The 279,966-nt window shown below is 43.0% G+C and overlaps 5 protein-coding genes across 11 annotated transcripts; 4 read left to right on the forward strand and 1 right to left on the reverse strand.

The window, feature by feature from the left end:
- The first annotated feature begins 6,827 nt into the window (after positions 1-6,827).
- Positions 6,828-57,044, forward strand: LCP1 (lymphocyte cytosolic protein 1). 4 transcript variants are annotated; one of them, XM_063149319.1, is made up of 17 exons: positions 6,828-6,848; positions 36,088-36,177; positions 38,064-38,215; positions 38,909-39,038; positions 40,012-40,144; positions 40,735-40,816; positions 42,881-43,046; positions 46,098-46,240; positions 47,900-47,926; positions 48,276-48,371; positions 48,879-49,074; positions 49,532-49,610; positions 49,808-49,922; positions 50,774-50,907; positions 51,882-52,005; positions 54,093-54,217; positions 55,599-57,044. In XM_063149319.1, the coding sequence occupies exons 2-17, from the start codon at positions 36,111-36,113 to the stop codon at positions 55,729-55,731; spliced, it is 1,902 nt and encodes a 633-aa protein (XP_063005389.1). In that variant the 5' UTR covers positions 6,828-6,848; positions 36,088-36,110; the 3' UTR covers positions 55,732-57,044. The 4 variants fall into 4 exon arrangements, with proteins under 4 accessions (XP_063005389.1, XP_063005387.1, XP_063005390.1 ...); XM_063149317.1 differs by lacking the exon at positions 6,828-6,848 and adding an exon at positions 26,480-26,685; XM_063149320.1 differs by lacking the exon at positions 6,828-6,848 and adding an exon at positions 26,480-26,685 and having other exon boundaries at positions 47,903-47,926.
- Positions 57,045-66,484: 9,440 nt separating this feature from the next.
- On the forward strand, positions 66,485-80,034 carry CPB2 (carboxypeptidase B2). Of its 2 annotated transcripts, none has more exons than XM_063150491.1 (11): positions 66,485-66,594; positions 69,943-70,018; positions 71,882-72,006; positions 72,098-72,206; positions 72,738-72,839; positions 73,372-73,476; positions 76,071-76,187; positions 76,638-76,728; positions 77,918-78,120; positions 79,149-79,233; positions 79,874-80,034. In XM_063150491.1, coding segments are annotated over exons 1-11 (1,092 nt in total). In that variant the 5' UTR covers positions 66,485-66,517; the 3' UTR covers positions 79,876-80,034. The 2 variants fall into 2 exon arrangements, with proteins under 2 accessions (XP_063006561.1, XP_063006560.1); XM_063150490.1 differs by lacking the exon at positions 79,874-80,034 and adding an exon at positions 79,357-79,612.
- A 944-nt stretch (positions 80,035-80,978) lies between these two features.
- Positions 80,979-126,161, forward strand: ZC3H13 (zinc finger CCCH-type containing 13). 3 transcript variants are annotated; one of them, XM_063149323.1, is made up of 20 exons: positions 80,979-81,051; positions 86,878-87,000; positions 87,438-87,547; positions 92,723-92,834; positions 98,984-99,092; positions 100,735-100,874; positions 101,600-101,760; positions 103,080-103,277; positions 104,703-104,876; positions 107,668-107,978; positions 108,990-109,454; positions 110,441-110,623; positions 113,697-114,240; positions 114,920-115,023; positions 115,465-116,481; positions 117,349-117,858; positions 120,901-121,056; positions 121,666-121,866; positions 124,923-125,086; positions 125,668-126,161. In XM_063149323.1, exons 2-20 carry the CDS (start codon positions 86,884-86,886, stop codon positions 125,836-125,838), a joined length of 4,947 nt encoding a protein of 1,648 aa, XP_063005393.1. In that variant the 5' UTR covers positions 80,979-81,051; positions 86,878-86,883; the 3' UTR covers positions 125,839-126,161. The 3 variants fall into 3 exon arrangements, with proteins under 3 accessions (XP_063005393.1, XP_063005392.1, XP_063005394.1); XM_063149322.1 differs by having other exon boundaries at positions 80,993-81,051; positions 86,875-87,000; XM_063149324.1 differs by having other exon boundaries at positions 80,993-81,051; positions 86,875-87,000; positions 120,901-121,050.
- A 29,761-nt stretch (positions 126,162-155,922) lies between these two features.
- On the forward strand, positions 155,923-199,126 carry SIAH3 (siah E3 ubiquitin protein ligase family member 3). Its single transcript, XM_063150492.1, has 2 exons — positions 155,923-156,305; positions 196,604-199,126. The coding sequence occupies exons 1-2, from the start codon at positions 156,171-156,173 to the stop codon at positions 197,195-197,197; spliced, it is 729 nt and encodes a 242-aa protein (XP_063006562.1). The 5' UTR covers positions 155,923-156,170; the 3' UTR covers positions 197,198-199,126.
- Positions 199,127-227,679: 28,553 nt separating this feature from the next.
- On the reverse strand, positions 227,680-233,868 carry CBY2 (chibby family member 2). The gene is made up of 2 exons (XM_063150493.1): positions 233,648-233,868; positions 227,680-231,249 (listed from the first exon to the last, which is right to left on the reverse strand). The coding sequence occupies exon 2, from the start codon at positions 231,124-231,126 to the stop codon at positions 230,143-230,145; it is 984 nt and encodes a 327-aa protein (XP_063006563.1). The 5' UTR covers positions 231,127-231,249; positions 233,648-233,868; the 3' UTR covers positions 227,680-230,142.
- Between the last annotated feature and the right edge of the window lie 46,098 nt (positions 233,869-279,966).

Below are 279,966 nucleotides of genomic sequence, written 5' to 3' on the forward strand. Positions count from 1 at the left end.
TGTTTGTGGTCATGAGGTGGATGATGCCTTAAATAGTCAGACATGACTTAAGTCTATGAAGAACTGATGAGGATGATTGGGACAAACTTGAGCTGAGCCTCTTGCTTACCTAGAGCCTGGCTCAAGCAAGGGCTGACAATGAAACAATGCCTGCCTGGAGCGACCTCTGACTGAGATCACACAGCCTCTACAGCTGCCTCAGCAGGCAGAGGATCATCAAAGTGTTCTTTCTGCCTCTGGTGGCAACTACAAATTCTGGCAGGAAGTAACAAACATCCTCATAAAGCTCTATTTGCATACAAACTTCTGCTCCCTTAAGAATGCAAATGAAGAGAAAAGTGACCATATATTTGAGACCACAGTCACCATAAACCCCACCTATAATATGCGATTCTTCCACCTAATTGGGAAGGGCCAAAAGTTATAGTACAGGCAAGAGGAGTTCCAGGACCAGAAAGAAAAGGAAAAAAAAATGGGGAGCAGGGGCAAAAACCTCTGCCTGCTTCAGATTGGTCAAGACTGTGTCTCTCCCCTGCCCCTGAAGGGATGCTTAGGTGAGCTTTGCACCTTCCACTACATTGGAGTGGATATATTATACAGGAATTATATATATATGTCACTGATAGATCTGTTACTGTGCCTTGGGTAGCAACATCCACTAATATTCTGTGGTTAGTGCATTTATCACTGACAATTCTGAACCTGCTTTCCTGTTGCTCCAATAAACTGCACTGGTTTTGAACCTGGATTGTACAAGTTCTTACTGAATTTGACGAGGCCATAATCAGAAATTAAATTGGCTATAATCAGAAATTAAACCCAGCCCCTCTGATCTCTGGGGACCAGCTGGAGTGCAAGAGGCTTCATTTTCTGCTAAACTTCTATATTCTCAATGCAACAGTTGGCACTGAGCCCTGGTGTCCCACACCACTGGGGGGTTGACCCTGGCTGGATGCCAGGTACCCACCAAAGCCAGTCTGTCATTCCCCTCAGCTGGGCAGGGGGAGAAAATATAACAAAAGGTTTGTGGGTCAAGGTAAGGACAGGGAGACATGGCTCACCAGCTACCATCACTGGGAAAATTTGACTTGGGGAAATGAACTGAACTTATTACCAACTGAACCAGGGCAGAGTAATAAGAAAAATCTCAAAATCTTAAAGCATCTTCTCCCCATCCCTCCCTTCTTCCTGGGCTTAACTTCACTCCTGATTTTTCTACCTTCTTCCCCTTAGTGGTGCAGGAGGACAGGGAATGGGGACTGTGGTCAGGAGCTACCACAATCACTGAAGGGCTTGGCCTTGGCCAGCACTGGGTCCGTCCTGGAGCTGGTTGGCATTGCATCTGTCAGAAGCAACGGGAGAAGCTTCTGGCAGCTTCTCATGGAAGACACCTCTTTATCCCCCCCCTCACAACCAAAACTGTGCCATGGATGCCAAATGAAAACACTAAATCAAAAGTTCATTTCATTCACCTCTCACTGGAACTGGGCTCAGGGCTTTGCCACCAGGGCTATCTCCAAAGGCCTCATTTTAGAGGACCATTGGGTCCTGAGCTACTCCCTGGTTTCTGAACAGCACTGCAGACAGCAGCCATTTAATTGTGAACATTTTTATTAACAAAGAAATACTTAGTAAATTATCCTTCACTCAGTCTCTTTAGCTCCACAGTGTTGATGCTCTGTTTCCTTAATGAGGGATGCTCATTTCTTGGAACCTGCTGAGGGAGAAGTCTTTACACATCTCTGCCACAGTTTAGCTCTCAAAGAAAGCTGGGACCATTGGCTTATCTCCCTGACTTTCCTGCCCTCAGCCTCAGTGTCTGATGGCTTCCAGCTCTCAGGTGGGCACAGTCCACCTTCCATGATATTTCTGCTGCCTTTATAACCAACAACCTCATTTTGTTACAGCCCCACTTTCTACACTCCTCTGTGAGGGAAAAGATAGTGACAACACAAAATATTGTCTTTTTTCCAGCCCAGGGCTTCTGCTCTTCAGTCTCAGTCTCACACTTGGTGAAGCACAAAACAATTCCATCCACCAAGATGATGGAAGTACCACTACTGAAGAGTTGCCTGCTGATCAATGGGCATGCTGCTGTATAAATATCTTTCAAGTGTGATAGTTCCATTTGGAGAAATGATCCTTGAACAAACTTTACTGCCAGCTCTTAGATTCCTGTCATGTTTACTATATAAATACACAATCTCTAAATAGCATTCATCAGTAATATGTACTACTAGAATGAGAGCCAGCACAGCAGAACTTTGATTCCTGATAAAAGATTTTTCTATAATTTTTTAATTGGCTTAAATCATTGAATCACAGCTCTGGTAGTGAGCCAGTAATATTTACATCTGTTTGGGCAGCTTCAGACTGGAACTGTATTGCACCTAAACAGATTTTACCAGACTTTCAAAATAATATTAATCAGGGATTAATAATATTAAGGGATATTATATTATCTGACTTTTCATCCTTACTTCTTTAACTGAGTTTTCTTTACTGTTTTTCATACTGTTAGAAAGGTATTACTTTTAATATATAACTGTCACTCCTTTTAATTTAATATTACATAATGAGGATCAGTACAGTATGACAGTATTCTAACAAAATGAATATTCAAATTGCTTACCATTTCTCTCAGACATCAAAAAAACCCTTTCGATGTATTTTCTTTCTCTTTGCCTGCTTCATAGACTATGTGAAGATTGAGGAGTTTTACCAGATTACAGAAGCTGGACGGAAAAAAACCTAAACTTGATTTGGTCTCTTTATCTCAGTCATAGGGACATCATTGTTTTTCCATGCTACAACTTATTCTACTGAGCTAATCTGTAAAAAAAACACTGTAAAATTTCTGCATTCTATTTTTTTACAGCAGCTCCTGGGGCCTGAAGTTGTTGACAGAAGTCAGTGAACCTGCACAGATGCCAGGGTTCTTCTCCACAGATCTGTTTTCAGGAGTGGTGCCTAGTTTCCATCTCATTCATATATTACTTAGGTTAAAAATGTTATAATTAGAGATCATGTTATTGTTTTTCACATTTATTTTTAAAGGTTGTTCCTTAAATATTTAATCAATAGCTACTTTATAGAAACTGGAAAGAGCTTTTCATTCACATATATAAGCAGCACACAAAATGACTGGTTATTTCTAAAGCATACTGCACAGAAAGTTCTTTGTTTTAATTAGAAATCCCTGATCCCTGTAAAATAATATAAGTCAAGATACTTCTTTTCACAGGATTGCATATTCTGAGACGAGCATGCCCATCCTCCAAAATGTCATTTTTTCCATTTTTTCTGAATCCAAGCTGTATCTCACTTCCCCTATGGTCCGACTCCATGTGATCCAGTTTTATTTTTCTTGACACCAGCAGTTTTTCCTGCTATGTCTCATATTTTCTGATGAGCTAAGGAGAATGCCTCTATTATCCAGTGGGTAGCATTCAAATCTGATAGGTGGAAGGCTCAACTCCCAGGACCTGCCAAGAGGGCTCTTCCCCAGTTTACATGAGGAGCCTCCCAAAGAGCTGCAGGTCATATGGGTCATACTGCACTCTCCTTCACACTGCTTTGCACTAGGAGCTGAATTGCCAATCTATCTTCCTCTGTGTTAATTTTAGAGACACACGGCATTTGTAACTACGAGCTACAGAAACTGTCTGTGCAGTTTACCTTGGTCAACCTTCTCCCTTGGTGCAGACAATTTAGACAGCAGCTTAGGAGGCTATGGATCTGTGGAGCAGCTTTGGCTGCTCAGCCATTTCCTGCTTGGCCTTTGTTCCTGACAGATAAATGAATATATTTCAAAAACCAGAACAAATCTCACAACACAAAACAAAAGAAACAATCACCTCTAGTTTAAGGTGCTGAGCTATGAACGTCTGCTAAGATAAAGCAGGTGATAAAAGATGAGAGAAGTAAAAGGGCATTTGTTCTCTTAGTGATAGATTTAACAGGTTTTCTAGTTGTCATTAGTGTTTCAGGAAATAAATCAGTGACACTAATTAAAAAAAACCCCAAACCCAAACCTGTTCTATTAACTCCAAATGCTTGCATTAAACAATGTAATTCAGCACTTAGGGTGATCCTGTGCAGGGCCATGAGTTGGACTTTGATGATCCATGTGTGTCCCTTCCAACTCAGGACATTCTATAATTCTATGATTTACAATTCTATAGTTCTATGACCTCTGTCACAAAAGGTGAGGATGCAATCAGAGTTTTTAATCTCTGAGCCAAAGGAGGAACAGTAAAATAGAGAAATGCCCCATGACAGACATTGCAAAAGCTCCCAGAAACAGTTTTCTGCTGGATAAACAGATTTTATAAGAGCAACTATTAACCCTGGGAAAAGGCCAAATCTGCTTCTTTCTAGTTTCCTATTAGTTTATGAATGCATATAATGACACTAATTTCAATCAAAGAATCTCTGATTTGGTTTCAGAAATTCTCTTATTAGTAGCCAATTTTAGCAAATCTCTGAGTCACTGTAATTTTCAAGATTATCTATATCCTAAATTGCAGAATGTGTTGGTTATATATTTTTTTCTTTCCTGTGGGGCTGAAAACATCTTAGAAATCATACAGTATAAAGACTCAGTCCTAAAGAACTGGAAATCAGAAGGAAAACACAGAAGAGAGAGCACTGATGAAGGTGACTTTGAAGAGAAACTGAGAGTGCCATCAGGAAGCCAATGGCTTACAGAAAGATTTAGAAAGATTAAGAAAACTCTCACATACACCTAGAAGCAAGGACACCTCTAGGCAATTTTCCCCCCCAGTAATTTGATTTGAAAATAGATAAACTTGAGACTTCAGTACAATTTTGCACGTGGACAACATTATTTTAAATCAAATGCAGCATTATATAAAACTGTGGTGGAAAGAAAAACAAATACTGTGATGGAAAGAAAAAAAGATAGTCCCGGAGCGAATAACAGGTTCAGACCTGACATTTAGCTATTGGGCTTGGATGGCACTTAAACAAGGAGCTGGGGAAGGGAAGAAACGGGGGAAGTTTAAAAAGGAAGCCTGGAGTTCAATTATAGCCCTGCTGAGTTTGAATAAATGGACAAACATTGCAACAAGATGAGGCACAATGACACAAAAATGGTTCCTGATGTTAACCAGAGGTTGGGGACAGTACCCTTCCAATAGACAGGAGGCACAAGAGGAAGAATATATATTATTAAAATATATATAATATTAAAATATAGATAATATTTGTCTTTTAATATATAATATTAAAAGACAAAACCCAAACGAATTGGGTTTTGTCTCTTCTACCAATTTTCCCAATGCAAGACGTCTTAGAGACCCAAAGAAGTTGAATTTGAGGATCAGGAACAAAACACTCTATAATTTTGTTTGTACCTGATAGAGCTTAGCATTCCAGTCTTTTCCTCTTTAGGGTAGCATTCCTGGCACCTGCCACATGGTTATGGCACAGGGAGTAATTCAGCTGGGAAGGTACCTCAGGAGCTCTCTAGTCCAAGCTCCTGCTCACAGCAGGGCTGAACTATCAGCTCTGAGCAGATTACTCAGATCTGTAAGCAAGGATGGAGACCCCACAACCTCCTGGGCAACCTCTGGGCCTCCTTCCAACCCTGATAAAAGCCAAAACATAGAGTGCACACCTGACTAGGGCACACATCTAAGGATAAATGAACTTGTTTTCTCTCATTTATAGGTAACCTCTGTGGAAACTGGCTGACAGATCAAGGATGGTGAGAAATTATCAATGCCCTGAGGAGCACTGCCTGCAAAATTCCAGGAGGAAGAACAGACTGGAAAAGAATTGAGGGCTTAGGATGGAAGTGGAGTGGAAGAATTCCTGGAGTGAATGTACACAGCACAGCTCAGAGACGGGGAAGGAGGTGAAAACACAAGAGGAAATCTGAAGTTACAGAGGTTGATGACAAGAAAACAGGAGGCTAAGTGGGGAGAGTGGAGGAAATACAATGTAGAGAAGAAACCCTAATGCTTCTGGCAGAGAAGAAAAGTAGAGGTGTTCAAGCTAGTAGAGACGGAAAGGATAAAAGCACATCAGAGGGAGAGGGAACATGATTTTCTCATGAGATGAAACTGACAATTATATTTAGTGAGATTTTAGGTAAAAATCAAAATCGCATAATATTCTGAGTTGGAAGGGTCCCATACAGGAGTTGAACCCAGTGCCGTGGTGCCACACAAGCATGTCTGTATTTGCTGCTGTACGTGCAGTGCAGTTCAAGGCGCCAGGCAGCTGAGCCACCAGAACTCAACTGCTGCAGGCATGAGAACAGAAAACTGCTACTGGGGAAATAGAGTGGTGAAGGATGCAGGAGCAAAGGAAGGATGTGTCTGGCATGGACCCTGCCAGTTTGCTCCTTACTCTGGGAAAACAGCAAAGTCAGGGTCTGAAAAAAGGGAAAAACCAATTCCCAGCAAACATGTGCATCAAGAGGAACCTGGATACAGCTGTATCCTACTCTAACCATGCACAAGCACCAGGAACTTTCTGCTGCGCAGTACCAAACCCGGGCTAACACGGATGAGGAGAAAGCACCTGCTCTGTGCACCAGCTTGGAGCAGAACCCCTACAGAGGTACCCTTGGCAGCGCATTTCACCGAGCAGCGCACTGACGGCCAGTATCGCATACCAGGCTGCCCCTGGGGACGCTCCAGTGCCGGGGCGTGTCCGGGGCGTGTCCGGGGCGTGTCCGGGGCGTGTCCGGGGCGTGTCCGGGGGCCTGGGCGGGGCACGGGCGGCGGCGCCGGCGGGAGCGGGCGGAGGGGCTGCGGCTGCGGGAGCGCGCCCGGCCCCCGGCCCGGCATCGCCTGTTGCTGCGCCGCTCCTCGCTGGTAACTATCCCCTGTAATCGTGGTTCTGCATGGAGCAGGTGGTGATGGTGGTCCTTGTTGTTATTATTTTTATCGTTATTATTGCTGCTATTATTATTATTTTTATGTCCCCACGAAGAAAAGATTAAAATTAAAGTTGCTATGACGCGGGCTCCTCCGGGAGCAGTCACCGCTCTCTCGGGGAGCGCGGTGGGAACCGGGGGGCGGTGCGGGCATCCCGGGATAACCCTGCGGGGAGCGGTGCGGAATTCCCGGGATAACCCTGTCTGCTGCGGGGAGCGGTGCGGGATGCCGAGATAACCCTGTTTGCTGCGGGGAGCGGTGCGGGCATCCCGGGATAACCCTGTCTGCTGCGGGGAGCGGTTCAGGAGTCCCGGGATGACCCTGGCGGCTGCGGGGAGCGGTGCGGGATGCCGAGATAACCCTGTCTGCTGCGGGGAGCGGTGCGGGAGTCCCGGGATGGTCCTGCCGGCTGCGGGGAGGGTGCGGGCAGCAGGTGTAAAGCTGGTGCTGCTTCGTGGGAACCAGGTCGAGCTGAGCCAAACCTTTTCAAATTCATCTCAGCTATATAATTACTTTGGGAAATAGGCCCGGCACCGCAGTCCTGATTCAGGCAAGTCCCTTTTGATAGAAATTTTAGCTGGGTACAAAGTCTTTTGAGAATGAGTGACACATGCGGGATAGGGCAAAGAGAGAGACAGGAGAGGGCAGGGATGAGGGTGGGATGCTGAAGTGGAGGCAGTTTTAGCACCTCTGATAACTGAAAATATTCTCTTAGGGACTGCTGGGTAGTCTGCGTCCGTATTCTGTGAACACTGACCACCCACTACAGTTTTCTCTCTCAAAGAATGCTTGGCTCATACATTTAATTTTAGTAATTATTTTTTTAATTCACTTGTGTCCACAGGGTCCCACTAAAGACAACTCCTTTATAGCTGTAATAGTTTTAAAAATTTCTGAAGGGCACTTGCTGTGCCTTGCTATGGAGATGAAGAAGCTGGTTTGCATGTTGCAGATGACTCTGCTGTTTGGCTCCTGCCTGCAAGGTTAGCGTTTCCCTACCAGGCTGGCAGCAATCAATTTCCCTCTTTCCTCTGCTTCTCTCCTTCCTTTGCACGTTTTCCACTGCATAAAGTGAGTGGAATAGGCTGAGGGGAAAATTTGGATGTCTTTCCTCCAAAGAAGCTGCGTAAATGAAATTAAAGGCACGGCTGCAACATGCATAATAGGTAGCAGAGAGGAATTATTTAATACACCAAAGCATTTACATTTTTCTTTATGTAATTGTCATTCCAGGATCAATACAGTGCCCGAGTGATTTATTTCATCATTGGCTTTTGTGCTTAGCGGTACGAGGTGGAAAGGAAAATGTCACCACAAACAAATCCAGCCCATTATCTGTGTGCCATGTGGAACCGGGGCTCTCCCCTGCTGGGCTGTGAGCCCTTTTGGGCAGGAGTTGCAATGCTTGTGTCTGCACCGTGGAGCTGCCCTCCCCTGTGTGGTGCTTGGGGCTGGGGTGCACCTCACGTGTCCCCACCCTGACACCCCTGTCTGTGAGGAGCAATAGGGGCATTCATGTCTGCCTTGGGGTGAGCATCCAAACCTGGGAGCCCAGGCACACTTCTGAGTGTGCTGGTCAGATGTAGGTACATGCACTGAAAATAGCAGCCTCAGGAAGGCCAGGAGGACACCCAAAGGGTGCCAGAATTCTCCTAATGAAACATTTCACATGTGTTCCTGCCACTGACAGTGAAATACTGGGTTGCAGACTTCCTTTGCAGGTAAATGTAGAATTGAATACAGGAGAATGACTTAGGCTTCCCTCCCTGAGGAACTTTTGCGTCCTGTATTTTACAAGGAGGATGAAATTTTGCTCTTATATGGATTTCTAGCCAAACATTTCCAGGCTACTGTGGGATTGTTTTATTTCTCCTTTCAGATGAGAGGAATAAGGTGGCCTTTGTGTCTGCAGGATCAAAACCTGACTTTTTTTGTTTCAGCATAAAAGACAATTACAAGAGCTGTGCTTAAACCACCATCTCACTCAAAGGCTTGTGTGAGTTTTCTGTGGTGGGAAAGGAGCCCTTTTCCACTTTCTCTTGCAGAGCCTTCCCACAGCGATGGCAGGGGCCATGACAGCAGGTGGATGATGGCACTGCCATCTCAGCAGGAGTCTGGTGTGACAGGACACATGGGAGGATCTGTGGCCTGGCCCCCAGCATTCTCTGCCATTGATCTCCACTGGAGCTCTCTCTTGCCTGACTGGTGGGATGCTGCTGCTGCCATCAGCTGCTTCCAAAGTGTTCCTGTAACAATTGGTGAGATGTAGTAAATGGGAATGAGAAGATCAGCAATAGTAGCAGTCCAGCAAGAGAGTTTGCTGTACACATTATTCCTGAGTTAGACAACAAGAGGAAACTCAGATGAGACTTCCTTCACCACACTACTGTGGCATGCAGGGTTTCCTGGCCATTAATGCTTTCTCCCTCACAGCCCATCCCCATCTCCACGACGGACCCGCAATTCCTGAATTTTCCCATGTGCAATGCACACTTCAGGTAGCCCTTGATAAAAATAAGTCCTCAGAAAACACTTGCCCTCTGATCATCCATTCAAATTCAGAGAAAGAAGCAGTGACAGGGAACATGGACAGGGTTTTGTGGGAGCACATGCTTGGAGACCAAAAGGAGAAGCTCAGAGCAAAATGTATTTTGTTTCTTCACAGGTACATGTGTAACCTGTACTGCTGCTAAATAATCAGATTTATTTATTTATTTATTTATTTATTTATTTATTTATTTATTTGATAAACAGCAGGTTTTTCTCAGGAAAATACAATAATTCATCTGAAATGGTAGTCTCTTCCTCGTTATTAGAGAATCCACATTTCAGTTTTGAGGGCATGGATGAAATCAGTACCAATTGTAACAGTGTGGGTTACCAAAATGGAATGAATTTCCCCCAGAAGCTAGGACCATGCTTCTGGTCTTCCTGCTGACCTTTAGCACTGGCAACGTAGGGAGCACTTGACTGGAAGATTCACAAATAGGTAACAGCATTACAAGTTGGACTCAAAGGATGGATTTCTAAATTGATTGTGGACTCTGCAAAGAAAACATTCTTCTTTTCTCTCAGCATTTTGCTTTTATCAGGCTCTCCCTGTGCTGCTGTAGGCAGAGCCCCTGACCCAGCCAGGAGCCCTGATGCTGGTCCCACTGCATGCAGACCTGGAAGCCTGAGTGGAATGTACACATCTGCAGCCTTCCTCTTTTCCTTTCTCCCTTACCTTGCAACCTGTGACTGAGTATTTGCAGTGCATTCATTTCCTTCTCACTTACAAGAACACCTCTAGTCTATTTAGTTCTTATGGGAAGAAAGCAGCCCACTTAATCAGCATTTTAAATAAACCCCATTTTGTATTTTATTCTGCTTTAGTCATATTTAATCAGTTTCTATTGTGAACATCCTTATACTTTTTTTTCCCCCTAGGGTTTTACTCTGAATCAATATTTAACGTATTTGCCTGGTTTAAAATTGATGTCTCTTTGTTGGTTTTCATTATTGAACCTTCAATATTTACTCTTCCTTTCCTGTTGTGACATTTTAGCACTAGTGGTCCTTTATTAGATTGTGACTGTGTGCCCTTGACTACTGCTGTTTCAGGAAGCCACTGAGGTGGTTTGCAGGGCTTTTTCTTTAAAGAAAGTCTCAGAAGAAGGTCAACACATCCCATTTTGCTCTTGCAAGCCCTTTCCTGCAGAAAGTGGACCATTTTAACTGGGAACACTCATAGGAATGAGCTAAGTAAGCATGCATTTACATCCGAAAAGTTTCCTTCCTCGTAGCATTGAATTTTAATGTGACTCACTGCGTATGAGGTTTGGGTAGATGAACTCCAAAGTTTCCATCCCACCTACATATACACAGTCTTTTCTTCTCAGCATATTTAAACTGTACCACAAGATGGAAAAGTATGGTTAAAACTCAAGTGTCAAAATATTTGGGGAGAATTATGTGGCAGCACATTTAACATTTACGTCACATTTTAATCAGCAAGTCCAAAAGCTTTTGGAAAAGGAGGTCACTGTCATTCTGGAATTGATTTTCCCAAAGATAAAGCACTATAAAATCAGTGGTAAAAATATTTGTTTCCAAGACCTGAGTACTTTACAAAATGTGTTTGTTCCTCTAGACAGAAATAGCCATATTTTTTATAATAGTGGAATTTCTTTCCTCATTATAGTTCCTGTCACCATGCTGTTATGTTGCCTAACCTTGAAATGAAAGCAATTCTGTTAACTTTTTACAAATGCTCCTTGCCTTGTTGGGATTGAATTGCCTATCCCTCGCAGGGCCGATAAAAAAACCCCAAAAAGTTTCATTTTCTTGTGTGTAGTAGTAAAAGGGAGCCAGTGTTCTGGGTAAAAGAGGAATTGAGCAGGAAAAAAACTGAAAAAGAAGCCAGTTACTGCCTTTGCCTTTTTTTTGTTTTGTTTTAATAGTTTTATATGGTCACTGTTTTAGGTAGCAAGGAAACAAAACCCAGTGTCTGCTCTTAAGCAGAAGTTTCATGTTGAATCACTGAAAACATACCTTAAAATAGTATCTTATGAGCAACTTCTGTGTTTCATGATTTTGTGAAGAAACATGAGAACATTCTCTGATTTTTATAAAGAAAAGATCCTGAATGATTGACTTTAGGAAGTTGTCAATGTAATTTTTCTTTTGGTAATTTGAAGAACTCCAAAGACGAGATTTCAATGTATATCACAGACAAATTCTTCTTTGCATTTACAAAAAACTAAACAATTTATGTCATAAGTCGAAATCTCTCAATAAACTAAACATCTTTTACCCAACTTTTATATTCAGAAGCATCTGTATTAAGCATCAGCAAACTCTTCTAGCATTTTTGCCCTGTTGTTTTCTATACAGTCCTTGTTTGCATGACATTTTGTAAAGGGATGATTTGATGATTTTTTTCTCTCCTTGCCCTCCCCATATGTTTGCTGTCTTTTTGTTCGGTGGGTGTCATGAGTTCACTCTTCCATTTCTTCACCTTTATCCAGGTCAGAGGTTTCAAAGGAGAACTTAGGTTTCAGATTACCTGGTTTAAGACATCCAGGCATCCTAGAATCTCAGTTCAGCCAGGGTTAGAGAAAACAGCAAAGGAGCACAGCATAAGTGGAAATAGCCTGGGTTGCATTTTGCAGTCACAGTGAGGTCTTTTGCGTGTTAGTGACTAGGTCAGCTTGGCTCTAATGAGCAAAGTCAGAACTGTGATTAACACAGGAAGTGTGAGCAGGGACATGCAATGAGCAGCAGCATCAGTTCATTTTTTTTACCCTAAGAATTAAAATGAAGTAGTTTATGTATTCTTAAAAGAAAACAAAAGAACTAGTTTCCCCTAATAGCTCATCAGGAGTCCTCACTGAGTGCTCTGCTGTGAGGTTAGGCAGAAAAGCTCCTGGCTCCTCTTGCCAAAAAAAGCAAGAATCAGAGGAAAGTGTCCCACTCAGCAGGTACCCAAAGCCAAATGCCCTGTCCAGGTGTCTGGTGGGGTTGTCCCTCCAAAGAAGCCATCTCTGACTGAGGGAACAGGCTCCCCTGTACCTGTGGGGATAGGGGGGATACCTGAAGTGCCATCAGTTGATAATCCTGGGGGCATCTGCTGCCTAGGAGTGTTGCAGTAATAACATGGACCTGCACGGACAGATGATGCCAGGGGGAAATGAGGCAGAAAAAGAATCACCATGCTGCTCCCTTCCTGATGAGGAGACGGTGATGCCCACTGAAGGTCTCCCACGCTCGTGAAAGAATGTGTCTCATAACCATCATCAGCCTTTAAAAAGCTTTTATTTTTAAAAAGAAATTGTCTTAGAATATGTGTGTTGGTAGGAAGCCTGGGCTTTGGGTAGTACTGAGGTGTCAGTATGCACAGGGCATTTGGGACAAATAATTTAAAAATTCCCGCAAGAGAAAAATACTATTTTGCACAGTTTGCTTCTTGATAATGGAAGTGCTTTACACAATGAGGCAGTTATCAGTTTCTTTATTCTTATATTGCAAACACAGTTCTTACATTGCCTGTTTGCCTCAGAGAGATTGCTAGGTCATAAAAGAGATACCAAAGGAGAGATACTTCCCAGAAAATGAGGAAGAGATTTACAGTTAATTAGAGAGAGAAAATATCCTTACCAGAGATCCCTTAGACCTACCTTCAGTCTCCTGTAAGTTACAGGACAGATGACACTTTTTACTTCTGGTTTCTACTATCAGAAGGAATCAAAATATGTGTTAATATGAATCACACTTTTAAAAACAAATAGCATCCTTCTTCCTTCTTTTCATTTTGGGTATTCATTCAGTTAAAAAGGCAGTGCAGTCTCAATATTGTGATATGCCAATGAGCCCCAGTAATTTTGTGTGAATGCTACACACTTAGATGAGCAATCAACTTTTCAAGCAAATTCAAAAGCAGCCCTTAGATGAAGGCTGTCATTTTACACTGGTTGTCAGATAACCCTTGCTTGCTGCAAAGTTGTGAGTGCCCAAGTATTTGCCTGGGTATGCAGTTCGTACTTAAATCCCAGTGTCCAGACTTTGTCAACATCCCCTTTCAGAATTACGTGCCCAAGATAGACAGGCAGAAGGTCAGAAGAGGAACAACAACCAATACTTAGAGTTAGGCCTCTATTTCAAACAGTGAAAGGTCTCTTTTGGACAAATATTTTAGAAATATGTCTCCTTTTTTTAAATTTTTTTTTAATGGAAAAAGTGGAATAGATAAGTTAGCAACAGTTGAGCTAGCTTCTTAAAGCAAACTCAGATTTTTCTCAGAATCTCAGAATTTCTGCACTACTGTGCCTTCTTTGTCTACATGCACATATTTAAATGGGCCTTTGCAGCCAATGGTAACCAGAAATCCTGGTAGCTGACCACCATGTATCTGCCTTGTATTTATCCTCTTATCCTTCCTCAGAGACTTTGTTGTGGTGGGATGTGTAGGCTCACTTGTATAGAGAGAATCTATGCAGTGGCATTGTCCCAGAAATTTTAGACAGAATTATGGAATAGTTTGGGTTGGAACAAACATTTAAACATCATCGAGTTCCTACCTCCCTGCCATGGGCAGTGACACCTTCCACACACCACATTGCTCAAAGCCCAATCCAACCTGGCCTTGAAAACTTCCAGGAATGGGGCATCCACAGCTTCTCTGGGCACCTTGTGCCAGTGCCACACCACCCTCACAGTAAATAATCTCTTCCTAAGATCTACTCTAAACCCATCCTCTTTCATCTTAAAGCATGCCCTTGTGAAAATTTCTTCCCCAGCTGTCTTGTAAGCCCCTTTAAGTGCTGGGAGGCTGCTAGAAAGTCTCCCTGGAACTTTCTCTTCTCCAGGCTGAACAATCCCAATTCTTTCAGCCTGTCTTCATGGGAGAGGTGCTCCAGCCCTCTCATCTTCTGTGTGGCCCTCCTCTGGATTTGTCCCTGCAGGTTCATGTCCTAATGTAGGGGTCCCAGCTCCAGAGCTGAAGCAGCAGCAGGTAGGGGTCTCATAACAGTGGAGTAGAAGGAGAGTGTCACCTCCCTTGGTGCTTCTTTTGATGCAAACCACAAGCACATGCACCTTTCCTTAAATGCTGACTTATTTTGCAAGGGCTGGTAGGAAGACCTGCTGAAAATATGTCCTTTGGTAAAAGCTGGGGTTTGAGAGTGTAGGCACATTCTGTGTGCTGGGAAGGGAGGCCATGAAGTGTGGGAACCCAGGGCACAGGGAATATTTCTCTGTCTGCTCTGGGGTGCCCTGACCCCCAGGGGAGCGCTGACTTTAACCCTCATTCATAGAGAAAGTTTCCTAGACTTCAAGATAGACTAGAATCCACAAAAGTGTGATTGTAGAGAGTAGTGTAGGTGTACCATTTGGTGAGAAATTTAGGTTTTGGGATTTTTAGTGTGTTGTGGATGGAAGCAAGATGGAGGGCACAGGGGGGTCACCCTGGGTTTCTTCTTCATGCTTCTTCCTCCTTCTTCATGGGTTTGGGTGGCATTTTGTAATTGGGCAGAAAAGTCTGCACTGTGGGCTCTTTGGGATCACTTATTGGGTTAAAAGGGAAAATAGGTGTCAGTTCTTAATTGGGTAGTTTAGTCTTAAAGGACTTTGTAACAAGAGATTGTTAGCCATTTTGTGCCTTCTTATGAAAAGCTGCCTAACTCATGGTTGTGAGACTGTTTTACTGATAAGAAATAATAAACACCTGAGTCCAAACATGAACTACCATCTCAAGTGCCTTCAATCCAGACCCAGAGAAGTTGATAATGAAGTTTTGATGCAAGGCTGCAGAGCAGCTGCTGCAGGGGATCTCAGTAAATGGACAATAATTTCTTTCTCATTCATGAGTCTCCATCTCTTGCACTCACTGGAGGAACACACCCTTGGGCATAGGGCAGCTGTAGCATCATGGTTCTCGTGCCTGCTGTTCCCACAGTGCTGTATCCAGAAATTAACTTGGCAAAGGCATCCCTGGGCTTTAAGCAGAGAATGCCCACAGTGCTGGAATCCCACTGGGATATGGAAGTACACTTACTTTTACAATCAAAAACAACAGCTCCTCAGCAATGGAGGAAACAGAGCTTGCAACATACAGCTGAGACTACTGTGGAAATGTAAACAAAACCTAAATCTCGTCTTTGCAAAGGCACCTGCAAACCCTCTTGTTTAAGTGGGATTTGCAAGCCAGAGTGTGCCCCGGGCACCTGGGGATGCATTACAGGGTCAATGTAATGCAGGAGTGTGGTGGGTCTCACTTCTCTGTGAAGGAGTCAGGAAGAGATGGGTGTGTGGGGATTGTTGCAAGCTATCAGAGGCAGACCCTAGTTTTTCTTCCTCTTCCTGTTGCAACTGCAGGAACAGCTCACATGCACAGGAGAGAAAGGAACCAGGCATATTGGAGGGATCTTCTTCAGTGTGAGATTTTTGGTGGCTCTGCTATAGTTCGGTGTTTCTGTCCAGTGCTTCTGACAGCTAAAATGGATGTTTCATGGCACAGCTACTCAGTCATGTAATATGTAATGCTGTGAAGAGCTGAAGAACACACCTAGTTAAACCTAAACCTTAGATACTTTCCAGAGTAATCTTAGAAAAGGATTTAGAGTTCCTGTCCTGTCAGAAACTCATTGCTGCTCACGTGAAGCTCATAACTCACCAGGTGGCCAAGGACACAGAAATGCCTGAAGGAGCATTAAACAAGAAAAAGCCAGTTTAACCATCAAGCAGACTGCTCTTGCCACTCTTGACACTGAACCCTCTTTCCCTTGAGCTATTTGATGATTTGTGCTACTCTTTTATCTCAATTCACCCCTCCTGTGTGTCTGACCTTTAGCCCTGGCTAGCAAAGTGGACTGAAATAAAAAGTAAGGATGCTCCTTCCTTTTCTCCCACGCTTTGCAACTCTCTGAATGATGGCAGAGCCAACCATTCTTCTGTCTGTCTGTTATGTCTGGTTTCTCTTACCTGCTTCTGTCTGTCATCTGGCAGAGTGCAAGACCTTTGGGAAATCTATCTTTCTTCTCTGTCTTTCTTCAGTTCCTGGAACCACAGTGCCTGGAGTCTCCAGGATCTTTTGTAAAAATCTGCTATAGGAAAAGAGAAGACAGAAAGATGTGAAGGCAAAAGTGAGCACCCAGGAGCATTCTGGAAAAAAATTCTCAGCTGCATTACACATTCCTCCATGCTTGATGTGCCAGGGAGAATGGCCAGCACTTCACCATGGCTGAGGCCATTTTCACCCTCAAGCAGCAGTGTGGCTTCCTGTGCCTGGTCCCAGGTTTTGGGGTGGACTCCTCAGCCAGTCTGTGCATATTTCCCATGGCAGGGCTTGCCAGGTGCTTCAGTGGGAATGTAGCCAGCAGAATGGGACTGGGGCAATCCCAGCCCCAGGCTCCCCGCATGCCCGTGTCCTGTCCTTGGCACAGCTCCAGCTGCCTGGCCAGGGGCAGGGATGGTGGCCATGCCTCAGTTGCCAAACAGGCCAGTTGTCCACTTACAGGTCACATTGGCCAGTGGTATCATCTGCAGAGATTTCCTTCATCTTCAATGTGTCCAGGAGTCTGAATCTCTGCTGTTTGGGAACAGCTGAGCTCAGAGTTGATGGAGTTTGCCATTCATTGCATGAGGCAATAAAGATAAATATCCAGGAAGGGGCTAAACAGATCTGCCTGAGCTCATCTCCAGAGCCATACTGCTCACTCGCTCAGCTGTACAATGAGGAATGGAAACTGGGCAGCAAAGCCAAGTGGGGGCAGTGACACGGGCCCTTTTGGGGTTTTGGTTTAGGAGATGGGTTGTGTGCACCTGTTCCCTTCTGGTCAGTGAGTGCCTGGGACAGTGGACTTCACTGATGGCTTGGTGGTGGCCTGCAGAGATGCCATGGTCTGGGCATTTATTTAGTGGGATGCAGAGATGGATTGGGCCAAACACTTGCTCCTTGTGCCTTGCTTCTTGAGTTGTTTATACAGGGGATTTTTGGGGCAGCTGTCTGGAACAGTTTGGGGTTTTTTCCATGCTTTGTGACAGCAAAGAGGGGGAAAGTGACCACTGTGTGTGTCGCTTGGATAGCACCAGGCTTTTCTCCTGGAAGGCCTTGGTTTCTAAGTTTCTGGCACCACACACACACACCATAAAAAAAAAAAAAAGATCAGCTGTGGAGGTTTTGTTTGCTACTGAATTGCTTAACATTTCAGTTTCCCTCGTGCCTCTTGAACACTTTGTCAAAAGAGCAATTTTTTTTTTTAATGCTTGTTTCAAGTTTGTCTTTTAGATAATGCTTCAGCTAAAGTTTTGTTCTCTTTTTCAACAACAGTCCTTTAGTCTTCTGACATTTGAAAACACACCTGATGTCTTTGCCTCATTAGCTTCCAGTTGCATTGTCCAGAGCAGCACAGAAAATGGAGCAGCTAAGCAAGGATGCAGAAATAAGGAACTCCTCTGCTTGTTTGTGGATTTGCTCTGGATGCTCTGCCCAGGCAGCTCCTGGATGATCCCCACAGGGAGCAGCACAAGCAGCATCTCTGGGATCAAACTCATGCACCTGACACGTGTCTGACACCTCACTGTGGTACTTGGTTTCGAGTGGTGGATCTCCCATCTCTCTGTGCTCCCTCAAAAATCTTTCACTTCTGCAGTGAGCAAAATTCAAGCCTGGTCTTCTCTTTTGTAACATGTGACTTCTGTAGAATTTCTAACTTAACAACTATCCCAGTATCAAGGATCTTCCTGACTATATTCTTAGTCAGGTGCTAAATATATTGTTTTCTAAAACTTCTTCAGGCTGCCTCAAATTTTTGCTCAGGTGTGTCTTGGCCACCATTACTGTCAAAGCCTGGCTGCTGCTCTAGAGAGACACTTAGAGAATAGGAGCATGCCTTTGGGTGGATACCCTTCAGTTGCCTTGCAGGGATTTTGTATTCACATCTCTTCCAGCCTTATCTCAGTGGATCTTCCAAGAAGTATCAATGCTGACCAGTAGGAGAGGAAGGTGTTTGATCGGTAAGATGAATTTTAAAAGAACAAACCAAAAAATCAAGGAAAAGCTTCTTTTTGCTTACTTGAGGTAATCAATGCTGATACTAAGAATATAAAGGACTCATAACTGTGTTTTTTTGGTGCCAGCTATAATCAGTGTTTCTCATTGCTAGAGGAGGCCGCATTTTCCCCTTCCAAAGCCTTTTCCTTTTTTTTTTTTTTTTATCTATATGTGTCATGGAAGAGATTAATCCCAAATAGGAGCTCTGACTCAGTCTAGTTAATCACTAAGTAAAAACATTATGAGGACTAGATTTGTTTGCATTCCTTTACAAAAATAGACATGCAACAGGTAAGAGTTTATTGGATTCAGGGCCTTTGTGAAAAGCCTGACCTCAGATCACAGAATAATAGAATCACAGATTGGAAAAGATTCTTAAGGTAAGATTAAGTTCAGTGGTAAACCAAGCACTGTCAAGTCCACAGTTAAACCATGTCCCTGAGTGCCACAACTATGCATCTTTTAAATATCTCCAGGGATGGAGATTCAGCCACTTCCTTTAGGTGGCCTGTTCCTGCCTAGAGAAGAAATTTTTACTAATAACAAAATAAACCAGAGGCCACTTAGTCTTGTCCTGTCACTTGTTACTTGGGAGAAGAGACCCCAGCCTGGCTACAGCCTCCTTTCAGATAGTTGTAGACAGATCCCTCCTGTGATTTCCATATGATGCCTCCACTAGAGAAAACCCTCTTTTTTTTTTTCTTTCTTTTTTTTTTTTTTTTCCAAAAAATGCAATCTTTTTTTGTCATCCTGCAGCTTCAGTAGATGCACGGCACGTTCCTTCTGAACAAAAGGCTGACACCCAGCACAGGGCATGGATAACTCAGTGCTGGCTTTCACCCTTCACCTGCAGGAGGATGGCAGGTGCCTCTGATGCAGCTCCAGAAGCAGGACTGGCTCTGCAAACACAACCATGGCAAGGCTGGAAACAAAACCCCTTCAGTTTGGCAGTGCAGGGGGAAATATTTTTTTTTTTGGATGTGCTGTAGAAACCCAGCAAGTTCTTTCTGTGTTATGCAAAACTTCCCCTCCTGACAGGGAACTAATAACTGCTTGTAAGTGTTTCTGGGCAGCAGTTCCAGGGCAAAACTTGGGTGCCAGGCTTGCATGTGAGAGGCTGCGAACAAGAAATGGAGATTCTGATCAATTACAAATTTTATGAGGAATGCTTGCTTTAAAGCTTGACACCAAGCAAGCAGAAAATGCCAGGGTAGGAGTGAGGAAATGACCAGAGATAGATGGAAAAACAGGGAAAAAAAAAGAGAAAATGTGCAAAGGAAAAATGAGATAATGAAGGGAAACATGCCAAAAAAAAGAGGAAGATATGCAAGAATATAGCTTTTAAAAAAGCTGAGAAGAAAAAGAAGAAAACTAAGGTAAACACAGAGCAGACAGACTAGGATGTAAAATTTCTAACATTTAAAATCCTATAAAGTCAGAACATAATGATAGAGTGTTCAAGGAGACACATATGCAAGTGAACCCATGTGCATATGACATTTTGTTCAGTCCTACAGGAATTTTGTGCAAATTTTCATCTGGATCCAAAGGAAATTGAATTATTGTTTTCTTGGCAAAAAGCTGCCTGCTGTTCAGGAGAGCAGTGTAATTTATAATAGTGGGGTTTTTTTCTCCTGCCATGGTTTGCAGCAGAAGACAGGTACTTGAAATTCTGGCAGTGGGCTGGCAGTGCCTGAGTTTGCAGCAGAGCAGCTTTGTCGTGGCTGTGACAGCCACCCTGTGCAGGGCAGGGGCCCTGGGAAAGCCCATCCTGCTGCTGTGTCAAAGCTGACGGTGGTTCACTCACCAAAAACTGAGTGAGATTGAGGCTGAAAGTACATGAGAAGGTTGGTTAACCATGAGTCAGCTTCTGCCAAATCAGATTGTCAAAAATCATTACTTTGCTTCCTGACAGTTTTGCAAAAATAACTGGTATAACAAGTTTAATTAAAAATAAAGTTTTTTTTTTTTGTCCTATCTGTTTCTCATGCTTTTTTACTCCTGTAAGCCTCTGGCCAGCTGACCCACCAAAAAATCACATTTTATGTATTTCTTTCCATCACAAAGTCAAATTATTTCCTGAAAAAAACCCAGGAAGACTAGAAAACACATTGAACTGTGTTAGGATCTAATCAAGGCACTGGTTTTCTTTCTTTGTAGGAGTACCAAAACAGGATAGAGAGTATTGTTGCAACAGCCTCCATGAATGACACTTCTAGACCCATCTCCATCTGGGAATGGGTTTATCAGCTGGAAGAGTCACTGCCAGTTTCTGCTGGAAATGTGGGACTTGCAGCTTTCCTGGGGGAGCCTTGGAGGTGTGCCCTTCTCCCACTGCATCCAAACCTGGGAGCTGACAGGGGCCAGGCTTCTCCAGCCTCTTCTTGTCCACTCTCTCACCAAGTAAAACCTAAGATTAGCTCATGCACTGTTATTAATATTTCACTGCTACTCCCCTTTGCAGCAAATGGATGGTTTTGATCAATAATTCATGGCTGGGCGTAGCCTATGAAATTTGAAGTGGGGTGTATGCTTTCCTGTTATTTATTTATCATTGCTTTTATTTTACAGGGTGTTTTTTCCCCTGCTATTTCATTTTTCACTTGCTTAAATGCCTCTCCTTCAAAGTTCAGACTGCTTGCAGGAAATTAATCTTGTGCCTTATGACTTTTAAGTAAGAATAAGTTCTCTGCAAGGGCCCGAGACTGAGCCACAAGGAAAACTTTCAGACCCACTCAGCCACTTCAGTGCCAAAGATCTCTTTGAAACAAATGACTTGGGGAATTTGATAACAAATCCAACTGCTCAAAGCTCATCCCTGGCCTCAAGAGCTGCCTGCTCTTTGTTTCACAGGGATATTTGGCTACTTCTGCTGAGGGAACGACCTGCTCCAAGACCAGCAATCAGGTGTTGCCCTGTCCCCTCCTTTGCCACTGGGGGCTGTTCTATTGGAACCCTCCTGAACACGGGTTTTGGGGAGTGTAAATCTTCCTGGGCTGGAAGGTTGTAGGTTGTATCCCCTAGATACAAGTGGCCTTCTTCTTTGTGAAAACAGTCTACTCATGTCTCATTTGATTTTTGTGGCTCATCTTCATTCCCAAATATGACAAATTGTAGCGAAACTGAGATAAAGATTTCCTTAGAAGATTCTAAGACAGATTACTGAGTAAAGGGCTTGGAAATTGAAAGCTGCTCAAGCATGTGAAATCATAAACCAGTCTCTTGGCCATTATCCTCCTGGTCATTCCTGTGCCCAGGTCCAAGGGAAAGGGTGAGGTTTGGAGAGCTGCTGATCTGAGAATTACCCTACCAAAATCATGCTTTTCAGTATGACTGAACTTCTTTCTACATTCCTCTTTCTCCAGCCTTGCCAGTATGCAAGCCTGGGTGTCCCTCCCTGACTGAGCATAAATGTCCTGTTGCTGATGGGCACTTGGGGTTGCCATGTTTGCTGTGTGGCACAGGCTTCTTCCCTTCATTCACACCTGTGTGCATGGCATGGGCCATCACTTTCCCTCTCCTCTCCACTGGGAATGCCCACACCAGAGGCCCGCGGGGACTGGTGACTCCTGCCATGGGCTGTGGTGGTTGAATGGGGGTTGAGACCAGGTTTCTCAGGACATGGTGGTAGATTCCAGCTGGAGGCAAAGCTCTGGCCCGGGTAGATCCATCCTACCCCTTCCTGCATGGACAGATTCAGACAAAGAATGAGAAGCTCTTGTTGCACCAAGAGATATTTCACGATATCATGATTCCACTCTCAACAGACCCCAGCATCCATGTTGGGACAGGTTCAATGGGATCACCCAGCATTGCTTTGCATTCTCAGGGCTTTTTCTGGCATATATAATGCAGGAGGAACACAGTGTAAAAGGTCTGAGTTTCACATGCATTCTGCAAAGCCCCATCTGTAGTATTCTCTCTCCTGCAGAGATCACAGGTAGCATTTCAGGGTACACTGCTAACACAGATCCAGCAGTGGGTCAGATTACCAACTGAGCACATGCCATCAGAATAATGACTCCTGCTTCACAAAGCCTCATTTACCTTTCAACAGCTTTGAGGTTCTCAGGGTCCATATTCAGAGGCAGTTCAGTGCCTAAATCACTAGTGGTTACAGGAAGTGTCACTGACTTTCATAGAAACAAGGACAGAGTCACCCAATAAAGGCACAACTCAGCATCAAGCTGTAGTGGGAATTAGACCAGGTCCTCTGTACTTATATATGAGCAAGATACTATTTGTTAAAAGGAGATAATTTTAAAATTATTTCCATTATTTTGATTTGCCGTGGTTTTTCATGGACCAGGATGTTCCTCTCAAAGGGTTAATTTAAAATTGTGCTGGCGTTTAGTCAGATGCTTTGCAAGGTCCACAAGAAGCTTTTATTCAACTTGGAAGATCTGCGCTGCAGTTCCCACTCTGCTCCCTACCACACACTCCCCATCCCAGAGCGTGGCCTACAACCTGTGACCAAATCAGCTGGGCCGAGGAACACATGGCATTATATCTGTGTGATTTTGCAAAGTAATGGCTTTTGGAGAAAGGCATTTCCTGAAGCAGAAGCAGCCTGCAGGAAGGCAAAGTTCTCGGGGGATTGCAGTGGGCAGTTAAAAATGAGAGCACCAAGAGGGGGATGTGCCAGGAAAGGCCCACCCAGGAATACACAGCCCGAGTGCCCATAAGGAAATGACTGAGCTACAGCAGAGCCCAGCTCCCTCCTCAGCTGGGCATCCCTGCAAACCCTCTCCTGGCTGCCAGAACACAGCACTGCCAAAGCTGCTGGACCTCTTCTTAGATGCCCCAGATCCTTCAAATATACTTCCCATTCTTTGGTGGAAGTGGGATTACTGGTTCCTACCTGCTTTTTGGGTTGTCACTTTGCCAGGAAATATCCAGGCCTTGTGGCAGGAGAGCACAGGCAGTTTCTTGTAGTGGGATAGAAGATAAGAAAACAAAGATAGTGTAGAAAGTAATCTCACCCCTAAGGAGTTGCAGCTGGGCCAATCACCAAGGGTTAGGAACAGGCCTGACTTTAACAGGCCACAGCTGTGAGCAATGAGAAGAAGAGTGCTATAAAAGAGAGACGTGGCTGGATGAGATGGGAACTGGAGTTAGTGTTCTGAGGAGATGACCACAAGAAATACCAAGAAGATATGAAACTTTTGTGATAAGGAGACAACAGTATGGAACACCTGTGATAAGATGACAACAGTTTCTGCTCTCCCCAAGGCAGCTAGTGTGAAGGGGAGGGAGGTGAGAGGCCTTTGGCAGGCGAGGAGGCTGAAGTGGAAGTGCTCTGTCACTCAGCTGTGGCCCTGGCTCAGGGCTGGAAGCAAGGAGCAGGTAACTCATGGAAGGCTTTGGAGCCTGTGGTAACACAGTCTGGCTGATCTGCAGTGAAGTGTGACTGCATTGCACAGTGGAGTGTCAGCACTGCCAAGAGCACTTGGAAAGAAAGGCCCTTCAGGCCCAGGCACAATAAGGGACAAGACTTGTGAAGTGGTGTAGTGGTGACAACAGCAGGGAAAAGATTGGTTTTGACCTTTTCAGCTGTGTCTCAAGGGCATGGTCTGTTAACAACTATAGTCCTTCCTCTGCAAGTGAATGAACACAGTGCATGCTAATTTATGGTTCTTAATTTATAGACAATCATCTTTAATATTTCCTAATGTCTTTTCCTGTAATTGGAGGACCACCTCTCCTTTACTTTTTTTTTTTTACCTTTCATGCACATAAATCTCAAAGCAGTTGCCTTGATATTTTGGCCCGAAGACTGAAGCTGTAGGTCAAGTGTATTGTTTTTCTGAGGTGGGACAGTAATGGTAATGGACATTTAAGTCAGTCCCACAGCACAGCCTGTCCTAACACCAGCTGGCCTGTTCCTAGCCATAAGCATTCTTTATGGCAAAATGCAAGCTGTTTTATATTGTAGAGTTACAATTCAACGCCCTTCTAGGAAACCAGGACTATAGTACTATCATGCCCTGTATAAGAAATTACTTTAGTGACATGATTCTCATGGAATCCTACATTGTCAGCAACAACACAGAGGTCCACACATAGGTACAAGTTAACCAGGGACAGGTAGGAGATAACTATTGCACTGTCCCACTGAAGTGTGTTTCAATGCTGCCCAGTAAAATTGCTATTTGTGTGACACTTCAAGGATGCACAGGGCAGGGTGTAAATACTGTGTTATGACAGGACTTCAGCTGGGGTTGTATCTAAATTTTAATAATAAAAGGTTTAATAATATTTGGTGAGACAGCATTAGCTATACAGGGACAATCCAGCAGATCTTGAAATGAGGCAGAAAAAGGGATTCATGATCCACGTGTCAAACATGTGTTTTGTTTATGTCTGCCTCATAAATCCCTCATACTTTAAATCTCATTCTTGCTCTCCTTGTATTTCCAAGCTTGTGTGAACACTTCTTTAACACAGATGGTGCCTATGGGATGTGCTGGTATTGAATCAGTGCTGAGGACACAGTGTTGAGCTCAGTCTAGGTCATGTAAATATAAAATACCACACGGCATGGTGGAAACTCTGAGTTGCTCCCCTGCCTTCTGCATAAACTGTAACAACTCAAGAGACGGTGCTAAGAGTGTTAAGCAAATATATCTGATAAGGAAATACCCACCCCAGTTTTCCTGTTTGAGTAGGATGTTAGATTTAGAGCACACATCCCTTTGGTGCCCTCTTCCTCGTCTCAAAAAAGACATTGCAGCATTTAATGGGATATCATGGAGACCAACAAAAGTAATTTAGCATTTGGAAAAGGTCTGTAAGAAAAAAGCTGGAACAGACCATCAGGCTCATGCAAAATATCCTGGAAAACAAAGAGGAGCTGTGGCACACCTTATCAAATACTATAGAGGAAGTATTTTTTCAATAGAAGTGAGTAACCAAAAATGCCTGGAAAGTGTTTCAACGTACCTCTGAAGAGAGCAAAAGTATGCTGATTCAAGGATGGATCTTAATTACGGAGATTTGTTCATGAAAGGGCTTCCTTGAACCTCTTTACAACAGCATGTAGCTCATGGGCAAGGGAATGACAGCTTTTTCATTAAAGATATACAGTTTGGTTATTGTTTTCACCTGCCTGTTTTCAGAGGTAAAAGAACAGAAGTTTTGAAAAATCTGAAGGATGATTCTTCGGCCTGTGGAAAGTGGCAAGAATCTTGCTGTTGAGGCAGAACATTTCTTAAAATCCCTGTGGCACTGATTATTAACTTTTCTCTCTTGATGTGTTTTCAGATCTAAGCCTTCTGTACTGCTGCATTGTTGGGGCTTCAAAGATGGTTTATATTTGCATCCATCGAGCACTTTTACACGTGGCCTCAGTGCATTGGGAAATGTGTCCTTGAAATCTCTGTTAGTTGTGAGGTGGTGTGAGGAGGGTTGTGTTCTTTCTTAGGCTTCCCTGTTTAATAAAGGATTGGACAAACTGTAGGGACACACCAGGATGTTACTGGGATGGAGCACAGCAGGTCAGAGGACAGGGAGAGAGGGCTCAACTTGTTCAGCCTGGAGAGGAGAAGGCTCAGAGGGATCTTGGCATCCACACCACCCTAATCAGAGCTCACAGAGAAGATGGAGCCAGCCTTTTGTCGGCGATGAACACTGATAACGAAAAGGTAACAAGCTGCATCAAAGGAAATTCCAAGCACTTGCACGGAAGAAGTTTTCACAGGGAGGGCAGTCCAACATTGGCAGAGGTTGTGTGGCAATGCTGAGGAGTTTCCATGCCTGGTGACTGTGCCTCAGTCTGGCCTGGCAGCCAGCCCTGCCTGGTGGGTGAGGTGTCACTCTGTTCCATGCCTCAAGTGTAGCCACCCTTACCAGTGAAGAGAGGAAGCGTTTTGAGCGTGCCTGTATTCCATGAACAAGAGTGGTACTAAGAGGAAACTCAAGAGCAGTGGCCCTATTGGAGGAGAGCTGAGGTGAAGAGGTAGAGACCAGAGCATGCTTCGATTCCCTTATAAAGACAAAAATCTATTGCACTATGAGGTTTTGCCACCACTCACTTCCCTCTCTGGGCTCAGTTGTGGGCTTGCACTCTTGGGCTTGCCTAGCTGTGCTGCAGAAAAGGAAGAGTTTCCTTGTCTGCAGTGACAGCTGCTTTGCAGTCCCTCCACCCTACAAGACGTTTGGTTTCTTTCAGAAGTTCTGCCCTTTCCGTTGGATTTGCAACTGCTGAGCTCTTCGTTGCTCCGACCCACTGCTTGAGCCCAGGAGGTAAGATCACAGCATCTGGTGTTTTTTTGGCAGGCTGCTCTCACTGAGAGCCCCAGCAGTTTAACTGCACAGGAAATTGTGGCTGCCATGAAAAAACAGCAGGTTCTGTATTAGCATGAAGCATTTTCCAGTAGTCTTGTGCACAGCATTTCTACTGACCTTCAGGAAAGTGTTTGATAGATTTAATTTGGCAGAGTGGCTTTTGGCTGAGTAGAATGGTAGTCTTGGAGTTGGTATTGGCTTAGAAGGGCATGATAAAGTAAGAAGCCATTATTTTGATTGAAGACTGGATCCATGTAAGAAGGTAATTTTAATTTCAGTGATGAGAAACTCTGATTCATAAGTATAATGTATTTTGGCTTGTAGTGCTTACAATGTAATCTGCTGGCTGTTAAGACATTTATATCAGGTTTTTAGAAATGTATTTTTACTTTCCAGTGGATAAATAAAACTGATTCATATTAGAGCCTGGTTGCAGAAGGAACTTCTGCTTTTAAAATAGTGGCATGGGGGGGGGTCCTAATGTTATAGTTGCCTTTTAAGATCTTGACTGGTGAACCTGGTCAGGCCAGTCCCTTGCCTTCTTTGGGGTTTCAGCTCAGGCTCTGGATGAATTGAGAGTTGTGAATGTCTACAGATATTTTAGGTGGTACTATTGTGAACAGGAGCCTCCAGGCTTAACTATCTTCTTTGTAAGAGCAGTGGCCTTGCTGGTTTTGTCATATAGTGATTCTCTCAGCACATGGATTTGGTTTGAACACTGGAACTTTAGGTCTTTCTTATCTCAACCAACGTCTCAGACCAGGCTGGCTGACTGATCTCATACTGCTCCAGGTGTCAGGTGAAGATTATCTCTAGCAAATGCAGCTGGCTGCTCAGCAGATGGGGTTTGACCACCTTGCTAAAAGCAGATCACACCCTGGCACCCCTTCCACAGAGGAACTCCAGCATGTTTCACCTTCCTCCCCTCTTGCCCACCCACAGGAGCAGTCTGGCCTCCTGAGCTGGGGGAGATCTCATGAGTAGACAGGAGATGTGGAAACCCCCTCTGCAGTGGGAAACTCCACTGAGAAGCAATGCCAGAGCCAGGAGGGGCTGGGAAGTACCTGCCTGCTTGCTGGTAACATGAGCGGGAATTTCTGCTTCCATCCTGACCATAAGGTCCAGATTTACTTAGCTCAGAAACTGAAGGTCAAAAAAGGGATGTATTATCTTACTGGGTTTGAATTTGCTTCCTCAGCTTGACCAGAGTGTCTCCTTGGACTGAATATTATTATGGTCATAAGATGTTTGTACTTAAACAAATCTAGTGGTGTTGCTCTTCTTCTCTTACTCGCAGAACCTACCACACGCTACATTGTCTTGTATTTTGCTCTCAATTTTTTGACCCCATTTCTTTCTGATTTCAGTCATGAGCAGTTTAAAACATCTGTATAGCTTGAAGTAGAGTTATCTTGATAGAGAAAGTACTGTAAAAGTCATTACCATATGTTTTTTATAAAGCATGAAAGAACTAGGAAGAGATTGAGTAAAGGGGAAGGAAGGAGACAGGGAAGATCAGGGGAGTAAAGTGCATTCAGAAATGAAGCTCATTTTCATACCCAGCTCCTTCATGCAAAACAGCAGACTCCAGTGAAATGCTGATGCAAAATGTAAAATATATATCAAAATGAAAACTATTTAGGAAAAAATCTGAAACAGTGTTTAGGTGCTGCAGGACAGAGTACAGGAGAGTCTGTTGGATGCTCTGTGCATTTCCACAGTTATCCAAGGGGAAAGTTGTAGGACGGAAAATAAATTCCTGCCCCTTGATGAAACAAGTAGGGTGTCCTGGACATGGAGGCTGTGCCAACAAGTAGGAGGGTGGCATGTGAGAGGCATGAGAGGGACATCCAGTGACCAGGCTTGGGGACCATGCCATAAAGCCAAATCATTCTTCAGAGGAAAGGGGAGCAGGGGGGCTGTGCCTTCTGCTGCTCTAGTTGCTGCTTGAGTTCCCCACTGCACACTGTAGCTCCCAGCACAGCACCATCACAGGATAGGGTCCAAGCAACAGCACAGCGGTAAAGGAGGGCTGTGTTCAGATGTGCTTTTCTTTTCCTGGTCTGATTTTGTGGGTGGAAGGGCCTGGTCACTGCTGGAATCACTGAGGTGTCCTGCAAAACTGAGGACAGAATACGACTCCTGGCATGGCAGCAAATTCATAAATCCTTGTGGAACCAGGCAAATGCAAATGTGTCTTTCTATCTAAAAACCTCTTTTTTACAGCTGGAACATGTTTTTAATATTTTCCGTGCACAGAGGAACTGTTTTCCTGCAAATGAGCTGGAACCAGAGGCTGTCTCCTCTCTTTCTTGCATCAGTTACCAGGCTGCCTCAGCACATTTGGGTCAGTACTTCACGACCTGACCCCTCACCCTCAGGCTGAAGCACACAGGAATAGGAAGAGAAGATTCTATCTGTCCCTCCAAGGTTTTATGCCCATCTGCCAGCCCATCTGTACTGTGATAGATTCTCATACCTATATCCAAAGCAGACCCTGCAGATGCTCTCCTCTTCTCCCACCTTTGTTAGTGAAGATGGAACTGGGTGGGACAGGGCTTTCCATGCCAAATGGGACACCTATTGAATGACTGAAACTGTCAGTTTGAGAATCAAAATGTTCCTTTATCTATGGAAAGATGTTCTCACTTTAAAGCCAGCTAGCCTGTGTTGATAAAGAGAAGAGAAAGATAAGTGACTCAACAAGAAATGTAGGGTACTGGATCAATTTTTTTTTAAAGAAAAATTGTACAGACTCTGATTGAAAACTAATATACACCTAAATGCTATCTCCCTAGTAGGGTGTATCTGATAGATACAAGACACATAAGGAGAGTATTTATAGGTTCAGAACTCTGCTTTTTCAATGTCTTAATTTTCTGGAAGGATTAGCCCTCCCTGCCACTGAGTGGTATATTGGAAAGAGATCTCCATCTCTTTCCAGACCCTGTGGATTTTCTCTTCCCTTCCCTACTGTTGACCAGTATTTGATTTAGGACTGAGGCATCACACTGACAAATAAGGTCCTTTATGAAATGGAACATTAACAAATAACTCATGGGCATTGCTGTGTTCCTTCTGAACAGTGATAAATGTATTTTCTTGGTATTTTTTTTTCAAATTGTATAAGGAAAAAAAAACAGATAAAGTGCAACATCTTAATAATCCCAGTGCCTACGTACATGGCAAGATTTGCTGTTGCAGACACCAGTCTTTTAAAAAACGTTTGAGGCGAAGATTGTCATTTATTGTGGGCTAACTCATGAATCTTTGTAATGTACTAGGGAGGAAGTATTTGCCATATCTGCACAAAGACTCCTCTTGGTGTCTTGAATGCTGATTTAAACAGCAAGATGCCACCCAAACTGAAGGTACTGGGATCCAAGTTACCCATTGTTAACAGAGGATGTTTCTGTCTACTTTAGGATTTAAAATTTAGGTCAGCATATCTGAGGAAATTTTAAAAAATACTCTTATTTATCTGTAGTTATTTCAGTAGGGAAAGTGTCAGAGCCCAACATGCATAACATGAAAAACTAACTTTTTTTCATGTTATGCATGAAAAAGTCATCTCATGTGTTTGAAATATTGCAGTTCGTGCTTCTTAAATGATTTTCAAAGTCCTTGTGTAAGGCATGTGTCTAATTGGCATGAGGTTCCAAATGTGTTTGTGTTTGCTGATATTGTCAGTCATAGTGAGCAGCTGTCTGAGTAACTCACCAGCATGGAAGAGAGATATGAACTCTGGTTTTCATCTTGCATCATGAGCAGAAAAAAAGCTGTCACAAAAAACCAATCCACTCTGTGTGCCTGGAAGCTGTGACACCAAACAAGGATAAAGGACATCGATGGGATTGTTTGTTTGTCTAAGGAGGCTGGGTACCCCTGAGCTATCACTGCAAATGATCACTGGCACCTCACTTCAATTCAGCATTAAAGCTGCTATCCTATTTTGCTGTGGGTGCAGTGTGGATCACCCTGCTGGTGTAGGGATCTAAGTACATTATTTTGATCAGAACTGTAAGAGAAATAACAGCTAATAATAAATATGTAGGAGAAAAGCATGATAGTAGCAAATATGCCGAGGCTGAAGTTTAATTGAGAGATGAGCTATTCTGGACTATGCTAAAGAACATGTTTGGCTGATTGCCAACAAGATGGCTTTGCCTGCTGCGTTTTAGTCAAAGATTTTTGCTGATGAGCACAAGATGAAACTTTCAAATTGAGGAACTTCTAGGCCACACTGCTGTAGTTTTGTAGCCTTGATTCTTCTTTCAACATGAGATCTACTGTGTCGTTTATCTTTTTCTCACCCTTTAGTAACAATTAAAATGGCAAAAACTTGTCTTCAGAAGGAAAGAATCAGAATCTAGTTCAATCTCCTCTTGTCTACTCCTCAGCCTTCCACACTGTAAGAATCAGCTGAGACAAATAATTTGAACAAAAATGCATATGGATATATGGACATATGTGTGATATCTTCTGAGAGAAAGGTAGAGGGAAATATTTCTGGGGAGGAATATCCTATCAGGGGTATTCTGAAGAGTGACCAGGAATAGGCAGGTATGCAAAGGTGCAATAAATGTGGGACAAATATTGAATATGTCCGAGATAACTCGTGTTTTCCCTTGTACTTTTCTGGCCTTCAAGATGCTTCAGATCTGTCACAAGAGTTTCTGCACAATTCTAAGGACTCTTCTCTGAATCCTCCCTGCTGGTGGCATGATCCAGGGCAGGCTGTGCCTTGGGGGAGGATTGCTGGGGCTGCCTCTTTTATGTCAGCTGGGAGGGAAAGTCTATTGCAGAAGGGAGCTGGGGAAGTATTCCCCATCCCTACAGAAAGCTGGATGTTGGAAATTGAACTTGTGAGATAAGAAAGAGAAAAGGAGCTAGAGCTATGAGCTCTGGCAAAGTGAAAGGCAATTTTGTGTGTGCAGGGGGACAGTCTCACATTGCCCCATGAAACAGCTGACAGCTGTTTTGCAACAGCCAGTGCCTCTTATTTCATCATATTTCAGAAAAAAATAAGCAAGTTTGAAGAGATGATAGCAGGAAATTTATATATGCCAGGGAACATGTGTCATGCCCCTCTCCAACAGCCAGACAAGTTATCATATAATTAGCAAAGTACCAGTGCCTTAACAAAGCAAAGCCCTGGTGGTAGAAAGTGAGTAAATTTTAGTAATGTCTTTGACTTTCTTGAAACCAAATTCACAGTTAAGTTTTTCCTAACTAAATATGTTTCTGAAAGGCAATGTTGTTCCATGAAATGTACTTTTTTGCTTTGGGGAAAGGTACAATTTTATGTCTATCTATGAAGTGCCATTTCATGTCTTCAAGGTTTTTATTGCCTTGCTTGCAACAAAGCTTAAACACCAGAGCAGTGGAGAAAAATATCAAACAAGGTAACCATTTAATACAAGTTTTGGAAACCTTGAGGTTTTAATGGCTTTGCCATTTATTATTTATAGTGCATGGTGGGTGTACACTTTGCCAAGCAATGCATAACCAGGCAGCTTCTCTGAGTAGGGCTTCAAAATTGAAAAGAAAATGGAAGAACATCGATATCCCTGTGTTTCAATTTAGCAATTATGTTCAGGTTTAAGATTATTTTAGTTCTTCCTTTATATTCCAGTCCAAAAATAGTTTGTTATTAGAGCTCTTAAAACATCAGTGTGGTCATGGGTTCTTCTGAGGATAAGGTCAAATACAAGGAAGCTTTAGGGCATGGCTGTGACATATTGGAAATGATGGCAGGGAAGGGAATGCTTTGCAAGTGGCTCTTTTGGTACCAGTTTGCTTGTATTCTCAGCAGCTTAGGTGAGAACCTCTTCCCTTTTTTACACCAACTGGTAGCTCAGCAGTCTTCTGGGGAGGAAAGAGTGTATTTACACAACTTTGTTTTGCTTTTGCAATAGTGGGTTTATGCTGCTTGCCAAACTAGAAAGAAGTATTGCTTCCAGGCAGTGTTGTAATCCGGATGTCCTGAAGCCATCTGAATCTCAGACTATCTCAGGGAGTTTTCTATTTTCCTTCTGAATGTTTATGACCTTCCATTTATTTCTTGTTGGCAGTTCCACTGCCTTTCTTGCACTGACCCAGGGAGGTGTCTTCCCCTCCTCAGCATCCTGCCTCAGCATCTAAGCACGTGCTCACTTTCACCTCATTCTCCCTGAGACACTTCATCTCTTTCACTGATCTTCCATCACACCAAGTTCAAGATCTTTCCTCCCAGCTGCTCCTGATCTTCAATATCTCATCTGTGCTGACAGCTAAGCTGTTTGTCTTCAGTCTATACTAAACTCCCTTCTGTCTTGCCAAACCTCTCCCCTGCCCAGCTTTTCTCTTTGCTTCTGGCCATACATTACTTTGCTCAAAGCCATTGTCTGGTTCTCACCAGCTGGTTTTCCCTTTGCTCCTTCCTCAGGTGGCTCCTCAACAAATGTTCCCTCCAAAGGAGCTCTTTCAACTTCTTCACGTGGCTCATCATCATTGCTCATCTGCATATTCTCCTTTGCTCTTATATCACCCTCTGCATTTTCTCTCTGCATCTGCCTGGTCATACTGATTTTGCAAACAATTTGGAATGGAGCAGTGCATTGTGTACTTAGAAAGCCTTGTGAGTTATCAGTGATTGGACTATTCACCCAGGATTGTTGGATGCCCAAAGTACTTTCAGTTTGCATGGGGGATGGTGAAGTGCTGAAAGAGGTTGAACTCTAGAAGCATGTGGCTCTGCTCTTGGCTGGTTAAATCAGTAAAAAATATTGGGCCTGACCTCTCCTACTATTATCCAGAAGCATTTTACATCTCTCTGTGCCTCAATATTACCATTTAATGATTTAAGCAAAATAAGCATTTTAAATACTGAAAGGTGACTTTTTGAAAGAGGATTTTCTCCTATTTTGCTGTGTGTTGCTAAAGCTTTGAACTTTCACTCACTTGATTTCCTTATGTTTTGTTTTTCCTGCTTGAACAATTTAAAAAGTGACAGTGATATTTTGTTGGGAATAACTCTGAAGCCTTTAAATCTAAAAATTCTGGTGCCTTTCTGAATCTTATTGTTGAGAAACCACAGTGGGGTATTAATCAGCAAACCAAGTGGATTTAGATACTGGAACTGACAGGCTGAAGTCAAGAGGTGCTGTGAGGGTGAAACTGTAGGAGAATCTCAGTTGTGTGTTGGAGCAGGCAGTGACCATCCTTCTGTCACCTGAGGAGAACCACCCCTCAAGTGATGGAGAACCAATTCTCGTTCTTGGTGTGCATCTGTGATGAATCTGATTGCTCACCTAAGTGTGGTTACCTTCACAACCTTATTTACCTTGATTTCTTTATGTCAGTAGATAATACTGACATAAAGAAATCAAAAGAGGCCATTACAGCAAAGCCCTTCATCCTATTATTATTAGTATAAATGTCCACATATGTAAACATATGTACTTCTAATAGGATTCTCTGTGCTTAACAGATTACTTAATTACATATCAGAGGTCACAACTTCTTATGTAAGCTGGAAGATGCCATTTTATGTTGGTGATACTTTTTTCTTGAGCTTACTTTGCAAAAGTAATGTTATAGGCAAAAGCCTGTAATGTTTCCTACCTCTTAAGCCTAGAACAGTCTTTGTGCTATTAAAAGTTGTGTTACAAATTATATTACTTGATCAAGTGACTGGACTAGAAAGAATGACCTTGCAGTGGAATATGGGCTTCCTGGCTGATAGTGTAAGATTTTCACGTGTCCAGCTGCATTTTAGTTAACCCACAATTTGTAAAAACACAGAGCAGGCAACAGAAAAAGATTGGCAGTGAGAAATCAGAGGCAGGAAAGATACCAGGACAGACTGGGGGAAGACTATGGATGTAACTTTACCCTAACATACATAGCTCACATTGCTAGTGGGTCATAGGGGTTTTTGAAGGCAATCCTTGAAAGTAGGGTGGTTAGAACCAACTGCAAGAGCAATGGCATCATGGATTCTGCTGCACTTCTCTAGTTATCAAGGTCAGAGTGAATGGACAGATTTTTTTATTGCTGTCCTCATCCTAAAACTACAGTGATTAGACAGGAAAAGGGTGCATGATACTACTGGGAGGCAGCAGACAAAGAGTTAACCACATGAGTTGCTTTTGGTTTATTTCAAAGCCATGTCCATAGTGGTTTTCACAGACACAAGGAATCGATGCATGAGTTCTGCAAAGCATTGACTCTGAAGCCCAAACAGGCTGTACATAACTCTGTGTTTTTATACAAATTGCAAACCTAGGGTTTTTTTTAAATTATGCAGTGTGAATTTTAGTTTGGAAATGGCACATTTCTGATTTTTTTTTCCCTCATTTGATTACTGTATCTACTGCAACTACTTCCTAGGATCAGCTCAGGTTTCCATTCTATTCTATTTAAATTGTTGTTTGGTTAATTAATACTTAAAGAGGCATAGGACACTATAGTCATTCTCACAAATATAGAATAATAGATAGTCTGTCTCCTGAACAGCTTCCTCATGAATATATGCAAGGGACAGTAGGTGCATGAAAAGGCAGATGGGGATAATGTGCATCTTCTGGCAGTGTATTTAGTGATGCCATAAAAGAAAGTGAACTTTCCCTTCCTGGTTATTAAGGAAAGTGCCTGTAAAGTGAAAGTCTAATCCTTGCTCCTGTTTTATATCTTTGATGAGAGGAAAGACAGGAAAACTCCTTCTGGCCACACATTCCTAAAGCCACACAGCCTCAGGCACTAACTTAGGCACCTTGGGAGGAAAATCCTTAAACTCCCACATATCCAGGGAGAGAAGTAGCTGACTTTTGGGAAGCCAGACCTGGTGCTCTGAGCACCTTGTGAAGGAGCTTCTCTCAATCCCTCCACCTTGTCAGGGTGAGCAGCCTCCTCATTAGGTACCCAAAGGTAAGTGGTGCAAATGTCCCCTGAGGTTCTGGCTCCATCCCAGAGCCCTGGGAAGCACCCAGGGCTGCTTCTCTGCCAGCACTGCTGAAGAAATGACTGGATAATTGAGTTTCCAAGGGGGAATAACAAGAACCAGCACCATTTAGTCAATTTTCTCCATGAGAAATGAAAGTCAGCAGAGGTAGGATTTAATTCCAGTTAAATTAGTATAAATAAAACTGTTGTAATTTTGAGCAGGGCCTGGAAAAACAACAGGAGGGACATGGAATTGTGTCTCATCTACACAGGATTTTATCCCTTCGCTTGATTTCAGGATACAGAGAGGAGCTGGGTTAGCAGCTATGGCGAGCAGCTCCAAAGCTTTGAAAACCCAAGTGAAAACCTCTCTCTGTTTCATCTCAGCTGCAAACTCATAAAGCACCAAATGAAACAAGTGTCTTCTCCTTGCAGACCTGCCCCTCACAGAAGTCAGGATGGCATCGGCAGCACACTTCTCTGAGGAGGAGATGGCAGAGCTCCGGGAGGCCTTCAGCAAAGTTGGTGAGTGCAGCCAGCAGCAGAGGCACTGCTGAGGTGTGAACCTGTGGCCAGCTCTTTTCTCATGGTCTGACTGGCCAGCTGTGAGGAAATGGAGTTTGTTCCAGCACTGACCACACATCAGCCACAGAAAGCCCTTTTCCTGCCACTGCAGGCCTCCCAGATGAAACCACATCAGCTCACTGCAGAGCACTGGCCTCTTGCACAGGGGGTGTTGGGGCTCCAGCAGGATTTACAAAAAAAAAAAACCCTCAAAAGCTGTACAGCAAACCATGTTGGAAATATTCTCAAGCGTTTTCCCAAGAATATTGTTTATTCACGACAAATTATTTGGAAGGCAAAAAATGTTTTATTTTAATGTAAATTGAATATTCCCTGTGGGAAGGAAGAATGTGGAGAGGACAAATGTGCAAATGGATAAAAAACTTGTAATCCCTTCACAATGACCTTTCAAGCCCCATATTTCTACTGTGTGTTTTCTTTCCAAACCTTTAGACAGCTCATTTGATCTGTCTCCTTTAAAGTCACACAGACCCATCACTGTCTACCCAAATTCTAAGAAAATGACTTTGTGCTTCTCACAGCTCACTTAACTCCTATCAGCCTCACTGGATTATGCACTCATCAGCTGTCCTTGCTGATTCAGGTTGATTTCTGAGCACACAATAGTCTAGTCTGGCAGTCTTAAAAATCTGGTCCCTCTGAGTGTCCCGTACACCCAATGCCCTGAGAAGGCAAATCACAGAATCCTGGCATGGTTTGGCTTGGAAGGGACCTTAAAATCTAGTTCCTACCCCATAGCCATGGCTGGGACACCTTCCACTACATCTGGTTGCTCCCCCAAAGGCTGGAAGGAAGCTCTCATTCCTCTCCCAGACATTTCCCTCTCCAAGTCCAGATCCTTTTGTTGAATGCCATGGTGAGATGGATGGGATGTTCTTTGCAATCCCTGTTAATCCTGCTACTGATGCTGAGAGCTGAGTGTCTTTTTGTAGCATGTGACTCAAATTGCAACTTCCTATGCAGGAAGTCAGCTCACACTGCTCTGAAATCACCTCAGCCTCCAGGATGGGGCGAAGAAGCCTGCAGAAAAAGAAGGACACAGATACTTAAAAGCCAAATATAAATAACCATATATATATACACATGTATATATACACATATATATATACACCATATAACTATATATATATTTATCTGTGTCATAACCACAGTGTTTGAACAGAAACTCTCCATGTGATAAACTAAAGTTTACTTTTTATCTGTGGAGTTTTTCACTAAGTGGAGGATAAAGGATTATGAACCTGTATTGTTTATCTTCTCATCGAATACTACCCTGTATTGGTGATCTTCTCTACCAAATACTTGCAGGGAGCTCAGCAGGAGTATTCATGTTAGCACCATCCCAGAGAAACACAGAAGTTTTAATTTTGAGGATGAATGCAGTTGCATATGCAGTTCCAGCCTATTTCTGATGTAATTAGATCCAGAAAACAGGCTAAAATCACAAATTATATCTATGGATAAGTGCATATGTGTATTGTGTCAACTTTATTTTCTTTAGCTGTTCTGTGGACAGGATGCTTCCTCTATAGATCACATTTGTCAGTGTGTAAACTTTGGAATGGCAATTATATCCATTTAAACCTAGCTTTAAGATATTTATATGCCTAAACATATCAATTCATCACTGTGAGGTTTTGTTTATTAAAAAGGGATTGTAATTCTTTCTTGAGTGTGAATAACACCAAAGCAATTGAAAACACCAGATTTCAAGACAACAAATCTTTGTATAAAATGTACCTTTCCTTGGATCAAAATCAGCCTTTATGTGCAGAAAATGTCACTGGGCTGATGTAGAATGTAAAAGTTTGCTTTAATCTTTGCAGATATCAGCGGGAATGGCTTCATCGATACCAATGATTTAACAGAGGTACTGAAGGCTGCCAATCTCCCTCTCCCAGGATACAAAGCCAGAGAGCTCATTCAGAGTCTGACAACCACGGGGAATGGCAGGATCAGTTTTGATGAATTTATTTCAGTAAGTAATTTATTTCAGTCACTCAGAGTGATCCCCAGGGCACAGCAGAGGCACAAGCACAGAGTCTCATGGGCACCTCATTAATCCAATGAGTCTCCTCTCTGGAAAAGTTGAAATCAGAAAATAACCAAACTAAAAATTCTGCAGTTTACTGGACAATTTATGTGAATACAGCTGCTCATTGCATAAATGCCATATCTTTCAGTTTGGTTCATGCAGCAAGATACAGTTTTTCAGTTATACACTGCAAAAAGATGATGTTCTGGCTAGATGATTACAGAAAGTGTAAGCAGATTGAAACTGAAATCTTCAGGGGGCACTTTTTAATCAAAGAATTTATTTTTCTGGTCTGAACTGGGTCAAAAGCAAATTCTAAAAAAGTGGAATTTCCCTTGGGATGGAGAAATAGATTTTTCCTTGCTCTTTCTTCAAACCCAAACTGCTGTGCTCCAAAGTAACATTTTTATTACCTAACTGATCTTTGTTCCCTGATTTGAAAGCATGAAAGCTGAGTTGAATCCTTTTGTACCCTAGCAGATGATACACAGATTATACCCAGAAACCCACTGAAAATACTCAAGCTGCCCTTCCCTATTCAGGAAGCAGAGAGAATGTGTCTCCTGGCCCAAGAGATCACTCTTTTAGCTTGGTTTAATTCTCCAAAATTCTAAAATCCTCTCTCACGCTTGAAAGATTTTCCAAGACCTGAAGAGTGATGATGTTGCCAAGTCATTCCGGAAGCAGATCAACAAGAAGGAGGGGATCTGTGCCATTGGTGGCACGTCGGAGCAGTCCAGTGCTGGCACCCAGCACTCCTACTCAGGTGGGTGCAGCTGGCCCTCCCTGACAGCAGCAGCACAAACACCTGCCCACTGCTGCCCCTGCTCACCAGGGAGGCTCCCAACTGCTGATAACCCATTTCACTGCGCATTTTAGCAGGCACTCATTCTGTAAACTCTCCTTGCAGCCTGATAGCACCTGACTTTTTCCCGTGGAGGGTACAACTCCATCAGGGCTTTTCTCCTAGCCTGTTTCTCCAAGCTGAAAGTTGGTTGCTGTTACCTCCTGGGCACAGCCCACTCTGAAGCAGTTCCATGGGGAGGAGGTTCTACCCTTGGCAATCTTCTGCAGGGACAGCAGTTGGGGACTCTGTTCTCCCTTCTTTCTGGGGAAGGGAGAACAGAGGATGCTTCCAAGGGCTCCATCCATCCTCATCCCGGAGGGCACCTCCTCTGGGAGCTACTGGAGCCATGTGAGCTGCTGCTGGTACAGGATAGCTCTGCTTCAGCCCTGCTGAGCTACAGGCACATCTGCCCATTACCCTCTGAGTGCTCTTTGTCAGAGCCCAGTCCTGGCCAGGCTTTTCTAGATATTCCACATGAAGAGGTTGTAATCTGCAATACAGAATTGTTTGAAGTTATGTGGGGTTTCTGTTTAGCAGAGTGGTACACTGCATTCAAATGACAGTGAAAGCACAAATTACCACTTGCAGAGCTTAACATCTGCACCACACATTAGAAGCACATGGACTTCATTACCAGTCTCTGTGATGTGCCTGATCTCATGACCCAGGCAACCCCCAGTGGGTGAGAAGGGGTATTGAGGGAGTATTAACCAGCTCAAGCCCTTTGCTGTCCTCAGCTCCTTTGCTGGTCTCCTGAGAGCCTCTTCCATGCAGGGTTTTGTTGATCAGTCACACTGGTGGGAAAGGCTCCCCCAGGAGTTCTGCCTGTGTCAGTAAAATGATGGTAGAGGCACTGCACAGCAAACTGATGGATTTGACGTTGTGTCCACAGAGGAAGAAAAATATGCCTTTGTCAACTGGATTAACAAAGCCCTTGAGAAGGACCCTGACTGCAAGCACGTGGTGCCAATGAATCCAGAGACAGATGACCTCTTCCAGGCGGTCGGTGACGGCATAGTGCTTTGGTAAATGATACCTTTCCTTCTCACAAATGGGAGCCATGAGTCTGCAAAAACTCACATTTCTGTTCAAAGTGAACCTGCTGAATTTACATTAAGCTCAGGAGTGTTTGCAGACTCAGGGCATTGATAATACTAGGGTTTTGTGCTTCTTTTATCTTCAGAAATATAAAGCATATTTCATGCTTAATGAGAATTTTTTCTTGCCTCTAGACACTTACAATTAGATGAAGTAAGTGAAATTTGAGGAGCTGCTTGGTTTTATTTTTGCCCAAGGACTTTTGGTGTTTCACACAAAACAGCACAAAATAGTGAGTGCTTCCACAGACATTTTCTGCACAATAAACTTCTCATACAACTTCACCTTGTGGCATTCTTGGCCTCATTGTACCTATAGTACAATCTGTGTGTAGCTCAAAATAATTGCTTAAGTATTGAGTGTGTGCCTCTGTGTATATATGTAGAAGCAGAGGGTGATAATCTGTTTTTGTCAAGTAACTCTCTAGCTCTTTGACTTGTCCTGCAATGTAGAGAACTTGTATTTTGTGCACATATAGCTTAATGTATTTCTTGTTTTTTTTTTCTTTTATTTCCAGTAAGATGATCAACTTTTCAGTGCCAGATACCATTGATGAGAGAACAATCAACAAAAAGAAACTCACACCCTTCACAATACAGGTACTTAAACACAGCAAAATCCTTTGCTTTTCCCCTTAGGATGCTTTTGTGTAATCACTTAGAGGAAAGGCTGGTTCTGCCCAACACAGGCAAAGTTGTTTGTGGCACAGTGAGATACTCAGGTCCATGTCATAAAAACACAAAGACTTATATTCACATTTCTTTCCACACATATGAGCAACCTGACTAACCAAACACAATGAATAATGTTCACCAGATCAGAGCTTTAGATGCTTTGTGGTAGATGCTCTATGAATGCAAGAGCACAGAGATAATACAGTGACCAATTGCCATTGGAGTATCTCTCAGAAGGCTGAATCCCTCTTTTAAGGCATGGCAATGGACCTGAACTCACAACTGCTGTTGTTGCAGTCTGATGTCCTCACCAAAATACTAACTGTGACCCTGGAAGTGCCAGTGCAACATGCCTGGGATTGGACCATTGCTGTTGCATGCCTTTTACAAGCCAGTGTTTCACCTTGAATACTGAATCCCTCCTTTATTTCTATCACTTGCACATATCTATGATTTTTTAAATGGACAAAAAGGGTGTTAATTTTCACTACTTAAAGTTTATTGTGCTTCTCACACAGCAGTATGTAGAGAGATATTTTTATATGAACAACATCTATTACCTGGTACAGAGTATAAATAGATATATGGAATAGATATGAACCTAACCCAGTTTAGCCCTCAGCTACTCTGATTTGATGGAACATTAGCCAGACTCAAGTAAGCTCAGAAGCCATTAAATTGGATTTTTATGCTGTATACCTCGTTTTTCAGTTCTAATCATTTTGGTCAGCAGCATAACTTAATGATGCAGCTCAGATCAATCCCTGTCACATGTAGACATGATTTGATCAATATAGCTTCCACTTTAACTTAACCCTTTTACAGCTGTCTGCTGGAGAAAAGGCAATTAATTTGAAATGGTCCAATTTTTCTAGCTTATGAGAATTTACACTATGTCTCTCTCTGCATTTTATATCTAATCAGATCTCCCTGTCATGACAGCAGTGCTGAAATTCATGTGAAAAACTGCAAAGCTGTGTGATAAATTATATTTTCCTGGCCTCTTTGCCTGCCTTGCTGGCCCTCTGTTTACAAAGCCACCTTTTTGTATAGTGGTAGACCTGAGGATCAGATTTTCTTATTCCCTTTATTTTAAATGGACAGGAAATGGCAAAGGAACATAATGTTCCTGAAATATCACTTTTATTTCTGCCTGTCACTGTGAATCACTGAATCCCTCAGCTTCCTCTGCATGCTCCCAAACCAGGAGTCCATACTCCAAAGTTCAAAAAGAAAATGTCCAGATATTACCAGTTCTGACCTTGTCTGAACTGCAAGGCTAAAAACTCATCAGGTTTGTTCATACTGATTCCTGGGACAGCGTGTTCTTTGCAAACACTGCCAGCCAACAGCTTACTTGTGTCTTAGGTATCAGGGCTTTTGCAGTGCTCAGGGAGAGGAGAGCCTGGAATATCTGCCAGTTGATGGGGCTGTAGCTCCTTTCCTCCTCCCCGTGTGCAGCACTGAGTAGAGGAGAGTTTGCCCCATGCTGAAGCTACATCTGTATTTGAGCATGAGCTCGAGCAATAGACCTGGGGAGAGCCTGGCCTGGGTAACCAGCATTGAGCCATGACATCACTGTGAATGTAGCTGTATGCCCTGAGCTCCAGTGCCTTGTGACCTGACATTGGCCACTTCTGCCAAAATGAGGTCCTTTCTGTCTTTGTATTGAGACCCAGAATCTGTCTGTAAATCCCTAGGGGAGTCTGCATTCCCCTGCTTGCTGTGGCCAGACATGTATCCTGGGCTGAATCAAAAGAACTGTGGCCAGCAGGTCATGGGAAATGGTTCTGTCCTTGTATTCCCCTCTGGTGAGCACTCAGAGCACCCACCTGGAGCACTGCCTCCGGAAAGGCATGGTTCTGCGTGCTTAAATTGCATTAAATGCAATGAAGTTGCCTGCAGATTTCATTCATTTTGGCTGTGCTCCCTTCCTGTAGCCTCAGCTCTCAAGTTCTGCATCATTCAAAAGTTCTCATCTTTTCCTAGGAAAATCTGAACCTAGCCCTGAACTCTGCTTCAGCCATTGGGTGCCATGTTGTTAACATTGGAGCTGAAGACTTAAAAGAAGGGAAACCTTACCTGGTTCTGGGTCTTTTGTGGCAAGTCATCAAAATTGGACTCTTTGCTGACATAGAGATCAGCAGGAATGAAGGTATGTATGGCTCTTCCTTTCAGTGCCCCACTGTCATCACTGCAGAGTCTTTAGGATAAAGCTATTAAAAAAAACCAACTGGATTTTAATTTTTTTTCTTCAAGTATTTGTTGTCTGTTTTCTTGACTGGTCTAATTTTCCTTGCTTTTCACAAGCTTCAGCACTCAGAAGTCCAAGACTTTCTGCAGAGTTGTGTGTTCAGAGCCTTTCCATGCTCATTGGGTCAGGAATGGTGGTCTGCATCCAAGTATATTTGTGTATTGATGCTAAATCTGGGATAAGCAAATCTGCATTCAGGAAGCTTGACTCCTTCTTGCTCTTGATTGCCAAACATCTTTCTTTGTGAAATCATAATTATAGAATCATAGAATAATTTAGGCTGGAAGTAACCTGTGGAGGTGCACCTTGGAGATCTGACTCACCCATCCAGCCACCTGTTTCCACCCATACAACATCTTAAGTACAACATCTTAATGTCAGATGAGGTAGCTCAGGGGCTTTTCCTGTGTTTTCTGGCCAGCCTGTTCCAGAGCCCAACCACTCTCGCTCTGATTTTTTTTTTCCTAGTTAGAATCTAGTTGGAATTTCCCTTCTGGCACCTTGTGTCCACAGCTCCTCATCCTTTTCCTGTGCATACTGGAAAAGTGCAGATCTGGCCTCTCTATAATAGTTGAAGACAATACTTGCTCCCCTCTCAAACCTTTTTCCAGGCTAAATAGTCCCAGTTTTCTCATCCTCTTCCATTATATCACAAACTTCCATCCAAACATTTTTGTGTCTTTCCACTAAATTCGCTTCAGTTTGTCAATGTCTCTTTTATACTGGGGAGCCAGAAACTGGACCCAGCATTCCAGGTGTGTCTCACCAATGCCAAAATTCTCCATGAAGTAGCTTCATCACGAAGGCTGCGGGTGTACCTGCAGCCCACACAGCACCTCATCTTGCTGCTTTGTTCCCCATGCCTCTGGACAGTCCCTCACCCAACAGTGACACTTCTTTCCTCCAGTTTCTGTGCAGGTGTTACCTTCATTGCCTCACCCCTTTCACATTTCTGTCCCTTTCATTGCCAGAGCTGCCAGTTCCCATTTCTTTGTGGGTAGCCTTGCCCTGCTTATTTGCTATTTTTTTCCTTTCTGGTATTTTCTCCTTCACTTCTCATCTAAGACTTCATCTAAGGCTAGACAAGCCAAGAAAATTCTGATTTTTTTCAGGTTCTCTCTTTCCCTCATAGCCCTTTTCTGCAGCTGTTTCAGGTAGAACTCCCCTTTCTTGAACATGAGACCCTGTATTTCCAATGAATTTTCATGAGCACATTATATCAAGGCAGTAATACATCCCAACCTCTATGGGAATTACCTAGGATGCACTTAATATCATGTTGGATTTTCCCCATGTCATATCAAATAGTGGCTCAGAGTAGCTTAGAAGACATCTAATCCACTCAGGTTCTCATCCTTCGTTCATATAAGCTTTTAGCTAATAGCAGTTATTCATATTAATTCCCCAGAGAAGGTCTTTGAACATGGCACTATTAAATTGCATTCCATTTTTATTACTGTCATCTAGTTCCTTCTGTCTGGTTTCCTGATCATCCTCTGTATTGACTATGCCACCTATTGACTATCATCTTCACATTTTTAGCATGTTGTAAGTATTTGTGCCAAGATAATTGATGCAAAAAAAAAGGAGAAAACATTAGTCCAAAAATCAATCCACAGTCAACTCCACAAGAATCCTTCTTCCAGCCTTCTGGCAGTGTCAACACTGTTCTCTTCATAAAGTCCTCTGTCTATTTTCAAATGCTTTTATTATCCCCCTCTGGTCCACTTTAACCCCATTGCACCCTATATCAAATTATCTGTGTAATTATCTCCAGTTATGGTCTGTATCCACTGTTTCCTTTATGTAGCCAATCCATAATTCTTTCAAGGTCTGACAAAAGATACTGGAACAAAATCAGAGCAATGTAACACACTCTCCTTTTTTTACCACATTAATAGTTAGTTTCCTTGTTAGTTCCTTTCAAAACTCATTCTAAAGCCTTTCATAGTCCAAGTTTCAAGGGTCAATCCTCCCATCCTGCCTGTTCCTCCTTTTGTGAACATAATATCAATTTGTCTGTGTAAATAGAGTATCTCCTGAATTGACAGATGAATTAGCCCTGCTGGCCCACAAGCCCATGAGGTCATGTGCAAGTGTTCCAGAATGCCTGTGTGAATCCAGTTTCAGTGTGAAGGTCACTGAGATTTCTTCCATCTAAGCTGCAAAAACCCTGTGTTCATATTTTCATTCCAAGCTTACCCCTGTGCTCAGCATCACTGCATCCAGCTCTGCACTGCTCAGCACAGAAAGACTTGGACCTGTTGGAGTGGGTCCAGAGGAAGGTCACAGAAAGGCTCAGGGTGCTGGGCACTCCTAAGAAGTTTGGCTGAGAGGGCTGAGATTGTTCAGCCTGTAGAAGGGAAGGTTCCAGGGAGATCTTATCACAGCCTTCAATGCTTCAAGGGGCTTATGAGAAAGATGATTACATAATTTTCAGTGGGGCCTGTTGCAATAGCGAAAGGGGTAATGGTTTTAAACAAAAGAGGGTAGATTTAGACTGGATATGAGGAAGGAATTTTTTGCAATGAAGGTGGTGAAACACTGGCAGAGGTTGCCCAGAGAGGTGGTAGATGCCCCATTCCTGGAAACATTCGAAGTCATGTCAAATGGGGCTCTGAACAAACTGATTTAGTTGAAGTTGTCCCTGCTCATTGCAGGGAGGGTTGATAAGACCTTTATACTCATGGGCAGTTCTTAGACCACACTGAAATTGTCTTCCACTTGAATATGATCCACTACTAGATACACAAATTGCAACCTTGGACTCTATTGGTGAGACCCTTTTTCTGTTTACATCCTCTCTCATGCTAACCCAGTTTGAATTTTAGCAACATTTTGGCAACTCACATTTTACAAACTAGGGCAGGAAAACATGAAAGAGAGAAAACAGTTATACATTTTCTTCGACAAGTAGTCACATCATTATTTTTATTTTTTTTTCCTGCTTAGCCTTGATTGCTCTTCTGAGAGAAGGAGAGAGCCTGGAGGATCTGATGAAATTGTCTCCAGAGGACCTGCTGTTAAGATGGGCAAACTATCATCTGGAAAATGCAGGATGCAATAAAGTCAACAACTTCAGCTCAGACATCAAGGTATGAGAAATACTGACCAACAAAAGCAAAACAGCAGCTCTACACCCAAATTCCTGCCCTCCACACGGGCTGTGCACTGAAACACTCCAAGCAGCTGAACACATGGAGCTGGGTACATAAAATGCTTTCATTGGGGTTTACCTTTGCACTTAGTAGTATTCCTTCTCTTCCTCCTGACCTCCCAGTTATCACTGCCAGCTCCTGCACACCAGATGCCTGGGAAAGGAATGGCTGCTGGCTCTGGACAGGGCATTAGATGCTGTATTTTCAGTTCCTTGCCTCTATTGCTCAGCTCCTTTCCAAATCTCCCTAAATTACTCTTGACCGGACTTTTGTTTGGAAAAGCCTGGACCTTACTCAAACACGTAGAGAAAGATGATTGAGCATTTCCAATTCCCCTTGATCTTTCCTACTTGATCTTTCCTTCACTGAGGCTATGTGCTCCTCTGTCCCAACATTTGCTATAGCCCTGAATGCAGTTTTCTGTGAGTTTCAATTCACTGGGACTATTGAAATAATTCACTGGGGCTACAGCTAGACAGGGAGACTCGTGCAAGGCTGGGTCTGTAGTCTGGCAGCATTATTTCATATACTCAGGACCTCTTGAGCTTGTGGGTGCAGATTTCAGCAGAGCTTTCTCTGTAGGACCTTTGTTGTTCTCAGACAGATGTAGCTGAGCCTCAGTGGTGCCCACTGATGAATTTCAGATCCTAAAACCCAGTGTGAGTCCCAGACAGCATTCCAGATCTGTAGAGGGTGTATAAGGGAGGGTATCTGAGCTGGCTTACAAGAAAGCCAGGGGCTGGCCAGCACACCAACCTCACCTGACTTCTCTGCTCCCAGAATGGCTTGGGAAAAATCCAGCTCCCATGGTACCTGGTCATAGGCTTCACTAGGGACTGAAACATAAGCACAAGCATTTAATTGAAATACAGAAAAAACCCACCAGGGAAGGCAACAGGAGGGGTAGAGAGTCACATCTGATAGTACAGTTTTTATTGTAACAGATTTTTGGTTGACTGGGTGGAGGTGACTGGAGAATATCCATGGAAAGGGAAGGGAATGGAGTCTTTCCCATCTTTCTGTGTGCTGGCCAAAAAGACTAGGGTTCAGCTGGTTAAATCTTATCTACAGCTGAAAGATAAATCACGATTCTGGTGTTTAGAGTTGGAAAAGAAGGCACACATTTACAAGATTACAGTGTTTACAGGCATTCTCTAACTGAGTCTGTCTCCCCACCTCATTTCTGTTGTAAATAACCACTTCCTAGATAGAGTACCTAGTAATACAGATGTAAAATATTTAAAATAATTCAGGTAGTCTGCTTAATATTTTGAAGAGCATCAGTTGGGTTAGTTAGTCAAGTCCCTAGACATTAAAATGTAGCTTCATTTTCAGTTCTTTGAGCTCTTTTTGAAGTGAGTTAATATTTTTCACATAAGGAAGCAGCGTTGTATTTCACAAAAGATTAAAGACACAACATGATAAACCCTTCTCTTGTTCTTGCCCTTTTGCCTGAAAAATGCTAGTATTGTTGTCAGTGTTAACTTTTGTCCTTGAAAACTATGCTTTCTCTTCCACAACTGTTCCAGCCTTGCTTTGAAATCTACTTTAAACATCTGCTTTCTCCTTCTGCATTTTCTTTTATTAAATGCTCAGCAGCCTGACTTCTACAGCATTATAAAGGTATGCATTTTCTTACCTCTAATTTTACCTTCAGATTAAGTGAATTCTGATATCATTTTGTTGTTGCTGCCCTTTCTGTAAGTTCCACTCACAGCATTCTTGTCTCGTGTGTTGGGCATTCTCCAGCACATATATATTGTGCTGGAGAAGGGGAGAAATAGATTTGGCAAACACAGCATAAAGTAGGAATTGCTAAGTGCTTCCAGCTTAATTAATTTAATTATGTAGCCCAATGATCGATGTAATAAAAATGAAGCATGCAGGCACATTGTTCAGGGGAGCACTGGCAAGCAAAGGGCTGAGCTTTAGATGTAATTTTTCTTCCCTTTAATTTCTCTGTCTGTCACAGGACTCAAGAGCTTATTACCATTTGCTGAACCAAGTTGCCCCCAAGGGAGATGAAGAAGGCATTCCAGCTATTACTATTGACATGTCAGGATTAAGGGTAAGATGAGATAAGTTTGGAGTAAATGCCAATATTTTCTGTCCATTACTTGCATTCCTGGCCAACACAGGGCTGCGCTGGGATGTCAGAACCAGCAAATTCTTTCTTGCATTGCAACACGCTTGTAAATCAGAAATCAAAGCTTCCAAAGAATTAAAGAAGAATTAAGAATTATGTGTTTGGATTTTTGTTAGCTAGTAACTCTGAAACTTCAGCAACCATTTAATCATACTGATAAACTACCAGCATGTAACAAGTGTATTTAAATACATTTATCTGTCCATCACATTTATGTGGAATTTGGCTGTAAAAGCAATATAGTGAGGTGGCTGAATCGTCGGCAAAGCCCATTTGAAAACACAGACTTGCCATCAGTAAAAGTGGGAACGGGAATAGCTGTAAATCCATCAAGGAGCTGCTTTAGCAGCTAGATGCCCACAAGGAGACCCAGGTGGGCTGGGTGCAGTGCTGGGGAGATGAGGCTGACATCCCATTTGTGCTGGGCAGGAGAAGGATGACGTGCAGCGAGCCGAGTGCATGCTGCAGCAGGCCGAGCGCCTCGGCTGCCGCCAGTTCGTCACCGCCACTGACGTCGTCCGCGGCAACCCCAAGCTCAACCTGGCCTTCATCGCCAACCTGTTCAACAAATACCCTGCCCTGCATAAGCCAGAGAACCAGGACATCGACTGGGGCTCCATTGAAGGTCGGGAAAATGCAAATATCTCACGGTGCACTGTGGTGTTTCCCTTGCATCTCCTTCTGTTCATGGTTCAGTGCTGTTGGGGGATAGAAGATAAGAAAATAAAGATAGTGTATAAAGCAATCTTACCCCTAAGGAGTTGCAGCTGGGCCAGTTATGAAAGATTAGGAGCAGGCTTGACTTTAACAGGCCACAGCTGTAACCAATGAGAAGAAGAGCACTATAAAAGAGTGGGGTGGCTGATTGAGAAGGGAGCTGGAGTTGGTGCTCTGAGGAGATGACCATGAGAAACACCAAGAAGATATGAAACTTTTGTGATAAGTTGACAACAGTATGGAAGCCCTGCAATAAGATGACAACACAATGGGCTGTAAATTCAGTTAGGGTTTCCTCTCAAGACACTTACATTACTGAAGTGTGGTGTTCTGCAGGCCTTTGATTGATGTGTCTGTTGTTTTAGGTGAGACAAGGGAAGAAAGGACATTTAGGAACTGGATGAACTCCCTCGGTGTTAATCCACGAGTAAATCACTTGTACAGGTAAGATGAGGTATTACACTTCCTTCAGATGATAAATACAGCCAGCAAGTTGATTGCAAGAATATAAAAACTTCTGGGCCCTATAAGAATATATGCTGCTTTGTGTTTCCCAGGGAACTAAGTTTACCTCTGCTAATAGTTGAATTATGTTTCTTTCCTCTGTTCTTTGGACAATAATGTACCTTTGTTGTTTTCAGTGACCTGTCAGATGCCTTGGTTATCTTCCAACTCTATGAAAAGATCAAAGTGCCAGTAGACTGGAACAGGGTGAACAAACCACCATATCCTAAACTGGGTGGCAACATGAAGAAGGTACAAAAAGCTAGAATATCTCCAGTAGTGATGCCTTATCCTCAGTGAATGCCTGAATAATTTCAAACGGCAGTGTGGGTATTCATGTTGCTCTGCAGTCCCAAGGAGAGCACCTTAAATGATTTTTGTGCTTTGTCAGTGGATAATTTTTCATTCTGAAAAAGAAATCTACATTAGACTCACTCGCTCTGTTGACAGGTAAAAAATATTTGTTACATAAAAAGACTTGACAACTTTTGTATCAGTATTTAGAAACTGTATTTGCAGATCCCTTTTGCTACTGCTTTAGGCACTGATTGTAATGCATCTGGACCGTGAGAAGCATGGCACCAGCTTAATTGCAGCTGTCTGGATCACTGCCCTCCACTTCAAATGAAGACGGTGATGATAAGCATTCTTGATCAGATGCATCAAGAACCAATCACACAGTTGCTGCTAAATGCAAAGCTTTCTCCCAACTATCTGGATGAGTAATTGCATCCAGTTAGGCCAGAGTGATCAACCCATCTAAAATATTGGCTGGGACGCTAATCCTTTGTCTCAGTGCAATGCCACAATGCTGGAGCTACCCATGAGCCATACACTTTTATTTTCCAGGCTAATCTGCTTTTCAGGCCCTAATAATGAAGTATAGCATTTTCTTCTATGTTAAATGTTCAGAATGGTATTTTTGGGATGGATCTGCCTGCTGGTAGTCAATCAGCTGATCAGCTGTTCTATCACAGAGCCCAGTGTTCCTGTTTGCCCAGGAGGATCTAGGCTGAGTGATCCAAAGAATTTAATGTAATAGTGTCTTGTCCTCTTTCTTTTTTTTTTTTTTTTTTCCTATATTTTTGACCCTGCCATAACAGCTTGAAAACTGCAACTATGCAGTGGAACTGGGAAAGAATCAAGCCAAATTCTCCCTTGTTGGCATTGCTGGGCAAGATCTGAATGAAGGAAACCGTACGCTCACACTGGCCTTAATCTGGCAGCTGATGAGAAGGTAGGTCAGAGCATTTTGGTGTGCTCAGTTTGCATTGCAGTAGTTTCCTGATGCTCTCACTGAGGAGGCTCCATAGGCTACAGCCTTCTCACTCCTCTGTTTGCACTTCAGTTCCAGGGCACAGTGACCTTCTGCTCACTCCTTCTTAAGGATGTGATCAGAGCACACATCTTGTGGGCAAGGCCACTACAGTCAGCTCATGCAGAAGATTATTATTGTCACTACCTGCATAGCAACAAGAAATGTTTGTTGCATAGAAGAGAAGAAAAGAAGTTAAAAGGTCTCTGTATCAGGGAATGGGGACAGTGTCCCAGAAACAAGGAATTGATGCAGCAGTTTTGTAAGCTGCTTCCTGAATGGGTATAACTCAGTACCTCTCCCCATTTTAATATAATTCTCTGTGTGTGCATGTTGCTGTGTTTAAGAGTGCCATAACTGAAAGTAAAGAGCCCCATTAGTTAGGAACTGAATACAAACTAAATTCAGACTCTAGAGAAAGGTACAGGCTTATCAGTAAGGTAGTTAAAATACGGATGAGGTGATTATTTACCATCAGTTTGGGATATCTTTCCAAGGTGTATGCTGATATATAAGCAAAATACTCCAGGCTTGTTTTTTATGCAGAAGGTCAGTCTTAGGTGAGCAGAAGGATTCCCTTCTATCTCTAAAATCAGTGATTATTTTTTAAGCACTATGAGGATGAGTAATTTTACAATGAGATACATTGAGAGGAATTCCAGGAATTTTAAGTAACCAAAACTTTTAACATTCTCAAAACAGTGATTAATGAATTGGAGATGAATTAAACTCTTTAGATTAACAATTGTGTTATAATATAAATCATATGCATCGTGAGTCTGTGTGAGGCAGAGGAATATCAGATCATTGGGATGATCCCAGACAAGCTGTGCACATACAGGACAGTTCTGAGCTTACAGCAGACTTTGAGCAAATATCCTGGCTTCCCTCTTAAGGTACACCCTGAATATCCTTGAAGACATTGGTGGTGGAGAGAAGGTCAATGATGAAATCATTGTCAGCTGGGTCAATGAAACACTCACTGCAGCTGGGAAGAATTCAACCATCTCCAGTTTCAAGGTACAGGATTTTTTTCTGAAATCTCTGCTCAGGAATCTTATTCAGAGTGCATGTGTGTCTGGTATGTAGATGTGTGTATGCCTATACACACACACTCTACATTATGATATAACTCACTGCATAGCTTGATTATTTTTTCATTCCCTTTTAAAAGCTTGTTCAAATACATAGGTTTTATTCAAGGGACTTTATTGTGAAAAAGTAATAGAAATATGATATGAACACTACAGGAAACACCTCGAATTCCAGTTTGGCTTGGGAAATCAAAGGATGGAGACAGGAATGATGACTGGAATTAAGAAAGAACTGCTGTGTAGTTGGTTGTGAATCAACAGCAATTACAAATGGCAGTATTAAAATGAACAATAGCAATATATTTATAACCTGGTAGTACCATCCGGGGGTACCTTGCCCTATTTTGCAAGGTACCACACAAACACAGAGATGGACAATTTTCTAGAAATTCCAATTCCACTAACCACACAGTGTCTATGACACTTCCCAAGCTACGGAACACTCCATGGATATAAATCAGCAGTTTGCACCAGGCAGGAACAGATCCATCAAACTTCATGTAATGAGTTCAGGAATCACACAGCTGGTCCCTCTCACCCCTCCCATCAGTAGATGTCTATCAGCATCATCTCCCCACAGGAAGCAAATGCACTAGCCCTGCACCCCATCTTTTGCTTTAATGACACTGTATTCTATGACAAGGTGACCTGCTTCTTGGGTGAGGGAAAGGCTGTAGAGGTTGTCTACCTGGATTTTAGTGAAGCCTTTGACAGTGTTTTCCACAACATTCTCTGGGAGAAACTGGCTGCACATAGCTTGGACAGTTGCATTGTTTGCTGGGTAAAAACTGGATGGCCAGGCCCAGAGAGTGTTGGTGAACAGAGTTACATCCAGCTGGCAGTCTGTCACCAGTGGTGCCCCAGGGTTCAGTTTTGGGAGTGTTTAACATCTTTATGGACGGTCTGGACAAGCAGATCAAGTGCATTCTCAGTCAGTTTGCAGAGGACACCAAGCTGGGTGGGAATGGTGATCTGCTGAAAGGCAAGAAGGCTCTGCAGAGGGATCTGGACAGGCTGGATTGATGGATCAGGGCCAGTTGTATGAGGTTCAACGAGGCCAAGTGCTGGGTCCTGCACTTGTATCACAACAGCCCCAGGCAATACTACAGGCATGGGGAAGAGTGGCTGGAAAGCTTCCCAGCAAGAAAGGACCAGAGAGTGCTGGTCAACAGTGGCTGAACATGAGCCAGAGTGTACCCAGGGGGCCAAGAAGGCCAATGGCATCCTGGCCTGGATCAGCCATAGTGTGGCCAGCAGGACCAGGGCAGGGATTGTGCCCCCTGTTCTCAGCCACACCTTGAATCCTGTGTCCAGTTCTGGGCCCCTCACTACAAGCTGAGTTGTAGCTTGTGCTCCTCACTGAGGTGCTGGAGCATGTCTGAAAGGCAGCAAAGCTGAGAAAGGATTTATGTTCCAGAGCCTATGAAGAGCAGATGAGAGGGCTGGGGGTGTTTAGCCTCAAGGGAAGGAGGCTCAGGAGAGGCCTTATCACTCTCTACAACTGCCTGAAAGGAGGGTGTAGCCAGGTGGGGCTCAGTCTCTTCTCCCAGGTAAGAAGTGACAGGACAAGAGGAAATGATCTTGAGTTTGCAAATGGCCAGGGAAGGTTTAGATTGGATATTAGGGGAAGTTTCTTCCCTCAAAGGGTTGTCAAGCCCTGGAACAGGCTGTTTAGCGAAGTCACCATTACTGGAGGATTTAAAAAATGTGTAGATGTGGAGCTTAGGGATGTGATTTAGTGGTGGACTGGGAAGTGCTAGATTAAGGGTAGACTTGATCCTAAAAATCTTTTCAAGCCTAAATGATTCTGTGATGTTTCATCCCTTGGGTAAAACAAAAAATCCTAGAAGGAGTCCTTAGTCTGCCTTAGATAAAAAAATATTCTAAGCAGCCCTTTGTGAAAATCTAGATGGTATTTGACTGAATTGTCCATTGCTCTTGAGTCTAGACTCTGGCTTTGTGGGAGTTCTGTCATCCTGTTCTTGCACTTAATTTTATTTTTTGTCTATGCAGGATAGCAAAATCAGCACCAGCATGCCAGTCCTGGATCTCATTGATGCCATTCAACCAGGGTCAATCAAGTATGACCTCTTGAAAACAGAGGACCTGAATGAGGAGGAGAAACTAAATAATGCTAAGTATGTTTCTGCCCAGTGGCACTTAGCATGAGTTACCTGCTTACATTGTCCTAACTCTGTCTTTAAAAATGACTCTGCTGTCCTTTTCATCTGGCACAACCTCATGTGAGAAATACCAGCCGAGTTAGAAGCATGAAGGCAGGGAGTTAGGTAGTAAAAAGAGTATCAGTGGAAATACAGTGTGTAATGTTGTAGTTCCTGCTTCATAAATCCCTAGAAAGGATTGAAATCACTTGGTTTCACAAGCTCCTATTTTCTCATATTAAATTTAAAATTCTTTCAGATATCAGGGAACAATGCCAACCAATAGTGAAGAGGGATTAGTGACAGCTCTTTAGTCACCTACAGGTAGAAAAAGGGCATCTTTAAGAGAGAAGGGGCAGAACAAGATTCATGCCTGAAAAACTGGTTCTCTAGATGTGGTTATTGATTTTTTTTCCCTGAATGCAAATGATTTCCTAGCAGAGAGTCAATTCTGGGGGCATGTCCCTCTCCTTTCAGAGTTACACAGATCACCTCCTGGTCTGATCATCAGTTTAATTTCTCTTCTGTGCAGTAACTGCAAAGGAGAAAAGGATGACTGTAAAGCAATCAGAGCTGCCATTATTTTTGTAAAGACTTTTCCCACTGTTCTTTTCCCTTCTATTTCCTACCATCTGTTCTCCTTTTTTTTTTTGCAATCCTATGTGTACTTTTCTCTGTACTTTATTTCTTCATTCCTCTGCTGTTCTTTCCCTCATTTCTCACCCCTGTTCCCCCATGTTCCCAATGTTTCTCTGCATTTTGGGGGAAATTTCACAAATGTATGTGCTCTGAAGTGGAAAGAACCTGGGATTTTCTAGCTTTTTTAAAAACATAGAGAGAAGAGACAAACTCACTGGAGAACAGCCAGTGTCTCTGAGCAGGTAGATGGGAATGTCAACCTACACTTTCTGGGTATGACTGAAATAAGTCCCCAGATGTTGATTTCCAACAACACTGATTTCCACTGACATCAGCCTTCTGCTTCTATCCTTGCAAGTTTATGTGCAAACAAGCCTGAGTCTCAAAGATTGAGGGGGGAGCAAGGTCATAATGGGTGGTTTTGAGGCTAATCTTTTAGGGGATGGAAGATTAAATGTTCTGTACCAAGACCTGCAGATCCCATCCTGCAGGTAATCAGTGCTCTAACCATCAGGGAATGCACTCTGCCTTTTATTAGAAATGTAGTTCTTTATGAACTTGTCTAATACATTCCTATAGAAAAGTTTAACTTTGCTAAATCAGTGAAACCCACTGTGGTATTGATCATGTAAAACACTTAACAGGGGGAAAATTATTGCTTCTGCACTAATTTCCGTCTTTATTTTTTTCCTTTTTTTCTCCCACCTCTGCAATGCAGATATGCCATCTCTATGGCAAGAAAAATCGGAGCAAGAGTCTATGCCCTTCCAGAAGACCTGGTCGAAGTAAAACCCAAAATGGTCATGACAGTGTTTGCTTGCCTTATGGGAAAAGGAATGAAGAAAGTTTAAAGCACAAAAGACTTGCACTGATGCCTGTTGTTTGTCCTATAGATTCCTTCAAACTGGATGCTGTTCTCTGTATCAAATAAATATGCAGGGTGCTCATGCTCTTAAGGCATGAATGCTATACATGGTTCCAGGCAGAACCATGCAGAAGTTGTGTATTCACATGTATCCAGGAAATACTTTCTGCTTGATTTCTTTGCCTTATTTTTCCACTTTGCTAGCTAAAGCCATTTCATATTCCTAAACAAGTTTTTGACACTGAGGCCTAAGCATATCCTTTCATTAATGGATACCAGGGTTTTCTGTGGAGGTCACCCAGTGACAGACAGCTTTTAGGACTGTGAAATGTTATACTCTGCTTCTGCCTGAAAATGTTGTCATGCTTTTTGTAGCATTTCTGCCATACTTACCTTCAGTTTACACCTGGAATAACAAAACAAGTTTCCTCAAGCCAATGTAAGTAGTAGTGACTATTTCTGCAGAGGTTGGATCCTCTCAGGAAATTCTTGTGGAAAGAAATAAGTGTTTGGTGTCTGTGACGTGTTGCTGGTATGTAAACTGAGCAGTACTTTTCCCTGCAAGTTATGCCTCTGCCATCCATGGCATTACTCACAGATTACATTACTGCTCACCAAAAAAAACCACACTGCAGCCTGGTGCTCCAAGAACATCCAAACTCTGGAACCTTGGCAACAAACATTCTCCAAAGGATAATTCATTTTTATGTCATAATATGCTTTAAAATGATTGCAAAGAATGATAGTAATGAAAGCCATGTTAAAGAAACTAAGGGAATGTACTCAGTAGCAATACAATGAGAAGTGAACAAAGGGATGCAGAATGACATATTTATGTACAGAATAAACATTCAATTGTTAACTTCACAGACTTGCACTCAAGGGGCAGTTGCTCTGATTGAGGAGAGCATTTATACCTGTGCTAGCATAAGAAACACGTGCTAAAATGCTCCCCTGAACCTGGGCTGGGATCCTCAACAGAGCTAAATCAGTTTTGCTTTGCAGCTAACAAGGCACAGTAAATTTGCCTCAGTTGAGGTCCTAGCCCTGTCTATGGATAGTCAGTGGGATATATTTGCACTGAATCTTTTCCTTGGCATGAGACATTTACTGGCCTTTATGTGGATTTTACTGTGGTGAAATGCAAAAGGAGGGAATTTTGCCTTAATGCACTCCTGTTGACACAGTTCTCTCCCTCTCCCCCTACCTTGCCTCCAGCCCTTCAGAACTGCCTTAACAAAGAACCAGTAGTCTATGACATGAGAAGTCCCCCCAAATAAAATGTTCTATAAAGCCAAATGTGTAGTTCCTTGCTTTTAGTAGTGGATGTGCTAGTTGGTATGTGTCATGGAGCTGAAATGGGGACAGAGGTAGAAATAATCTGTGGGCTCACTGAGAATGTGTCTTCTGCGTCGTTACTGAAACCACAGATTGCAGAGAATGGAAAGAATTCTTTCCTGGGCCATTTGTGAAAATTCCCCTCTGAGACACTGCCAAAGATGGGACATTGTTCTGGCTGGACATACAGTATGATTTCCCCATTTGGTGCACTGCCCATCATCCTCTTCCTTTGCCCAGGTACCCATAAATTTTGCTTCTTTAAGCATTCTGCAATGCAAATATGCTGCCTTGTTTCTGCAGGAATGGCCAGATCCTGATCTGATCTGACTGCCCTGTTCCTCTTAAGAATTTAATGCAGGATGAGAAAAGTACAGCATCCTAAACCCCATTCTGTCTGGTCCCAGTATTTCCCAGTACTTCCAGAGGAGGAGAACATCCAAAGTGCTATACTATGGAGATGCCATCCCAGCTTCTTGCCCAGGAAGGGGAGTTATGAGACCATGGCCCCTGCACTACTCCTCCTCCTCTTTCCTGGTGTGGCACCTGCTGTTGCCAGAGAAGAGGGGTGGCACTGAAAAGGCAGCTCCACCTCCTTTGTGATTGACTTGGGAGTCCTTCAGAGGTAAACCAGAGAGAGGAAACTCTGACTGCAGAGCTTCTCTCAGGTGGGATGGCCATTTGTTGTGTGAGTTTCATGCACATTTGTGTGTTTGCAAAATGAAGGGGCCAATTTTTGTTGAATAAATGGTGTAGATCTGAAAGGACTGGGTAACCCTGCCTGAAGACAGCCCTGCTTCAGGTTCCTTGTTTCAGGGAGATGGTGTCACCCCAGACTCGGGGGCAGTCATGAGGGATGAAGTAGATGACAGATTGGGCATGGCAGCAGAACCAGGGTGAGAAAGATGGCTTTTCCCTTGACCCCAAATGAATGCAGGTGTTTGCCATCCCCAGAGAGCAGAAGGGATTTTCAGGCATTTTCCATTCACCAGCTCTTAGCAACTCAGCTTTTTGCACAGGGGTAGGATTTTTAGAGGAGCCTGCTGAGATGGGCAGAGAGGAGGTTTCCATACATCATGCACTCCCACCAGGCAAGGCATGGGACTTCAGGGGCTCTGGGGACTGAAAGCTGCCTCTGCCTCAGACTCTGGCGAGGGGCCAGGTGATGTACGATGTTATTTGTGCCATGTTTTGTGGAAGGGGCTGCTTTTCCTCCTCCTCAGCATCCCAGCTCCCTGGCACGCATCCCTTCCCTTCGGCGGCGCTCTGCCCGAGGGCTTTGGGGAGCAGCATCCCCGAGCGCCATCCCGCACTCCGCAGCAGGGACAGATAACCACGAGATGGCACTCCCTGCACCCAGAGCTCCCACACCGCCTGCAGCACTGCCATCCTCCGAGGAACGGAGGAACAAACCTGGATCCTGAGCCCTCGGCACAAAGCCAGCACTCGCCCGTGCACGAAAGGGAGTAAGTGCTGCTGGCAGGGATGCCACGGTAAATCCCTCCCAGATCTTCAGCCCTGGCTCTGGAATCTCGCTTGAAAGACAAATCTGTCGTGACCCTGAAGGTGTGGGAATAGCTGCATTCTGGTACAGGAGTAGAAATATTTTCACTTTTCAGTGCATTTCTGTTTAATCGAGTATTCTTACTTATTTGATGGACTTGAGGTTTTGCTTTCATGAACTGCTAATACCAGCCTGTAATAAAGGTCTCTCTCAGCAGGTGCTGAAAGGGTTAAGCCTGTGACAAACATCACTAAAAATACCAACCAGGATCTGGAATTTTTTGCCGTTGCTTTCCTCAAACTTTTTCCATCCCTCTTAGAGAAAGCAGCTGTCTTTGGGATTCATTCCCAAATCAAGCTGGCTTTGTAAGCACTTCCATTATTGATTTTCATTGCACAATTAATCATAATTTTCAATGCTTCAAAAAGGCTTAGACACTCACACGAATAAAAATAAAGCATCAGCATTTAGACTAAATAGGAGAAAAACCATGAGGGCAATCAATCCACATGCCTCAGGGTACAGTCTGATCACCAGATGGACTTAGAAGGAAATGTCCCCCCACAGAGTAGTAAAGCATAATTAGGTGTATGATGAGGATTTTACACCTTCTTGTAAATCATCTACCCTAGCTAGAAATCATCTGTTCTAGCCTTAGAAAGGGGAGAGCAAGCAGTTTGGCTGGCTGCTGTGCTCTTGTAGAGATAAGGTTGTCTCTATTTCCTCCAGAACTAGGACTGAACCAAAACACCAACCTAGCATCACTCATCCTTCTAAGTGCAGCTTAATTCTGTCATGAGCCTAATCACAAACTTCAGATCTAGTGTCCACTGCTGCCTAAATGAGCAGCAGCTTTGATCTGGCTTCTGCTTGGAAAATAGAACCTTTGGAAAATAGGTCTCAGTCAGCTGTCTGCAAAAAGCACAGGAGCAGTGCTGGTCCTGCAGCAAGTACCAGTGACTGCTGCTTTCAGCTTGATGGAGAAATGGATCCTGGTGCCTCCAATGCTGCAAACCCATGTGCTGAGCTCCTCAGAGTCAGCTCTCTGTCTCGTCCCACTTCTGGCAGCCTCCTCCACCATATGAAGAACAGACTTGCCAAGAATTTGGGAGCGTTTTCTTTCAGGCTGCTCAGCCACTCAAGCCCAGTGCTTTTCAGGCAAGCAGCAGAGAGCAGCACCACTGAATGCCTAACTCTCATTGCCTGCTGTGTGGTGAGCCACTTTGGAGCTAAAGTTTGCCCACAAACCTAAGAAGCTGTTCATTAAGCAGGGCATGAATCAGAAGAGCACTGTGCACTGGTAAGGTTGCATCTGTGGACTTTGTACAACTTAATGTGAGAAAACTGTGAATTAGGGCCAAGCTCACATTATAATGCTCTACTTTATTTTTTATAATTGTCAATCAGTGCTCGGTGGTGGTTCTCTTCTGCCACCAGGAAAAATGTGTTATTCCCCTGGCAATTCCTTTGCTGCTCTGAAAGTAACACACAGCTCTTAGTACTCATCAAGTCAAATTACTATATTTATAAAGGACTGTTTTTCATTGCATCTTATTTACTTTTTGTGCCCTGAAAACTTTTCAAAGTGCTTTATGGGAAACTTAATTTGTTCCCAGAATGCAAACTACTATTACTATTCCAGATCCATGATAAATTGTCCAAAGCTTGGCCAGAATTCACACAGGCCATCTGCTCACTGGTGTTACTACAATGTGCCTGAAATTTGTGAAAAGAGCAGAAAGCTACATAACCAATCCCACCTAGACACATTGAACTTTGGGCATTTGTTAAGGATCTAAAGAAGTGCAGAAATGAATATCTGTAAATGCACAAAGCACAGAGAGGAGCCCCACACATCCACTCTGGAATTCTCCTAGCAGGTGCTTCACATGTGTGGTGATGCTTTGATTCATGCAGGCAGAGAAGCAATGTGAAAATGAAAAGCAAAACGCCCTGCATGTCTGAGAGGTGGTGAACAAGGCTTAGGAGCACCAGCCTTGCCATGACTTCTCCTCAAGGCCTGTGTTTGCTTGGGTGTCAGTGAAACCATCCTGTGGTTAGGTAATGTGCCTGTGAAAGGCTCACTCAGCCACAGCAGGGAAAACAGAGATCCTGAGGAGGGATGCAGGCCCTGCCCACCATTCCTACATCCACTGCTTGCTGCACCGTCAAATCACAACTGGCATTAGGGAAACATGGACCCAGTGCCCCATAATGCTTCTCAGACCTTCCGGGGCTGATGCTGTCCATGCAGTGATCAGATCTTGCATACCATCAAATGCCTCTAGAAAATGTCAAAATTTGTAGAAACTTCCCAAATTTGCAGTTGGAGCCAAATTCTAGAGCAGTGATGGTTGTCTCTGCAGTGTGGATCTGCTGGCACAGACTGATGGTGGTGGGGACCACACCAGCTGAGAGGGGTGAATGAAAGAGGGCAGGACCTTTGCTCTGTGGGCTTTCTCTTCACCAGCATCCTCAAACAGGCCCTGGCACCTTTCAAACAGGTCCCAGCATTCTCCAAAAGCCCAAAGGAAGGGTCCACTCTTCTAATCTCTGACAGAGGCTGTGCAAGAAATGTGAGCAAGGGCAAGGAGTGCAATGAAGAAAGCAAATCCTGCTGATCTGGCCAGAGACAGGCAGAACACAGCCCTGCTCCAGGGCTAATTGCATTCTGGATATGTCCACACATAATCTTTGTACACAGAGGGGGAGACAGGTGTGCATCCATTCACGTGCAACTTGGCCAAAGTTGCTCTCTGAGTGTGCTCTCTGTAGGTGGCACTTGGACACCTTCCTCAAGTGCTCAGAAGTTCTGCTTGGAGTGCTCCTGGGAATCTCTTTGATATCCTTTGTTTACCAAAACAAAACTTGCCTGGCAAATAAGTCAAGGTGTACTGGCAAAAAACCAACATGAGTCGCTTGGACAACGTGTTGTTTGTGTGGTGGTTTATAACAGACCTTCAGCAGGCAGAGCTCATGGAGAAAGTGTTTAAACAGTACAGACACCTCCCCACTTGCCCCAAACCTTGCATAAACTATAGCAGCTTTCTCTCTGCTAACCCAGGAGGGCTGACTAGCAAACAGAGTAAAAGAAAAGATTTAATAAATAAAATAGGATGGCACAACAGAGTCCTCAAACAAGTATTTCCAGCCTTTGCTCATACCTATCAACCATGATTGAAACATACTGCTGAGGTGTGTTTCCTCCCAGGTTAATCCATCATTTTCTAGCACAAGCAGCATCTGATTTTTATATTTGAGAATGATGTGAGGGAGAAATGCCAGAACAACAGAAATTTATACATAGTCCAGATTTTCCCCTCCTGGTGGTTTCATGGGCTGCAAAATTGTTTCCTGAATGAAATAACAGAGGTTGGTGACATTGGCCATGTATGCAAATGATCACAGTGTCCTACAAAGATTAATTGGTTCATGAATAAAGATGAGGAGCTGAGGTGTGCAGGGAGAAATCATTTATCAATTATATGCCTTGGAAAACTGAAAGATGATGCAGCCTTAATGGCTGAATGGGTTTGAAAGGGGGACTTGTAAATTGAGTTCTAATTCTGTTCTGCCACATTCATAATAAAGAGCTGTTACACTAATTGCATCCTTGTGTGGCTCATGAGCAACAGCACTCAGCTGCATTGCATGGTGAGCAACAGAGATCAGAGTTTAGTTAGATTTTAGTCATCTTCTGCCTCATGTGGGAAGGATACTCAATGGTTACCTTTGGCCCCATCAGTAGTGATAATGCACCAAAAAAAGGGCAAGGGCCCATCAGCAATTTTCATGAGATTATTTTGCATTTGCATCTGAATTTAAAGAACCAGAAAGGACAGCACAGACTCACTTGGCTTTTATGTTCTGCTTCAGTCACACACGTGCATCAGCACGATTACCCATCCCTGGAGGGACTCCCTGATTAACTGGAAACAAGAGGATTCTGGAGGATCAAAACCATAACAGACTATGCTAATCACAAACAAGGAAAAAGATCTGAGGGATGTGGTTGCTGATAACAGCTGACCTCTGCTCCTCCTGCCCCTTGGGTGTGCTTGTTCACAGGTGTACTGTTACAAACAGACAGCAGCAGCCTAGCATGGGCTCTAGCACACACTGAAATACAGACTCAGATCTGAGGATCTTGATGAGACTTGTTATTTAAAATCTCGCTGCTGGATACTGTGCAAGCTCCAGGATCAAAGAAGACAGTCACACTTAGGTCACAGCTGAGTATAAGGGAAATCTCATGACACTTGGGTTGCTGAAAACTATAGGAAAAACAAAGTGACCCCCGACAAAGGGAAGAAATGATGCATCTGACTCCATTGATATCAGAAGGCTAATTCATTACTTTATTATACTATATTATTCTATACTTTACTACACCATATTACACTGAATCTGCACAAGCACTCCACTCCACTCAACTGCACAGAATCTTGCGACTGTCAGCCAACAGTCCCGACACACACTTAGATTCAATTGGTCAGTGAATCAAAACACCCACACCAGAATCCAATTACCAATTCCCTTCAGGTAAACAATCTTCCACCATGCATTCCACCTGTGCACAACAAGAGGAGCAGCAACTGAGATAAGAATTGTTTTTTCTTTCTCTGAGATTCCTCACTGCTATTCTCAGAAAATATCCTTGGGAAGTTGTGCCTTGCTTTTCTCTGTGAAGAGAAATGCGGCCACAGAAAACCAAGGGTGACACTTAGGAGAGTCACTGGACATTACTCAGTGGCACTGCTGCAACTGCTTGAGACCAACTTGCTACAGCAGTTCAAGAAGTTTCTCCTTTGACTTGCTTTATCTGACAGCTTTTCAAGGTCTGCTCTCTTTCACCAAAAAGAGCAGCCTGCAGGAGCCCAGGCACAGCCCAGCATCCCAGCGTGTGCAAAGGGACCTTGAGCAATGATAGACACCCTGACTTAGCAGGAACACGAGTGCTGGTCTCTGCTGCTGCCACCATTTTGGGCACTGACATCTTAAAGCACCACACAAAGATGTACCAGAGCCTGGTCTGGCTGAGGTACAGCACCCAGTCTCTGTGCAGGGGACAGTGGTGTTACTACATGTGAATGTGCAGAGGGAGAGGAGAGACAGCATCCAGTCAAAAGAGTGAAGACATCTCTTTAGAACTGCCTTTAAAGTGTGATTACATTTTTTAAAGCAGTATAATTATGGCATCAGGAGGCTATATATATTACCTGTCCTAATTCCCAAATGCATATTTTTCAACAAAGAAACCAAGAGAATACTTTATTAATTATCTGCTCTGAAAACCAAGACCTGCTCATCCCTCTTTAAATGAAAGCCTGTGCATGTCCCAAAGGGACCCTAAAAGTCAACACAAACCAACACAACTGGAATTGTCCCCCATTAGTACAAGGCCTCTGGTCACATTTGCTATGGCAACACTTGCAAGTATCAGGTCAGCACAGCCCATGGACTACCCAGTGGAGAAGGAATAATTAATCCAAGTGCAGCAAAATCTTTGAACTCTGACAGAATTTTTGACCAAGCAGCTCTTCACCAGGGAATGCTGAGTTAGCAGAAGTGAAAAGGGTTGCTGGGAATGATCAGTTTTGGTGAATTTCCTAATTAGAGAAAAATAGATTTGTTCAAGAAAGGAGGATTTCAAATCTCCTCAAATTCAACTAAAACCTCACCTTGCAACAGTTTCCAAATTGAGTCGTATTTCCTCCAGGTTTTAAAAACAGTCTGTAGAAATGCAAGTTAATTTTCAATAAAATAATTAAAATGCCTTAGAAAAAAATCAAGCAGCAGTTAAAATTCTCAAAATTAAATGTTTTTATTAACTCAATTGCTTTGACAGTTGTCCTTCATAGTGTTTTTTAAGACTGCATTTTTTCTTCTCAGATAATCTGAGAAATACTTCCCAGGTACTTAGAAGTCCTTGAAGGTTATTAAAAAATTTACTGCTGCAGGTAGAGTTTCCTCAAACACCTTTTTTTTCTTTTTCTTGTATGAAATATTTCCTTTGCATTCCAGAAACCAAAAAGCAAGTAGGAAACCAGTAGCTTTCAAACACCATGTGAACAGTCTCTTTGCAATAAACTGGAGAATTTCCTGGAAAAGCCACCAACACTAAAAAAAAGTCTTACAACTACTGTTTGTTTAAAATTCTCTTCTTGAGTAGACAATAGGTGTTCCCTTTTCCCACTTAATTAACACTCTAAGACATGTAGAGATATGATCCTTTCCTTTCTTCAGTAAGAGCAACCCAACTCCATCAGCTTTTCAATCTCTTCTGTTAAACCTAGCTCAGCAGATCAAATTTTTCGTCATATCTGTACATGAAACAATTCCATATGAAAGGGTGTCTGGATGAGCAAGTTTTCTCTCCTGCATTTTATTTTTATTTGACAGCTTCCTTTTGCCTGTGTGAGGAAAGAGCATCTGAACCACTGGTTTAAAAATCAACCCTTCTGGCAGAGCGCTGCCCTTGCTGGGAATGGCCTCTGTACCTTACCAGAACTTCCTGTTTGTTTGAGCAACATCTAGAAAAGATAAGAACTAAAAAGTCTAGGTAAGGCATCAGTGATTTCACTTCCCATGAGCCTTTCTTTGCCTTTCCTCTTAGTGTCTGGTTTGTGCTTAACTCCAGTTTGGGGATTTTCAGTGTTGGTCTATTTTCACAGAGACATTAACTCCAGCACACCCACTGGGGAGCATGATTCACCTCTGTTGACTTCAGTCACCTAAAACTCAGCTGCCTGGCTTCTTAGCACAGGGCTGCCCTTCTGAAACAATCAAAGCAAAATAAAAAACACCAACAAAACCAAAACCAAACTCAGGGCTGTGTTTGACTTCCAAAGGCCTGGCTGCCTGCTTAGGTGGAGAATTGGCTCTGATCTACACCACTTCAGAGCTGTTCTAGAGGATGTTCATGGATGCAATCTAGTCTGCATCACCTAACCTTAGCTCCAGGGCTTGTTCCCAGGCATTTTTTAGCTGGGGTATAACTATAATCCTAAGCCACACCTAGAGCATCAAATAATTTCGTTCCCCCATTCACATCCAGGTCTTGGCTCCCTGCTGTCCCCATTACATACATATTGATTCACTCCTCAGTCCTCTTCTGGAATGAATTCCCTCTGGAAGAGGGCTTAAACCAGGATAATTATCTGTGTCTTAGTCAAGTTTGGATTTTTTGTTCAAGCATGGAACAGAGATGAAGATCCCTGTCTGTTCTGGACATGCCAAATTCACACAGCTCTTCAGCATGTCCTGTATGGACACCTGTGGATAGAGCTATGAGGAGCAAAATCTTGGGGGCATGCAAAAATTAATAATAATGAGATGAAGAGTCACTTGTACTTTTTCTTGAAAAGTAACCCTTGTGACATCCATAAGGAAAATACATGGATGTCAAAGCACCACAAAAACATATGTCTCACTTGCTCTTTGTTTTCTCTACTAGCAAATGCCAGGAAAAGGAGGTTTCCTGTTCACAATTTTTCTGTTTGGACTTAACCTCATTGCCGCTGCTTTGAACCAGATTCATGCTTGGCTGTGATGCTTTATAAGAGAGCTGGATGCACAGCATGCTGCTGGACCTCCACAAATATTAGAGGATCACAAAAGCTTTGTGCTTCCTGTTCTTTCTTATGTCTGTGGTTCGTAGCTGCAATAGAATAAAAGGCTGAGATGACAAAGTGATTTGTCAATATGAAAATGTTCAAAATGTATTTTATCCTCTCCTACATGGACAACATCAATATGAGCAGCACCTCCCCAGGGAGCTCTGTCATATTGACTTAGCCACCAGGAGCTTGGGGTTGAAGTGAGAAGCAATATTAAATTTTAACTACTCTTTAAATAACATTTTAAAAATCAATAATGTGGGTCCTGAACCCTTGTCTTTCCTATTGCATTTGGTTTTGTTGTGAACATCATGAAGATGAAGCTTTACCTGTTCTTTTTTACCTTTTTTATCTTGGTTCCAGAGAAGCATGCCTTCACTATTCCAAGGTAAAGATCTACTGATGCTACTGGGTGTTCTAGTGTGTGGTGGGTGGGACAGGGAAAGTATTGATGCAAAATAATTCTGAGTTGCATGAGAGAACATTTGTCAAAGGCTGACATATATTTATTGCCCTTGTAATTGGATACGGGGTTCAATTTAACATAAAGATGGTGGGGGAAATGAAATTATTTTAAGTCTTCTTTGCATCCATAAATCTTGTGTTTTTAATCATATGAAGACTACTCTTTTTGGTCTAAGTGCAAATCAATTCTGTTCATTCAGTACTTCTGAATGCCAATAAAGGGCATTTGGAAACTTAATGGGAAAAATAATTTGCTTCATTCACCTTAAAACAAGATCTTAAATGAATTACTTCTTGAGGTAGAAAGAGAAACCATTTCAGAAAGTGCTAACAATCTGTTTTCTTTCCAAAGCAGCTTTTATGATGGTTTTTCCAGGCATAAATCATTTTTGAATAACCATTTGGTATTTGTACAATGTTTCAGAATCAGCTTTATTGTTACCTATTGATAAACTTCAGAAATGCCCTGAAACCAAATGCTTTCTTAAAAGATGAGAACATATGTCAGAGATGAAGACAGGCAAAGTGCTTTTATTTTCTGCATGTTCCACTGGTTTAAAAACCCGAGATGTTTTAATAAGTAGAACTAACAGGATAAGGTCCTCATGTGATGATTTTAAGCAAAGCTGAACAACCTAGGATTAAATACAACCAGCTCCCAGAACTGAAATATCTACACAAATAAAATGTGAATTATTTTTCATATCCCTTCTGTGATTTTGCACCACTCTACAGACTTGTGAGAGGTGAACACCATTGAGTTTATGCCTCAAAAAGAGGATCTTTCCTCTCCTTTTGTGTTGCAATAATATTTTGTTGTGGATTGTTATGCAGGTGGGAGGGTTAAAGTAGGGGGGGAAACAAATGTGGGTTTAGGTGAATTCAGTGGAACAATATTGCTCTGTGCTACTCGAAGATTTATTTATTTCATGTTTAAATAGAACACTGAATATCTGACTCTCAAAGAAGAATATGGTGTTTCCCACTGGAAAGCAGGAGCCTAATGCCCCCAGCCCCAGTTATGAAAATGGCTAAAAGAATGGAATTTTTGACCAGATGGAATTTTTACACAGCTTTGTGTAGGAACAAGTCCCCTTCACCTTTCTGTACTGCTAGTGGGGAAAAATATGTGTATTTGGAAGGCAATTCATGTCAAGTTAGCACACACCTGAAATAAATTGCCTTCTAAATACACATATTTTAAATTAGCTCACATCTAAATTAGCTCAGGTTAACCCAACCTCTAAAGCACCTGTTTCTTTATTAAAAGAGTGCCTAGCTCAGATGAAGATATCAAACCCATCTAAGATTAATTGAAATGTAACTTACTCACATACAGGGTAAGATCTGAGTAAGGTAGTGTGGGGATGGCAGCTGGACTTCTACCAAGAGGAAAAAGGGAAAGGAAAAAGAATGGGAAACAGGGACAGAGCCCAATGGGTCTCTGGCAGAACACTGGAAGAAGGAATGAGAAGGCTTTTTTCAAGGACAAACTGAAAGCAGTCAGGGAAGAGGGCATGAGAACAGAGAGAAAAGAGGTCCAGCTGTACAGGGGCAGCAGGCAGGGCCAGGAAGCTGGGAGGGCTGATTCTGTGCTTGGTATAAGGGTAATAATTAGAGCTTTTGTCTGGGTGTTTTCTACAAAGAATGGGAAAGAAGTGGGTACAATGCCAAATCAAAGCAGGGGAACTGAGAAGGGCAACAAGTACACTTTTGGCAGTTAATACTTGCCACACTGAAGTGCAGGGGCAGAATTTTGATCAGCTTATTCAGTGTATTCAGGTCTTATCACAAGAGCTAGGGAGGAATTGTAGCACCTGTTCAGTACTTACCACACTGGGATGACATAGCTGTGCAACAAACCGTGGGGTACAAGTACACATCAGCTTCCCCACTATGGTGCTCTCAGGCTGGGGGAATCATGCAATGAAACCAGATGCAGCAGGCCTTTTCTTGGCTCCTGTGTGAAAAGCCACCCTCAGCTATGAGAAGACATTCATTTTTAAAGTAGCCTCAAACACACACTTCAGAGTGCACTAAAGAAATAGGCAAGCTGCCCACCTTGCCTATCCCTGATTGTTTTTTGATGTTCTGTCAAATGATGGTGGAGGCAAAAATAGAGTTGGCATGTTGTTGGTTCTGCATGAGAAACAACAGTGATTGCTTGGAGCCTGGCTGAAAGTAAAGATGAATCACCTGGTTGCCAGATGCTGTCAGGTTTCCGCTTGAAATCAGTCACAGCAACAAGCTGTGACAATCATGTTATGCTGCTTGAAAACCTCAGTTTTGAGAGCCTTGCCTGTTTTCTTTTCAGGACAGTCTTTGCAGACAGAGCTGGTGGGGACTTTGATCGTGTTTGATCTGGTTTATACAGTGCCACCAGCTGCACGTGATTAGATGGCTGAGAGCCACCGCAGCCCAGGAAATGGAAAGAGGAGTCTGACACTCCTGAGTCACCGTCTTCTACACACACTAATTATTTTAATTACCCATCCAATTTTTTGGATTGATAATTAAAATGCAATTTTTTACTACATGACTTGCAGTACACTGATGATCAGGACTCAATGCAGAGTGCTGGTTTTTTTTCTTTCCAGAAAGTGAATTTCACTTCTGTCACCAACAGTGGCATCAGGCATGGAGTAGCTTGGAAGCGCCATGTCATGAACAGCATGTCCAGACCATGGTTTTCAAATAGAAAGGGAATACAAGTTACTGGGCAAAGATGGGGAGGACAGAGGTGCAGACCATCTGAAACAATACCAGCAGATGGACACAAATGAGGAGACCAGAAAAACTTGACTAAAGTAGGAATGCACATCTACAAAACATCATGTTTGGCTTTTGCCAAACCTGTGAGGGCTTTTGGCAGACTGGTAGGGCTGATGCCTCTGCTGAATGGTGGCTGAGAAACTCAGGGGACCATAGGAGAGCCATCTTCCTGTTCTCAGGTAGTTTTCAGCTGCTGCTGCTGCACTGTGGGTTAGCTGGGGTTGGTGGCTGTAGTGCTGGTGCCAGCTCCCAGGAGCAATCTCAGTGTTCAGCAGTAAATATTGGCTACCAAAGCCCTGCACCGTCTCTTTCATGGATTTTGATGACTGGGAGATGCAGAGGCTGGAACCAGATTCAGCATCTTCACTATTGAAGTGTCTCTGGGTTCATGGCACCCAAGCCAGGGAAGATGAGGGAGGCCGAGCCTGCTTCTTCCCTTTTGCATGAACTGGAGCTGTTCCAAGGACCTGTGCTTCACCTAAATACCCTTGTTTTTCAGGGATGAAGTTTTGTGGGCTCTCCCACAAACTGATGAACAAGTTGAAGCTCTTCAGGATTTACTGAACACCACTGAGGTAAACAGATTATTCTGTCGCTCTGAACTCTAGGCCAGATTTTCCCCCCAAATGCCCTAATACATCTTCTCCCTCACAAGAAAGATCTAGCCCACTTCCATTTATTTGTTCTAATACATCAGCTCAGGAAATGCTTGGTTTTAATTTCTCACTACCTTCTGATTTACATGTGTTTACATAATATCTCAGTAATTAATTACATTGGAGCTCATATTTCTGCAATTGATTTTGTGTATTAAGGCACTGCAAAACTGGGAAAACACCAACACACAGTAAGTAGAAAAACATTTGCTAGGGAGCCTCAGCACTTTTGACCACGTGATCATGACCTATATATGGCTTGCACACCTTTGAAGATCAGGACTGGATTTTTGTGGTATTGTTTTAAAGGTAGCATCTAGAAGATAAAAATATCTTAAATAATACTTTTGTATTATTATTACTTCCATCTTCCATTAGATAAAGGAGTATTTGATTTAAGTGAGACATCTCTTTTCTCACCCAATCACACCCTCCCAGGTTGAAGTCAACACTGCAACAAAAGTGTAACCATTTCTTCATTCCACATAATTTACAGGATGATTGAGGATGGGTTTCATATGACTAAGAGCTTTTAAAGGTGTCTACACCCAGTCTTTCTCTGTCTCTCTTGGCTTCTATTCATTTTATGCCCACTCCAAAATCCTTCTGCTGTCCCCACTAGCAACTTCTAATCCTTCCCTTAAGTTCTCAGTAACATTTTGATAACCTTGCTCTTTTCCACCTTCAAAAGTCAAGTCACATATACATCTCCTTCTCTGTACCAATATAAACCTCTGCTCCTCCATCTTTTATTTACTGCTGTGATTCTTCACTTTCTTGTACAAGGAGCCCCAAGAAGTCAGGAAGAAGAACTGCAGCACATTCAATGCGAGAGGGCTTGTGGTGTTTTATTCCAAGTCATTTATGGGAATATGCCAACCAAATATTTTTCATGGGTTATAAACCAGACAATTTGTTTCCATTACTATAAATTGAGGAAGCTATAAGAAAATAATAGAAAGGGAAAGGGGAAGGGTAGACACAAACAGTAACTCCCAACCAATTTTAATGGTTACCATTTATTGTTCAAACAATATTCCTTGTGCAGCTGAACCATAAAGGAAAAAAAACAAACCCTATTGTCTGGTGGCTTTATGCTGTATGCCCCAAAAATTCATCCAATAATTATGCTGACTTTTTCCACACTCCAAATTTATGCCTAATTTACTGCTAACTGTCACCCCCAGATCCTTCTGTACTATTGGTTCTGAAGTTTCAGTCTTTTATTGAATATGCTGGCTTCTGATTTTATTATTGTAAAATATCTAATTTTACAAAGAACAATCTCATTTTCTTACTTTTTTCCAATTTCTAATCTCTGTATTGCTTCTTCAACTTGACTTATATTCAAACTCCTTCTGGCACTCATTTCCTCACTGATCAAAGTCATCAGAGAATACAATAACTACAAAGACTGGTCTGATCTTCATTAATTCTCCAAATACCCTCAGGGAAAATAACTCTCAGCAGACTTGAAAACATGTAATATAATAACCAGCTAAATATATCTATTATACTAGAAATACTATCTTAGAAAAGGTTACATTCTTGCCTTTGTTCTTGATTTATGAATTTCTGTGCAGAAGTCATTATAAACCTTTCTTTCTACACACATTTCACTTCCAGAAGTAGCAGCATGCTACACATCACAAGGAACATTAAACTGCTTGTTACAAGGAGTCTCTTAAATTGAAAACATATGCTTTGATTGTTTTCAAAATGCTTATTAAATTTTTTCTTTCCTCAGTTAAAAAAAATAAAATGTTTTTGGAAAATTTGTAGGTCATTCTCTGGCAACCTGTTGTGGTTGAAAACATCCAGAAGGACAGAGAAGTCCATTTCTATGTCAGGGCATCCAGCATAAATAGCATAAAATCTCAGTTAAGGCAACTGACCATCCAACACAAGTATGTATTTTTTATTTGTTGTCATGAAAGATTCTTTAAAGTTGTTTGTCATTTATTTAACAGGAGGTTGTGCTCTTCCTTTGTTATTCAGAGTCTTGATGGGAGATGTTCAAGGAATTATTGAAAAACAGACTGTCAATGACACAGTCAATGCTCGTGGATCTTCCTCATACTATGAAAACTACCATTCAATGCAAGAAGTAAGCTGTTTTTGTTGTGAACATCTGTAGATGCAAAGGATGAAATTTGTCTCATGGTTGAGACTTGATATAAAGGGAAAGAAATCATCAGCAGTTAATAATTACCACTGCATTGCACAACAATTATGAGTCTATTTATTGTAATGCCTTCATAGAGATAAAAAGGAACACCAGACAAAATCTCTCATATGTGTATTGACTCAAACTGTCATTCAAAAGCAGTAAACAGAGAAGCAAAATGAAGTCACAAAACAAACATGTAAGTATTTAAAACATGAAATCAATAACAATTTAAACAAATAGAACTAAACAGGAATTTCAGGGCTACATTTGGACTGTGTTGTGACTGCACCTTACTGTTGGTTTTAACAAAAATTAGAGTCAGGCATGTGGTAGGTGGGTTAAATTATTAGTTTTTCTTTTCCATCAGATAAAAATTTTGGAAGGTAGAATGAATTTAAATCTAGACTACTTTCAGGGAGGAAGGAAAACAGTAAAAAGTAGATCCACTTACTAACTTCACCCTTGCAGATATACCGTTGGATGGAGGCAGTAGTGAAAGTCCATTCTGATCTCCTCCAGAAAATATATATTGGATCATCCTATGAAAAGCGACCGCTTTATGTTCTGAAGGTACACCTGTGACTTACTGCAAAAACTTTCCAAGTACTACTGTAAGCAAATGATGGGGTTTGGCCAGGACATTTCCTTAAATCTATACCTACATTCTTATTTTTTGTGATTTTTAGAAGTCCTAAGTTGTTCTAGCAAGATGCATTCTGTTGCAAACGCATTTGACCAGATTAGGTTCCTCTCTGGATCAAAGCAAGTTACCACATCTAGGCCATCATGCAAAGGCATGAAATACTGGATGCCCTCCTCTGTTGATGTTGAAGCCAATCTAGTTTGTTGCCCTGCCCAGCTGATGGCAGACTCCCCTGACCTGAGCTCTTGCTCTAGTCTTGGTGCCTGTGTTGGGATTCTGCAAGCAGCCTGAATGGCTCTGATTGTATGTAAATGTAACCTGGCCCAGGATCGGTCTGAGCTTCTGAGCTCTCCTTACAAGACAGATGCTTCTTCTTCCATCTTGGTTACGTTTTCACTTCCACTTTTATGTGGTACCCTTTCCAGTGGTGACATTTGAATGCAATGTCTCTTTTGTCAGATTTCTAAAAGCAAGGAAAAATCAAAAAATGCCATATGGATTGACTGTGGTATCCACGCTAGAGAATGGATTTCTCCTGCTTTTTGCCTGTGGTTCATAGGTCATGTGAGTACACAATCACATCTGATTACTGTTTTCAAAGCAAAGCAAAAAATCTTTATGCCATTTACCTTTGTCCAATTGCATCCATAAAGCCTTAATCCATTTACTCCAACACATGATATTTATATCTAAGCTGCAAGCATAGCAGGGTGTGTGTGTGTGTGTGTGCACCAGTAGATAAGGGTATGTGTGTGTGAGAGAAACAGAAAGTCATTGGGAGCAAATGCAAAGGAGCTCAAACGTACTATCAAGCATGAAAGAAACCTCAAAGTATGTGCAGCAAATTCAGCAGAGACATTTATTGCTGTGAGTGGTCAGGGATGGAGAAGGCATGCCAGGAAAAGCACGTGTTTGTAATCTGCGAGGGCCATGTCTGTGCTGCGCTGTGGATTGCAGCAGCGCTCTTGTCTCCGAGTCACGCAGCACATGGTGACTTGTGTCCATGTTACTGCAACTGGCACTGCCTGGGCAGTCAGAAGACACACAGGGTGAGCTCAAGCTGTCCTACAACCCTTGGCTCTGCTCTACATGCCTTCCTAGAGCAATAGGTACCCCACACCTGCCTGCTCCAGACATGGCACAGCTCCACAGCAGCAATCCACTGGCTGTGATGCATCACCTACTCCTGTGTCTGCTGCCACTGCTCCTCCTGACTCCATGCTTTTCATTTGTGCTCCTGCTTTTTTTCTGGATCTGCAGAGAAAAAGGCCACATAAGCCACGTTCTTCTTCAGGTATTATCCCTAGTGACACCCTCATGTCAGACCTCCAGAACACGACCAACCACATCCAGCTGTAGTACCAGTTTATGGATACTAGAAAATGACTGATGGGTTGAGCTGGTAGATTAAACACTGATGGGATGGGCTTAGATCAACCAGCCTTGATGTGGCTGGTTTTGTCGGCATTTGTCTGTGGGCCACAGACAAATAGGCACATCTATCTTTAGTATCTACAAAATACTAAAGATATTTATTATTATCTTTATAATCTACAAGGATTATAAGGTCTATTATATCTACACTGCTCAGGAGACAGAACAAAGCTGCACCAAAAGAAACAACATCCACAATTTACAACTGCATTTTAAAATACATTGCCTTGGTCTTTTTGAACTTAAGGCATCTTTACGCCACTCCTTATGCTGAGCTGCTGACCCAGTCCCTGGGATGGACCAGGAAAAGGCTCCTGAGCCTTTCTGGCCCAGACAAGGTTGCCCATTTTGCTCAGTTAATGTTCTGAGATATAATTTATTATTACTTTTTCACAAAAGCAAAGTTCACAGTAAAAATAAACTAGATGACACTGAGACTTCACAGTCACCAGTACTGTAGTCAGAGGAACAACATAGATGAGTCCTTGAAGCATGAATTATGATTTGGCCATGATGGAGCTAAATAATGTGGATGATGATGATAACAATAATAACAATAAAAATAGAATAAATTTATTTATTTTTGTTATCAATCACAACTATAAAATCTCAATGCCTAAAATATTTGAAAGGATATTGCAGGAGTTAGGGACAAATACAGCTGAATGTACCTTGTGACCCACTGATAGTCCCAGCTTGCAAGGTTCCACTGGATATAAATGCATTTGCCCTTTTCATGCTGCTCCCAATAATTACCAGCTGTGCTGTCATTTTGCCAGTGACATGTCCCTGCAGCATTTTTCAGAGGTAACAAGCTGAACATTTAGGTTCTCCATTCCTTTGATCTAATTTACATGGTTTAAATTCAAATTTTGTTTCTGTATCTCTTCATGAAGCAATGTTTTTAAATCTGACATTAATACACATCTACAAACAGGCACTAAAATCATCAGTTCTCCCTAGCAAATCCTAGGCATTCTTTATAATAGGTCCACTTTTTATAATTTAATTTTGTCGTTAAGATTGTAGAAAGATTGACATTTCTCATTTAGTCAAAGGAAGCCCATTGCCTGAGGATAACTAGGAAGGATTTAAAATGAAAAAAGGTGATCTAAGTAAGGCATGAAGAAAAAACAAGGATGATGAAGGACTTAGTCTATTCTAATAGTAACAAACCCACTCATCTAGATTAAAATTTATTTCTTTGTCAAGGACCAACAACCAGGTTCAGCATCACTAAAGCCTTCAAAATAAGCTGTGAGGCAAAATTAGCAATGTACATCATACTGACTCTTGTCACATAGTTGCATTAAACTCACAATGCAACCAGAATAAATAATATAATTTATGGCAGCCATTTGAAGTATTCCTTGTTATTTTGGAGCTTGCTGTATTTTGGGCAGGAGGGAGGGTTTCTATTACTTACACAGGCAGCAAAAGCTCAAACCTTCCTATTAATAGGCTTCATTTCTGTCTCATGACCACCCACTAACACTAAAGAACTGCAGTGTCTCTGACTGACTGTGTCAATTTTTCCCCGTGGCACTTCTGAGCAGAGAGCTACTTTGCTATTTAACCATTTCCATGATGAGCCTTATCAGACTCAGGTAGTCTGCTCTGATAATTGCACAATTATTTTACACCTGCCACCAGGTACCTTTGCAGGAAGGTAAGAAAAATAACAATTAAAAATGCTCTTAATATGTTTCCCCTGTGCTTTACAGGCAATCCATGTGCGTGAGAGAGATCGGACCATGACAACGCTTCTGGAGCACTTTGATTTCTACGTCATGCCTGTGATAAACGTGGATGGCTATGCGTACACCTGGAGCCACCCCTCTGTATGTAGCCCTTTTTTGAAAGGTTGTTCAAGGTACTGATTTGCTACTTATGGGGATTATCATTGTGCATGGTTAGGGCATAGTTATAATCCTGAAACCGCACACCCCAAACTCATCTTCTGTGCTTGGAATTTCTGCATCTTTCTCCACAGAAGGTTTGATTTATGCTCCTAAACTCACATGCCTGGCCAAACAGTATGTCTTCTGCCCTCCTTCCACAGTCCAAATTCCATTGAAATCAGAATGTGATCATTTCAGATCCTTCCCAACATTTCCTTTTATCACCTAGCCTTGCTGGCGAGCAGACTGGTTTTAGAATCTTCCTCGGTGCTCACTAGCACAGGACTGTAGAGGCCCACTTGAGAAGTCACACTTAACTAATCAGTGAGGTGGTGCATTGACTATTCCAGCATTTTCCTCTGAACATGTGTTGTGTGTCTCTTTCCACAGAATCGACTGTGGAGGAAAAGCCGCTCCTCACATGGTAACAGCAAGTGCATCGGTACTGACATGAACAGGAATTTTGATGCACATTGGTGTGGTAGGACATAATTTTCTTCCTATTGTACCCCTGCCTCACTTTTGGCCATTAAAATTTTTGATTTTGAAAACATTTTCATATACTGTTCCGTGAAGTTAGTACAAAGACAAATGCAGCTATCTGTTATGAACCAGTGACAACTTTCCCAGCTTTAGGTAATTGTTTCTGGGACTCAGGATTTTTCATCCTCAGATGACACACCATGGAATAACCTCTTCCCAGGCCAACAGAGCTCCTTGCATCACACCATGACACACCTTGAGGAGGCTGTTTGTGGGTAGAAAGAAAAAGAGAAGAGGTGGCCCTTGCCATGTCACCCAAGGCCTATTGCACCATCCAGCTGCTCCACTGTGGTGTACAAACTAAGCAGCTCAGTCATCCTTCCATAATGCCTAGCTGACCAAGATTTTTTAGCCCTTTGTGATTCTTATGAAGACTATATCATATTTAATTACTGCAAGCACTTTAGTACTTGACAAGTTTTTTTCAGCCTGCAGAATAGCTGTCTTAAAATGTTACCCTATAGATCAGATCTGACTTCACTCAGGGCTGACACTGAAGTCCTATAATGGATTTCAGTCATTGTAGCCCATTGCTAAACCATCCATGGTGGTTATATCAAGAAAAACACACATTTTTTTCCCTAAAGATCCTGAGTGCTTCCAGAAAGTTATTTGGTCTTATTGTGAAGACAGAAGTGGTGAATCCTATTTGTCTTCTTGATAATTTGTTTCAGCGTCAATTTTTCTTAAAATTTTTCATTTTTATTTGTTTCTTCAGCTTCCCACTGGGAGTTTGCTTTCCCACAAGATTAAATAATCATGTAGAATTGCCTTTTTCTGTAGTATTCTAGATTTTAAGATGCGATCTCACAATCATGTGATCATTTTAAATGAAGCATATTCATCCTCTCCTCTAAGACTTCTTATCCAGTCATTGAATACTTTTTTTTTTACATCTTCTTCTTGATTGTTTGTAAGAGCACAATAGGTGAGAAATCCTGGAAGGCTTGCAGAGATTTCTACAAGCATGAGAGTTCTTTCCATAGCATGGTGGAATCCACAATTTCTTGTGTATTAGCACCTTACTCTGCTCTTTCATTTCATACTCTTGCAGTTTTCATGAACAGAAATGCAGAAGTGAAGAAGTAAAGGAGTAAAACTGTGCACTTTTATTTTTTTGGTTAAAGGTCCAGGAGCATCTCACTTTGAATGCCACGAGACATACTGTGGACCCTACCCAGAGTCTGAGCCTGAAGTGAAAGCAGTGGCTCGCTTTATCAGAGACCACAAGGACACCATTAAAGCCTACATCACCATGCACTCCTACTCCCAGCTGGTGCTGTTTCCATATTCTTACACTACGAACAAAAGCAAGGACCACGAAGAGCTGGTAAGTCCTCCCACCTCCTTAAGTTTCACACTTATTCCAGAACTATTCACCCAGCTTGGTCAGTCTTGTGATGAAGGAGTCACCGTGCTGGGAAGATCAAGAATTAGGAAATGACATTTTTCTTGATGTTCTTAACAAATTTTAAAAGTCTGGGCTGGTCTAATAGTGTGCAAGTCAGCAAGCTGCTTCTGAAAGCTACAGAAAAATGAAAACATTTATTCCAGATTGATTATACATCAACAACACCTAAGATATTGATGGTGCTGCTTAGAAGAACAGAGTCCTGTTGTTCTGGACATCTTGAAAAGATATATATGTGCAAATTCTTCATTATGTTTTATGGTTTATATAAACTCTGAAATTAATTGGGAGTGTGACTCTCGAAAACACCTTTTACATACCTAAGCAGTGAGGTATTCTGGTGGACACTGGCTACTTTTATTAAGGCTTTTGTTTAAGGGATATTTATACAAAATTACTGGTAGGATGGAAAATATATCCTGCATATGTAGAATTTTACTCTCTTGAGCCACCAAATGACACAGCACAAACTCTCATTGAAAACAGTGGAGTTCAAAACAGAACAGTTGCTCTTTCCCTGTAAAGCAGAGAGAGATGCACTGATTCTGGGCATTTCAGTCTTCTTCATGGCTTAACAGTAGGGTTCTCACAATTAAAACATTTTCCTGCCACATTTGTCAATATTGCTTAAATAAAGAGTGACTTAAGTACTGTGGCAGAAAAGAAAAAATATGAGATGAATGAGAACAAATGGTTTGACAACAGTTTACTGCCAGAAGTGGGAATAAGGTCCCATCTATACTTTTTATCTGTCTACAGCAGAAATACAATCTGCAGCATGGGCATATGCTGAAAACTTTTACCACATTCAGTGGGTTTTCTGGAACCTTTTATATGATTATTTAACTAGTGTGAAATCCTGAGCACACTGTAAATAAATTCTAACTGCATACATTTTATCTATTGTTACACAGCCTTAAAGATAATAGTGTTTTGTTTAATTTCAGGAAAGTCTAGCACAGAAAGCAGCTAAAGCTATAAAGAGGACAACTTGGAAAACTTACAGACCTGGTGCTGGTGCACAAACAATCTGTAAGTATGACTTTATGGCAATGAAAGTCATGACAATATATCCTCTCTAGGATCAGAAGACAGCTTTTGAACAGAAAAAGTTCGGCTTTCAGGCAATTTTTCTATTTTCCTTTCCTCACACAGATTTAGCTCCTGGAGGATCTGACGACTGGGCTTATGATCTTGGCATTAAATATTCTTTTACCTTTGAGCTTCGTGACACAGGAACTTACGGATTTTTGCTTCCTCCTCGAGAAATCAAGCCAACTTGCTTAGAGGCCCTTTCTGCTGTCAAAGAGATAGCTCAACACGTTCTACAAAATTTGTGATGTTGAATATAATTTATTCCAGCACGACTGCACTTAGTTACTCTCAAAAATGCAATAAAAAAAAAAGCTTGCTCCTTTATTAAAATTATTTGTACATAGGCAAAACCCCAGAATGACTGCACCCCTTGTATTTTAGAACACATCAGTTTTCTTCAGCCATACTTATATACCTTTCTCTATAAGAGTAGCTCACTGCACCACAAGTATAAGAGAGTAGTGTAAGCGGGAAAAAGCACACATGTCCCACTAGATGGTGGGAATTCCAGGTGAAAGGGTCTCTGACTCCCTCCACAGAAGAGATTGCCTCATTTAGGTCATTTGTGTTATTACAGGATTTGGTTACAACAGAACAGCCCCATTTGCACAGCAAGGCGGGGACACACGAGTGGCCAAACCAGCGAGCGGCAGTGCCCAGAGGCTGCTCCACTACAGCCAGCCCAGCCCTGCAGCCAAGCACTGGCCTGAAGACTCTGAAAAGTGGATTCAAACCAAAACTGGGCAGGTTTAGATTAAGAAAGAAGGATTTTTTACAATAAAGGTGGCGTGGCACTGGCACAGGTTGTCCAGAGGGGTGGTGGATGCCCCATCCCTGGAAATATTTATGGACAGGTTGGACGGGGCTCTGAGCAGCCTGTTCTAGTTGAAGATCAAGGAAACACAGATTCATTGAGGTTGGAAAAGACCTCTGAGACCATTATGTCCAAGCTACAATCCAACACCACCCTGTCAATTACACCAGGGCACTGAGTAGTGTGCAGTACACTCATGTATGTACATACAATACAATACAATACAATACATGTACAGTATTTCCTTAAACACCTCCTGCTACAGTGATTCCACCATCTCCCTAGACATCCATTCCAATGTTTAATCATCCTTTCTGCGAAGAAATTTATTCGTAATGCGCCACTTGAATCTCTATTGGTGCAGCTTAATACCAGGTCTTCTCGTCTTGTTACTTGTTGCCAGGGAGAAGACCTGGCTAAATCTCCCTTCAGGCGGTGGTAGGGAGCGGTCAGCTCACCCCCGAGCCCCCTCCAGGCCGAGCACCGCGAGCTCCCTCAGCTCCTCCTCCCCTCACTCTGCCCCAGCGCCCCGCCCGCCCATTGCCCCCACCGGGGGCGGAGCCGGGAACCCGCCCCGCCCTCCCAAGATGGCGGCGCTGCCGCTTCCGCCCTTCTCGCCACCGCCCTCCCAGCTGCGACGTCACCGCCGTCGTCACCGCCGTCATCATCGGCGGCGGCGCGGGCGGCGCGAAGGCCGCCGGGAAGGGCGCGCGGAGGCGGTGGCGGCGGCGGCGCTCCCCCGACGGCTGTCCCGGCGCGCGGGGCGGGAGCGGCGGGTCCGCGGGGGCGCGCGCCGCTCCGCGCGCTCCTCCCCCTCCTGCCCGCGCCGCTCCGCGCTCAGGCCCGGGAGGACGGACCCCCCCCTCGCCCCCTCCCACCCTCTCCGCCCCGGGCGGCGGCGGAGGAGGCGGCGGGGAGCGGCGCGGCAGCGCAAGGAGCAGGTGAGTGCGGCGGGGCGGCCGCGGGCGCGGAGGGTGGGGCGGAGAGGCGGGGCGGCCCGCCGCGTTCCCTTCCCCCGCCCGGCCCCGGCCCGAGCCTGGGCCCCGACCCATGGCTGCCGGGCCTCGGGCGCGCTCGGCCTGCGGAGCCAGCGGCGGGGAAGGGCCGCGCTCTCGCCCGGCTTGGTGCGGGGCCGCGGGCGGACGCGGGGCTCCCCGAGGAGGGGCGGAGGGAACGCCCGGAGGCGCCATCCCGCCGTGTGCCCGGGATGCCCTTCCGTCAGTCGGTGGTCGTGCTGGAGTCTGCTTCCCGTGTAGTCGGACATTCCCTGATCGTGGGGGGGTTTGGTTGGATTTTGGTTTTGTTTGGGTTTTTTTCTTCCACTTCAGTAGTGCTCTTCTCCCACTTTCTGGCAGTAAAATAGTTTCTGCTCTATGTGCTCAAGAGGGGCTACTGATTTCGCTTGTAGGAATTCACGCACCACCATCCTTTCAGGTAGCGCCTACAGCTGACTCCCATCCCTCCCAGAGCTCGTAGCCGGGCACGCTGGGTTAGTGTGTTGTGGGTGCTCTATTCAGGGCCTCGCCTTTGGCTTCTCGATGGGGTCTCGCTCCTCCATTGATTTCTTGTCAACCTTCTGCGAGAGTGCTTGGTCAGGTGTTGGGCTCTCAGTGAGTTAGCAGCCAGCGCTTTGAGGGATCTTGGGCTGGTGATGGAACACTCACGGTTCCTCTGTGCACATAGGAGACTCAGCCAATGCACCTGAGAACTGGAGAAGTGTGGCTTTATGTGGCTGTGCCCGAGATAATACACCCTGCTTCTCGGCGTGTGTGCTGAGAGTGACGGCACGGCAATGTGCTGATCCAGCTCACAGATGGGAGGTGATGTCAGTTCACTAAGGCAGTGAGCTTGGTCCACTCCAGTCTTCACAGACTGCCTCTTAGTCTGGGGAAACATCTTCTTTGAGTGTGAAGACTTTGTTAGACAAGACAGGGAATACTCTGTATTTCCTGATACGGTACTGGGGCCCCATGTTTTTATTTGCCTGTGGAAAGCCAACCATGATTTTATACCTGTGCAAACATAATTAGCAGTTGCTTGTTGCTACTAATGGAGAATATCCTATGTGAGGTTAGAGGGATAGGTTCAGGTTACTGTGGTGATGGGTTACCAGCAAGGAGTTTTTCAATTTGGATTAGTTTATAGTTTTCTGTCAAACAGGCTTCTCTGTGTGAGTATTTGACTGCTCTTTTGGAAGGTTCATTATGAATGCATGTTACCATTTTTAGTAATATTTTTAGGTAGTAAACCCATGGAGCTTTTTCAAATATTGCTATTTTATTAGCGATGTGACACAGAAATGTTAACATGGTAATAGCGCCTGAAATATTTTCAGGTAAAAGCTCTTAATTTTAAAAAGTGCAAGGAATCATTCTCAAAGCTGTTATTTAGTTTTCAACACGTATTTAGTTTATCAAGGAGTGTTAATAATGAGTTTGTATCTGAATATCTGTAGGACTGAAGTAATTTCACTTGTTATTTGAAATGGCATATTGTTTATCCCTTCACAGGTAGGATTTTCTGGAGTGATGTTGTGCATAGCTTGTGTGTGGTGTGGTGTGCATGTGCAGACATTGACATGCTTATGAGTGATGTCTTGGACTTCCTAAACAGATTTTTATCTCCTTAAATGTTTTCTTGGTTTTGAACTTTGCTTTTGTTCTGTTACATCTCAGTTTCAAGGTTTCCTGTAGAATCCTTCAGGATTCATTTTTTGGGGGGGCTGGATTAGGTTTTTCTAACAGAAAATGAGGTGTTTCAGATATCTCTTGATTATGACTTAAGTAGTATCACACTGATTTTGAAGAAAAATGTTAAGCATGCTTGACACCAAAATTTAAGAATGTTGGTAATAAAAATTACAAAATTTCTGTGAATGCTGTCAATTATATCATGCCTCATGGATTTCAGTTCATTGGTCAGTGCTCAATAGGTGCACTCCTCTCAAGTCTGTCACATTTTAGATGATTCATGTAAATAACACTGTGATATATTCTCCTTCAAGTGCTAGTGTAATTAATGTCATTAACGGATTGTGAAAGGTTCTGTTTTCAGTTTTTCTGCAACTGAAATAACTGGGATAGTTATTTCTATTAAAGAATAACATAGATGCATCCGTGAATGAGTTATCCTAGTGTTATGGTATTTCTAATTTATTTTAATGGTTGTCATGGATCTTATTTATGCATGGAAAAGTGATAATTTACTGTGAAAATTTTAGGTATAGAATTTATTTTAAGAAAGATAAAGTTAACTTTGCTTAGTTTCAGAAACTGCATTCTGTTTCGGAAGTAGCAGAAAGTTCAGTGTCCCTAAGAGTCAGCAGTGCAATGTCATGTGCCTGAAATAGTGTATAATATTTTACTTAGAAATTTTTAATTTTTTTTTTTTAAATCCTGGTAGTAATTATTTGAAATGTTGAGAGTGCTTAAGGCTCAGTCCACACTGGTGCTCACAGCTAATCCCACATAGGTGTTTGATAAGGAGATGGCAATTCAGAGGCACAGGCGTGTGATGGGAAGTCCCTGCACTGGTCATCAGCGTGGGATTGATAGCAGGGCTGTGATCATCAGTGGCAAAACAGCACAAGGTGAAAATGTTTCAGAAGGGAAACCTATGTGGGATGTTCCATTTAAATTGTTCTTGGTTGTCCATTAATGTGCAGTCTGAGAAATTTGGAAATTAAACACATAATTTTTTCAACTTACAGTACTTGTTTATGAGCAAGGAACCTTCTCAGAAACAAAAAAAACTGTCGTTATCCATCCGAGATTTTCAGTATTGTTTTAATAATCTCTCTATTTTTCCAACTCACTTGGTTCTCAAAGAATGAAAATGGGACTGACTGCATTTGCAAGCAAAGTCTCTGAAATGCATAGTTTGACAAAGTGAAATTCCTCAGTTTGCCTCAGAGTAATGTGTCGGGGCTCTAATCCTGCAGCCTTTGATAACATCTGTATTCACTGAGCAGTGGAATTGCAGTTCTTGTTACACGAGAGAGGCCCTCATGTGATAGTATGTGCATACAAAAAATAATATGCTGTGCACTCACAGCATGCTGGATTTGTTTCTTTAGAGTAATCTATCATGAAATACCTCTTCTGTTAATAAAGGATCTGTTGTTAATTGCAAACTGGTAGATATGGACCAGACTATGAGGTTAGAATTGACAGATTGCTACCCAAAATAGCACAGGTTTTTGTTTCTCATTTTTAGTTGTTTTGGTTTTTTAAATAGGGGGTTTTACAAACCTTAGAAGATTTAGGGTTGAATGGTATTCCTCCTAATTTCCATCTGCAAAAATGCAGGGGAAAAGGTGGTTGGAAAATTATCCGTTCAGTTAGGATGATGGTGCCTCTTCATCCTCTCCGTGTTTGTACTATCTTTTTAAGCCTAGTCATCATCATCACTTCCTATACAGGCTAATTCCAAAAAGGTACTAAATGCTGGGTAAAAATTAACATTTGAAATGAAAGTTTTGCCTCTCTTTCTATGAGAACAAAAGTACATTGGAATTGAGGCAAAATTAATGTGATTTTTCTGTATGCTGCTACGATGTCAGTGTGTACTTGTGTATTAGACTCATCTGTCCTTCATGTGTTGAACCTTCTCCCAATGCCATTGCCAGTGTCATTTATCTAACTCTTTGAATTTCAGATATGGCTCTTTTAACTGTAAATATTGGATCCAAATTAGGCATTTGTTATATGATTGTCTTATTAAAAATGCTTCTGCATGTGTCAGTTGATTTTTTTTTTATATCTTCTATTAAAAGATTGTGACTGCGTGAAGCTGTAGAAATTTAGTAGTTTTTTTCTGAGATTCTGTGAGAATCCTGAAATGGAAGGGTGCTCAGCTAGGTGAGATGTGGTATTGTTTTGCTTTCTAACTTTAATGGTTTATCCTGTCAGACTTTTTAACTATTGCTGCACATTGAGCTGTCCACAATGACCCCTAATTATTTTTCTCAGAACACTGGACTAATTTGGTCTCATCAACTATTTAGACAAAGTCATTTCTCCTTGTGTGCATTGCATTATATTTATTTGCATTTCATCTGCTGTTGTATTACTCAATTCTCTAACTCAGTTAGATCTTTCTGGAAATCTCTGTTCTCCACAGTTCTTACTAACCCAAATAATTTCATACTACTGGAAATTCTAATGTTTGACTGTCTGCTTCCACTAATTGATGTTAACCATTGTTTTTAATGTTTGGTATACACCGTATGGTTAACTTCTACCCTCCCTGAACATCTTGGTTAATGTCTTGATTATCTGAACCTTTTTTGTGAGATAAAATTCTTCAGATAATCAGAGGCTTGGAGAAGGAGTCAGTAGAGCAGAGGTCTACTGAGAAATCTCAAATACACAGTGTAAGCTTTCTTTCTTCCATTGTTTATAAAGGAGCTAAAGTGCTTCAAGAGCTTCAACACAGCATTCTGCTTGTAGAAAATGCACAGGTATCAGACTCCTAGGGAAATCTTGTCATGGAAATAAGTGTAGGGTTCAGATAATGAAGTGTCCACGTTTTGACATGATAATATTTTGTTTCTCTGAAATATAACCTTACTGTATGGAAACTGTGGGAACATACTGCTGATCAGATGGTGAAAATGTGTATTAATCCTCTCTGGTGGATGCTAGTTTAAATGTGTATTACTCTGGCTGTATGGGTGCAGTTTGTCATTTGTAACCTGTTTGTGTATGAGGTAGTTGGTGTGTGTGCGTGTGTTCTAGATGTGGTGATGTGTGCAGTGCCTCGAAGCAGAAGGGTAGGAGAGTAGTGTTTGGCTAATAATGAGGGTGATGGCACATTGCAGCACAACAAAGAGGTGTGCTTTTGAGGGGTATATAAATTGATGAGTACCTGGCAGATGTTCCTAAATTGATTTTATTTTTGTTTTCATCAAGTAGAATGTAAAGAATAGAGATTAGTTTTTGAGGCCCTTTTTGTACAATCTGTCTGTAGTGCTAAAAATATATGTTCCTTTCCTTTAAATATGGTTGGGGTTTTTTTCACTATAACTCCTTCCTTTCTCAGGTAAGATAAATTGTGGCTTCTTGTTTATCAAAGTTATGTTGTATTTCCTTTAAAATCTGTTTTTCTTAATGAGGAGGAGCTACTTTTTGAGCAGATTAAGAAGTGCATCATCATTATGGAGTTGTCTTTTTGTTTTTTTCCTATACTCATGTAATTCCAAATAGTTGTAGAAATCAGACTGACAACAAACACAGGCTGTGGATGATAGCAAGATGGCTTTCAGGAGGTTGTCGTACACAACAAGGGGGGAAACAATAAAGCTCTCATTTTTCAAAATTTGTTTCAAAACTGGGAGGTGTTTTTAGTGGTTGAAATTGGTTTCTGAGAGGTTGGTGAAATAACATTAAAGGTTCTATTCACTTTAAGTCACTTGAGTTCATGCACCAAAAATACACAACGAAAGAAAGCATCTGTCCTGTGTGGTGTTTGCTGCCTAAATGAATAACATGTCATATGATCTTTCCCAAGGGGAAGCTGAAGAATCCAAAGCAGGTCATGAAATGAAATGAAAAATTATCATTACTGGTGTTCAGCTGACTAGTTCAAGTCAGAAACATTCCGTGTTATTAGATACATTTCACTCATTTATGACTTCTTTTTCTTTCTTCATCACCTCTGCAGCAACTCTTGCAACGTATTTCATACTATTTTATTCATGTAAGTTCAGTGTCAAAGCCCCAAACTGAAGGATTTTACAGTTTTGCTTTTTTTTTTGGTTGAAGTAGTACAAAATGTCAAAAATTAGAAGGAAGGTCACAGTGGAAAATACCAAGACCATATCCGATAGCACATCCCGAAGACCCAGTGTGTTTGAAAGGCTTGGACCCAGCACTGGAAGTACTGCAGAGGTGAGTTGTAAAAGTGTTCTTCTTTTCCTCCCCACCCCAGCATCTTCTTTTCCAGGATTTATATGGTGGGAAAGAGTAGCTCACAAGCAGCAAAAACTCAGATGTTACTGAGGTTAAGTAAAGGTGAAAAGAACTCCTTAACATATGGATGTTGAACATGCCAATACAAGAATTTTCAAATAGCGTGTGTTGTGCCAGCTTCTGGATGGAGCAGTAGTACTGTGCATATTAATAGTGCTTCCACCAACCTAAATTTTTCTCTGCCAGACCTGATGCTCTTTGTTGATTATTTTAAAAAAATCAATTATATTACTGATGGGCAGAAATTACAGCTAAATGGGACTTAATGTGGAGTCATTTGTTTGTTCTGCCACACTCACACCAATGGTATTTCCAGAAAGGAGTGTGAAATTCACCCAGTAATGTCTGTCTCTTAGACACAGTGCCGTAACTGGCTGAAGACTGGCAACTGCCTCTATGGGAACACATGTAGATTCGTACATGGCCCTTCACCACGAGGTAAAGGCTATAGCAGCAGTTATAGAAGGTAAATCAAGAACTCACTTTGAATTCTTCACATGCTGTAGGAAAATAGCTTTTGCAACTCTGTCTTTTGTTTTGTTGGTCTTTTTTTTTTTTAAGTGAAATGCTGTGGTGTGCCTAATTGTGTGTTTTATCAATAACCAATTGCCTTATGAAGCTGCTTAAAACAATTATTTTGGCAATGTGCAGGATTTTTGTGTGTATACAGCTTTAAAAAATGAATAGTCAACTGGATGCAAATTAACTATATATTACTTGAAATGGGAAGTTCAGGTACCTTGGTACTTTTTTGTTTTGGCATAGTGTCGCTGCAGCTTTCTGGTATACTTTTCTGTCCTGTACTAAAATGCTGGTTTGCAATTACTTACAGCAGTGCTTACTCACAGCCCTCCTGCCTTTGCTATGTTACATGATGAATGTCTATTGTTTCTCTCATGTTGTGAGAAGACACTTCTCTTCAAAACATGGCTTTGTGACTGTATCTATCAGATATTGGAAAATGTCCTGTATGGGGAGATCAAAAAAGTTACCTAATTTTTCAAAAAAGAATATTTTTTGTTATATGTCTCTTCATATGTTTCTAAAATTTAATTGTTTTTTCAACTGTCCTTTGTGTGGCGTAACACCTAACTGAAGCCAAGTAAGGCAGCAAGCTTGTAGTGTTCTTTCTATAAAGGACAAAAAGATGATTTTAGCATAGTATCTCTTTCTGTGAAGGCGTCACAATTTACAAACAGCTGTCCTTTATAATGCCAATATTACCTGTAGATTATGGATGGGCACACTGAAGCATTAAAGAGTAAAGCAACAAAAGGAAGGTTGGCCTGATGTTAGGGTTCTGTCTTTGGTTCTTTTTCCTATTCATGTGGCTTGCTCTTAGGATGATCTTGACTTTGCTTGTTTGATCTTCCATTGCTTCCAAGGTGCTAGCAGCTGGGTTTCAAAATGCATAATACTGAGTTTAATGTTTCTTTTGGTGTGTAAAAAATTTTACTGTGTTCTGTGCTGAATGTTCCAAATGAATAAAGTAAGCGATTTGCTGGTAGGGATTAAATTTTAAAACAGTTAAAATGTCACTTTCTTCTTGCTTTTAGTGTTTGGAACACTCAGTGTGTAGTTCTGCTTGGTCATTTGAAGAAAAGTGACATTTCTTTTAATGATTAAAGCTGTGTTTCTGCTTCACTGTCACCAGTGACATTTAAGAAAAACGTTGATTTCCTTCTTCTTATTGCTAACTTTTTTACTAGGACTATTTGAAAAGTCAAAGGACAAACCTTCCTGCTTATTTGCTTGGCACATTCAGCATTTAATAAAGATGTTCTTAAAAGTAAAAAGGGGGAGGAAGCCCCCCCCCCCCCCAACCAGACAAATGAAAGAGTTGTGCCTGTCTTCAAAAGTTTCCACTAATAGCTCTTGGCCAGGCATAGAAAAAGCTGGTACATAATATATACATAATAAAATGGTGGCATTTTCATGCCATTTAACATTATAGAGATTTTCACAAATGTTATCCAGGCATTTCAAATGCAATTTTATTGGCTTCAGGCAAGCCAAACTAATGCTGCTTCTGCATCAGTTCAGTTAAAGCAATATTCTTGTTCAAGTATCTGGGATAGCAAAGTGGCAGTGTGTCTGCCTGTGTTCAGTCAGCCTGCCAGGGAGCTCTCATCTGCTTTGCAAGGAGTTGGGTGGGACAGAGCATCTCTTGCTGCCTTTCTGTCTTCATACCTTCTGCCTCAAGTTCCATACCTGCCTGCAGTCAGTCCTTTTGCTAATGGTTTTATCTGACCATAATGCCTCCCATAGTTCAAAACATGGGAGGAAAACTTGATTCTGAAGTATGATAAAGATTGATTTTAGCGCTAATGCTGCCTTTCACAGCATGAATTTTAATCTTGCTATAAAAATAAATCCTAACGTGTTTTTACATGAAGCATACCTGATGATAGTATTGAGAATTCAGTATTAGACCTGCCAGTCTTCCCAACATCAGAATTTAGGTGAAGCTAAGAGCTGTGTGTAAACATGCTGTCCCATGAGGAATTTTGCTCTTTCTGCACTTGTAGATTGTTGGTTAGTTGCTTGGCAACTTCCTGGCTGGCTCCTTTATATGATTGTTGGGATCTATGCCATTGCTGGGCCCTTTTCTTAGTCTGACTGATCCTCTTTATTTGGGATCATCACACTGCTTTTAAAAACTAAACCAAGCCAGCAGTCATACTAGGAAAGAATGTATGGATTTTGAAAGTTTCAGATATGGGAAACTGAAAACAGAGCGGTGTTTCTTGAGCAGTCATAACGTGTACATAATACACAAATATTGGTCATCTGCCTCTATGCACAAGTGTGCTCTCACACAGGCACACAGAAATATCTTCAGGTAGGTGTGTTGCAAGGTCTGCCTGTTGCTGGGTACCTGTTCCTGACACTGTAAGAAGTACAGGAGCAAATCAAGTCACTGTTACAAATGTGCATTTCCTAAATGCTGTTGAACATGGAGAACTGAACTGTTGCAGGAAGTAATGCTGTTTGAAATCACTTAACTGCCTTAGAACTTGAAACGAGGAAATTCTTCATTTCAGGCCCTATGTAAAAGATAGGCCCAGCTCAAAATATTAGAAAGAAATTGCATAATGCCTTTTGTGTGAAAGGTTCTGTTTTCAGTTTTTCTGCAGCTGAAAGTTGCAGTCTCGCTACATTGTCTTAAGCTGCAGAGATAATTTGTCATGAACTGTTGAAGCTCAACAGTGAGCAGGACCTGGAATAACCAAAGATCCCTTTTGGAGGGAGCTGGGGGAAAGTTATGTAGAATTGAAGCTGTGGCACACATAAAAGAAAATCAGCTAGTAGACCAGCTTGTTTTTCTGTGCATTCAGCCAAAGCATCTGAAAACAGTCATGGCTTCGTGAGTAATTATTTCTTAAAGTTTGACTAATTGTCAGTCTTATTTTATTAGAGTTTTTGGAGGGTTATGATGTCTTTGGGGAAAGAGAGATAGGGTGATTACCATGACTTTCTGGTGTTCTCCTAAAGCTGAAAAAAGCTTACCCAGTGACAGCAAAACCAAACAAAAAATTGTCCAGCAAACCCCAGCCCTGAATGTGTACCTTTTAACTTTGTGGGTTTTTTTCATAGCTTTTATAATATTTAAGTAGATTTGAATAATGCTTTAGCACAATACCTTTTTTTCGGCATGGGAGGGAACAAAAATTTTTTTAATTGGCGGTAAAATTGGATACTTTGTATCCAAGTGGTTTGGATACTTTGTTTTGTACCCCAGCTTGTAACTTCAAATAAAAGTATTAAAATGTCAGATGTGACTCTCTAAGGTACATGAGCTGCACTCAGTGCGTGTTCTCTTGCTTTCTCCTTCAGCTAATGGGATTTTTTCCTGAAGGTATTCCTCTTGAGGAACAATATTACAAATACATTATTGATAGTCGTTCTGCTCCTTAGCTTAATTTTCAGTTTCACTAATCCAAATCCTTTGCATTTGTGGCTTAAATATTATTAAAAATTAAGGTGTTGAATTACACTTTAATGCTGAAAGACAGTTTATTTGTTGAGATAGCTGATGGTTGGAACGCTTCGGAGAGTTTTGGTAATGCAAATAATTACCTTTTTAATATGGAGGGAGGGGAAAAATACTTTGAATCATAACCTTTACTAAATCCAGACACTTTAAGGATCATATAGTCATGCATGCAAAGAAAATAACTTATTTATATTTGTATGCTGGTTATTATTTGATCCTTGGTGATGAAAAAAAGCAGAGCTCTACTCTTCTGTACATTTCCTCTGATCTAGATTGACCTGTACTTACAATTTCATGGAGAATCAAATGCTATAAAAAATGAGAGCAGTCATTGATCTTTGTCTCTGTAGATCCTCGTACATTTAACCCTGTGATGCAGTTTAAAGAATTAAATCTAGGAAACAGTGCAGAGGAGGAAATGGAAAAAAATTACTTTTTCAAATATGTGCAGATTGAAAATGAAATGGTATTGAATTAAATTTTTGTATGCCTTGACTGTGAAACAGCCATCACAGAAGTACAAAACTCAGTATCAAGACAAATGTATATGAAGAGAAAATTTGTTTTCTTGAACTGAAAGGTATTCTGAAACAGTCCCTACATTTCCTTAGCTTAGGAATTTGTTTGAATCACAGAATGGTTTGGGTTGGAAGGGACCTTAAAGATCATCTGATTCCGACCCCCCTGCCATGGGCAGGGACACCTTGCACTCCACCAGGCTGCTCAGAGCCCCATCCAGCCTGGCCTGGAGCACTGCCAGGGATGGGGCATGCACAGCTTCTCTGGGCAACCTGTGCCAGTGCCTCAGCAATGCAATGGTTGTTCTCTTCTAACACATAAGGGGTGAATGAGCTCATGAATCCATACTAAAATTACAGTAGTGTAGGATGTTCCTCCTCCCACATCACAGTAATATCTTTTACAGAAACTATATCGTAAAGGTTCACGACTAGCAGAGTTCATCCAGTATTTTGTAATTAAATAATGAAATAGTTATTAGTGCAAGATGGAAAATGGAAGAGGCCTCCAGGAGTTCATTTCTGGTTCATGGTCCTGCAGCAATGTTTTCCTGTTTAGCAGCCTCACCTAGACCATGGGAGGATGGTGCTTAGGTTATCTCTGCTTGCAGACTTCATCCACATTCAGAGTTGTGCTTCTCTGTGACTTTCATTGCTAGTCTATAATAGTTTGATTCTGCATTAATTGTGATTTTACATGTATGTAATATATAGAGAGACACTTATATTTATGTAATATATATAAAAGTTGTTACAGCTTAGATTAAGGAGAAGGCTAAATCTTCAAGTATTTGGTAAGAGTGATTGTGAAGCACATCTGCATGATGGTCAGAAAAGGGTTATTCTGGATGGGAAGCTGATCTAGAGTAGTAACTGAGTAATGCCATATATACATAAAAATAATTTTTCTTCTTAGAGTCAAGTCTTCCTTGACTTTCTGAAAGGAAAGTTTTTATGATGCTTAAGCCCTTTAGAATGGAATATTTTCTTACTCATCAACCTTGCCTCTGGGTGGGAGGTTTAGATTTTGCTGGATATACTAATAAAATACTAATTAAAAGACAGATAATACTCCTTTAAAAATAGTCCCATAGAACTGGTTATATTATGTTTCTGTATTATACAGGTCACCAGAAAGACCCACTGGAGATCTTCGGGAAAGAATGAAGAACAAACGTCAAGATGTTGAGGCAGAGCCACAGAAACGAAGTACAGAGGAATCATCCTCTCCTGTTAGGGTAAGAGTGGAGTTTGCAGAACTCCAGAATCCCTCAGTAACAATTGGGCAGTGTGTCCTAGAAACCTTATTGTTGTGACTTGTAATATTGAAAATGTTTTAAAGAACTGATCATTTTGTACATAGCATATCACATTTTTTGTTATGAAGTGTCTTAACAATTGTACTGTTTTGCAATTTTGTAGTGCTTCTGGTCTTTTGGTTCCCAAAGATTTTATAAACCCTACAGACATAAAATGTGTTATAAATACTGATAAACAGGTCAGACTCTTTGATTATTACCAAGAAAGTATACTAACCATTGTTTCAGTTGTCCACTATTTCCCCCCCAAACACTTACTCATGCATCCTGATCTAAGTTGTTCACCCCAAATTTGCCTTTGATGAAACCATGCAGTTACGATTGTGCTGGTTCATTTTCCCTTCCCCCTCACGCACTCATCAGTCACCCCAACTGCTTAATTAATGAATTTTGCAAAAAATTCATTATTGTTCTTATTTTGTAAGCATCTTTCTGCAACCCTGTGGCCCTCAAATATCAAAATTTAATTATTTTGAAATTGTGCTACCTGTTTCTGATGTTACAGAAAAATAGGGTTAGAGTTCGTAGTGTGACCCTGTACCTATGAAGCAGTAGCACCACTGTGTTCCTGCACCATGTTTAACATCGTCTTCATATGAATAATTTTTAAAAGGTTTTATTTGTAAAAATTAAGTTTTGCTTCTGCAGGTACTGACAATGTTCTATCATTTCCTCTTGATCTGTTCCTACTTGTTGTGTGAAATAAATCTTTTTATGTCAGCTGTAAATAAATCAGCAGCAGCTGCTATCATTAAATTTAACTGAATGGCTTACCTTCCAATCATGTTTTCAGTTGCTGTTAATTTTTGTAAACTCTCAATCTTTTTACTGAAATGTGTTTCTTTTATTTTCTAATAGTTTGAATAAACTGTTCAGTTATTGAGTACATGGTTGGTGGGAAAATTTTTTTTCCAACCGTCATTAAAAATTCGCTGTAACTTCTGTCCTGGTGCAACTCTAATTTTGATGTAATTCTTACTTTTGATTAGTTAACCTTGCTTTTTATAGTGTACTCTTAATGTAATAATAAAATACTCTTAAACAACTAAAACCCAAGTGAAAGTGAACTGGAAGCAAGAATCTAAATGAATTGGAGAATTAGTGTTAACGTATCAAAGAACTATTTATAGATTAAGCACACAGCAGAGTAAAAAATACTCTGCTTCAATCTCATAAAATGGAAGATTGAGGAAACAGCTGACCTTTTGTTTTAGTTCCATGGAGGCAACTCTCAAAATACAGGATATCAAAGAAAATATTCTGGAACAAATAGATGAAGAGGGACAGTCGTCAAGAGTTGCTTTGCAAAGAACCAGGATATCTAAAAGGACAGAAGACTCAAGTGGCTGAACTGCTAAGAGAAATCTTGCTCCATCGGTACAGCTGCTGTTACGGTGGAGATATAATATGTTATGTTTGCATACTTTATTAAAGCTTTTGGGGTAACAGCAGAGCTTGATAAGAAAACTTTGAAATAATGAAAAGTAGCTTGTCCCATAAGAAGTTTCATAATTTTGGTTAAAAATAAAGACCAATCAGAAACATTTCTGCAGATGAAATCTGTGCTTCACCAGACTACTAGACTGAAACTTCGATGGAGAGTAGTGGTTAAGAGAGAACTGCCTCTCATAGGTCAGACCTGTTTTGAAACGAGACTTCTGAGGCATATGTATAGATAGTCAAAGAATAGAAGGTATAGTATTCTAGGTTTAGAAGGCAGCTAAGGGGAAAATTTTAGATTATTTGAAATTGAATTACACAGAATTCTATTGTAATTCATTTAAAGAACTATAATTTTAAAGAATGTAGAAAAGATTTGCACATTCCAAATGTCAGACTTTGCAGAAGATTTGAACACAGTACTTGGGATTACTGAAGTCTGAGGAATGCCATGGGGGTTGGGAAAGATAGTTTTTGGCAGTACAATGGCAGATGAAACTCGGTGTTGGCAAGTGCAAGGTCATGCACAATGAAGAAAGTATTTAAAACAAAAAATGAATGAATTTTTTAAAAGTAACTGAAACCACTCAATAGAAAAATAAGTTATTGTGGACAGCTCAATGAAACCATGTGTTCCAATTGAAGTCACAGTTGTAGAAGCAAACATTCAGGTATATAAAAATGGAATAGAAAATGATTGATAATATGCTGTAGAAATTCATGGTCCAGTTTTATTTGAAATGCTGTTTGGTTGTCATCACCTGTGTGCAAGAAAATACAGTCAAAGGTCTTCCTGAAGTGGGCAAAGAGGTGAAAAATAAACTGGAGAGAAGAAAGGACATGGAATGAATGCATATAATGTATGTTTGAGAGAATGTGAGTTAGATGCGTCATATTCGTACTTTAACCCAGTAGAAAGGGTGGCAAATTTGAAAATGACAAGGGGAAATGCTGTTTATGCTATATATAATAATTCTGCCTGGTTGTCAGAAGATAGGCATGCAAAGCTGAATAGGTTCCACCAGAATCTAAGACAGTATAACTAGGATAAAATCTTTTCAGAAGAGATTTTTTTATTCTTTGTAGGCATAACTAGTACAATCTATATGTATTTAGGAAGAAACTTCCTATATTGGCAGTTTATGCACTATATCCCTTTTTATTTCTTCATGCTTTGTATTATTATTTGCAGAGACGATATGCTGTGTTATGTGGACACCTACATTAAACTCAGTTGTTTTTGTGTTTCTTGGATTTGTGTTTGGAATTACTTCAGCACTGTATGTTAGTGTATGAATCATTATACAAATAATTAGATGAGGTTCCTGCTGTTACTTCTTCAGTTGAAAATTTTTATTTTAAATTATGAGAAGACAGTTATGTTGGTGTGTATGAAGTCTTACCTAAAGTCTAAACGTGGAAGGTGTGTGTGATTTGGGAGAAACAGTGGGAGGAGCTTAATGTACATTTAGGAAGGTTTTTGTAAGGAATGTGTATCGCTTGTTTCGTATCTGTGGATTTTATCACTGTAGCTTTTATTTCCATGGGAAGTAGGACTCAGCATTGTCTTCCATCTCTGAAATGGGAACAAATACCACTTAATGTCAGGGGAACTTCAGATTCATTTACTTATGTGTTTCTGTAGCATGGTAGTAGTTTACACTATAAAGATATACCTGGAGCAAAGTAGTACTGTAGTACTAGCTTGCCCAAAAGGTTGTAGCTGTAATACATGTAGCTTACTGTAGGTTTAAAGGAATCTGTGCTTTGGAATGACTTTATTTTGCTGCTGCATGTATGTGTGCAACCTGATAAGGTTGAAACTGAGATTTCTGCAATGCAAGAATTGTAGGTTGTATCAGTTTTCTGTTCTTTCCATCGGTGTTGGCAAAGTAACACTTCTTGGCTAGAAGCATGTTTTACAGATTGGATGAGTCCTTTTGTACTTGGCCAGGCTTTTGTGGCAGTAGTGGGAAATTTATTCAAGTTGACATCAAGTCTTGTGCTGTAGAGGGCTGATCACATGGGACATAGAACTTCAACTTGAATAGACATTAAATAAAATCTCACAGAAATCAGCCATAATGTCATGAGTTTTTCCCTTTCTTGTGTGGCATCTCTCCTGAGCATCAATGTATGAAACTGTAAACATCTATCCAACACCTGCTATGTTTAGCTGTGAGCATATACCTAAAAACAGCATAGACAAAGTCTACTAAATCATTTCCTCTTAAGACAAGCTACATTGTTTTTTAATAAATAAATATATAATTCTGTAAGTATAGTGGTTCTTGTCTAGTAAATGGCATTTCTTCAGAGTCTTCAGAGAAGTTGTTAACAAGAGTGAATATACAGGATCTTCAGGTACCAGTGAAAGTCATGCTATTGGCCTTTAGGAACTTAACTTACTTTATTCTTGGCTTGTTAGGGAAGGGACAAAAAAGATCTCTAAGTATATGAAGGAAATATTTAATTCCCATAGTATGAGGGAATCAAATGTGTTACAAGTGTAACAAGTAAAATAAAAGGAATATGTTGAAGACTTTTCAGTGAGAAAAATTAGGTATGTGTTCTAAAGCATCATAACTTAAATTCTTGATTAGCATGCCCCAGGAAAAATATACTCAAGTTCTAAACTGATATTTATTTTTCAAGGTGCAATGTTGTCAAAATCTTTTTTCTTGACAACTAAGCAACATTAGTGTGAAATACCATGCTTCCCCTATATTCAGTATTTCAGTTTGATAGCTGTTTTTGTTCTCAGTTCTTCTGTAGAAATACGATTGTGCCACTACTGAATCTTTCCACTGAAAGGATAAAATACAGGCTCTTGCAAGATGCTTGTATTGGCTTGTAAGTCTGAGGAGGTAGGCATGATACATGCAGGTTGTGTAGTATTTTTAACATGGGTCATTAAATGGGACTTGAAGCACTGACTTGCTGCACGTTCTTTGATGACAAGGTATTTGATGAATTTTCTTTTTAAATTGGTGTAGAGAGGTTGTCCTACTGTTCATATTTCAGTTTGCTTGTAAGAGGTAGTGTTGAATTAACAGAAGCTAGGATTCATATTTAAGAAATTAGGGTTTTGTTTATGTTATAGGGCATAGTTGAAGTATGTAGAAGTATACAGCCCAATAGAACAGCTGTGGCCTTCATGGACGGTGGGCTAGAAAAATAAGAACAGTCTTACAAAAGAAAAGAATGGTTGCAGACAAGACTTGTTATGCTTACATATTTTTAGATCTCATCAGAGTAATTTTCTTTTAAAGTAATTTGCTTTGGGGCATAGTAGAATTCTGGCCCAAAGACTGAATGTCTTTAGTACATGTTGAGACAATAGCTTAGTGGATATAGACTTGTCTGCAATTGATGTCAGAAACCAGCATGACTCAGTAAGTTATGACCTTCTGCATAATTTTAGAGATTTACATCATTTAATTAGAGATAAGTTTTTAACATTGTTACTGAATAAAAAGGAATAGTTGAATTTTACTCATTTTTGAGTGACTGACTGATTGCAATTTTATTTTGTTTCCTCAGTGTATTTCTAAGGTGATGTTAAGGTTTTAAATTAAATCAAGATTTAAGTACCAATAAGGAATAGCTAGTGAAATTCTCAAGCATCTCCTTTTCTTGATGTTTCTCCCACATACCAACATGAAAGAATCCTCAGAAAAACAAGAGGGCACTATGTGAGCTGAGAACAACAGGGCTGTGGGACAGATTTTGCTGTTCTGGTTTCCTATTTATTAAATTAACCTGAGATGCTTTAAGCTTGAATTTTCTTCTTTTGCTAGTAGTGAAGAAACTTTTTCCTGTGTTTGACTTGAGTCCAGGTGCATCACACAGAGAATGTTGCTTCAGCAGATGCAGAGGTGCAGCTATGTAGCTGTACTGGAATTTAGCAGGGGCACAAGAGCATCACAGCATCAGTTGACTTGAAATTGTCTTTTTTCTTGTACAGATAGTCTCTGGCTTTCTTAGGTGTTCACAGGACATGGGAAATGGGTGCTACTGCATTAGTTAGACTTCTCTTGGAGACAGTGAAAGTCAAACACAAAGCTGTCAATGGAACTTCATTTGATTGTGTTGCTTTAGAATTTTTCCCCTTCTGCCAGCCAAGGGTGTCTGGGTTTATTTATTATCTCCTCCCCTTCCATATTCTTTATCCTCTGAAGAGTTAAATGGTTCCACTTCTGAGGCTCATCTGCCTTGAATGTAAATATTCTTATTTACGGCTGAGGATTCTTGCTCAGGCTGTTAAAAATATACTCTTAAAATGTTCATCAAACTTCTGGTCTTTAGAACTTAATCTCTTATTTTGGTGCCTATTTCTCTGATATGTGCTTGACTCTTGCTCTGCCTTTAAGCCTTCTTATTTTATGAATCCTTTCTTCTCTTTTCCTCATCTGCTATTTGCATTCTGATTATATGAAATTGCATTAGAACATGTAGCCTGTGGAGTCTCTGCTTGTTTAGGAGAGTATTTGGTCAACAGGCTAAAGGGAAAAATGCTTTTTGTGCTATGAAATAAAGCCCAAAATACCATGTAAAATACACCTGCTTCTTCAGGCTTCTTTTGAAATAAAGTTGTTTACTCTAATGCAGCATTTTTCCCTTTATAGAAAGAGTCCTCACGAGGAAGACATAGAGAAAAGGAGGATATCAAAATTACAAAGGAGCGAACACCAGAAAGCGAAGAGGAAAATGGGGATTGGGAAACAAACAGAGAAGGTATGTATTGAACTGACAGTCCCCTGATGCCTCAGAGAACTGTGAGATTTCTGGGCTGCCTGTCAAGTGGAATGCTTCAAGATTTGGTTTCTAAGCAGAATACTTTGATGCAGTAACTGTTAATTTTATTTTTTTTTTTGAGGAGAACTAACAAGTTACCTGAGTTGGACTGCTACAGTGGTTCAGTGGTTAAACCAACTAGCTTTAAAAACAGGCTTTTTTTGGTGTAGTCTACTCCATGGTTAATCTTTCACATTAAGGTCACTAGATAAATCCAAGTAGCATCTAAAGTAATTTTGGAACCTGTTAGTCTGAGAAGAAGGTGGAACTCCTTTGAATTCAAAAGTCAGCCATTTTTGTTGCATAATTTTTAATGGTGTAAGCTGTCATTAACGAGGTCTCCATTAGAATAACAACAGTTGAAGGTGGACATCAGTGAAATATTTATGTTTTAAAAATACTTGAAGAATGCTAAGTGTCTTGCATTACCTTTGTAGTCATTTCTGTATGAGTTGGTGGATGGGAGTTTTTGAATTTGGAGGACTTTTAGTACTTACTGAAAGTTTCATTGTTGCTGTGGGCACTTTTTTTCTCTCTTAAGTTTCACTTCTGTTAGAGTCCAGGTTGACCTGATAGTGATGTTACAGGAACTTCTACTGAGCTGTGGTGTTTCTGTAGTTTTCTGACAATCTGTGTTGCAGAAGTAGTTACAACGTTGCAAGAAAAAAATGGGAATTCTGATCCCATCGGGTAGAATTCACATATAATGAATATATTTGCAATGAATTTCACCTTTTATGTAGTTCCTGTATGTAGGAAGGGAGTGAAAGCTAATAACTTTTTAATGAAGTCGTCTTTTCTCTGACAGATATTTTCCCAAAATGCTTTTTGGATATTAGACTTAAATATACATAAACAAAATTAATATAACAGAGTGAATAAATTCAATTTTCAGTAAGATTTCAGTTGCCAGGTTGGAAGCTTAAGATATTACCTGTCCATGACTTAGTGAAAAAGTGTGAGAAATAACATTTCTTCTACTGTGAAAACCAAACAGTGGTAATGTTGTAAAACCAGATGTAAACTCCTGAAGTGTATGTTCATCCAATGAAAGGGTTAATACATAACTCCTCTCTTATTTTAAAATCAGTGTTTACATGTAATTAATTAAGTATCTCAATTGTTTTGTAAGACACTGTATTAACTAAACCCCTCCAGTATCATGCATCATTATATGAATCCGTTTCATGTGAGTTCCCCAGTTATGTTGTGCTATACATATTTTCACTCCCTGAGAAGACACACAGTTTTAATTTTCTTGTTATTTAAATATAAAGTGGTTTACTTTGTTTCCCTTGCTTCCTCGGATGAATGTCCATGAAAGAAGTTGAGGTGTTCTTTTTAATGAAGTTTAAGAGTTGAACTTCAGGTTGTAGGGAACTAACTGGAATTACTTCAGGATTGTACACAGAATTGGAGAAGAAATTTGGCATGAATGCCAAATTTCCTTGGTCCATTCATGCACTGCTTAAAAGTCATGGTGTAATATTTATGGTTGGCATCTAGTATGCTAAATGTTATTGTTGTATTTTTCATAAGAAATTGTCTACTAATCAATTTACTTTTTTTTCTTCAAATAAAGACTCTGATAATGGAGATGTTAATTATGATTATGACCATGAGCTGTCTTTGGAAATGAAGCGCCAAAAGATTCAGAGAGAACTCATGAAATTGGAACAGGAAAACATGGAGAAACGAGAGGAAATAGTAATTAAAAAAGAGGTTTGTATTATGTAAATGTGAAATAAAAACAAATCATCAGCCACTTCATAGGCTTGTAATTGTTTCCCAGAAGACTTAGTTTTTGAGCTACAAATGCACAGTTGTGTTACATGATAGTAAATAACTGGCACCTATATAATTAGTATGTGACTTGAGTACTTGAAGTGAGTGTCTGATCAGTCATCCAGCACAGTAACCAAGTTTTCTCCTTTGTGAAGTCAGCTATTAAATGAGTAAGATTTAATGCATTTTAGTGATACAAAACTAGTAAGATCTGTAACAGAGAAGATAGAAAAAGGAAAACACAAGGCATTTCCTAATCTCGTTTTCCTGCTTGCCTTGTAGTAACAGAATAGAGTGACAGAGACAAAGCTGTAGCTGTTAGAAACTCTAAAATCTTGAGGAAGACTAAAAAAAATCCTCTAAGGATGTCTTTCTTTTTCAGACAAATGTGAGTGTTAGTTGTGAGTATACTGATTTTAAACCTTAAGTTACAGTTTTTGCGATGTATTACAGAGTGCATCACCTTCTCTTCCTCCACACTTTGTATGTTGTCTTCCTTTTATGCTGTTCTCCACAAACAATGTGGTGAGGTTGAAGGAGAGATGTACATGGTTCTCATGTTCTCTCACTTGCTGAATTTACATGTTTGACACACATATTGGCATGCAGTTACATTTTTGAGCATCAATATATTACTGGTTAATTATATTCTTTCCCTCAAGATTTCTCCAGAGGTCGTTAGATCTAAATTATCACCATCACCATCACCACGAAAGTCCAGCAAATCTCCAAAACGAAGATCCAGTCCCAAATCATCATCTTCAGCTAGTAAGAAAGACAAGAAAGCATCTACTGTCTCTTCACCACTTTTGGAGCAGCAGAGGTCAGTATATAGATGCATCTTGCAAGAGAATGAGAAGAGAACCACACTTACATTTATTACTGGAGTTTTCATAAATAATGTTTTGCATTTTCCTTCCTTTCAGTGCCCCTGATTTTATAAATTCAGGAGAAGATCTCTAAATTGTGCATTGTGAATCATCTTATGCAGATAATTGTCATATGGATGTAGTTTTCAGTTGATTATTTTCATGGTTTACAAGTAGATCTTTTCTCTGAATCTCCAGAATCTTTGTGAGACAATGAGAAAATACAAACCATTGAAAAGAGGAAAACACTTCTGTTTGAAATGCTGCAGCCTGTGAAGCAGCTTCTCTAAATGTTTAAATTTGACCAACTGCCCATTCTGTTGGTATTGCATGTTACTGTTCAAGATAAAATATGTGACTTTTAAGCAGGGAATTTCTGAGAATTCAGGAGAGAATAAGAAGTGAGGGATGTGGGGGGGGCAGGGAAGAATTAAGGATAAAATATGTAAAAATCAGAGGATTTTAACTGGCTGCAGTGCCACCAAAGTCAATCACCAAAGCTGCTTCTAAAGTTCTTGCTGGCCATAAGATATTTTGAATTGTTGCTTGCAGCTTTTAGGTAGGAAAGAAATTACTGCAGCAGTATAACCAGACACATCTGTGTTTGGGAAAATCCCCTGTTTAACCTATTTGTTAAAATCCCCTTTAAAGCAGGGACAGAATGACATTGTTTCTGCTGCAGGAATGGTATAGCATGTGCTGGTATACTACTGACCTGTGCAGTGATACCTAGTTGATAGGATTTATCTTAGTGGTAAATTATGCAGAAAATACATAATGTTTCATAATGTGAGATGCATACTCAAGAATGTTTAGATGCTTCATCCTGTCTGGTAGTTAACATTAAATTGAAAACATGAGTAGTTCAAGTAATTTTGTGTGTGTCATTAGGATATTGCATTGCAGAAATAGGAGTATAAACAAGGTACTGTATGGTTTTTGTGTTCTGATGTACACAGTTCATGTAAGGGCATTTTATCTTTGAAAACTGGTTCGCTCTGAATAGGAGCAATTCCTATTTTTGTTCACTTCCTTTGGAAGAAAAAGGCTATAAATCTAGGAGCTCAACATAAATTTTTACCATCTCTACTCACCTTTCTGTCAAGTACTGCTATTGAATGGAGCTTGCTAAGGGAGTTGGTAAATCCCATCCTACAAGCTTCAAGGCCTTTTATGTTATAACTTTCCTGTCAATGCCTGAGAAATTATTGTTTGAAATAGTTGTCAATTCTTCATTTTTATACCTCCCCCCCCTCCGTTAATTTCTCTCTAGGAGTTCTAAAAGTACTCAGAGTAAAAAGAAAGGTCCTCGTACCCCTAGCCCTCCTCCTCCAGTACAAGAGGAAACTCCACTGGGGAAAAAACACAAGGAAAAACATAAAGCAAAAGAACGTTCAGAAGAAAAGGCAAGGGACGTGAAAGAGAGAGGGCGTGACTTTGAAAGGCACAAGGAGAAAAAAGAGAAGCAGAGGTAAGTTATGTTGCATCATTAGCTTTTAACTCTAACCTTGCTTTTAAAATTAAATTCTATAGAACACTGAATAATAAGGGTGGTATTACCTACTTTGCCAACAACCTTTTCAGTCCTCAGTGAAGTATTTTCAGTATGTTATGTAAGTGGGTTGATAGACTACAACTAACAGATTGGTAGGTTTTAATTGCATTACTTAGTAAGTTTGTGAAATGCCTCTTTGAAAGCTTCATTATTTCTCAAGAGGTTGGATCTTCACCAGTGGAGCAGGTTGTTTGCCAAAATCTTTATTGAAGTCATTCACTGGTCTGATTGCATGCTGTTCTGAAATCTTAGAGGACTGATATCTTCACAAGTTGGCAGTGTGCATTTAAACTCTCCCTAATCTTCAGTAGGTTCAAGTATTTTTGAGGTTGTCAAAGACTAGTGACATTTTAGAATTGCTTCACTTTTGCATTTATACATATTTATATATTAAAAAATGGTGGAGTACTATGACTATTCTGTTATTTTCTGGAGCATACTTGTCCACTTAAGCTGAACAATACATGATCTGCATTTTTATGTCCTGAATTTTCCTGCCAAAAGTAGGGTACATGTTGTGACGTTTACTTTGTAACTGGCATAGCAGACTAAGGATTGGAAGAGCAGTGAATCATGCATTTTTAATTGATTAAATAAATTCCACCATACTTACTTGAAAGTATTTTATTTCTCTCATGATTGCACACTCTCCATTATTGGAAGGAAGTCACAAGCAATAGAAAGGAACATTCTAGGTAGTGCTGAAAGCACCATGACAGTACTTGTATTATCATTGTACTATAACCAGATATTGCTGTGGTGACTACAGCTTTGTAGTATTCTGTTGGATTTTTGTCATTTTTTTCTCTGTTTTTCACTTTTGGATTTTTGTCATTTTTTTCTCCTACATAATAAAAATGAAGTTGAAATGTCAAATTTCTTTGAGGTATGGTCAGTGAAATAGTTGAAGGTTTTAATGGATTGCTTTCATTCACTTGCTGCTGGGATTAGCCTCTAAAAATATGTTTGAGCTTGGAGCTGCGTAAATAAAGTTCTGATATTACAGAAATGCTTTAATAAGGTAGCAAAATATTTCTCCATTGGTAAGAATTCTGATTTACCACCACATGAAATGTTGAGTAAAATTACAATAAGGTTTTTTTTGTTTTACCATGTTCTAGTTTTTACAGTCCAGTGTAGCAAGAAATTTAGTGCATATCTTGCATTCTTGAGATTTGCTAGCTTAAGGTAATTTCATGTGTGAAATCATAACAAATGACTGTATAACATATGGTAATTGATATGGTAATCACATGTTCTGTCTTGGAGGTGTCTGTAGTTTCTTAGAATTGTGCTAATGCCTCTTAGCCTGTTAAACAAGCTGCTGTTTGTGTTTCCCAGGGATCCGTCTGAAAGCTCCCGTCGACAGAAGCGTTCTCCCAGTCCTGCAGATCACTCTGGCAGTAATTCTTCCCCTTCCAGGGAGTACTCACCACCTGCAGCAAGGCGAAAGCAAACCTCCCGCGCTCCAGCCAAGTCAGCCACTCACAAACATAACTTCTCACCCTCACGCAGGTGGGAGGTCAATTCTGTGGATTTTATTTCCTTTAATGCTTCTGGTTTGGAAACTTCCTCTCTTGGTTTGTCTACTTGTTTGTGAGTCTGCTGTGAATGTTTGTGCCTCAAACACTTAAGCTCTGAGACTTTTTTTTTCTTTGCAATGTTACTACACGGGGGGGTATCTGTCATGCATATGTTTTGCCTTCAGGTAGAACTTCAGAAGTCTGATATGAGATACAGTCAGTCTGTGAGCCTTTGGGAACTTTCTTCCTCCCTAACCTTCCCCTTTTTAAGAAGTGGAATGTGGAAAAATATTTTACCTTTGAGATTGGAAATGGGGGCAGAGTTTTTCTCTTCTAGAACGGGTAAAATGATATGCAGGTCCTGGTTCTGCACCTCTTTCTTGAGAAGCAGGCACAACTGGCTAAACAATGCTGTACAAAGCTTCTTGCAGGAAGTTTTAGGGAAGGTATCATATCTGTTAGTTCTTGAGACTTTGAAAAATGTTTTACCATCCATTAAAAATGGAGTAGGCTCCTTATTTTGGCCTGAAAGAGTATAAGCTCAGGTTTAGGATGACAGTGCTAAATACTACTGTAGTCCCATGTATGTATAATGGAAAGCAAGGCATTCTTATTTTCTGCACCTCTGTTGAAGGGTGGGGGAGATGTCGTACATATTTCTGCATGCTGATTTATCAAAAGCAAAATAAAACCCATCCATTCAGCAATCCAAAGAGTTGTAAGCAAAAAGCAAACTGTTTGGCTCTTGTGGTGACTCCATTCAGCTGCAACAACATTGGATTGTTTTGTGGTAGATGTGACTGCTGGACATTTTTGCTATATTGGATTCTTCATAGGGAAGAGAGTTCTTCCTGGAGCAGTAGTAGAGAGTCTGCAAAACATCTCTTTTGTAGTCTTTTCCCTGTTTTTTAACTTACTCCAGTGTCCTGGTTTCAGCTGGGGTAGAGTTAACTTTCTTCCTAGTAGCTACAGCAATGCTGTGTTTTGGATTTAGCATGAGAACAAGACTGATAACACACTGATGTTTTAGTAATGATTACCACAGTTTCCCACAGCCTGCCATTGAGCAGGTGCACAAAATGCTGGGAGGGAGCATGGCCAGGACAGCTGACCTGAACTGGCTAAAAAGATATTCCATACCATGGAACATCATGTTCAGTGTATACACTAAGGGAGGACGTCAGGAGCATCCAATTGCTCCTCAGGGACAGGCTGGGCATCAGTTGAGGTGAGCAGATATGTTGTACATCACCGTTTGTCTTGGTTTTCTTCTTTTTCTCTCTCTTTTTGTTACCTCCCTTTTGATTGCTATTATTGTTACCATCATGGTTGTCTTTTACTTTATTTCAGTTTTTAAACTGTTCTTATCTCAACCCACAGGCGTTACTTTTCCCCCATTCTTCTCCCCACCCTGCTGGGGATGGGCAAGGGAGTGAGCAAGCAGCTGTGTGGTACTTAGCTGCTGTCTGGGGTTAAAGCATGACATCCAGTATTTTGTTCATCACTGCCTGCTTGTATCAAATGTTGTGCAAGGGAATGTTAAGCAGGGAAGATAAATGGGCCTTCTGCTAGAAGCAGGGAAGGCTATTTGAAATATTTTACTCCATACCATTGAAAGCATTCCATGCAAGCCAATCTTGGTAACTCTGAGTCTCAAAATAATGATTTCACAGGGAAAAATAAATGTAATCTTAATTTAAAGACAGTAAGTCATGAAAGTATTTTGGATTCTGTCAGTCATATCTATCATTGACAGAATCTTACATTGACTACTTTGGAAGTTTTGCTACTAATTCCAGGTTATCTGTTTCATTTGCATATGAATTGTCATCTTAGAGGCATGCAGGCTACTTGTTTCCTCAGGAACATTGAGATTTGTGATGATATGTTGTCCAGTGTGGCTTTATAACTCCCACTCTTCTCTTTGTCAGCTCTGGAGTTTTGTGAAGTAGAAGGGAGTTGGAGTTAAAGACAGTATATATTTAATGAGAAAGGATATTTGCACGTTACTTTGGTGCTGATAAGGGGAAAAATACACCACTACTGAGCCTAAAGACTTGAAGTGTGTTTTTGCCCACGTTAGTCATATTATGAGGAAATTTTTTATAGTTGTGTAAATTATCTTTTGTTGGTGACAGAATTTCAAAGATCAGAAATATTTTGTGTACGTTTTCTTATTCTATCAGATGTGAGTTTTCCATGTTTGTGTAAATAGTCATGTTGGCTAACATTTTAAGTAGGTATGTGTATGGTTTTTCTGGACCTAAGAACTGTTTAAAGATTAGTCCTTACAATAAAATGTATTTAGAAGTGTATAGGGAGAAGACACTTTTTTTGTAAAAAAATTTCAATGCTGTTCTAAACAAAAAATCTTAATTACATCTCATAAAAATGATCTGTGTAGTTTTATTATGAACTCCAAAAAACTATTTTATATTGAAGAAAAATTGGTTTTTGCTTGGGAATGGGAAAGAAGATACTGATGTTTTTTTCCTGACTCCTCCTTCCTTCCCCTACATTCTGGTAGCTATGTAATACAATTTGGATTGGAGAAATTTTTCCTGGGCATTAAACAAACAACTTTCATTTAAAGATAAGCCTATTTTGAAAACATATACTTGCCATCCTGGAGGGAAGCCAAGTTTGATGTTTTATAGAAACAGCATGTATTTTCAGCGGTCAGAGGGTAGAGAATACAAAAATTATTTTATTTGCTTTTTTGTATGGTATGTCAAGAACCTTTTAAGTCAAATTATTATGCCTGTTTTAACTCTTCCTTGCAGGTCTGCTTCTCCATCAGGTCAGCACCATTCTCCCATATCCTCCAGACATCACTCCTCGTCCTCACAGTCAGGCTCCTCTGTTCAAAGACATTCTCCTTCCCCACACCGCAAAAGGACTCCTTCTCCATCCTATCAAAGGACAGCCTCCCCGCCTGCAAGGCGGTCATCTTCCCCCTACCCCCCACACTCTTCCTCTCCGCCTCAGAGGAAGCGCAGTCCTTCGAGACACCGCTCTCCTGCCAGAGACAAGGGCAGGCACGATCGCGATCGGACTTCACAGTCTCATGACAGGCGCCACGAGAGGCGGGACGGTATGAATGAAAATAGCACTTCAGGGTGGTTTTTGTTTGTTTGCAAATTGCATTTTGAAACTTGATTTTCAAATTGTGGCATTGTGTGCACCCATCCCAGTGGCTGGGAGTTGAAGAAAATACTGGCTGTGTTTACTCTGGCTGTGCTGGTGATGCTGTTTGCAGGTACTGTGTAATAATGTACCCCTGGCAGAACTGCTTATGTAGGCTCAGCTGATTGTAAAGGTGCTTGAAGGTATCTGTGTAGGTGTTCTGTGTGTAATGCAATGGCGGTGTCAGTACGGAAGTGATTTTCACAGCAGGCTGCACCGAAGTAACTATTATTCTTTTCTGGGAGGTGCCCAAATCCAGTCCCCACAGATTGCTTTCTGTTGTCTCTGTAATTGACATTAAGTGAGGTGTCTGCAAAGAAACAGTCATTCCCTCTGTTTGGGTAATATGAGATGAGCAAACATGCTGTTTGCCTCGAGAGACAGATTACAAAGAGTATGTATGTCAGCTGTGTTTTAGACTGGCTGTAAACTTACCTTTCTATTGCAGTAATATTATAAATACATTGTAGAAAAAGCCCAAAACAAAACAGACCCCCCAAACCAACAGATTTCAACAGGGCACTGGGGCCTTACAGGTGGTCTAAATATAGCACAAATGTTTTGGGAGTGTGTCTGTGTGTGTGTAGAAAATAAGAGGAATCCATGATCGGAAGAATAATGACCCTACCTTAAAATTTTTGAAGTGCTCTTGCTCTTTAGTATTTTTGACATTTTTTTTATTATTCTTACTGTGTTTTGAATGGGTAAATATCTGTAGAGATTAATATTCAGAATAAGATCATTAAAATTTACTAAACGTATGTTGGTTAACTCAGCATGATCTTGTCCTATTGATGTATTAATTTTGATTTGGTAAGTGTATTTTGAGTATGTTGAGTATTTTAGTGTTCTTTGTGTGCTAAATACTTGCTTGCTCAGATTAAGCCAGGTATGTAACATTCTTTTGAACGTTTTACAGAAACAAGAGGGAAAAGAGAAAAAGAAAGAGAAACAAGAGATGATCGTGACTATGACCAAGAGCAGAGTACCTCCAGGGACCACAGGGATGACAGAGAGTCTCGTGATGGAAGAGACCGGAGGGACGCGAGAGACACTAGAGATCGGCGGGAGCCGCGGGAATCCAGAGATACTCGAGACTCCAGAGACACGCGGGATTATAGCAGGGACACCAAGGACAGCCGTGACCAGAGGGACTCGCGCTCCACGCGAGACTCCCATGACTACAGGGACAGAGAGAGTCGAGATGCCCATAAAAAGGATGACCAGTATCAGGATGACTTGCGTAGCTATGGGAGATCCCATGGCAGAGAGGAGAGCTCTCGTGCTGAAACAAGGAATGACTCCAGAAGTGACTCCAGAAATGAGAGCAGAAGTGATAGAATTGGCAGAAGTCGAGGCCGAGGTCCAGAATTATCTGACAAAGGTATTGCGTAATTTAAAAAATTCATGTGTCCCTATCATTGAAGACTGAGGATTTGCATTCATACTGCTTTGTTTGATATTTGATATGCAAGTACTGCCAAATAGTTCATGCTTTTAAAGCTGTGTTCAGTTCTGTTGTCATTAAATTAAAACTGTTGTTGAAATTTATAGCACTTCTGTCTTCTCCATTCAATAAAGTGGCATAACATTGGTATTCTGCCATCCCATTTTAAAACAAAGCCTAACCCTTACATCACTCTGTTTAATGTTTCTGCAACCCTAGGTTTTCCCATTGGCTACAAATACAAGATGCTGATCTGTAGTGGAAAATTCATAGGTGGTAGTGCATCTCAGAGCACTGGGCAGTAGGTTTCTTATGCTCTTTCAAAAACAACTGCATGGTGTGTGGTGCCTGGAAACCATTTCTCACACACACCCACCTCTCCCTGCTTCACCACCCTGCCCCATCTGCTTTCCAAAAAGTGTGACTTTATTCTTTAAAATGGTTTCTGAAGTCTGATGCATTAATAATAATAATTATAAAAAACAACAACTTTTAATAATCTATAATTTATTTTGCTTTTTCAGGCTTGTTGTAACATTTTCATTGGGGAAATTATGTGCAGTTTTTACAGGAGAATGATCACTGCTTTCTCTGCCTATTTTTGCTGCACTATTAGCTTACAGCCTATTCAGAATAATTGTAAACTGGCTTTTGGACTGATACTTCTAGTCAGGAGACCTCATACTATGACCAGGGCATGAGGATTCAGAAAGTCTTGATTTTGCAGTTTGCAAATAATAACTTTAAACAGTTAAAACATATGAAATTTGAGTTGTTGGCTAAGTAGAGTTTGATGTTAATATCTTCAGCCCATGAACAGCTAATTCAAATTTATTAGATGTTAGTACATCAGTTGGTATAAAATATCAGTGGATTTCCTCGCATGTGGAAGCTCATGTTTTGTGTTGCTCCATGTCCATTAGGAAGTCGGGGGACCAGAGGATCCCAGGCTGATGGTCACAGCAGTAGTGGGAACTACCACGACAGCTGGGAATCGAGGAGTAGCTATGCTGATCGGGATCGCTATGACAGTCGCGATCAAGCAAGGGACTCGTCCTTTGAGAGACGACACAGTGAACGGGATAGGCGTGACAACAGAGAAAGAGGTATTTTAATGCCTGGTTTTACTCATACATGTATGAATGTGTGTGTTTCCCTCCTTTTTCTATCTTGTTCTGCCCCCATACCAATTCAAAAACAGCTCATCTGACACCACACACTGACACTACTCCTATCCTTTACATAAGATAACTTCTGTTGAAAGATCATTCATTGGCAGTGTATGCATGAATGCTGTCACCTTTTCTCCAGCCCTATGGCTAGGTTTTGGCATCTTCTGTGTTTATTCATCCAAGTATTATTAAAAAAACTAAACTTCAAGGGATCTCATTGTACAACTCCATTGCCTCCTCCTCCACTTCGTGGTTCACAAGCATGTTAAGCTTAGAGTCATGATTTCGTTTTGTTACTGATTCTGTTTGCCTGTATAGAAACATTATGTTTTTGTTCTGTAAATTGCTTGAGTGTGTTTTGGAGAAAGCCTAAACTAGACTGGCAATTATGGACTACTTGCTACTAAAGTAAGTGACAGTTTAAATTTATGCTTAATTCAAATATTTATTGTCTGGGAAGTTGAATAGTGATGAGTGCTTTGCTATTGTCAATGATTATTAACTAAGCATTGATACAGATACCAATGATCAGGAAAACAGCGTGCAAGACTTATTTTGACATAGTATGCAAGATGTCAGACTTCTGTACCAGAAAGTGCACGGTGTTGGCTTGAAGGAGCTTAGGACCAGCTTATACTCTGGAATATATTTGTATTGCTCACCAATTAAGAGAATAGGACGAGTTAGGGAAATGAAAATAGCGTGAAAATTGAAAGAGGAGCTGTGAAGACTAAACATGAAATTACAGTGGGTTATTTTCTGCCTTGAATTTTGATTTACAGGTGACAGATACATTCTAGCTGCTGTGTAATTTCAGTTTTTCAAAGAGCTATTTTGTATGCCACTTCAAAAGATACTTTTTAGCCTATTGAAACAGATCCGTTGTGGCTTGTTCCTGTGAAAGGCTCTGCTTCGGATTCTCTCTCATCTTCAAGGCAGGATTTCAACAGACCTAAACTCCAGGCTTCCTTTTTCATGTCAGCTGAAAAATCCTGAAGACTGAACATGTCCTGGGGGTTGGCTTTTGCAGTCTGGCTTTCATCTTTTTCACCTCCCCAGCCCAAATAAATCATACAGATATATATAGTATAATTCTGTACTCTTCATATCTTAGCAGGTTTTTAATTTATTAAGAAAAACAGCAAACATCCACCCCAAAAAAAAACCCCAAAACAAAACCCCAAACCAACAGAAAAAAAAGTTAGAAATAAAAGCACGCAATGACAACAAAATAAATTTCTAGGAGGGAAGTTGCTTTGAATGGGTTGTGTTTCCCTTTGGGGAGAAAAATAGAGAGCATAAATTCAAAATTTGTTGTCTTCTTCCTTAAAAACTGAGATCACTTTTTGTAGTAGTAAGTCCTCAGATTTACAATTCAAGACAGTTTCCCTAATTAGACTGCAGTTTTAGTGTCTGTCATTCTGAGAAAAATTGAGATATATTTTGATTCTGTGATATCCAAGGAGTATGATTTTTAAATGCAAGCTTGCAAATTTGAGCTGTCTTTATTCAACTAAGGCAAATATGCGAGTGTTTCAAACAACCACTGGAGCAGTACTTCACAAAATGAAGTCACATAAGAAGTGCTGACTAGCTGCATTTAATTGTGTAATACACTTGCAGTGTTTGATTCACATAAGACTTTCATGTGGATGTTTTGTCACCAAAACTGACATAACAAATAGGAGTTGCAGAACTTCTTTATAAAAATCTAATACTTGGTATGCAGAGTAAATCATATTACAGTGCTGTAGGCCCCATTAAAAAATGTGAAACCTGTTCACAGAACCGATTGTGTGGATTGATGGTTTAGCTTTTTAAAAAGGCAGAAATGTCACTCAGCTTTGCTTTTAATTTTATGTGGTAACAGGGGAGCGCTAAATCATTGTTAATTCACTCAAGGATGAAAATTGATTATACTGATGGAAATGCACGTTTTATTGATTTAGTTCTGTCCAAACTCTGCCTGCTCACGCCTAGTGGACATTGTCTCAATTTACAGCAAAGTGCACTCAGCCTCAGAGTAATGGACCGAGAAATACCAATCTCTGTTCATGCCATTTTTTCCCTCTTTTGTGTAGTGTTCTTCTATATATGTTGTAGGAAAATAGTTGTATTGATTTGTTGTGGCTCAAATACTACTAATGTGAGCATAGAAATTGCTATGAAGTAGTCAAAACTTATAGAAATGCTCAAAAATATCCAAAATACAATGAAGAATACATAGATAAGGCTGTGGCGAATGAATACAATTGGACAAATCAGATTTCACTATCCTTCTGGATCAGTCATTTTCTACATGTTTAGTTTTCCCTCTGACTCTAATCCACTATCTGAACAACAGGAAACTCAGATTCTAAACTGTAAGACTCTGCAATGAACACAATTTAAAACTTCTGGCAGCTCTGCTTCCCCTATCTCATCCTTGCCTCTCCCTATCTTGTAGATTTGGTTGTGTGTTTCTGTGCAGGGATCTCGTCTGTGATGAGACAAGCCAATATTTCTAATTTTGCAGAAACTTTTACTCTGTGTTGTAAACAGCTTGAATCCTTGTAAAGTACTTGATTCCTAATAGATTTAGGAAGTAAAATCTTTGTACAGAAGTCTTAACATTTCTTATGCATGCATTCCCTCTCAGCTTTTTAAGATTTTATACCAGATTTGGAATCACTGAGTAATGCTATAGTAATAGCTACATTGTGATGCATACATTTGTCTTTTGAAGCTATTCAGAAAAATCCGGTAAAAAAGTAAAGATTTTTTGGCAACTTTGGGTTTAGTAGGCAAAGCCCTCTTCCTCAATGTTGAAAAATTCTTTCAAAATTAGTTCTGCTTTTTGTCTTCCTTCCTCCCCAAAGGGAATATTCAAGTTTCTGCAGGGAGTTGCTTTTCATTTAATGCAAACCAAGATCTAGATTGTCAAGACAAAGGCTCTTTTTTTATTAGTGCAGGGGAAGCTGTGTATATCTGTTCAGCACTTGGTAATCAAACCTGCTTGTGTTTGCAGATCAGAGAGCAAGCTCGCCGGTACGGCACCAAGGACGGAGTGACGATCTCGAGCGGGATGAGAGGAGAGAGGAGCGAAGGGTGGATCGGTCTGATGACAGGAGAGATGAAAGGGCCCGGGAGAGAGAGCGAGAGAGGGAGAGGGACCGAGAGAGAGAAAGAGAAAGAGACCGGGAAAGAGAGAGGGAGAAAGAAAGAGAGTTGGAACGAGATCGTGCTCGGGAACGGGAGAGAGACAGAGAGCGGGACAAAGACAGGGAGCGTGAGCGGGACCGAGACAGAGACCACGACAGGGAAAGGGAACGAGAGAGGGAGAGGGAGAAGGAGCGGGAGCGAGAGCGGGAGGAACGAGAAAGGGAGCGAGAACGAGAGCGAGATCGGGAGCGGGAGCGCGAAAGGGAGAGAGGTCGAGACAGAGACAAAGAGAGAGACCGCCAGAGAGACTGGGACGACAAAGAAAAAGGAAGGGAAGACCGCAGGGATAAGAGAGAAGATATTCGAGAAGAAAGAGGCTCAAGAGATGTCCACGAGGAAAGAAAATCCAAGTGAGTGGATCTAAATGTTACTTCAGTCAAAGAAAAAAAATGGTAGTCTTTTACTGCTGAATTTGGTAAGTTAGTAGGCAGGGGAGTATCTTAAGGAAGAAGACAACCTATTTATGCATAGGCTTGGTGTGGGACTGTCTGCCCTGCATCTGTGTGGCACATGCTGGTAGACCCCAAATTGGTACTATGCTGGTGAAGTTATTCCAGTGTTTTGTTAGTGCTGAATCATGGAACTGCTCATGAGCTAAGAGTTGAGTCTGACAATGTAATTTTCCCTTTTATGTATGCTTGCATTGTCTTGCCTTTAATAATACAGTCTCTAATGGAAACATAGTAGAAAACTGTGGTACATTATGAAGTCTGAAATTCAAATAGCAGCCATCTGGGTCAGGGTTTGTTGACTTTGTTAATTAAATTTCTTTGGAATATGCATTACCCCTTGTACTACCAAATTTCCAGCACTGGAAGGCTACCAGTGAAGGCATGAAAAATATCCTCAGTGTTGTCTTGTGCTTCCTTTAAGTGCATAGCTGTTACTTGGAATGGCAACTTAGGAAACTACAGAACTTCATGACATCTTTAAATGTCTTCTGTATGAGGTGCTTAGACTTCAGGAATTGTATTGATGATAAACTCAAAGCGTCCTAAAGAAATTTGATGGTTCATGTTCCTTTTGCAGAAAGCGTCACAGAAACGAAAGCAGTCCAAGTCCCCGTCAATCACCCAAACGTCGCCGTGATCATTCTCCTGATAGTGATGCCTACAACAGTGGAGATGATAAAAGTAAGTGGGAGTGAGCTCTCTCTGCAGCTGGGCACAGGTTATCCTCTGTCTATGGAAAATAACTTGCAATTTTAAACACATAAAACATGGGGAAAGTTTTGTAACTGTTCTCCATATTTTTATGAGCACTACAATTTTTCTTCATCTTTATTTGTCATTTATCTTCATTTTGTCACTATGTGCTATGTCTACAAGGTGATAGTGACTTCCCCATCTTCTGTGTAAGGTGTATGTTTACCAAATTGGAAATTGTCTTTTGCTGCTGCAGCAGTAGAAAAACCTAAGAAATCTAACTGAAGTAATGGGCTATGTGTTTTAATGGATACTTTTTGGCATGCAGAGGACAGCAAATGCTCACATGTTCTTCCTACACAATAAAGGCTATGAAAAAATGTTCTTAAAGCAGGATGTTCTTTTTCTCATTTCCTTCTCATTTTGCAGATGAAAAGCACAGACTCCTGAGCCAGGTTGTGCGGCCGCAGGAATCCCGGTCACTGAGCCCCTCTCACGTCACGGAGGAGCGGCAGAGTCGCTGGAAAGAAGAAGAGCGAAAATCGGACAGAAAGGAAAGTTCCCGACGCCATGAAGAGCCAGAGTTTAAAGAGAGAGTTTCTTCAGCAGATAAGCAAAGAGAGCAGCCAGATGCTTCAGAAGGTTCCCGGTCCAGGGTTCAGGAAAATCTTGGACACCGTCCTTCTGAAGAAAGAGATGCTTCTGATAGAATGCATGATGACAGCAAGAAGAAATCTAAGATACAGAAGAAGACCACAAAGAAGAAGAAAGACGATGACAGTGGGGTGGAAAGGTACACTAATGAACCAGCAGCCGAGGAAAGCCAGGTCTTTTCCCCTAAGAAAGGTCAAAAAAGAAAAAATGTGGAGAAAAAACGGAAGAGATCCAAGGGTGATTCTGAAGTTTCTGACGAAGAAATTGTTCCACATCATAAAAAGAAAAAAGGCCCAAGAACCCCTCCTGTAACTAAAGAAGAACTGGTTGAAGCACCACCTGAGAAAGCAGTGGCAGAAGCCCCCACGAAAAGAGAAGATACAACATTTAGTGACTGGTCAGATGAAGATGTTCCTGAACGTGGTGACATTGTTGTTCCAGAAAGAACCGCTGACGATTCCCACAGAAAAAATCACAGGACGAGGGTAGAAAAGGTGGAAGCCCCTCATGTTACTATAGAGGATGGAGCACACCGTAAGCCTGTGGACCAGAAGCGCAGCAGCAGCCTCGGCAGCAATCGGAGCCACGCCTCCAGCAGGCTCAGATCCCCCTCCAATGAGTCAGCGCATCGCAGTGGAGATGATCAGACTGCACGGAAGAGGATCCTGCACAGTAGCTCTAGGGACAGGGATAGGGACAGGGACAGGGAGAAGAAGAGCTTAGAAATCACTGAAAGGAAGTCCCGAATTGATCAGCTGAAACGAGGGGAGCCCAGTCGCAGCACATCTTCAGGTAATGAGTTATATTTTAGTGACACTGACCTATCATTCTGTGTCCAAGTCCCAAATTGTTCTTCATGGCTCTAATTAGTGTGATAGGAGAGGGAGGTCCTGTCTGCATTTCACTGTAAAACTAGAATGAATTAAGATTTCTGCAAGTGTTAATATATTTGAAAAGCTGATTCTCAGTGGGCAGGATTACCATTTTGTTTACACCAAAACATTCAGTTGGATTTGGTTCATGCTGTCTGGGGAAGAAAGTAAATTGTAGGACAGAAAAACCTCATAGAGAAAATGCTTGTGCTAACAGAACATTGAGGTAATTTTATCATCTAAATAATGTTCTTAAATTCGTTATTAGTGTTAATTTTGGTATGGAAATTCCTGAAATTATGTAAAATTACGTACATTTTTTATGGTTCCTGTTAGGCATACTTTTAATGCACATGGAAATCATCTTCATTGCAAATCAAAATTGTCACATTTTTTTGTGTGTAGTTGCTGTGAAAAAAACAATAGGTGAAATATTTTAAAACTGAAACAGCATCAATACAAAAATATTTTCTTGTGAAAGCATTTTGGTTCTCTGTTCTTCTCATGGTTACATGCCTGAAATTATTTTTCTGAATTCATCATTTGTTAACTAAGGCATTTGTAGCTTTTAAAAGACATGTTATAAAAATTTGGAAGTGGCAAAAGTTACTTCATGTTTTTAAGTAAGGTTAAATCTTCTAAGGCAATGTGAAAGCATTGTTAATTTGATGACGCTTCTTTTGAGAAGTATATTTTCATTCCCGAATCTTTAAAATGCTTTGGTCTAGTAAAATGGTATTACATTTATGTGTCATAGTCATGCTTATATATGTAATCTTTTATCCAGATCGTCAAGATTCAAGAAGCCACAGCTCAAGAAGAAGTTCCCCTGAGTCAGATCGTCAGGTTCATTCCAGATCTGGGTCCTTTGATAGCAGGGAAAGGCTCCAGGAGCGAGATCGACATGACCACGATCGGGAACGAGAGAGAGACAGGAGAGAGGGGAGGCAGAGGGACTGGGACCGAGATGTGGACAAGGACTGGCCGAGGAGCCGGGAGCGAGACAGACTCAGGGAGCGAGAGAGGGACAGGGAGAAAAGACGGGAGCTGGAGAGAGAGAGGGACCGGCAGCTGCCTGATCCTGCTGAAAGGGAGAGAGAGAGAACTCTTGACATCTCCTCTCAAAAGGAATCAACAAAGCACAGTGAAACAAAACTGGACAGAGATCACGAAAAGGAGTTTGATGGTGCTTGCCGGGACTCAGCGGCTTCAGAGAAGGAGAAAACAGACAAAGATTTAGGACCTTCACAAGGCTTTGAAGATGGAAATGAGGCCGAAAAGGTAGAGAGTCTAGAAGGTGAGCTATTCTGGGAAAGAACCTGGACTAACAAGTGTATTATTCTTTCTCTTTTAGCATAGTGCTAAGTAGAATAATTTTTTATGGAAAAGCTTATTGGCTTCAGCTTCTCTGCTGTGGAAGCAGACAGTGAGAGAAATCTGATGAGCATCTTTCTTATTGTTAGTTATGTCAGTGCTGTTTCTTAATTTCTAGAGAAGTCTTGAGGCAAAGAAGCATAAATTATCCGAGCTAATTTCACAAAAATGCAATGATTCTGAATAAGCAGTTTACTAAAAGATAACACCAAAATTTAATTGCCTTGTTATATCATTTTAAGATCTATTTCTTATTTTGGGAGTGACAGGTAATGAGTGAAAAAGAAAGAATGTGGACTTGGAACTGTTTCTTAGGGGTTTTTTTCTGCCAGAGCCCAATTATCATAGAACTATTTGTCTGATTAGTAGGTGAAACATATGTATGACTTGGCACAATGGTCCCAAAATAACTTTCCTGAGGTAATCTTACAGATCTTTCCAGATCTAACCTTATCTGAGGTGATCTCAGTAATATCAGCTGAAAATGCAGCTTTGTTTTACTGGCCCTAATGATACTGGGGTAAGTGTGCTTAGAAAGGGGCAAGCACTGACAAATTCCTAGCAGTTTGTTACTTGGATTAGAAGCTTGAGCTTTGCAAGAATAGAGAGTTGGGAAGTGCTTTTACATGAACAACATAAAAGAAAGAGTCTAAATCCAGAGTAAATGGTGTATGTATGTTATGGTTATGCTCATTGTGTTTGCCGTTCTTAGTAAGAATTACCTGTAGTGTTCATTGTTGATTTGGGCAGTTAAATCAAATGCTGTCTCAAGAGCATGGTGAGGAATATTTAGTACTTAGGTCTTGTACCTGATTACTCACAAAGTGGTCTTTAGAGGTGAGAGATCCTGTTGGGAAAGTTTCATTTAAGGAGATTATCTTCCACTCCTTCCAGTGGAGTGGAAGCACTTGACAAAGATAGTATTTGAAATGAGCCTGGAAAAGCCTGACTTTGCTACAATAGACAGAATTAACTGTTTTTAAACTAGACGAAAAGCATGGTGTGATAAATCTGAGGGTACCATGTAACTTGAGAAAAGAGGTCATGAAAGGCTTGGGTGCATGACTTGTTTCCAAGGGGGCATCTATAACCATATAGGCTGTGCATGTTAAATGTGTTCTTAGGTCTAGCCTTTCAGTTTTGTTATGTATGCTTTTGTCTGTTTTTCAAATGTTATGTTCTAAATTCTCTGCAGGTTATCATCTGTAGGGTGTTATGGTATATTTAGGATTTCTTACTTTTTTTAGGAAAATCTATTTTGTAAAATATTAGATGGCATTCCATTTTATTAAAACATTGTATATAGCACGGTTATGATTTTCTAAGGTTTACTATACTTCATTATCTTCATTACTTTGTAACTCGTCTTTACATTGCTCCATTCAGTTGAGCTTTTAATGCAGAATTAATATATAAGTACAATTCCACATAAGAGTCGTAAAAGATAGTCTAGAAATTATCAAATTTTTACTTGAAATTCAAAATACAAAATAATTTTTAAAAATTACACTGAGAACTATTACACTGAGAAATAAAATTACATTGAGAACTATGAATTGTATTATTTTAAATTTCTTATTACAGTAAATTTTTAATGGGTCCAGGCACATAGTACTGGTGAACTAGTGTATGTGGTATATCAGTGTGGATGCAGCAGATGGATCTTACAGGCAGTGAATATTTAAAGTTATAAGACACAAAATGAAATCTAGTGTGAATCACCTTATTCTCCTTTCTAAAAAGGAAAAACTTGTTAGAAAACTTATTAGATGGGCTGATTTTAGGAAGGTATGTGGTATTTACTTGGGCAAATTACTGTTGTATATTGTCTTAACAAAATATTTCAGGATATTACTAAATTATCTTAATGTTTTGAACTTAATGTGTTTGCTTTAGGAGTGGGCTTAAACAATACCTAAGATGCTATATGCTTCCTCCAGAGCATTGCCAGATGGTCTGAGTAGTTTGTTTATGCTCTACTGGTTTGTCTTTTACTTGCTTTTTCCTTGCTGATTTTTAGGTTAGTTGAGGTTGCTACTTTTTTTTCCCTCACAAAAGCAAGCTGAAAATAACCCCAAAGAACAGGTGGGGAACTTAAACTGGAAGCAGTTTCACTCTGGCTGAGGGAGCTGGAAGGTATCAGAATAGTCATTCACAGAGGAGGATCCCTGTCAATTCTGTGCAGTTTGTGTGTCACAGCTCATTGTTACTACCCATGGTGGAGAATCATAATAAAGCCTGAGTTTGGAGCAATGGAATTTTTAAGTGCTTGAGTCAGATCTTTCAGTCTTGGAGGTGAGAGGATGTCCTTTTTGTGAACTGCAGAATTCAGTGTTTGAGTGTCTTGTGTTCACAGGTCCTAAGGAATGTTTCCACATTAAGCACATGTATTTGTGTGTGCAGATAGTATGTGGATGGAAAGGAGGGTAACAACTAAAAGAAGCTTGACATGGCTTTCTAAAAGCTCGTCTTGTGACTGCTACAAAGAATCTAAAATTCTGTACATATTGTTTCATTCAGGATACCTGTTACTTTTTGTATTTTGGAGTTTTGTTACTTATTTTAGGGCCTTTGGACTGAATCCTGATTTTAGATTAATATGTTAAAGCATCTGAAAGACTTTGTGGCAGTAACTTAATTTTTTATAAACTATTTATTATTGTAAACTTCATGTCAGATATCAGATCATCAACATGTATGTTGTGAAAATGGCCTTCTGTGAGTAGTTTGACTAATACTGCACCAAAAAATTGACCAGTGTATGTAAAATTCAAACTGCTGCATTGTATATGGGAGGTATAACTTCACTGTTTCTCTGGGTTAATACCAGTTTTTATGTTGAATATACTTGTTCTTAAAAGCTAACAGTTAATTTTGCTAAGCCTTTTTGTCTTCAGACAGTGTACAGCACGTTTAGAAAACAAATATCATTGCTTTAAGCTACAGTATGTATCTGTCTCTGCAGGAGGAGAGGATGAGGCAAAGACTAATGATGTGCAGTCACTGGGGTCTGGTGCTGGAGAATACGAGCCTATCAGTGACGATGAACTGGATGAAATTCTGGCAGGTGATGCTGAAAAGCGTGAGGATCAACAGGAGGATGAGAAGATGCCTGGTAAAAGTATATCAACCCCCTTTTGTGATTATTTGAATATAAAGATTAGATCCGTGTGCACATAATGCTGTTGTGATGTTGACAGTATTTCTGAATTAGGAGTGCAGTCTGTGAGCAGATTCTGTCTGTACTTGAATGCTTTCCAAGTGCATTGGGAAGAATGGAATTGCTTAATTGTCCTAAGTTCAATTGGGTAATCTGGGCTCTGTGAACTGCCTTTCTGAGCATTTAATTTGAATCCATCTTAGCATGTTCAGTTGTACTGTGACTTTTCTGAATGCATAAAGAATATCTCCAAACCTGCTGGCTAAGCAGGATCTGAGCAACCTTTCACAAAGGGATTGCAATAAAAATAAAACAGAATACTAGGCATGGGTTGAATTTTTTTTAATCCATATAGCTTTTTATTTCTATTTCTTTTTGTATTTCTGCCATTTTCCACCCATCCAAGTGAGTTTTGACAATCTTACATGAAAGGTCCAAGAGGTCTGCAGAACAAAGTTTGTCTAATATATATTGCTTTCAGGAGACAGCTGTGTGCACAGCATGTGAAATTCATCAGCTGTAGTAAGGGGTGGTGATGTGATAACTCATTCTCTGTCAATGTTTTTGCAGATCCAGTGGATGTTATAGATGTAGACTGGTCCAGTCTTATGCCAAAGCAGCCAAAAGAACCACGTGAGCCTGGAGCTGCGCTCTTAAAATTCACACCAGGTGCTGTTATGTTGAGAGTTGGCATTTCCAAGCGATTGGCAGGACCAGAGCTCTTCACCAAAATAAAAGAGACATGCCAGAGAGTGTTGGAAAAACCTAAAGGTAACTTCTGCGGGGATTAAACTGTCTTTTTGGTGTAGTGAAAAAGTCCTTATGAAATGTGTTCATTACTTTAGGTTTCAAAGACCACAGAAAGTGTATAATCAGTATTGTGTAAAATTACAGAAATGTGATACAGCATCATGTTAGTCAGATTAGTGTTTTGATTTCAGCAATGGTGAGGAAGTCTAGACTGATAAACAAAACAAAATTGATTTTATCTTAGTAGAATATTCGTTTTGTGAGACCATTCATGCTTTCCTAGCCTACAGTGTATTAGCAGTTTCTTAGAGAGCTAAATATCTTTTCCAGTGAACTGTATTATTACATAGTAGTAGTATTTCAAAAAAGAAACAAGAGTTCTTATTTTCATTCTAAGAATCCTTTCTAGAATTCATAGATAGGGGATTTGGATCAGAATGAAGGCACTAAGTTAAATATGTATATTATACCTCTACTAAAAGTGGGAAATACAATAATTTACAGGTTTGGAATTTGAACAAAGTGTATGTCATAAGACAGGCATGACAAATGGCATAGGCATCAATTGTACTATTGCTGTTTATTACAGTTCTGAGTGTTAGCAGGGCGTTTCCATGAGAAGGAGTACTAATTTTTCTCTTTCACGTCTCAGAAACTAGTTGAGCTGCTTGCAACAACTTGCATGGCAGAATGGTTCTTCTGGGACTATGAAACATTTGCTTTCTATAAGACCTCTATGCAAATGGTTGCAGGATCTAAATGTTAGAAAATTGTGGCTTATAAATAATAGTATCTGTGGAGCTTATGTTTTAAATCAGTAAATTCCAGTTCTTAATTTGAAACAATGCCTTTCACTTTACATTATTCTTTGTGCAGTGGTCTTGTTCTGAGAACCTCACAGTCTCAGATAAGTAGGGTGCAGGGGGGGGAATATCCAAAACTTTTAGCTGTGCTGATCTCCATCTTAAGCCATTTAAATTACTTAACTGTATGAATTGTGAGCTATTACCCCTGCTTCTACATTTTTTTTTAATCAAATAAAACACTGAGTCTTCCTGAGCATACAAACTGATATAGTCAAGGTATGAACTGTGTCTCTCTCCCTGTGAGCTTTAATTTCACTGTATTCTTCAACAGTTCTTACCAGGGATTCCTTGCAACAGCAATTGCACTGCAGGATCACTCCACCTGGCTGTTTGAAATGATTCCCGAATTGATCTCACCAACCTTTGCATGCTTCCCTAGAAATAAAGTCCTTAGTGATGATAGGAGGCTCTCCAGCACCGCCTTTGGACTGTCTTAAGTATACTTGCAGTCAGCAGAACTTTGCTCTGGAAGGATAGGGGATTTGGAGTGCCTCTCTTGATTTCCCTGTGGTGTGTGTGTGCAGTCTCACACATCAGAGTTTTACACTGCCAGTAGGCTTTCAAGTGTATGCACTTCCTCTGCAGTCTGCCAGGTGAATGTTCTCTGTGTAGAGATTACACAGCCCCAGCACATGTAGTCTAAAGAAAGGCACAAATACAGTGCTCTGAAAACTGAATGAATCTGGGCTAGGTGTGCTCAGTGTAACTGCAAGTGTAGCATTTTCACACTAGACTTCATGATTGTATAGTTTGTCTCCCTGTCTTATTCCTGAGGTTGGTGTTTCCATCTTTGTTCTTGCTGAGGAATAAATTGAAATATTTCTCGTAATACTATTAAATGCAGAAAGTAGGGAAATGATGTCTTGTTTCAGGGCGTTCTTTTTAAATTATTTTTTCTTTGGAACCAAAAATCTGTAGTATGTGACGTGATGGTATTGAGATTTTTAGCTGACTTGCCGTCTATTATATACAATTGTTCCTCTAAGGATAGGGCATGCTTACTTGCAAGATATGCTCAGCAAGCATCTGGCATCTGAGAAGACTCTGCAAGCTGTCCATGTTACCTTTGAAGTGGCCTTTTTGTGACTTGTCATTTATTTCCATTTTTTGATTGTCCATTGAGGTTGTCTTTGACTTCAGAGCAGTTCTCTTTAACCTGCCCTTCATTTCATGTAACTTTCTTGTTTCTTTACACCTTGTTTAAAAACTACTGAGTTTCATCCAAGTTCTGAGGTTTAAAAAATGCATCTTTGCCCTCTTCTGTGTTCATACTGCCAAGCTGCTGAAGCAGTCTTTGCTTTTGCCTTTTTTTTTTTTTGCTTTGCTGTATTTTCCCCAGGGTTCTTCACATCTTGAGTGAGGTGTTAAATTCTCTGCTGAACACCCAGCTTCACTATATAGAGGCAGCTGGATTGGATCAGCCATGTATCTTTCCAGCTTTTTGTCTATTACATGACAGTCTTCCTATTTATTGTAAAAGGGCTATAAATCAAGGAGCTCTGGTCTAGCCCTGTGTGCTCTTTTAGTCTTTGCATTTCATAGAAACAGGCTTGTTGCAGGGCAAGATTCACCTCACAGCCATCTTTTCTAAAAGTGTTCTTTCTGTGCACTGTTTCTTCTGGTTGATGTGTTGAAGGACTGGTCCTGTCACCTTGAGTTCTGTTAAATGATTTAGGTGAGCCAGTAGGAGGGGGTAGTCCATTGGCAGCTGCTGACTTGTTTTCCAGGTTCATCCACCACAAATGAAAAAATTATTCTAGATAGTTGTGTTTCACTTCTGCCTAGCCATACAAAACCAGTGTTGACACTAGCACAGTTACCTGGTGTCTTGCAAAGTGAAACTTGGGCTACTTTATGATTCATGCAAGTGGTAAGCAAACACCTTTTGTCCATCACACGTCTCACCATAAATCTTACCCCATCTTCTGTCCAAAGCTGTCACTTGACTTTTAGGCTTCCCAGTGATTGCTGTGTCAATATTGCTTTCCAGTGCTGAAACTAAATACAAGGCTATCCATCCTTCCTTTTCCATGGTGAAGGATTTATTAGTGTTATTTTATAAACTCAAATACTTTTTTTTACCAAACCTTGATATTGTTTAGAAGGCAGAAATACAAATAGTAAAAACGTTAAGAAAATTCATATGATTGTATGGTGCTGTTCAAAAATACCATGTGTACATTAATCTCTGCAAATCTCAATTCTTTCTAGATGCAGAAAACCTTTTTGAGCACGAACTGGGAGCACTGAACATGGCTGCACTTCGGCGGAAAGAAGAGAGAGCAGGTCTTCTCAGCAATCTGGGTCCGTGCTGCAAAGCACTCTGCTTCCGCAGGGATTCTGCAATTCGGAAGCAGCTGATGAAGAATGAAAAGGCAAGTGGTTTGCTGACAGTGCTGGGGCAAAGTGTGGGAACACAGATGCCCCTAAGCAGAGCTTTTCTCTGAGAGATAATTTTTGTGTTTGCTGTTCTGAAGGAGATCTAGTCCTTTAAATAATAAACTGACTTTTATTTAGAGAGGTTGCCAGGTATTTATTTTTTATATAAAATGAGAGCTTAATTTAAATTTGAGACTAGAGCTAGTTCCTGTTTCTTATCATTTTGGTGTTTAAATTCTGGAGATACATTTTCTATATTTAGAGTATACATAATAAAAATAATTAGGCAAAATATTATTTCAAAGGTAACTGTTGAATGACTTTCTTGCTTAAGATTCCATGTGCTTTTATAAGAATTGTAAGAATCCAAGTTAAAATTAAAACTTCTGCAGTGGGTTTTATGATTTTGTATGCTAGTAGAAAAATCATTAATTCTCCAGGTCTTTTCTAGTGATATGATTAGTATGATTTAACCTGTAATTATTGAGAGTACTTGAGGTTAATTTCCCAGCTTGCATATTAAAAGACATTGTTTTCAGTTCTTCCTTTTTTAAAATTCCATTTCCAATTTCAACAGGGTGCAACAAAACAAACTTACACAAATTCTGCAGCAATGGACAGCGACTTGTTACGGTTGAGTCTACGGTTATTCAAACGAAAGACTGTGTGCCAGGTTCCTGGGCAGGAAAAGACAGAGGACAGCAAAATTCCACAGCCAGCTCTCCAGCAGGAAGTGTGTGTGACTTGAGAAAATGGCTGCAGCGGCACTTCCTTGATTTTGAGTTGATTTCTTGCTACCAGTGTTGGTGTTGCTGTTTAGAACTGGTGGTTGTAAAGCGGCTCTAGAAGATGAAAGGAAATATTCCATTTGTACACAGTTAAAAGTATTGGTTTTAGATGTGAATAGGAGTGAAAAATTGAGACTTCTGTGTGGAGGTCTTCGCAATTTTTGTAATATTGAACCTTACACTGTAACATAAACCTGTTTTATGGTGCATCAAGTGTAATAATGTGAAAATGTCTGGGTTTAGCAGTTTATAACATCAAATGATATTAAACTGAGGAAAACTGTCGGTGTCTCTTTTTCCTTATTATTAATGGGTATATCCACCACCACCTTGGTCCCTCAGTCCACTTCTGAAATTTGTTAAATAGCTTGAGTCTATTTGCCTTCTTTTTTCCAAATCCTCTTTCTTATAGTAGCCTCTGGTGTGGATTTGGATCAAACTCTAGCTCTTTTCCGTCTTTAACGTAGGTTTTTAATGTAAAGGAAATTTCTTTTAATTCCTTCTGGACACAAAAACCTAGTCCAGTCAGTTAAGACTCCTTTTCTGTTGATTAAAGAGAAAGTTAAAAAAAAAATAAACTAAACCAAAAAAAAAAAAGGCAAGCAAAAAAAAAAAGCTTGCAGAAATTATTTATGACCAGTTTTAGGTGTCTGTACTTATGGGACTAACTGCATTTTGGAAATGCTGCCTGCTTTCAAAGGGACTGACTGGTGCATATTGAAAAACATCTGAAGAGGAGCACAGTCATTGGTCACAGCCAGCAGGGCTTTGTGTGGAAATTGCTTTTCAAACCTGATTTCCTTTTACAATAAGGTAACCCTACTTGGTTGGTCAAGGAAAGCCAGTTGATGTAATCTGCTTGGATTTCAGTAAAGTTTTTGTTACTGTCTCTCAAGTACCATTCTGGACAAAAGGGATCTCCGGGACACAGCTGGATAAGCACATCATGCGATAGGTGAGCAGCTGGCTCATGGATCAGGTACCCAGGGTTATAGTGAATGGGGTGACAGCAGAATGGTGACTGTCACTAGTGGGGCTCCATCCTCAGCCATGTGCTCTTCAACATCTTCATTAAGGGCTAACTAAGCTTCCCAGTGATACTAAGTTGGGAGGTACTCTTGATTCCCTGGAAGGCAAAGGGGCCCAGAAGAGAGACCTGGATAAATTAGAGATGGGCAATCACCACCCATGTGAAGTTCAACAAGAGCAAGTGCCAGATTCTGCACCTGGGATGGGACAGCCCTGGAAGTACAGACAGACTGGGGAATGAGAGGCTGGAAAGGAGCCCCATGGAAAGGGTCCTGGGGGCCCTGGTTGATGGCAGGTCAAGAGTGCCCTGGCAGCCAACCCTGTCCTGGGGTACATCAGGTACAGCATCCCCAGCTGGACAAGGGAGGGGATTGTCCCTCTCTGCTCTGAGCTGGGGCGGCCTCACCTCGAGTGCTGGGGGCAGTTCTGGGTGCCACAATATTAACAAGACATTAAACTATTAAAGAGTGTCTGAAATGAGGACAGTTAGGGAAGTGAAGGGCCCTGAGGGGGTGCCATAGGAGGAGCAGCTGAGGTCACTTTGTCCATTCAGCCTGGAGGAGAGCGGAGACATCGTTGTGGTTTTCAGCATCGTCAGAAGGGGAAGAGGAGGGGCAGGCACTGATCTCCTCTCTGGTGACCAGTGACAGGACCAGAGGAAACAGCATGAAGCTGAGATGGGAGGTTTAGGTTGGATGTCAGGAAAATATTCCTCACCCAGAGGGTGGTTGGGCACTGGAGCAGCTCTCCAGGGAAGTGGTCACAGCACCAAGCCTGACAGAGTTCAAGAAGCATTTGGACAAGGCTTTCAGGCATATGGTGTGATTCCTGGGGTGTTTTCTGCAGGGCCAGGAGTCTGACTTGGATGATTCCTGTAGGTTCCTTCAAACTCAAGACGTTCTGTGATGATTTTTGTATTCTGTTAATTATCAGGGCAGATCAATCCTATGCAGCAGCCTGAGGGTGTTTCACAGTTGCTGAGTTTCAGGAGGTTTTGTATGTTAGCTCTAGAGGCAGTGATCAATTATGTTTTTGCTGGTTATTAAGATTTCAGAGGCATGTTAGGAGCTTGTCAAGCCTGGGCTCAATTTTGTAAGAATTGTTTTATTACAAAAGGGGTGAGGGATCTTTGGATCATACCAGTAAGGTATCTTTAGGTAGTCTGTGTTGTCCTCCATATGAAACCAAGACTTCTAAAACCTCAGACTAAGTCTCTGTGTACACCTCTATACTTTTCCTGGCATTAAACTTGAACTGTTACTTTGAATTCTGCTCATAGAGAATCAAAAAAAAAAAAAAATCCATAGCTACACCTTGATACTGGATTTCTGCAGAGCAACTTGCTTTTGTTGTTCTCACACAGGTTGAAAATGAGTTATGAACCGCTAAATTTTTTGACAAGTTTATATCAGTTTCTTATCCTTTTTCTCAACTTGAACCAGCACACTGTGGTGGGATGTTGAGTGTGCTAACAGCAGGTCTGTCTCACATCTGTTGTGATGGCAGACAGTTGTATTGGCTTCAGGCAAAGGCCTGACTATGAACAGCAATGCAATTCAAGTACAGAGATTTCTTACTACCATGCTTTCTGTAACACCCAGTGCCTGAATGTTCTTCCACTACATTTAAAGAATTGTTGAATATGACATGAGGAAGTTTCTAGTTCTGTTTTTAATTCTATTTTTTTGAGTGCCCACACAGCAGTGTATAGTATTCATATCGAATATAAATAATGTGAGAAATCACTGCCTTCTTTTTTTTTTATACTCTTACTAAATGACGTGATTCAGGCCAAACTTAATTTTATGTTTTTCACTTGCTGGGCATTCTTAGCTTGCTAACTATTATTTGCGATGTCATTGATGATTTTATATACACTTATAAAAAATAACGTCTTAAACACTGTAGCACCTGAGCAAGAGTTAAACCAATTCTATTCAGCATTTAGATGTTCTCACCTGTTTTATAGCTATAGTAATGCTGCCATTAAGCTGAAAGTATCAGATCATTGCTACCAGTTATGTTAAAGCCTATTTTAACCTCTGTCTCTAAAAGACATAAAAATATTTGATAGCTAGAAACAGCCTTATCTAAGACTGCAGTACACAAAATAGATCAATAGTGTGGCATTTAATTACACTGTGCTTTAAACCATCTTCCTGTAAAACAGTCAAGGTGTATGTATACACTTAGTTTGGAGAAGAATATTTCACATTACCCTAGAAAATGCAAAATAAAGTAGGTCTGATGGCCTACTATGAGTATGTCCTGAAGTTATATGGTCCCATCAAATTCAGTGCTGACCTGTACCATCATTTGTTGGGATTATACAAAGAACAGTGCTGAAATTGCCTCTTACACACCTTCACTTTTATTCAATTTGCAACACTTGTAACTGAAAAAGTATGTTACAGTACTACAGGGAGAAAATGTGTTTTCCTGTGGGAAGCACTAAGATTTTTTTCAAGCATTTCCCTTCACCTGGCAGGAATTACTGTACAGGTAGAGCCCATTAAGTGTGAAGTTCCTGTGTATGAGTATTTTGGTCTCCACATTTTAACTAAAAGTAATGTTTAGTTTGCAGGGAATGCAAGTTAAAAACTGTCATTGGATAGTTTTACAATAGCTTTAAGAAAAGGAGAATTGCCCACATCCTAATTTCAGAAAAGGGCATGAAACTTGTCTGAACTGCAGACCTTGCTTTAGGACCTCCCATCTTTGGACCCTCCACACCTTCCCTGTGTTGATCATCATTTCTGTGATGGGTCTTCTTGCATCTTTTCCTTCTTCCCATTTCTCTCCTAGCTTGATTTTGTGAGGAAAAAGAATGGGTGGAAGAAGTCCATTTCACATTTTGCAAGGCTTCAGGAGGATACAAGAGCCTGTAATGTATCCGGCAGTGGGGCTAAATGCGTGCCTTGGGTGCCTCTTTGTGCTCTGGCTTCAAGTCTGAAAACATGGAGAAGCATCTCTCCCTACTCAGTTTCTTCTTTTAAGCTGTGGCAGCAACTTTAAAGCAGTCCCTGAACCAGATTAGAGATGTCTGCCCTCTCTGCTGCTAAGCCCATGCTGTGCCTAGTTGGATGATAAATTAGTTTTAAGCATCCCTGAGGTGCCACTGGCACGTGGTGCTGCAGAACAACAAGCTGTGCCTGTGCTGGTGCATGAACCAGGCTTTTGTCTCAGTGAAATGCTGGGCCCAGCTCCTGCAGCCAGAAAGGATTCAAAGGCAGAGCAGATTTTAGAGCCTCGAGACACAAATGGGACTGTGACCTGTATCTTGGGGTAGTGTCACATTCATTATCCCAAACAGTACTTTAGGGCTATTGCTGCTTCAACTAGTGAAGGGAGATAGGGATTTTGACAGTGGGCCATCTGCACAGTGTACTCAAAAGGCAGAGTTTTAACAATTTTGCTAGATTAAGGCTTTTATTTGAATTGCCTTGACACAGTTGTATTCTCCTGTAGGGATGCCCTTCAGCAGGGGACAGGCTGAGTGGAGCTGGACACAGCCTGTGTGTTCAATTCTAAATTTGCTACCAGCTAAAAGAGTTCAGGAACCTCTTGTTTTGCAGTAGCAGTCAAAGTCTGTTTTTCAAAGGGTCCTTTTACAAAGCAGCTGTTTTTACTGTGCAAGTCTTTGTTTTAATGCCAATTGGAGGCCCAAAGTTCTAGTACCAAATGCTTGGTCTCGCTGCACACATTGTAAAGTGAGTAAGGGATTGTGGGCAGTGTGGGTGTCCAAGGTGTTTTTGGATGCAATTTGGATTTGGATGCAATTTGGATTTGAGAATGGCAAATGAATTGTTAAAATAATAATAAAAAGCTCTAAGCAAAGCCCTAAACTCCAAAGTAAAGCAATGTGACCAAATGTCAAAATGTGAGGAGTTTCTTCAACAACTAGTCCCCAGAAAATTTGAAAATTGGTCCCATCAAACTCTGTAAAGTTTGATGGGACCAATTTAAGGAGACCAACCATGTGGGAGAGACAAGTACTAAAACAAATGCCCAGAGTCTTATGGAAGAAGACTGGTTTTGTACTGAACAGCCAGTATTGTTGCCTCTGCCCTATCAGCAGGGATCAATTGATGGAAGGGGGAAGATAAACATCTTCTGGAAAAGCTCAATTTCTTAATGTCAGTTTTCACTGCTGGGGGTGCATCTACCACAGGCTTGCTTTGTTTCATTGGTGATGGAGGTGAGGTACTACCTATAAAAATTGAAGTGTCAGAATACATGTGAGTACAAACTGCTGAGGCACAGAGCAATGTGCTGCCAGATTTTAAGTGTATATTCATTTGTGAAAGGGCTGTGATAGCTGCAAGCATGCAAATCCTAACCACGGGAAGACTGAAGCAAAGGATTTTGGATGAGGATTTTAAGAAAGCTCTCAGTTTTGAGTGGAATTGAAAATGTTCTTCTCATTGAGATAATGATTCAATTCATTGTTTGGATATATTATGGGTATGAGGAGTGCTCGGGGCACTGCCTGGAAAGTACTTGAGGAAGGGAGTAACAGAAATGGGCCATATTTGAGTGAATTTGAGTGGCATAGGTTGTAGTTTTCAGCCCAGGTTTCAGTTTTTGTATTTGAGTGAATTTGAGTGGCATAGGTTGTAGTTTTCAGCCCAGGAGCTTGGCTTTACAGTCCTGGAAGTTGGGAGCTCGTTCATCAGAATGAAGGAGCCAGAAGGATCTAGGTGTGCTAGGTGAGTACATGAAGCACTGGTGAAATAGCTCTGGACACAGGCTGTGTGGCTGTAACATGATTCCAGATGGATGTTTCCAGCAGGAAAAAGAGTGGTTTTACTGCTCTCTGTAGTACCTGTGGATTCTCACCTGGTCTGCTTCCCTGTGCTTTCAGAAGCTGGATTCAACCTACAGACTCGAAGAGCTCTGAACATGAGGAGGAGCATGGAATATGAATTCTGTCTTCTGAAAAACTGAGAAATGGGGAGAAAAAACTGAAGGTCAGAAACAGAGCAAGTAGGGACCTACAGTCCTGATATGTATTTTTAAAATGGCTACTGAGATCTGAGTACGTGCCCACAAGATTTAACTTCTCTCTGAGTTGCAGAGGTGCTTTGTGCCAGCACAAAACATACAGTTGGCTCTTAGACATTGTGCCTGCATCTGTGCCTTGCATGCTCGCAAAAAATGTGCTAGCAAGAGGTTTCAGAGGACTTCTGAAACGTCTCACACAAGGTTAGCAGGAAAAAATTAGGGTATGGTGAGTGAAGAATAAAGAAATGACATGAATTTAAAATTAACAAGGAAACAGAAGGCAAAACAGAGTATTAACTGATCATGTCTCATCACAAGCAGCTCACAGTATGTGACCTGTACATTTGTGATTTGGGGAGGAGCTGACTGAGAAGCAAGATGAGAAAATTTGCAAATCACAATTGCAACTGGAGGGAAACCCAAAGAGATGTGTTTGCTGCAGTGTGGCTTATTCATTTAGCTCATTTCAAGTCCTGCCAATCAGCATCAAGATGTCCAAAAGTGACTTTATTTGGTTTGCTCGGCATGGATTTGCTCACAGGAGTCTACAGGGATAGGTTCAGTGAGAAGCTGCTGGAATCTTCCCCCATATCTGGCAGATCCAATGCCAGCTGGCTCCAGGACAGACCCCCACAGGCCAAGGCTGAGCCCAGCAGTGACAGTGGTGGTGCCTCTGGGATAACACAGTTAGGAAGGGGAAGGAAAAAGTCTGGACCATTGTAGATGGAGAGCGGAGTGAGAATATATGAGAGAACAGCCCTGCAGACAGCAAGGCCAGTGGAGAAGGAGAGGCAGGAGGTGCCCCAGGCATCAGAGCCGAGATTCCCCTGCAGCCCCTGGTGCAGAGCATGGGGAGGCAGCTGAGTGAATCCCTGCAGCCCATGGGTGTCCTTGGAAGCAGAGATCCACCTGCAGCACGCGGAAGAGCCCACACTAGAGCAAAGGGATGCCCAGAGGAGGCTGTGATCCTGTGGGCAGTGCATGCTGGAGCAGCCTCCTGGCAGCACCCGTGGTCCTGTGCAGAGAGGAGCCCACACTGGAACAGGCTTGCTTGCCTGCAGGACTTGTGACCCTGTGAGGACCCACCCTGGAGCAGTTCTTGAAGAACTGCAGCCCATGGGAAGTTCACAAGTTGAAATTAATAGAGGACTGTCTTCCAGAGGAGGACCTCACACTGGAGCAGGTAAGAGTGTGAGTCCTTCTGAAAGAGGAAGCAGCAGCAGAAATGACAACTGATGAACTGACCACTGCCCCCATTCTCCATTCATTGGTGCCACTGAGGTGGGGGAGACAGGGAGTTCAAGACTAAAGTTAAGCCCAGGAAGAGGGGAAGAATGAAGGAAGGTTCTAAGGTTCTCTAAGGGTCTAAGACTTGGGGTTTATTTCTCATTGCTCTACTCTGATAAGTTAAATAAAATTTCTCCAGCTTGAGTCTGTTTTGCCCATGACAGTAATTGGTGAGTGATCTCTCTCTGTCCTTTTCTTGTCCCACAATCCTTTCATTATACCCACAATCCTTTCATTATATTTCCTCTCCCCTGCCCAGCTGAGGGAAGTGAATCCAGTGGCTTTGGTGCACCTGGTGTCCAGTCAGGGTCAACCCACCATATTGACATAACATTGAAGCAGAAAATTTAATCAATGTCTATACCTTGTAGTGCCATAAGTTTGTGGTATTGGTGCCAGAAGGAAACCTACAGTTCACAGGAAACTTCAATCTGATGTAGAGAGATATGTGTAAAGCCAAAAATAGAAGAATATACAGAAAAAAATTATGTATGCAGAGGTAGAAACTGCACAGTGAGTAGGTTTCTAATGTAAGAAAGCTTATTGCAAAGCAGGTGAGAACCTGGGAAAGGCATGTAAGATCTTATATCAAGGATATTAAAATTCTTGGGATTGTGCCCTTAGAAAGGAAAGGAGTAATAGACATTATTAAATTATGTGAAGTAGTGGTCCAGAAAAAGAAGCATGGAAGATAATTTTTTTCTGCTCCTTATGACAAAGCTCAGTCAATATTCAGTAAAATTGAAGACTGGCAGAACTGAACAATGAAATAGAAATTCTTGTTTTTCTCACAATGTCTAATGAGGTTTAGAGTTCAAGCTGTAGGACGTGGCAGAAGCTAAAACTTAACAAAATTTTCAAAATATTTAGGCATGCTGTGAGCATATACAGCTGTTTCTAGAAGGTAAACTAAGACTGTGTCTAAACCAGCTTCTATTACATGAACTTCTACACAGTGGGGAAGGCTGTCAGACATGGTGAGCTCGTGGTATCCAGCAGTTTGTTTCTGTGTGAGCAAGCTGTCCTAACTCCTGAAATGGGATAGCTGCCCACTGGGAAAAGTCCCTGACCCAGCTCCAGATCACACAGAGCATTTGGTTGGGAAAAATTCATGTTGGGGCGAGCCAGGTTCCATCACACAGTCGCTCAGACTCAGTCACGTTCCTGCACTTGGGAACCATCCTGGGCATGTTTGAAACTTTCAGGGTATCATATGTGGGGCACGAACAGCTCATCTCTTGGAGACTGTGAGAGCTGCTGAGCAGCCTAAGTCAGCCTGTGTCTAACTCTAGTAGAAATTAAGAGGCTCTGTCTGATGGTTTTTGAATTTCCCTTTGAGGTGTCTGGTTAGGACCACAGTAAGAGAGAGATAAATTGACAGATAACATGTCTGACTGTGACATTTTTCCTGCATGATCTGAATTTCAATTTTTTTTCTTTAGGGAACTGGCTTTTTTTGCCAGCTTATCCAAAAGCAAGTTGTGCAAATAATAAATGCACCGTTAAACCCACACTTAGCAGCAACTATTCTGTTCTCCACTCCCCCAAACAGTGGTACTCCTCTTTTAAAATCTCATCTGATACATGAACTGTCAAAACATAAATGGGCAACTGTGACTTTTCTACTGTCTGCTCTGGAATGATAGCAAAATCTATTTGGTATATTCATGCCTTTAATTTCCATTTTTATTGCTAAAATCTCACACACTTTTTTTTTCTTTCTTAGTGCACAAATTATGAATGTGGCCTTGCCTGTTCATCAGTAGAATCTAAAGTGCATGCAGTGTGTGATGCACAATCCTGTCTTGTTGTTTGGTCTAGTTAATGCTGCACTCATAACTGCACATAAAAAATGGGAGTGCTGCCTGATGACAGCTTGGTGTAAATCACGGTATGCTCTGGCCAAAGTGGAAACATGGAACCTTAGCAGATCTGAAGCTTAAAACAAAAAAGAAGAGGGATAAACAGTGCTTTTAAAACATTTCTAAACCTGTGAAAAACAGAGTTATGCTTCTGTTCTGTTTGTTGTACAGGTTTGAGTGGACACATGAGCCTTTTCCTGAACATAGTACCAATGGCATCACCATTTACACTGAAATGTCACCATGGGAGGGCTACGTAAGCACAAGATCTGTTCGTAAGGAAATGCTCAAATTAGGGTCCCACTTTCAGCATCATCTGAGGAAAAGCAATTTAAGCCTCTTCAAATTCAGTAAGAATAAACCAGCCTGCTTTTGCTTAAATTGCTGGAGCCTATAACAAAATGTATTGGGTAGTTAATAAATAAGGCAACTGGATAGAGTTTGAGAGTCAGACTTTTTTTTTCTGGCAACAAGCATATATCAGTTCTAGGCTCAGCTCAACCATGCACATCTGGATAGAAAGGAAATATCACATTTATGTATGGGAGATTCAACTCTAATTTTCACCTGTATAAACCAATGTGAAGTGTGAAGAGAATGACATGATAAAATTGATGTACTACCGAAGTGATAAATCCAATATCTGGAAAGATGTTTTCCTTCCCTGCTTGCTTCTGAACCGTAGAAATTGGTTTTCAGCTCTTCACCCGAGAGCAGCAGAGGAAGATTTATCACGTGGGGCTATTTTTTTCTTTAGAAGTATTTTGTGTTGTTCTGAAAGCACCTAATCACCACAGTATTGATTTCTGTATCAAAAGGGAATATTAGTTAAAGAGCAGGAGTTTTCTTGGCTTTTGTCACTGATTGTTACTGGAATGCACATATATATTTTTACTACAGCTCCCAGAGGGTAATTTCTCTGATCTGGCCATGGAGTTACTGCCATCATGCTTGCGCCTGTGGGGTGCCCCCGCGGTGGTCTTGGTGCCATGGAGGGGCCATGGGCTCAGTGTGCTGCTCCTGGCCATGCACAGCTCCAATGAGAAGCACCAACACGCTGGCCATGGCCCAGGGGGCTGTCACACCTCAGGCTGCCTGTGGGCAGAGATATCCCAAGCATGTTTGCAATCAGCACCTTCAGGAGGATTTACGTGATGTCACTGTTTTAAAGCACAGCACAAAAGCACAAGGTCCACAGCTACAAAAGAAATATTTTATCTGCAGACAATAATCTGATAAATGCTGACACGGTCCCATAAAGGGATGGAGGAGAAATCAATGTAACCCTAAATTAATTTGGAGTGTTGGGTTTTTTTCCCTCTTGCTTTTTCAAGACTAGGGTAGCTTTGTGATTCATTGATCGAGAGCTGGGAAAGTTTCTTTCCAGACTTACAAAATTAAATTTCATGCTTCTTTTGACCTGGCTTAGTGGTGGACAGAGCAATATAAAGCCTGATCCCAATTATTTCTTAGCTGTCACCACTGGCCTGCTCCATCCCTCCAGTGCTGACATGTGCTGCTGCTTGTAGGCTGGCTGCTGCACAGAAGCTTGCTGGAAAAGGAGTCATGGAAGGGTTACTAGATGGCAATAGAAAGCTATTTTAAACAAAAAACATTCAAAAAGCCAGAAGAAGTCTTAGGTATGTCTTAAAATACATTGTAAAGAATATTGCAAAGACCGTTTTAGAGATATAGTAATCTTTAATATGGCTTTCCTTCTAATTGAGTCTTAGACTCCCACTGGTTAAATGACTGACTTTCTATCTACATGGTTAAATGTACTTTTTTTTTCCAGATAAAAATTTATGAGCACTGCTTCTGTTACAAATCCTGAAGTACAATTTACACTGACAATAAAACCTTTAACAATTGCTAAAACAGTTAACCAGCACACTAGAACATTCCTCATCATGAATCTAGCCTTAGGAATTTAACTAACAAACATGTTATTAACCACTGATGAGGAGATGTTTGGAAAAGATCATTGCTTAATTAATCTTTGTACTGAGCTAATAAGAGTGTTAAATGGGCCTCTCTGTTGAACTGGGTTGTTAGTACAGATTGCAAGTTCCCTCGGGGGGAAATCCAAGGCCAATATGACATTAAAGTTAGCCATCCAACAAAGAAGATATTTTAGGCATTAAAAATAACAAAGCCAAACATCTCCATTAATAATGTCATAAGGTTCAGTGGCTGTGGATGTACAACTGAGTGTGTGTGTGTGTGTGTGTATGAATTACTGTGCTCTTTCCTCTTCTGGTAAGAAAGCTTTGTCAAAAATCTTATTTAGATTCAGTGTTTTTCATCACTGTTATGTTGTGGCATAAATTAAACCTGTCACACTTATCTGAGGGAGGCAGGTTTCACTGATCAGGAAGGCAGAATCTGACACAAACTCTAATGTCATCTGCTCATCCTAAAAAGACAAACAAGATCAAAACTCCCTTCATATTAATGAACTGGATAAACCCTCTGCTTGAGACAATTTGATGCCACAGTAAAAGGCAGTGTGACCAGATTGCCCTTGTGCTTCACAGCATTTTTAGCAGTGAGTGCTCAGGTTTTATCCATGGAGCAAGGTGCCCATGCTTAATATTAAACATTTGTTTTGGAAGGCATTATAATTCTCTGCACGAGAAGTTACCTACTGCCTTGAGCTCCCTTTTAACACACATGTTACATCTTTTGGGAGCAGAGAGAGTCCATAAAAAGAAAGGTTGGAAAGGAATAATTTGTCCTTGAATGTCTGGTGTTAGTAATTCAGAAAGGATATCAGTCTGTCACTAGAGTCCCTTCCCCACTCGGAGGTGTTGACTCTGTATGTGCCTGCATCCCATGATCTGAATATCCCATTCATTGTGTGATTACATTTGTTTTGTATGAAATGATCTCAAAAATGGCTAGGCAGAAAATTTATAACATGAAAATGGCAGTATGACAAAAATGCATTCATGCATACCTGCATTTTTGATGCTTAGGTTTTATCTTGCCTGAATTCTCGCTGGCTTCATGTTTAACACACTGCACACACCCCCTTGGCAAAACCTGGGTGTGTCTAGGTGAGATCAGATTCTTGCATGCCTGACTCCTCTGTGACCAGCCTTTGACATCTCACAGGTTTCTTTCATGGTCTTTGGCTAGGCACACTTGAATACTGATAAGAGTCTTGCACTTCGGGAGTGTGGTCATAGCAGAGATCATCACTTAGTGGTCCATGGACTGGCTTCTCTGTGTTGTCTATGTGGTCTTTAATGCATCACATTGAAGCACCAAGGCAAAACCTTCTTGATTAGCAAACCCTTGGAGACCTCTAAATATTGCCTCACTTCATTACTACTGCAAAATGATCAATATGCCTCACCAAAATTAACTGTACATTGGACATCTCCCTTGCCTGATTACTGTGCATATTTTATTCCTCAAGGATAATGGAGGCTTGTTCCCTGCCAAGATATTATCCTGGTTGTAGGCACAGCTGCAGAGTCTCTCTGTGCCTGTGGTCTTTTTGGGAATGGGCCTTAGCTACTAATCAGAGGTAGTTTGTGCAAGTGCACATGATTTCTGTTTGGTTAGTTTGAGCTGAAATTCATAAATGGTGAGTGATTAGAATAACACACCCCTGTGCTTTTTTAAACATCAGGATGAGGGCTGTAATAACTCACTCCTGACTGTCTACAGCACGTGTTCACAAACCAGAGATGTTTTTCTACCCCTCATTTCATGCTGACCTTTTAATGCAGTAACCAAAGCTAATGTTGCACGTACAACATCATATTGGCTGCAGTGCAAACATTGGTTTTGTTACAAATAATTAGTATGGCCCTAGTCAGACATTTTCTCATTTATTATTTCCAGTTGCTTCATGGTTATTAAATGGCCACATTTCAAGTGTGGACAAGTGTCCATGATGATATACAGAGGTCTGTTAAGTGGAAAACTTAGAGGTGCCTTTGTATTACTCAGATCCCTGAGAAATACTGCTGTGGTCATGCTGTCTTCAAAGATATATTTGACCTATCCTGGGTAAGCACTGCTAAAGGTTAGTATAAATATGCATGTTTTCTATGCTTATTAAGCCAAACTCTACACATTAAGAGAACACAAGAGGAGTTTCCACTGGTCTCCCAACTAACACAGTAAATTGCTCATGCTGGATGCACCTGCCTGCCTCAGCTCCGCTCCATTCATCCATGCTGCTGTTTTTCCATACATGCATTCATAGAAATCCATTTGCATGGAAATACAGCTCACTAGTGAAGCCTTTGCATTGTAAATCCAGGTTTAATATTATCAGCAGTGCTGCTTCCTGCTGTGCATCAAGGTCCCGTGCTTCCCACTGTGCATCAAGGTCCAGTAAGCCACTCCTTCCTGCTGTGGGCTGTGGGACCCCTTCCATGTCCTGTGTCTTCCAGTCTCTTGCTTTCCATTGCACCTTCTTCCATGAGAAATACCAGGTCCCTCTTTCTGCAGCAGAGGCCAGCTGAGCTGCTGCAGTAAGCCCAGGAACCTTCTAGACACAGCACCACAAAATTGTCCAGGTGCTGTCCTCAGTAAAATCTCCTTATCAATGTTATTCTTGCAGGATCCTTTCTGTACGCAAGGAGTTAGATCCCAAGGGAGTGTGAGCTTCAGTGTGGGGATCAGTGACAAGGTCAGAGAGTGCAAAACCTTGTTCCTTCCCAGCTCACCACCACATCCAAACCTGGGATCCTAACCACTGTCAGCTGGGTCTGAGCTGTGACAGTGTTAGGGAAGAGAGGAAAGGAAAGATGAAAAGGAAAAGCAAGCGACAAAAGTACAAACAAATGTCTGGGGGGAAAAATATGCAAGAGTTAGAAAATTATAGAGCACGTATTGTGTGTAGTCATCAGGTAGTAAAAATCTACACAGAGGAAAACAATTTGCTTTCCAGGACAGATCTAGCTCCCAATAAATTCACGTTGGATTCAGGGACTTGTCTTTTACAAGATTCTTTTAAAGCAAAAAAATACTGTGTCTTTTTACCGATAAAAATCGGAAAGCCATGATCAGGAATCCAGCTGAGGATAATCTTCAACTCCAGCAGTCCTGTTTGTCCAGGACAGGTGTCTCCCTTTCCCTCTTTGCTTTCAGACCATGATATTTCATTTTCTCAGTTGCTCAGGAAACTCTTGTTTCCAACCACAGCCAACCACTGCAGAGTGGTCCCCATCTCCCTTTTCCCTCTCCTGTTTGGGTATGTTCCCACCACTGCTCTGACCTTCAGAACTGAGGTATGAAGCATCCCTGCCTGATCCCCTGACACTAGCTGTGAGGCTGGGCAATAAAATGAGGAATTATCAGGCATTTACATTCTGAAGTTAATGATGAGGAGTGTGAGCCTTCTGAACATCTGTTTCCCTGTTTTCAAGGGGGCCTTCAGTTTACTCCTGGTTCTCACCCACATGGCTGTTGCCAGTAATCCCCCCTGGGAAGGGCTGTGGAGTAAACTTCCTCTAAACTGTGGTGCATCTCAGTTTTGGAGATATGATTGTGACAGCCATGAGGTTCAGGAAACAGCTGGCGATCCCTGTAGGGATGGTGAGAGAAGCACAGGGAGAGCTGTGATGTCCTCAGGTCTGGAGCCAGACTCAGGGCTGCACAAATAGGAGATTGCTCTCCAGGTGGCTGTGGTCTCTTCTCCAGGGCACCACTGTCCTGCCTCCTCAGCTGGGTCCTAGGCTGGGAACTGTTGCCCAGGGAGGAGCAAAGATCTGACCTGAAGGTGAGAGAAGAGCCAGAAACTTCTGAAGTGTCAATTTCCAGAGGAAAAAGGAATAAGAGGGAAAACATGGTAGGACAAAAGCTCCAGAATTGCACGTGTATGGAAAAGGAAGTAAGGAGAGATGGATGAAGGGAAACTCTGGGTAATGACCACTGTTTGGAAATGGACTTGATGGCCATAGGGGCAGAATGCTGTTCCCCAGTAAAACACAGGCAGGGGTGAAGCTACCCAAGAGCAGCCATCTCCTGATCCTGTGAGAGAAGAGGACAAATAGGGAGCCCTGGAACATGATCAGCGTGTCAGAGCAAAATGCAGAATGGACTCTTTATGGAGTAAAATGTCTGAGTGGATTACAAAGGCAAATACAACAACAAGTCATCCTGGTGCCCCTGCCTTTGACTTTCAAAGCCCTATGAGGGCACGTTGTTCAGCTGTTACACCCCTCCCTGCTTCAGTGGCACTGGAAGTAACCTTCCCCTCCCAGAGTTCCCCACTTTATTGCCTTTAATGACCTCATGAAGGGTAATGAAGCATTTTAAGTTTTGCGTCAAGCTGACTGGTGTGGTGGGGGCGGGAAAGGCTTTGGGAAATTGGGTCAAGGCTTTGAGATGTCTTTGAGCAGGGGCCCGGGGTGGGAATGTGACATCCCAAGGCTCAGCCGTGGGGTCAGAATGCTGCTGCAGCAGTTTCAGCGGAGAACTCCCTGCCCCATTCAATGCCAGCTCCACGTCTTTTCCCAAATTTTCTTTAGTCTCTCTGTGACTTTCACGTGGAAATTTTGGGCTGAGACAGTACTAGGGTGCAGGAGAGAGGAAGTATCCCCCGAGCCCTATACCTGCTGCCCACCTACAGGAAGAGCTAGAGGCAAGTTTGAGCATTACCTCTTGTCAGAGGAGTTCTCCCATGCCAAAATCTGAGAACAATAAGAGCTGGGGACAGCTTTAAAAGCCTGATGTCAAAAGTGACTTTCATCACACTGCTTGCTGTCGTCCAAGCACTGCGATGCTGGTGCACTCCCCAAATTGGATCTGTGACAGCTGGATTCAGGGTGGAGGTGTGGGAAGCCTCTGTAGTTTACCAAATAACAGTGAGAGACAGAAAAATCAACATGTCACACCGTGTCTGCTAGCAGGCCAATGGACTTAACCAGCTCCACATATTTTAGCATTTGTGGTGAATTTGCTTTGCTTTTAAAAGCAGACAGACTTTCAGGCTTGCAGACATTTTGAGACTAAATACACCACGCTACTCTGTCCTCCCCATCCTATGCTGAGATTTTTTTTTGACCTGCACAGATTGTCTGATGAGGATTTGGTTCCAAAATGCCGTCTCCAACATCCAATAGAATGTTGTAATAAAATGTTTGGGGTTTTTTGGATGTTTCCCTTTTAAACAAGGTAACCAAGAAACCCCAACTTGCGCCCCGAAATGCTGATTGCATTAAGTAGTTCAGTCCATCAGGTTCCCAGTGACACTTTCTGTCTGTGAGTTTCAGATAAAGATGGGGAACTAAAGTAGCTTAGTGGATTAAAGGAATTGCCTTTCCCACCTAGACACCTTGGCTGGAATCCGATTTTCATGTAATTGCCCATTTGCTTCGGGGAAGGGAGGTGGGGACAGACCACGTGAATTTGTGTGGTCATCTGGCAGCCAGGGGTGGCAGCCACTGCAGCCAGGGCCATTGGCTCCCTGCCAGTTCCCCTACCAGATGCTCCCTCCATATGGGATTTCCCCACTGCTGAAATTTTTTTTATTTATTAGCTATTTCATCCCCTTTGGCATGAAATCACTACCTCTCACAGCAAATGTGGAGAAGCTTTTCCCAGTACAGAGTGCACTGTGACGAATTCTGCCAAATTCATGTTCATGGAGAGTAGTGCTCAGACAGAGGAGGTGCTAAATGGTTAACCTTTCCATCAGACCAGGGAGAGGCTTTGGCTGTGAAAGCACCAGTAATTTACCTTCCATTAAGATGCTGCAGCTTCTCCTCTATTTGAAGGCTGCAAGAAATTGTTTTCTAAATAACAAGACTTTCTCTGTAAAAAATATCATAGGTAATGGAAAGATTAAAACGGGGGTTGAGACACCACCAATCTATATATTCAATCAATGTCAGATGCTTTATGCAGTCACTCTCTGCTTCCTGGTACATGGCACTAGGACTGTACCAGAAAGCTCAGGAGAATTTCCAGGAATTGCTGCTATTTTAAATTTCTTTTTAAATTATTATTTTTAGTCCAGCTTTGAGGTCTAAAACAGAATAATTGAAAGTTCTCCAAATGAGTGAGATCAGTGGAAAATCTTGCAGAGAACCCATTACTTTTGGTTTACAGTCCTAGGGTCACTTTCAAAGGAGCAACACAGCTCACGGGGCTGTTCCTTTCACTCTTCAGTGTGGCTGTAAGAAAAGTGAACTTTCTTAAAAGATATTTGTTTCTGTGTTGAACTGAGGGTTCATCATTCCTTATATGCCAAGACATCCCAGAGCACCTGAGAAAATGTGCCCTGAAGAGCTATCTCTTAATTGTTGTGTTCTCCAAGGTGGAACATCACCATTCTGTCTGGTAGCAGCACAGTGCAATTTTCATGAGTGTAAAATTTCTCCAAGATAGTCAGATTTTTATTAGGAAGAACAGAAGCAGCCAAGCTGAACCTGAACAGTCAATATCCCCATTTTGCAGACTTCCTTTTCCCCTATAGTATCTAGCAAAACAGTCTATGAAAGCAGTAGGGAAGAGGAAACCACTTCTTACCTCAGCAAGCAGAAGCTGGTTCCACTCTGCTGGTTGAGGAGCAAGTGAAACACTGTGTATCATGGGAATGGTCCATCCACATGACAGAGAGAGACAGAAATACCACTTAATGTTGAATTAATCCAACACAATTTAATAATAAGGCACAAAGGAACAGAATTGTCATTTACCATGGGATTTTAAATGCTTTGTGTGTAAGCTGCCCATTTAAACCCTCTTAATACACTCTCCTGTTAGCATTTGCTGCACATCCCAGTTTTACTGCCCCTCGCTTCTGGGCTTTTCCTGACCCAGCTCTCATCAAAATGTGATCCAAGCACAAAAATGGGTTGAAAGCTGCTGCAAGAGGGGCCCACTTCTCTCCTCTCTCAATATTTTCTGTAAGAGCCCAGAAGAAGGCTGACCTTGACATAGGACATGGTGTCATTGCCTCTTCCCTTTGCTATGTGGTGTAACAGTTACTCCCTCTGGTGAGGATGCAGGAGGAAGCTTGCTCTGCAGCCCTAAACAAGGGAAAAGTTTTCCTTGATGCTGAATTGAGCAAATGGGATGGGAGATTGTTCTTGGGTACTACCTTCAGGGTTGATTCTAGGCTGCAGCCAGAGCTGATGGGATTCTTTTCCCCCTGGAATTAGGGACTTCTGTTGCCTGTGCTGATTTTCAAGTTTCTGCATGAGAAACCCATAGATTACAAAACAGAAACATTTGGGAGTTTCTTGACAATCAAAACTTTTCAGATAATGAAAAATCATTAAAATAATCATGTACTTGAAAACATGTATTGAGTGCAAATGCTGTTTTTCACAGGAAAACATCAGGGACAATTTTCTTCACCAGTCTGGCAGATCAAGTCACACATTAGCCTTAGCTCCTTTCTTACCCTGCTTCATTTCCAGATGTTTTGCCTCCTTCTGCCGAAGTGCAGATGTGGTGCTGTGGTCAAAGGGTCAGTGCATGGTCAAAGGGTCCCTGGCTCAGCCCTGCAGAAGCCTGTCAGCATCATTTAAATGTCCTGGAGACCAGTGGAATTTCATGTCCCCTGGTGTCAGGGGAAAACCAACTAACAGATTTACTTCTGGAAGCAGGAGAAGGCTGGAGCTGGAAATGGGGAGTAGGGCACAGAAATGAGGGAAACTTCCAGGCCCTGCACAGGTTCTGCTGCAGGCAGCAATGGGCCACTCTACCCCTGTGTTGATCCATGAGGGACACTCTCATACTCAATGTCAAAACACCCCCCTGCCCTGTCCCCTGTCACATAATGTTCCCTGAGATCCTCAGCTGAAATATCAATGTGCAATGACAATATTGCCAGGATACATTCATCTGCCTTACTCACACCAGATTAATAGCTAAAGAAATTCCTATTTACCCCAGTCAGCCACTGAATACAGTTTACTTAATTTACAACATTGAAATAACCTGGTGGTCCAGAGGGTTGAAAAGGAGCAGAAAGTATTTCCAAATTGATGCAGTGGCCTGAGGGCACCTCTGCAGTAACAAAGTGCATCTCACAGATCTGACTGGGCTACAGCCCAGCGAAGTGAAGTGGAGTGGATCTGTCCCAGGTTACCTGCAAATGAGACTGACATTCTAACACAAATTCACCACCCATCAGGGCTCTGATTACATTAGTCACAAAGCCTTGGAAAACCATCTATAAGGACTTTCTCTTCTTCAGGAGAAATTAATTGATGAGATCTGCAAACAGCGGAAAATCAGATGTACAAGAAGCAAAAGCCATTTGAGCTCTTTTCTTTGCCCAAATTTCTCATGATGGAAACCCGTAATATTAGAAACAGCTGCTAAGTGTGAATTAATCAGGGTGCTGTGTTCCTCCTCCCCCACATTCCATGCCCTGGCCTTTGAGGCAGAGAAGCCCCTCTCACCCACGGATGTGGCCACACCCAGACAAGCGACAGGAGACAAGAGATCACCACTCCAGGACTGGGCAGCAGGAGATGAACGGGACTGTGATTGTGAAAAAGGCATGAGCGGGGAAAGGCTGGATTTCCCAGGGGCTTGAGGACCCATGTGTGGTCTGAATGCTCCTTCTGGTGAGAGTAGGGTGCCATGGGAACCTCCCACCCCTGCCTCACCTGCCAGCACGCAGATTCTATGCCAAATCTTGGTGTGGGGATGTGACCATGCTGTCCCCAAGCCCACACCTCTGCCCTCCTGCTGAAGGGCTCCAGCTCCAGGCAGGCTCAGCCAGGCACCAAAAGGCCAAGAGACACAGGGTGGCCAGGCCTCCCCAGTGGTGTATTGGAGGAACAAAAGTGTGCTTATTTTCTTTGCTCAAAGGAAATGTATGCAGGAGCCAAGATCACCAGAGGGGTGAGGTCCTCCTTCATGACTTCGTCACACTTGTGCTTGTGCACTGGAACATCTCACCCTCAGCAGGCACAACAGAAATGTAGACACGGTGGCAATGCTCAGGTTGCACACTGGATCAGGCACTGAATGATATTGGGATTTTTAAAAATTGAAAAATAAAAATTCAAGGAAAAAAAATTTCCAATCTGTACTTTGAGACTGCAATTTGTCCCAGCTTCTCCTTTCTTATGGTGGGCCATGGGCCAGGATGGGTGGTAGGTGTTCTTTGAGGCAGGATGACTCATCTTGGACTTTGATTCAAAGCCACCATGCCAGAAGATTCTGCTTCATGCCTTATCCTCCAGTTCTGCTATTTTGCTTTTCAGATGCAGGGGCATGGTTTATAGCCCAATTCCAAAAAACAAAGACTTGGCATCTATTTTTTATGCTTTGTTAAGTAGCTGTTTGGATTTTTATGATTCAGCTTATATTCATGGGGTTTTAGGTTGTGTGCAGCCATCCACCAGCAAGATTAAATAAAAAGTGGAGTCCCTTTATTGATTTGCTTTTGGTTAAAAACAAACATGTCATATATAATTGAGATGTACACTGCTTGTAGATAGTAGAGAAGACATTTATAAAGCCAGTGAAAGAAATAATTAAACTGAATATATCACAGCCACCTTTCTGAATCGTTCAAACAGGGAAGTTTACACCCCTAAAAGGCTGATACCCCTTCTGGCAAACTTTTAATACAATAATTTGGTTTGTACTTTAAATGCCTGGCATATTTTAACCTTGGAGATAAATGAATCTCAGTGGGACTGCCGAGTAATTAAGAAAAGTGTGTCTGATGGGCTTGCTTCATATGGAGAGGTGAAATAACACCGTGAGAGTCAGCTGATCATTTGATATCTTTACATTAACCAAAAAAAAAAAAAGAAACAAGACAAACCCTGAGGCATGCCATTGTTATGCAGTGTGACAGGGATTGCTTTCAAACAAGTTGTGTTTTCAGTGGTAGCTGTATCATGTTTTTTAAATTGCCATTTAAAATGTAAACCAATGAGCATTGTGGAAGGAAGTCCCCTGAGACCCCCTGAGCCGGAGCATGGTGGCCTCCAGGCCGGAGGTCAGGGCTCATCTGCTCACTGGGGCCTTCCTTGATTGAGGGCGACAGCTCAGGGGGAAAGTGGCAGTGCTGGAAGGGCTTGAGGAGGAGTAGTTTGGGGCCTGCTGGCTAATTATTGGCAAGAGATCTGCACGAGCTGTTTATTTTCCAGTAATAGGTCAAGATATAGTCAGGATGGTCTTGAGAACTTGCTTTAGGGTTTTGTGTTGAGCCATCTGGATGCTCAGTTTTACTGAGGGCTTAGACTCCTGGTAAGAAATGTCAAAAAGCAGCTGAAACCCTGAGTCCCCAAAGAAAGGAAATCAGGCTTTGAATTACTGCCTGAGTGTGGTGTGCCATGAGGATCAACACACACATTGTTAGTCCCAGTGCTCCTGCACACAAATCACACCAGGAAGGCTCCCTCAGCTATTCCCGCCAGCAGAGGGACGCTTCCACACCAAGACGTTTCACTCGAGGTAGTCGCTTTGCTGGGAAAACCTTGGAGAGCAGGCTCTGGGAATTTCCCCCCAGAGTAACACAGAAAGCAGCAGGGTTATATGCCAGGCTGGGAGCTTTCAGCCTTGGTCTCTGCTGGCTGCCCAAAGTCAGGCCCTGCTCGCCCCTCGGGAGCTGGCTGTGTCACAGCCAGGAACGCGTGGTGTCAGCTGGGATTTGTGCTGACAATAGTGCTCTTGGTTTCAGGCAGTGTCCTCCAGCATGAAAAAGCATTCCAGGAAGGAGGTGGCTGTATCCCCAGGGATGATAACTGATCTCGTTGTGAAAAACATCAGTTGTTCTCTGGGAAACAGAGCCCCCATAAAGACATTATGCAATTAGGGCCATTGCTCCTTAAAATTATTATTTTCCACTAAAAGATGTTATTATTGGTGGAGAAGTGGCTGCAGGAGCAGTCCACTTGACAATTGTGTCTGAGAGCATGGGGCAAAAGCACCTGTTTATTGACTATATAAATCAAATTAATTTAGTTACATTTACAAACACGGGAAGAAAAGCAATAAGGTCTGTCATGTGGCTGTGCCCCAAAACAGGCAACTCTGTCAGTATTGAAACTGCTCTCCCCAGGGAAACCAGAAATGTGATGTGGCTGCAAGTATTCATTTGGTTGTTGTCATTTCCAGTGCTACATATTTTAAATTTACTTCAAGCTCTGTTGAAAGCCTATAATGGTGAGGAATTACCTGTCCAGAGGGACTCTGGGCGACATGCCCACCAGCACAAAGAGAAGTTGTGCTGTCTTGCTCCATGGAAATAGTGAATTAAGGGTTTATAACCAAGGTTAATAACTTCAGATATATCTCCTTCTACCACACAAGGAAGGTGAATTATTTATAGGCAGAAGTCCTGTCTCCCCTAGTTGTCACCTTCTGCCCCTCTCCACTCCTTTACCAACATCCTTTGCCCTGTCCATGACTCCAGCCACACCTAAAACATGGCACTGCATTGCTCTTCCACCTGGGATGGAGTCAAAAAGAGGTCATATTTGGAAAATCCTCCCCAGCATTTCTTGCTGTGGTATTTGTCACGTTATCCAAGGCCAGATGGGCTGTGTGATGCAGAACCTGGACACCTCAGCCTGTGTCTGACTTGTGAGATGCTAATCCAGGGGCACAGGGAGACACAATCCCTGCAGAATGTAGCCCAGAGGGAGCTGGGGGGCTTTCACTGCCCTGGGCATCTGGCAATGGCAATCATTGCTCTGCTTCATCTCCACTTCATTCAGCATAATCACAAGGGTATATTGAGCTGAAGGACAGCCCCAGAATTTGTTTCAGGGAGGACTGAAATAGAGGGGAGCCACTTCATATTTTTCCTCCTGAGGTTATCCTGAGGGTGAAATAAATAGTCTAAGAGTGAAGTTTTGCCATCAGATACCTGTCTACAAATGCCACTGGCGTCATGGGACCACCACATGTGAACATAGGAAGAGGATCTGTCCCTCCTTCTTCTTCAACATCTATTTTTGTGCCCAGTTTCTGGGCAGATGGGTCCCTGCGCTATCTCTGACTTCGATAGCTCGACCTAAGCTATGTGTGGGCTGGAAAAATGCCACCAGCTGCCAGGATGCCTTTGGTACTTGTGCAGATGTGAAAGGACAATTCCAAGCAAGCTGTTCCTGGGTGTAGCTCATGCAGGACGGGCGCCTCTGGTGGCACGCTGGGACACGGTAATCATCTTAACAGCACTTGGCACTGGATGCTGCCTCTCATCCTCATCGCTCCCAGTCTCTGTGCCATTAGCTAATTGAGCTTTGCAGCAGTGCCTCGGAAACACTGGCTTTGGCAGGCACATTTTTCAAATGACTAAATACAGATTTGGAAAGGCTACATGTGCATCTTGGCAAGTGGTCATCTGTGGGATCTGCAAGCCTTTAGCTGACAGGAACTGGTGAGACCCTCAGAGAGTGAAGGTGGCCCCTAGTCTCACCAGGACTACAAGGGAAGATACTTCTGTAATCTGTCCCAGAAACTCTTATGAAAAGTGATTGGAAATTTAGAAAAGGGGTCAGAAATTCAGTCACTTGTCCAACCATTCCCAACTTGAATAATTTATTATTCTTGTGACCCAGAAGAGCAGGGACTTCATTTTGTGTTGTTGAGTCATTTGGATAAAAGCCCTCCACCTCTTCCTCCATGCCCTCCTCTTTGGTGGGGGAATCAGATTATATAGGAGCAGCATTACCTGGTTTATCAGGGCTCCTCTGCAGTCCCAAAAATCTTCTCACCATTTGACATGAGCTCAGTGAGTCTGTCTCCTTCCTGCTACCTATCTGTTCTTTTGCACATCCCCATGCGTGTGCCTCTGTGTCTGTTCTAAAGCAGCTGGACTGAAAAAAGCCCACTGGGACTCTGGCAGGCTCCTAGGGAGGCCCCCAGCATCCTGATTGCACACCAGCACTGGAGCTGAGAGCACACTGAGGAGATTAAAGGGCAGCAGCACAGCTGCCACCAGCCTGAATTGCTGATTGCCACTTCCCCTGGCTCGGCACTGCTCTGGGAGCAAAGAGAGGGCAGAGACAGCCTCTCAGGCATGCCTCCCAGCCACAGGAAAGCTCCTCATCCCTTAAAACCTCCTCAGAGTCAGAGGCTGCCTCTGAAGAAGCTGTTGCTCACACTGTCAGCAGGAAAAGGAGTCTCCTCCATGCGTCATTTCTGGCTCCAGGAGCTTCTTCGCTCCATCGCCAGGCAGACGCGGTCCCTCCAGCCAGCCGCTGTGGCCTGGGGCAGCAGAAGGCTCCGGTGGGCACTGTTAGGCTGGCAATTGAAAGCAATAGGTCTTTATGGTAATTTGGGCACCAGGCAACCACTATGAATAGGAAATGATGGCAGTTACTTTATCGAGTAACAGCATGAAAATGTGAAGTGCCTTTATTGAGCTGCTGGCTTGCTGGTGAGAGTTAAAGGAGATGCTCTCTCGGGTATAACATTTGCAGAGAAGTGGCATGAGATACTGCCATAAACTCCTCCTTTAATAAGCGAGCAGGGGAAGGCAGAGAATACCTAATGCAGCTGTGTGAAAGGACAAAATTAAGACGGTAGAAGCAGCAACATTTTTCCCTCAGCAGCAGATGTACCCCAAGGAGAAATGAAGAATTTCCCTCTTGACCCAAGAACTAGAAAACTCATGTAGTGCTAATATTAATGTAGGAAGGATGGCTTTGAAAGGAATAAAAGAAAAACACATCTTGCCACATCAGTGCCCTCCAATACCAGGGAGAAATTTAAGTCTCTGCTGAAGGGAAGATTAGCAGGGAAGAGACCAGCTCAGCAGCTGTGCAGTGACAATGCTCTGCAGGTGGCCAGGGGGTACAGAAATGACTTTTGCTCTGTGACAGATGGGGGAGACCTGGCCCAAGGGTGTAAAAAAATGGCAGCGTGCATCCCCAGTTATTCCAATGATAGTGTTGGATTGCAGCCTTGCAAGGCAGCTCTGAGGGCAATGACCATGCACGGTTGAAGGTGAGCTGCCCAGAGGAAGCAGAAAGGCAGCACTCAGGAAACACTGGGGAAAATGTCAGAATTGCAAAATTGGTTACAGTTCAGCAAATTCTGTTTTCTCACAAGTTTTGAAAGATCGTCTGTGGCATTTATCACTGATATCTTAAATGGCATGTTATTTAACTAATTTTGATAGTTCTTGCCCAATGAAAACTGTTCTTCTGAGAAAATAAAAATTGTTGAGACATTTAGCTTAAAGCATGTGTTCAGTTCCAGTGCAGCTATTGCCTATATCAATGAATGTAGTCAAAATGGATTTCTGAAAACTTATTTGGCAAAATAATTCACCGCAGATAAAGAATTTTGGCAGAGCAAACAACTTCTGACAACACTTTGCTTTTGAAAAAAGACAGATGATTATTCAACAAGAGAAAAAAATCTGCTTATATTCTCACTTCCCATCACTGTAGTCGCCCAATAAGATGAGAGGAGGGAGTACCTCCCTGCATTTTTGGGGGAGGTCTGTGATTCTCCTCCATGCCCACAGGCAGCTCTGGCTTCCTTGTAGCTGCACTGGTGTTAAACCGGCCCTGCAAGCAAAGTGGAGGTGTGGAATGGAGACCCCGAGGAGTGGACAGGTCATGCTTGTAACCAGAGCACCATGATGTCTCTTTGCTTCTGTACTCATTGGGGGTGAGAAGCAGATCAGGTTCGAGAAGAGAGGAGAAAGGGGAGGAAGAGGAGGAAAAAGAAGTAGAGAAAATACACAGAGAAGCTGCAAGAGTGACCTGACCTTGGGCAAGAAAGGTGCTTTGCGAAGCAAACCCTACCTGTCTATTGTGTTTGGTGGAGGAGGTTTGGGGCAATAACTGGGTCTTCACATGCAGAAAATCTGTGATGCCAGAGACTGCCCCAGCTCAGTGAGGTAAAGCACAATGACCTTTTGGAGTCAGAAGATCATGTAGAAAAATAATTCAGACTGAAAATTTGATAAAAAATGCCAGTGGTGAAGATACATAATCTTTGGAAGAACTTAGCAAGAGATGACACTGGTCTCCTTCATGGGAATCTTCAAAGCCAGACATTTTGGAAAGAATGGGCTCCAATCAAAGCACAAAGCAGTCAGTGTGAAGTGACACATGCTTTACAGGGGCCAGGCTGGAGGGCTGCAACTCTTGTTCCAGTTGTAAAAGTTGCTGCTGCTTGTAAAAGGCTCTGATTCCTTATGTACGTGCCCTCCAATGCCCCAAGATGACAGCTGTAGGTGCTTCGGGAATGCTAGGAGAATGGACCGCAGGTGGTGATCCTTGTCCACAAGTCAACTCAACGTGCCATCTCCTGTTGTCACTGCAGGGGACAGGGTGCTGGGCTGGAGGAGTCATTGCACTGGCCTAGTGAGACTTTTCCTATGTTCTTGCCTAAAAGACAACACAGGAAAATGATAACAGTGCAAAAACCTCTCCTCAAAACCTGCTGTGAGGGCCAGGAGAGCACATGAAGCTTTGTACATTGCTTGGATCCAAAGGATGTAGAAAACTGCCTGATGTCCCAGCCAGGTGGCAAGTCCTCTGGCTCCTTTCTCAGGGAAATACAAAGTGTGAAGCCAGAGGACGTCCTGCATCAGCCAGCCTTGCCAGAAATCCTACCAGCACTCAGAAACATGGGCAGGTTGCTGAAGGGCCTGAATGGACACTCCTGATACCCCCAAGCAGCATCTTCTCTCCTTTTTTGGGACAAAGACTAGTGTTGGTAATGTGGCAGGTTAGGTTTCCCCTATGGCTGTTGAAGAGACAAGGCAGCATGCAGGAAGGTGACTCCCAAAAGTGCCCAGTCAGAAAAACAAACAAATCTGGTTGAAAGCCAAAATCTCATGTTGGGTTTGGATGGAGCAGCCCATCTCCCAGGCCATCATCCTGCCAAGTCACACAGTTCCTGGACACCTGAGGTTTCCCAGGAGGATTCTGCTCTCACCTTGGCAGCTCAGACTGAAAAACTGGACAGCTATTGCTTTTGTGCCTGGCTGATCCTATTACCCTGCAAACCTGAGGCAGCTGCAGCAGCAGCTCAGTGATTAGAGCATTATAATCCCGTGCATGTTACAGTGATGCCACTTGAGCTGCTAATTTGGCAAAATCTAGATCCTAATGGAGGTTTAGCTCATGGACTTCTGCCACCTCCCGCTTGTCTGCTACGGAATTAACTATCTTGGAAGTAACAGCTGCAGTCACCAGAAATTTGCAGCCAGCAGTGAAATGGGGTTCACCAAGCACCCCTTGCAGGTGAACACATTTTCCTCTCTCTGGCTGCATCCATACAGCTAAATAATGGCATTAAGGAATGTCACACTGCTCCATGCTGTGAGGCCAGGTGGGGCAGCAGACCTTGGATTCCCAAGCCTGGGTGAGACCACCATGAGCTCAAATTAATGGAGTTATGCTGGTCTGGAGCCTCTGTATGTGAAAACAGAAGAAAGAGCTGGATCCACACCCACATGCCAGATGATGCTGCTGATTTTTGTTTGCAAGAGAAGTTGCTTGCACAGCCAGCTGCTGTGTCTTAGTGGATGCTGGGTACCTCATCAAGCAAGTGCTAAAAGTGTTGAAATGCAGTAAGCAGGTGCTGTGTGACAATCTTTGGACAAAATATGGGCAGTAAAATATTTTCCAGATGTGCCATCACGAATGTAAGCTCATGCACTGAGCACAAGTTACCTTCAGATGCACTGAATGCTCATTTTCATCCTTCCCCACAAATATTGGTGGCAGACAGATGCTCCTCAGAAAGTCACATGTAGCAAGTATGATGGACACAGATGCACACTGGGATTTGGACACTGCAAAGGTCCCTCACCCATCCTTGAACGTGGTCTTTTGTTTGGAGAACAACAATCCTTTTTGTATACCAGCCCAGAGGCACTAACACATTTTCAGGTTGAAGATGATTCTATGTGCCTGTGGGATTAGGGATACTTCTTCTTGGAGGGCAGCTGGGTCTCAAGGGGGGTGGATCACAGAATTCCCAGAGCTCTGAGATTAGCAGGACTGCGGGAATGGGGGGATCCATCTCTGTTGCCCATGGATATGGTGGTGCTCCCCAAGTCTCGGCATTTAGTCAGTAGTCAAACAGAAATGATCTCCACTGGAATAACCAGTGTAAATAGCAAGGACCTTTAGCTAATTTGTGGCTTTGATGGCAGAATATTTGCACTGGTAACTTGCAGACAGAAATTTCCTGGTATCGAGATTTGTGCAGCTACTAACTACAAATCAGGAAAAAAACAAATAATAACTTGCTGGAGGCTCACTCACAGTTACTTTGGGAACAGAGAGAGAAAGAATATGTTTTTAGGCAAATCGATTCACTCACTTGTCCTCAAGTCTGTCTGAAAATATTCTCAAAGTGTCACTCAGCACTGCAAAAATGATCTCTTGTTCTCATTTACAACCAAATGCTAGGAACTGAGGGATACATATTCCTCCCATCCTTAGGTTGTGTAGTCAGCTGTTCCAGCATTCACAATTTGCACTTATTTATCCACTGATGTCTTTTCCTTTTTTTTTTTTTTTTTATGCACTGCCTCTGCAGTCTGGCAGAGGCAGGATTGCAGTATTGATTTAGGAAGAGGCAGTTGTGACAATACAGTCCCAGGCTAATTCCCGTGCTGTATGGGGGCTGCTCTGTCCGCAGCAGCAGCCTCACCCCCAGCATGGGGCTCACTTTTAAAAAGCAGAAAAAAAAGAAAGAAAAGCTACTTTTCTCTGTTCTGCTTTGAAGGGAAAAAGGATTACCAAGGCTAAATAAGCCATCTGAGTACTTAGCTAGCAAGCCTAAATAGTACCCTGATAGGAAGTTCTGGCAGAGAGCTAATTAAATTAACTCTCTTTGATTTATTAACAAGCAGAGCAACACATCACACAGGATTGTCCCATGAAATTAATGTGCTTTCTGCTTCCCTCAGCTGCTTCAGCTCAGTCACCTCCCAGAAAACCCAGTTACAGGGACTCAAGTTTAATGAGACTCAATGGCTCGAGAAGGATCCCTGCCCACCAGCAGAGATACGCACTGGCAATAATACCTAAAAGCATGTTTATTTTCGTTGCACTTCCCTAATTCCTTTTTAATGCCTAGGACTATCTAATGGCTAATTCGTAATTTCCTGCTCACTGATATGCAGATGAATGACAAGGAAAAGCCTTCTGCATGTTTAATTATTCTGTTGATTTGAAAGCCACTTTTCCCTCAGCACAAGTTTCTCTGTGTGTGCGATGCTCTCATGCATCACATATTTCATAATTTTTAGAAGCGTGCTCTGTGCCTTTTTATGCTCCCATAGTTCCAGCATCCAGTAATTACCATGTTTTGTGTCCAACAGACCTGATCCACCAGCAAGTGTAAATCAGGGAAACATTGCTGTCTCTAAATGGAGTTATTCCAAGTTACTCCAGACCTGAGACCTGACCTCTCCTCTTTTCAATGATGGAGAAAATGTTATTTGTGTGCTGGGACTCTTGTGAAGTAGCAGGATATAAAATTTAGAAAACTTCAGAGCAGTGAAAATCCAAATTGAAGCCTGTGAATGCACAGACAGTAAGAATCTATTTATGTAGCAAGCTCTACTTCTGCTTAACCCCTGCAAGGAGCTGTAACTCTCTTTGCATATTTGATTTTTCTCCCTCAGTAAAACATAGTCTGCTTAACCTATTTTTGCTACTTTGCAACAATTTCACTGGAGGGGTTTTTCCCTGCGCCTTACATTTAGTTTTGCTATCTGAGCCCTCCTTTGTTAAATTAAGGCAATTAATAAATGGAGATGTTAAGCAATCAATTTTGCCTGCATATCTCCACAGCCTTACGTATGACTGGCTGTAATCACAAGATAAATGCAATGTGCTGATGTATGGTAATGTTCAATAATACATTCTCCACCAGGCTCAATTCATCAGGGAGTTTCTGGAGGGGAGGCATTTGTTATTGGCTGTCTCCGGACCTCAAGGATAACATTCCTGTCCTTTCCATTGGCCGCCCCGCTGCTGCAAGCCTCTTCCCGTCTTATTTTGATGATGAATATGAAGGCATGCTAAGCTGTGCCGGAGAGCAGCTCTCGCCGACTACGCTCCCACCCCGGGCTCAAGGGCTCCAGAGCTCCCCGGCTGCTTCCCCTGCCCACTGCCAGCAGCAGCAGCAGCAGCAGCAGCAGCAGAGCAGGAGCAGCAGCAACGCCAAAAGTTGTGATGCTTTTCTTCACCCAGTGCTTTGGGGCTGTGTTAGATCTTATTCACCTGCGGTTTCAGCACTACAAGGCAAAGAGGGTTTTCTCGGCTGCCGGGCAACTTGTCTGCGTCGTCAACCCAACACACAGCCTCAAGGTGAGTTAAAATTTTATTTTCTCTTCTAACATCTCCTCGTCCTCCCCACCGCCGTCACCCGTGATTCTCCACACGGAATGAAACTGTGCTCTGGCAGCAAGGGGAGAGTGCTGTTAACACATTGCAGCCGTGGCACAGAGGATGTTTGCATTGTCTGCATGCATGATTCCCTTAGGAGCAAAGGAGAAGGAACCCACTGCTCCGAGCCACCGTGGGAAGCCGCGGCTCCCCCTCCCCAAAGTTTCCTCCTGCATTTCGCCCACACGATGAGCGTGCATGTTGCAAGCGTTTAGTAAAAATGATTGGAAAAGTTAGTTGGATGAATTAACACCCCTTTGTAGTGGAAGGATGCTGTGTGGTCTCGCAGGCTGACACCCCAGCACAGAGGGAAGCTGCCAGGCTGTGGGGAGCAGGAAGAGGGGGAGGCAGGAGAGGGATCTCCGCTGCTGCCGCTTGCACAGGAAAACCGGCTGTTTCTGTCTCCTGGGGGGAGCTGGAGACATTCCTCTGGCGCTGAAACTGTCCTTAAGCTGTTTGCAAGGTGAATCTATTTTAGGAAGGAGGATACATTTGCTTTAACGCAAAACTATTTATAGTCCCCATAAAAGCATTTCTTTTACTTGCACGGTTCTGAATTTTCACTGACAAAGTGTCAACAGCTCCATCTATACTGGAGCCTTCATGTTTGTAGTAGAGAAGGAGCAGCAGGGGGAGAAAGCAATCAGGAGGCTTTAATTACTTTATCACACTGGTGAATGACCAACTTTAATGAAGTGGCTTCTGCTTTGTGAGAAGTCCTTCCTGACCTGACTCTTGAGGTTGCTCCGCTATCCTGGTGCAAGCTTAGAAATTAATTTAATTCAGAACAACTTATTTTTGGCACTGCAAGGGTCCCTGTGAGGTACTTGGAGGGGTTGTAGGAAGAATGTTTCCCGAGTTCCTGGTCACTGGGACGTCCATTGATGGGGTAAATCCCTCTTCAGAATAGCATCACCTCACCAAAAAAAAAAAAAAAAAAAAAAAAAAAAAAGAGCATGGGCTAAGGCAGAAGGAGATTGTTTCTAGCAGGGTGCCGGCTCCGGGAGGGTTTTCCCGCAAGGCTGCGCTCTGAGCGCTGCCGGCTGGGGCAGGCACTGAACCGCCGGGGTGCGGGCTCGGCTCTGCCGGCACCGCGCTCCTCGCAAGATAAGCTAAAAACACACAGCCTGTCATTATCTGAAAGCGTCTGGTTGTCTGAATGGGTCAAAGAAATAGCTGCGTTCCTAAGTGCACAGGGAGATTTTGTCAGTGAATTCTTCTGTGCTCAACCCTTTTATGTGACTATCTCCTGCTACCTTCATCTATCATTTTAATTTTTTTTTTTTTTTAAGTGAGCAGAATAAAAAGGCTCTCAACACACAACAGGTCCCAACACAATTTCAGTGCCACTGGAACTGTCTGATAAGGTCCCATAAACACATAGGGGGGTGACTATTGCTTCACTCTTACCTAAGACTAGACCCAAGTTTATCATTTCAGGTCCTGCTGAGTTGCAGGTTTGCTACAGTAGGAGCTGCAGCTGTGTCAAACATATATGGCACTTCATTTTACTAAAATCCCCCGTGGCCAAGCTTCTCACTGCTCAGACTGAAAGCCCCACAGAAAGATGAATAATCTCAGTCCTGCTGTGACAGCCTTGGAATGCAGGCATTGGAAGCAAATTCTCTTGGAAACAAACAGGACGCTCTAGGAAAAGGTCTGGTGTGTCTGAGTAAAGCCCCAGTAAGAATTGTCATAACTGGGGTGGGAATTGCTCCCCTGATAGGGCTGCATTGGGAACCCAAAGGCACAGGAGCCTGTTGAGACACCATTCAGATGAGCGAGCTGATGAGAAACCCTCTGCTGTGATCAACCCCTCTGACTGTAGAGTGAAACGTGCTGTGCAAGTGCTCCAGGCTACCCAGGCCACAACCACCCACATAAATACGGTGGGCTTTAGCCCTGATGTGCCCCCGAGGTGTTCAGCTTCCCTCCAGCTGTGTAAGGAATGCATCACCCCTTTGTGGCAGCATCCAGAGGAGATGTGGGGATCAGGTCCCTCTGTGCCCAGCGTGACACAAGCAGTTGCTCACCCACAGCAGCCTGTGGACCAACTGGAAGCAAGGCACCTTGCCCAAAGCCTGGTGTCAGACTGAAGCCAGGTGAACCTGCTTCTCAGGGTGACCATTTCTCCCCCAGGGATGCACAGGGAGCTGTTGTTCCTCTTAAAAGGCATCTAAGGGACCATGAAATGTGAAAGGGCCAAAGTTATTTTTCTGTGGTGATTTACAGTATTATGGCTATGATGTTTCTTAGTCCATTATTTCTAGCTGGGTCTTTTCAACTGTAACATTTTGTTGACAGCCCCCAAATCTATCTTAACAATTGACAAGTGGAGTGAAAACTGTATTAAGGTTCGTGGTCGATGAATACAAACCTGCTAGGAAACAAGGGCTGGGAGCAATGTCATGCTCTCCTTTTTCTTCAAGACTTAAATGTTTGTGCTTACTCCAAAATCATAAGCCCTTTGCAAAGGGATTATTTTATTCTGTATCTCCACAGTGCTGGTGCAAGGGGACTCCTGGCTGATTGGTGCAAATGATGAATGACAGGCATCACACTCTGGTGTGATTATGCACATTGACATCCTTCACACGGGCCAGGTCTTCAATCAGTGCCACTACACATAACTTCATTAAAGTCAATTGCTGCAGGACCTCCATTTTCACTCCTTCCACCCAAGGGAGTGCTCAGGGATGTAGTGGGACTCAGCCCACACAGGAGGATCTGTAGCTGGTGATCACATGTGTGTGTCAGAGATGTGGCATCTCAGAAAGCACTCAGTGAGCAGCAGAGGAGCCCTGGTGCCCTCCAGGGAAGGTTGCACCAGCTTCTGCTTTCACAGACCCACAGCCAGGCCAAGGGGGCACTGCTGTAAAGTTATGCCAGAATGCTGCCACCATCATCACAGCCTGGACCTCTGACAATGACCAGAGCTGTCACTTGCCTCTTCTTTTAGGAGAGATCCAGAGGTTGGTAGAGAAGCACACACTTAGAGAGAAACCCATGTATTTCTTCCCACTGAAAGGCTCATTAATTGGGAAGGCTTATGAACATTTCTGTGTTTCCTAAAGGGCAAGATGGTAAAAGTGTCAGTGCAGACACCTCTATTGATCTGCTGCTATTTTTCCTGTACTCAACAGGCAGACATGGGCGACTCTAAGAAAGAAAGACAATTTTGCAACTGTCCCCCTCTGTTTTGTTGGTTTGGCAGGAGTATGAATGGGAGGGGGTGTTTGTTTTGGAACCTTTGTCCTTCTTGCCACTTTCTGCTCTTTGTCCTCCTACAAAGCTTTCCCTGACATAGCAGCATCTCACAGCACAGTGCTATGCTGGGATCAAAATTCACTTGCCAAGCAGAGAAAACCACTTACTTACCACACTTATATAGGTCACCTTCCTCCTCAATCATATTGTATTCATTACTTTGTGACCTGCCTTCTTTCAACCATGTGGTCAACCTGACATCTTTGGAGAGGCAGAGCTGGGCAACAGAGCTCTCTAGCCAAGTGGCTGCTCCCTCCAAAGCCATACCAAATGTAGGAGCAACAAAGATGCAGGGAAAGTTTAAAGGTTCTCCATTCGCATGGAAGAAATGGGCAGGGTTTTCTGATCCTGCAGAGGTGAGGCCCAGTGAATTCCTGTCCATTTGCCCCCTGTCAATAACAATTCTCCCCAGAACAGCAGACTGGAAAGAAGGTGAAGTTGGGGGGGTATCCTCACTCCTTAGCATCAGTCCCTGTCCCAATAGCCAGGCAGGGGACAGCAGTGCAATGACATTCCATACAGGTGCTGGTGCTTCATGACATTCTGCATATGGCTGAGTAAAACAGATCTTCTTCGTTCAAGGTGATCTTCTTAGTTTCAAGTGAAAACTGTTTTTTAAAATTAAAAAGTGTATTTGCATTATTCTTATAAAAAACATCAATCTCCACCTCTGTAGCACTTCAAGGAACTTGTTGAATTACAAAAAAAAAATTATTCAAAAAATGTCATAAAATAGTTCAATCTTAATATTTTAAAAGGGTTGTAACATGGTTTATGGATCTGGGCTGTCTTTCACTAGTTTTTAAAGCATCAAGCAAATCTGCTCTGACTTAGGGAAGGGATTTGAATCCTGTTATAACAGTTTGGCTCTGCACCCAGTAGCCAGCCAAATAGCATTGTAATCCACTTTATCCTCAAGGAGTATTAAAGTGCAAGGGTGCATTACACCCCCGTGAGATCTATTTACTGGTGCAAGGGAGGAGAGCAGCTATGAAACCTGCTGCTAACAACGCCCAGATGCCACTGTCTCAGCCCAGACGCCACTGTCTCAGCCCAGACAACCTCAAATCTCCCATGCAGGGCTGTGATTTGGGGACAAAGTGGCATTTGGCCCCAGTGTCCAGCAGGATTGTGACAGCTGCAGTGAGAGGATCTGCAAAATGCTCTGCTGCCTGCAAACCTGGGCTGGTGGCATGGTGCCTGTTTCCCACCCCAGCTGTGGGCTAGGGCTGTGTGAGCACTGGGCACCTCAGGTTTGAAATCCTTCTGTAGGGATGTGGATAGCAGCAGGCAGGGCTTTGTCAGCCCTGCCTCTGTTTGAAGGAATCCCAGCTGACCTGGTGGCCCCAGGAGGCTCGGTCTGTCCTGAGATGTGACTTTAAGGGTGCCCTGCAGACAGGAGGCACAGCAAGCCCAGGAGGCTCTCCCTGGGGGCTCTCCATTCTCTGCTGCCTCGTGGCCCCAGAGCCCCCCTCTCCAGCAGCCATTAACCTTTATCCTGCAGATCCATCCACCTGCAGCGCTGGGGGTACGGCAAAGGGCAGCGCGGCATTCACTGCAAGGCCCTGCAAGCAGGACTGCTCTGCACAGAGTAACAACCATGGTGTCTCTGGGGACAGGGAGGGAAAGAGCCCCCACCTCAGAAGTTTCTGTACCCATAGGCTCAGGCTTCCTTCTCCTCACCTCCCAGCCCAGAAAGTCAATTACCACTGCTAACTGGCCCTGTGTGTTCTGCTACATCTCTGGAGGGGGATCGAGTGGGCAAGCACTGAGTCCTTTCCTACCCACATTTGATTTTGAGAGTGAATTTGAGGCAGTAGCACAAGGGTAATGGTTTTAAACTGAAGGAGGATCGATTTGGATTAGATATAACGAAGAAGTTCTTTATGATAAGGATGGTGAAACACTGGCAGTTTTCCCAGAGTGGTGGTTTATGCCCTGTACCTGGAAACATTCAAGGTCAGGCTGGACAGGGCTCTGAGCAGCCTGATCTCATTGGAGATGTCCCAACTCATTGCAGAACTGAACTGAACTAGATGGCCTTTAAAGGTCCCTTCCAACTCAAAATATTCCAGTATTATCTGATTCTATATTAAACCTGACCTGGTTGCAGGACATTTGAAGTCAAATGTTATGAATGGAAGACAGTGCTGTTATTTTAATATTAGAGAAATGTCTCTCCCCTTGACAGGTGTTTGACAGTAGGGTGAGGAGTAGCCATCAGACACAGCCACATATTACTTTGTAATCCACCCACTCTGATATGGATCGGGAATATCAGGAATTTCTCAGTGCAGCCCTTTGGGTTAGACACAATAGCCCAGGTAACTCTCTCAGGAGAAATACTGTCCCAAAGGAATTGCTGTGACTAACACAGAGGGTGCAGAGGAAAAAGGAGTGCTTTAATACAAGGCTTGATTACACGAAATCAGTGGCAAGGTCTCAGTCTGCTTCCCAGCAGATCAAAGGCACACTGAATATGGTCCTGCAAGTCTCTGCAGGTGCTATAATGTCCTCAGTCAGGTTCCCAGACATCATGAATTTTGCCTCAAAGTCAGAATTTACAGAGTATAATTTTTGTTTAACCATTAAGATTCTCACCTTGTAGCAAAGAACTCCCAGCATATGTAGCTGGGTGACATTTGAAACCTTCATTTTTTTTCTCAGTAAGAACCGGAGGTTCTTAAGTAATGCAAGAAATTGAGTCTAAAGGTAGCACATTGGATCCCAAAAGCTCTGGTAAAATGAGGGAGAGGAGCTGCTGTGTCTGTGCCCTGCCTTCCTGGGACTTTGGTGCTTCCTATGCTGTTTAAAAGCCCATAATTCTTGTTCTGCCTGGCTCAGAGCTGAGACTTTGTGTCTCTTTTGGCACCCCCAAAGTCTTCCCCCTACAGCAGGAAATTGGCTCAAGAGAGGAAAACTGAACTGAGTGCTCAAGAGAGGAAAACTGAACTGAGTGCTCAAGAGAGGAAAACTGAATCCTGCAATAATTTCACAGCGTGGCAGTGGGGGAAGGACAGTCTTTGTGCAGCTTTACTGGGAACTGGAATGGGGGAGTGAGGAGCAAGGGAGGGCACAGCCATGCTCTCCTGGCTGCATGGGGCCTGCTGCTCCCCTGGCATGGGAGCAATGACCCTGATGGGCTGCCCTTGGCACCTCTTGTGGCATTGGCACAGGATGGCACAGAGCCATGGTTCTCTTTGGAGCCCCTGGAGGTGGGTGTCAGGCAGCACAGGAGCCACCAAAAAGGAGGGAATTCCTTTGGAGAGCCTCCAAAGGTTTAGAGCCTCCAATTCCAAGGTTTGGCCAATACACTGGGCCTGACTTGGCTGTGAGTTTTGCAGCAGAACTGAGCAGAGCTGAGCCACTTCAGCTTCTGATGGAGCTGGGGAAAGCTGCTTGTGTCTAGCTGAACATGACAGCAACTTCCCAGCCCACCTCTGTATGCATGTGGTGTGTTTGGATATAAAAACCTTGGATGTTCAGTCATTAAACACCTTATCAGACCACATTCTTTTTTCTTTCTTTCCATATCTTGCCTCTTTTTGTTAAGTATCTTTTATTCTCTGCTCTTGTTCTTTTTCATGCTTCCCATTCCCTGCTGTACCAAAGCCTTAAAGCAAAAGATTCTCCTCAGATTCTCTGTCATTCAAAAACCTAATTTGGGGCTTTTCTTGCTGCTGGTGAAAGGAAAGCATCACTAACTTCACTGCAACTTTGGATGTCTTACTTTCCTCCAAGCTGTTTCAGAAGAAATCACAATCATTCAACTCTTGATGTCACCAATTTTGCTATTGACAGCTGAAGTTTCACTTTAGCATGATCACAGGCAAGACCAGGAGAGCTGCAAAAAGCAGTGAGACATTGTGTCACCAGCTGTGGATGCAGCTGGCAAGGAAGCCAAGGGCTTTGCATGCCTGCAAAACTTAATTGCCATCCTGAGCTGGCCTGGAGCTTGAGCAAGCAGGTCCACGTGAAGGAGCCACAGCCCTTGCTGTCCACCCAGCACAGTGAGACATGGAAATGATCCCACCAGCTCCCCAAAGAGAATATCTGCCCTCTGCTTTGATGTGGCAAAGCAAATCCCCTTCCAGCAGGGATTTCAGCTGGTGGTTTTGTGTGCACGCCGCCAAAGCAGACACTCGTCCCTTCTGCTTCCACGCTGCAAGGACGAGCAGCTGGGCAGGGAAGTGGCTCAGCTGTTTTTCAGAACCTCACACAAAGCTCTTACCCCTTGGGATTATTTATGGCTGTGCTGAATGGAAAAATTTCTCTTGTGCATGGAGACTTCCTGAAAATTGCTCTGGGTGACCTGCTGCTAATAACCACCTGCAATGCTTCTGCTCAGCTCTCCCACAGCATTCTCCAAAGAGGGAAGAGGGGAAGAGCATCTTGGCACTGCCAATAAATTTCCTGACACGTGTGCAGTGTACAATCTGAAGTACTTTTATTTATTTAGAGGCATTTCTGAGCATCTTATATAACATTAATGGATTTATCTTTAGCTCTCCCCTTTTGTCTCAGCAATACCATGAAAGCATCACTGGAGGAGAAGAGCAGAGACTTCTGAGTACTTTGTGTGTTTATTTTGGTGTTCTTTTTTTAAAAGACAGAAATGTTTGAAACAACTTTGGGAAGAAATTAACCACATATTTCCATACCAGATGCAGTGCTTTCAGTTCTAATCTTCTCTTCCAGAGCAATTTCATTCTGAACTGATCCAAACTGAAACCCTTTTTCACTTCCAGATTAGCCTCCTCAGTAAAAAATAAGTCATTCAAACAGCCTTAGTATTTTACACATGGAAATATTAGGGTTCAGAGTAGCTGATGAAGTGCCCATCAGCTCCTAGTAAATACATAGCTGAGAAGAGACACGAGTCCTTGTGAATATTTTAAACACAAGATCACACACTCTTTCACATCAAATGCCAGCTGAAATGTAAAGAGAAACAGAGAAATGGAGCATAAATAAAACAGAAAAATATTAAATTGGTAACATCTCCTTGTGCAGAGCACAAATGCTATAGATGAGCAAGGAGGCAGATGCTACAGAGCAGAAAACCACATCAGCAGAGGACGAAAATGTTCTTCCACTCCTGGAAACCACCATGTGGAAAATAAGCAAAGCAATAAGCCTAAAAGTGGAGTAAATAACCACCACACAGGGATTACACAGGGCAGCTGGGGTGAGGGGGTGGTTACAGTCACCTCCAGGCTTTGTGAAAATGAGAGGCTGAAATGGGAACAGCAGGAAGGTGGCAAGCGTGGTGACTGTGGCAGTACCCCAGCCTCAGCAGGAGTGCTCAGGGGCTCAGGGTCAAGCACATGCACAGATGGAAAAATATGGATGTTTTGCAGGATCAGACACCCAGACATGCTTGTTCTGAAAATCATCAAACTCAATCCAGCAAAGTACCATATGAAGAACCTGCTGAAGTTCAGCAGACTTACCCACCTCTTTTCAAGGGTTCAGGGCGTACTGAATACACCCTGCTCCTCAGCAGGGATGTCTGAGTGCTGCACTGCAATGTCTGCTCAGCTGAGGACACCTGGCTGCGCACAGGGAGGTGCTCTCTATGCTGGTTGGACTCCCTGTATGGAAAGGCACACCACAGGCCAGGGGAGTCCGGGCTTTGCTTGTAAAAGGAGGGCAGTACTGTGAGCTCCCTGCTTTTTCTGCCTGAGAGCTGAGGTTCTCTCTGTGGTGCAACATCCTTAGGAGTCCAGGATCAGACACATTCTTTGTTCTCAAAGAAAGACTGCTTTTCTTGCCACCAACAACCAAGGAAGCTCGAAGACTACCTTGGCATGGATATGTCATTTTTGTCTAGCTGAAGTTAAATTAAATGAACCCCTCTGGTACCCTACAGTTCCTTTAACTCATGCAAAAGGAAAACCAAGCAGGATAGTGGTCTCCTTAAGACACATCCAAAACTTTGGGCACAGTAACACCAAATATTATGTTCGCTGTTTAACACAGGTTCAGGTAAGACATCTTCCTTTCCACGCCAGAAAAGAAAGTTTTTAGGGAGATTTCAGATACAGCAAAAAAAGGTCTGGCAACATAACTGCATGCTGGAGCTTTCAATTTATTTCTACTACAAGAAACTCATCACCAGGAAAAAAGTAGGGGATTACTTTTTGAACTAGTTGACGACAGAGAATTTCAGGCAGAGTGAATAAAGCATGGATTTTAGTACCTTTTCCAAGTAAGAGAGAGGGACAAGAGGGCACCTACATGGTAAATAAGCTGAACATGAGCCAGCAGTGTACCCTTGGGGCACAGACCAGCCTCATCCTGAGCTGTGTAAGCAGGACTGTAAACCAGCTGCCGTGCAATTTCTGAGATTGCATCCCCAACTGCCCAGAACTCCTTTCCTACCCAAAGTGTTCTGACCCTGCAATACTCTATAAAAACAGAACTTGGTGCTAACAATGTTAACAATGTTAGTAAAATATGAGTTAGAGTTAATACAGGATAAAAACTAAATTGGGAGTTTTTTTCAAAGAACTCGGATTTAAAGCAGGATTGAATACAAAATTAAATAATTTAGAAGTTTTCTTCAAGAAAGTATCCATTAATCTGAATAAAAAGACTTGAACTTGAGGCAGGTGCAGCAGTGTAAGGGTGTTGAGAGCAATCTTTGAACTTTTGCCTCAACAATAACCAAAGTCATATCAGAAAACCCTATCAGAAAAGAATAAAGAAGGCAGACAGAAAGTCTTGAGGGATGCACTTGGGAATCCAAGGTGCAGCACAGGAGACTGACACCAGTGAACAAGTATGGAGCTACAAGTATCTGGTAATTTAAACTCATCCAAAATGCGAATCCTCATGGTGGTCCAAAGCCCAGAGACATCACCAGCTAATTAAATCAATCTGGACTGGAAAGGAGGTCACTGTGGCAGATGAGGGATGGCAAAAGACAGTAAGACATACTCCAGAATATGCTTTGGGACAAGCACCCTCACTTGTAATCACAAGGAATGCTAAATAAATTCTGACAATGAGAAGACAGATTGTTTAATATCTACCAGAAAAGACTTTGTACCATGGCACAAGTGTAAACATGCTCCTAAAGAGTGCTGAGTGGAGAAAATAATGTGGAGCAAGTCACATGGAGAAAATAATCCACTTGGACAAATCTTCCTCTCATTCTTCTTGTGGGATGGCTTCCAGCAGAAAGAAAATTCCTGGGCTTATTCAATTAACTGCTTCATGATTACTTTCCCCCTATGGTAGAATCCCTGATGCTTCAGACCTGCTTTTGGATGTGCAAGCTGTGTTAATTTGCTGTGCAAAGAGGCACAAAGCAGAGAGGTTACTTAGGTAGTGCAATTCCTGTTCCCTGCCTGGATTCTGGGTCTGCTCACAGGCTCAAAGGAGTCTGTTTCTGTTTGTCTTTGATCACTGAAAGCTTGAGGTGCAGCACAGATTTTGGTGACTTAGGATGAGATAGCATCACTAGCGATGAGGAAATGCTGATTTTCCCAGTCTTTTTAGGCCAGCTCATGTTTTGCAGTATGCAAGTCTGTGGGTGACCTGTGTTTTGTTGGGGGGCTTTATGGGAGGGAAATATTGCCATTCCCCATGACTTTGTTGGTTCCTTAAAGGCTGTTGTAGCCCCGCTGCAGCGGCAGCAGAGGGGGAAACAAAGCTAGGTCCTCAGGCCAGCTCCAACCCATTTCACAGGCTTTTGTGGGACTATTAAAATAGTTTGCATTTGTATGTAGACTAGACAGAGAGCTGAAATGCTGCCTTGGCAGTGGCTGTGTTGGTCCTGGAATCAGGAATGTCCTAGCCCACCACAGCAAAGTTCGCCATAAGGTGTCTGACAGGAGCCCAAGACGCAGGTCCTTCAAAAATGTTTTGTTTCAGGTTTGTTGGCTTGGGAGATATGTTCACATCTTATTTTCTCTTCTCACACTCTTAGGAAGCAGCTGTGATGTGGTCAGGGTATTGTGCGGCTCATTCAGTTTCCTCTCTGTCATCATTCTGGCAAAAACTTTTTGTGAAAGTCTTTGCCCCCGTTGAGCCAAGCAGTGTCCCATACAAATATTTCCCTCAACACATTAACGCAAGAAGGTTAAACTTCTCATTATTTGTGCTTCAGGGAGTGGTTGAAAATACAAGTTTTTCATAGCCACATGCCAACCTCAGCAGAGTGCAAACTCAAAAAAGGCAGCAATGCAGCAGGAGCACATTCCTTACAAATAGGTACGTGTCTGCCTGCAGATAATTCATAGCTGTGCCCAGGTCAAGATTAAAACTGTGTCAGGAAAACAGATGCAAATGCTTGCAATAATTCACCATTCAGTAATTCACCCCAAACAGCCAAACTGGAACCCTTTGTCCAATTACTGTTCCTGCATGGAATCTCAAGGGTCTAAATCACATGGGAAATGATACAGCTTTAAAAGAAAATTAAACTTTTACTGAGTTTCTTTTGCCATAGAAAATGTTTCGAAAAAGAAACTTTCGAAAAATAAACTTTCAAAAAAGAAACTCAAAAATATTAAGGTTGTGAATGGTTGCACAAACACAACCACTGGATTGTAAATAACTGATTATAAAGTTAACTGAATTTTGTTTCAGGCTGTTGGTAAAAGATGAAGGCACTATCAGAAAACAGATCTGAAAGCAGCTTAATCACCAGAAGCTTCACAAGGCAACTGGAGATAATTTATACTTGCAGCTAAACATGAGCTTACTGGTATCTCTTAATAATTTTTAAGCTTTTAATGATTTTTTAATAATAAACCAATGATTAGGAAAGAACATCCCAGTTCACAGATAAATCCAGGCTGTGTCTGGATATTTTGCTTATTTGTTGCTTTAACTAAAGCAACTTCAGTTTGCCAGCGGCCAAAGAACAGACAGTAGCAAGAGAACTCAGTCTGATGGAGCAGATGTTGGGAAAGGGAAAACCTTTTCATTGCTCACTCAGAGGGAAAATCTGCCAAAAGCAGCCTTTCAGCAGTTTTTGTAATAGTAACTTTTGCTTCTTGGCTTTTAGAAGAAATTTGCAGATCAAGTAGCTTTTTAGGGGCTTGGCTTTTTTTGTGGAAAAGGACCTTGAGGCTCTCTACAGGCAAGTGGCGCAGTGGGTTGCAGCCTCCTTAGTCCTGGATGACCCAAAATTACAGCTCAGGAAGACCTGTGCCACCTGGTACTTGCAAATAGCTGAGTGTTAAAAGTTGAACAAAAATCTACCCTCTGTAGCCAAGAAGTCCTACAATTTAGGTCTGGGTTTTGTGGGTAATTTGTTTCCCTGGTGAGGATCAACCCTACCTCTTGGTGGGCATCACCAAGATTTCCCCAAGGCCCATCCATTTGTTCCTGAGTTCATGGGCAAAATCAGGTTACAGGAAACAGTGACAGAGTCGCTGTGCTTTCCTCTGCACCCAGAACTGCCTTTCCCCCCCATGCACAAACAGAGCCTTTGGGCACACCAACAGCCCTGGCAGGCTGTCTCCTGCCCCTCTAGGTCTTGGAGCCAAGTTGCAAGAATAGATGGAGCAGAGGTGCAGCAGAGGCTGGATAGGAGCCAGGCTGAGCCCAGGGGATAAATAGATGCATCAGGTGGGTGCTGTGTCTGAACTAACAAGCCCTGCAGGAGACAAGATCTGTTCAATAGCATCCTGACAAGGCCTTGTGGTCTATCTGCCTCCAAACCTGACAGGCCATGCCATGGGCACTCCATCACGTTGCTGGAGCTGCAGGAGCCATCATCTAGCTGGGATGCTCTGCAGGAATCTGTGTCTTTGTTTGTGTCTCTATAAATTAATGAGGGACAGTATTCCCTGACATCAGTTAAGTGGTTTGGGGTGGAGGCCAAAATAGTTAAATCACCTGTGTAGGTTACCTTTCATTGTGTGTGCAATGGGCCCATCTGCAAAACCGATGCTGTTGCCATAAATACTGTGAAGTTGCCAATCTTTTTGGTGTCAGTAAGGCCAAAGGATGTGCTCCACTGATCTCATCACTGTAAACAGGTAAGAAACAAAATGAGGATGCTGAAGCTTAACTGCAGCCATCTAAGTTGATAATTTTTTTTTTTACTTTAATCCCTTAATGATTATTGCAATGTAAGTAGAAAATATAAAGCATTTTGGGAGCATTAAGTAATACTAGGAGGGCTCATTAATCCACGGTTAACATGCAGCCACCCCTGAGAAGGGAAGGAGCAATCATGCTGCCTCAGCACTGCGCAGTGTGCTGTCGCTGCCCGGCTTCAGGAGGGAGGCAGAGGATGGAGGATGCCCCCTCAGCCTGGCACTGTGAGAGGAGGCACAGCTGGACAGAAAACGAGGGTCTGAGGTAGACACCACAAGGCACACATACCTCCCCAACCTCCCTTGTTGTTGTGCATTGGGGTTTGGGGCAGATCTGTGTCAAAACCCGACTCTTTCTCCTAACAAAAACAGCAAATGTGGCACCTTTTTCTTTCAGCTTCCAACCTTCTTCTTTCAGCTTCCAGCCACCTAGATCACAGCTGAAGGTTGTGCTTTGGAAAAGCATGTTTCAGTGCAGCAACCTCTGTGTTTTTCCCTGGGAAAAGGCAAGACCCCGGGGAGCTCAGTCATCTAGGCTTCACCACACCAATGATTTGATAAAAAAATAAATGTGTGGAAGTATTCACCACCCTTATTTTCACCAATAAACAAAAAAGGTCTTCATCATGTTGGGTTTTTGTGGTGGTTCCCTGTGCACAACAATGATAAAACTGCGTCTCATTCAATCCTAAGTATCATGAGTTGTCAGACCTGAAGAAAAATCTGTATCTGCAGTGCAGCCACCCAGTCTCTGAGCTTTAATTATGAAAAAGGGAGTTAATTCTAATACAATAGGTCCAAATATCAAATGGAAAAAAACCCCAACTTGTCAGATCAGTGATCTTCAGGAAGTTCTTAACTGGCAGAAATTTCAGATGTGTACTGTGCACTGCCTTAGGACAGGGCCAAACAAGAATGGAAGGACATATCAGGCCATGGGAGATGTCCATGTACTACAGTGTCAAAAGCAAGATCTTCCTTTTTCTTGCCAGGGAACTTAATTTTCCTGATACCTATCACCACAGCAAATGAGTAGGGAGGCTGTTGCAGTTCCATGTGATTTTTTTTTTTCATGCATTATCTTCACTCTCAGTGTGCAAGATAAGGCTAAGGCTGACTGGGATTCAATACAGTGTCATGGCCAAATCTCCACATGGGAGGTGGTTGCCCTGGCCCTAAAGCAAAGAGAGGTGCAAGAGCAGGAAGCCTTTTGTTTTGATAGGTTTACCCTTCACATCCTGTCCCTAAGGTGAGAAAGAAAATAAATTCATGTGCTCAAGGGGTAAATCCTTCTCTGGACAAAGCCAGCAGGGGTTCAGGGCTCCCTGATATCTCAAGCCTGCAGCTGTGCCTGTGGCTCACACATGGGTGCTCCCCATGGTGTAAGTGGCCTGTGGTGTTCTGCAGTGCTGTCTACCACCCCAGACTTCATGGCCAGGGAACAGGGAGTGTGAACAGGTCATCTCCAAGATATAACAGCTTGCTGCAGGTCAGCCCCCTCCCTGCTCTGTGCTGCCCTGGTCACTAATGTGGGAGTGTCCTTGTCTGCCATGCCTACACTAACCCAGGAGATGGGCCCAGGGAACCAATGAATGCCATACCTTTATGTGATGCTCCTGATTTTCCAGAACTTTATCTAAGCATAACCTATTGGTGTTATTTAATTACCATAAAGCAGCTGCATTATAGCATCCAAAATATATCTATTTGCCCTAATTTTGCAGTATGGCAGTTAACTACCAACAAATGATTTAAAACATATTTACAGAGGGAAATGTCAGAGATGCATTATTTTTTCATACCCAGTAAATGCACTCACAATAACCAATTTGGTATTTAATTAACTCACTTATGAGCTCACCTTTGAGAAATATTATTTGAGAGAACATTTGGCTGGGATGCTTAGGCAGGCTCTCAGAGGGAGAATGCACCAGCTGCAGGTCAGCAACAATTTTTTGCTTTATTATGTCAGGGTGTTTTGCTGTTTGTATGGGCTTAATGTAGTTCTGGCCTTCACATAATTTCAAAGTTAAACTATTAGACATGCAGAAAATCAATATGTAACAGAAGATGTTCATTAAGAGAGCCTTAAATCAACTCTTCTGTAGACAGAGCAGGTACCAAAAGCTTTCATAAAGCTGCTGGCCTGTCGTGATCAGAGGAGAGGAGATGGTTACCAAGAACAGCACATTTCTGTGTTTCAGAACCGGGGTTAAGTAATACATACACACTAACAAACATTAATTAGGAAGGGAATTTGCACCCATCATGACCTACCAACACTGTCCTTCTAGTGTTCCTTCTGCTGTAACTCCCAGATGAGATGGAAATTGCACAAGTTAAATGGCTCTTCCATTTCTGCTCCTATTTGAAATTTCACTGACATAACACAGGGTGAAGCTCTGGTAAGGGTACAGAAATTTTCTTGCAGACTTAAATTTGCATCCTTTAAAGCTAGAAGAGGATCTTATGGCAACCTAACCAGGCTAGCTGCACAAATCCAAAACCAAGATCCTTTCTCAGGAGCTCAAGGCCATAATTTCAGTTCCCAGATGTCTTTTAGAAAGTCCTCTGGTTTGAACACAATGACTTTAGTCAATAGAGATCACATGTCTATGGGCAAAATATGATATTTTTAGAAATTGTACTGTCAGCAGAAAAAAAAAGGATACATTTGATTACCTTGGAAGGCTTTGACAAGGCTGGGAAAGCATTGTTCACTGTTTTCTTCTCCCTGAATGTTACCAAAATAGCAGCAAGGTTTGTATCAATTTGGTATGTCTTTGCAGTAGGTTTACATTTGCTTGGTGTTTACTGCATCAGCCTGCTCCCTCCACAGCCCCTTTTCCCTGTGCTCTTCTCCCTACCAGCTTCTGCAGGTGCAGATACAGCTCATCTTGACTGCTGGATCAGCACTTTCTGCCCTCTGAGGCTTTGTGAAAGTCACCCCAGCTTGCAAACCTCCTGGCTGATGCTTCAGCGCTCTGTAAAACCAGCGAAGTCTGCACACACCACCTACCCCAGAGCAGAGCCCCAGCTCTCCCCACTGCTTTCCCAGGCAGCTGCAGATTTCTGCCCCCACCCCATTTTGCTGGATTGCTCCTTTACTTTTCCCCTAGTCACCTCCTGATCCATCCAGCTGGCTTCCCCATCCAGGAGAGGGCAGAGAGCATTCTCCCTGCAGAGCATCTGCTCCTGCAGGCTCCTGGTCACCCCATATCATGGGGATCAGCTGTGGGCTTTCTGCTCCCTTTGCCCTGGCCTACCAGCCTGGCAGAAATAAAATGCCTTAATTCTACTTCTCTGCTAATTAAGTATTGAATCTCCTGTTTCAGGGGACTGGTACTGGTACTTGTTCTTGTACCTTTTTTTTTTTTTACCTGCAGTATAGAGTCTGTGGCTCATTGATCTGGAAAATATCGTGCTTGTCTTTGGCAAATAGCTTGGCTTCCATAAAATGTCCCTCAAGTAGAAACTCCCAGACACCTTATAAATATTGTCACCTGGATTTTAGAGGAGGAAAAACCAAGGCCTTTCTGAGGTTAAGGCAAGATCTGTGACACAGAAAAGAGAAAACTCCAGTCTCTTTTTATTAAGGTGTTCGCAATAATTTTGTGGAATGAGAGATGAAATCTCCTCTGAAGTCAGAAAGTCTCACGGGCTCAGCACTTAGAGGTTCACACCTCCCATTAGCTGAAAGAAGGGGGTTTTTTTGAAGCTGATCAAAATACATTTGATGTTGAAGTTACAGAAAGCCATTAATTATTCTGGTTTTGGAGATAATCAATCCAGGCACCTGTTCATACAACAAACAGCAATACAGTGCTAAAAAAAGAAGAAAAGTAAATGTAAGCTGATAGCATTTATAGTGAGGAAAAGGTGTCCTTTGAAGGACAAACACTATTCTTTATCTCACCCCAAATTCCATGGGCTTTGTGAGAACATCCCAGCTCTTGTCAGGGCTGTTTTCCTAGCACAAACAATCTAGAAAATAAGAATGTTACTTTCAAGTCTGTGCTGCATCGTCTCAAGATTGTACTAAACTTGTTATACAAAATAAGAAAAAAAGAATACACTGTTGAGTGCCTGAGGGCAAAAGTGTAAATTTCATGCAAGATGCCTCTGTTTGTCCTCAAGGGCAGTGCTTGGGCAGTGCCTGTGGGATGCTGCCTTCCTGATGTGCCTCTGCTGCTGCTCCTGCAGGGACACCTACAGCAAATGCCTTCTGCTGATTATTTAAGAGGAAGAGAGAAGTTTTGATTGAATTAGGTCTGTGGTAGAATTTACTTAGGATTAAATGGCAGCAAAGTTTTATGTTCCTTTTGAACAACTGGGAGAATGTTGTGCCCATTTCCTAGAGGTTTTATCCACTTTTGAATCAGAACTGGAGAATGAGCAGTTCAAGGGGAAGATGCTTTCAAAATGTAAGGACTGGGTTTTGCTCTCTCCCCTATGGATGGGCAGGTAACAATCCCAAGGCATGAGAGGTGCATGGCAGCAGCTCTGGAGCTCAGCCTGGCTCTTTGGCCATTTTGCAAACTGAGCTCCCTGGAGAGCAACAGGGTAATTGTCCTGGAAGCAGACAAATCTGCATTTTTCTCATCACCGAAATTCACAGAAATGTTGATGATACTGCAAGGATTGTACTTTTCTCCTGTCTTTTTCTTGTTCTTACTATAGCCAAGTGGTGTGCTGTTAATGGGCATGCATCAAACTGCTTGAGACAGCATGTTCAGCACTGAGAGCAGGAAATAATCATTTCAGGGCCACTGCTAAGAAAACCTGTTGAAGTGTCTGGGGGCAGAGTGAATATCTAGTACTTGGGGATTAATTATCTGGAATTTAATGAGGCCAAAAGCTAGGTAGCAATTAAATGTCTGTAGATGGTGAGAGTAGTTTCATAAAAGACTTCAGTGGTGAGGCTGGCTTAAATAGATTTTGCTCTCCCATCTCAGGCTGTTACCAGTATTACTGGCTTTAGGGATGTGCTGTGAACCAGATTGCTGAAGGGATCTGCATTGCAAACTCTTTTGGGGGATTATATGTGAGGTGTGACATTTCAAAATTACACTTAGGTTTCTGCCAAATTGGAGGAAAGAAGGAGATGAGATGTGTGTGTGCGCGCAGCGCATATGCCCTTCTACACATCAACATAAATGTGTTGCAGAAGTGATGTTTGCACAGTATCAACATCTAAGACAGGTGGATTATGTATAAATAAAAGAGGGATGGGAAGTAACCTGCTTCCTGCAGTTAAATACAAATGACTTCTTTAGCTGGTTGGGGTTAGCTCTTGCCACAGCAATTTCACCTTGGAGAGATGTAGCTAGGGTGGTGCAAAAAGAGCCAGGGGGTGAGATGATTGTTCAGGTGTGTGGATGATCAGGAGTTTTATTTTCATAAGTACACATATGCATAAAAGGACAGTGATTTTAAACAGTAAATTATACTTTGATAAGTCAGCAGGAAGTCCTATTTTCTTTCTAAGTTATGTTAAGGTTGGGGTCAGTCTCTCAGGTAACAAGAAACAGAACAAGAAGAAATGCCTTCAGGTTGTGTAAGGGTAGGTTTAGATTGGATAGCAGGAAGAATTTATGCCCTCAAAAGATAGCCAAAGATTGGAACAGGCTGGCCAGGGAAGTGGTTGGGTCACCATCTCTGCAGGTATTTAAAAGAGATGTAGATATGGTGTTTCGGGATGTGCTTTCGTGATGGTCTTGGCAGTGCTGGGTTAATGGCTGGACTTGATCTTAAAAGTCTTTTCCAGTTTGAACAATCCTGTGATTCTAAGAAATACGTGAACAGTTCCCATCTACTGTTTTTAAGAAAAACATGTTGGACAGTAAAACTCCTGACCTTTGCATGACCCACCATACAGGTATCCATGTGACATTAGCCAAAATCCAGTCCTGTTCTCTGCTTCATCCAGTCCAGTTTTTCTGCAGAGTGCATGTTTCCCTCTGAGTACTATAACAATATCACTTCAGTTGTTGCTGTTGTAGCAAGCAGATAAGACACGCTCCCTGGCATCTCCCTACAACATATTAATTCTGATTATGTAAAATATTACAGCAATTATTGCATCAAGCAAGAGGCAGACAACAGGATTAAAACACTATGGCATGACATGTATAATATAAAATTATAGACACATTACTTGACTAGGTATTATATTAGTTTGCATATGGGACCTAGGAAAAGACTTGCAGCATCAAAGATCATTTTATTTTTAATTCAAGAATCAGAATATAGCCTCTCTGGGCTTGAGCAGAGCCTTTTCTTGCCACTTATAAAAAGACTGATGGTTTTCTTACAGCCATGAACCAGCTCTCCATCACATATTTTGTTTTTTAAAGCTGTAATGAGATCAGACATAGCTCAGCTTTCCTTAACTCTCCACGGGCTTGTATCAACGCAGATGTTCATTAAGAAGAGATAATGGTTTAAAAGCTCTAATTTTGTTACCCTCTCTGCCATCTAAACTGATCCTAATGTGATTAGGAAAGTCCTTTCTTACTTAGGCAGGGTCAATTTGTCTCTGAGGAGGTAGGGAAAGGAGACATTGAGGGTGCCAGTGCTGGCTCCGTGCTCAGAAATGTTATTGTGGCGGCGAGCAGACTTGTTAATGCTGTGTCCTTCATCACATCCTCAGGCAGGGGAGGGCAGCCCACTTTAGTCTTTCCTTATTTGTCTGCATTTATCTAGAAGCAATGGGCTGCCACATTGCCACAAGTGCACTTTACACAAAAAGAGGCTTCCAAACCTGGTCACTGAGGCTGCACCCATCACATCTGATTTATCTCAGCTTCACCTCAGTGGAGGACCACAAGAAACCCAGTGAACTGAGAACAAGCTGCAGAAGTGATGGCACAACAGGTTTGGTTGCCAGAGCTCCTAAACATTTTGTGTCACATGGAACCAGACAAGAAGTTAAAGCAGTAATAAGGAAGTTTAGCCTAAGTTCTGAGAACATCAGGGTGCTCCCACACACTGTGTGAAATAATAATAGCAACTGAAAAAGGAAAAGTTCTAAAGATATGTTGGTGCAGTGTTGGGCATTGGGCCAAGATTTGGCTGCAAGTACAGGGAATGTCATGGGCAGCAAGTTGTAGGCTGGACACTCATTATGGTCTGTGGGGTCATGTGAGTTTCAGAGACACAGAGCGGGGAAGGAACAGCAGGGGTGAAGGGCAGAGCTGTAGCATGAAGCCCATCAGAGGAGATACACATGACATAAGCAATGCTGAAAGTGCCTGTGGTCAGGCCACATCTGCTCTGTTTTGGAACAGCCTCACACCAGGGATGTGTATGGCAAGGTTACAAAGCTGATCACTTCTCTCCTGCTGCATTCACCTACAGCAGGCCTGGGTGGAGAGAAACACCACTAAGCTTTCCTGTGTGCACTCTTATCTGGCCCTGGGGTGTAAATTACCACTTCCCTCCTCTGTATTTCCCCATCAGATGTCACAAACAAACTAATTTCAAAAGATGGTGTTACTCTGTTCCTACTGCAGTTGCTCTACCTCTGGCTTCTTTTGCCCTTTGTGGTAAGTTAACTCTGTCCAGCAACTAAGTACCTACAACCTGCTTGCTCACTCCTCACTAGCAGGATGGGGGAAAGAAACAGAGTGTGAAAAACTCAGATCTTAAGAGAAAGATAAGAGAAAAAAGAGAGAAAACAAAGAACATGTGACGCAAATACAGTCACTTGACACCTCCCACCAGCAGACCAGTGTCCAGCCAGTCTCCAAGCAAAAACTACTTTGAAAAGAATACCCTCTGCCCAATTTATTAATCAATATGACATTCCAGAATATACATTTGATCAGCTGGGCCATCTGTCCTGGCTGTGTTCCTTCCAAAGTTCTCAACCAACCGCAATAAACTTGTTGGGGAGAACGAGAGTGATAAACACAAACCTTGATGTGGTGCAAGAATTTCTCAGCAATAACTAAAATGTTTGTGCTTGACCAACACTGATTTGTGTTCAAATCACAGATTTGTTGATCACCAGGTTAAAGTCCAGAGCCTCTGTGAAGAAAGTTAATTCTATCCAAGTTGGACCCACACTCCTTATTTGATTTCACTCCACACGCTCAGTGATTCCTCCCTTCTTGCACACTGTTCTTTTCTGGTGTCAAATATAAAGGAATGCTTGACTAAATGGAGAGCCCCATTTTACCCAGTGGAGGGAAATAGGCATGCCTAGAGCAGATGCAAAAGTAGATCACAAGGTGAGCCCATGCTGTTCCCTCTGACTGTTGGGAGATCCTGTATTGACTAGGTAATAGCAGATGCCTGTGAAGCTCAGATGTTAGGAAGGTGACTCAAACTTCTTGCCTTTGAACCCTTTCAGTGATCTCAAAACTCAGAGACACAGAACAAAAATCTTTAACCAGATTTCTCTTTTTGACATCATAGACACTAGTCCAGCAGACTGTCACTTTCCACTTATCCAAATGGTTCATATCTCCAAAAAGTATTTGCTGTGGTTCTTACTAAAATCTGAATTGTTGCTCTTCAGAAGAGTCCACACCATGATATACTACATACATCATTTTCTACTTGTGTACAGGTGAAATACAACTTTGGCTGGTTTTTTTACCCATATGCTTTGTGGTAAACTTCAACACCGACAAATAACAGTGAAAGTATTTCATGCTCTTTAGCTGGAGAGATGACAACAACTCAGAGGGAGAACAAGAACAAAGAAGGTGGATTTCCTTCTATTGGTCATGCTGGCTTTGTGTGCTGTGGAGACGAAACAGCAACCCTCCTTTTCTAGGTCACTTTGTTGAGGCACCTTTTGCTATGCACAAAGAGATTCTGTAAGCAGGATATCCACAACTTTGAAGTATAACACAGTCATTTGTTGGTTGAAACAGACAAAGGATCTCTGGGATGTAATGTGTTGCCAGACTAAGCACTAGGATGCTCAGTGCCTCCATCAGACACCTGAAGAGTCCTTGCTGGGCAAGTAGTCAGCCACCAGGCCAGGAGGTTTTGCACTTGTTACATGTTCTCAGTGCTGCTGAGTTTCCAGTCTCCAAATCTCTTTGTTGCCATTGAGGATTTTATCTATTATTTTATCTATTTATTATTCCCAAGCTGGTATTTTTCTTCTTGAATCTTGTAGTTGCTACTGTGTACCTGTCCCTACAGAGCAGAGTAACTCTCTGTAATCAATACACTGAGATATCCCAGGTTTTCAGTGGTCCCCCAGTAAATAGGGGGTGGACAAGTTCCCATGAGGGATGCTGACTTAGCCAGTGTGGGAGGAAATTGTGCTATTTCCTTTACCTGTTCCTGAACATGACCTGCTGGGGATTCAGGGCAGGATCCAGCTCATAAAATACAATTAGATGCTATTTGGTCTCTGACTCCAAAAGACTCACCTGATCACTTGGAGTTATTAAGAATCTCTGCACACCAAAGCTGCCACTGAAAATGTGTAAATGTGCCCAGTGTGCCTCTTTGCCCTGGGCTGATGTCCTCAGACCATCTCACTCAGCTCTGCATCTCCCACTTGTACTCCTGGGTGCAAAACCAGATAGTCCCATGCTCCCCAATGGACTAGATCTTGTATTTAATTTGTGGGTGTTCCCAACACACACAGTCAGTCTAGGGGACAGGAGAAGACACAGCTCCCTAGGAGCAGCTTTCAGACTATGTTTCATCCATTGTTTACAGAGCAACTCAACAAGTAGAAGCCTTTTCCAGAAGGGAGGGAGCTGCAATCTGCTGCTTCCCACAGGAGTGCCCTAGTGGTGGAACAGATTGAAGCAGGGATCACCTTCCACTCTTCCTGTTGAAGCAAGGTCACCATGCAGGCAAAAACACAAGCATCTTGGAACAGGAAAAATATGATTCAATATGTCTCTTATGGAAACAGTGAACCACAACCTGGTTTTTCTCTCTCCTGTAAAACACAATCCACAGAAACTAGGGCTCAGTCCTAAATTTATCTTCCTTCACGTCAGCACACAAAGGCTGTGAAAGCCTCTGCTGTCCCCATGTCTTCCTGCTCCTGGCAGCTCAGCTCTGTGGAATGGCTGCAGTGGAGCTACCCTGGCTTTGTTCCACTAAGAATTTGGGTTTACAGCAATTCACCCCTTCTGTACAGTGCTTTTTCAAGGAACCTGTTATGCTCAAAGCTGGAAAAAAACTAATAGCAGAAATAATGAGGGTGGCACAACATAAAGCAGCCAAGTGAGAAATGTCGCACTCCAGTGCAAACGAGGCTCATTCTGGCCACTCAGCACCTGCTCTTCTCCCTGGAGCCGCAGCTCCTCTACCAGCGACGTCCACAGGACCTTGAGGTGCTTCCACTCAGTCATGACCTGCCCACAGCTGAGCCTGTTCAGCTGAATGTGACCCCTCACCAGGTGTCTGTAGTTGTGTGCATGGGATTCAGATATATAACGAGAAGCCAAGTTTACCTGAGATACCCTTGCTCCAGAGTGCCAACATCAGGGAACAAAGGACATGAAAGGAAATAGTGCACTCCTATGACTACAGTATACACTTAAAATTAATTCCCTGTAGCTGAAACTGATGGTTCACATAAATCTCACTCTGCTTTTAAGCTAGGACATAACCTCTGCTTAATTGATATTTGTGCCTGAAGACAAAGAAATCAATTTGGCATATTTAAGGAGACTTTAGGTTTTTTGCATAGAAAGTCTTTCCCTGTTAAATGAGTTTGTCTTTTTATAAGCTCACTTTGTGAAACAGAAGATAAACCTTTAATAGTTACATGCATAGATGTAGCTTTTCTTGGTAGGTTTGGAAAGCAAAACACTTTCTGGATGCACCCTTTCCATCAAATGCCTGTGCATGTGTAAACTTGCACAGTTAGTTCCCATTCTTTCCCTCACTGCCTCACTACCTTAAGGCAAGATGTCCCTTTGTAATTGTTTATCACACAATCAAGTCCTACAGAGATACCTGCTGAAATGGGGGTGTAACACTTCCATTCCTGTTTTATTGTTCTTTAACCATTGCCCACCCAGTAACATCCTCAGATTCAGGTGAAAGTGAAAAAATTAGGTGGGAAAGATCATTTTAACATCAAGCCTGCAGTGTGGGAATATCAGCATTAAAAAATACAACATGTGAGAAAGCTCAGCCCCATTTCTGACGGACTGGATTTGGGATGTTAGCAATGCATGCTCACAAGCACGCCCTCCCTTAAAGCTCTGAATCAAGCAAGTGGAAGAGCAAGGAGTGTGTGCTAGATTTTGAAATGAGCTTGTACAGCAGGTTTGGAGCATGGTTATCATGCCTTGTTACACACACTGCCTCATGTCCTACAATTTATGAGCTAAGTATTTCTAATACAGCAACCACATTGATTTCAAGGGCGGTTTGCAAAATGGTGTGACTCTGCAGCTGACAGGGAAGGTAAAACCTGAATGCCCTCTCCTAGACAGAGAAGGGCTGCAGTATGGCTGAGGAGTTGAAATCAGTCCAAAAGCTGCTGACAAAATGTGCACTTGAAGAAGAGAGGCTCTTTACAAAGTGCCTTATGAAAACAAACACGTACCTGACATGTGGCTGCATCCTGACATAAGATGCCAAAAGAAAAAGCCTTTCACAGGAAAGTGCTTATTATTTTCACTTTCAAATGACCAAGTGCTTAGGAAAGGTGTCAAAAGAAGTCCCTGAAGGCTGTCAGTCTCTGTGCAGCCATTAACCTTCAAGGGCTTGAGAATCAGGACACAACGTCCCCTGATGTGGATTTTTACCTCTTGCTTGCACATGCTGAGCCACCTCTGGGTGCGGGAAATTCAGATGTGGCTCTACTACCAAACCACAGAAGGCCAAGGCCACAAGACCAACTTGCAATTATCCATGCAGTGTGATGGGTAGCATTCCCCCCAGATTGGCACATACCAGCCAGCATTCCCCTTATTTGCCTTGGAGAGACCAGGAGTGTTTCCACCAGACAAAAAGCAGAGGCCACTCTGTGAGATCTGCAAATTAAACCACATGGACAAAAGATGTTCCACTTCATCTCAGGGCCAGGAAATGACCCCTGATTTGTTTTATTCATCTGTGTAAAGGTAGCCTCTGCTGATAAATTAGAAATGAGCCAGCGTGGGGCCAGATGGATGGGTCAGGAAGAGAAAGACTCAACGGGCTTGAAGGTTACCAGGGAGCTCAGAGGCAGGAGCAAAGTGGGATTCATCTCACCTTAGTGTAAGAACTGAAAACCTGATATTTGCATCTGAGTGCAGCTTAGTCACCCTCAACTCCCTTTACAGGCAGTGGAGAGAAATAGCCAAGTGAAACAGAATCTGGGCAATGCCACACCAAACTGGGAAGTCATTTTAGCTGTAGCTCTGCCACCCTAAGGCTACAGATGATTTACCTCAATCCTGATGCTATTTTATGCATTCTTTTCTAAATTTTCCACCTGCATACCTGTGTATGTTCTGCAGCAAGAAACTCCAGCAAAAGGGCATTTGCAAGTCAGTTTAGGTTAACACTGCTGTCACTGATTTTCATTTTCACATGTGACTGGTAAGAAAGAGTTGTAGATAACCTTGCTCCCTGCTTTAATGCAAAGAATTTTTCTTAACACTCTTTTTAACCTCAGTTTCTCATCCTGAAACATTCACTCTCCACTCATCTTCTACCAGGGTGACCGTAATGTCCACCACTTGGGAGTGGTGACTGTGCCTTGCCTTTTCTCTCCTTTCTTGTACCGTCCTTTCGACTTCACTGCCTGAGTTACATCACTTGAAAAATAGTAGCCAGCCATCGCTGTCACCTGGTCTTGGCACCTTTCTAAGTACAAAGGAGATTAGATATTGAGTAGTAATAAGTGAAAATGATACAAGGATCACTATGGCAGATCATGAAGTACTGGGGGGCCTTGAATTACAAGTGTTTTTTCCTTAAACCATTCTAATCTCACAAGACCATCTATGTACTCTATACCCAAGGGCACTACCAGGCCCACAGCATTTAACACAGCACCAAGTCTTCTCCACAGTCTATTAACTTGGATAATCTCTGGCTGGTTCAAGCCACAGCTGTTGCAGACCCTCTACAACTCTGCTGCTGATGATTGCCATTCTGGTAAAAGGAAGAAAGCAGCATGGGCCTGCTCCTCCATTTACTTAATGTATCCTCACTAGCATTGCCCTCTAATATATCTGTTACCAATCAATACTTAATACAATTTTAGCAAATGGTGCTGGAGCAAGCCCAAAAGCTAAAGCAGATCTTCATGTAAAACAGGCAGCAGAAATAAATGGGGAGAAAGCTCATGTGGAAAGCAAAGTAGAGATGGTACTTTCTGTGTCTGCAGACTCACCCTTTGACAGAGCGTGGACAGAGTTCTGGGAGGGAAAGACAATGGGACAGTTTTCCATCTTAGGACCGGAACGAAAAAGAATAAGAAGTCAACTAAAGACTAACTATTAGTTAAGTGGCAGGCAATTATTAGAATTTTCTTTCCTTCAGTCCATGAGACAAGGCCAGGGCACTGTGTCATGCAATTGGGAAAGGTTGGAGGGTCTGGGTAGGTTGCAAGGAGGAGAGCAATGTGGCTGGATCAGGGAAGGCTGACCCAGGGTGCAGCTGGAGCACAGCTCAGACCAGGATGTGTGTTGTGTGCTGAGCCACTTGTGATGGCCCCACAATCTGTCTGGGGGCAGGAGGGGCTGAGAAGAAGCCAAGCCTGTGTGTCTTGAGTTTGAAACTCTGCAGAATTTTGCCTAGTTAGGTTATCCATGACATTCTTCAATATTTCCCCTAAAACTTGGAAGCTATTGGTTTCCCTGCACTGAGGATGCTTTTGAAGGAGGCTGGCAGCAGAGACTGCTTTTCAATCAGCACCAGACTAAGAACACAGGAATCTGTCACAGTGGCTGCTGTTGGGAGCAAGCTGTCCTGTGCACTTACCTCCTTTTGATTCAAAACCTCTTTGGTGGGCAGTTTAGCTGCAGGCAATAGCAGAGGGAAAAGAGCCAAGAAAGTACATGGCTAACTGCTCCTTTGTCTGTATGAACTCCGGCATGTGGCAGCTTCCAGGTAGCCATGGGAGGAAGCCTGTGTGAGTGGAAAGTCCTACTAGCCTCAAAAAATTTGGGCCCACAGCTCAAGGTCCTGATGTCACTGAGCTTTTCCTGCATATAATTCTAGAAAGAGCCTCTGGTAAAAATGCAGTGTTCATCTCATCATCAATTCATTTTTTGCCATAGCCCTGCTAGGCTCTTAATTTCTTGTGTTAAAACAACAAATGAGATGACCCGACTGCAATCTCTAATAGGTATCATGGGTCAGTAATCATTCATTTGTTATAGTGCCTCTCACCCGAAGGACAGAGATGAAAATTTGTCCTCCTAATGGCAAGAGCTGTAAATTAGTTTTATTTCACTGCTAAATCTAGCTGCCTGAAAATTAGGATGACCAGTCCTTAGCTGGGAAGAAAATGTGTCAGCTCAAGGGATTTTCTGCATTAGGCAAATAGGCAGCTCATAATCACCCATTAAACAGTCACAGTGGCTGTGTCCTGACACCCTTGCTGCTCAGTCTGAGTGACTGCTGATACACTGAACACAGTGAAACTTTGCAAGCCTGGTGCCCACTTCTGGGCCAGTGACCCCACTTCCACTTCTAGCTTAGCAAGAGAAGTGAACATCTCCTCCAGGTGCTCATGGTAATTTCATCTTTCAGGAAGATAGACATGTTCAAGACAGGGATGATGAATTTCTCTGTGAAGGTACATCTTATCTCTGTTATTAAGGGAACTTCAGATGAGCAGGTCAGATTTGAACATCTTTATCTTTTAGACATATGCATTTAGATGAGACAAATCCCACCTAAAATTTAGCCTTTTGTTTGTCACAGGTGTTTCCTCAGCTGAATATTGTTATCTTTATCCTTGGAGTATTTGCAAAAGTATTTAGTGGGTCTAAAAGATGTTATTCTGAATTAGCATGGACTCTGTGGAGTTGGAATTTAAAGGGTAAGCCATCTCTGCATACTTATAGGGTGCAAAAGAGGGAAATGAAGGGATTTAAAAACAGATGGAAACTCTGTTGACGGGGGCATGAAGGTGCCTAACAGCCTTCACCAAGCAAGTAGCTGCTGATGGTGTTGTAGAAACAATTGAGTGGCTCCTCCTGGGAGTGTGGGTGTCCCTCTAGCAGTCACTTCACACATTATTCATGCTTTTGGCAAGACAGACTGCACAAGACACCACGCAGCCACTCCTGCTTGTTAAGCCTGATCCCAGAGGGCTGCCCAGAGCTCTCCCAGCCCAGTCTGGAACCAGCAGGGATACACTGCTCACCCCGACTGATGCAGTTCCTGCAGCAAAGCCACGCTGTTCACTGCAGGGTCACATCCCAGCAGGCTGCAGGGATGGCAGCAGACATCTCAGTGGCCTGAGGCCACCGTCAGAGGGCAGAGAGGCTGTTGTTTACACTGTAAGAGGTGGGAAGCAGTTGTTCCCTCTGTCCCATCCCTGAGAATCCCTGCTTCTTCTGTGCAGCCCTTTGGGAAGAAGGAGAGAAGTTTATCCTGGGAAAGAAAGGCAGAAATACTTTCAATGTGATTAAATGAGTGGTCTGTCATCTTGTTCAATAATGTGTCACACAGAAAGCTCTCTATAGAAAGCTGAAAATAAATTTTAAAAATCTACCCCACTGTCAAATCCTCAAAACCCGTAAGTGTATCAGAATAGTTGTAAAATTATTCACTTTTATGATGTGCAAGTTATAGAATATTGTACAGCCAGACAAGTTTGTAAGAACAGGTATTAAGCTGCCAGCCTGGGGAGGACCTGGCTGAAGTTAAACATAAAAACTTGCCACAAGACAAGTGAGGGTGTGACAGCAGATGTTAAAGAGTGAGAATGGCTTTGAATAAGAAATGTGGTCCTCGGCCTTCTTTTCCTGGTGCTCCACGTGCACCTATTTCCTATAGGAAATTTCCTACTTCCACTGAAATAGGAAATTTTAGAATGGAGAACCAGACAGACCAGAGCTGATAGAAAGAGCCTGTAGTGCTGCAGCCAGAGCTGCATAGTCTATGCTAATGGATTTCTGACTTTAAAAATAACTAGACTCTAGGGACTGCAGCTCTGCTGGGTAATGGGTCTCTAACATCTGATTGTGCCTGTTTTCCCCATCAACAACCTCATCATTCCCTGGTGAAATCCAAGCAGTCAGCCTCACCTCTAGGCCTGGTAAAATCATGGAGCAGATCCTCCTGGAAGATGTCAAAACATGTGGAAGATAGGGATGTGATTAGAGACTGCATACCTGGCTTCACCAAAGACAAGCCATGCCTGACTATTTTGGCAGCTTTCTTCAATGAAGGGGCTGCATCAGCAGACAAGGGAAGAGCTACAATTGCCATCGACTTCAGCTTCTCTAAGGGTTTTGATACGATCCCCTACAATATCCTTACCTCTAGGCTGGAGAGAGGTATGGGTTTGATGAATGAAGAATTGACTGTATGGCAGCATCCAAAGAGTAACAGCCAATGGCCCAATATCCAAGTGGAAACCAGTAATGACTGGTGTGTCCCACAAGGGTCCCATACTGGGACCAATACTCTTTAATGTCTTCACCAGTGACACAGGCAGTGGGATCAGTGCACCCTCAGCAGGTTTGCAGATGACATCGAGCTGAGTGCTGCAGCTGATTCACTTGAGGGAAGGGATGTTATCCAAAGGGACCTTGACAGGCATGAGGAGCAGGGCCCTGTGAATCTCATGAAGTTCAAGTGCAAAGCCCTGCAGCTGGGTCAGGTATCAGTCCAGGCTGAGTGATGGATGGATTTGGAGCAGTCCTGTGGAAAAGGACTCAGGAGTACCTGTCTACATAAAATCACATGACTCCATAATATGCACTTGCAGCCTGGAAAGCCAACCATTTCCTGGTCTGTATAAATACAAACATGACCAGCAGGTCAGAAGGGGGGATTCTGCCTGTCTCCTCCACTCTTGTGAGACCCTACCCAGAATACTGCATCCAGCTCTAGGGATTCCCAGCACAAGAAGGATGTGAACCTGTTGGAGCAGATCCAAAGGGTCATGAAGGTGATCAGAGGCTGGAGCAATTCTCCTATAAAGACAGGCTGAAAGAGGTGGGGTTGGACAAGAGAATGCTCCAAGGACATCAGATTGCAGCTTTTAAGTTTATAAAGGGGACTGATAAAAAAGATGGAGAGACATTTTTTACCAGAGCCTGTAGTAACAGGACAAGAAGTAACAGTTTCAAACTGAAAGAAGGCAAGATTAGAAAAGACATAATGAATAAAATCTTTACTGTGAGTATAGTGAGATGGGGGAACAGGTTGCCCAGAGAAGCTGTGGATGCCCCATCCCTGGAATTATTGACAGCCAGTTTGGGAAACCTGGTCTAGTGATAGATGTCACTGTCCACGGCAGGGCACTGGGACTAGGAGATCTGCAAAGGTCCCTTCTACCCCAAACCTTCTGTGGCTCAGTGGGGCTGCACTCCCTCTTGCTGTTGGCACATGAGGTCAGAAGGCAGGTGCCAGCAGGTTGGAGATGCCAGGGGATTCTCCCCCAAAACAGCAGAGCTGTAGGAGGCACAGCACAGAGACTGGCTGGCTCAGCCTCTCCTGGATATGATAGAGAGTAGCCTTCTGTAAGCAAGAATTTTAACTTAGAAGATTGCTGTGGATTTTGGTTTTCATTTTTTTGTTAGTTTTTTTTAACAAAACCTTTTAAATTTTCATTCTATTAATAGAAATGGAACATTGTCTTCTCAGGCTAAGCTGAACCTCCCTTTCTGTCTTTCTTTCTACCTGCATCCTCCCCACATGAAGAAAACTTCTAGAAGAACTATTCTTTGAGAATTTGAGGGGGAGGATGAAGAAGAAACAGGCTATGATTTGCACAAAATTAAAAGAATATTTGAGACACAAGACAAATGTTCCCAGAGAAATGCCCCTTTCCTTACTGCAAAGAATATGCCAATGAAGCATTTGCATAAACTACACCAACTAAATTAATTTACCCAGACTTGCTGTTTGCTTTTCATGCCCAAAGCTAAAAGCTCACATGGATTTTCTTGGTTGTTTTGTGGGTTTTTTTCCCCTTTCTTAAGCCCAACTACACAAACTCAAGACACGCTTTCATCTGACAGTGGAATGAGGATGATTTTTGGGTTGCCTTGTAACAGGGAGACTTTTCTTTCAGTGCCAGACTTACATTGCAAGGTACCCAGAGCAAGGGCAAGCTGGAAGTCACTTGTGGAGATGTGCAGGGGAATGGAGAGATACTCTGAGCTAGAAACAATTTATTTTCCCCTCTTCTGTAACCTGAGCATGACCCCCACCACACCAGGCCATTGTGGGTGGGTTTGGGGTGCCCATTGCTTGCTGGTACCAGCAATGCCTCAGCAAGATGGAGACAGACATGACTTTAAGACACTCTTTATTTCCTCAGAAACAGCTCTCAGGAGAAAGTCTTAACTAAAAATGTCAAGTGTTTTATGGCTCATACCTTGCTCAGTGGCTGCTACAGAGGTGTAGGCACAGGCAGAGCCTATGAGACAGGACAGGGAGGCAGGGTTGGCAGCACTGAGAGCCCTGGGTTCCCTCCTCACTACACCTCCCTGGCCCCAGCCTACTGTCTGCACTCCACTGTGACCAGTCTGGCACAGGCTTAGCTGCACATTGCCCTGTGACAGTTGTCAGAGCAATGTGACATAGACCACAGAGCAAATCCTTGGCCAGGAGGAGTGAATAGATGGGATTGGAGGGGTGCATAGATGGGATTGGAGACACTGGCCCCACCAAGAAAGGCTGTGGGCTTGTTCAACAACACCACCCCATCCCTTCCCTCCTTCCAGCAGACCAGTAATGTTTGTGCCATCCTTTGGCACTCCTGGGGTGCATCTCTGAAAGAGCAGTTAATGGATTTACATGTCATATAATTATGATAGCTGGAGATTGTCTGATGGAAGGGGAGAAATTCAATTGTCTCAGGGTGGATTTGGTCTAATTATCTCAGATGACACCAGCAAATCTGCTTCTCTTGGAGACACGCTGTTACTGTAGTAACTTATAATGAATATCAGATGATGAGTAATTTAGAGGCAGTCTGAACTGCTAAGTTTATGAGCACAGTGGGCAATCATTTCTTCTTTCTTTCTTTTTTTTTTTAATTCTTTTCCATATTAATTTCTTTTTCAGTGTGAATGTAAACCACAAAATCAACAGGTCAGATATTAGGGCTCTTGTGAACTCTGTCTTCCCTATCAGTCAGAGCAGATGCAGCTCGGAAGCGCTTTATCACTTTGCTTTTAATTAAAGCCTATAATGGTTTTGCATTTTGTGAACAGGCTTTATCCAAAATACAAAGTGGATAAAGGATGAAGCAAATCCTATGATAACTCTGCATTTTTGATTATCTCTATTGTACATATGCAGGCTGCTTGTTCCCTCACCCAGAGCCAGGATCAGCAGTGTCTCATGAGCAAGCTGCTGATAAACAATGGATGCACCCTGCCCTTGTGGAGAAAGAGCTGATAGGGTGTGCCTTGGCTTCTGATACTTGCCTTGTGTGGCCAAAGGGGATGGCATTAGGAGACATCACCCTTGCTTAAATCAAGGCATAAAATCTTCTAGTCCAAAGAGAAGCTGGTAAATGTCTGCACACCCCAGAGCATCAGCAGTTGCAATGCAGCATCAGATACACTTTGCTATGGTTTGCTGTCACTGCACTGCACCCAGCCAAAAAATGCAGCAGAGGGAATACAAGTTGCAAATCAGGTCCCAAGGGCATGTCCCACCCTCCAGCCTAGCTTTTTATTTTGAGTAGCAAATAACTGCCAGATGTTCCACAGGAGCTGCCCACGCACACGGTTTTCCTTGCATCTAATCAGTCTATTTTATCTCTCAAAGAGAGCATGGAAAGTGATCCCAGGTGAGATCCATCAAACACAGCAGTTAAATCAGGATCGTTTTCCTGGCTGTCCATGACCCTGCTGCGGCTTTGGCTGAGGGTCAGCAGGGTGGTGCATCTCCCCTCAGTTTGAAGCACAGGAAGTTTTGGTGCCCATCTGGGCTTGGAAGGGCTAATCAAACTTAGGTTTGAAGTAGGAGAGCTGGAGAGCATGACCCTGTTCCATCCTACCCCTGTCAAGATGGGTCTCTCTCAGAAAGCATCTATGGGCTGAAATGTTTTAGTGTGGATTCCATTTATATGTCATTATAATTACATTGTTTTCAATATATTGAAGAAGGTTGAGTTTGTTGAAGTTTTTTGCTTGCACTTCAAGAGTGTGTGACAGTTAATGCTGAAAAAAAAAGGTTTTTGAAAAGAAAGCAAGGAGATTTAATTTGAGAATAACATCTTTCTTTTCACCTGGGATACATTTAAAATAATGAATCAGAGATTTGCTAGATCTACCACAAAATCAATTGGTTTTTTTTCCAAAATACTTCTGTATATATTTGAATTCTTCTCATATTTGGGGTTGTCTGATAGAGAGAAGTGTGTGGTACACCATGGGCATGTACTAAAGCTGCATTTTCTCTGCATAGTCAGAGGTGTGTAATTAGCATGAGGACAGCCATTAACACATCCCGTATGCTGTGTCACCAAGTCATGCCTGATTATGTTGCAAAGTGAGATTAGTAAAATGAGCTTGAAGTTGTCCTCTCACTGCCATTTGATAGTAGGGAAAACAAATCCTTCCACTGCCAAAGCTGCAACCAATATTCAGTACTTAAGAAATTCAACTGATGCATTCCTAATGAACAGGATTTTGTGTAATTAAAATTTTAAATAAATCCCCAACATGATCTCTGGCTTGGATTTCCTAATTTCAGATATGAAAGTACAGCTTTTGACAAAATAGGTTGAGGGGGTTGGGGTTTTTTTACTTCTCTTTTCTTTCATCTGAAAGACTTAAAAAATCTCATCAGCATATTTAAAAAGAGCAGAAGATAAATTAAATGAAGACCAGGATTAAAAGACTCACTACTTTCTTCATGTCACCTTTATAGTTCTTTTGAGCTTCTGTCCTTGTGAGGTGGGTGTAAGTAACGTGGAGGTGGATGTTAGTGGGTGGCAAAGCTTTTATGAGGCAGAAAGAAGCTGAGGATTAGAAAATTACTGGAGGCAGTTTCCATACAGATGAGAAGAAGCAGTCAATCCCTGAGAAGCCAAGAAATAGGAGGAAGACAGTAATAAAACTGAATAAGTGGCACATTTCACAGGGAAAGAAAATGCCAATTTGTTTCAGCAGAAACCCTAAAAGTTGCCGTGGTTGCTGAAAGTTGCTGAAGACCCTGGAAGCTGCTCTCTCAAAGCAACCTCACAGCTGCAGGCCCAGGTCCCTCTTTGTCTGCAGAAATCTTCAGGTCAATGTCAAAAATCCCCTGAGTTTTCCCTGCTCATTTCCAGCTGCTTACACACCTACAGGGTGACTGCCTCTCCTGTTGTCCCTTGTCACAGGCAGGTTGGTGGGGTTGTAACAGGGGATGTGAGCACAGCCCCCCTCAGTTCCTGGCTCCCCCACAAAGGTTGCAGCTGCCATGAACATGTACAGCTCCTACCAGCTCTCCTGTAATCCAGCCAGGAAAGCTGTGGATGAAGAAGAAAGAGTTTGGGTACATGGAAGGAGAGGTTTCCTCTTGGGAGGAGGATTAGTTTGCAATGTCTCAGAGTGTGCTAAGGTTGGGCTGGGGTAGAGAGGGAGCACTGTCTTCTGCTTTGGCCTGGGTGGCAGGTGTGGTGGCTTTGTTTTCACCTTTGCAGTTTTCTGTGTGGCCCTGCTTGGAAGTCCCACCATGGACGCCTTCAGACCACACCACTGACTGCCCCAGGCAAAGAGCCCAGAGAATGGGTGAATTGATGAGTGTTTGCAAAGTGTGTGTGACCACTGGAGAAAACGCAGTTGCATGGGTGTGAAGGGTCTGGAAAAAGATGATTATTTGCAGCACCTGCTTTCCTGTCAGAAACACTTATTTACTGGGCAGGGAACCAGTCCCTGTCCTCCCTCCTTGGGATGTTCTCAGCACGCATTGGCACTGTTCACAGGGATGTGAAAGGCTGATTTTTGCACATTATGTGCATTACAGCTAGTAAAAGTATGAATGAGCATGCAGATTTCCAGTATAACACTGAGGAATGTTGGAAAGTGCTGAAAGGTGGCACTTAACCTTTACTCTGAAGACCTGAGTAGCGTTTATTCTACTACAATGTGGTGATGCTACTCACCCTCCTTATAGTCCAGGTCAGCAATGTCCAGGCCCTCTCCCATGGGACAGGAGCACTGCTTTCAACTCTCCCTCACCCTGTGGGATTTATCTTGAGCCAATTAACCATCTTTAAGTCAGAACTTCAATGGCAAGACATTTAGCTGCTCAGGGCAGCAGCTGCACTTGCTCTCCCTGCTGAAGCTGTGCCAATGTGCAGCAGAGAAGCACGGCTTGAGAGATGGTGGTGTATCCAGTGCCTGAACCAACCAGGGCCATGAACTCAGCCAGCAGAGGTGCAGTGTGGGTTGCTGCCTCTGTTTCCACTATTTTCACCGTAGCTGATCTAAAGACTTCACTAGCTCAAGTACAAAAGGTCCCTCAGAGCATGAGGAGCAATAGCAAAGCCCTTTCTCCAGGGTTGGTGCCTCAGGCTTGCAGCTGCAGACTCAGAGGTTTGTTTGTGTATTCTTTACCTCTTGGAGGTCTTTAACTCTTGCATCTACCTTTCATCCTCCCCCTGAATTTTCTATCAAGTCATTGGAGTTGTAATGATGGTAGGGAGACACAGATTTACACCCTCATGTGAGCAGGCATCCATTTCTCTCTCCATGGGCTGCGTTGTCTCCAGCACTGCAGGAGAGCACATTGTGGTACACATCTTTCCTGACTAAAATTGAATTGTCCTTCTGTTTCGTGTCTAGAAACCAGTTAAACCTCTGTGAGTCTGTGCTGAGGATGGGTTTGGTCCTGTCTGCATGTAGAGAGGGTGTCCAGAGGGATGTTCCTTCAGCACCACTTGGAATCAAGTGAATTGCACTCCAGGACTCTTCATGGGCTGTGAAAAGAGCTGACAGTCTTCAGAGTTAGGGACTTACCCCTCAAATATCAAAGATAGAACAAATGTGTCACACCTAAAGCAATTTGTTGCATTTTTAGCAGAAACCCTGTGTCGTAGTCCAAATCTAGTAATGGTTTGGTTGGGGGATTTTTTCCATAAGAAAAGCACCATGTGCTTATAAATTGGCCTTTGCCAAGTTACTTGGTCTTGAAAAGAACTGCTCTGTAATAAGCTGCATCATTAAAAAGAAATTTTTCTGTGAGAAGCAGAGCCTGGTTTCCTGCGGTTTGGTGCCTCATGGTGGGATTATGTTGCATCTAATGAGGAGCACTCTGGCTGAAGCCTTTTCTCCTGTTCACAAAGACACTGTCTCATGTGAGTTCTCTGGTGTCTATAATCCATTTGGGATCAAACTGCCATTGTTTAGGTTCTCTCCTGTCTGTCAATGTAATTCTGCCCACGTGGCCAGGTGTTCCTCCCTGGAGACATGAAAGGGTCATGCTGCTCTACCCTGATGCCTCTTCTCTCAGAAATGGTTGAAAATTAAAGCATTTGAGAATTCCATCCCACAGTTCAATTTGACTGAAATTGGCCAACAGGCTAAAAGATAATTGAGAATAATACTGGACTGACACAACAATATAATAAATCTAATTTTATTAGGTGATTGGGCAATAAATGGTAGAAAGTAAATACTGGAGCAGATTAAACATGGAAAAACTGTTCATAAATATTTATTCAAGCATTTAAATACACTCAAGGTGACCATTTTTTCCCTGTTTTGCATTTCAATTCACAGCCATATGAATGACCAACAAGAGCACAAACACCCCGACAGTTACACTCACACCTCAAAAGTAAATGTAAAATAATATTTTTCTCTGAGACTTTTTTTTAAAAGTGGCAGGGAATTATTAAACATTTCTTTCTAAATACTACAGATTCAAAATTTTGAAACAGGATTGTAACAAGCAATTCAGAAGCCAGATTTTGAAAATGGTTCTTACCAAGCCAAAGAATAAAAATAGATCATGTGGTTTGTACTGAGTTTTGAGAATTTTCAATAAACCTGAAATGAACAAAGTTAGACCAGGAATCTTTTGTTGAAATGGTTCGTAGAAATATTTCAGAAATGTGAGTTGTGAAAAGGAATTCATAATTATGCACACACACAAAAATTCACAAGTTTAGGAAAGAAGAAAGATATATTGTATAAGTTGCTGATTGTAATTTATTTTTCCAGTTCCTGAGCCATAGACACATGTTTGTCATAATAAGATTTTTGAAGATCTTTGTATTTTCTTACCTTGTATGCAGTTTAGATGGATGAGCTACCATTGTTCACTGTGTTTCTCAAATTAGAAGAATGCATTTCTAAATTCAATTTCATCCTCAGTGGAAATGGTTTCTCTGGTAATCTTTGGAGAAGAATTATACATAGTCTATAAAGCTTCAAATTTCAAAACCTAATTTTAAATGTTAGTCAAGAGGTTAATTTAAGATTCATCTTCCAAAAAGGGAGTTAAATAAAACTGATAGAAGGCTGGAACTTGTCAAGTGGTTGAGAGGTTTATCAGCATGTGAGTATGAGTTCATTAGTTTTAATTAGTATAATCACTAATTTTGCATTAACAGTTTGGCGAGAGAAAGTAATTGCACACACCCACTGTATTAGATTGGGAGATTAAAATTCATTTTATGAGGCAATTAGCATTTCAGGAATTTTTTTAAAAAGGCTTTTATGATCTGCCATTGCAGTAGCCTCCTTCACCAAAGAGTTTTAAATTAACCATAACTTTCATCCTAATGGGATGCAAAAATTAATGTAGAATTAAGTGTGAACTAGTAATCCCACTGCGATAAGCAGGCAGCTAAAGCCACAAACCTTGATTAGTTTATAATGACCTGTTTTATTTCCCAGACAATGATAGCCATTTATCTGTCCTCAATTCATTATCTTCTCGAAAAGTTTATATTCTTGAATTTTATACAGCAAAACAAATAAAATATGAGGAAGGGAAAAGTAGAACAGTACTACTGAAGTAATAATTGTCAAAAGAAAAAACTACCAGCTTCAATAGTAAAGCTTAATTTGTCAATTATTTTTCATATCAAAAGCCAGAAGAAGAAGAAGAAACCACTTCCTTTGACATCCAGTGCCTTGGGAAGAGCCATGAATTTCACAGCAACAGCAATCACAACCCTGCTCCATCCATCATAACCTTTGGCAGCTACTGACACAATGAGAACAGATGGAATTGTCATCCTGGTTGGCAAGGAAGTCCTGGTCATCTGAGATTTAGGACAGTTTACCCAAGAGATTGCTTTCCAAAACATCCTGTAAAGAAATGAGCAAGTTCTGGTGGGCAAAACTACTTACAGCAAGGCTGTAATGAAAGCTTTCATGGTATCCATAACAAGACAAGACAACACACCCTTTGCAGCAAATCTACCATCCATTTTATTTGGATTATGCTTGCCCCTGGATAAAACAAACCTCTGCTCAAAAATCCCAAATCTGCTATGATTTGGACGGGGCATAGAGGAGAACAAGTGTTAAATGTTAGGACTATAATGTAGTTCATGCAATTTTGGGTACATATATTAAAATAAGGGGATGTGGGACACTATTTAGGGAATTACATTAACCTTCCTAGAACACATGTTAAAGCAAAATGTACGTACATATGTACGTACTGCTGTAAGGGACATTAACGGATGTGAGAGATGTACCTTTATAAAAGGAGTTCAGAGAGAAAAAAATGTTTAAACAGCTAAAATTTAGGCACAGCAAGAGATACTGGATCTCAGTCTCTCTGGCATCAGCTGGTGTCACCTTTAGAAGCTGAACTACTCCAGCTAAGGTCTGAATTCTGCACTCTAAGGGCTGCCTCAGTCTACAGGCTGCAGAGGCAGCCCCAGGTAACCAGGTTTCTGTCTTGGGTGGGTGAAGTAAATTCTTAAAATTGGGTTAGATGAATCATGACCAGCATGCTTGTGCCTTAGGGTTTGTCTGTGCACACAGTTATTGTAGAGAGACATTACTCTTCCCAAATAGCATCACATGTGAATACACTTTTGGCTGAGTAAGACTTATTTCTCTTCAACAACATCCTCTTGAGAGAGTCAGAATAGGTTGCTTTTTAGTCCTCACGTGGAATTCTTCTGCAAGAGCTGCTGCCTTTTTAGCGAGCTGCCCTCCCTTAATACAAATTTACTTTAGTATAAAAATGCCCTAAATCTGCCATCCAATCACCTTTGAGAGCAATTTAAGATTTACGGTAGTAAGAGCATCAATTAGGCACAAATACATTGACCAAAAAAACAGTGACCAAAAAAATACAATAAAAACTGACATTTATTTCACAAATTATGGGCGTAATAAAGCCTATTGTTTCAGGGAAAATGCCTGTATTTGCCCGTATGTTTCATTAAAGAATAATAATGCCATACATATTTCATTCCCTTGTTCTGAGCAGCAAAACTCTTAACTATATAAAATGCCCCATGCTGTCCTTGCTTTGTTGGGTTGTTTTTTCTTTTTAATCAGATTTTTCTCCCTGAATTAATGAAATTGCTCTTTAAGCACATACATCATTTTCATTTGAAGTCACTTATCATGGCTCAAACAGTTTGTCTGTTCTCCTGGAGAACAAGGCAACTGCCGTCTCCCTGTGCTGTGCAGATCCAGGTCAGGACTGTCTCTGATCCCCAGTGTGCTGAGCTCTCTGTACCCCCAATGGTGCTGCCTTCGGTGGAGTATGGGTGACTGATGTCTGTGAGGTCTGCACCTAGCACATCTGCACTGCTTTCTGGTCCGCTTGCTCTCACATTTAATTTCTCTCTTCCCGCAGTATGCACCGACCCGCTGTGCAGCTGTGCAGGCGTCCATGGAGCAAGGCATCCTTCCTCCCTGCCATCACCACGAAGCGGTGCACGACCCTCAGCTGGTCCCCTGCACGTGCCCACTCTTCTCCTGCCCGTGGGAAGGGCATCTGGAGGTGGTGGTGTCCCACCTGAGGCAGACCCACCGCATCAACATCCTTCAGGGCGCGGAGATTGTCTTCCTGGCCACGGACATGCACCTGCCCGCGCCCACGGACTGGATCATCATGCACTCTTGCCTTGGCCACCAGTTTCTGCTGGTCCTCAGGAAGCAGGAGAAGCACGAGGGCCACCCCCAGTTCTTTGCCACGATGATGCTGATCGGCACGCCCACCCAGGCCAACAACTTCACCTACAGGCTGGAGCTCAACAGGAACCAGAGGCGCCTCAAGTGGGAGGCGACGCCCAGGTCGATCCTGGAGTGTGTTGACTCTGTCATTTCGGACGGGGATTGCCTCGTGCTGAACACTTCCCTGGCTCAACTCTTTTCTGACAATGGAAGCCTAGCGATAGGAATCGCCATAACCACCAGCAAAGTTCACAGCTCCGAAGCTGAAATGTGATGGGGAGGAGGAAGAGGAGGAGGAACCACAGCAACAACTATGGTGCTCTAGCTGCCTTCTGAGAGCCAGAACTCGCGGACTTTTTATGGGGGGGGTCTCGGGTCTTTTATGGTATTTAGTACTTGTCCACAGTGGGCATTATGTAAACATCCCGTGGTTACGGTCCCTGTGTCATGTATTTACCGTTTTGCTAATACAATTTTATGAGAAATTTTAAAGAGGCTAATCAATTTATTGTCGCCCTCCAGCAGCCCTGGAAACAACACTTGTTAGTGAAAAGTGCACCCAGGGAGACTGGCAGAAACCTTTGGTCTGACCATGTTATGCAAATATGTTTCCTTCATTGCCTGCCTAAGGGACCAAAGGCACCTGTGCCTGATGAAAGGTCAAGTATTCCACTAGGGGACAAGAGCACCCAGGTTTCCATATCAGCTATAGTGATTTAACTCCTGTATTTTGGGCACAGCCAAGCCCTGGCGGAGCTGGCAGTTTCAGAGCTCCCTTCAGCTTCTGAGGAAACAACTTTCTCACTCAAACAGTGAAAACTTAGAAGAAAAAGTCACCTCCTCTGCCGAGCAGAGGGCTTGGAAGTCTCATCTTGCATTAAACTGGGAAAGGCATCTAGTGGTTGGGCACTGTTAAATCTCACATGGTTAAATCTCACTCTTGTATCATAAACAGCAGGGAGAGGCTGCTAGATGGTCTGGCCATAGGATGGATATAACCATACTCAGCCATTGGGGCATTCATCTTTTTAGCTGCTGCAGAAAATAAAGCATGGAAGGGTCTTAAGCTGGGTACTGATCTTGCTACTGAATTCTGTGCCAGTTGGACCCTCAGTTTGTGCTGCTAAATTTTGATGCACCGCAATATAGATAGGACAGCTATTTGCAAATTGGCTACGAGATTTGACAGGCACTCCTTTGAAAAAAAAAACTCAACTTTTTTTGCCTTGCATACATTTTGTGGGGTGGTGGTGAGGGGCGTCTGTCACTTTCTTCTCCTGAGGATATTTCACAAACAGTGATGGTCACAAAAAGACACGGGCTACTCTAAGAGCTTCTCCCTTGGGTGGCTCCTTGGGGAGAGTTGGAGGCAGGTGGTGGCCATCTCCTGTCACTCATTCCCATCTGCAGTCAGGCCTGTTTCCTCCACAGCCAACAGCAGCAGTGAAATCCCACTGCAGTAGGTGACGTGTGGAAGGAGGGGGCTCAGCAGATAGTGTGACACATGAGAAGCATGGGAAAGTGTCTTTTCCTGTTTTCCCTTCTGCCTGTGTGTGGCTGTGGTCTGGCTGCTCCTGAATGCTTTTTCAAGAAACATCTGGTGGGTTGGGCCAGTTAGTAGCTAGAGACTGAGACTCATAGTTTGAGCCCCTTGGAAAACCAAGGAAGGAGGGGAAACAGTCTAAGAGCAGTCCTTCAGTGTTTCAAAATGCATCTCACTCTAGCTCTGGGTAGGCAAAAACACTGATGCTGATCTCTCCCACCCGTTGCTCTCCTGAGGATTACTATAAATGATGCATGAAGTAAAATGAATTGTAGTTTTCCTGAGATGAATGCCATGCAGGTAAATGACTTCTGAGGCATAGATGCACCTCACCTCCCTACCTGGATTTTCACAGCAGGTCAGAGAAGGGTGAGGATCTCTTCAACAGGCTGCTCAAACTGAAGTCTGAGGAAGTCTCAGTCTCTGCAAGAAGGCACTGGAGCACAGCTTCCCAGCTCTCCCATCTCTGAATTTAGGGGGCCAAGGGTGGCACACTGATTTGCAGAGCCTCACTGGAACAGGCAGGCTGGCTTTTTCCCTGCGGTGTTAAATATTCAGGACCAGCAAATGCTGCCCTTTCCCTAAATGATAGCAATAAATAAATCATTGGTGTTTTTGTGGACTGAAACTGGCTTCTCCAGCTCCTCTAACAATTGTTCTGCTGCTGAATTAAAACAAAGCAAAGGCAATAAAACCTCAATAAAACCAGTTCCTCTAGTTTAAATTTCCTGAGCTCTTTGTACTGTGGGGTAGAGACCAAATCTAATGATGCTTTTGTTGCCTGACCACAAGTTCTAGGGTGAGAGATATTATTTAATTATTCATTTTTTTAGTCTATTTACTTCTTGTTAGTTGGCACATTTTTTTCTTGAAATATCAACTGAAGTGTAGATATTTTGGGGCATAGTCCTTGCCAAAGGACCAGTGTATTTCTGGCAGGATGAGTGTCACAGCATCAGCTTTCTGGAACGGGTATCTCCATCTCTTGCCAGCACCCTAGTTTTGAAGGAGGGATAGCAGAAATGTGACCTTGTCAACGTAACCTTCCACACACCCCATGTGTTCTTCTCCCAGAGCTTTCTAGTGACCACACCAACAGTTCAGCTTTTCCATTTTGTTTTCAGTCTTCTCCCCTCATCTGATGGCTGCCTTTCTCAGCACATTTTCAAGCCCTCAACTGTGGTTTCACCCTGTGACTTGCAGAGCCCATGGTACTTCTTGCCTTCTCACATTTGTACCTGTTGGATGCCATTGTTTAAATTGTTCTCACTGCTTTCTGAACCAAGTAACATCCTTTATCAGTTTTCTCCACATCTGCAAAGACCCAGCTCTGGTACGGATTTCAGAAATTCAGATACATTGGAGTACTGATGAAAATCTGTCCAGTGTGACTCTTAGTAAAGAAAAGGAAGATGTATTTTGGGGAGAAATGAGATATGGTTGCCTAAATCCAGCTTTCATAAGTGTCTCAACAAGAAGTGCAAATGTTTTAAGGTATATTTAAGGACTTTCTACCATAGAAGATATTCTAATTCTGTCATAATTCAAAGCCTATGAGCAACCTTATACTGCCATAAAGCAAAGGTGAAGCAAATATTCCGCATGGTAGGACATAAATCCTAAAATACTAGCAAGTAGGATCAACAATGAAATTCAATTTGCAAGCATTCTTCTAGTGCCCATGGTGTAGCACTTTTTACAGCTCTGCTTATGGTTGAAAGGTAGCTGAATCTTGGCTTCCAAAATTTGATCTGAAATCAGGGCTTCTAAAACTAACTGTGAACACGAATATTTTACATCTTTACAATGTATTAAATCTGAATTCCTGCCTTCCTGTGAAGAACACAGCCTTACATCTCTTTGAAGTAAGAAGTATCCTTCATGGGGTACAGGAGAAAATGAAGTCTTTCAAAATTGCTATGCAGCTATTGCAAAATTCTGTTTTCCCAGCTACCTGGGAGTGGTGTTCCCTCTTTGTTTTGGTGGGGTTTCAGTTGTCTTTTGGTTTTCTACATAGACAAAATATTGGCTTTGGGTTTGTGGTTTTATTTTTAGGATTTTTATATATCTCTGTTCACAGATGGATTTTCTTGTGCTTAGTTTAGTAAATTGCAACAATAATTTCATCAGGCTGAGACAGATGGATTGCTACCAGACCCACTAGAAAACCTACTTTGGTTCATCTGCACTATCCATCAGACACCATGTGAATGTAAATGTCAGATCTGCAGTAAAGCAGCATTAGTGCTTTCAGCTCAATCCCATTATGAATTAAGCTCACATCATATATCCGTGACTCCTTATAAATCAGCTGAAACATCCTGAGTCTCATCATCTTGAAGATGACAAAGGATCTTGCTGAGCCAGTGCTGGCTGTAGGGCTTGTTGAGAAGTAGGGCAGTAGTCCTCTTCCCACTGGACTTGGTATCACACCCTCTGTTTCATACCATCCTTATGAATACAGGTAAACTACTGAAGGAACAAGAGGTGGTAAATTCTGGACAAGTTAGGGTTATAGCTGGATAAATAAATAAATTGTTGGATGCTAGTGGATGGCTCTCTCTTTTGTGCATCAGAGGAGCTAAATCCAATTGACAGTACTGTAGTACAGGTGATTTATCTGTTTTTCTAGCCCAACACACACCTGACAAACACTTCAATTGGAGAAGAGTCTGTCAGAACAGACTCAGATGTGCTTCTTCTGCAATTGAATCAGAAACAGCTTCTCACATGGAAGAGCTGCAGATTTTGAACTGTTCAGACACAAGCATAAGTTTTCAAATTTTTTTTGAGTTCAATAAAGTCTGCCTGCTCACACCATCAAAGTGAAGGGCGGAAAACAAAGATTGCCATCTGTCACCACCAGAACTCTTCACACATAAATATGATTCACCTTCTGCAGAGATGAGCCTGCAGAAACAGAGAGGGTTTCACAGCAGGGTAGCACAGGGCAGACCTGCAGGCTCCAGAGGCGTGCACAGAGAGCAGAGGGCAGAGCTCATCCTCCAGACAGAAACTACTCAGCAGGAACCCTCAGAGTGCGGTCACAGCGGGGCTGCCAGGAAAGAGATTGGATCTCCTGGGACTTAAGGCTCTGTGTAGAGAGGTTTCTCTTCTCATCAGCACCTTCCACCTGACCACAGGGTCTCCACTCTCCTGGGAACCTTGTCTCTGGAGCAGTGCAGGTGATCAGGTCAGCTGGGTCTGCATGTGAGGGGTCCTGCACAAGGATGCTGCAGCGTGAGTGCAAACACCCAGCCCCAGTCCTGCCCGGCTCCTTTGGGATTGGAATCACTACCTGCAGCTGGTAGTGATTCCTCCAGGTCCTGACACCTGACAGTTCTGCTGTCTTTCACCTGCATAGCTCCCACCAGGGCAGTAAAGTATTTGCTGAAAACCACACAAAAAATCTTTGGCAGAACATCAGATTAAACGTCTACCTCGTACCCCTGGCTAGGACTACAGTCATTCTTTCTCTCTCCACACAGGCAATAGACTTGTGAATAGTTTTCTTATCTCCCTTTGGGCTCTGCCACTCCAGAAAATACATGTGAAAGATTAGGAGGCAGTGATAATCTTCAAGAGAATAATGAGGACTAACTTTCATTGCAAAGATGGCTCTTCTCACAGTACTTTCACAAAAGTACTTTCTTGGATGCCAAGCTCCAAGAAAGAAACTAACAAACTCTAGTGGAAGCAAATAGGAAACACCAATTGCAAAGCCTGCTGTCCTTCAACCAGAATGAGCTTTATGTCTTCCAGGTAGGGAAAATCCCCCTGAGACATTGCCTATCTGAATACATCACTTAATCTTGTGGAAAGCTCCAGGACAGAGAGGTTCTTCCTGTTAGAAATTGCATCAAGTAACCTTATTGAAGATAAATGGCTTTGAACTTTCATAGCAACAGTGATGAAGTGCTTCAACATCCATGCAGCACAGACTGAAAAATCAGAGCTTTTAGACAAAGAAATAAACTTATTCAAATGCAAATGTGAGATTTAGGGCAGAGTTTCCAGGTGATCGTAAAAGCACTTTTCTTATTGCTGAGACTGGATGTCTGCATAGCAAGAGATATCTCGCTGCCAGCCAGGTCTTATTGGCTTGAATTCAGGAAAAACTCAGATATTCTTTGTTTCTCTGCTAAGTGAGACCACTTAAAGAAGTAAAGCAAACACTGTAATGCATGAAACAAGTTGGAAAGGATCTTTGTTTTCAGATCAGACTGCCTGGCGAGCAGACTGTGGGGAAGGGACTACATCTCCCACCTGTTCAAGGTGAATCCAGACTGGCAAGCAGAGTCTATGTAGAAATTCTCTTCATGTTGCAGTCTCTGCTTCAGCCACTGAAGATAACAGCTGCCAAGCATCTGGCTTGAAGACTTCAATGATTCTGAGACTGTTCTCTAAATTCCTGCTAAGATCGACTTTTAGGCTGAGATGGCATCAGGGCATGAGACAGGAAGGCTCCACAGAGGCTCTGCAGGGCTCCTCAGACAGAGTGCATGGAAGGGATGCAGGCAAGCCCTACATCTCTGCCTGTGCCTTTCACAGCAGGACCACTGGGTACACCCACAGGGATCCATCTGGGTCTTTCCTAACATACTGTGGCAAATAGCTGGGCCACAAAACTGGATGCTACCATTCCAGAGTGGTTCAGTTTAACAGCAGCCAAAAGCAATGTGAGTTCCTCTCTTAGCTTTGAGAATTAAAACAGCATCTGGCACATCAGAAACATTTGGCCCATTCTTATGACCATCAGATATTTCCTATTTCAGGATAAAGGCTCCTCTCGGCTTGTGACAGTGACAGTAGAACACAAAACATGGCTGGATGCTGCTGCAACTTCCACAGTACAGTTCTGATCCAGAGAGAGATCCCTGGGAGCTACAGTAACACAAATGAATAATTGTATAATATACTAACATAAAATAATAACACAGTGAGGGCTGATAACATCTTTAAAAGTAGCAGCTGATATTGAAAGGGGTCATTACCTAAAGTGAGCTTCAGGAGAGGCCTGTGTTTTGCCTGATTGAGATGTGCAGGGAGATATCCAGAAGAGTGACAGTCTCAGGACAATTCTGATTACTCAAAGAGATGCTGAACAAAAAAAATCACCTACAAGAGTCCTGAGGGAAACAGAAATATATTGCTGTTGCCTCTGGGCAGCAGTTTCTTGTGGCATGTGTCCTTGGAAAAAGAATTCTAGTAGGCAGAGAGGGTTGAACTTCAGCATGCCACAGCTAATGTACTGTCACTTGTAGAGTTTTCACTGAGAAATACTTAATCAGAACTGCAAAAAAAGGGAGAGTATAAATATCCACTGGATGGTGTGACCAGTGTGAGAGCTGCCAAGGAGATTTATCCAGCTTACTCTGGGTAAGCCTCCACACAGTTCTTCTGCTGGATTGGCAGAAGACAGGGACAGCCCCAGGTATGAGGAGGACTGGCTGGATTCCTGGCAGACTGTAAATTGTTGTTGCAATTGCACAGTGACTGTGTGTGATAAACTCCCACGCTGAAAACCAGTGAAGATTAAGCCTGGGCCCTCCAGCAGTGTGTGTCTGCACTGGCTGATGCCGACAGCCAGGCTGTGGATGATGGCAAACTCATTGGCCTTGCAGCCTATATGCAGGACTAACACGTGTTGGTGGTTGTGTACGCACCGAAAAGTCATGTTGAAAAAGTTATGTCCTTAGTATGTGAGGGCAAGCATGTACTCATACCGTCTGTGATGGATCACACCTCACCATGCCTCCTGATTGCTCTTCTCTCTGCTGGAAACGTGGATGAACCAGAGCTGAATCACAAGCCATGGAGATCTCCAGGCACTGAGGCCTGCAATGAACACCACAAGGATGTTCATCCTGGAGGGCCCATGGCTGTGCACAGAGAGAAACACTGAAGAGCACTGACTCAAATACAGAGAAATCTTTGTATGTGAGCCATAACATCACATTTCCACATATCAGAGGATTTATTTCTGCAAAACACACTCATCCTCACTCAATTGCAACTTAAGTGAAAGCCCTGCTGTGACTAATGAAGTTTCCATATGCAGTGGTGGTTGCACTTCCCATTCAGCCTGGAAGGCTGGCAGGTGAGATGAGCTCAGTTCCACAGTAACATGACTTTCCTCTATAGGGACAGTGTAGCTCTTCTCTAGACTTAGTGATACTCCCCTAGTGCAGACTTGCTGCAGAAACCCCTCAGCACCATCTGGCCAAGAGATCAGAATGATCCATCCCAGCCCCAGAGCTGTAAAGCTGTTATTTCACACTGCATTTGCTGTGGGGTTATTTTTTGATCTGACCACAGCAAAAGCATCAGAACTCACCCTGTCATAACAGTCCCACCACTTGGCCAGGTTAAGGCACTTGCTCAGCCATGGTGGGTCAGCTGCCCATTCTGGAGCTGAAGTAACCCTGCACATGACACCCATCTACAAGGCTGATATGCTGTCTAACAAAACAAACCCCATTCTCCTCTCCTGTTTGCACTGAGTAGACACAACAGCCAGTTCTAGAGATGGGTCTGAACCATCACAGTTTAGGTAGAAGCTAATATGCAGGTGAAAATTGACAGTGGAACTAATGATAGCAAACTTTAATTTGGGTGCAAGGACTAGTGAACTTCATGAGCAGCTCAAAACAAGAGTGGGAAATGCTGATACTGATTATGGTAAATGGGGATTATGGTAATGCATCCAAATGCAAAGGTGACAGGAAAAAGACACTCCTAGGTCAAGAGGTTTTTCTGGAGCAACCTTTAGTTTTGATGTTAATGCCCTGGCAGAAGGCTGACATGGCTTGGCTTTTAGACCGGTCAGGTTGGGCAGCAGCCAAGAACAGCTTTTATTCATTACATGTAAACTGAGCAAATTGCTCAGGGAAGGGAGTCAATAAACATGGAGTCTCATGGCACAGTTTTCCCAGAGTGACCTTTCAAAGCATAATTGCATGTTGAAAGGCTCAATGGGAGTTGTCTCTGATCAGAGAAGCACTAATCAAACTGGGCTGGGGATTTACCTGTACTCAAGTGGGGTGTGTTAGAAAAGGGCTGTGTAGTTAGACACTGCTTTTGGCTAGGTCCCATGTGAGGCTGTGATCGGGGCAGCTTCAAACATCTTTGGCCTAAGGCTCTCTGGGAAAAGGAAGAAATAATAGTGGTGATTCTGGGAAGGATCTTCATTATCACTAAAATCCCTATGGCTTACTGCTCTCTTCTCATCCAGTGGTGATAACCACACTCAGATCACTTCATCTAGGAGAGATTTTGATTGTGTTCATGGAAGTGCATGACCGATCCTCAGTCCCTTGGACCACAGCCTTCAGGCTGCTCCTCCAGCTCAGTGTCATGAGCCATGGGGTCACCATTCAAAAGAAGAGCTATCCCCTCATTGCCCCACCTCCAAGCTTCTTCCCTAGAAAGCAGCCTTGCCCCCAGCCCGAACACCCCACAAAACTATCCTTGTTCTTCCACAGGTAACAATCTCATCCCCTTACAATGCTTGAAGGCCCTCTCTTTAATTCCTTTAAAATGAACATTTTCCAGCTGAAAAAGTGAACCTGAGCCACCTTTGTATTATGTCAACATAATTGCACAAGTATTCATATCCCCAGAGGGGTAGGCAATCCTGGGCTTCTCCTCAGCCTTGTCTCAGATGCCACATGCCATAATACAGTGTCACTTCCCAGGACAGACACATTGAACCCTAAGGCAAACTAGCTCAAGGCATCACAAATCACACAGCAGTCAGAAAACCAGCCAGAGGCTGAGCGGCATCCTTCCAGCTCCAGTGAGTTAATAGAGGCATCAAGGAGTGCATCAAGGAGTGCTCAGAGCTGGGCTGGCAAAGTGAGCACCCCTGGAGCTCAGCAGAGGACTATGGAGGAGAGGGTTTCCTGGAGGACGATTACTGGATTATTAATGACAATTCAGGTCACTTAGTCCAAACGCTTAAATTATCCTCTGAGACTCTGAGGTGTGTCCATCTGTGAGCACCAATGACAGAATTGCAAAAGCCCATTTCCTCTTTTAAAATTCAAGCAGTTCCCTTGTGCTACTATGTCAAAAAAACGAATCCTTTGAGAAATTGAAACTGTTCTGTTTTTTGGATAGACAGTGCAAGGCTGATCCTTACAGAACCATAGAATTGTTTAGGTTGGAAAATACCTTTGAGATCATTGAGCCCTGCCATTAACACAGCATTGATAAGGCCATCTCTAAACCTCAGTGCTACATCTCAAATCTTTTAAATACCTCCAGGGATAGGGACTCAATTCCTTCCAAAATGGGCAGCCTATTCCCCAATGCTTTACCACCCTTTCCATGAAGAAATTCTTCCTGATGTCCAACTTGAACTTCCCCTGGTGCAGCTTGAGGCTTTGTGCTCTCATCCTGTCCCTGGTTGCCTGGAAGAAGAGATCAACCCCACCTGGCTCCACCCTCCTTTCAGGCAGCTGTAGGAGTGGTAAGGTCCCGCCTGAGCCTCCTTTTCTCCAGGCTAAACTCCCCCAGCTCCCTCAGCTGCTCCTCAATGGACTTGTGCTCCAGACCATTCCCCAGCTCCGTTGCCCTTCTCTGGACATGCTCCAGCACCTGGGAGTCCTTACAGTAAGGGGCTCAGAACTAAACACAGGATTTGAGATATGGCCTCACCAGTGCCCTTGGAAGCAGGAGAATAATCACTGTCCCGATCCTGCTGGCCACACTATTGCTGATACAGGCCAGGATGCCATTGGTCAAGCACAGACTTGATGACAAATAACCTGCTAGAACTCAGGTAAGATATGCCAGACTGAAATTTAAGTGAAGAAAATAGCATAGGAATAGTTTACTTACTGCACAAATCCTAAGCAGTGTTTTTCTCCCTCTACACATATTTTGACATATATTTGTATTTGCTGTCATTCATGTGCCACTGTCTCCCCAAATATTTGACTTTGTCTCAACATGTTACATTTCATGAAGTATTCTAATTGAACATGCAATGAATGGTACCTCAGGGAGAATTTCCTAATCTGAACCAATATAATCTTCTAGAAATCCTCATGATGATGTATAACGTGAAAGAGCAGCAATAAACCTTTCTATGGATATCTGTAAAACATTTCACAATGTGTGCCATGCAAATCCTATTTGACATTCTCAGCTTGTATCATCTGCTTGCATTGGAGGGCTACTTTCATGAGGAGGGTGGTGCATCATGAGACAGTTAAAATGAAATACGAGGGGGAAGAGAAAAATTGCCAAAATGCACTGCCTGCTAAAGCTTGTCTTACAATTTGTTTGCTATATTTAATCTTCTCAGTCCCAATTGCTTTGAAGATAAAAGTGTCACCATCACCAAAGGCAAAACAGAGGTCCCTGTACTTCTGCTTGGGCTGTCGCTCATGAGCTGGATTTAGGACCACCTGCAATTTGTGGCAGGAGCTTGAGAATCCACATAGGAATCAGAGTTTTGGACTTGTGTCTAGCCCAAAGCTGGTCAGGCGAAGAAGCAAAGAAAGGGACTCTTGGCATTTTCTAATCTTTCTTTTATTTCATTAAATGGAAACAACATGAATGCACTCCTCATTTCTTGCAGGCTTTGGGCATCGGTTTTTGTCTGTTTGTTTTTTTTTTTTCTTCTGGACAGTTAACAAGGAATATACTTTAATATTACCACATGAGTTATCAAAGACCTTCACAGATTAATTACTTAATTTCAGGTTGGTTATTTGCAAGATCAGATTTGGGTAGGATCTCTAACCCTATTGCCTGTCAATTCCTTTTAACATCACTTTTTTTCTTTGCCTTCTTATTGCCAAAACCTGTTTCAGGTTCTTATGAAGCTTGATAGGAATTGCCTTGAAAATTCAGCTGAGTGATCAAAACTGACCAGACATGCAACATGAATATTCATGGTTTATTGAAGCAACCTCCACCTCAGAGCAGGATACCTTCAGCTGACCTGTTGTCTCTTATACAAATTACTGCCTCATTACCATTCATTCCTCTGGAACTCAGCTGCAAGGGACAGCGAGCTCGTGTTAAATAATTTAGAAAAAGAGTGGAAGAGAACTGGTCCAGAGTGAGCCACCTGAAATTTCCTGCTGTATCTGAAAATGGAAGTGGACTTCAAGGGACTACAAGAACCAGCTTCTCCTATTGGAAGTAGAGCATGGGTGTTAACCCCCTTTGATTTTAGACAAGCAGAAGATAAGTGCCTGCATTTGCTCAGGTGACCTATAGTTTCTCTTGTGCAGGGCGGAGGTAGGGCACTTGGAGGATGTGATACATTTCAGGTATTTAGACATCAACTTCGGGAGGCAAGGAATAAAATCCTTATATTGTTCACATCAACCTCCTCTCTTCTGGGGCTCAAATCTCCTTGAAAACCAGCCTGAAACCTACCCCAGACACCACAGGCTAGGAGCAAAGGGTACTTTGTGCTTGCACTCCTCCCACATGTTAAAATTTCTGAGGAAGGTTATTTATTTACCAGCTGGCAATAACAAAACATTGCCAAAGGAGCACCCTGGGCTGTGGGTTAGCACTGGGATTCAGTTCAGCAGCAAACAGAGAATTGATTTTCACTGTCCTCATTTCTCTGGCCTGCCAGAGCAATCCTAGCCTTTCTTTCACAAAGGTTCAAACAGGAGAGCTCCACCACTTTCAAGAGTAACAACTTTTTTCACAACAGACACATAAAAAATTGCTGATGATGGAGGAAGGAGATGTGAGAGGTGATTTTCCTCCATTTACCCGTGAACAAACACACTGGTGGTTGCAGAGCAGACCCTGATTTGCAGAGAAGTGAATTGTGCCTTAAAACCCCAGGCAGGAAGGGGCAGAGTGCCTTTTGTGAACCAAAATGGTGTTTGGGGAAGGCATTGTGGTAACTCCTTTAATACAGCCAGATTTCATGTGCAGCAAGAAGAGACACTAAAAATAGAGCAAGATGCTAATGAGGGCCTGGCACACACCATCTGCACAATGAGATGATGATTCTTTTTGAAAATGCAATAATTTAAGGGGTTGTTTCATTTTGTTTCTTTCTGCTGCTGCAAAATGTTCAGAAACATGAGGCTGTTTGGGTCTTCATTTTTTTTCTCCTTAATCTTAGGAAAATGAAATTGTAATGGACAAAGAAGAAAACAACTCAAAGCAAGAGTTGCTTTATTTTTCCCGAGGCTGCTCGCATGTGATCAGCAAACAAAGTGGGTCAGAGCAGGCTTTCATAACACTTCAGGTGGATTTCCACACAGCCCAAGATGGGAGCTCAGGATATTTTTTACAAAGAGGGACTTTGACTCTTTTCCCAATTTGTTGCCTCTGTTGCAGGCACCACTGGGAGCTCCCTGTCTTCAGCTTGGTCATCTCTACACCCAAAGCCCTTCAGGCATCTCAGGTCAGCCTGGGACACTTGCTTTTGGGGCACACCACCGATTCCTTGGCTGCCCCTCTGGCTCTTACACAGACTTTCCTTGGGGATGGACACCCCACCACCCTGGGAGGAAGCCAAGCCACAGGGAAGGACTTGCTGATGTATGTTAGGATCACAGGCACAGCAGAACCCAAATCCAGGATGGGATGGAGCTGCTGGTGGTGAAGCTGAGCCATCCCCAACTCTGGTGCACCCAGGCAAAATTGCCCATTGGTTTGGGCATGATAAGGACATTGAACAATGCAGGCCTGTGTAAACTACACCTCTGAAGGAAACCTGTCTGAAAATCTCAGCAGGAGGATAAGTGCTCAGGAAACATCTTTTTTTTTTTCTTCCCATCAAAGAGAGCCAAGTAGCTCCCTATTAGCAGTCTATGTTGGCGGACCATAAATGCATGGAGCAGATCAGGAACTATTTTCTGTGCTTTCTGGCACAGGCACACTCATCTCACACTCACTCATCTTCCTTATTTGTAGGAATAATTGCTACTCTGGGAGGGAGCAAAACAGGTATTGTCTCTTAATGCTCCCATTAAACAGAGCACACAGATGGTAATTAATACATCATAGCATGGCTAAATTGTAAGGAGAAATTGCTGCAACAAGAAGTCACCCCACGAACAGCAGGATTCAGATTAGTGTTCATTTCAAGTTCAACTGCTTCTTCATTCCTTGAAGAGCTAGGGACCAGCTATTCCACATTATAGAAGATTTATTTGTCTGCTTTCATGAGTTTTGTGTCACAATGGAGCTTTGTTATCTTTAATAGATTCATGTACTTCTTCCCTTGTGCTTTGTCAAATAATAATACTTACAAGGCAATAAAAGGGAAAAGAAAGCACAAAGTAAAGAACCACCCCCTGTACCATAAGTCCTGGGTAGTGAACGTGTGTGTGTATTTGTGTGTTTATTTTTGTGTGTGTAGGAGAGGGGCTGTTTATTGCACCGACCGGCGTAGAATTAAATAATATATGTACCATCTACATGCAAATGTATCCTTCATTTAGGTAATAAACTGCACCCCTGTATAATTCACCCAAACAAAGGAGCTGTGAGGACACCGCCACTAATCTTCAAAAATCAACTGTGCCTTTTCAAAAGGGATTTTTGTCTTTCTGTGAATTGATCAAACTTGACAAGTAATTTCAACCTAATGTTCACGGCTACCCTCCTCTCTCCTCACCATCTGTAGGTGAGAAATCCTATTTTCTGGAAGTGACAGGGTAATGCAGGAGGCTGCAGACATCTGTAAAAAAAAAAAAAAAAAAAAAGGAATTGCTTTTCCCAGAGCTACAGGCACACCAAGGGTGGATTCAGAAAGGATATGAGTGGTTTCTAACAAATAATAAATTCTTTATGCCTGCAACTGCCCAGATGGAGTCATGTATTTTAAGTCACTAAGTTTAATGAGAGTATCTGAGAGATTGAAACGTCTCTGTATTTAAAATACTATTGTAGAAATGCTTTACTGGAATAGTCTTGCTCTTGTTAACAAATAAAGACTCTCAGAAGAAATTAATTCTGCAAACTTATTGCATCAATGAAAATTGCATTATAGGCAAAGAGACTGAATGCAAACTCAATTTGCTTTCAAATTTGTTTATAAAAATATCAGTTATTTGACTGAACACTGAGCAGTCCCACATCAAGCAGTAGAGGTGAAGTAGAAAAAAGGTCAGTTATCATGCCAGCAGGATCACAGACATGACTGAGATTAATAAAAAAAATTACAAGGGAATTTTGTGCAAATTTTGGTGTTTTCTCACAGGAAGTACAATACCAGATTTGGGGCAATTTGGGCCATATAAAGACACTTCAGGGAATACAGCACAGCCTCCATGTGCCAGTGGATGGAGATTCTTGTATCCCTAGACCAAGAGTATCCAACCTCAAACATAAGCACATCTCTGTGTGACCCATATAAATACACCAGTACTGGGGGAGTAATTATTTTCTTTTTACTGTGCACATGCTTTCTCCCTTTCTGGATCACTGCTGCTCCCAAGAAATTGTTCAGGACTATTTTCCCTAGCAAGTAAGAGGTTTTCATGCGATATATCAGATGTCCTCACACCCAGCCCAAAGTGAAAATGTCTTTTATTGACCATGCCTCAATCTAGATAACTGGAGCCATGAGTTTCCTCAGCTGCTGGGTCCTGCTGCATATGCCTTGCCTCCAAGAACCTAAAGGCAGGCTCTTCTCACACAGAGACATCCCCTGCGTCCTCCTTTCTTCAACCCTCTTCTGGGGATGACCCATGGCTTTTATAGACAGTTACAATACAGCTGGAATCGATTGGTCCTTTAATTAAAACACCATTGGCTAATCAAGAAACCACTGTTTGGTAAACAAATCTCCATAACACATTCCACATGTTCACAGCAACAGTTGCAGCAAGTTAAGAATTGTTTCTCATCCTTTTCTCTGATCTTCTCACAGCCTTTCCCCAGAAGGGAAAGTTTTCCATTGCTCTCTGCAGCCGGAGAGCTCCTGCCACAGGGATGTTTAGTGGCATCTTTGGGATAGCCCTGCCATGCATAAGCTCTGGAGCAGGAGAAGATGAAGTGGTGACCAGCAGAGGGGAGATAAGGCTCAAGGCCAGCTGAAGGTCAGGTTAAAGCACCTGGCTGGGCACAGGGGGTGGCTGGAGGGTGGCAATACACTTTGGTGTCATGATAACTTTTGAAGTTCTGAAATCTGCTTTAATTTCCCCATTAGAGGAAATCCCATAGCTTCTGATGGTTTTCACAGAAGAGGATTATGTCAAGGGAGATTGAAAAGGTCCCTTGGAAGATTGAAAAGGTCAGGCTTTTCAGGTCTTTCTGCATTTCTGCCTCTTTGTTTCCCTCCCTCAAGGATTTAACCAGATGGTCCACCTCAAACTTCACTAAAACAGAATGGGGAAACAGAGTCAAAATCAATACATGATCACAAAATGTCTTCTTCAGGAAAAAAGTAATTGAACCTAGTAAAGAATACATTTTTTGATTAAAAAGAAAGAAATCTCTGCTTCTAGCCTAAATGTATTTTCCCAGCCATCCCAGCTGAAAGAAAAATTTAACTTCTCTCTGTTGTCAGGACACTATGGTAGCTCCTCAACCAAATACAATTATCATCCTCTCAAGGGCTGGTCATTGCTGGGCAATGCAGGTCATTGGGTTTTCTGATTGCACAATGAAGAGCTGATCCCTTAGATTTGCCCTGTGAGGGTGCTGGCAGCAGTGAAGTCAGTAGGGCGGGGGCAGGCTGGCCATGCAAAGACAGAGATGAGATTGGATTTGGTCACAGAACTCAGCACAATGGATTTCTGAGGCAGTAAAAGGCAGGTATGTTTGTTTCTACTTCAATAAAGGGGATGAGATTTCATTTTCATTTTGTGTAAATAAATAGCCGTTTGCCAAAATACATTGGCCTATACTGACAACATTATTATTGCACATAAAACAGATCAAAGCATTTATAATAATTCAGTCCTGAAGAATACTAATATTTTTTCCTTCTAAACCCTTGGTCTTCCTGAGGTTGTGGGTTTAAACCCACTGTGAGGTCAGAGAGACAGACCTCTCCTCTCCTCTCCTCTCCTCTCCTCTCCTCTCCTCTCCTCTCCTCTCCTCTCCTCTCCTCTCCTCTCCTCTCCTCTCCTCCTCTCCTCTCCATCAATCATCCATCAATCATCCATCAAATCAGGCAGGACTGGACCTGCTGTTCTCACCACCAGCAGAAAAGGTTTATTAAGTTTTCCAGATCGTTTGGGTCACTGAAGGGAGGAGGGCAAGAGCTCAATGCCAACAAAACCTTCATTTTTCTCTGAAAGGAGAGGCAGCAGGCTAAGTTACTGCCAATTTTCACAAAGCCATAAAAGTCCAGCAGTATCACTAAGATAGGATTCAGTCCACGGCTCCTCATTATTCAAAGGGATGGGAGGATATGGAGACGCCAGAGTAATCTGGGGCAGACAATGAAAGTTGTCAAGTCTCCTCTGATTAAAGCTGCAAATCCTAGCACCCTAACCCTAATCCTCTCCTGTGGAAAGGGGAGATTAGTTTGGGTCCCGAGAAAAGATAACTCTATCTTTTCCTGAAGTTACATGTTAAAATTCAATCTTCTCTCAGGATACGGCAGGCATGGATATTGCTTTTTTGCTCCCCCTAATTAGAAAACCATAAGAAAGCAAACACTGCTGCTTGCACAGTGACTGGTATAGCAGAGCTCTCTGCTCTCTGATTGCTTCATTAGCACCCCAAGACTACCAACACCACCAGGGAGGCCAGCCATAAGGATCTTTTTCCAGCCCTTGAGGGTTACATGGTGTTTTGTAAGACACTGAATCAATCCATAAACTTTTGTTTCCATGTACACAGGAGTGAATCATCAGGAAGTGCACATGCTGTCAGGGAGAAGGCCAGCATGCCAGGGCACTTCAGCCCCTCTGCTCCTTGGTTCTCTAGTCATTAGGAGCAATTTTTCAGTGGGATTATATTCTGCATCATCTGCATAACCAGGGGTGATTCTGACATCTCTGAGGCTCCCAATTCAGCCAAATCCTAACATCCCTAAAAGCTGCCTTTAATGTCAGCAGGACAGGCTGGCTGTGGAGGCAGCTTTCTCAGCAGCCCTCTGAAAGGATGCAATTATGTGTTGTGTAACAAGGAGCTCACAACCCATGGCAGAGCCTGAAATGGCCAATGTCCTGTGGGGACAGGGACAGCCCCACAGCACAGCTGGCAGCCAGTGGGGTGAGCATTCAGAAGAGGCTCAGTGCTGGTACATGGTGAAACACTCCCCTCTCTGGTGTCCTCCTCCATCCTTAGTGAGAGCCCTGTGCATGCTCTGCTGGCTGACACCTTGACAGGAGAGGATGCAAGGCAAATAACAGGGAAGGACCATGCAGAGCAGAGGGGCTTTTGCAGCTCCCACTGGTGTAAACACCTTCTCCTCACAGCATGGCACATCCTTGACCAATTTCCTTCTCTCCATTTTTCAAGCCACTGTGCCCACCAGTGCCTCCACATGGGGCTGCTAGGTTTCAGCAGGAAAAAGTCAGTTTTGGAATATAAGGTGGAGCAGGGAAACCCACCTGGAGAAGTGTAGCCACCACAGAGCAGGGGACTGTCACTGTAGGGGTCAGCAAGGCCTGCTGAAGAGCCCCAGAATGAGTCTCTGCCTGTGAACAAACCCTTCACAAGGCCTGGGGAAGATGACAGAGTAGCAGCCTGCATTGATGTGACACTTTTTTTGTTAGCCCAGCTGTGACTGTGTTTAAATAGTGACAATAATAAGCCTCTGCATCTTGGATTCCAAACCAAACACAGATGAAACCTTTGTGATCAACTGGAAACCCTGCTGATGTCTTTAAAACATGTCCATGGGAGGACTACAAAGCATTAGCAGTAATATTTATTTTTCACAGTGTAACTGTGTTTTGAGAAGGGGAGGGCAATGCTCATTAGCAGCACAAATGTACCAACCTGTATTTTCAGGCTATTAATGTGGTGGCTAGAGTTAATGGAATGAGATGGAATGAGATGCTTTTAAAAGTATGGGATTTAGCACAGTCAGGGAAAAAAATCATAGGCTTTAAGGAAATTTAATGAGAAAATCAGCTTGCAGTAATTTTACAGGCAATGATTATTTCCTTGGTTTGACTGCCCGGAATAGCTTTGTCTTTGGTATGATGCACTTGCAAGGTGTGCACATGAGGGCCGTGAATGATGCATTACAGGCCACAGCTATGACTGTCCTGGAAAAGAAACAGGGTTTGATGTACAGAAGATTGTGTGGCTAAAGCCTGACCACCCCTTTCCACCAAAGAGCAAGGGAGGGGTCTTGGACCTGCGTTGTCCATTGACTGCTAGTGGCACATCATATCACAATTCAGTTATTTCAATATTTGGAATCACCTACCCTCCTCCTTTGGAGCTGGAGCCAAGGCTCTTGGCATAGGTAGTGCCTTCCAACAGCATTGTGCTCCTAATTAGGCACCCAGTATAAACCCAGTAATACACAGGATTTTATCGCTACACTTGACACACATACTCATGCCCACCTTACAGAGGTTTTTCTCTTTGCTAGGAAGTGACCAGAGCTTTCACCCCGCTCTGGGGCTGATGGACATCACAGCTGTCCATCAGTGAAGCTGATCTGGAGGGACTGAGTGGTGCTAATTGGGCTGAAAGGGCCAGGGATTTATTTCACCTACCTTGGGGTGCCAACAGAGCAGTGCTCTCTCTGGGCTCACTTTAACTGTCTGTAGGGAGAAATGGGTGCATTTAGCATCGGTCCCACCTGACTGTTTTTGGAGCTCTGCACTAGGAGAGGCCTTGCACATTGAAGGTGCTTGTTTGCTTTCACTGGAGATACCACTGACCATATCTGAATTTAAAACCTCCACAGGAAACTTCCCATTTGAATGCACACAGAGTTGGTCAGTCCTCCCAAGAGTCTCCTGTAGTGAAGCTGGGGTAAAGATCCACATCTGTCTTCTCTGCTGAGGGCACCAGAAATTCCCAGGGGCCCAAGGAAACAGCAAGAGAGATGATGTTTCATGAATAGATCCCGATGGTTTCTATTCTACAGTTCCAAGTGAGGTTGCTTGAGCATACTTTATAACACCCTATAGGTACAGAGGATCAGGCAGGAAAATGCCTCCCTTGTCCCACAGAGCCAGCATCACCACCATCCTCTGCTTGGAACACATCTTGCTAACCTCGCATGACTGAAAATGTATGGGGGCAGCATGGTTAAATCTGTGTGCATCTTAAGGGACACTTAGTGCTGTTCCTGGAGTCTGACATCTTAGAATATCCTCTCACCCTTCTACAGCTCTGTGCTAGTTATGGAGAGAGAACATCTTTCATAAGGCAATATTGGCTCTGGTCCCTCATAAAGAGCTGGATCATGGTAGTTAGCCAGGGAAGAAACTCCTGGTAACAGAGACTTAAACTGCTGGTGCCATCCACTACAGGTCCAAAATTCATAAGTTTTTGGGAAAGGAAGGAAAAAAATCTCCTTCCTTTCTTGACAAAATTAAGGTCCATTTGATTTCACTCAGTACTCTGGCACTGAGCTCAAAACTTCTTGCTGAGCTGCGGCATGCGCTTTAGAACATCCAATCGCTTTCCAAGGTCACCAGCGAGAAAATAAGACTGAAGGCATCCAGGAGGATTGTCACTTATGGTGCCCTCTTTCAGAGTACTGGTCATGCTTTGCATAAAAAGAAAACTTCAGCCCTGTCAGACTGAAATGATTTGTTAATTTATGCTCAGGGTTCTGCCTCCACATTCACTGCTCACTCAGACGAACAGTGTGTGAGCCTCCACTGTGGGAGCTGTGTGCTTTGACAGGCTAAAGTCCAGGAAATGTTATTACATGTGCTTTTCTTCTTTTTTTCTTCTTTTCTATTTTTTATGGTTTCTTTCTTTGTTTATTTGTTTTGTTCTGGATTTAAAAGGATTAAAGTGAAAACTCAGAGCCAAACCTTCATGCCTGAACTTCAGTGGCTGTAATATAGCAAGGTAGCTCTGACCATTTCAAAACTGTATGAAACCCATGAAATCAAGTGGACACCTGTAACACTCAGAAGTCACTGGAGGGACCATCCATGATTTTATTTTTCCCAGTGGATTTGTTCTGTCATTTCTTTTGGGTTTTTTTTTTCTTTCCAACATACCATAAAACTTAAAGATTTACTCTGAGGAGAAAGATGCACAAAAAATGTTGTCATTTATCTAAGGTGCTAAAGAAGAAGTGAAAAATTCAGCAAAGATGGTTTTTTTGTCATCTGCCTTTAAAACTAGAGTAGATTGCTCTGAAACATGTATAGTTCTGCAAAGAGCCCTTAGTGCCATTTGGAGTATTAATTCAAGCTTGGCTGCTTGCAACTTAGTTTCTCCAACAGTTTCTACCTAAAAGTAAATTTAATATGAGGAAATGACAATGCAAACTTGGATCACACAGAAACAGTTTCCAGCATCAGCAGAAGTATCAGCCCCAGAAGCACCAGGGAACTGTAGGGTTGTGCAGAGCCCTTGTCTCTCCATGCATGTGGAGCCAAAAAGGATGGAGCAAACTGTGTCACTGTCTCATGACCATTTTCTTCCTAGCTGTCCTGCAAGTATTGTATTAGTGAAATGTCATCCCACAGAGTTTCAGCTTAGTCCTTGTCACAGACAGCACAAAACCAGTCACCTTTCTTTTAAATTTTTCACTTTGATTTCACTCACTGAATTTTCTGTGGACTGAACTTGTTTGCTTCAAATCCTGTATCAGCAAAGTACACAAACTTGCATTTATTATTCAATGGGATATTAGTAAAATATCTTGTAAACACTTTCAGGATGGGGAACTGTGTCTGTGCTAAAGCAATCTCTTCCTATAGAGAAGGGAAACTAATGATAGTGTGTGAACAGCAGTAAACCTCTTCAATTTTTTGCTGTTGTCAGCTTTTTTTTATGCAGAAAGCTGGACTTTGCAGCAGCAAATGTTTTAGCATGAGGAATCAGAGAACTTTCATTAAGATTTATAGTTTAAAATGCAGATGTTTGCATCTAAAGCAATTGCTGTGGCTTCCTGTATATCCAAGGAAATTAGCACTTGGGGGGCTCTGCCACAGGCCCCCATGTAGGCAGTGGTGGCAGCAAATCCCCCTGCATGCTGGAGACCAGAGTCATGATGGGTCCCCATAGCCTTCCTCAAGGGTAACCCAATCTTTTCCATAAAACTTGAGAAGCATGTGTCTCCAGCTTTGAGCTCAGGTCATTGATTTCTTTCCTCAGTGAAAGAATGAAGCCTGTTTGCAGATAGTGGCAGCATTTCTGCCTTCATAATCCATTGGAAAGAGGCAGGTACTGCTACTGACCTGTTCAGTTCTTGGGATTTATTTGTGCTTTCAGCCCACTGGGAAGCTTCAAAGTGCTGTGTAGGTATTATTGGGACTGTGTGTTCAAAACTATCTGTAGCCAGTCTTGCTGATGCATGCTTGAGCACACAGCTCTACTTTGTAAACATCAAACCCCCCCAACTTGTACAGGCATTATTATTTATTTATTTATTTATTTCTGGACACCTTTAAAGGATATGGAAATTAATTATATTGAATTCCATACTTTATTTTTCTCTGTGCATGCGCACATGTGCACACACATATGTATATAGGGCTTATATATATCTTATATATATTTATGTGTAATAAGTTGGAATTACGTTAGAAATGGATGATCCAGAAAAATAATTAGCAAAGCATGGGCTGTGCCTCCTCACCTTCATTTTACCTCTGATACATATATTTGCACAAGTGCCTTGTTTCCACTCCTGCTGCCTGCACTAGTGCCAACATAACCTGGTAAAATAGATGTGGGATGGTGAAGCTTTGGTGCTGAGGAAGCAAGAGAGTTCAAATGATTGGGAAAACTCCAACCACAGTATTTCCTGGGGTATTTACATGGCACACATATTGGTTAGCTTATCAACAGGAGGGTCAGAGGCCAGGCAGAAAGGACAGCTGTGGCTGCAGATGAACAATCCCCCAGCATAAAGGTCATCCCAAGGGATGCTCAAGCTCTGAGAGGCTGCAGTGCTGCAGCCTAAGCCCCAGGACTCATTTCCCAAGGCTCAGTGCAGCAGGCAGCTAAGTCCCTTTCTGCAGACCAAGAAGTTGTCAAAGAGCCTGGCTGTCTTCCAGGGCATGTCAAGCCCTAAGGTAAAACAGATAGGTCTTCAGACTGTTTTGCATGTGTTCAAATCCCTTTCCTGGAGACTGTTACTGGGGATAACTTTTATTAAAGCCCTGTAAAAAAAAAAGTTACCAGGCAGCTGCCTTTTGGTCTGTGCCTTCACCCCATCTCTCCCAGAGCAAGTGGGTGCTGGCTGTCCCTCTGTCATAGCCATCGGGCTGGAAGCAGATCCTGGGGAGTGCCCACAGGGAGTTCCCTCCCTGTCCCTCTCCCTCCCTTTGCTTTCTTTCTCTCTCAAAAACAATGTGTGCTCCTATCCAGCAAAGTAGTGGAGCCGCACAAAGCTGTGACTGGATGCTGCTGTGGTGGCACAGCCGGGGTCTCAAAGGAGGGACTGGATGAGGTAAAGTTTTGAAATCTGAGAGCCGACATGCCAGGAGGGCGCAAATCTTGGGAAAGAGCCTTGTCATCAGTTCCTTTGCCTAAATCCATGCCTTTCTCACACATACTGCAAATTATTTCTCGCAAGGCCAAGAACTGATATGTGTTTTGTCATTGGGGACTCTTTGCAACCCATGGTAAATCACAATATAGGAACTCTTCTGACATGATGTGTCCCTTTTCATGGAGCACTCAGCTGGGTACAGTGAGCACAAGGGACTTCAGCCACACCTGGCTGCTTTTTCTATTCAGAAAAATTAGTACAGCTCCATACCCGAGCAATTCTGTCCTGCTGGGAACTAAGGAAGTTTAAAAGAAGGTGGCAGGTCTTATTAGAACAGCACAGCCCTCTACACCAATGCACTTCTGAACCACATCTACAGGAATTTCCACTGTGTTGGGGTGACAGCCCTGTGGCTGCACTCACCCTGCAGATTTGGCACAAGTTGCAGTGGCAGAAATCTCAAAGCTAGATTATTAAGAGGAAACATTTCAAGCAGGAGGGCCTGGCCCTCCCCTTTTTCTGTAAAATTTGTATCTCCATGTTTGCACTTGCAAAATACTTCCCTGTGTACCTGCATCTCTCCCCATTCTTATTTAGCCCAGCAAGCAGCTGAAGGTGGCAACACTTTAATCTGAGCTTGCTTTTCAATCCCAAGTGCAAGGAGTCCGTGTAAATTGCAAGGCTGACCTTCTGAAATGAGGCCTTGAGTCCCCCCTCTCTTGTATTTAACTTGCAATTTACCACACGGAGGGAAGATAAATTAGATGGGTTAATTAGGAAGCTCTGGAACACTTTTGATCATTGTGCTATGCAATCATAGATGCATTTTGCATTTAGGACCCTGAATATGCTGACTTGAAGCCTTTTCTGCATGCCAGCCTCGTGGCATCTCCATCACAATAAAGGAGAGAGGGAGGGCAAGATGGAGTAGCCAAGCAAATCAGGAAAAACAACCAGCTAAATTGAGTGCTTTCTAATCTAATGCATTTAAGTCATACTCAATAAAGCTTGCCAACAGTCCCTGGCCTCTCTGCTACAGAGTTCACAGAGGCATCTGATTAGAATAACATGTGTCTTCTAAAAATCCTCTTTTAAAAAGATTTTCATTCTGGATAGGGAATACATAATGAATTGGAAATGTCCCTTTGGGAGTGTGGGGTGAAGGGGGGCATTCAGCAAGCCCACCCAGCCCCAGAAGTCTGGCTGCTCTCTGCCCGCTGCAAGATGGAAAACCCATCAGCTACAGCAAGTTTTTTATTCCCTGCCAAAAAAAAAAAAAAAACAAAAACAGAAATAGCCCTGATCAGTTTTGTATTCAACTGTCTTCCTGAAGTTATGTGAAATCCAAGCCCATTTTCAAATACCAGCAATGGCAATATCCAGGAGTCCCCAGAAACCTCATTCTTCAGAAAAGTGTCAATTTCAACATGTGTGTTACATGACTTAGGGTAACTTGTTCAAGGTAAGGCTTTTGAGATTTAATGGATGAGAGTGGACAGGATGTGAGGAGAGATGAGAATATGGTAAGAAAATGGATAACCACTATATCATATCATGAGCAGAGGGGCAGAGCCAAGTTGTGGCATGGGTTATCAAGAGTAAGAGGAGAGAGATATTTTTTCCTTTTTTTAAAGACAAGTGAAGTTTTGTATCTGAATCTTGAGAACCAGGCCACATGATATGTTGTAAAGGAGTACAGATTGTGCAACAAATGCTTTGTCTTTATATTTGCCTGGAGCAGCTTCATGGACTGTGTGCATCCATGCTCTCTTTTTATTTTATACTCCCTTGAAGAGTCTGAGCTTTTTCTGTTTAGAGAATAGTTGGTGTCAGTGCCAAGAAAAGAGAACTTTCCTGGGCAGTCTTGGTCAGGATAATGCTAAAGCTCCAGAGATGTTCTCTAGCAGTGTCATTTGCTGCTTCCCCCACTGCCATCTTAGCAGAGCACGTCAGCCTGAATAATGTCACAAATGGAGTGTCAAAACTTCTTGAGCAGGCTTGTGTTGGTGTGTTGTATTTCACACAGATATTAGAGCCAAGAAACCACTCAGGATGTCTCAGATCACACCTGAGCAGAGCTTTGCTGGCTCTGCTGATGATGTTTAATGAACCTTCCCTTATTGCAGTCCCATTTCTCCAGACTTCCAGTATCTTTGCAGCCTGGGAGTCTTAGAGGACAGGTGATGGAGAAGCTGTTTCTGTCCAAGACATGCCTATAGGTGTAGTGGAGAAGGGGAGAGATGGATGGATATTCAAGAGAGATCCATACTGGACTTGATTGGACTCAATGACCTTAAAAGTCCTTTCAAGGGCAAATGATTCTATGGTTCATTGCCCTTATTCAACAACTTCCTGAATTGCTGAAATACAGCAAAGCTCAGGGCCATTTAGAGGTCTTTATACCCAGTCAAAGCTCTAGGTCTGGCCTGGTGGGGTGGGATAACCTCCCTTTTCTAATCCAACTTCACCTGTGGGAGGTGATGAAATCTGCATGGCCCTCTGCTCCTTGCCCAACACCCTTGTAAAATCCAGTTCATGATAAAAGCCTAAGATAGCTGTAAAAATGAACAGACAAAAGAGAATTTCTGTGTACTGGTGCATGAGAAGAGCCTGTGATATCACCTGTATTCTTCAGTTGCATCTCAGTCCCCACAACCTCACAATTCCTTTGGAAAATTGGACAGGAATGAGGACATACCTCATGATATCTGGTGCCTGGAGGACCACTGAGCTGTCTTGGACTTGCAAATACACTTAAACTGAGCAGTAAAACATTCTTGAAACTTGGTACCGGACTCTGCTTTTATTTTCTCTGATAAAAAGGTTTCAATGTAGTACTGGTTTTACCAGGAATTAGACTGCCAGCTTTAGTGTGGCATATGGCATTTTGTTGTATCAACAATTAGGTATTTACAGGCATGTCGTTTTGTGCCTAAGGCCAGCTTCTGCCAAGCAGGGAGGATTTGCACATATGATGCAGATTTCCATAAACAAGGAGCTTAGGCAGAATAGCAGAGCACTGGAAGATTGTGCTCAAGTCTGATTGTACCATGAAGAATTGCAATTTCTCCTTGCTTGTTCCATCTTGATACAGCAATGCACTACCCCTAACCATTCCCTATAGTGTGTGACATAGAAAATAATTCTTCATTCTCTTTATGGAAATAAATTAGCACTGTTACCATCCCTCCTTCAGAATGTTTAAGAATATATAGGGAACCTGGTTTTAATCTCCAGCTGACACACACCACACAGTTTTATACTTCCAGTGTAAGTGAAATTTGCTCCAATCCCCTGGCTTCTTCCTTCGAGTGCTCTTTTGCAGTGCATATGAAATCTCTGACTTTTAAAATAGTTAAAAATAGCTATGGGTTAAGAGCACTTGAACCTTCTCATTCACTTTGAAGACTAATTTAGGAAACCTGACAGGGTTCATCACTCTGTTCCTGATCAGTATAATCTATTAACAGCGTTGGCGGTGAACTATCAGCTAGACAAAGGGAAAATGACTGCTCTCAAGAAAGCTGTTGAAATAAAAAGATATTAAGCAAAAGACTTGGACATAATTCAGTAATGACCTTCATCAGCTGAAATGTTTTTGTGTTTTAAGTGAATTAATGAGATATAATTATTAGTGTTCTTGGAGATGGTGATCAGAGAAAGCATTTTGCATAATGCAAACAGAACAACACAAATGGAAGCCCTGTCTGTCTCAATCAGACAAGGTCTCTTTTGTTATAATTAAATGTTATCACCTTCATTACTTCTTAAAACGTGCTTCACAGTTTGTACTTTGACATCCTCATACCACCACACCATTTCTATTTATGGTACAGTCACATCTGTCATAGCAATGGAGGTTTTGAAAATGTTTTACCTGACTTTTAACAGATGGATGTTAATGGGATATTTATTTACAGAATAAAATTAAATTGAAACTGAATCTTAATGCACAATTTACATAATCAGCTTTGTTCTGAGCTGGTGAGCTGTTTTTCCAGCACTTGGGACCCTTCAGCCACAGCTGCATCAAAGAAACAGCCACTGAGAATGGAGATTAAACAATTTCCTAAAGCTAGAAGTCTTGATGAGAATCTATTATTCCATATTAGAGTACCATAATTTCTCCAGACACTGCCATAAGATCAAAGATGTATGTTAGAGCTTTGGCATAGCCCACGATCAAAAGGAAGATGTTCAATTTGCATTTAGAAAACATTTCTGCCAATTATATTTTTCTGATGATTTGAAAGTTTCGTGATTTTACCTTTTGCACCAAAAACATTAAAAAAAAAATCTATGAAATCAGAGGCATAGAAAGGCTGAAAAACCAAAAGGTATGAATTTGCAACAAATTAGGAGAGGTTTGCTCATACTATTTGTGTGATCTACCTACAACCCTCTGCCTTGCTGATGCTCAGCTCAGCTGGATTTTGGCACATGCTTCAAGTGGCACAGAGCAGAAACCTCAGATGCAATGCAAAAACTTGCTTGGTGCCAAACCCCTACCTCTGAGGCTGCCTGAATGGCTGTAGGGCTGCATGGGGTTGTTCTGTTTGCATTGTTGAACCTCACACAATTGGCTTCAGCCCATTGATGCAGCCTGTTGAGATCCTTCTGCAGAGCTTTCCTGCCTTTCAGCAGATCCACACTCCCACTCAGCTTGATATCATCCACAAACTGACTGAGGGTGCACTCTGTACCCTCATCCAGATCATCAGTGAATGTGTTAAACAGGAGCAGCCCCAACACTGAGCCCTGGGGACATCACCAGTGACGGGCCACCAACTGGGTGTACCTCATTCACCACAACACAGTCAACACAGACAACAGCCTTTCCCTCAGCTGTTAAGCAGGTCACCTTGTCACAGAAGGAGATCAGGCTGGTCAAGCAGGATGTGCTTTTCACAAACCCATCCTGGTTGGGCCTGATCCCCTGGTTGTTCTGCATGTGTCACATGATGACACTCAAGAGGATCTGCTCCATAGCCTTTCCCAGTACTGAGGTTAGGCTGACAGGCCTGTAGCTCTCCAGACCCTCCTTACAGTTGACTGGAGGTTAGAAGTTGACTCACAGTTAGCCAGCGCTGCTGGTAAATGGTGGGGAGTGCCCTGGTGAGCCCTTCCACCAGCTCCCTCAGTGCCCCTGGGTGGAGCCCAATGGGCCTCACACACCTGTGTGTGTCTGGGTGATGAGGAGGGCACTGACCATCCACCCTTGGACCCTGGGGCTTCATTCTGCTCCCTGCTCCTGCCCTCCACCTCAGAGGGCTGGGTACCCTGAGAACAGCTGATCTTGCTGTTAAAGCCTGAGGAAAGAAGGGATTAAGTACCTGAGGTCTTTTCTTCATTCTTTGTCACCAAGACAAAGATTCTCCTTAGCCTTCCTTTTCTTGCTGACGAATTTATAGAAACATTTTTTACAACAGTAACCAGAATCAGTTTTATTTGGGATTTGACCCTTTCAATTTTCTCCCTGTATAACCTCACAACACCCCAGAGCTCCTCCTAAATTGCCTGCCCCTTATTGTCATAAACCCACATTTTTTCCCTTAGCTCCATCCAAAGCTCTCTGTCAGCCCTTCACCAACTGATGTGACCATGTCTAGGGCCAAGACTCTCCCCACCTAACCTTGGCCACTCCAGGCTCTCTGCAGTCAGCAGGGAAAGACCTGGACCCTCTGGCAATCCTGCCTACCTCCACCAGCTGCAGAAGTGACCTCACGTGGCCATGGGTCTCACTTACTGCTTTCATTTCAGTATCTCCACCTAGGCGAGAAGAATACCACTTTGGAAAATTTGGTAAAGCTTTAAACCTTTCTGCTTTAAAACCAGCCAACAGCCACTGTAAGAAAGAATTTCTTTATGAAACTTATCTGAGGAGCTACTCCCCCTCTTCTTTGCACCTCAGTGCAGGAATATTTTGAGTCGTCTGTGCCCAAATTGGATGTCAAAAAAAGAAGATGGCTGGTCCAGGTTCAGCACAAAGGTTGAGTGAAAGACTTTCACTTTACCCTGCATTTAAATGTACACTTATGTCCAATTCTGAGCTAAACTGGAATTGGCTGGGAACTGGCTGAGAAAGAACAAACTGGGCTGCTGAGAACACCAATGAACAGTCTGCACCACGGTGGAGAGGATGGCTTTTGGCCAGCACAACAGCTTTTGTAGTACATCCTCAGCTTCATGAAATCACAAGCATAACTCTGGGAAAACTGTCTTCAGCACTTAACAGGAGCAAGCCAGGGCTCAAGGAAGCTTGTAACACTTAAAAAAATTCTGAAATTGCAATTTAGGGATGAGAGGATGTGGTGGGACTGCTGAGATGAGCACAAAAGGCCAGGGTGCGTGTTCTATGAAGACAGTACAAACACAGATGTATTAGACTGTCTAGTAAAAAATGAGAACAGGAAAGTCAGCATTTCCACAGAGCCCAGCTAGAGGCAGTAATCCAATTCACAGGCAAGTAAGAAGCTGATGGTGTCCTTTCCAAAAATCCAGCTTTCCAAAAATAGTTCTGATAAATGAGTAGTAAAAAAATAAGGACCTAATCAGCATCAATAAGGAGAGAGACTGAAAGTTTGTCTTTCTACAAATGGTAAATTATGCAGTATAAGAATGACATCCATCCATTTCAAGCCAGAAAAGCTACCAGTCTCCAGGGACTTGTAAACTAGTGAGCAAACTAGAAAAATGTATTAAATTTATTTAATTTTTTCCTAAACCTGCCTAAATTTTATGTTTATTTATAAGTTCTTCCTGTAAATGCCTGCTGTTTCTGCCATTTGCTCCTGAAATAGTGTGCAAAAACTGTCAGTCCAACCATTCTCACCAGCACACCCTCTAGAAATGGAGACGTGTAGGATGGCACCACTGAACTGGTGAATGGCACTGGCTGGGGACATGGAACAATGCAGAAAATGAGCAGTGCTAAGGACCCTCCCCATGCAGTTCTGTGGCACCCTGCAGGCCACTCAGTCAGATCTCACCTCTGTGCCCTTAGCATTAACAGATGGCGCAATACTCTGATCATCTGCCTTTCCAACACCTCCCAGAAATGATTCTCCACTGCTGTCACCAACTCGCTCTGGTTTGTGAGCAAATAAGCAGAGTCTGGAGATCTGGTACCTTTCGGGATAATGAGTGTCCTAGGGTGACTTTATGGTGCTTGTATCCCCAGTTGTTTGTTCTGTTTATGCTGCATATTAAGTTCTGCACCTTTAAGACTGGTTCTGAGAGCGAAGGGGGGAGAGAAGAAGTGCACAGTTTGTTATCAGGGACTGCACTTGCTCGCCCACATCCAGCTCCTGGGCTGGGCTGTCTGCAGCATGGACAGACAGCAGGACAGCTCTCCTTTACTTTTTTGTTAGTTGTGTTTTTAGCTAGCTGAGGCAGAGAAGTTCCCTGGACTGTGGGGTTTTTTTCTTTTTCTTGGAACTGTTCAAACCTCCTCTGGACCAAAAATCCAGAAAAACACTGGGAGCTCACACCTGTGGCCCACTGGAGCCTGGGACACAGCATTGCTGCACTAGAGGGACTGATAAGAAGCTGAGCAAGCTGAGAGTCCATGACAAGAACTCTCTGAATTTGCCACCTCTTCAGAACAGCGAGAGGTTCTATTGTTTACTATTATTGTGTTTGTGAGTACTTTGCTTGTTAAATAAACAGTTTTTTCCACTTTTCTCAAAGGAGGTTTATGTCTCCTGAACCGGCTTGGGGGGCTGCTTGAATTTGCTTTCTAGAGGGACCCCTTTGGAGGTTTCCTCCCGCATTTCCCCTAAACCAGGACAGAGAGCTTTCACAGCACAGAATTCTCTGCAAGGTTAAGTGCTGGGCAGTCTTTTATGGACTCTGTCAAGTCACTTGACAGACTTGAGAAAACTTGAAGGAATGATAAATTCAACTTCTCTGTGAGAGATGCCAAAAATATTTACCAGGTGTAGACTTTTTCATAACCAGGAAGTTCAAAGAGCCACAGTGATCAAAGTGCAAAGGACTCACAAAACCCAATTCCTTCCAGAAACATCATTAGCATTCAGGAGAAGTAGTGTGCTCCCCTCAGGATCCTACATGTGTGCATGATATTTAAGCTCTGCCCAAACTATCTCAATTTTATTCACAAAGTAATAATTTCTCCACACAATAGAGAGATCTGAATCAGCTGCTTAATGAAGGCATTGCGCAGAAAGCAAAGCCAGGGACTGGGACACACTCCCAAGCTTGTGCCACTTCACCACTTGATGAAGCATCTCCTCTGTCTGGAACTGCCAAGTTTCTCACTCAGAGAGCTCCAAACCAAATGTCTAAGTTGGAGTTAATTGTCCTCAAAGTAATTATAGAGGCAACAGAGAGAAACAAGGGACTCCAGCTGGTGACACAGCCTACTTTTAGTCTAATAGGAGCAAGATTAATCACAGCCTAAACATGCCTATTCCTTCCTACAGGACAGAAAGGAAGCCCAGAGAGACCAGCTGAGATCTGATGTCCTGTCCTGGATGGACACCTGACTTTAGATGACTCCTCCCAAAGACCTGGTGGCAATTTGCACTCCCAAGTGTCTTTCTTGCCCACATATAGGGACATGGCAGGAGTCAGTATTCTGACCACTGGCAAAAGAGCAGTTTATTTCTTTTAATGGAACACAGATAAGGTTGTTAAGATATGAACACATGGTCATAGCTTTTTTATTCTGCTGCCCTCCTCTGAACTTCTGCATTTCGGTATTTATAGTCCTGTTTCTCTCTCTTACCAAACATTATGTTCAATGTTTGGTAACACTGGACATGTTACCAAACATGGTGAGGGAGATGGCATAGAGAAAAGCAGTGTGTCTGAAGGCACAGAACATGAACATGTTTCCCAGCACAGTGCTGAGGCATTAATCTTTTAAGAGCTGTAACCCAGTTATTAAGCAGGAACAACTTGCTGTCTACACGTCCACCTCTCAATAAACATTGTTCCTCTTCTTCTACCAGATTTTTATAGATGCAGCCCTACCCACACCAGTGAGAGCCAGCCATTTAACTTCATGCCTGAGAGATTTGCCTCAGCATCCCAAAGCCTGAGCAGCAGAAGAAAATACCTGTTGTTTTAAGCCTCTGAAGTAAACAGTCATCACCTGCACTTGGCGTGGTTGTCTGAGTGAAATACAAGGTGAAAGGTAGTTCATGCTTTAGGTAATTCCGTGGCAAATCACTTAGAGACTTTTAAACTCGAGTGACAGCCTGCTTTTGGGGTCCTGTTGCAACAGATAAACCTCACTGTAACCTCTCCTTTGCTTTACAGTAATGCTCCTACAATTGCTCTGCAGAAGTCTCCTGCATCTGTCCTGTCAGATTTCTTGCAGGCTCCCATATTCTGCCTGAAAGATTGTGACACAGTGCACTGCATCCAGACTGTCCGAGACACAGGGAATGCATTTCCAGCCACTCTGGCCACACAATTGAGGGCAGACCAGAATTTCAAACCTGAGCAGATCAAAAGGCTCTCATCTTCTGTGTCAGCAGATCACTGCAGACTGGCCTGTCCATTATAGTGAGTAGATGCCCTTCTAAATACTGGCTTAAGCCATGGAACAGTCATCAAAATGCTGCTTTTGGCAACCTACTCTCTTGCTCTGGGGCAGGTAAAATCCTACTTCATCTGACTATCCAAGAAATCAAGAGGGACCTCACTGCTCTGTGCAGGAGAAGTCCTGCTGCCTGCTCCGTTCTCCTCCTTTGCCTCCACCATGGTGTCTGGGAGGAGAGATCCTCCTTTATTAATCAATTCTTTTTAGCAGAGATTGTGAGTGCACCCCTGGACTACAAGCTGGCACGCTGTAATCAGAGTTGAGATCTGTAATTAGACTTGAGATCCTCAAGCAATAACCTTCTGAAAATCTAGGCCTTGTTATAAGAAACTTTGAAATAAAAATGCTGGAAAACGTGATTCCTGATACTAGGCAAATTCATGACAGTCACCTACACCATATAACCAGAATGTGAAATATATCTAAGTAGGGCAAGAAAGTTTCAGAAGGACATGATGTTCCCAGATATCTACAGGCTCTATTGGGATTTTAGCAGGTTTCCTGAAAAAAGGAGAGAAGTTTTCTGGGAAATGAACTAACAGTTCTAAGTCCCAAGCTTCACACGTCTCCAAGCTGATGCTCAGTTGCCAGCTTCTGTCCTGCTTCCTCATACACTGGGGTAGTGATGGCAATGATCTCCTTTTCCAGCATGTCCATTTGAGCTGTGATATCTGACACAGTGTTTTTCACAGCCTTCAGCTGCAGCTTCAGCTTATTGTAATCTTCTTGGAAGGATCTGTTCACGTCATAGAGATTGTGACAGCACTGTTTCTCCCCAGGGGGATGGCTCATTTTCAGGAAGGTGTGGAGGAGCTCACGTAACTCCTGGAGAACCCTGAGGACTTCATGCTCTCCCGGTGTACTTGGGGCAGACTCAGTCTTGTTCTGAGTTGGAGTAGTGCTTTTCCTTTTACCTTCACATTCCTGCTGGGGGACTGGGCCAGGGTTACTCTTTTCCACAGCTGCAATGGTCTCAGTGCTCTTCTGAAGATCTGAGCGGGCATCTTTGCTCCCTTCATGGACTGTGATGGCTTTTTGGCCTTTCCAGGTAATAGGGAGTGCTTTATTCTCCTGCTGGAAATCTACAAATATTTTATTCTTTTCCTGGACTGCCTGGAGAGCTTTGTTGCCCAGGCTGAGCTGAAAGCCTGTACTCCTCTCTTGGAAGAGTGGAAAAGGTTTATTTTTGTTCTTGAGGCTTCTCTGAATAGCATCAGTGTAAATTACCTGGACAGATTTGTTCTGTGACTGAAGATACTGCAGGGCCTTGTTTTCTTCCCAGAGCATCCTGTTTTTGATCCATAGGGTTTGGTTTTCCTGCCGGAGTGCTCTGTTCTCCTCCCAGATGCTCCACTCATTCTGTGCCTTCTTGCTAAAGAGTTTCTGGTGTGAAGAAAAGGGTGGCTGGCAGTAGATGTCATTCACCCATTTCCCATCAATAAAGACAAACATCTCACCCCTTGGCTTCACCCGAGGCGTGATGCAGACTGTCCCAGGCTCTGTGTGCTGCATGCTCTGGTTCCTCTGATCAAAGGCAGACATGGCCCTTCTTCAGCAAATTGAGGAGGACTGTGGCAAAAGGCTTCTTCCAGGGCTTCTACAAGAGGCTGCTGACCACTGCCAAGGAGTGGGTGACACAGTGGGGCTGGAGAAGCTTGATTAGGACTGAAAGAATAGGGAACACAAATACATAGATTTACTGCCAAAATTCCAAATCAGAATTAAGCTACACCAATGACAGGACAAGCAAATAAATCAGTTCTCACAGTTAACCATGTTACCACTTTGATGCTGAAAGGTAAGGAATCCACCAGATACCTTGTTGATAGAAGCGGAGAAATTTGCATCGGTAGATAAAGCAGCTCTATGGCAGCACTAAAAGCTTTCTTATAAATACCTGCACTTCCCCTTTATCTTTCTACCTCCTTTTTACAGACCTGTAAGGGAGCAAAAGACTATCTTCTGCCTCAGAAAAGCCTGCTCCCAAATGACTGATGCACAAATACATTAAAAATTGTTATGAGGCTCAAGCAAACTCTTCAAAATAAAGCATTTTTAAAGGTTCATAGAAAAAGTCTGGGCTTGAGAGCAGGTTTTTCTTGCTAATGCTGAATAGCCTGTGTTAACAGGATGCCACAAAAATGCAGTGATAGTTTTGCTTTTTGATCTTAAAATCCACAATATGCACAAACCAAAGCTTTGGGACATCAGAGCTTTGTTGCTCTTGGCGTGGTTTTTTGACAAGCTCCCATCACCACAGTCCAAAAACTGTCACAATCCATAGATAATTCTCCACCTTTCATTCTCATTTCTCCTGTCACTCTTACTCTTTATATGCTTTGATAGCTCTGTTATTTTTCTTGCTTTCTAGCCCTGCAATAGTGATTGCTTATCTTTTTCCTACAGTCCATCTGCCTCTTTTTCACATCATCAGAAAACTCATCTCTAAAATCCATACTGCAGGGCCAAACCTCTAATGCTTCTCATTTCAGACACAGAAACCTCAGACTTATCTGTTGAACACTCTCTCCTCCTTTCCTTACCCCAAATATTGCAGCTTAAATCACCTTCTAACCATGAGAGAACTGGGACAAATTAGGATTTCAGTCTTATATGTGGGGGAAAAAAAATAACAACCAACCAGACAATCAAAAATTATTGTTTTGTGCCAAAAAAAGCTTGCTTTCTGCATCTTTAACCAAAATTAAATTTATGTGATTTTCATGATGAAGTTATTTGATCTGAGGTTGAACTATTTTTTATAACCAAATTGTTGGAATTCTCAGGGTTTCTGCACAGTTTCTAACAGCACAAATGTGTCTTTTTCTGGATTAATTAATTAAATAAATAAATAAATAAATAAGTTACTTGTCAAATTTCACTCAGGTGTATTCCTCTCCCCCTGTGAGGTCTCCCAACTTCCCTGCTGTTCCTTGGAAAGCGCAGTTCTGCCTTTCTGTCTGATCCTTCATGGATCTTGCCGTCATATCTCTACCCCAAGCACTGAGTAGAGGGTGACCACCACACACGAGCCTCTCATAGCCTCCAGCTCTGGCATCACAGCGTGTGCCCCCTGTCCTATTGCTGCCCTCTCCTTTTCCAAACCTGTTGCTCTCCCCTTTCCCTGTCATTTGCACCAAACAGCACCGCATGCGCAGGCTCCTCCAAGTTACTTCTTAGAGCCAACATCCATAGATGCATCCTTCACCCCCTTCCCAAGCTTGTCCAACCACTCCTAAAATTACTGCTTCATTTAAAATCTCAGATTCCTGCACTTAGGAGAGGGCTATTGCAATATAGGTCTGTTTGCATTAACATTTGATTTTATTACAACCTGTTTACTGTCTGAACTTCAGGGCTGTCTTCTACACCATCTGCTGCTTAATCTCATGTCAGACTTGTGTTTTCATAACATCATTCTTCTGCTAAAAAGTTATTTCCCAAAGACTCTGTTTTGGACATTTTTTTTTCCACTTACACTACATCCATGCATTGCTCCCTCCCTTACGCCCTTGTCCCTGCAGCCTTTCCAACATATCCCATTCTATTGAGGTGCCCAGTCCCATTTTTTTCCCACAAAAGCCCCAGAATGGGAGGGGTGAGGGGTGAAGGGGCAGAAGGCAAATCAGCCAGACCCCTAATTATCCAGGGAAGATGCAGAGCACGTGCAGCATCAGAAGCCCAGACCCACGTGCCTATCATGGACGAGCAGCTACAGTTCTTAAAGTCACTTACAGAGAAAGTTTAGATTGCACATTTTCAGGATAAACAGAAATGTATAATATATACGACTTGGAAGGACATTATCTTGGGGACAATTAAACTTGACAGTGACTCTGTCAGCTCTTTTGCACTGCCAGGGAGACACTGACCTAAGCTTCAGAGAGATACTTCAACATCTCAATGCCTACCATATAATTTTTTTCCCCCATCTCTGAATAATCCCAGGAAATGCTGGGCAGCTGGGTGGATGGGCAAGGCAGCCAGCTGTGGGGAAGGCACATCAAAGCAAGAGAGGCTGGGCAGTTTGGGAGCACACCATGACAGAGCCAGCAGTGCTCACCTTCTCAGCGCAGCCAGCGTGCTCCTTCCCTCTCCCCGGAGCCGAGCTGAGTTGCTGGGGTGTCCAGACGTGCTGGGGTGCACAGCAGGGGCAGGGGACTGAGGCTGATGTCAGCACTGCAGGACCTTGTCCCAGAAGCAGCCACCTGCCCCCTGACCCGCCAGGGTCTGGGGGCTCCTGCACAGCCTCCTTGCACAGCTCCCTTCTGCGCTCCTTCCGCGCTCTCCTCGCAAGATGGGCTCTGCCTTCTCCCAGCCTTGCTCCTCTGGGCTATTTCCCATGGAAATGACCTTCCTGCTAGCTCAGCTCCCATGCCCTTTCCTGAACCCAGGCTTCCTGACCTCCCTTTGGTGCTCGTAACTGAGAACAGTTTGGACGGATTCTTTCTCCATCACACCCTCTTAAAAAAATTTTTGCTTTTATTCTGAAACGTCAAATTCTGTTTGCTGCTGAACTGATATTGATACATTCAAAAATCACTTCCTTGTATGCACTGTGAAAGTTAAAGTTATTTTCTGAGGACAATGTGAAGCTCTTCTTTGACTATAAGTTTAGGAGCAGACTATAGCTGAATGCTAGTAAGAAGAAAATAGAATACAGAAGGCATTCACACATGCAGGTTTAGATATTATTTGTAGCAGCCATTTCCACTTCCACATCTTTACATTCCTAATTAAGTCTTTCTTATTTGCTACATCTTTCAGAAGTGGATTTTTTTTTTCTAATCAGGATTCTTGAATAATAAATACAGCATTTCATTTATTTTTCAGTGAAAATTACCAAGTTGACATCACCCTCAAGGTGACTGCTATTGCTTCAGGAACTTGGAGGTATAGTTCAGCTTTGGTGTTATATGAAAATTATAAACTCAGGTATAAAATCCTTCTCTGTAATTGCTCCCTTGCTTATGTTTAATCTTAGATGACAAAAACACATCAGAGGTTACTATGGCAACTCCCCAGGGAGTATCCTTCTTTATTTGAGCTCCAGGATCCTGTGTAGGAAAACAGAAAAATGTCCTCAAAAGAGAAAATATTTTATCATGGGCTGTTTGTGTTTGGCCTGCCATCAGATGGGAATTTAAGGGTGCTACACAGTGCAGACACTTTTCAGAGGGGTGACTGAAGTGTCCGATATGAACTTCTGCAGAACTGTGGCTGTGGGCTCTGAAAGTGACTTTTGATAAACATTTTAAGGTCTAAGAGCTGACTAGAAACTGAATTAATAGAAAGTGCAGCTGCTTAATCCAGAACCATGGAGAACTAACTTGATAGTGAGCATACCTTTGCTTTTCTCATGCAGTATTTTCCTTGAAGTTTTGTAAAGTTCTTCTGCCAAGTCAAATTTTACTGAAAATTATGAATTCAAATGCCAATACATTTGGATCAAATTTAGTGAATATCATCAAATGTGTTTATGCACTCATCAGAATTGGAAATGCTGCAAGAGTTCACAGCAGAATTTTTTATAGCAGCTACACTGATTTCTGAGCTGGACTCTCAAAAGGACTGAGATGTCACTCACAAGATTACAAAGGCAGAAATAATGCTGAGTGTGTTCCTCTCCCTGCCAAGAGACAAGTAACCCCTGCTCTGTAAGAAGGGCTTGAACTAGCTTGCCAGCTGTTTTGTCCACAGCTTCAGACCACTCAATTTCTCAAAGATGTTTCACTGTACAAAGTATTAAATATTTTTTGGAACCAAAGCCTTTTTTCTCCATCCTACCTGCACACCTTATGCTAGGCTGCTCAGCTGACTTTGCTGTCCTTCTTCTTGGAGATTGTCTGGTTCTGGAAGGGATCCAGTGGGAAGGAGTGTGTGATCCCAGACACACTCATGTAATATTCTCCATGCTCCATGCTGGGATGCAAGAGGTCACCATCCAGTGATGGGTTGAAAGCCAGGGGAAGAGCAAGGTATGAACTGCTGCCATGAAGATTTTGCAAGGAGGGCCCTGAAGACTCCATACCAGCCTCCTTTCTATTAGGTAGTGATATGTACCAGCAGTAAATGTCAGCCCTTTCCACCCTTTGCTTTCGTAAAGTATCTAAAGTGAAAATAATCTGTGTGTGGGTTTTTTAGTAAAAAGCATGCTATATTCCCAAATCTTTATTTGGTAGAACCAAAAGTGTCTGCTGCCACTTTCTGCCATGCCAAGCACGTCTGTGCTGTTGAAATGCCAGCCTCTGCTCCTGCCAGTGCAGGCTGCTCTCACCACACACTCAGCCACTGTTCTCCAGGGCATTAAGCCTGGATGTGAATCCCACCTAGTCACTAAAAAGACTCTTGCATATCTGAGTGCTCTTGAATCATCTCCTGATCTCAATTGCTGGGTAGGGAGTAAAAATTATGTTTTCTCGGTTTCTGAGGCAGTGAAATGTCTGGTAATATCTCAGCATTATATTCTGCCCAGGAAGAGACAGTCAGCAGTGTGAAAGTAATGAAAAAGTCCAGATAAGTTTTTTTGGGGGCAGATAAATGGCACACCTATGTCATCAACTACTTGGACTAATTGTCCTTCCAGGGACATGATCACAGGGCTGCTGCCAGTGTGCCTCAGTGTAACCCTCACAACATGCAATGTTGTGCAAATCACCAACCCTGCATTCTGCTGTCAGCTCTGGGTCAGCTGCGAGCTGAAATGAAAGGTGGAAATATCTACTTTCATATCTTCCCTCTGATTCTAATTGCATTTTAGACATTGGGTAAGTCATCATTTCCTCAGGTTCTCAATGAGTTTGGGATGCTGACTTTCTGATGTAAGCTGTCAAGAGAATTTAGTTCTTCTTTGTGAAGTGCCTTGAACATGAAAGCATGACAGCAAAGAGGCCCTACACACCACTCTTATTTATCCCCCGAATGTAATACACACATGGTTTACAGGGTGAAGCAAAACATTTTACTATTGCTAGTAAGTGACATCTTACAGACATGTCAGGCTTTGTGTTGTTCCACCTTTGATCTCATTCTCACTTTCCTTGCTTTGTACTTTAGCTATGAATATTTTTTTTGAAAATCATCAAAACCCATGTGCAGTCTCTTGGTCAACTCTAAGCCGTGTCCTGTCAACGCTGTTCCTGTGTGTTGTGCCTCTGTGAGCCTTGCCAACAAAAACCAGCCCAATTACCATGTCACTCTCCTGGTTCTGTCTGAACAGATCAAAATTTACAGAGCACTCCATGCTGCTGAACGAGCCTGTTGTTCACTGCGGCGTTAATGCTGGCAGCAATGATCGGTGGTGCACTTGTTTCTGTTGTTCTGTTCTGAGGGCAGAGGGGCATGGCTGGCAGTGCCCCTGGAGGAGCTCTCTGCCCTTCCTGTACACAGGGACAATTTGGAAGGGGACAGTCACCTCAGGTGTGAGCGTGGGGTGTCCCCCATGGCCTCCCTGGGACCCCCTGAGAGGCAGGCCTGCCAGCAGGCTGAGCTGGACCCGCTGTCCCTGATCTCTGACAGCCACAAACCCCAAAGAGCAACAGGCACCAGTGTTCAGGACAGCAGACCTGAGCCCCCGGTGACCTGTCAGCCAGGTGATGCCTCAGCCCTCACCACTGCTCTGGTCAGGTCTCTGCTGCCTGCACCTGAGCTCTGAGGTCCTGCAGACAGGAGCAGGGTTTGGGACTTGGGGGCATTTCAGCTCGTTCTGAGCACAGAGCAGCTCTTCCATGTGACAATTCTCTGGGTGAGAGGAAAAGTCAGTGGTTCCATTCCTGATTGACAGGGAGAAAATTAAGGGTTCAGGCTTATTAAGCAATCTCTAACAGTGATTTATGGGGTCCTGTACATTTTAATCTAACAAAAAAATTTAAATCATCTAATTAGCTAAGTGTGTAATCCTGTATATTAATTGTCTATTAGCCACTTCTTAATTATAATGGAATGCTTATCAAATAACATGTGATGGCCACGTAGCGCCAATTTAAGTCATTATCAGACCGGCTCCTACTTTAATAAGGATCTGTTCAACTGGAGTCTAAGCATTTCATTTTATTTTAAAAGCTCTACAGAAGAGGAAGAAATCACCTTAAAAACTAAGATTCCATTGGGACTTTCTAGACCCTTTACTGTAAACAACACTACATGAAGAATCACAAAACCCATGTGAAATACCCAATGAACTATCAAGGAACCTGGAAATCCAGATCTTCTTTTTAAGTTTGTCCAGGAGATCCTTGTTCATGCACACAGTCTTCCAGCATTTTTACTTCACTTCCTCTTTGTAGGAATGCATCACTCCTGAGCTTGGAGGAGGTGATCCTTAATTATTAACCAGCTTCTCTGGGCCCATCATCCTTCCAGGGAATTCTACCAAGCAGATCCCTGAAGGGATCTAAGTCTGCTTTCCCAAAGTCCAGATGAGTTTGTTGTGTGCTCTCCTCAGTGTCCTAAATATTTGAACTCCATAATTTTGTGGTCACTGTGGCCAAGGCTGCCCTTGAGCTTCACATTCCCTTATCAGACACTCTTCCTGATGAAAACAAGGTGCAACATTAGCACCTCTCCTCATTGGCTCCCCTATCACTTGGAGAAGGAAGTTATTATCAGGGCACTCCAGGAGTGTCCTGGATGGTTTATGCCCTATTGTGTTCCCCCAGGAGATACCAGAGTGGTTGAAGTTCCCTATAAGGACCAGAGCTTGTGAAGCTGAGATCACTCCTACCTGTCTGCAGAGGAACTAATCCACTTCCTGGCCAGGCAGCCCATAGCAGACCCCTACTATGATGTCACTTGTCCCTGCTCTCCCTTTAATCCAAACCCATGAGCTCCAAGGTAGCACCTGATCCATGCCCAGGTGGAGCTCCATGCACTCCTGCTGGTCATTGACGTGGAGGGTGACACTTCTCCTTGTTTCCACACCCTGTCCTTCCTGAAGAGCCTGTATCCCATCATTCCAACTCTCCAGTCACAGAGCCCACCCATCACAGCCCTGCAGGCATGCACAGTTCTTTAATTCCTCTGGTTTATTCCCCATGCTGCCTGCATTCAATAGAGACATGTAAGCTGGGCCCCCATTCTCACCATGATATTTTCTGAAAAATCCCTTTGCCAGGATTTCTTCTCCTGGGAAGCTGAGAAGCCTCAGAAAAGAATGAAAACAATAATTACCTGATTGCTTGGGAATGTGGTCTGGAGGTGCATCTTTGATTGGTTCCATGTGACTTGTTTTTAATTAATGACCAATCCCAATCCAGCTGTGTCAGACTCTGAAAAGTCAGTCACAAGCTTTCACTATCATTCTTTTCTAGCCTTCTGATGTATCCTTTCTCCTTCTTTAGTATAGTTTTAGTGTAGCATATAATATAATATAATATAATATAATATAATATAATATAATATAATATAATATAATATAATATAATATAATATAATATAATATAATATAATATAATATAATATAATATAATATAATATAATATAATATAATATAATATAATATAATATAATATAATATAATATAATACAATACAATATAATATAATATAATATAATATAATATAATATAATATAATATAATATAATATAATATAATATAATATAATATAATATAATATAATATAATATAATGAATCAGCCTTCTGAGGACATGGAGTCAAATTCTCATCTCTCATCTCCTCCTGGGGACCTCACAACACCACACCCCATTAAGCTGACTTACTGTCTGGAGTGGCTGGAATCACACTGTGCTGCTCTTCAGGTGCTCTCACGCTGACCTGTGACCCCTCTCCAGGCTCTGAGTGTCTCTGGCTGGCACTGGCATCACTCTGGTAGGAGTGGGATGGATTGAGGTTTCCCTCCCCTGGCAACATCACTTTAAAGCCATCTTCAGCAGCCTGGCAAGTCTATGAGCACAGATGCTCTTGCCGTTCTCCGGCAGATGAACCCCATCAGCTCCCAAGGGATCAGGTTCCTCAAAGAGACTCCTATGATCTAAGCAGCTGAACCTCTGGTTGTGGCACCAGTGCTGTAACCATCCTAAGATTTTATATGGACTCTCCCTCACTGCCTTTCTGATTACTCATGTGTCATCTTCCAAGCTATTTGGAAATAGCTCACTCAGACTTGTACCCATGTTCCAATGGGCAAACTGCTAAGTACATCTCTCTTAGTCCTTGTAGGCATGCAAAATTAGCTCTCCCATGTTTCTTTATCACTAGACCTGCAGGAGCAGACTTCTAACAAGGTGCAGGACCCATCTGGTAATCTTATTAAAAATCAGATTTGGCTTTCAGAATCAATCTTTACCCAGTGGGTTTCTCAAATGGTAGTGTTGTCACCTGGTTTTTGCAAAGAGCTCTGCACTCAGCTCCCAGGACTATCCTTCCACAGCATTTTTGCCTGTTACAAAGGCACACAGATTTTTACTGGAGCTGATGGGCTTCTGCAAAGCAAGCATCTTATGAAAGATATAAATATCTTGAAGGATGTCTGAAGCTTAGTGCTAGACAGTGTAATTTTGCCAAACTAGAAATGCAAAAAGAACTTTAAAGAAAAGATCATATAGGCTCATAACTAAATTTAAATGTGGAGTGGTACTGAAACGAGACCATTTCAAGCTCTGTGGAGCCCTGGTTTACCTTTTCTAGCACATATCATGCTTTGATGGCCCATGGCACACTTTGCTTAGAGGAACACAATTTTAACATCTGCTCATCCCAGGGTTTAAATTGGTGCCAGAGTGCTCTTTTAATGGTATGCCAGAAGAAGAGAGGTTTAAACAATGAAATAAGAGAATAAACAGTTAGAACCCAGGTACTATTGTTAAGTACACCTAGGAACAATTAAACAGGCAATTTTAGAAATGTTATGTAACCCCTAGAAATGATTTTATGCTGGAGAAGCAGCCCCTTTTACACATTTCCCTCAACTTCAAACCTGCAAAGTCTGTCCTGAGGTGAATGGAGGTTACAAAAGTTACCTGATTTTCCAAAATTTCCTGCAGACCTCTGTGCAAATTTAGGGTCACTGTCTGTCCAAAGTACACTGCAGTGGCACTCAAAAAATAGCTGGAACCAGAATACACATCCAGCCAGAGAAATGCAATGAGAAAGAAATAGGTTATCCTGTCTTCATATGTGTCCAGAGGATATCATTAACATTAATGTAGTCATAAAGCAGCACCTGCTGGCTCAACGCAGCATATCTTTGCCTACTACCAATTAACTCTTCAAAAAATAATAGAGAACAGTTTTTGCCCTTCTGCCCCAAGCACAAAAACTTGTTTCCTGTTAAGCATTATTAATTATAATGTCCCTGCTGCTTTGCCTCACTGAAATGAACAGTCCCATTAGTGACATAAGCTTCATAGCAAGGTGTATCCCAGCAGGAACAAGTGCAGAGTTATTGGGCTTTAAAAATATTATACTGCTTTTTATTACTATTGTTGTTCCTTACTTGTTGTAGAGCTTTCACTCTTAAGCATCCAGAAGGGAAAAACCCCACACATCTCAGTCAAAGCACAGATCCCTCCTAGGCAAAGAAGCAAACTCCATGAAGACGTTCAAATTATGGTAATGTCAATGATTCAGCAAGAGAAGTCCAAGCAAAAGGCTTAGGTGTGGCAAGTTGTGTGATGAGATGGGCAGAGAGAGAACTTCCCCAGAAAAAGCTGTAACCATGTTCTGCACTGCTAAAAGTGAGCTGCAGTCAGATCCTGCTAGGAAAAGCGAAGGTGAAGGTGACCCTTCCTCTGCAGTCAGGTGTAAGGCCCTGTGGCTGTGCCACTGCACAGCAGCTGGGTCCCACCAGCTTTCCCTTGACTCTCCCCCAGGGTCCTTTCAGGACCAGCTCTTCCCCAGTGCACTCAAGCAGTGCAGCCACTCCTTGCGCAAGGTTTCTGATGTGGTGTCCAATGAGGTCACTCACATATACACAAGGTTTGTGTCTGATTTACAGTGTGAAGGTCACTGTCTCTCCTGCAAGGTGTCTCTTACAGGCCATTTCGTGTTCTGTGTCCGAGCTGCCAGCCCTGTGTGAGCAGACACCACCAGGTCTGGGCACTCCTGGTCTGAGCAGAGTTGGCTGTACAAGAAGCAAAGCTAAACCTGTTCTGCTTAGGGAAAGGACAGCTCTTCCCTTTCCACCTGTATGCAGGGATGAAGTGGCAGATATACGCGATGCCCATTAAAATATTTTACATGGTATTTAACCTGAGCATTTTTGCAGAGACCATAATCCATCTGAGCTGTCTGTACAACATAAACATACAGTATATGGCAGCCAGCCCATTAACTGAAGTGCTGTTTTGCATAACACAAACACTGAGGTTACACATTGTGCTTGTGTTACCCTTCCTATTTTACCAAAGTCACTTTCTGCACAGACAGGATGTCAGGAATATGATTTACAGGTTTTGCTTGTCGGGGCATTGCAGGTGATCACAGACCAAGTATCATTGCTGAATGGACAAATGCCAAGGACACTGATTCCTGTATTCAGAACAGAAAGACAGCAATGTGCAACTTGTTTCCGTGTAAAGCCATGTTGCCATTAGTAGCTTGCAGAAAACTGCACAATTGCTCTTCTAAAAGTGTGCCTGATTGCATGTTTAGGTTTATTCACAAGTTTGAGCTGCACAGAAAAGTGCAGTTGTTCTGGCTGCTGAATCTCTGTCAGCCCTCCTTTTATGAGACACTCAAGCCTTTCCAGAGCCATGAAATGCTTTGTATTATTTGCTGCTGGGATTGTCACATCTTCTATGTCTAACAAGGTACCTGGAGACAGTCCTTCTATTTCTAGCAAAGATTTCTACCTGACACTAATAAGAAGACAGCGTCCCAACATCACCTTTTTGAGGCAGAAAGGGGCACTCCAGTGACCTGGGAAGCCTCATCTGAAATAACTAAGCCAAAGCCTGCCATCATCTTACAGACAGGGTACATGCCATCAGCCCGTATCTCCCTCACCTTCCACCTCCATGCTGATTAATTTCTCCAAGTCTCATCTCAAGAATTGCTGAATGACAGAAAAAGAGATATTTCTGTGACTCACAGGCCAGTTTTTGCAGCGCATCTTTATCTGCTTTGCCTGGTTGATCAAAGATACCATTATCTGCTGTACTCTGCAATCTCATTGACTGGGTTCAGCCTTGCTAACTTCTCGCCTGCAACGGTCATAAAGCTTGCTAAAAATAAAGTTTAAAAAAAAGGTTTTTCGGTTTTTTTGACTGGGTTGTGGATCTTTATAGAGGTCAAATTTCCTTCCCACCCCTCAGAGAAGTTACTTTCTTTCTGATGACCGTGGATTATCTCTTGCAAATAATGAGACATCTGCCTAATTATTTGTCTTTGTTTTTTCCTTCTCCTTGCATCAGCTCCACCCCACCAAACACAGAGCCCTAGGAAACCATAGCCAGCCATCTCCATTTACATCTACACATATCCCCCATATTTCTTCTTTTGGGAAAGCCCCAGGCAGTAGTGTTTAAAGGCAAAAATTTCAATGCAATAAACATGCTTGAGCAAATGAGATCAGAAATCTCTTGCCTTGTTGAAACTCATCATCCTTGATGCACAGCTGCCACCAATGCACAGCCACACCTGGGTGATGGCAAGGGCTGAGCTGCAGATCTCCTGGGAGCCCTGCTAAAGAAACTGCTTCTGGGATTCAGGTAAGTGGTAATGCCAAGTGAAACTGTTATCATTCTGTGGGATACTTGTGTTCTTCCTGAGGAGAACATAGAACTGGAGGCACAGGCACTCTCAGAAATCTGAAGCAGCATTCCTTCCATATTATGTGTATGAAACATATTGTGCATATGAAATACCCGAGAAGTGGCATCCCACAACTTTTTTTTTCCCCAAACAAGAGAATTACTGCAAAACTTCCTAAGCAAAGAAAATCAGATGTGGTTAACAAAAGAATTAAAATATGGTTGGAGCAGGAAGTTTATTAAAAAGATAGTTCTTTTAAATGCCTTGTCATTTGCAAAACCATTTAAAATAAGTGATAGAGATAGCAACTCTTCCTTATACTGACATCTTTTGTAACTGAGAAATCACGGGTACAAGTTCACATACATGTCACTGTGCAAAGTGCTCGTGGTAATCATTTTCATGGGGAAAAATAAGCACTTGAAGGCTCATATATTTTATGTCATGAATTCAGTTAATGCACACATCAATCAGATTGTCAAAGCTGTTTACAGCCCATGACTGGGTATTTCTAGCTTCTGACATATTATATCAGAGAGAACCAGAATCCTTGAAACATAATTTTATAGTTCTCTCTCCCTCTCTACTCACAGCTTTCTTCCCCTATTCAATTCTTCTGGTAAACTCTTTATATCATTTGCAGCTCCTTCAGAACTCTGCAGTCACCAGCTTATTAGCCACATCAAGATCACATTATTCCTCTTCTGAGACCCTGCCCTGGGTTTTCGCCAAAACTTACAAGGACTAAGATTTGCAATATTTAGGTAGGTTCAACTACCACATCCTTCTAAATTAAATTGCTCTGGTATTCCTGGTATTCCTTCATGCATTTGCACATCACTATCTAGTTCCTTTCATCCAATTTCAAAAATGTTATGTTATTCTTTTTTCTCCATGGTCTTCTTTTTTTTTTTTTTTTTTGCTTTTGTACTCAATGACTTTATGCCTGGCTGTTGATTACAAGCTGTGTCTCCTCTGGGGTTTGTTCAAAGTTTAGAACTAGTCTAAGATATTAGTCCCAAAAGAGCGTGTGAGAAGGAAGAAGGGTTGGAGGATCTATATTTTTTCTTGTGAAAATTTAGAACCCTAGAATCAGAAATGACCCTTTCTTCAATATTTTTCTGCCAGATGAAAATCATTAAGAAATACCAAGTTTTGTCTCTATGTATACCACATGTAACAAAACAGGGATTTTGAAGTCAAGTATTTCAAGCCATGAAGACACAACACTCACTAACTTAGTGAGTACCAGGCCAGGAAATTTCTAGCAACATGCACTGAAAGATATAAGCTCAGATGTGCTCTACACCATCACCAAATGAGATCAGCTTCACCTGATGGACGATCTTTAAGACACAGACACTGGACTTGACAGTAGCCCATGAAAAATGAAGAGGTGTGATTTATTCAAAGGGCCAAATATCTCACAAAACTGGGCAGGGGGAAGGAACAATAATGCAGGAGGCGAGAGGATTCAGAAACAGTTCAAAACTGGTTGGGGCTACTGCAGCAAAAAAACTACCAAACAGTACTACTCCAAGAACTTGGTCATAAAGTTTAATGGCTTGTTATTTATACAAAGCCTTCAGTAACACAGTAAGAAGTGCCTGTTTTCCCTCACTTCACATCTTTACTGTTGAATGCTTTCTTTTTTCTCTGTCTCTCTCTCCATTTTAATTTAAACACTATATCTGGTTTGAGTGTGACTATAAAGCAGACTCTGAGCAGGGACAGAGGTGTGTGCCAGCTGGAAATGGCTCCACTCCCATCCTTTCCCAAGGTCATACCCCCCCAGCCACACCTGAGGACAAGGAGCCTGCAGTGCTGTGATCAGCCAGGAATGTGCTCCAAGGGTAGCAAAGAGACAGCGTGCCCCAGTAGCTTGCATCCAGCAGGATTTCAAGTCTTTGAGGTGTTGTCAAACATTGTTTTCCTCCAAGACATTTATTAAACACTAGATTATAGAGTGCCCTAACAGATTTGCATGAAGGACATTGTGAGACTGACTGACAGACTGATGGGATAAAGATGTCAGGAAAGTGTTCAAAATTCACTTTTGGCAAAAGTCAAGAAAAGGAAGGAGAAAGCCTTCCAAATCTTGCTGCAAAATAGGCTTTCCCCACAGATTTAATGGGGAAAATAAATGTGCAGATTCTGAGACCCTACTTTGAATCACATTAGTGATTTGAGATGCTTCATCATTCTCTACATCATATGAACTGCAGACTTCTGATTTCCCAGACTCTGCTAATAACAAGCCCTGTAATTAGGTATCTGTCCTTTGCAATCAGCACTACAGCTTTCTGTTCATAGGAGAAAAATTGGAGGGTGGGAGAACCACTCAAGAGCATAGGAAAGCTGTCACTGGTGTAGACTGGCTGGCTAATGGTGTCAAAAATGTTATTAGGTATGTAGCATGCTAATAAAAATGTTCTTGCTCATTTGCCTGTCTGATTGAACCTGCACAAGTTTTGGGTGCGAGCTCATTTTTTCAGACTCCAGTAGTTAAGAAGAAACAGATTTCTTCTGATTTCCTCCTCCCCTGTACCCATGAGCCATTTGCCTGGATGACTGGCCACAGATTGTTCCTGCTCATTAGGCAAGATTTGCTTTTGAAGTTTGATACAGCAAGATGATGTAGAAAGGCATGATGGAGAGATGCTGCCTGGGGGTTTACCCTCCTATTTTACCCTGTTTTTTATTTTGCCCATGCAGTTTGCTGGTTTCTGTTCTTTGACTTGAAAAGAGTATCCCAAGCATGTCAGCAAGCAAAAATCAGACTGTTACTTGACTATCTTGGAAAATTTGAGAGGCAGCAGCAAGGAGACTTCAGTGTAAAACCTTGGCCTGTTAAAGTCACAACAACATCAAATGCGTGAGGGATTTTACATCCAAAGGTAGAGACATTTTGCCAGTCTTATCACAGCCATTAGAAGCAAAAGAGCAAAAATTAATCTGATTATGCTGCTTACAGTACTGATTATGCTGCCTACAGTAAGGCAAAAGTCTGCTGCTCACTGCATTGCACTGTTGAGATCACAGCAACTCCACAAACCATTCTGGTGGAGTTCCTCTGGACCCCTTTTTAATGTCTGGAGAAGTAAATTTCCCCACCAAGTTGTCTCTGACTACATTTTAAAAATTAATTTAATGCCAGAGCATCCCATTCTTCACTCCAGCAAAACTGCCTTTGGAGAAAGCAATGACAGCTCTCAGACATAATTTTCTGCCCAGTACTTGCCCAAGAGTCTCTTCATCTCTGAGGTTTCCAAAGCCAGGAGCGTTATTTTCAGGGACACACATATTAAAATTAATGCTAAATCCAAAGGACTGCATGCTGTGGGGCTTGATTGGATTTGGACAAAGAATGTCACTTTCTAAAGTCAACCCTGCATGTAGATCATTTTTTTTCACCACCTAATCATGATTGTGAGGACGTAAATCATGCGAATTACAATGAGCGGAGTTGATGAACGTGCGCCGTGGGAGCTCCAACTTCAATCCCCTTCGAGGTCACCACTGGAGAAAGTCCCTTCCCTAGGGCTTGGTTTCTGCTGCCTGGCACATTCCCTCCTTAGCCACGCTCTTTTGAGGGAGATGAGAAGTACACCACTTTTTCTTCTGTTTTGTCTCTCCTTTTAACAGGAAAATGAAGACACATAAGCATCTGTAAAGACTTCCCGTATTTTTCCTACATTCACTTACAACCAGGCTCTTAATAATTGGTTATAAAGTGAAAATCCTCCAGAGCACAAGAGTGAAGTCTGCAAGTGCATAGGAATTCAGTCCTCTCAATATTTATGTTTAGCATTAAATACTTCATGCAAAAACAATGACTTTGACTCCCAAGGCCTTCCCTCTCTTATCTCAAAAGCTGTTCATACATTTGCTGCGGGATCCCTATGCAAATATAAAAAGGGGATTAAGTTGTACGTGTAGTAAATCCTGTTTTTACACTAAATGGGCAAGAGCTAACAGAGGGCCTTTGGATTAAAAATAGGTCCCTCTTTGCTGAGCAGACTAAAGTATTCTCACCTCTGGCTTCCCTGCCATGCAGGAATTGACTTTTTCCTGGTGAGAAATTAAATTAAATTATAAAATCTATAGAGTATTAGAGGTATGTTCTGTAAAAGGAGCTATTTTGATTTAAATAACTGTATATTAGGGAATATTCCCTGCCTCCACAAAACCACTCCTTGTTTTGCACTAGGAATCTGTGCCCCAGCCCATGTATGACATTGCAGAAGAAACTTCCATGCCCTTAAGGAGATATTGGGGACACAAGGTGAAAGTTGATATCACAACTCTCTGAGTAGGAATGGGCACTGCCCCAGACATCATCTCTGACCATCATCTGGTGTTTTGTCTCCACCCCTTGCAGTAGGATCCAGGAGGAGGAAAACTCCAGTCTCACCAGATCAATTGTTACTTCCAGGATCACACATCAAACTCACTGGCATTTTGGCTCAATTTTTATGGCTTGTCCCATGAAGAGGAAAATGAGGCTGTGGTGTTGAGCTGAAGGACACAGAAAGCAGAGGGTTCAGCAGGCAGCCCAGCTGTGGGACCACTGACCTGGTCATGTGGTTTTTTGTTTCACCCATTTTCATTTGTTCCCTCAAAACATTTTTTAAAATGCTGAGCTCAAGGAAAATTCCTCTCTCTGGGTCTTGTGAGACCAACCCCTGGGTCCACAATGAACATAGTTACCAGAGTGGAAAATACCCCACAGAGTCTGCTGGAGGGACTTAAAGGAACTGACTGCAGAGGGTAAAGCACAGCTGGGGGAAGCAGAGATGGAGCCACAACTTCCTGACAGCACCAGTACATCTCACAGCTGGACTCAAGCAAACATTTCCTTCAAATCTGGCTTTCCTTTCCTTTCAGGAAATCTCCGAGAGAAATATAGAAACAATTTTTGCCCAAGTTATTGGCCTTTGCAATTTCCCCAAGACCTTTCAGCTCAGACACTCAGCTGCCAGAAGAAGCAGCAACATTATTTCACCTCTGGATGGTAGAAAAGCAAGGCACATACAAAAAAGACTGAAACCCAATGAGCTGGAGAGCCCTTCTGAGGACAGCAGGGGTTACTGACACACTCCATGCCCCAGCACTGGCAGATGGGTGGGGTGAGGATGTTGATGTGCTGTGGCCCATGGGGGCAGCTCGTGCCAGAGAAGGCTCAAGATGCAGCACACAGCGAAAAAGAACAGGGAGGAACACTTGGGTGGAACCTGTCCACCATGACTTAGATGATGAGACACCCAGGCTGTCCTCACATCCTTGACTGAGAAATGTGGCGTGGCAATGTGAGAACTATGGCAACAGAATCCCCACAGAATCCCAACAGAACCCCGACAGAACCCCAATGAATCCTCAACGGAATGTACAGGGGTGGGGTGGGGTCCAACAGCCCAGCAAAACAGTGAGAAGAAGAGTCCCAACAACACCCAGGGACACTGAGGACGAAGAGGGTGCCCCAGGCACCTCCCAGCAATCAGATCTCTGCCTGGTCCTTGTGGCAAGGAGTCTCCTGGATATTCGTGCCCAGAGAGGTATGCCTGTTCTGTGACACCTGTGCAGGGTTTGATGGGGACAAAGCTTGTTTTGTGGCTATTGGATGCTGCTTTACCATTTATCCCCCATGTATCATTGTTGAACCCAAATTTGCTGTTCTTCTTTCCTGGTTTCCCTTTCATGTGGGAGATGAAAACCAAACTCCTGATGGAAAAAAAAAAAACCCTGTCCTGTAACAGGAGTTAGGAAGGAAGGAAGGAGGAGGAGAAAGATGCAGAATGTCCCAAGGGCCATCACTTCCCTGCAGCAGGCAGGGATAGAGACAGAAGAGTGGGTAATGGGATGTGTAGAGATAGAGTCAACCTCCTCCCTCAGACCCCAACCATCCCTGAAATCAGATTTTCCTGAGATGTAGGAGAAACAATTAGCCAGACCACACTATAGCACACCTTAATAAAAATTAAAAATAGAAAGGGAAAATTAAGGAAAATATTCTCACACTATAGCACACCTTAATAAAAATTAAAAATAGAAAGGGAAAATTAAGGAAAACTGTTTGACTGAGTGCATTGTAACTATGACTTTTAGTTCTATGTTTAGGGGGCTGGATTACTTATGAATTATTTGCCACCTCTTACAAATGCTCCTTCTCATCTCCACTAAAATATTTGGCTGCTGCAGAGGGCAGGACAAAAGGCAGTGGAGCTGGGGTTCCCCTTTTGTGCTGCAGGACATGAAGCAGGAGGGACTGTTCTGCCAAAAGTCCTTTGTGAGGATCAGGTCCTGTGAGGCAATATGAGGAAAAATGTTTCTACCCGCAGTTTGCTGCAGTGTTAGAAATCAAAACCACAGCCAGCAGTAACTTCAGCTCTGTGTTACCCAGAGCCAAACCCAATAAATCCCTGGTGCTGCTGTCAGATGAGTCCTTTACTCTTCAGGAGCATGAAAGAGACAACCACTGGCAGTTAATCGGAGATTTCTGTGCTCTCAGACAGTCCAACTTCAGACCACTCCTTGTGTCTCACACCACAAGTCCCAGTACACACACTAACAACCATGATTTATGGCTGGAGCTGCTTTGCTTTGCTGTGCAGTGTGATTGCTGTGCTCCTGAAGTGCCAGGCTTTCTGAAGAGCATTCATGGACTCTACTCCTCAGCTGTGTGTCCTGACTGCTCTGCATGCCAGGCAACGGCATCTGCCAAAGCCAGGTTTTAAATCCCAGCAGCGGGGGGTGGTAGACTGATTCTGCATACCCCTCTTAAGCTGTTGATGCTTACATGTTTCATATGTAATTTTTTCTGATTTACCAGAATAAGTGGGTTCCATTCCTAATTGTGAGTGTTACTGGTTGCAAGCAGAGGCAGCTGGTTCTCATCCCTGCACCTGTAGAACTGGCATGATCTTTGAAACCTTGAGGCTGAGTGAATTCTCTGTGGCCCAGATCATCACATATTTGCCATACATTTCTATAAGCCTACTAATGGCCACTGCATGTTACAGAGAGACAATCATCCACTCAGCTGGAGCCAATGTCACTTCTGTGGTGAGACCCAGGCTTTTGGATTCACCCCTCCAAATGGAAAGACACTGCTGAGATGAATATTGCTGGCTCTGCCAGTGCTTACAGGACTGGCAGGATGCAACAGGCACAAGAGCTGCACAACAGGAGACCACTCTAGAACCTTCTGTGTGATTTACAGTGACCAATTGCTTTCCAAACATCTTTCAAAGTGCAAAGTACAGAAACAGAGTTATTTCAGGAGATTGTTTTCTCTACAAGAGTTGTGGTGATAACTCAGAATTTGGAGACTTACTCTGGACACAGCTGCAATGGCATAAATAGATGAAACAATCTTTTGCTTTCAATAGGCTTGTTTGGCATTTAAAGTACATAAATGTGTTGGGTTTTTTTAGAGAGATTTATATTCTACTGTTTTGTGTATTTGAGTGTACATAATGTGTGCAATAGTAACAACAGTACTGTGTGTATAATGTGCACACTACTCTCCTTGAGTCTGTAAATATTTGCACACCCATACGTATGCATACACAAACATATCTGCCTCTCTGGCACTTAAGGAAAGGTAGAGTGCACCACCCCAACCTGCCCTTGGTGGGTGTGTTAGGCTGTAGCTCTGAGCACCACAGCACCTGTGGTGCCAGCAGGTGCCTCTGCCCCAGCAAAATGGGGAGACAGCAGTGATGCTTTAGGGGAGACCCCAGTCCCTGCTGGGCTGTGGCTCTGACAGCTCCTGACATCAGCTGTTGCATTGGGAAGCCCTGCCAGAATGCCACATCTAAACAAAGTCAAGGCACTGTCAGGTGCCTTTCATTGCAGTGGGCTATAAACTAGGGGATTACAAATCCCATAGGATCCAGCAGGAATCGCTTAGAGGGAAAGATTCCCTCTACCAGCACAAATATCTTGAAGACTGCAATGGAAAGCAGAGGCTGACTAAACTCTGATTTACACAGTATTCTCTCCAGACCTGCTAGGGTGCAGAAATTCCACTCCAATGTCTGCGTATGGATCTCTCTAGTCTTGTGTACACAGCACTCCTCTACCTTCTGGGATATGTGCAGGGGTCTTACAGTAGGAATTAATTTAGTTGACATTTTGCAGTATGACACAGAGTTTAATTCTCTTTTGGTGCCATTGCACTCTGACTTCTGCCTCTGCCTGGGGAGTTACAGATGTGCAAATAAAACCAGTTTCCCTGAGATGATCCAACAGGGAAGGCGTTGTCTCTTTTGCAGGACCCTGCAGAGCTGCCTGGGATACTGGGATCTCACCAGGTGCTGTCAGTGAAAGAGCTTGACAATATTTTCCTGGCCATCCTTGCCCTCAGTGGGGGATCCCAACCCAAGGGATGTGGTCACAGAAAGGGTTAAGTCAGCTTGATTCTTAATGGGGGATGATGGGAGAGCTCAGAGTAAGGAACACAAGGCTTTGGTGGAGAGGCTGGTGGTTGTGGTGGGATTACCCAGGTGGGGCTGGAATACCCAGCTCAGCCTGCAGCCTCACCTTGCTCAGGGAAGTGCCACAGGATGGAGATGGCAGGAGTGCTGCTCTGGCCTCCCCTGGGCATATCCAGCCGGGCTGTGTCTGAGAGCGCAGGAGTGGGGGGCTGTGAGATGAGGCATGACAACAAGAGCTAAAGAAATACAGGGCAGCGGCGCCAGGGAGGCAATCCCACTGTTATTAGCACAAACACAGCCATCGCTCTGCCTTTGTCTACTGATGAATCAGAGGAAATTGCCTCCGAGCCCTTCGCCTTCCAGCTACTTCAGCTGTGTTTTGTTTCTCTAAGATTCAAATATTCTGACTAGATTTCAGCATATTATTATGAGAACAGAAGAGCTATAGAGAAAGTGAAGCTTCACAGAGGAAATAGCCAGTAAATGTTGCTTTGAATTCTCTTGCTTTTTATGACAAACTCTGATGTCAGGGACAGATATGATGTGTTGCAGTGCTGCAGATGTATTTGTGAATACTTAGTGACAATTTCCTGTGACATTGCAGTGGGCAGCTTATCATCAATGAGATTTTTAAGCCTGCCTTTTTGATGTAACTGATTCTTCTATTTAATGCCAGTGCCCATGAACTATGAGCTTACAAAACCAAGAGCACTCTTCTTTGTATGCCAATCCTATCTGACCAGATTAGTAAAATGTTGTATTTGCATTTTGCAAAAAAATTGGACTTTGTAGCAAAATATGCATCAGGTCAAGTGAAAAATGTGACAGTTTGATATCAAAATCCCAGAATGGCTCATGATGGAGAGGGTGAGGCAAACTTCCATAGCAGGAATATTTAATTTTGGCACTTTCGAAATGTGGCATTCCATCCCTCTAATTTGCTCTGGGCTTTTTGTTTCAAACATTTCTTCTGATGAAAAGAAGCATGCAAAAAAAAAAAAAAAAAAAAAAAAACACTCCATATTTAGAGTTCAATAAAATACTTCATTTGATCCTCTTCAGTTTCTTTGAAAAGTTCAACATGAACACTCGAGTGCTGCATTCCTTCAAACTGTGTGGAAGCTGCTGATCTGGGAGTTGTGCAGCTTTGATGTGCCAAGTGCCAAGGGAGGGTACTCTAAAACCTGCTGTAATTCAGATTATTCAGTGAGACTGTCCTGATGGGCATGACACCTCAGTCTGGCAGGTACAGTACAAGAACAGAGACAGAAATTGTCTGTCCTGAGGGCTTTACCCTCCTGATCTATGAATCCCATGGGGTCAGGGATATGTTTTTGCGTGGAGTGATGCAGAGAGAATGGGATAATCCATTCAAAACATTTTTCCACCACTGGAAGTGTAGTTCTCCACATTTCTTGTATGAGGTAATTTTTCTCTTTTGTTTTGGAGAAAGTCGGGATAGGAAGGATGGCAAGGCAGCATAAACAAGCTGTATATGAAGGATGTGATCCTGCCCTTGGGCACTGCTGCTGCTGCTGCTGCTGCTGCGTGGGGCCAGGCAGGGAGCTAAACCTTCAGCTTCATGGCTTATTCTCTGCCACTGGGTTTCAGAAAGGCTCAGCTCAGTTGTACTTTTATTTATTTCAATTCCCCACTTTCAAGGTTGCAAGAGAAAATATTTTAAAAGCCTAAGTAATAATACATTATAAAACATCCCTTAAAACATTCATGAAGAGAAAGAGTTCAAGGAGAGCAGTCAGTGTGAAGCGATGGCGGTGTGCAGGGAAACACATGGGTGTGCACAGACACGAGGCCTGGACAGCCCTTGCCACACAGACACTGTGAAAGTGCCACCAGCTTGCCCCAGAGCAGACTCTGAGCTTGCCCAGATCCATGCTCTGCAATCCCAGGCCAATGGCAATCACTGGGCATTGCAGCAGGGACACAGGTGGTCCTGAGCTGAGGGAAGGCACAGCCAAAACAGCTGGATTAAATGTGACTTCCAAGCACAAGGTGGAGAAACACAATTATTACCCTCTGCTTGGCAGTGGGGAGGCACATCTGGAATGCTGTGTCTTGTCTGGAGCTCCCTAGTGTGAGAGACAATGTACTGAAGCAAAAGGTCACCAAGACATGTAGAGGCTGGAGCTCATGTGCACAAGAGGAGGGTGAGAGAAATGGGTCTGTTCAGCTTGGAGGAGAAAACACTCAAGTACCTCTCATTGCTGCCTGAAGCTGCTAAATGAAAGGGTGAGGGCAAAACAGACTTCTCAGAGCTGCACTTTGGTGGGATAAGGGACGGCAGACACATACTGGACTATGGGAAATTCCAATTAAATATTAGCAAAATTACTTTCAGCATAAGGGTGGTTAATGTTGGAGTTGGAAAGGTTTTAGAATCTTAGCTTTTGGAAATACTTAAAATTTGCCTAGGCAAAAAGTCAAGGATTCTGATCTAGTAGACTTGCTGTGAGGAGGGTCCTGGACCCTGGTGGCCTCCAGAGGCACCTTCCAGCCCAGCTTGTTCCACAGCTCTGTGACCACAAAAACTCCACAGGGAAAGTAGAGTGACAGCAGTACTAAGATCATCAGAGTTAATGATATAGAGATGTCTTAAAGTATGATTAAGAAGCAAAGGGATCTAAAAAGTCTGTTACTAGAGAAATGGCAGAATTGTTCATGAAAGGCAGAAATTACAGACTTTTCCAAAACTAGCTCCCTAAGGAGATTAAAATTAGGCAACATAATCAGATTACATGATAATAGGATGCTTTGTGTCCCAGCAATGAAAGATGCAGTGTAAAGTGGGGTTCTTCACAATCAGGAGTTGCCAGCTAATCTAGAACAAAGAGCAGTAAGAGAAACCTTTGAGGGTCTTTCTGGGTTGTTTGCAATCGGTTTTCACCATTACCTGGATCAGAAGGAAAGTTCCAGAAAACTTTAAAGAAAATTATCCCAAGAGAAGGATCAGAGGAGAATTAAAGATCATCCTTAATGAGAATTCAACACAGAGTTAGGGAATATGGCTTTTGCCAGACCAACCAACTCAGTGATTTCTTTTAATGAGATGTTGTACAAGTTTGGTTGACAAAGGTGAAAATGCTGATACCCCATACATGTGCTTCTCTGTAGCACTCGAGCTCATTGTGTCAGGCACTTGTATCGCACAAGTAAACCTGTTTAGCCTTGTGGATTCCAACATGCTAAACATCATGTTTCCCAATTTTCAGCCTTCAGAATGCAAGAAATGGTAACAGGGGATCACTACCAGAGCACCTCAGAAACAGCCCTGGCTGGGACCTCGCCTGGGCAGCGTTGTCAGCTTGGGCACTGCTGCGCTGGTCCTGCTCAGCCCTTACCTGCTGCCTTCTCGGGCATTATTCCACTGGGGAAGCCCAGCCCACTGAGCCATCCCAAGGCACCTGCAGTGCCTGAGTGTCTGTGGGCTCCCACAGTGCTGGCAGAGACCCCTCTGCTGACGGCAATGGAACATTTTGGGACTTTTGCCCTGATGAAATGCCTGGAAACAGCCATCTCAGTCTGCAGTCAGACAGAGAGCAGAGGAGCATCGTGCCTGATGGGAATTGACAGGGAGGGGCAGGCCAGGAAAGAGGAGGCTGTGAAGCACTAGTTCTGCCAAACTAACCTTATTATTTTTCCCTCCTTTATCTTTTGACATTAAACAGATTGAGTGGGAGAACGGAAGATGCAGACACAATTAAGCAGATATTGCAAACAGGAGGGTGAGTTGCTTTTTATGGCTAGTTTATGTTTCAGGCACACAACTATACAGAATAATGCAATAAGAAAAACCATGCGGTATTTACCCTGGGTTTATTCACTGCAGGTCCTCTGAGAGCTGCTTTTGTTTGTCTTTATTTAATTGGCATGGTCGGATGGCCACCAGCAGGTCCAATTAAACAGATTCAATAGATTCCACTGTACATTTTTATTTTTTTTCTCCATCAGTGTGTAGCAAAAACTGTCCAAAATAATTTGTCTGAGTACTAGTAATGAATATAAAGTGCACTCTATCCCAGCCTGCACACAGTAAGTTTCAGCTGTACAGCATTTTACAGCCAAAGCAAACTGGGTTAATAATGAAATCACTGATGCAATCTTTAGTACAGCCTTAGTGGGGAAGAGGGTAGTGTGTTATGATATGAGATGTTTGGTTGCTCAATTTGGGCATGTCTGAAACAGAGGCATTATGTCATCCTTTGTAGCTATCTTAAGTTTTGGTCTGAAGTGTTAGGTGGGAACAATTTAAGAAAATCCCACCAATAGGACCTGAGCATGCCCTCAATATCAGGTATTTGTTTAAGTGCTTTGTTGAATTGGTGCCTAGTAGATCCTCTTGAAAAGAAAGTGATTTTCAATCTAATAAGGTTATCTTAGTGTGAACATTTTAACTACATCAATCAATATGCCCATCAGGAGTAAATGACTAATGGGATTTCTCTTTTCTTTCTTTCTTTGTTGCAAGAATGATGAATTGACTTTGCCTGTTGCTAAAGATTCTCATCTCCTTAATGCATTGCAGGTATGTTTAATGGACACAAGCTGTCAGGGTCTTGCAGTAACGAGTTCCAACCAAAAACATTTCCCCTTCGGATTTGGTCATCATATCCCAGTTCTGCTCTCACAGTGGAAAATTTGAAAAGGCTGGAAGAGGAACATGTGGCTTCTAAAGAAGCCTTCAAAATGCAGAGAATGCAGGATTATATTGAGCAGAGTAATCTTGCTCTTTTCTACAAAGAGACAACTAGGAGAACCAACAGAGGTTTTGTCTGTGATGTGGAGCCTGAAGAAACCTCCTTTTTGCTTCCTGCTAAACAAGCAAAAATTGCAATTGAGTTTCCTGAAAGATCTCTGAAGAAGGAAAAGATATTGACAGGTATTTTTGAGCAATCTGTTACAGGGAAGAAGAGAGAAGAAGTCAGCTGCTCTGGAGCTTTCCTAAGTTGCTCTCTGCATATCATAGAATCATAGAATGATTCTATCATAGAATGGTTTGGGTTGGAAGGAGCCTTAAAGATCATCTCATTCTAACCCCTCTGCCATGGGCAGGGACACCTTCCACTAGACCAGGTTGCTCAGAGCTCCATCCAACCCTGTCTTGAACAATTCCAGGGATGGAGCATCAACAACTTCTCTGGACAACCTGTGCCAGTGTCTCACCACCCTCACAGTGAAGAACTTCCTCCTAACATCTAATATAAGTCTCTCCTCTTTCAATTTAAAACCATTCCCCCTTGTCCTGTCAGTATCTGACCATTGAAAAAGTCATTCTCCTGCTTTGTTATAAGCCTCCTTTAAGTACTGAAAGGCCTCTAATGTCGTGTCCCTGGAGCCTACTCTTTTCCATACTGAACAACCCCAACTCCCTCAGCATGTCTTCATAGGATAGAACCATCTGGTTTCATTTTGTCTGGATCAGAGTTGCTCTATTGCAAGCAAATTCCAGCAAATTAGTATTAGACAGTTATGTCTCTTATAAGACTCTCCAAGCTCTGTTTACTTCAGACAGACAGATAAATAGATAGGCAGGTAGATAGATACAGATAGATATGCATATCCTTCTTTTAATAACACTTGACAGCTCACTAAGTAACCCAGCCAGGATGGGGTCACAGCTGCCCCTGAGAGTGGGTGAGGAGGGGACAAGGGGCTTTTTCCATCAAAAGCCACTGGAAGGGGGCACAGCAGCCCGGGAGAGCTGCAGCTGATTGCCTACACAGGGAGAGTCTGGCTTTCAGCAGCACAGACTGGATCACAAACTGGGGTCCAGGTGGACACCTTGGCATTATCCTAGGTCTAAACAATTATTTTGAAGGAAAGATTGGATTTTTTTCCATTAATTCTTCTAGGAACATAGTATGAACAAGGATTCTGCCTGCTATAGGAGAGCCCCTGGCAGAGCCAGCATGGAAGAGCCTGGCTATTCCTTGAAGGAAAGGGTTACCTATTTCCTAAGGAATTCATGTGTTGGTCCTCCTTGGGGGATATCAACAGAAGAGTTTTCTGCTCACTTTTGCATTTTTCTCAATGCAAATTTGCCAGCTCCTAAGAATGAGAAAAATAAACTGTTCACACATGTAATGTTAATGTTTTAAAGAGCTTTCCACGTGAAAATCAAGTATTCTTATCAGGAATACATGTGAGCTGCATCCTTGAGGACAAGTCTATCCTGGCAAGAGGCTGAGTCTGAAACCACCACAAAAGACAGGCAGCAAATGCATGCAGAAACCTCTCTCAGTGCTATCCTAGGCAGTCATTTCTTGGATTTGCCTATCACAATTAAAATTCAGGTGATATATGAAGTTTGTTTCAGTAGAGAGATAGTATGTAGACACAGTAAGGTTTACCAAGGAAAGTCAAATATGGGAATGCCTCATTAGGGACCCAGTGTCAACATTTAATATGTCTTCAAGAATTTGTACGCTACTGTGTAGATGGGCATTTTTTGGCTTCTTTTGATTGCTTTTCAATCTTTTTTGTCTTTCATAAGAGTGGCTTATGTAATCTGAGCAGTAACCTGCATTTCAATGCTTTTTCTGGCTCCCTGTCATAGCTATCTATACCTCTCTTTTTACCATGTGTCTTACTCTTCCACATTTTCTTTTCCACCATCTCCTCTGCCACCCTACTGCCCTTCCCAAATGCCTCCTCATCCTCCCTCTTTCCCAGGACCCCTGCATGTCCACAGGCACCTCTCCTCTCTCCCACCTCCTTCTGCATACACCTGCCCTAAATCTCTTCCCTCTGTCCCCTCTGAGTTTTTGGAAATAAGACCCTTGGTATGGAGACACTGAGGAAGGTTGCACAAGAGCAGTGTGACCTGACAGAGCCCGTGAGACAAGGTGAGGTGTCCAGCTGACCCCATGGGTGTGGGCTGTGACAGCCCCCAGCCTGCTGTGCTCAGCCCAGAGGGAAATGTGCAGCCTGTGGCCACTGAATTAAGGAAACCTGGAGGAGAAAGGTTTCTGGCAGCAAATCCCTCACGGCACCACACCTGGCGGGGCCAAAATCACCGTTTTGGGTTCACTCCTCATTCTTGCAGCATCATGACCTTCCCACAGAGGAGCACCCCAGTCCTCTTCACCCCACTGCTCCTGTGCAGCCATAGGGAAGGTGAAACACCCCTGGGAATATGCCCTTCCAAAGAGTCTCTAAAATAAGGAGACCCAAGCTGTTTACAGAGGAAACCTGAACAGAAAGGCAAAGCAAATTAGCTTGTTACTCCTGCCTCTTCCTCTGCAAAGCCTGCCCTCAGTCTCCAGCAACTTTTTTTATGGTTCATTTTCAGGAGCTTTTTCTTTGCTCTCCCTCAATTTATTATACCATTAAAACCAGTGGGGAAAAATGTTCCTCGTTAAGGTGAGAAGGTTTTATCTGAAATAATAATGAAACAAAAATAATGAAATGGTAAGAAATCTCAAGGCAGGAAAAAACCCCAACCAACCCGCTGTTCTACACAAAAAGAGGATCTTTTTCTTATTTTTAAAGAAAACTCTTTCTCTCCTGTCCAGCACCAACGACATATTCTCCATCAGCTCAGCCCACAGGACCTGTGCCAAAGGAATGCAGGTAAGCAGAGTAATTGGTAACATTTTTTCTGTGCAATTCAGTCACGTTAGGCTGTATTTATGCCATACACAGGCAAGCAGCAGGAACACTGAGCAACTGGAAATTTACAGTGTGCCTGAGACACTCACAGCCCGCCAGCCTCTGCTGTGCCCTTGCTATTAATAAACTGCAAGTTATGCCTGTCCAAGGGGTTGTCTTTGGGCCCCTCAACATCAGCTGTATTAAAAGGGATGCTGCCAGCCTCAGCAGAGGGGTCTTTAAAATTTTTTTATTTTATTTTCCTAGACAGATAAATCTTACACAGCACCTCTCGAATCAACTGAGATGCGTGGTTTTTATTTCACAGGCTTTTCTTCCAGCTGAGGAAAAACAGCAGGTCTGATTCCCCGGGCACAGTAGCTCATCGCTGTGCCGCCGTTCCCAGCCCGGGTGCTGCGGCTGGCACTCGGATTTACACGGTCTGGAGACGCGGCTCCCTGCTCCCAGCAGCCCGGCGCACGCACAGGGACACTGCCCACCTTCCCTGCGCCGAGAAGGCGAGGAAAAGAAACTGAATAGACACTCTTGTCGAGAGGCAAACAAAGACCACATGCTTTTTTCAGTGTCTTTAAACAGCACTCAGTTCGTTAATAGTAATCTTTATAGGAATATCCAAATTATTTTTTTTAAACTCCTTTCTTCCCTTGGCACCAAGGGAAACAGATGCAAACAGCTGTGTAGGGAAAGCTGTTACATTGCTACAGGAACACGCTGCAAGGCGTTTTTTGGATTATATTTTATAAATTACATTCATAGAAATTGTAAATATGCTATAGATTTTTAATAAATTGAAATGTCCAACACTTATATAAATAACTGTTCTAAATAACTTTCACTCTGAAAGACTGCAGATTCTATTTCTTCCCCAAATTTTGAAAATGTTATGGACTGAAGTAAAACCTCTGATGGCAAATCAAGGGAAATCAGACTTAAAAGTTTGCGGGCTAAAGTCACTACATGAATGTAAAAAAAGAAAAAGAAATTTTTCCCTCATCTGAAGGTTTGTGAGAGGGCAGCCTGCAGTCAGCTCCCCGCAGGGCTGGCCTGAGCTGTCCTTGAGGGCTGGCAGTGATTTGGGGTGCACACAGAGAGCTGCCCATGCATCCCTGAGGCTGCACCCTTCACGGGCAGGCAGGTTGCTCACTCTGAGCACGTCTCGTTCTCAGGCAAACACCAGCTTGACCCAGGGAGCATCCCAAGTCTCCCACCTACAGCCTGGCCCCAGGAACAGGGATTTCCATGAGATTTGGGCTTGATACTGGGCCCAGTTAACCTGCACATAGTCCTTTACTGGGCTTCTCATGTGCAAGGCAGAGATGATGGCATTTTACTGGCAGAGCAAACACACAATGGAAGCATCCCCCTATTCCTCGTAAGTTTTCATCCACAGATACATTAATTTGTGTGTGCTCTGCCCAGAACCCTTTACAATTCATAGGTAACTAATAAGAAAGCAGTGATGTGTAAAGGCCTTGTTGAATTACTAATGAATATAAATAAATAAATAAAATTGTAAACACCCTTCACTCCTTACCTTGAATCAGATCACAGTTGAGCCCCGAGCAAAGTTTGTTCAGTATCTTATTTTCATTTTTTTGTAGTTTGTTTTTTTCATTTGCCAAGGCCACAGGTATAAATTAGTATGTCACAGGGACTGTAAAAAAATTATCCCTACATTACACCGATAGTAGTGTCTGGACACCTTGAAAGCTCTGTGTTGTAGGCTCAGAATGATCTTGTACCTCTTTCAGCTGACAGCTTCAGGTGACAGGAGAGAGTGGAAGGGTGTATGGAAAGCCTCAGCTGCTGCTGGACATGCTGTGGAAAAAGAGGGGTGTCCCAGTAGGATCCCAGTCCAAGTGTATGCAGAGAGATACTGTATTGTCATCAGAATGGGAGTCACCTACTGCCCTTTGCAGAGCTGTGTGAGCTGAGATCAGCAGGAGGGTGATTTTAGGACTGATGAAACCTTGTTTTGTCCAGTGGCAAGGAAAGCAATGAGACCATAGAAGAGTCTGCACAGCAGCCACCAGTACTCCTTGTCCATTCTGGTGCCCTTGTCCATTCTGTTACCCTTCTCCTCTGTGCTGACCTTAGCTTTGTGAGGGCAATTCTCTCCTCTGCTGCTGCAGAGCTCATTTCAGGAGGATAAGTGCCTTGCATGACCTGTGTCCTGAGCTCTGTTCCTCCCCTCTTAAGCAGGGTGCCCTCCTGGTAAGCCAGGGCACTGCTAAGCCCCTCACCTGATAGCCCAGCAGCTCAAGAGCATCCTCAAGAGTGCTCTGAGGAAATGTGACCCCAGCCCACCCTGTCAAAGAGCAGGGATTAGCTGATTTTGCTGTGGCATGCCCTGGAGGCTGCTCTCCATCACCACCCAGGCCATGATGCCACAGCTGAGGAGGGATGAGAGCTGCTGAGGTGGGAGGATGCCCTGAGGTGATCAGCATGTCCAGCCCAAGTGTGCCAGTGTGGGCTGGGTGGCTGTGACCCAGAATGGAGGAATATTCTAGTCTTCAGCTTCTTGACTTTAACAGGCCTCCCAGGCTGATGGTTCCTTCTCTTTTTGCCTGAAAGGGGGTTGTTAATTCACTTGAAATTCACCAGTAGTTCAATGGTGCTGAAAGTCTACCATGAATGTGCAAAAATGTGGTGGTGTTCACAGGGGTCCCAGGAAGAGGGAAGAGACGAGGATCTGACTCTGTTTCAGAAGGCTGGGTTATCATTTTATGATGTATATTATATTATACTAAAAGAAGGTGATATACTAAAACTATACTAAAAGAATAGAAGAAAGGATTTCATCAGAAGGCTTGCAAAGAATAGAAAAAGAATGGAATGATAACAAAAGCTTGTGTCTGACCAGCGAGTCCAGGACAGCTGGGCTGTGATTGGCCATTAATTAAAAACAACCACGAGACCAATCACAGATGCACCTGTTGCATTCCAGAGCAGCAGATAATCATTGTTTACATTTTGTTCCTGAGGCTTCTCGGCTTCTCAGGAGAAGAAATCCTAAGGAAAGGATTTTTCATAAAAGATGTCTGTGACACAGAAGCTCTTCCTCCCCTCCCTGCCTTCTGCAGGTTGTGCCTTCTCCTTGCCACCAGTGAGGTGGGCTTCAAGGCCAGCATCTCCTTTTAGGCCAGCACAACTCCTCCATCTCCAGGTTTCAAAGGACATTTGAGGGCCTTTTGAACCATTCACAAATGTGATTCAAATCAATCTCATTGATTGCCACGGCCTCATTAGACACCTCAGTGTTTTAGGGGTCCCTGGCCTAAGGGTTTCTCCATGAGTGAAGCACAATGTTGTCACCAGGCTGTCTCAGCCCATGAGGGTTTATGAAATGCTTAGCTGGCAAAACAAAAAGCATTAACTTCTTGGCTACAGCATTCTGCCAAAAGATAGGCAGGTCGTGCTTCAATGCAGATGTCTCAGAGAAAAAATGTGCAGTGCATTAGAGAGCTGTGACTCATAGAATAATTATCCTTGTTTCTCATAGTTTATTAATAATTTAAACCCAATCTTGATGTTATTGATCTATCATTGAATTGGAGATTTATTTCAGATCTGTAGTCACTGAAGCAGTAAATTTAATCCCCCTTCCCTCCCACTCTTCCATCCACTAAACTCACTTTATAACTAAAACATGATGTTTAGGCTGTTTCAGTAATAGCACAGGAGAATGAGAGCTCAGAGGCAGTGGGTGGCAGGAGCAGCCTTAAGCCCACATAATAAATACCAAGGGAGGGCATATAAGGTTCTGGTTTCAATACATCATTTTGACCAAACCACATGGTCTCAGGGATGTCAAAAGGATCAGAAGCTACTTGCTGGCATGTGCATCACAGCCAGATCCTGGACCAATTTCGCCTGTTTTCATCTAGATTTGATTATCCATGGTTGGCCATCAGTGTTGCAGGCACCACCCCAGCTGTGAATCCAACTCATACTCTTTGTCACAGATACGAGCTCACTGAGGTAAAAGTGCCTGCAACACATGGGCTGTCGCAGGGCACATAAGCTCTTGGGCCTGATAATAATCTTACTTAAACTGGCAAAAAACCTGAAGCAGCTGCCTGGGTGTCCCAGGAGCATCGTGAGTGTAAAATCCATTTATGTGTGTGAGGGATCAAGCCTAGAGAACTCTAATGTGGAGACTCCTACAGCAGTGCTCCCAGTGCTCACTGGGCTGTGCCATGGGTCTGCTGAATTCAATAATACAGCAGCAAGACTTGGCCTTTTAAAAGGAGCCAGGAATAGAAAGCAGCATCCTTTATGGCTGTAATGTGCCCAGAAGAGGGATTTTTGTAGGCAAATGAAATGCATTTTTTATTAGACCAATTGTAGTGTGCAGTTGGGTAGGAAAATATGTTCTTGGCTGTAGCAACACTTTCTCAAGGTCTGGAAGAAAACAAATGTGCCCAAATGTGTGTCTGTTCTTTTCCATCTATATTAATGGATACAATTAAATGTATTTCCACCCTCTGCCAGCCTATCCTTGCTGCTGGTCTTAGACCCTGCAGCTGGAACCACAACAAGTGGGGTCTCTTGGTCACCATTGGGGTCCCCGCAGATGTAGAAATGTGTGACATGACCAAGCAGTCACAGCCTTGCTTCAAAACTCAAACCTGAGGGTGTCACAGAACAGAGAGGCTGTGTCAGTGTGGTTGGTGCTGCATGCACCCACAAGTGTGTGCTTTTAGTGTGTCTGGTGTTTCTTGCCCAAGTAGGAGACATTCCTAGTGAAGAACAGCAGGAAAACAAGGCACAGCAAACTCCATGTAGTTTATGTTTTCCAGAGGTATCGTTTTAATGAAATAGTCACAAAGCTCAGCTTTCCTTGGTTTGGATTTGGGGGAGTTTTTTGTTTCAGTTTATGTTAGCTATGCCCGGAATAAGACCAGGGAAATGCTGCTATTTCTTTAATCCTGCAGGACAAGGCGTGTCTGGTACCAGCAGTAGCACATCAGGGTGGAGGTGCTGGGTGTTGCAGGGCTGCTAGGAAGGGAACAAGCCCAGGGAAGTCCCTGTCTGGAAATGCTGCTGGATGGCTGGGTCTCTGTGTCACTGGTCCCACCTGCAGTGACGGGACCACTGTCACTGCAGGTAACAGCTCCTGCAGGGCCCAGGCTCAGGGGCATCACACCTTTCTCTTCTTTGGGGCCTGAGAGCCTTCTTTGGTAAGTTTTCACCCGAAGCCATGAATTCTTGGGAATTGGGACTTTCCTGCAGTTGGAAAGAAAAGCCCCAGTTTCCTTTCTCTTCCTCCCTGTCCTTGGTGAAACAGGTGCAGAGAGCAATCACAGGCACAGGTACCCATCACCAGGGCAAGGCTGCCCTGAGCACCTGCCTGTGATGGAGCAGATTTGGTGCCTCTCTAAACACACAACCTCAGCTCCCAGTTTAGCCCCACACCACGCAGTTAGGAGGGTGTTGTAAATGCATGGCAAGCCCTGTGACAGGGAAGAACAATGAATCTGACTCCATGTTCCCAGAAGGCTAATTTATTACTTTATTATATTACTATATTATATTAAAGAATACTATACTATACTGAAGAATACAGAAAAAAATACTGAATGCTAAAAAGATAATAATGGAAACTTGTGACTCTTTCCAGAGTCCCAACACAGCTTGTCCCTAACTGGCCAATGAGTCAAAACAACTCACACTGCAGTCCAATCAAGAAATCACCTTGGGTAAACAATCTCCAAACACATTCCACATGAGCACTACACAGGAGATGCAAATGAGATAAGAATTATTTTCCTTTTCTCTGAGGCCTCTTGCTGCCTTTCAGCGTCCCAGAAGAAAAACCCTGGACGAAGGAATCATATTCAGGGAATGTGAATGCCACAGGAGGGTGTTTTTAGTACTGAGCAGCCAAGTAGAGAAGCTGAGCACCACTTCAGGGCTTGGTCCCTCCAGAAAATGCCATTTGACATGTCTAGGTCTCACTGCACCCTGGTGAGGTGAGGAAATGCCTTTTGCTGCCCCTTTAGGATGGGTAACTAGAGAGCTGTGTCCACATCTCTCTCTCCCCAGGCTCTGTGCCTCCTACTCGGATTTGCTTGCTGGAGCTGTCTGTTTCTTGCTGTTGACAACATCAGGCTCCTAACCCAGGTTAAGTCACTCAGGCTGCTGACCTTGGGCCCTGGTTCAGCTCACACAGGAGGTGTTTGTCTTTCTGGGCTGCCAGTGCACATTGTTGGGCCGTGCTGAGCTTCTCTCAGCCAACACCCCAAGTCCTTCTCCTCTGGGCTGCTCTCAGCCCACTTTCTGCCCACCCTGTGTTTGCCCTTAGGGCTGCCCTGACCCGTGTGTGAGACCTTGCACTGGCCTTGTTGAACTGCAGGAGTTTCACATGGAGCCGCCTCTCAAGCCCATCCAGGTCCCTCTGGATGTCATTTGTCAGGCAGAGAGGGGCTGTCCAAAGCAGAGGATGTGCACTGGGGTGAAGTCTGCTCCAGCATATTCTAGGACAAACACCAGGCAGCAGGAGTGACACAACAGTAGAATCCCTGCCTGTGCCACTTCTCTTTGCCCACCCCAAACCTCTCATTCTCCCATCACTGGGGTGCAACAGCTTGAAATCTGCAGAGCGAGAATTCCTGGAAATCTGGCTCCATGTCTTGCCCTGCCCTGCAGCTTGTCCCAGCAGCCCTACTTTTGCTTGCCAGGCATTTGTATAAATAGGATTAACATCCACAGTTACAGTTAGCTAGGTTGCAAATTACACAGGCTATCAAGGCTCGTGCTTCAGGGCATACACTGATTACCATCAGAGGGGCAAAAATGAGTTTTTCCAATAACAGAATATTGTGTGATTGACTGGGAACATTACAGGGCAGAGTGGATTAGCCTTTGCCATCAGTATCAGTTAGATGTCATTACCACTTCAAAGCACCAGCCCATTCAGCAGCGTGGAAGGCAGCTGGCTCTCCAGGAGCAGGGCTGCTTGTTAAACCCGACACAGATTTTGGAGCTGTTTATGAGATGTGCCTGCAGCAGGCTGTGCTCCCTGCTCTGGGCTGTGCACCTTCAGCTGCCCAGAGGAGCCCGCCTGCCTCTCCTTTGCCCCCTGGGCTCCCTGGCTCTGGTGGGAGCACGGGCTATCAGCAGATCTGGGACTCGGGTCAACAGGAGGCTGGGAGGAACATTTACTTATATCTGCTGACCCCATCCTCATGGTGTGTCCAGAGGAGCTGAGGTCCCTATTGGCTGTCTATTATGGATGAGCAGCTTTGCCCACTTCCACGTCATCTCATTTCCTTCATCTTGGCAGCAAATGATTGTCTCATTTGAATGGAAGAGCTAGAACTGACAGCAAATCTAAAATAAGAAACATAATTAGCAGCAAAACTTTTAATTCTCCTTTCTAAGCCATTTCCAAATGTGTTAGCGCTTATTTATTGGACCTGGCTTGGCATTTAGACAGCTCCTTTTAGTGCTAATAGGGCTGATTGCCAGGTTGAACACTACAGCTTTGGCTGCTCAGTATTCAGAGATGCCAAGTTCCCTCCACACAGAAATGCTCACCTTTCTTCACAGGAAATGTGTTTAATTCAGCACAAATATATTAAAATAAGGTCGCCACAGGAGCCACAGGAGCCACAGATGCCACCCCAGCAGCCCATGCAGGAGGTGTGTGGCTGTGGCATGCCAGGGCTCGGCCTTTCAGGGGCTAAAATCTCCCTCCAGCAGGGGCAGGACAGTGCCAGCCTTTGTGATGGCAGCTGGGCTGGGCTTTGCTCCACATCACCAGCTTGGCTCTGGTGCCAGGGGCACCCAGGGGTGGCAGGACCCCCGAGAGTGATCCATGGGGACATCTGAAGAGGAGGATTAGGGCAGAGGGTAAACAACCAGAGAAGAGGAGGAAGAAGAAGCTACCTGGTTTCCCCAGGTTACAGTCAAGATCTGGGGTTTCCTATCCTTGCCCACTTGCATTTCACACTGAAATCCAAGACTCTTGTCTCCCATCCAGAGCCAAGCAGATCAGGGTCTCCTTCCTAATAGCAATCTGGGGGCAAGAAATATGGGTGGGGATTTTTTCCCTGTAACAGTCATTATTAGAGGAGCTCCTTCAGTGTGTGTAATGGACCTTTTTGTGCTCCCTCTCCTGCAGATCAATCAAGAGGACAGATGTCTGATTGTCCTCCTGTTCCAATGTATATCATCATTACTCCTTTGGAGCGGCTGCAAAATAGCACAGGTGTCAATAAAAATAGAATTTGGGCTTTCATTTACTTTCATTTAGGCTTTATGGGTGAAAATGGTGGGTTTTCAGAAAATAAGCCTCACCTTCACATTACTGAGCATGGGATGTCAACACAGGGCTGCTTGGGTGAGGCAGCAGCCTCCAGAAATGGGGTGGGCTCCTAAAATCTGAGTGTGTCATGCCAGCCTGGCTGGCTAAGCTTTGCCAGTGGCTAGCCAAGAGCAGTGAGATCACTCTGATCTGGGGAACAGACATTCTTGAGCTCAGGAATTTCTCCCTGGCGTGATTATCTTGTAACAGCCACCATCCCTCATTCTCATTTCTAGCTGGAGAGGAGGTGCACTGTGACTTTACTGGTTTGTGGGCACCAGCTTGCAAACTGCCAAGGCATGGCTTTTAGGGCAGACTTGGAAAAGTGCACAGGAGCACAAATGTCCCTATCATTAAGGCACTGAGGCTTCAACCAGAAGGGTCACTTGCATATTGTGTCAGTGCAGCATCCAAGTGTTTGTTTTTCATTTACTGGGGGAAAATTTAGCAAATCACTCAGATTTGGACTGACCATTAGAGCCACTGCTGCACTTTTTTTGCCCTCCATCTCTTGTTGCTCATACCCAGGCATTCTCTTTCGGTGATGCCTTGGAACAATAAACCCAGGGTGACCCAGCCAGAAAAAGTGAGATGCACATGAGAGGTCTGCATGGAGAACAAGGCTGCATTCCCATCCCTTGGTTACCTGTTGCATTCCAGAGCAACATGGCCTCCAGCTGAGAAGCCTTGTCCATGCAGGTGAAGAATTTTTCTTTGGGAGCTAAAGGAAAATGCAATGCACCTGCCTGTGGGTCTTGGTGGAAGACTTTTAAAGGTGAGAATTGTGCCTGATGTGGGAAGACAGGCAGGAGCACCAGACCCCTCAGGTTTCATTTCAGCCATTCCCCTTGGTGAGATACATGGCCTGGCGTGAAATGCAGGACAGAGGGATGACTGAAAATGCTCAGCCCCCAAAATACACCTGGCCCAGCATTCTGCTCTGGATGAGACCCAGCAGATGCTCAGGTGGTAATACAAAAATAGAGCAAACCTTTGTTTTTGCTTCCCAGAATACTTTCCATTTCCCCAGTGGTCAGTGACTCAGGAACCTCCTGAACTGCAGATGCCATCTCTGCATTTAACAGCCCTTGATGGACTCCTCTTCTATCGATCAGCCCGCACCCTATTGAACCAACACAAACTTTAAACATCCACTGAGCCCTATGGCAAGGAGTGCCACAGCTAAAAATCTCCTTTGTTTATTTTGAACTTGTCACTTGATAGTTTTCTGTGATGTTCACTCTCTTCCTTTGAAGAGCACTGAATAATATGAACAGCTGTTCCCCAGTCACATCGCTCTTCCTTTCACAAAACTCAGTCATATTTCTCCTTCAGTCATTTTTTCCTCCAAGATAAAAAGTCTTAATCTATTCAGTCATTCCCTGAATGGAGGCCCTTTTGTGCTTTTGATCATCTTCAATTGCCTTCCTCTGTAACTTTTCTATTTCTTCTGTATCATATTTGAGATCAGTGAATCAGGAGTGCACAATGGCATTCAAGAGAAGGGAGTCCATGGAGTTATACAGCAGCATAATGATTTCCCCTGTTTTGCTCTCTTCTCCTTTCCTAACAATTCCTGTTTTCTGTTTGCTTTTTTGATTGCTACTGAATTTTGAGCTGACATTTGCATAGAGTTATCTATTATACCCTGGGGATTTTGCTCCCAAGTGGAAATAGCCAGCTTGGAGCCCATTATTTATTTGTATGTAAAGCTAGGATTGTCTTCTCCCATGCACATCACTTTACATTTATCTACATCAGATTTTATCTATGATTTTATTACCCTTTCATTCAGTGCCACAAGGGTCTTTCTGAAACTATTCATAGTCAGCCCTTTGCCAAATCCACCCTTAATATCATCAGCAAATTTCTCCTCTCCCTGCTTGCTGCTATTTTGACATTATTTCTGAATATTTAGACGTGAATATTTCTCTGAATATTTAGAAAGCATGGGACAATGTTCTGGCTAATTTAACAGCTTACTCTCTCAAATTTGAAGTGCCAGCTCCCAGAGAAAGGGGGAGAAATGGCAATTCCCAAGCTCTTGGGGTGTCCCTGGAGAGCAGCTGGGGATGAATGGCATTTATCCAGCTAAGCAGCACTTCTAGCTCTCCCCTTGCACAGATGGGATGGGGGTGATGGCACTTGCTGGGATGTGTGTCTGTCCTGTACCAAACCAGCCTGAGATGGGCCCAGCCCAAGGAGGTGAGCAGAAGCCCTGGGGCCCCAGGAAAGGGTGCAGAGTGGAAGCAATGATGGCAAAGCCTTTCTCTGGGAAAACCTGTGCACACAAAGTTGGGTTGAGCAACCAGGAGCTGACTGGGAACTCCTCCTCACAAAAAGCCATCTGGGAGCCTGTCAGGCTTGTCCAAGGGAGCCCAAGGCCAGAGTCAGACAAGGAGCCTCCCTCCATGGGAGGAGAACACAAGGATGATGGAACAGTCACTGCCCTCTGCCCCAGCAAGGTGAGACCCAGCTCTGGCTGTTTGGTGAGAAAAAACCAGGAATGACAGTGAGGAGCCTTTTCCCAGCAGTGTGTTTTCCCTGGGAAGCAGTGCCTGGCAGGGATCAGTGCTGGGTAGCAGCACCAGGGGCTCTTCTTTCTGCTGGGGGTGTCCTTGTTTGGGGTTAGAGGCTGGACAAAAGGAGCCAGACTGAGCCTCTGTCCAGCACCACAGGGGAGCATGAAATTTATCCACCTAGAGGAAAACAACAGGAGAGGGTTCCTCATTCCTATCCAATGGCACTACTCAGGGCCACAGGGTCACACAGAATATGTTGTCTTCTCCTCTCTCGTCCTGGTAAATTGGTGTTGCAGCCTCAAGAGCCAGGCAGTGCAGGATTTGCCAGCTCTTTGGTGAGATGCCTTTCAGAAAAGCCATGTGCTTTCAGAAAAACGCTCTGTGGAAGTGATTTGATGCTCCCTGCAAGGAGAAAAAGGGAGTATCTTTACTGACAGAGCAAAAATTGCTTCAAAGGGCAGAGGCTCTCCCCTTTTAAGAGACTTAAGCTTGACCATCAGAAAACCAGAACCCTTTTGATGACAAAAGAAAAGAGCAGGCATCAGTGACTCAAGCACAAAGTGTTTCTTGAGCTGTGGGAACACTTTTGGCAGAAAAGATGTGTGCGCACATAGAAAAAAGACCAACTGGTTTCACAGATCCAGGGAGCAAAACAGAAATTCAAGAGGAATCCAGGGTCAGACCCACTGACATTGCAGCCACCAAGCCCCTGCCCATCCGGGTGTGCTCAGCCCTCAAGGCAGAATCCTCATTTCCTCCCCAGCCTGGCAGCTCTGGCCGTGCCACTGCCCACGCCAGGGACTGAAGCTGAGGACCAGCAAGCGACCAGGGCTCCTCCAGAGTTGTGGGGCTCTTAGATGTTGGTTTTTCTGGGTCTGGATTGAAGGCACTTGAGACAGTAATTTGTGTTTGGACTCAGGTGTTTATTGTTTCTGATCAGTAAAACAGTCTCCCTACTGTGAGTTCAGCAGCTTTTCATTAGAAGGCACAAAATGGCCAACCATCTCTTGTTATAAGATCTTTTAAGACTAAACTACCAATGAAGAACTGACACCTAGCTTATTTTCTCTTTTAACCCAATAACTCATCCCAAAGAGCCCACAGTGCAGACTTTTCTGTCCAATTACAAAATGCCACCCAAACCCCTGGAGAAGAAGGAAGAAGCATGAAGAAGAAACTTAAGATGACACTTTGTGTTTTCTATTTTGTTTCCATTCACAACATATTAAAAATCCTAAAACCTAAATTTCTCACCTAGTGATACATTTACATTACGTTTTATAATTTATTTTAAATTTTTGTGGATTTTAGTTTATTTTGAAGTCTAGGAAGCTTTCTCTATGAATAAGGGTAAAAGTCAGTGCTCCTGTGGGGGTCAGGACACCCCAGAGCAGACAGAGAAATATTTCTGGTGCTCTGGGTTTGCACACAGAGTGACTGAAGATGTCAGCAGTGCCTTCACCTCTTGTTTAGGGGTGAGGTTTGGGCTGGGAACTGTGAGGTGTGCCCAGTGCCAGCTCAGCACTGGTGACCCACACCAGCATGGCCCTCACCTCTGCACAGCCCAGCTGCACTGACAATGGGTGTAAAATCAGCCCCTTTGGCTCCTGTTACAAACTTTGCACTTCATCCAGGTCAGAGCTGGAGGGCCTTTGCCTGTCTCTCTTGATGGGAGGTGTTGGGGAGGAATGAGCAATAAATAATGACTCTTCTCACCACCAGAAAGGCAGATGTGGGTGGTAGCCAGAGCACAGCTTCTGTACAAGCAGCAGTGGCAGCAGCCTGTGTAACTCAGCCAGCACAAGCCCATAATGCCTGCAAATAAAGCTGGAGTAAGATGCAAAGTGCACAGGTGCCGTTCATTGGTCCTGGCGGCACCAGGGTTTGCACTGTCAGCCCACCCAGCCCTGAGCACAGCTGGTTGGCAGATAAGAAAAACCCATCTGGAAAGAAACCTGGGGAAAGATGGGCTGGATTTAGGTGACAGGACTGATCACAGTCCTGTGAAGGCACCAGAATGGCTGCTATAAATACTACAGAGGGAAAAGGCCCTTAAGACTTGCAGGGCTTTTGAGCCATTGTCACAGAATCACAGAATGGCAGCGTGGTTGGGGTTGGAAGGGACACTAGTGATCATGTAATTCCAATCATCTAGCTCCATCCCTTCACCATGGGCAGGGACACCTTCCACCAGATCAGGCTGCTCACAGCCCCATCCAGCCAGGTCTTGAGCATTTCCAGGGGTGGGGCATCCACAGCTTCTCTGGACGATCTTCCAAGTACTTCACCACCCTCACAGTAAAGAACAAAAGCAAAACTCTCTGACAGTTTAAAGCCATTCCCCCTTGTTGTATCACTACATGCCTCTGCCAAAAGTTCCTTCCCAGCTTTCCTGAGCCCCCTTTAGGCACTGGAAGGTTCAGTAAGGTGTCCCTGGGGTCTTCTCTTCCCCAGGCTGAGCAGCCTGTCCTCACAGGAGAGGTGCCCCAGCCCTCTGACCACCTTTGTGGCACCTCTCTGGAACAGATCCATGTCTCCCCTGCTCTGAGGAGCCCAGAGCTGAAGCAGCCCTGCCGGTGAGGTCTCACAGAGCAGAGCAGAGGGGCAGAGTCCCCTCCCTCACCCTGCTGTCCCCAGTGCTTTGGATGCAGCCCAGGACAGGTTTGGCTCTCTGGGCAGCAGGTGCCCATTGCTGGGCCCTGCTGAGCTTCTTGTCAGCCAACACCCCCGGGTCCTTCTCCTTAGGGCTGCTCACAATCCACTCTCTGCCTGGGAAATCCCCAGTTAGGAAGGAGGAGAGCTGGCTGTGAATGTTGCCATTGCACATGCTTTGCAAGTGCAGGCTATTTTACTTTCCAAAATGCAAATTTTCCAATTTCCCTTGAAGATTCTTCATATTAATGCTGTCTTAAAAACTGAGTGTGTCTTGACTTCCAATGTAGTTTCTCAGGGTTTTCTTTTTAAAGAAGAGACAGGAGTTGCTTTTTAAAAAGTTGTTTATAAAGTTTTTAGCCTTTTAAAAATGCATAAAGCCTTTTTTTTTTCTCGTTTTCCCCCCACTTTCTCAGTGCTTCACAGGATGTTAAAAGAAGGCCAAATTCCCAAGTTGTCCACATTTTCATATGAAAAACAGCTACAACTTTCCATTGAGCTCTTAAGAAGGAAGTGTAAACACGTCAGCTGTGTTTGTGTGGGAGCACAGATAATTAAATATAACCTACATTTCCTGCATTACATATATATATATATATATATATATATATATATATGTTTTTATGAGAACAGTCTAGACAATACAGTAGCTGATCAGAATGAACAGCCCCAGGAAAATGTGAGTCTGCCCATACTGTGTGAGCACGGCTGTAGGACAAGCTTCATCCTGGCCAAAAGGGAGAGTGACCATCCCATGGCAGAGGAAGGGAAACAGACTCTGCCCACCTCCACACCATTCCCCTCTCCTGCCCTCCAAACCAGGCTGCTCCATTCAAATCACCCAGCAGGAGGGTCAGGGCCAGGCTCCTCAGCCAGGAATCACAAGGACAGTGCTCCTGGTCCCAGGCCATCAATTTCCCAGCACAGGCCAAAGCTTGACAGGTTTCAGGCAGCCCTGAGTGAGGACATCACCCCTGTGCCCAGCAAGGGATGGGGTACCCTGGGACATCCCCTCCAAGCCAGCTGCCAAGGGCAAGGGAAGCAGCACCCCAGGGCCTGCTGTCCCAGCTCCAGTGAGCTTGGAAGGGCAAGCAAGGACTGAGTTCTGCCCAGTGAGCCAGGGCTGGAAGGGATCTCCCTGACAGCTCAAGCCCCTGCAGCATGGCTCCTCTGTTCCCTGCCTGCCTCTCCTCTCCCTCCCCCAGCCAGACAGCATTGCAGTTTCTGCCAGCATGCAAGAAAATTACCTGTGATTTATCACACAATCAGTGATTTTGTTGGCTTTTTTATTTTGGACATAGAAGCACGTTATACTGCTCTCCCACACTGAAATATAGGGGTAGCAAATCTGCCTGCCTGGGACTGTCTGTCTTTTCAGCCTCATAAAAAGCCTGGGAAATGAAAGCAGGAACAAAATTGTCAGTTTGTTGCTTTTTTTGTTCGCCTCTATCCCTTACAAGCAGGAAGGAATTTTTAGCTATCCTGCAGAGCCAAACCTGCACCTCCAGGTTATTAAACTGGTGCCAGAGCTACAGCTGGAGTCACCCAGTTCAAAATGCCTCCACCTGGGAGCCGCTGTGGACGAGTCCCTCAAGTCCCTGCCACAGCCCCAGCCCCAGCACAGTCCCTCTCTGCAAGTGAGAATTGGCTGCTGCATTAACAATGACCTCTCTGCTTCCCCCTCTCCTAGCTGCTCTCCATGCTTCCCAGAGAAGCAGGTGGCAATGCTGCTTGTTTCTATCAGAAAATATTAAGCCCTGCTCCCTTGTAATGCTGGGAGCCAAGCCCTTAGCAAAGAAATGTTTCTATGCTCCTTGTCAGTACCTTGCAGGATAAATTACTTTTGTGTCTGATGAAAAGAGGGCCCTTAGCAAATTATATCATCAGAGAGCAGCTAATAACACAGAACAGAACAGATAGAGTTATCTTTGTACATGGAATGAGAAAACACAGAAGTGAAGGATGAGTTTTTTCCTCAGTTATTTGAAAGGGTTTAATTAAACAGTAAGCAAATAAACAAAAATTCCCAAGGTGAGGTAGAAAGCACAGAGTGTGATGGTCTTGCAGAGCTCTGGGGTTGGTACCAGTGGAGGGGGAAGAAGGCCTGGGGCATCACATCCCCATCCCCTCTGTCCAGGCAGGCATCCCCACCACATTCCATGTGGAGCCCCAGGTGGCCACAATGGAAGAATGTGGGCTTGTTACCTGCACCTGTTACCTGCAATAGATCTGGTTAGCTTCAGGTCAACATTGCTGCTGGACTGTTTCTCATCTCCAGCGAGTGTTCCTCACTAAAACAACTACTGAGGTGACCCATGTCTTGCAGTCTAAATCGTTATGTGAGGTGAGTGATGACTTTAGTAAAAGCTGCAAGCATCTGAGCTATCAAATAATAATTTTTGACATCCCATTCCCAGTCTCCAAAGTTTCCCTTCAGAAAGCTCATATCTGGGGGAATCACTAAATCCCATCTCAATTTTACAAGTCCTCCTTGTGCTGAGGGTAATTAGTGGACATCTTAAATGTCTAAGCAGCTCTTACAAATCATTTTAAATGGCTTTTGCAATAATGCCTCCATCAGACTGCTGCAGTGCTACCTGCAGACACACTGGTGTTCCCTCCATCACAGGGCAGCCAGCTGGGACAGCCTGACACCAGGGGGACCCTGAGCAGCACCAAAGCACCCCTGACCTGCCACCAGCCTCTCACAGCACTGCACGCCTCCCACCAGTGTCAGCCACGTGCTGCCTGCTGCCTCACCTTCACGCCTTCAGTTTCAGCTTTCATATTTTTCATGTTCTGTACTGCATTAGTACATAACTCTGAACTTCGTATAAAGTGTTAGCAAGTTCTCTTCACAGTTTAGTTGGACAAAACAATCCTTATCCAGCCTGAGAAGCAAGGACACCGTTGTAGCTTCAGGCCCAAAAAGTGTAAACAACAGAGAACTGAGGAGAGCAGTCTGGGAGGATGGGACTGCATAACCTGAAGCTGTAACTGGACAATTAACCCCAATATGTAAATGGACCAAAACATAAAAGTGTGAAAACTCGTGACCCAGCATCCTTCCTGGGTGGAGGCACAGCCAGGCTCCAGCACTGCCCAAGGTGCATCCTTTGAGGGCCTTTCAATAAATACCTACTTTATTCCTTTAACTCTGTCTAGCCTCTGTTCTAGGCAGCCTCGCAAGGCATCAACCTCCGAGCTGGGGCTGGCTGCTGCAACACACCCAGCCTCACCCAGCACCTGCGGGTTAAGGGCAGGGCTAAGTGACCACTCTGATATTTGTGAATAGAATGTGATAGTTTTGGTGGGAGGAAAAGAGAAAACTGACAGCTTGTCCTGCTTATGGACAGGCTCAGGCTTGCCCATGGCTGGTGCTGTAACACGCCACAGATGCAAAGTTAGATTTTCTTTTCTTCCTCTTGTTTTCCCTGAGCTGCAGCACAAGGTAACACTGAGGGAGACCAAGCCACTCTTGCAGCCTGGTGAGAAGCAACTTCTTCATGCTTGGGCAGGAAAAACTCAATGCAACACATGCTGTGAAGGACAAAAGCTCCCCCTGTTGTGTGCCACAGCTGGGGGATGGTCCAGCACCCAGAGCTGTCTACCCAGGCTGTCATGAGAGGGAGAGCATCAATTTGTATTTGCATGTGTAAATATGGGCTGTTTTCCCTCACATGCTGCCTTTCCCTCTCCTCTGTAGTTTGACAGGGCCATTTCCCATACCCAGTCCCACACACAACCATACACACATGCATGGAAGAACTCTTTTTAAGGACTTGCAGCTGTGGACATGCAACAGGAAGAGAGGGACTGTGGAAAGATGACTGGGGTAAAAAAATAACGGTGTGGAAGCTGCTGCAGAAAATCCAGCTGCTACTCCCAGCATGGAGCATGGTCCCATGAGCATATCCCACCTTCCGTACAACACAGCACAGTCTGAGGGGAGTGGAGACACCACAGCCAGGCTCTGCTGGAACCCTTGCAGAGGAGGGAACTCAGTGGTACTTTCCAGCTGATAAGCCCCTGAAAACAGCAGCTGAAGACCAAGGGAGATAAAGGAAGATGTCCTGCTGTTGAATCAGCAACCATGGTGAAATCACTCTCCTTGGATTGACACATGTCCCCATCACATGGGTCCCAGCTTTTCTGGGGTGCTGGCAGACCAATCAAACACAAAGGGTTTGAGTTAATCTCCCCTTTTCACATGACAGGAACTTACACACAGCCCATACTCCAGCCAAGAGGTTTTTCTGCCCTTCAGGGACTCATGATTCTCCAAAGGGCCATCCAATTTCCATAGTGTTCTGTAGCATTTGCCAAAGGACAAAAACTTACCAAAAAACAGCCCCTGACTTGATGCATCAGCTCCCAGAAGCAACTCTTGAATTGAAAAAATGGAAGTTTGGTCCAATTGCAGACAAAATGTGGTAGCTGGGACCAGGAAGTTGTTGGGTCTAAATTCACCCAGCTGTGTATTTCTCCCTCCCCAGGGCCACCCTGGACCCACATACTGGGACCTACTTGGGGAGGGAAGGAGCCACCAGAAGCACTGATCTGACCTGACTTCAGCCAGCACTCTCACAGGTGTCCTTTCCAGTCCATCACCATGGAACAGAAAGGCCACATCACCAGTAAGGTTCAAGCTGACTTACTGTCCCTCAGGCACAACAATCCCGTTTCAACATGGGGTCCCAGCTCCTGGTGAGCACTTGCTGTGCTATCCCTGCCTGACTGGCTCCTGCCTACCAGCTCCTTGGAGAGCAGGAAGGAAACCACCCAGTGGAGATAAACCTGGGACTGCTGCAAGGGACTGGTCACATATTTTCATGCAGAAAAATCACTTGTTTTGTTCAAAACCAAATTTCCTGTCTGTGTGACTCTTAATGAAATTCCCTCCTGGGAAAGCATTAAGAGGAGTTGAGATGCTGTCATTGAAGGGTAACAAGACGACTCACAAATCCATCTTGAAACACTGTTTCTTTTCAAAGCATTAATATTAAATATCAATATAAGCACAAAGCTTCTGATTTTATCTAAACAGCATTCCACTTAACATGAAACAAGCACGTGGGGAGAAGAACATCAACATCCATTGGTATTTTTTGTCATTCACTCAGGTCTCCCACCTCTGACCATTAGAGGTGGAAATGCCGTTCTGGCCAGGGTTGAGCCCTGCTCAGTGCCAGTGTGACTGTCCCAGCATACTGGTGTGTAACCCTGTCCCTTAGTAGAGGCAAACACAACTGGTCAGCGCTGAAATCACGTCTTGCCCATGCTTGGTAGGGGGCTGAGGCCTCGGGGGAAGGATTCAAGTTGTCTTCCCTGGTGCAGGCACAGACCAAGTGTTGCCAGCCCTCACAGCAATGCCCTGTGAGCGGTCACAGGCTCATCGCTAATGGAACCAATCTCTGCAGTGGCTGCTCAGGAGGGTGGCAGCGAGCCAAGGCCCCAGGTGTGCAGAACCATAAAGCTCTGGCCAGTGCTCTTTGTCTCCCAAAATTCAGACTTCTTCTCAGGACCATCTGCTCTGTTAGAAAAGGAAGTCATCTTCCTTGTCCCACTACTTCTGGGCAGGCCAGTCCCACCTGAGCTGGCTCAAATCGTGAGTTCAGTTCTTTGCTCCTCAGTCTCCTTGTGCTGGAAGAGGATCAGCTCCCAGGGGAAGCAGTAGGGTTAATGTGCTCCACAAGCATGAAGGGAAAGCGCACCCATGGCAGGTTGCAGTGAAAGGTTGGGTTACAAGAGATGCAGGATGCTCTCCCACTCAGCCCCCCCTGAGAGAGTTTAGCACTAACATCCTTCACTCTGCAAGGGCTCTCTTTGCAGCTGAAAGATCCAGAGAAAGCCACCCACTTAGCTGGCCAGAAAGCAAAGAGGAGCTCCTCCTTCAGCCTGAAAACATTCAGCTCATGAGCCTGCTCTGCAATAATCAGTGCTGCAATACTTTTGGCAATCTTTCTCAGTGATATCACTCCTTGCATTTTGTTATCTCCTACCTGCATGAAATACTGAAACACAAGAAATTAGTGCTCACAGCAAGCAGTCACATCAGCATTTCAGACCAACTTTTCCCTTATCAGGGTGGTGACAGTCACTTTGCAATGGAAACAAAACTCCTTTCTTCAAGCTCACAATGCCCATCTGTGCACCAAGTCCTTGTAAGCAGGTTTGCCTCAGCTGACAGCACGTGGTGGAGCCCAGTGTGACCAGCAGGGTTACACACCAAATGCACAGTGCCTTGGAGCACCTGGCTTCCACACTGCAGCTGAGGAACTGGAAATCTGGGAACTAGCTGTGCCAAGTGCGCCCAACCCGCTTGATTTGGCTCTCAGCCAGAGACACCTGGGCTGGTGCAGAGGGGATGGCAGAGAGCAGCCTGGGCACAGGGATCAGGGGCACTCCAAGAGAGGGAACACAAGGTGTCTCTTGGGATTCCAGGCTCCAGCTGATGGCAATTCCTATGGCATAGCGGCACGGTTGGCCACCACTGAAAGGAACCAGCTGATTCTTTTTTCTTTTTGTGCTATTTAGGTCTTTGATATAAAAGACCTGACTCGCTCCACATATTTGCTTGCTTTTAGGGCTCAATGGGGATGAAAATGCACAAGAGTGGGAGAAAACAGCATTTGTGGACAGAGCTGGATCTACCTGCAGTCACCAGGATTTGCTTCAGCAGCACAGACTTTTCCCCCTTTTCACACCCACGTCACTTTGTCAATACCAAATATGCAGTTTGAGAAAAGAACTATTAGGATTTGCTTGGAAAACACATGGCACAGCGTAAGATTTTGCTGCAGGCATCACTGTTGTCCAAAAGCTGACCAGGCATTCATCTCATTTGGATACAATCCAAAGGGCCAGACCCCTAGAGGAGCCTCCAAGTGATCAGGAAGCTCTAGTCACACATCACTGCCCCACACCTCTCAGACACAAGCTGAATTCCACAGGGAAGGAGAGCTTTTACTTGGATAGTTCCATTCAAATGGCATTGTGAAAGCCAGAGGGTGAAGGGAAGCTTCATGCTGACATTACAGGGGACAAACCACAAGCTTCTGCATGATGTGTTTCACACCACCAAGGGCCAGAAGAGCACCACACGGTAATGAGAAACT

Source organism: Melospiza melodia, chromosome 2 (genome assembly GCF_035770615.1).
Source record: "Melospiza melodia melodia isolate bMelMel2 chromosome 2, bMelMel2.pri, whole genome shotgun sequence".
Taxonomy (NCBI): domain Eukaryota; kingdom Metazoa; phylum Chordata; class Aves; order Passeriformes; family Passerellidae; genus Melospiza; species Melospiza melodia.

Bases quoted from the DNA above. Each gene is read 5' to 3' on its own strand.
- SIAH3 (XM_063150492.1), top strand. From the start codon at position 156,171: ATGCTTTTCTTCACCCAGTGCTTTGGGGCTGTGTTAGATCTTATTCAC. The intron at 156,306-196,603 runs GTGAGTTAAAAT...CTCTTCCCGCAG, and splicing joins ACCCAACACACAGCCTCAAG to TATGCACCGACCCGCTGTGC.
- LCP1 (XM_063149319.1), top strand. From the start codon at position 36,111: ATGGCATCGGCAGCACACTTCTCTGAGGAGGAGATGGCAGAGCTCCGG. The intron at 36,178-38,063 runs GTGAGTGCAGCC...TAATCTTTGCAG, and splicing joins GGAGGCCTTCAGCAAAGTTG to ATATCAGCGGGAATGGCTTC. The intron at 40,817-42,880 runs GTACTTAAACAC...ATCTTTTCCTAG, and splicing joins TCACACCCTTCACAATACAG to GAAAATCTGAACCTAGCCCT.
- CBY2 (XM_063150493.1), bottom strand. From the start codon at position 231,126: ATGTCTGCCTTTGATCAGAGGAACCAGAGCATGCAGCACACAGAGCCT.
- ZC3H13 (XM_063149323.1), top strand. From the start codon at position 86,884: ATGTCAAAAATTAGAAGGAAGGTCACAGTGGAAAATACCAAGACCATA. The intron at 87,548-92,722 runs GTAAATCAAGAA...TGTATTATACAG, and splicing joins TATAGCAGCAGTTATAGAAG to GTCACCAGAAAGACCCACTG. The intron at 115,024-115,464 runs GTAAGTGGGAGT...CTCATTTTGCAG, and splicing joins CAACAGTGGAGATGATAAAA to ATGAAAAGCACAGACTCCTG.
- CPB2 (XM_063150490.1), top strand. From the start codon at position 66,518: ATGAAGATGAAGCTTTACCTGTTCTTTTTTACCTTTTTTATCTTGGTT. The intron at 66,595-69,942 runs GTAAAGATCTAC...CTTGTTTTTCAG, and splicing joins CATGCCTTCACTATTCCAAG to GGATGAAGTTTTGTGGGCTC. The intron at 72,840-73,371 runs GTACACCTGTGA...CTCTTTTGTCAG, and splicing joins GACCGCTTTATGTTCTGAAG to ATTTCTAAAAGCAAGGAAAA.